This window comes from Astyanax mexicanus, chromosome 18 (assembly GCF_023375975.1).
Source record: "Astyanax mexicanus isolate ESR-SI-001 chromosome 18, AstMex3_surface, whole genome shotgun sequence".
Classification (NCBI taxonomy): domain Eukaryota; kingdom Metazoa; phylum Chordata; class Actinopteri; order Characiformes; family Acestrorhamphidae; genus Astyanax; species Astyanax mexicanus.
In genome coordinates this window covers 2,809,203-3,063,169 of record NC_064425.1, presented here as the reverse complement: position 1 = coordinate 3,063,169, position 253,967 = coordinate 2,809,203, and the positions used below count along the sequence as shown (strand labels likewise).

The 253,967-nt window shown below is 37.4% G+C and overlaps 3 protein-coding genes across 6 annotated transcripts; 2 read left to right on the top strand and 1 right to left on the bottom strand.

Moving 5' to 3' along the window:
- The first annotated feature begins 14,061 nt into the window (after positions 1–14,061).
- On the top strand, positions 14,062–62,795 carry ttc12 (tetratricopeptide repeat domain 12). 3 transcript variants are annotated; one of them, XM_022675083.2, is made up of 21 exons: positions 14,062–14,179; positions 18,180–18,343; positions 20,672–20,702; positions 20,904–20,981; positions 21,088–21,209; positions 22,332–22,391; positions 24,947–25,018; positions 26,086–26,146; positions 29,617–29,805; positions 32,758–32,827; positions 35,470–35,558; positions 42,692–42,863; positions 45,422–45,514; positions 47,537–47,600; positions 48,163–48,297; positions 49,572–49,664; positions 49,860–49,928; positions 51,345–51,446; positions 53,727–53,826; positions 53,980–54,205; positions 61,937–62,795. In XM_022675083.2, exons 1-21 carry the CDS (start codon positions 14,122–14,124, stop codon positions 62,004–62,006), a joined length of 2,118 nt encoding a protein of 705 aa, XP_022530804.2. In that variant the 5' UTR covers positions 14,062–14,121; the 3' UTR covers positions 62,007–62,795. The 3 variants fall into 3 exon arrangements, with proteins under 3 accessions (XP_022530804.2, XP_049323162.1, XP_022530810.2); XM_049467205.1 differs by lacking the exon at positions 14,062–14,179 and adding an exon at positions 14,703–15,222; XM_022675089.2 differs by lacking the exons at positions 14,062–14,179; positions 20,672–20,702 and having other exon boundaries at positions 18,228–18,343.
- A 35,234-nt stretch (positions 62,796–98,029) lies between these two features.
- On the bottom strand, positions 98,030–212,940 carry drd2a (dopamine receptor D2a). 2 transcript variants are annotated; one of them, XR_007425335.1, is made up of 9 exons: positions 212,535–212,940; positions 195,285–195,595; positions 174,808–174,917; positions 169,000–169,136; positions 167,201–167,400; positions 159,747–159,830; positions 152,884–153,229; positions 148,587–149,072; positions 98,030–98,277 (listed from the first exon to the last, which is right to left on the bottom strand). XR_007425335.1 is itself a non-coding variant. In XM_022675103.2 (8 exons), the coding sequence occupies exons 2-8, from the start codon at positions 195,561–195,563 to the stop codon at positions 148,885–148,887; spliced, it is 1,344 nt and encodes a 447-aa protein (XP_022530824.2). In that variant the 5' UTR covers positions 195,564–195,595; positions 212,535–212,940; the 3' UTR covers positions 143,640–148,884. The 2 variants fall into 2 exon arrangements, 1 of the variants encoding a protein (XP_022530824.2); XM_022675103.2 differs by lacking the exon at positions 98,030–98,277 and having other exon boundaries at positions 143,640–149,072.
- ankk1 (ankyrin repeat and kinase domain containing 1) lies at positions 98,684–121,646 on the top strand. Its single transcript, XM_022675098.2, has 8 exons — positions 98,684–98,983; positions 104,787–105,066; positions 108,643–108,788; positions 108,904–108,953; positions 110,866–111,021; positions 115,348–115,454; positions 116,047–116,077; positions 117,259–121,646. Exons 1-8 carry the CDS (start codon positions 98,784–98,786, stop codon positions 118,521–118,523), a joined length of 2,235 nt encoding a protein of 744 aa, XP_022530819.2. The 5' UTR covers positions 98,684–98,783; the 3' UTR covers positions 118,524–121,646.
- Positions 212,941–253,967: the final 41,027 nt, after the last annotated feature.

The following is a 253,967-nucleotide window of genomic DNA, read 5'->3' as shown; positions in this document are numbered from 1 at the left end:
TCACACCCGCCCAGTTTAAAATGATTTTTCCGCATGCTTGGTGCAAATACTCTTTCTCACCAGAGAGGGCAGTAAATCCCCCAAATCCCAAAACTTACGGACATCAGCTTTAAATTTCATATATATATATATATATTCTTGATCTGGCTGCAATCAAAGCTTAAATCTGGATCAATGTATTCATTCAGCACTGAGAATAACTCAGTAAAGAAATATAATTCTAAAACAAATTTTTATCAGTGTAACAGACACACGACTGGCACTCGAGGAAAACTGCAAAGAAAAAGGAAGCCATTATAAGTTAATAGTTAAAAAACTCAAGATATTACTAATAAATATGTACTACTGTATAATGATACTGTATAAAGCGATTTATCTACAGGGGCAAGTAGTGGATGCCCCAAAGCGCCTGTTCTAAAGAGTGCTGGGCAAAAAGCACAAAATTACTGGATCTCAGAAAGCTGCAGGAGAGCGGAGGTGAGCTATTCAACAAAGGTTATTACTCTTTATCATGTTTTACTACACCCAAAGTCCATTTTATACCGGATTTCTCCTTTAAGATAATATTGTGTAACCATTTTGAACCTACTTGTGGATGAATTAAAGAAAGCCTGCAGAAAGTGTTGAGATTAGTAAAGCTCTGGTTTGTGTTTTACAGATTCCAGCAGTTAAACTACAGCTGGCCTCAAGTCTTCCAGCAAACGATTATGTCTGCAACGCCTTCCGCAATTCCTTTTATTACCAGGTATGAAGAAGCACAGTAAGCATATTGTAGTGAGCATATTGTAATGTGTCCCGGTGATGAAGGACAGCACTTAAAAAAGCTCTGAGCCTGCTGAAAACTGCTGCTTCGGTCAGTTCCACTCAAAGGTTTCACGTAATGCAATTAAATCTTTAAATCACGGGCGGGTCACTGTAAAATCCCGGGGGTAGAGTCGACGCGCAGCAGCACTGGTGCTCTGTGTGCTGTAGAATCTCTGAACTGCAAGTTTATTAAGTATACTGACCTTAAAGCAGCACTTCCTGATCATTTTATCAGAAACCTTTACACTGCTGCTCTTTATACTATACATTCCAACTAGTGCCACCATGCCGGAGTCACTGCTGTCCTGTCGATGATCCTTCATCCAAATAATCAGTAGGCGCAACATGGGAATTCTCAGAGGGCAGCATGTTGCAGAGGGGAGTGCAGGACACGGGAAAAAAATCATTTCAGATCATTAAAACCCTATTATTAGACCAGAGACAGAGGCTATATCAGTCTCTATTAAGGCCCAATCCCATTTCACCCCTTGACCCTACCATTTACCCCTATCCCTTGGCGTGCACATGCAAAACAGAGAGGTAAAGGTAAATGGTAGGGTCAAGGGGTGTCCTGATTTGTTAGGCTGGAGGGGTAGGTTAGGGGAAGGGATAGAGTAGAGTTTTTTCAGACCGAGGTATGAGAATGTGAAAAAAGGTTGCTAGTAGTTTAATCTTAATAGCTAACTAGTTAGCTAAACTTTTCTGTTCTACCCAGAGACTGTAAAAAAAGATCACGCCGTGTCTCCGTTCCCATTCATTCAATGAAAATGAAGCTAAAGTCTTCCGCCATGTTGGCGATCCTGATACCCAAGTCTGCGCAGTAGAGACCAGAGGAGGGAGAAAGACTGTGGAGAGACCGCCTACTCATTTAAATAACCCCGCCCCTGAGGGCTGCCTCGAGGTCACAGGCTGCAGAGCAGAGCGGAGCGGAGCTGACGTTCTGTTATTGGTCCCGCCTATAACCAGCCCTTTTACAATAACCACACCTGTTTTGAATAGAGCTGAATAACGTTTTAAAAAACGAATTCTGTGTGGATATAAAAATTTAACAATATAAGCAGAGCTTACACTAGCTGTTGCATTTAAATAAAGGGGGTAGAATTACAGTATATTGGAAAAAAAACGTGATTAAAAGTTGTTTGTTTTACCACTGAAACCTATGGGGATGGGTGGGGTTACACGGCTTTCTGCAACCGAACAGCAGGGGGCGCCCAACCTGTGGTGGCTTCACTTTTGAGAGACGATGCTCTGTCCAGCTATATACAGTCTATGGTTCCACCTTAAATGGTGCTATAGATGGCAGGGGCTGCAGCATTTAAGACAGATCGGAAAAATACATTCAAATAAAATCTAATCAAAGCTAATTTCAGCAGAAATTAAGAAAGGACATACAATAAAATACACCCTAAAGTTAACTAGTTAAGCAGCAGCAGCAGCAGCAGCTCGGTTAACTCGTGAGCTGGAAAGGCTTCGCAATTCTTATGTGTAGGCGTAAGTGGTTGGGTCAAAGGGAGAAATGGGATTGGGCCTTAATCTAACAATATACTTGTGCTTCGGACATGCATTTGTGCAGACAACTGGTTGCATTAAAATCGTAATTGTTAATGCTGTGTGCGTATTATGCCAGGTTCACACTACACAATTTAAATCGGGAGAAATCGGGGATCACGTAGTGTAAACTACTGAAATACGCTCGCCGAGCCGTCACAGACCCCCAGCAAATGTTCAACATGTTTAATATCTGACTCAGTCGGCGACTAGGAGTCAGGAGCAGCGGCTACTTACAGCCAATGAGATCACAGAAAGAGAGAAACACGGGTCCAAAACTCACCAAAGCTGTTTATGGAGAGTCTGATCACTTTTTGTCCCCCCTGTTATATCAAGAAATGACTATTAAACTCTAGAGGAAGCCCGTGATTAAGTCCTCTATGAATGGAGTGAATGGAGCTAAAAGCTAAAACTAGAAAGTAGAATAATGTATTTAAGTGTTGAGTGTTAAGTAAACAACATAAATGGTTAAAAGAAGTTATAACCTCTCAGGAGGCCAGAACTGAAGACTAAATAAGTTTTTTTTTTACAACCTGGTGTGCCATACAAACTAAAAACCACCACTGCAAATAATGCCTGGTGAGTAGCGGACTTGTGGTGGGCATGGTGGGCACTAGAGGCAGACCATAGAAAGTACCATAGAACATTAGAGAGGTTCTTAAGGAGATTTTGTGTGTTTAGGAGACAGAAGAGACGCTATATGTTCGTCATCAGAGGCTACAGTCTGTAGGAGGATTTTCTCTGCTGCTCCTGCACTGTTCTGCTCACATCTCCACCGGTCAGCTGAGTGTCGACACCACTCCCGGGTTCCAGAGGGCCTTCTTCAAGGTACATCACTGTCCTTTACACAGAGTTTACACACAGTTTACACACAGTTCCTGAGCTGAGAGCATCTGGAGGGTCTTTCAGCAGCATCTACGTCTCATAAAACCTCCTCTTTTCCGAGGTGAAGTGCAATGAACCTGTGTGTCTCTTTTTTATATCTACTTTTTTTGTGCTCCAGGTGCTACAAGAGTGTCTAAGTGAGCTGTTCGATGCCAGACTGGCCCCTGATTGGCTGGAAGGGAAGACACAAAGTGGAGCGGGCAGCAGCTCTGCTTTTAATGGCCTCCTGCTGGAGAGGGTTCAGAAACCCAGCCAAGGGATCCTGTCTGAAGACGTGAGTGCAGTTTATTTAATGAGACCTGTGGCTCGATGTCCTGCTAGTTGTTGGCCGGTGATTTGAGGGGCTTTAGGATGAGCTAGGAACATAGACTATATATATAAGTATGAACAGCATGATAGGAGCTGTAAAGTAATGCCACTACGTCTCTTACGCCCTCTGGTGGCTGGCTCCAGTATGACTTTTAACCCCGCCTATTTCCATTTAACTGAATGAGAGATGGAGAAATCTTTAATCTAAAATTACACATCCCGGATTTTATTTTTGGGAAGTTGGGTTTTTTACGTTCTGTAAGCCCCCCTCCTGTGTTAATAAATAACCCCCAGTGTTTTTCTGTACAGTTAATACGTTTTATAGGAGTTATTCCGTGATACTGTATCTAAAGGGGTGTGGCGATGTGGTGATTGATAGCTCGATTGAAGAGCGTGAACACGCACAACCACTGTGTCTCAGTTGCGGATCTCACAGTCAGATCTTTCTAATATTCAGATTTTACTGTTAAAAATGACTGAATTACTGCACTAAAGCAGTGGCTTGTTCAGCAGTTCACTGTAGTCACAGAAACTCAGGGAAACGGTCTCTGCAGTTTTTTCAGTAAGTGGATAATTTCCCTCCATCAGTTCATTAGTATTCATACTTTGTTCTTCTCCCTAATTTTCGTATCTAGGTTAGGTTTTTAAACTAGCGTTAGCTACTTAACGCTAAAGCTAACTAGTTAACCAGATTACACAACTCAGGTCAGCTAAGTTAAGTAACTTGTTTGGGGAGGGCCTGTGGGGTTTGGGCAGTCACACGGCCCCGCCTCCCACCTCTACCGCGCCAGTTCTGGCTCCAATTTGCCTCTACTGCGCAACAAGCGCACGCAAGATGGCAGCTTCCATTTTGGCCAGATTTTGGCTTCAAAACACCGTAATGAGAGGGAATGGGGACGTCCTGTCCATAATTACAGTGATGCAAAAAGGGGGTATGCAGCGTATGCGACGCATAAGGGCGCTGCACTAGAGGGGGCGCCAAATCAATGTCGGAAAATTATTTCTAGTTGGCATTTTCTGTAAGAGCTGGCCTGGGCTTCCGGGGCTTTAGTCCCGAATAAATGTCCAGTAGCCCCGAATCGTTTCACTCAGCTCAGCTGTATTATTAAAGAGGAGACAGGTCACTGGCCGCTGTCTAAATGGGAAATCTCTTAACGCTAATTACGAAGCCAGTTCCGCCTTTCAGGAGAATCAGCCAATCAGCTTGCTGGTTTTGCGGAGCGCCGTTAGTATGTTTGCATACAGCTCAAAAAGTATGTAGTTGCACCCCTGCATAATTATATACAGTCTATGTCTGGGACAGGCTGATACAAGTATTGTATGTAAAAGTCTGTATTTTTTTTGGGGGGGGGTGAGATACAGGACGTGTCCAGGATGCTGCAGAAGCACAGAGAAGCTTCAGTGTTCCGGCGAGTGGAGAGCCTCCTGAGAGATAAGGACCCGGAGGTCAGTCCGAGCGACAGCCAGCTGCCAATCAAACCCGGCGCAGACAGCCAGGACCCGGCGCCGGAGTGAAATGACGGATCGCTGCTGAAATATCAGCGCTTCTACCTTTCGCTAAATGTGACAAGGCCAACCGTCTCACCAAAGCTACAGCAGGTTTCCTCCTGTGAGACAGACGGTGGCATTAAAGTCTAGATGATGACTTCCTTTCGGATCAGGTACATTCCACTAAGGATAAAGAGACAGAACAGTGACAGAATGCATAACAAGGAGCTACAACCAAATGCTTAAAAACTGCTGTTCAGAACTTTACAGCTCACATTATCTCTGCTATAAATACTGTGAAACTCTTATAGTATACAGCTCTAGAAAAAAAATAAGAGACCACTAAAAAATGATGAGTTTCTTTGATTTTACCAAATTGAAAACCTCTGGAATATAATCAAGAGGAAGAATTTTTGCACAAGGAGTAAATGCATGAAGTTATCCAAAAGCAGTGTGTAAGACTGGTGGAGGAGAACATGATGCCAAGATGCATGAAAACTGTGATTAAAAACCACCAAGGGTTATTTCACCAAATATTGATTTCTGAACTCTTAAAACTTTCTGAATATGAACTTGTTTTCTTTGTATTATTCGAGATCTGAAAGCTCTGCATCTTTTTTTATTATTTCAGCCATTTCTCATTTTCTGCAAATAAATGCTCTAAATGGCATGTCTATAGCCAAATCAGAGAAACTGATTTAGAAACTTAAGTGGTCTCTTATTTTTTGTATAATAATAATAAAACACAGTGGATCAACACCAGCAGATGACATGTTTCTCTAAACCATCACTGATTGTAGAAACTCCACTCAACTTTTCAAGGATATTCTATTTTTTTTAAATGCATATATATATATATATATATATATATATTTATATATATATATATATATATATATATATATATATATATATATATATACACATTTTACAGATGTAGTAGTATTGTTGGTATTATAGATATTGATCACTTTTTAAGAGTTTGACAGTTTAGGACAGCATTATTCCTATAAATTGTTTTAACAAAATACACTAGAAGTCTATACTATGTGGATACCATTGCTGCTACATTGGACTTGTTAACTCCTGGCTTTAACATGCATTTTCAGTTATTGAATCACATTATCATTTTATTTGTCTGCAGCCAGGTATAATTCTGATAAGCATAGAGTGACAGGGCATAAAATAGTTTGAAATATAGTAAAACAACATAAATAAAAATACATTCTTTAACAAAATCCGACATATTCTGGCTGTTATTTTATGCTGTGACAAAATTGCATGATAAATGAATCAATAGAAACTCCAAAAGGTCTTGACATTAAATATTTAAACATTAAAAGTGAATTTCTTTCTCACATATAGTTTCATTATGTATATGGTGAGGATTTTCCTCAGAACTGCCACTTCTAGTTCTAGTGTTTCTTACTTTTTGCTGTTTTCGAAAAAACATTCATAGGAAGTCTTGTTTTTCTAAAGTCTGATGTCAGATATATCAAACGTAATACTAGAATCTCTGAAGGTAAATCCCTGCTGTGATTGGATATGTATTTATTCTGGAAAGTGTGTTTTTTCTTGTGATTGTCTCACAAGTAATGACGATAAAAAACATGTTAAAACAGAAAAGAATCTCCTGGGCTTTTTTGTATTTGTATAGACTGTACTATAATGCAAATGACTGTAAATGTGGAGTAGATCAGCGCTGACACTTTTGGCAGTAAAAGGTTATATATATGTATTTCAGTCTCATTAAAGCAACTTTGGGAAAAATAATGGGGTGGTAATAACTCACCGGTTTGGGGGGGGGGGTTGGTTCCCTGGTGGCCGTAGTGAAATAACTGGCCGCTTATGTGGCTTATTAGAAACAGCTGGCTCTGTGTATGAGTTTCAGTCGGGTTTGCTGGTTATATTACTGAATAATATATAATGCACTATATATTCTGCACATATAGCATTTCAAACTGTTATAATATAAGGATTATATTAACCCTGATAAACTGTCATGTGTCAGGTGTACCCAGGCAGGGAGACGAGGAAAGCGGACACAAGTGCAGGTAAGAACAAAAGGAAATATTTAATAAATAAATAACAAAGATAAACAAAGAAACAAGTAAACACGTAACAAAGATAATGAACCAAAATAAACGAGGGAGACAAACAAGAGATAATAATAATGATAAACAAACAGGGAATATATATAAGGAGCAAAACTAGAAAATAAACACAAAGCAGGGTATATACAAGAGAATAACAAGGGAAACTAGAAATAAACAGGACTAGGAAGACTAAACTGAGCAGGGCAATAAACAGGGAAAATAACAAGGAACTAGGGCTAGGGCTAAGGCTGAAATCACAAAGAGCCACGGAGAGACAAACAACAGGGGTTAGTGCAAAGACCGACGGAGACAAAGTGGTAGACGAGGGCTATTTAAAGAAACAGGAAACACTATAATTAGAAACACCTGGGGAAGGGGCGGAGCTACAAATGAGACACAGGTGGAAAAGTACTGAGACAGGAGACACAGGGGAGCACAGGTCACGTGGGGAAGACACACAGACACGAGACGAGACCAGGATGTGACATCATGTTGCAACTTTTATTATAAACAGGTTCTGTAACACTTTCTATGAATGTCATCTTTATTAGACACTATAACCACATTCATAACATATTATAATGCATTCATAAGGCATTATAAACATGGCTATAAATATTTATAAAATTACACAACCCATTGTAGCCATGTTTATTATGCATTATGACCTGTGATCATAATACATTATAAGCTGTGCTTATAATATATATGCTAAAATAGTATATCTCCATCATTAATAATCTAGTCCTACAAAGAAAGTCTGGCACTTTACTTTGAGCGCACAAAGACCTGTTATAATGCATTATAATTGACTATAACTAATATTCAATTCAACTTATATTCAAGACAAGAATAATTTATGAGTGGTTAAAACTATATTCATAGGATTATTGTTTTTGTGTTTATAAGTTGGAAGCTTTTTTAGTCATGGTACAGTCTGCAAGCAGGGACTGAGTTTCTTGGTATTGATGTATAACATGTTATAAACACAGCTATTAATGCATTATAATCACAGTTCATGATGCATAATAAACATGGCTATGATGAATTATACATTTTTATAACTATGTATAGTCATGTTTATAATGCCTTATGAATGCATTATAACGTGTTATGAGTATGTTTAAAGAGTCTTATAGAGATGACATTCATAGAAAGTGTCAATTCAGAACACATGAATTTATGAATTTTAGGAAACCCTAAAACTTTAAATCATTTTCAACTTTTAATATCTAACCACCTTCAGACAGCCTGTAACTGTTTTACATTTACATTTTACATTTATGGTATTTAGCAGACGCCCTTATCCAGAGCGACTTACAACAGTGCTTCAAAGTTACTTAAGTTATCCAAAGCTAGTTTGTAGACTAGGATCAAGAGATACATAGAGCTTAATCATGTTAAGAACCCTAGGAACCTTTTTTTTTTTTTTTTTTTTTTTTTTTAGTTTAGGAACTCTTTGAAAAGATGTGTCTTCAGTCGACGTTTGAAGACCGTGAGTGACTCTGCTGTTCTGACATCCAGTGGAAGTTCATTCCACCACCTTGGTGCAGCACAGAAAAGAGTCTGGATGTCTGTTTTCTGTGTGTTTTGAGTGATGGAGGTTCGAGCCGAGCCGTACTGGAAGCTCTAAGAGCTCTTGGTGCAGATCTGGCTCTAACCATTGCCATCAGGTATGAAGGTGCTGGTCCGTTTTTTGCCTTGTAGGCCAGCGTCAGGGTTTTGTTGAGTTTAGTTGAGTTTTTCTTTTATCTTGTTATTTATTAAATAATTTAGTTTTTTTTTATTTATCTAATTTTATGTTTTACGATTTAGCCTTTTTATTTTATTTATTTTATTTATTTCATCTTTTTATTTGTTTTGTTACTGCCTTTACTTTTGACCTTTACACATTTATTTAATTTATTTTCTTCCTTTTATTTTTTATATATATTTTTTTACTTATTATTATTATTTATTTTAGTTCCATCATTTACATTTTGATAATTATGGTTATTTTAGTCCATTATTTTATTTTATTATTTATTTATTTTCTAACAGTGCTTAAATGTTATTATTCTACGCATTTATCTCTTTGTTGCCTGTTTGCATATCCTTTTATTTTTAACTATTTTATTTTGTCATGTATAAATCTTACACTGTTTGCTTGTTTTTATAATTTAAACTTAATTTTCAATCCCTGTAACTTTATGTAAGCTCGGCTACATTGAAAATGAGGGTTACCCTCAATGTATTTACTGAGTAAAAATAAAGGTTGATTGATTGATTGATTGATTGACAATGATTAAAAATAATTCTACTTATTAGCTGTCAGTTCTGACATTGTCATTGACATTTACAGTTTGCCTACAATGAACTTTGTTGCACACACTATATAGACTCCAGCTCCCAGCATGCACCTACACCAGACCTTCCAGACTCTGCTGATCATGTGACGCTACAGCGTTCTAACTCACCAAGCTTCTGATTACACACACCTGGTCCTGTTTGTATAAAAACCCTCCTGTTTCTACTCTTTTTGCCTCTTTTACCAAATTGAAAAAAACTCAGAAATATAATCAAGAGGAAGATGGATGATCACAAACCATCAAACCACCAAACTGAACTGCTTGGATTTTTGCACCAGGAGTAAAGCAGCATAAAGTTATCCAAAAGCAGTGTGTAAGACTGGTGGAGGAGAACATAAATAGCAAGATCAGAGAAACTGATTCAGAAAATGAAGTGTTCATTTTTTCCAGAACTGTATATGGCGATGTACACTGCACAAATAAACAGCCTAAGAAGTTTTAAGTGTTGGAGAAGTTTTTCTTTTCTTTTCTTTTCTTTTCTTTTCAGAGACCTGTTGATTTAAAGGCAAGAGGTTTCCTCAGGACGAGAACGGTATCTTTAGTGCCGTGTTATTTTTTCAATAAACTTGTCTGGTATAGATTGCATCTCTGTATTTATGGAAGAAACTGGTACAGGGTTTTCTTTTATGTCTGGATTCCTCAGGCCTGTAAATATCAAAGGTGTAGCTGCTGAAAACTAAAGGAAGTTGTAGAATCTGAAACTAAAAATAAACTAAAACTTCTGCAAAGCAAATGATTAATTTTGGTGGCCCTTTAATATCTGTGAATGACAATTTCTCCATTTATCTCAGGCCTCAGTCTTTAAACAGAGCTTTTCACGTCAATTTATGAATCTTTCCTGCCTGGTTAATGACTGTTCTCCTGGACTCAATCATAAGCGCTCAGCTGATAGCAAAGGTTATACCGTATGATCCATAATTTACGGGAATCAGAAAAGAAAAGATAATTTGGTCTAGCAGTGATTGATTTATGGATTAAAATGAATTTGAGATGATTTACCCTCTGTAAATCTTCTGAATTAACTAGACGTATTCCAGTTGAATGAAAAATTTTGGTAATTCAGGCCATAATTATCTGTCTCAGACGCATTTCCTCATTAAATTGGTTGCATAATGGACAATTATTAATGGTGCAATGATTCACAGAATTCAGAAACTTCAGAAAGATTCAATCTAATGCAGCGGTGTCACGATTTAATGCACTGTTTCACTGTTAAAGGAGGAGAACTCCTGTGTAAAATTGACTTTTGTTGTAGTAAAACATGATAAATAGTACTTACCTTTGTTGAATAGCCCTCCTCCACTCTTCCACAACTTTCTGAGATTCAGTCTTTTTTTTTTTACAGTTTATTACAGTTTCTCCAAACACACTTTAGACCTTTACCTTCACCTTAAGATGGTGGTAGCTGGACATTTATCTACGCTACAGGTTGTAAATAGTGTTTTTAATCATAAGCTTCTTGTGCACTTTTAAAGTTATTAATGCCTCGTTTTAAATGTCAGGGTTCTTCTGATTCTCCCAATGAGGTGTGGAGCTGGATAACAGTGTAAAAAGTGATTTATCTGCACAGGCAAAATATCAGATTCTAGTCAGATTCTAGAATCTGAATTAATTCAAATGTAAATGTAGCCACTGAGCCACACATGCAAACAAACCTGACAAATTGTTGGTGCACGTCTTGCTGGTGCATCTGTGACCAAGACAGCAAGTCTTTGTGATGCATCAAGAGCCACGGTATCCAGGGTAATGTCAGCATAACACCAAGAAGGACCAATCACATCCAACAGGATTAACTGTGGACACTGTAAGAGGAAGCTGTCTGAAAGGGATGTTCGGGTGCTAACCCGGATTGTATCCATAAAAAAACATAAAACCACAGCTGATCAAATCACGGCAGAATTCAATGTGCACCTCAACTCTCCTGTTTCCACCAGAACTGTCCATCACCACAATCAATTATTGTGCTCTAAAACCAGGTGTTTCAGTTTCATTGTCCAACCCTTGTGTATATATATATATATATATATATATATATATATATATATATATATATATAGGGGGATATATAAGGATCGTATATAAGGATATACAAAGAGCACAAAAGACTCTACAAGGAACTCTGAAACAACGGGGCTTATATACATGATGAAGGTGAGGAACACCTGGGTCCAGTAACAAGGGGGAGGAGTAACAAACAAGATGGGTGGGAACACAGATAAAAGGGTGGTTAAGGTGGAGACAGGACACCAACATAGGGCCATGTGCTCGAAAAAGGCAGGACAGGAACAGAAAGAAAAAAAAAACAATAAGCCATTCTAAGTGATTTAGCGATTTATAGGTATATGTTTGACTAAAATGAGCATTGTTGTTTTATTCTATATAAACTATAGACAACATTTGCATCAAATAATGCAAAGAAAACATAAAATTCAATAAAATATATTCATAAAATTTAAAGAGTTTAGAAATCAATATTTGGTAGAATAACCCTGGTGGTTTTTAGTCACAGTTTTCATGCAGCTTGACATCATGTTCTCCTCCACCAGTCTTACACACTGCTTTTGGATAACTTTATGCTGCTTTACTCCTGGTGCACAAATTCAAGCAGTTCAGTTTGTTTTGATGGCTTGTGATCATCCATCTTCCTCTTCCTCTACAGATCCTTCCACAGTTCCTCTCTCGTGTTTTGAGTTTGATTCTCTGAATATTGAATTCTGTGCTGCTTTGATATAGTATTGCGAAACTGATCCACCCCAGAGGGACAAACACCCAGCCTTATATCCTCCCCAGAATCATGTGGAAGCATCTGAAACTAGTTTTATTATGGGTGTCTGTCTGTATCTGTCTGTGAGATGTCTAACTACCACAGTTATCACTCCTAAAGTAACAGAAGTTATATGAGTTTAACATGTAAATCACTGTAAATGTATTTGGTCTGATGAGTCAAAAGCGTGACACTATTCCAAGGCATTTCTGAGTGAACATGCAAATCAATTATTTAGTAATTTGCTGCAGGATTGCTGTGTTGGAGCATGTTTATCCAGGACTTCCAGTAAAACTGGGACACGGAGCATCATGAGAGTGAGAATAATATAACAACAGAACACAGGCAAAGAGAAAAAAGTGACAATCTGGTATCTAAAAATTTAAAGCAAAAAGACATTGCTGTTTTCCAGAGTTTCTAATGTTTTAACAAACACTGACGAGCAGTTAAAGCTACAATATATAATATTTTCATCCAGACATGCTTACTTTAAGCTTCCTTTTACAAACATGCTGCAACACCTATGGCTGATAGATAGATAGATAGATAGATAGATAGATAGATAGATAGATAGATAGATAGATAGATAGATAGATAGATAGATAGATAGATAGATAGATAGATAGATAGATAGATAGATAGATAGAAAGAACTTTATTGATCCCTTGGGATCCCTTATTATGAAAGAAAAGCATTTTACAGCTCAAAAACCATCACTATATACAATTCAGTTATATATATCATTATGTAATATTCTCAATCATCAGATATTTTAAATAAAAAATATGTAGTATGCCTTTTTTCAGACTTTTTGAGATCTGTAGTGGCCAAGGTGTTTCTTTCTTAAACAAATTTTTAAAAACTTTAATTTCATAATTTTGTCTCAACTTAATTTGTAATAAATTCAGCCTGCATTTTATATTTTATAGGAAGATTTGTGCCATGTTTATACATGTTTGAGAAATGCAAATAATGGGCTGTTGACGGAATGACCCAGATTTCAGATATGAATGATTTAGAATCATCAAAGATTGTGAGAATCATAAAAAAAAAATACTGAAAAGTGCACCAACAAATAAAAATCATGTTAACGATTTATAATGACAAGGATTCAATGTTAGATGAGAGACTAGATTAGAATCTATCTTGTAAATTTGGCATTACAGGTTGATGGGTTGAAAGTAATTTATGAAATATAACCACAACACTTTACATAAATGAAAAGTATTAGTTGTTTTTAGATAATGTATTTATTTTTCCTAATTATTAAAAAATGTTGCACTGATAAGGAAATATCTGCTAATAAATCATTATCAAACAAGTAGGGGATTGCTGATCAATTTAGAGGAACCTGATCTTCTCAGAGATCTCAATCATTTTAAATTCTCATTTTTAAAAGTAATTCAACCTTTTGCATATGTATTACTGTTACTGTTAATAATTACTGTAACTGGAAATTTGAAAGGCGCCCATGCTATTACCTATTGGACAAGAGATGTCATTGACTTCCTTGTGTGTGTGTGTGTGTGTGTGTGTTTGTGTGTGTGTGTGTGAGGCAGTTCTTCTTAGACAGACAGACAGACAGACAGACAGACAGACAGACAGACAGACAGACAGACAGACAGAGAGATAGATAGATAGATAGATAGATAGATAGATAGATAGATAGATAGATAGATAGATAGATAGATAGATAGATAGATAGATAGATAGATAGATAGATAGATGTGGTTTTAATGCTATGGCTGATCGGAGTAAGAATGAGCAAGCACTGAGGAGCACGTGAGCGGGTGAGGGCTCGCGGCGTTGGTTGCTATTGGTAACAGGTAAACAGGAAGAGAGATCAGAGGCGCGTGTACACAAATCTAGAGAAATAAATATGAGTTTGTGTGAAGATAAAGATCTGGAGCGCTTTCTGGAGAACGTGGATCACATAAGTAAGTATTACCTAACTAACTATTTCACTAAATAACTATTTAACGAAATAACTAATTTGTTAACTAACTAACTAACTAACTAACAAACTAAATAACTAAATCATTAGCTAACTAACTAAGTAACTAATTAGTTGACTTACTAAATAGCTAATTCATTTAACTAACTATCTAAATAACTAACCTACTAGTTAACTATCTAAATAACTAAGTAATTAGTTAACTAAACTAAGTAATTAGTTAACTAACTAAGTAACTAACTGACTAAATAAATAATTAATTTTGCATATGTGAGTCATATTTTAAGTCTTTTTAATATGGATTTTAGTTTTTTGTAACTTTCTTCAAAAGTCAATTCATATATATATATATATATATATATATATATATATATATATATATATATATATATATATATATATATATATATATATATAATACAAATTCAAGTTTTTAACTGACTTCATTTCTTCATTACCTTCTGTTTCTAAACCTAAAAAATGCATTATTGCTTTACCACCTTACTTATTATAAGGATAATAATAATTACTGTAACTGGAAATTTGAAAGGCGCCCATGCTATTACCTATTGGACAAGAGATGTCATTGACTTCCTTGTGTGTGTGTGTGTGTGTGTGTGTGTGTGTGTGTGTGTGTGTGTGTGTGTGTGTGTGTGTGTGTGTGTGTTTGTGTGTGTGTGTGAGGCAGTTGTTCTTAGACAGACAGACAGACAGACAGACAGACAGACAGACAGACAGACAGATAGATAGATAGATAGATAGATAGATAGATAGATAGATAGATAGATAGATAGATAGATAGATAGATAGATAGATGTGGTTTTAATGTTATGGCTGATCGGCGTAAGAATGAGCAAGCACTGAGGAGCACGTGAGCGGGTGAGGGCTCGCGGCGTTGGTTGCTATTGGTAACAGGTAAACAGGAAGAGAGATCAGAGGCGCGTGTACACAAATCTAGAGAAATAAATATGAGTTTGTGTGAATATAAAGATCTGGAGCGCTTTCTGGAGAACGTGGATCACATAAGTAAGTATTACCTAACTAACTATTTCACTAAATAACTATTTAACGAAATAACTAATTTGTTAACTAACTAACTAACTAACAAACTAAATAACTAAATCATTAGCTAACTAACTAAGTAACTAATTAGTTGACTTACTAAATAGCTAATTCATTTAACTAACTATCTAAATAACTAACCTACTAGTTAACTATCTAAATAACTAAGTAATTAGTTAACTAAACTAAGTAATTAGTTAACTAACTAAGTAACTAACTGACTAAATAAATAATTAATTCGTTAACTAACTATCTAAATAACTAACTTATTAGTTAAATAAATAGCTAACTAATTAATTAACTAAGTAAGTAAGTAACTAACTAACTGACTAAATAACTATAGTAGTGAATAATAGGGTAATAGGGTAGAGATGGAAACGTGTTGAACAGTGTTATGACCTTAAGTTAGCTAAGCTAGTTAAATTTAAGGCATTGTATGTCTTCAGAAAGGGGTCAGGTGGTGCAGCAATTCATTATTTCTGTCCATCTCTTAATTCCTCTGTGATTTGAGGCTAAAATGAGCTTTCATTTTATGTTTATTTTTCCGTTCCTCCTTAAAAGCTGGAGTCTCTGTCATGTTTTGCATCATTACATTACATTACATTTGGCAGACGCTTTTGTCCAAAGCGACTTACAATAATGAAGTACAACAGTAATAGGAATTAAGATAACCCATTTTTAGATAGGGCTTAAAGGAGGTCAAAGGGAAATAAAGGGATAGAGAAGTGACGGAGGGGAAGAAGGAATTGAGGATAGAAGTAGTTAGTGTGTTAGAGGTGTTAGGAGAGTAAGTGCTCTTTGAAGAGCTCTGTCTTCAGGAGTTTATTAAAGATAGTGAGAGATTCTCCTGATCTGGTAGTAGAAGGTAGTTAGTTAGAGGTGTTAGGAGAGTAAGTGCTCTTTGAAGAGCTCTGTCTTCAGGAGTTTATTAAAGATAGTGAGAGATTCTCCTGATCTGGTAGTAGAAGGTAGTTAGTTAGAGGTGTTAGGAGAGTAAGTGCTCTTTGAAGAGCTCTGTCTTCAGGAGTTTATTAAAGATAGTGAGAGATTCTCCTGATCTGGTAGTGGAAGGTAGTTAGTTAGAGGTGTTAGGAGAGTAAGTGCTCTTTGAAGAGCTCTGTCTTCAGGAGTTTATTGAAGATAGTGAGAGATTCTCCTGATCTGGTAGTAGAAGGTAGTTAGTTAGAGGTGTTAGGAGAGTAAGTGCTCTTTGAAGAGCTCTGTCTTCAGGAGTTTATTAAAGATAGTGAGAGATTCTCCTGATCTGGTAGTAGAAGGTAGTTTGTTCCACCATTGGGGAACTCTGTATGAGAACAGTCTGGATTGCTTTGTGTGAGTGTTTGTTTGGTAAAGCGAGGCGACGTTCATTGGAGGAGCGCAGCGGCCGGGAGGTAGCGTAAGCCTTCAGGAGTGAATCATTTAAGGTAGATTGGGAAAGTTAACCTGCTAATAGTAATTATTTTATGCTTCTTATGAAGAAAATGGATCTAAAACATTGTAACTACACATTAAAATTGTGGACATATTGTGGTTATTACAATTTAAACAAGGAAAAATACTTTCGCTTTGTTAGGAGTGTGCCTCTGAATGAAGAACTGGGACAACCCTTCATTCACCCATCCTAAATTTCCTTTGGGATAAAATAAATAAATAAATAAAGTATCCATCCATCCATCCATCCATCTAATCAAAACAGATATACAGCAGTTGATACTAAAATTTAGCAGACTAGCTGCTGGTTAACTATTTAAAACTTTTGGGCATTGGGAGCAGGTGGTGCTGCAATTCATTATTATTGTCTATTCCTTAATTATTCTGTGATGGGGAGCTGAAATGAACTTTTATTATCTTTTATTTTATTTTTCTGTTACATCTTAACCCTTTAGACCCTGTGTGCATCCCAGCTAATGAGTCGGATTAAACACTGTTCATTAGTTTAGGAATGCTTGAGAAAAATTGTGAAACATAAAAAAAGTTATATAAAAGTTACAGAATAAAAATAAATGAGGCACAAATCATTCCAATCATTGCACCAATCATTATTTATTTTTTATTGAATTTAGTTATTTTTGCTGAACCTTTTTGACTGTATTATAGACAGAAAAGTGCATTATTATATAGTTTATCACTGGAACATAAAACCTAAATCACTAAAATGTGTAATGTCGACTCTAGCAAGTTTAACTATATGCAGAAGAGATGAGAATGAGAGATGAGAACAGAGTTTGGATGATAGTGTTTTTTGAAGCCCAGCAGTAGAAGATCTGAGAGCAGGAAGAAGGAAGAAGGAGGTCAGATAAGGAAAGTGCCAGGTTATAGAGAGCTTTATAGAAAGAATACAAAGAAAGAAACACAATGAATGAGAAGAGGTGTTTTCCTAGCTTTGGACTGGTATGGTATGTGTTAAACTTGTACTGTTACACATTTTACAGGGTATTACTAGGGCTGCAAGATTCATTGTTTAGGCATCGTCAGCGCAAATCACTTAAGGCAATTAAATCAAACACGTCTTGTGCAATGTTTTGATTCTTGATAAAAGAAGTAGATACACAGTGCTGTCTCTGTGTCTGTGTGAGTGACAGGCTGCTGCTGCCTGAGAAGCAGGAGGGGCAGGGGGAGGGGGAGGAGTAAATACGAGCTAACCGCATGCATGGCCTCCATCCACATGGTTGGGCACGTGCTTGTAAACGAGACAGAGTGCGGGTGGGGGCAGGGCTGGTGACATCATGGGCCCTGCATTGTTTAAAATTGTGATATATATATATATATATATATATATATATATATATATATATTGTCGAAAAAGAACATTTGCAAAGTAAATTTATTCCAATATCGTGTAGCCCTAGTATTAATCTCAATTTTTTTATCTGTAAAATGATTGATCTGATTGATCTCTCCTGTGTGTTTTTAACCTGCAGGTGATCTGATGAAGGAGCTGAACTCCAGTGATGAGTCCACTCAGGAGAAAGCTCTGGAGAAAGCAGATCAGTTTATTTCTTCTCTGGAAGAAAATGAAACCTGTAGAACTCGGCTAAGCAGGACCGTCATAAATAAAAGCCCCTCCAGAGAGAGCAGACCAACGGTAAACTCTTTAGCTTTAGCTGAGTACATGAAATATAAAAATACACTGGTCTAAATACACTGATAATTCAGTTAAACACACTTATCAGAGTTTAAACTACATTAGGATTAAAATGTTCGTGTTATTTTAACAAGGTTTAACTCACCGTTAAGCACTGTGTTCACCCTGGATCAGTTTTATTAACAAAATCTAATTAGAATTAGAATAAAATAGAAAAGAGTGGAGCTGCAGTAGATGTGCAAAATCACTCACTGGTCTAAAGTATTAAAATTTATCTTTATTTAACTTTTAGTCTGTGCAAGAGGAATGTCCAGACATGTTAGTTGTGACCCTGTTTTATGTTTTAGAGTTTTATTCTTTTAATTGACAAGTTTTATAGATCTGTTGGAAATATGACTTGGCGCCTTGTTGCCCACACTTAGGCTACGTTCACATTACCAGGCTGAATAGACTCAGATCTGAATTTTTTATGGCTGTGTGAATGTGCCAAATCAGTCACTTTCATATGTGGTCCTAAATCGGATAAGTATCCGATCCACAGACATGCTACATGAATGTGAACGGTTAAATCATGCGGAATTCATGCATCTTTTTTAATGCTTTTACACATTAGCATTAGCGCTACGTGCTTCTCTCTCGTACCCACACTGCATCTCTTGGTGCAGCTGTGCAGCTATAGCTGCAAAAAAACAGCAAAAGCAAACCGCCATTCCTTTTTTCACCTCCTGGACCTGAGCATGAACTTCAGAGCAGCTGTTTACTCTCCACTCCAGCAAAAGATGCTCCACATATGAGCTGCTAACTCATCCATTTCCCTTTATAAAGCTACGAGTCTCTCCTCTCTCTAATATGAGGGTTTTTGTTGTTGGTGAAGAAGGAGACGTTTATACAGGTATCAATGTGCAGCATGTGAGGCAGCGTTTCAGGAACAGATTCAGATTCGTTCACATTACACACAGATACAGATCACTTACATTTACAGTGAATGTGAACCATTCTGAGCAAAAAAAATGATGATTTAAGCAATGTGGCTTGTAATGTGAACGTAGCCTTAGAAGGCAAATCGGTAGTTCGACACATAATCAAGTTGGTAACAAAGACAAGATTTAAATTCAGATAGATTCAATACTCTGCACAAAACAGAGCAAACAGAGGGGTATTTATACTAGACAGACCAGGTGAAGGCCATCCGTAACTGGGAGAGCGGGATTACTGTAGCGTCACGTGATCATCAGAGTCAGGGAAGTCTGGTGTAGGGGCATGCTGGGAATTGAAGTCTTTTTTTTGTGCTTTTCCCAACACTTCACATTCTTTGTCATATCAACCAGTAAAGCCTTACTTTCCTCAGACTCATTAGAATGCATCCCAGCAGCTAAACTGATCAATGTTTAGTAACTGGGCTTGGAGTGGTCCAGAGGGATAAACGCTGTCGCTTTGATCAGGAGATTGCTGGTTCGAATCCCGGTCATGCAGCTTGCCATCAGCTGCCAGAGCCCTGAGAGAGTACAATTGATCTTGCTCTCTCTGGGTGAAAACGTAGACTACAGGACTACAGTCTACAGATAATACTCACCTCTGAACGGAGAAAAGGCTAGCGCTTTGCCCAGTTAGCGGCTAATGCTAATGCTGCTCCAGCAGTGCTAGCCAGAGTTAGCAGCAGCCAGCAGGACGATAATGCCCACCTCAGCTAGCACTGACTGGTAGAATTCATACATAAGGCGCATACATAAGACAATTTTTGGGTAAGTATTTTAAGTGCACCTTATATTGTGAATAATGGTGCTGCCACTATGATCGGAAGATCGCTTGTCTGAATCCCAGTCATGCAGCTTGCCATCAGCTGCCGGAGCCCAGAGAGATAGCACACTTGACCTTGCTCTCTCTGGGTGGGTACAGTAGATGGCATTCTTTACCCTCATCACTCCTAGGGTGATGTGGATCAGCACAAGGCTGCGTCTGTGAGCTGATGTATCAGAACCGACTCACTGCTGAGCTTTCCTCCGAGCATTAGTGCTGTGATGCTACTCGGCAATGCTACAGCATCAGCAGCAGTTCAAAAAGAGGCGGAGTCTGACTTCACATGTATCCGAGGAGGCTTGTGCTAGTCTTCTTAACCCTCCTGGTGTTTGGGGGGCATCACTAGTGATGGGGGGAGTTCTAATGAGGGGGTTGGGTAATTGGCCTTGTAAATTGGGGAGACAATGGGATACAAATTAGAAATAAAATTATTTAAAAAAAGAAAAAAGAATGTTCTGTAACCTTCTAAAAATATATCATTCGATTCGATTCGATTGTTTATTTTGCGGGGTCTTATTTTTTTTTTTCTAGAATGCCTCGGATGAACCCAGACAAAGTCCAGGTAGGCTTAATGTATCCTTTGGTTGACTGTTTTTAAAGCTGATTTTAAAGCTGTTTTTAAAGCCTGTTTTGCTTTTAATGCAACTAAAGCATCATAATTTTTCGTACACTTCTAAAACTTCTTTTAAAAATCGTTGCATTTTTGTGTTTATATTTCCCTTGACTTTTTGATACTTTCCTTTCTTTTTTCTTTTTTATTCAGAGAACTTCATGAAAGCTTTAGAAGAAGATGCAGATGAGAGACGAAAGAGAAGACAGGTGAAAGAGGAGCTTGCGAAAGGTCTGTGAGTGTTTTTGAGTATATTGTTGATCTTGAGATCTCTCCGTTGTCATCCTGCGGAATTTACAGTCGCAGCTCTGTCTCTTTCTCTGTATTCACCACGCAGCCCTGAAAGAGAAAGGAAATAAAGCTTTCGCTCAGGGTGAATATGAAGTAGCTGTCAAGTTTTACACTGAAGGTCTAGAGCAGCTTCGTGACATGCAGGCCCTCTACACAAACAGAGCCCAGGTACGCAATGTCGTCTCTTCAGTTTTTACTTTTTTATTATTATTATTTTATTCCTGCAGTTCAGTTTTGTGAGCTACGGTCTCAGAGATGGAAAGTAACTAATTACATTTACTCACGCTACTGTAATTGAGTAGATTTTATGAGTAATTTGTTTATAAGTAATTTTAAAAGTAGTTTTTAAAATAGGTAATTTTACTTTTACTCAAGGTCATTTTGACACTTTGCTACATTGGAAAACTCCCCGTTACTGAGTAAAAAATGAAATGCTGGGGGAAAAAAACTAATTGTCTGAATAAAAAAAAAAATTGAGTTTTGTTTTCCATGGCAGCGCAGCTGAACTTTTCCCAGCAGTGTTTATTGTTACGGTTAGCGGGAGAGATGCTGTGTGAATCAGCTGTGCGGGGAACCGGTGTTCTGTCGGGTTATGCTACCCATCGATATTTGCTTCTTTACTGCACTGCGCATGCGCTGACCAAAAAAAATTTTTTTTTGTATATTTTCATGTTTTTAATGATAATTCCTTTAGTTTTTTTTGGGAACATTTAAACAATCTGATTGGATGTAAAAAAAAAAAAACATGAAAATAGCAGTTAAAGCACAGCAATGGCAAGTTAAAAAATAATAATGAACTGTAAAACTATAAAAATATGCTTTATAGTCACATATATGACCATAATCTTTTAACTTTTTAACAGTAAAGAAAAAAAATGGATCATAGAAACCTATGAAATCCACTTGTTCTTGAAAACCTTGAAAATGTTTTATGGGGTGGTCTGAACAAATACTGCCTGAATTGTACAAATTATTTAATTTAATAATTGTTTAATTTATGATTTGTTGTACTTTTTTACATCAAATAAATAAAAGTAACTATGTAGCTTTTACTCAAAGTCAATTTTAAATTGAGTACTTTTTACTTTTACTCGAGTAGATTTTTAGATGGGTACTTTTACTTTTACTTGAGTAGAATTTAAGCAAAGTAAGGGTACTTTTACTTAGTAATAATTTTTCAGTACTTTTTCCTCCTCTGTACGGTCTTAAAATAACAAAACAGCGTATTTGTGATAAGTTGCCTGTGATCATGATTGCTTATCGTGTACCGCTCTCCGGCTCCTCACCCAGGCCCTTATCAAGCTTGAGAAGTATAAGGAGGCCATAAGTGACTGCGAGTGGGCCCTGAAGGTAAGCAGAACTACAGGTAAAACGTGTCAAAGGTGTTTCCTCATTCCTCATGGTGTCGGCTCGGCCACCGCTCCTCTGACTCCGTCTCATTTGGGAACTGCGAGGGCAGCGTTCGATGAATGGAACGACGGCTCAGCCTCTGAAAACTGGGTTGGAGTCGGGCTTTGTTCTTATTCTCTGTTCTAAAAAACATTAACCTCATTTTTTTGCCATTGTTTAAGGTCTCCTTCCGCTAAAATCCAATTTTATTGTACTTTGTGAAATACTATAAGTCTCTCTCAGTTGTATATGCATGCTCTGTATTGTATGCAATAGCTAAAAAGAAGAAAATACTTAGAAAAATTAGTAGTGCAGGAAAAGTAAGTAAATAAGTAAGCAAATAAGTAAGTAAGCCTTATTTATAAAGCACTCTTTACACAGCTCACACTGCCCAAGGTGCTGTACATAAGATGTCTAATGACTTCCCATAAATACATACAACCAAAACATAGGTAAAAGAAATCACTTATACATATAATAACATATTAAAATAAGTATCCCAACATAAAACAGAAATAAAATAAATAAAGAGTGCTAAAATACAAATAAACTAAAATGCAAAACAAGAAATATAGGTTAAATCCACCACTAAATCACCCCAGTAACTCACTGTTTAAAAGCAAGTTTGTATAAGTGATAGGGGTGTGACGAGACACTAATATCACGAGACGAGACGAGACACGATACTGGGTTTACCAGAAGGAGACAAGAAGAGATTAAAAAATAAAATTTTAAGAAAACGTCAAAAATGAAAAATGGCTTGAAAACTTAACATACTGGCTTCTCTCACACATTGATTCTATAAGAAATAGAAATAAGAATAAAAAAACTTTTCTAGGTCTTATATAGTGCAAACAATAAGTGCAAACCATAACCAGTCATATTAAGCCTATGGTTTGTGTTTTTTTTCCTCCTAAATCTCTTGTAATTTAACTCTGCAGAACCATAACCAGTCATATTAAGACTATGCTTGAAGTGAAACAGAGACAGAACATGTTTTTAAATACAGTAAAGAGCTAAGGGATTAGTACAGCTGCCTATGAAACAGTCAGGTGTAGGATTTACTTACAGTATTTATATATGGTTTGTTTCTTGTTGGTCACTCTGTTACCGTTTATTGTTTCCACTGGAGCCAAAATGTAGCCAGACATACAACTTAAAAGTAGCAGAAGCATCTTCTATACAAATACCTGAATTTTCCTCTTCTGCTGAGAGCTGCTCTCACTGCTCAGCCACCACACTCGCTGCTATCTCTACTGGGTTGCCAGATCCCTCTTAAAAAGTGAGACAGGTTTAAGCTTGTCATGTTTTATTCTTGCAAAATCTCGTGTTACAAGATCTCATCACACCCCTAATGAGTGAGTCTTTAAACCTGATTTAATAACCGAAACAGAGGTAGCTTGGTGAGAAATGTGTGGCAGACTGTTCTAAAGTCTTGGTGCATACAATGAAAATGCACCATCATCTTTGAGTTTTAAAACGAATCCTAGGAATGACCAACAAACTCTGTGATGATGATCATTTTAGAGAGTCTGAACAAATCTGTGATATAAGAGAGTGCCAGATAATTTAATGCATTAAAACAACTAAAAGCACTTTAAACTGTATTCTGTATTAGAGCTTAGAGCTTAGATAGATAGCCCGAGCCCAAGCCCAACCCAACCCGACCCATAGACTGTTATTATGAGCCCGAGCTCGACCCATAAACTGGCTGTTTTCACTGCATGCATAAATATATGTTTGCATGCATGAATATTGATGAGCAAGAGCCGAAATTCTGTCTTTCTTCAGAGACCACTAATTCAGTGAACTAAAGCAGGGCTATACAGAAACACCGGAGCACTCTTTCACAAAAACAGCTCACAACTACAGTTTTGCAACAAGCTTTATCCAGTAAAAATGGCTTTACATTTGTGTTGCATATACATGTAGTACTGTAATGCAATATAGGGCGGGTCCTTCACCACACCAAATAAATATAAAGAACAGAAAGCCAACGTGTTTTCATGGACTTGTATGCATTTGAATTTGTACAGTGGCCTCATGAAGTCAAAAACATAATCAAATACATCTGTTGTTTTGGTGGAAGGAATTAGTTTTGCTAGAGATTTGTGGAGTTTCAACAAAGCAGTTTGTGTTTAGAGTTTTGAGAAACTGAGCCAAGTTTCTAGAAATGCGTTTAAACATTTTAGGAAAACTGTAATAAAATGTAATTTTCATTTAGTTGCAGTAGGGTATTCTTGATTTTTTTATGATTTAAATCAGTGTTTTTTCATATCACCAAGAGTATCGTTATCACGAAAATACAGTAGTAGTAGTGCTAGAGTAGATCTGCAGGATCAGAATGAGCACCACTGATCTAAATAATATAACTCTTAATGAACATACTGGACACCTTTCCACCTTTCTTTTCACTCTGTCTCAGAGAAGCTCTTTTAAGTTAATGATGAATATCTGATGAATTATTGATGAGTTCTGGTGATTAATTGATGCTCATGCCATGATGTTACCCACAGTGCAGTGATAAGTGCATTAAAGCACATGTTCACATGGGACGAGCACATCTGGCTCTGAAGAATTTTACTGAGGTAAGAAAACACTTTTGTACAACTTTTTTGTACTTATTCTACTTTAATAGTATAAAAATAGTACAAAAGTCTTACTTAAATTGTGCTAAGTGTACTTAACTGTACTAAAATGGATCTGTTTTAAATATATTTAAGTAACATTTAAACATACCTAAAACATAAACTACTTTATGTATGTAACCCCATATTTTAAATATACTGTACTATGGTGTACTATTATACACCAGGTATATTAGAAAGTGTATTAAGAATTGATGTTAAATATATATGATCTATTTACATTAGAGTACAAATATGCTGTATACAAATATACTGTACTACAATTTTTAGCGTGTTACAAATGTACTTAAATTTTTAAACTTTAGTAGTAGTAATTTAATTTACTTTCTAAAAAGTTACATGATACATTGTACTTTAAGTGAACAACTGTTAAAACAACAGTTGTTTTTAACACACTTTGCTAAAAATGTACAAAAGTATATTTGTAAATAAGTATTTTAGAAGTATATTGAATTGCATTAAATTAAAAGTTCATAAAACTTCATAGTAGTCTATTTTTTATATAAATACACTATATTTATACACTAAAAATTATGATCAAAGTTTGCTTTCAAACATTTAATGAAAGCATAATATTAATGTACTTTTAATATATTTTAAGTGAGTACATAAATCTGTAAGTATATTTACAGCGTACTTAGACATTTCTCAATATGTTTTAAATGCAATTAAGTATATATATATATATTTTTCACCAGGGAATGCAAAAAAAAAACCTAAAAAAAACTAAACTAAAAAAAAAAAAAAAAAAAAAAAAATAATAATAATAATAATAATAATAATAGATTATTTTGGGGTTCCGTCTTTTTAAATACTATGCTCAAGTTTCTAGCTAAATAGCTGTGGTATCAGTTCACTTATAATACTATTTAGATTTCATAATTGGATTAGAAATATTACTGAACTGCTGCTGACTGTGTTCAGTGTGTGAAACTGTTTTTTTTTCTGCTTGCTTTCATTTCTGATTAATTCCAGTTGGCTCTTTTTCTGTTCCAACGATTCTTTAGTCCAGGATCTGCTTTGAAAAGATACTGGATATAGAGCCAGAGCGTGGAGTGATGGTGAAAGGTAAGAGCTTATAAAAGAAGAGCTTTAAGAAGAAATACAATGCAGTATAATAAATAGCTTTTTCTTTGTTTTAGGTAAAGTATAATGGTCTCTCTCTCTCTCTGTGTCTCTGCTTGTGCACAGTTTAGTACAGAATTGCCTGTAATTCTTGTTCACACTGCGTGCGTATTCGCTCACATCTGAGTGAACATTGCCACTTGACATTTAAATGAGTTGGAAAAAAGCTATAGCACTATGCTGCTTTCTGAAGGTCACTCTTTAACACGGCGTTCACAGAATCTGCGGATGCAAAGTACCTATATTGTTGTTCTGCAGCTTTATTATTATTATTGACATTAATTGACTGTATCTCCCTGGTAAAAAAAAAAGAAAAAAAAAAAAATATATATATATATATATATATATATATATATACTTAATTGTACTTTAAACATATTGAAAAATGTTTAAGTATGCTGTAAATATACTATCAGATTCATGTACTTACTTAAAATATATTAAAGTACATTAATATTATGCTTTAATCAAATGTTTAAAAGTAAACTTTGGTCATTCTTAAAAAAAAAAAATCAATATAGTGTATTTAAAAGAAAACAAAAAAATAGACTACTATGAAGTACCCTAATGTAATTTAAAATTACATTGAACTAAAAGTTAGTTTAATGTAATTTAGTATACCTCTAAAATACTGTTAAGTGAACTGTTGAACAGTAGTTTACTTAAAGTGCAATGTATCATGTAACCTTTTAGAAAGTAAAAGAAATTGTAGTACAGTATATTAAAGTATATTTTTATACCCAACAAAGTATATTACTAGAAGTGTGCTACTTACAAAAGACAGGAACAAGAAGCATGTATATTTGTACTCTAATGTAAATATAAATCACATATATTTAACATCAATTCTATGTACATATCTAATCTAATATACCTGGTGTAAACTAAATGGTGATACAGTTGTAATATACTCATTACATGTATTGTAATTTTACTGTAAGCTTATTTTAAATACATATGTGTCACGTCCTGGTCTTGTCTCATGTCTCTCTGTGTGTGTCCCACGTGACCTGTGCCCCTGTGTTCTGTTTCAGTACTTTTCCACCTGTGTCAATTGTAGCTCCGCCCCCTAGCCCCAGGTGTTTCCACTTCCCTTGTGTGCTATAAAGCCTTCCTTTGTCTCTTGTCCTTTGTCGGTCTTTGCACTAACCCCTGTTGTTTTGTCCTTCTCGTGTTCTCTAGCCTAGCCCTCGTTTTCATAGTCTTAGCCCTTGTCCTTTGTTTATCTTCTTGTTTATTTCTAGTTCCCTGTTTATTTCCATTGTTTTCTCCCTTGCCCTGCTTAGTTTAGTTTTCCTAGTCTTGTTTAGCTTCTTGTTTATTTCCTTGTAAATATTCCCTGTTTATTTATTTTTGTTTATTTATCTCTTATTGGCTTAGTTTATGTTCTTTTGTTTCACTGGTTTGTTTTGGTTATTGGTTATTCGTTTATCTTTGTTACATGTTTACTTGTTCCTCGTTTCTTTGTTTACTTGTTATTTATTTATTAAATTATTATTTTTCACCCTACCTGCACTTGCGTCCGTCTCCTCGTCTCCCTGCCTCGGTCACCCTCCGTGACAATATGGGGTTACATACATGAAGTAGTTTAAATGTTTAAATGTTACTTAAGTATATTTAAAATAGTTCAATTTTAGTACAGTTAAGTACACTTAGCACAATTTAAGTAAGACTTTTGTTCTATTTTTATACAATTAAAGTATAACAAGTAAAAAATAAAGGTTTAAATATACTGATTAATAATGATGTGTCTACAAGAACACTTTAGTGCACTATAGCATAATAATGCTTAGTATACTTTAATCTATTTTTTCATTAGGAAACCATCTGGGGATGAATGTAAGAGTGTGGGTGACACTTTAAAAATAGAGGCTAATTGGTTATTTTATAGCTAGGTAGTTTTAGACTTTGAAAGCAGCGTTATATACGAACTGGTACTAGTTGAAGGCCTGCTCTTAGAGTTAGAGTTGGTGGATGTAACTCACTTTTACACCACTATCATAAACACAAATCGTGCTTTGAGCTCCCCCTCATGGACCAGTTTTTGTTAAAATGTGAAAAAAAGGATGTTCAGTATTTTATAGGATTTTAGGAAAACATGACATGTGTTACTGTATTTTTTATTATTATTTTTTCACATTTGTAGACTAGTTTCTGCACAATTTACAATTTTTTAAAGGCCAACGACCCAACCCACTCATTAGGACTCCCTCTATCACTAGTGAATGCTCGGAGGAAAGCACAGCAGCGACTAGGTTCTGATACATCAGCTCACAGACGCAGGCTTGTGCTGATCCACATCACCCTAGGAGTGATGAGTGGATAGAAGAGCGCCATCTACTGTCTGTACCCACCCAGAGAGAGCAAGGGCAGTTGTGCTCTCTCAGGGCTCCGGCAGCTGATGGCAAGCTGCATGATTAGGATCTGGCGATCGAACTGGCGATCTCTTGATCATAGTGGCAGCACTTAAATTTTAATAAAATTAAAAAATTATAATAATTTAGAACAGGGGTGTCCAAACTACGGCCCGCGGGCCATTTGCGGCCTGTTTCCTTTTTTGGAGCGGCCCACGAGGTATTTTAGAAATAGAATGAAAATTGGCCCGCTGTTAAGCAGGTTTTTATAATGTGAGATTCAAAGTTTGAACGCTAGGTGTCAGAAACGAGCCAAAGAGTCTAAAAGCGGAGAGAGTGCACATTTCTAGCGCAGAAAAACGGCCAAAGAGTCTAAAAGCGGAGAGGGTGCGCATTTCTAGCGCAAAAAAACGGGCCAAAGAGTCTAAAAGCGGAGAGAGTGCACATTTCTAGCGCAAAAAAATGGCCAAAGAGTCTAAAAATGGAGAGAGTGCACATTTCTAGCGCAGAAAAAAGGCAAAAGAGTCTAAAAGTTGCCGTAATTACGGAGTTTAATATTAAGAGACATCATGAAATTAAACATCAATTTGAAAAATCTTAGTTTACACAACACTGCCAAAGATAAAGAGAGTAAGTCAAGTAAAATGGTGTGTAAATGAAATAATCAGGAAAATGTATTATTTAAAGTGGTATATTTCATTATTTGTTTTATTACAGAGTCTGTGGCCCCTGACTTTAAATATATTTCTTCTTCTGGCCCCCAACAAAAAAAAGTTTGGACACCCCTGGTTTAGAAGTTAAGTACAAGGTAAATGTTTTCTTTAATTTGCAGAGCTTTCACCCATTAATATAATAACCTTGTAAAGCACAGTGTAAGCCAGGCCAGTGGATAAGTAGGGATGGGGACAGTCATGCTTGGAATTGATTGTGTATTTTATTCAATTTTATTCTATTATTTGTCGTATTAAGAGGCGCAATTAGGATTCACGACCAACCCTGTTGCTGCACCTCTGATCACGACTGCAGTGCTTCTTTCTCTGTCTGTTTTATTTCTTTTAGATTATCTCTCACGAGTAGATCAGGAGCAGAAGAAGGTCCTTGAGGAAAAGACTGTAAGAGATAAGTTGATAGAGGGTAAAGAAGGGATCACAACAGTACCTGACTTGCTGATAAAGCTGGACAGACCCAACCAGAGCGTTTTCTACTACTGCGGGGGAGTGCAGCTCCTCTCAGAGGCTATCAAAGACAGTGAGTTCCCATAATCCTCACTCCTCCGACCCTGTCAGATATTCTCCTTTAGCTGTAAAAAAAAAACAAGGCTGTATCAGGTTCTGCTGAAACGTCTGAGACGATTAGTGGAGCAGAATTGTGCTGAATGTGGATCTATGCCTGACACGGCGGCATCTCAGCGGCCAAGAGACAACAATATTTGTTGTGCTGGGGATCAATAGGTGACTGGAGACTGGGTGTGGAGGTCTCATTGATCCCCCTTCTGTTTGCTTCATTAACACTTCATGATGAGGAGACTCTTATCCACGCTATCGGCCACAGAGGCCTGAGGTCTCCGATGCCATCAGGAGCACATGGGCCTGGGGAAAAAGCTAATATCGTTCTATATCATTGAATTGATGCATGAATCAGTCTGTTCCTGTCTCAGTGCATCTCAGTGCATGGGTTAGATCTGCTGTAGAATAGAGCTTAGATCTGGCCCAAAAATCAAGCCCAACTCGGCCCAAGCCCAACCCGAATTAAACCAGACCCTTTTTAAGTAGAGGGTTAAAACTAAGCTTTTTAAAATCATTTTCGGGCCGTTGAATTAAGCGAAATCTGTTCAGAATGATGTTAATTAACATTGCAACACTGAAGAAGCATAGACACTAACACAAATAAGTACAGATTTGTACTTAAAAGAGTATAAGAGTATAAAAGAGTACAGCTGGGGCTGTACCTTAAAGTGAGGTACAAAAAAGTACCTTTCAGTAAAAGTCCTTTTTTGTACCCATGTTTTTGGTGCCAGTAAAGATTATAAAAATGATCAACATAATCATCAACTGAATATGTGTCAAGAACTTTATGATCCAAAATTGTGTGGCTTTCAAATAAAAAAATATAATTAAAATATATATAGTTTATTAGTGCAGTGATACAGAATACTGAATGCAACTTTTGGCTGCAGGTTAAATGGTACAAATCTGTGCTTATTGCTGTTAGGAATGACTTTATACTTCAGAGGGAACAACTGTATCTGACCCTGTAAAGACCAATATTATATCTTACAATTAGGGTACAATTACATAAGTGTACCTTTGAGTACAAAAAATTATTCACATCATACCTCGATCTCCCTGTCTACTCTAATATGATTTTTCAAAGTCTAAGGAAATAAAATACTTTCAGAAAAAACTATTTTTTTTAAACATATAGCCTATAGCAGGGGTCGTGATGTGATGTGGCCCACAAGCAAGAAACATCTGGCCCGTGAGGCTGTTTGAACTATAATGAATGATAATGAAAAAAAGAAAAATAAATAAATAAAATAAAACAAAATGCTTCTCTGGTGAGCTTTTGTTTACATTTCTCCCTTTAGTTTCCACCCGTTCTCATTTTCACGCACATTCTTGGGCTCCCTATCTCCTTAAAAGTGCGTTTTTCCCCAACCGTGTCCCAATTCTCTAGCCGGGGCAGCGGTAGTGTATTGGAGCACGACCCTGATGACACGGGTTTGATGCCGCATGAGAAGCGGTGTGTTTATTTATTTTTTTTTTACTTTCTTCTTGTGTTTAGATGCTTTGAGATCAACTGTTCTGCAATCGGGTTCAACAGCCCTCTGGGCTGGAGAGCTACTAGTCTGTAGCAGCACTCCATCCCACTACACTGCATGTAACAAAACAGATTTATTAATTTTTATTTTTTTTATTTGTGGCCACGTAATGGCTTGGAAAACATCTGACCTGCGGCCAAACTTAATTTCCGACCCCTGGCCTAAAGCAAAACACAAAAAAACGAATTAAACCGAAATAGACAAAGAACATTAAATAGACTTTCTCTGTATTTCCATTAAATGTATTTTTTAGCAATATGCTTTAAATTATGTGTTGTGTTGATATAAAACATATATGTCATTAAATACAGCTTAAAGTTAACTTTACTGTATTTTTTGGTGTTTCCAGTAGCATTAAGTTGTACACAATATGTGCATCAATACGCAAAGTAGTAGAATTGCAGTATACTTAGGTGTATTATAAAAGGTGTTTAAAAAACTAAAAAAAAATCTACCTAAATCTTCTTAAGTTCACAGACATTGTATGAAAAAAGCACTCAAAAGCAAAAAGCACAATTTACTGCTTTTTTAATGTTGCGCTTAAATATAGCTTAATTACAACTGAAATTTTCTTAATTTCTCATACCTTGTTCTAAAATAATACATTTAGTGTGTATTTAAGTGCATATTTTGATGTACTTAAAATATGTACTTTTCCATGTTAAGTATACTTTTGAAAATATATTTAAATACACTTTTTTTTTACAAGGGTTGTTACTTTAGTATATTGTGATTATCACGCTATAGCTTTATTTGAAATAAAAACAGCATCAAAAAACAGGGCCTAAGAAAAAAAGTGATGGGAAATCTCGAGTTTGGGTTCGAGCAGAGAATCTAAGCTCTGTTGTAAAAATGCTGAATTTCTTTGAGACACATATACTGTAGAAATGTACGGTTAGAGATACAGCTTAGCCTATTCATACCACAAAACCTGACATATTAAGGCACGGAAAAATGAAAAATGATTAAAAATCAAGGCAATTCCATTTAAACTATTGTGTGTCGGTAGTTTTCATTAAAAGCAGAATGAAGGCAAATGTCCTGAAGTCAAAATAGTCAAAGTCCTTGCAAGCCAGTGGTCTTCAAAGCCTTCTAAATAATAGGAATAGCTCCCGGCCAGACCTCTGGACAAAGAAGATACCTGAATGGGCTTTTGTGGGCTAATTTCTTTCCACAGAACAGGTACACTGCTCCAGGCCAGATAAGCGCTCTGTCCCTGGATCCTAATGAGTTTTTGTTTATTTCTCTCCTCTTCTCCGTCTCTTTTGCCCTTGACTACAAAGGATTGGGTTTGTGAGGCCGGTCGGGGTGGTTTGGTGTTGATATAAGGCTGTCACTGCACACCTAGTACTGCTGACAGTATCTTCTGTTCCTCTTAGGTACCGGACAGACGTTATTCCGCTTAAACAATGGCTTCAGTGTCATCTCCGGCAATAACGCTGTAAGGAGGTAAGGTTGTGGAGGAAACGAGGATGACAGCCCTTAAAAAAAGTCTTGACCATTTGAAACACGTTTATACAATAATATGTATTCCAGAAAGCTGTTTTAATCCTTTTAATCTGACCTTTTTACGCTTTTACGCAAGCAAAAGCCTTGATTGATTGTGGTCTTAGATGCTTTAGACTCGTAAATAGACTTGAGAACTGGGTTTATACTTTTAGAAATTGCTTTATATAGGTTCAGTTCATACTTTCAAGGAAGGAACTACTTTGTGGAAATTAAAAATAACATACAGCTCTGGAAAAAATGAAGAGAGCACTTTCAGCAGTTTCTGAATCAGTTTCTCTGATTTTGCTATTTATAGGTTTATGTTTGAGTAAAATGAACATTGTTGTTTTATTCTATAAACTACAGACAACATTTCTCCCAAATTCCAAATAAAAATATTCTCATTTAGAGCATTTTTTTTTAGCAAAAAAAGACGCAAAGACAATACAGTTTTCATTCATCTTGGCATCATGTTCTCCTCCACCAGTCTTACACACTGCTTTTGGATAACTTTATGCTGCTTTACTCCTGGTGCAAAACTTCAAGCAGTTCAGTTTGGTGGTTTGATGGTTTGTGATCATCCATCTTCCTCTTGATTATATTCCAGAGGTTTTCAAATTTAGTAAAATCAAAGAAACTCATCATTTTTAAGTGCTCTCTTATTTTTGAAGTGGTCCTCTTGACTCACTGTGTAAATGCCTTGAGCAGATGCATGGAGAACAACTATCTGCAGTTGAATAAATATAAAACAGAGATTATTTTATTTGGGAAGAGTAAGAGAGGCCTGCGTAACTAATTTTAGCAGTCGTGTCAAAGCCGTCACCAAATCAGTGTTTTATCACCCCGAGAACATCAACAAGATCAGAGATTTTCTGTCCAAATCAGACCTGGAGAAACTCATCCACATCTTTATTTTAAGTAGGATTAATTACTGTAGTGGACTCCCAATCAAACAACTTCCTCTGATTCAGAATTCAGCAACTAGGAGTAAAAGAAGAGAAAACATCACACCCTTCCTTAACCCTTGTGTGGTGTTCATGTTTTTGTTACTCGTTTACTTTGTTACTTGTATTTAATTCAGCAAAATTAAGCAATTCTACATTAAAATGCTTTACACATGCTTGCTTCACCTAAATTACAAGCAATATAAACAGTTTACATGGTTAATATTTGCCCTTTACTTTTCTTATGTTACATTTCTTTTAAAAAGTGCTACTCTTTTTTTATTAGTTTTTTAATAAAATGTAAAAGAAAATGAATTAAACTCAAGATATGAGTAGAAAATGTGTTTAGTTTCAAATTTACAAATGAAGCAATGTTTATTAGCCCTTGGCCAAACATACTGTGTGTAATATACGTGTGTGTGTGTGTGGGGGGGGGGGGGGGGTGTACAGTGTGTGTTTATTGAAAATGTGTTTTGATATATGTTTTTCACAAAAAAGGAGCCAATGCCAATGAGTTTGAGCTAGAAAAAATATATTTTTAGTATCATTTGATGAAAAAGGAAAACAGGTCCCACAGACCTGAACACAAGGGTTAAATCCCTACACTGAATACCAGTATATTACAGAATAGCCCTTAAGCTACTGTTACTGTTCTATAAATGTCTTAATGGTGCAGAACCAGTGTATTTGTCTGATGTTCTTCAGTAGAACTCTTATATCATCGGGAACTGATCAGTTAGAGCCGCCTAAGATAAAAACTAAACATGAAGAGGGATGCTTTATTCTTAAGCCCTATCTGGACAGGATTAGTTTCTCAGGGGGTTCCGTGGAAATTTTCTCTTTTATGGGGGTTTTTATCCTCTGTATTTTATTCCCGTCCAGAACGATCATGTACGTGTTTTTCTCAGACATCCTCTGAGAAAATTACAGGCTGAATTATCTACTGTTTTTCTCTGAACTCCTCCTCGTGCTCCTCCGGTAATTTTAGTCCCGTCCAGACGCTCATCTCTGAGTTTCGTCTCCTTGCGTTTAATAAAATAGCTATTTGTCCACTGCCGCGCACCGTAATAGCACGTTGGGCGCACCATGGTTTCCACACAACACAAAAACACAACAGCAAGTGGAAATGGAGGAGCTACTGAACGGCGCGATGTCATGTGACCGAGAAAGCTGGGAAAAAACTCACTGGTGCTCCTGTTTTTTTACTAACTAATTCCATCCAGATAGGGCTTTATTTTTTATTCGTTTTTTTATTGTTTACACAATAATTTACAACTTATTTAATTTGTTTATACTATTATATTACAGAACGCTGTTTTTAATCCTGCTGTAGGGCTTTTTGAGGCTGCAGTGAGAGAAGGCGTATACCATGTGTCTTCATCGCTGTAAATTGTGCTCTTCCAGATCTTGATTGATTACAGTCTGAGACGCTTTAGACAGCTCTCTTCATCTGTAGCCTTGTTGTGGGCAGTTTCTTAAAAGTGACTTTGAATAAATGTAATAATTTGAATATGCATTAGGTGTCGAGCTCATGCTCTCAGATGTGTTCCACTCTAAACTAAATGTTCACTTGTTCTTGTTGTAATTCAGTGTGATTTGCTGCGTGGAGAAGTGCTGTATGATTCTCTCTACCTTTTATCTGTGTCTGTCTCTGCCCAGCTCTCTCACACAGACTTCTAAAGAGCAGAACAGCGAGGAGCTGTGTGTCTCTGTGCTCAGACTGTGGAGAGCGGTTTGCTGTGGAAATGGTAAGAATGAATGCACTGTATTATTATATAGTTTTGACATAGTTTAAGGGCAGCTTATTCCTTTCAGGTACATCCCCATTATCAGAAAATAATGGGACAGTGCATAGCATCCATTTCTTTTTGAAAAAAAACCTAGAATACTGATTTATCTGAGCACATCCAAGCTTGACAAATTTTAATACCAAAGTATTAAAATAATAAAAGTATTAAATAAATGTACAGAGGTTAGACAATTAATCTGAAACTCCTGTCATCATTTTAGTGTGGGATTTTAGGTTTCATGGCTAAATTGGAGCAGCCTGGTGATCAATCTTCATTAATTGCACATTATTGCACCAGTAAGAGCAGAGTGTGAAGGTTCAATTAGCAGGGTAAGAGCACAGTTCTGCTCTAAATATTGCAATGCACACAACATTATGGGAGACATACCAGAGTTCAAAAGAGGACAAATTGTTGGTGCACGACTTGCTGGAGCATCTGTGACCAAGACAGCAAGTCTTTGTGATGCATCAAGAGCCACGGTATCCAGGGTAATGTCAGCATACCACCAAGAAGGACCAACCACATCCAACAGGATTAACTGTGGACGCTGTAAGAGGAAGCTGTCTGAAAGGGATGTTCGGGTGCTAACCCGGATTGTATCCAAAAAACATAAAACCACGGCTGATAAAATCACGCAGAATTCAATGTGCACCTCAACTCTCCTGTTTCCACCAGAACTGTCCGTCACCACAATCAATTATTGTGCTCTAAAACCAGGTGTTTCAGTTTCATTGTCCGACCCCTGTATATTACCAAATGAAAATTGGTTTCTTTAGTCAGAACTTTACATATCTTGGGTTCATACTGTCTGTAATGCAATAAAAGTCAAAGTAAATTTACTTTCCCTTCAGATTTTGTTTCTGATTTGGGGTTATAGGCCTGTTTGTGTCACATGGAAGCACTATTAAATGGGTTTGGCAAAGACTAGCACACAATTTAGAAACCACAATTCATTGACTTATTTTCCAGCCAGAACTACTATTCTATTAATTAACTAAAAGTAAAGCACCTCCATTATTTTCTGGTGACTTGCTTTTAGTTTTTAAAGAAATCTGCAGAGAGATTTCTCACCATCCAATAAATCTCAAACACATTCAATGATGTTGAGGACTGAACTCGTGGGTACCAATCATTTTTTCTGAAAACATCAGCAGATGTTCTTTTTTTGAGAGTTTCTTTCCTTTTTACTGTAAAGACGTCTTCTTAATTAGCAGTGTTGGGTCATCTTGTATAAAAACAATGGAAAGATGGTCAGAAACATCTGTAAATGTTTTCAGTACTGTAGCGAGTGTGGAGCTTAATTTTTGCTACTCTCTTAAAGATTAAAGTTCACAGTGCTCTCTCTGTATCTGCACTGCAAAAATATTAATTTTAGCAAATAAAATGATCTAATTTCAAGGCAATAACTCTTTCTTTTTTTCCCTCTGATAAGAATTGTTGTATTACTAAGCATCACAAGTGTAAGATTGCTTTACTTATTTTAGGAATATGATCTTATTCAGACTCACTTAAGATTTTTACCCTATTTCAAGTAATTTGAACTCAAAATAAGCAAAAAGTTTTTAGTCAAGTTATTCTGCTTCTAGTGTACAAATTTAAGGCACAAAATAAGGATTTTTCTGCTTGATTTAAGCTTATTTCACTCATTTTAAAAGTTTGTAATTGCTTTTTTGAAAAAAAAATCTTACTAAGAAAAAATTGCTCACCCCATTGGCAGATTTTTTTGCTTAATTTAAACATTTACGTCTCAATTTACATATATTTTGTCTAGTTTTTGCCAATGGATTTTTTTGCAGTGTGATGGTCCACCCATTCTTGCATTCTACATTGCAAAAAAAATAATCTTAGCAAGTGAAATGTTCTAAATTTAAGGCAATAAATCTTATAAGTCTTACTAAGTATTGTGTAAGTGTTAGATTATTTTGCTTATTTTAGGGATAATTATCTTAATCATTCTTACTTAGAATTTGTACCTTATTTTAAGTAATTTGAACTCAAAATAAGCACAATCAAGCAGCAATCAAGTTATTCTGATTCTTGTGTCTAAAAACAGTGACTTTTTCGCTTGATTTAGGTGTTACTTCACTCATTTTGAGACTTTGCCCTTGCTTTTTGTAAGAAATCTTGCTAAGAAAATTTTGCTTACCCCATTGGCAGTTTTTTTTGCTTAATATACATATATTTGTCTTAATTTGCATATACTTTGTCTAATTTTTGCCAATGGATTTTTTGCAGTGTAGCATTATTGAGGACTCCAATTGTCTTTATATCTTTTCACTTATTCATTTGTTAGCTCATGATCTAATCTCCTCAGATATCTCCTCAATCAATAACTTAACCTTAATTAAATTAACCCAATATAACGAATGGTGCTCTCTGACCTTTACTCACTATTGTAGTTCTCAGAGCACACTGTGCCTCAGCAAACCGCAGTTTGACCAGGCAGGTGCCCAATCAATTGGTATTTTGCTAAACAACAGGAGAGCGAGGGACCCTGGTCCTTTCATCGCAGTACGAAAGCACCCAGTCGAGCTCTCCGGGAGCCTCGCTTCTACAGCACAGTTTGAGCTTCAGTTCAAAGCTGGATCTCCAGGCTCTCCCTGTTCTGTGATTCTTTTAACGAGTGCCTCTCTGACTTTGAGTCAGTATAGTGAGTATAGTGAGGCGAAGTGAAGCACCAGTACTTCAGATTTCAACTGTGTGGGTGGAGAAGAGTTTCATAGACATGCATTAAAACATTTATTAACCTTTGTTCAAAGGGGCCAAGTTTCTGAAGGAAACTTTTAAACCTTTGCCGCCAGGTTCACACTATATGATTTTAAGATCTGTCAGATTGTTTTATCCTTCACACTGTTGTCAAGTAATTGGAATCTTTATTATGATTGTGTTTTTTGCGCTACAGGACTGATTATTGACACAGGGTCTTTCACCAGGAGGAACTCACAATGATTCTGTGTGCCAAAAATGGTCAATGATTTAATGCATATTATGGTGAACCTGGCAAAAAGTGGTTTTGAAGTAAAAGAGCATATACAGCATTGGAAAAAATAAGAGACTAATTAAAAAGTATGTGTTTCTTTCAATTTTACCAAATTAAAAACCTCTGGAAGGTAACACTTTATAATACTGTTCCATAGTTAATAGGTAACTAAGCAGTAGCTAAGCAGTAACTAATTAATAGCGCTGCATTAACACCTAAATATTTTCTATTAACTACCAGGGAGTACTGAATAATTACTCAGTAGATAGTACTGAACTAATGATTATAGTAGTTCACTTTTAACTCCACAATAATTACTGAGACTTACATATCTCCCAGAGAACTACTTACTAATTATGTCTCCTTTATAATAACTATTTATTAATTACTGCTCAAATCAACATTAACTACTGAAAACCCTTACATCCCACCTGGGGAACTATAGATCTAAATCAGTCTACACAAACAATTATTCTATCAGTGGTGATATTAAAGGCATATTTGAGTGACACCATTTGTAGTAGTAGTAACCTTAATTACCTTATTATCATCATTATCTTCCAAATATTAGCAACATATAGTAAAATACTACAGTGTGTCATAATCTGCTTAAACCCCATTTTTAAAAGAAAAAAATAAAAATAACGTAATATTATTACATAGTAGACATTATTTATGTTCTCCAGAAGACTCTAAGACTGACTGTACTCAATTTTGTTTTAATGGTCACTGCTTTAATTTTCAGCACCAACCTTATAAACGTTCATCTTTAGCCTTGCAGTCTCACAGACTTTTAGTGCGCATTATTAGGGTAATTACGGTAATTCCACAGCGCCGGACCGCTAGCCTCTATCAGTGTGTTTATCTGCTGCTGCAGGTTATTCTATCAGTGGTGATATTAAAGTCAGTGACACCACTTATCATATATTAACCTTACTTACCTTAGTATGCTCAATATCTTCCAAATGTTAGACACACTGAAATGTGCAGTAGTCTGCTTAACCCCCATTTTTGTAATATTCTGTCAGTGTGTTACAGGTGTTTATTCTAAACCTGTGCTCTTCTTCAGTCCTCCTGGAGATGTGCTCAGTAGAAGTGATGGCTCACATACAGCTTTACTGTAGGTTGTGTCCTACATCCTTATTCTGGGGGAAATCATGTTTAAATGAATAAATATTTGTGTTAGATAACGAACTAGGCATCCCTGTGTTCTTCATAGATAATTAATAAGGGGTCCCTGTCTTCTTTTTTCAGAAGTTAACAGCAGCACATGGTAACCCATTACTAATGACTGAGGAGTTACTGTGTTCTTCTTTAGGAGTTACTGTAGATCATACCACAGTATTATAAAGTGAGAAACATGGTAACTAATTACTGAAGAGTTACTGTGTTCTTCTTTAGGAGTTACTGTAGATCATACCACAGTATTATAAAGTGAGAAACATGTTAACTAATTACTAATTACTGAGGAGTTACTGTGTTCTTCTTTAGGAGTTACTGCAAATCATACCACAGTATTATAAAGTGAGAAACATGTTAACTAATTACTAATTACTGAGGAGTTACTGTGTTCTTCTTTAGGAGTTACTGCAAATCATACCACAGTATTATAAAGTGAGAAACATGTTAACTAATTACTAATTACTGAGGAGTTACTGTGTTCTTCTTTGGGAGTTACTGCAGATCATGTCACAGTATTATATAGGGAAATATACATTAATAATAATAATAATAATAATAATAACACACATTTAACCTAGTTAACTAACACACACATTTAAACTAGCTAACTTAGCTTGCTAACTAACACACATTTAACCTAGCTAACTAAACCACACAAAAAAGTTAACTTAGCTAGCAAACGAACACACATAACCTAGCTAACTAACACACATTTAAACTAGCTAACTAACACACACATAACCTAGTTAACTTAGCCAGTTAACTAACACACACATAACCTAGCTAACTTAGCCAGTTAACTAACACACACATAACCTAACTAACTTAGCTGGCTAACGCTAACTACACACACAACTTAGCTAACTTAGCTAGATAACACCCATCCTAAAGCTGGTTAACAACCCACAAAGAGTCCTCCTCTGATCCGGGGGTAAAATAAGCTGGAAAAGATCTCAATATCTTGATTACTAGTTTATTTTCAATCAAATACAGAAATATGAAAGCAGCAGACTTTCTCTTAATCCTCCTCCTCCAGCAGCAGCAGCAGCACAGCAGAGAATTTACACGAAGGACCAGGAGAGCTGCGTCCGCTGTGAAATTTACGTAATTACCCTAATAATGCGCAGTTAAATAAATCTCTGTGAGACTGCAAACGCTGAAGATACACTTTTATAAGGCTGATACCTAGTATTAAAGCAATGATTGTTACATTATTACAGTCTTACAGTCATTTTTAGAGTCTTAGATGCCTTCTGGAGAACTTTCATCAATGTCTTCTATGCAATAATATTACGTTATAATGTTGTTTTTTTCTTCCAAAAATTGATGGTTAAGCAGAGTAATACACACTGAAGTATTTTACTATATGTTGCTAATATTTGGAAGGAACTGAGGATAATAAGGTAATTAAGGTTACCACTACTACAAATGGTGTCACTTGCTTAATTCAAATATGCCTTCAATTAATATGCATTTAACTCAAATATGCTTGATTTAGATCTATAGTTCCCCAGGTGGGATGTAAGGGTTTTCAGTAGTTAATGTTGATTTGAGCAGTAATTAATAAATAGTTATTATAAAGGAGACATAATTAGTAAGTAGTTCTCTGGGAGATATGTAAGTCTCAGTAATTATTGTGGAGTTAATAGTGAACTACTATAATCATTAGTTCAGTACTATCTACTGAGTAATTATTCAGTACTCCCTGGTAGTTAATAGATAATATTTAGGTGTTAATGCAGCACTATTAATTAGTTCCTGCTTAGTTCCTGCTTAGTTACCTATTAACTATGGAACAGTATTATAAAGTGTTACCCCTCTGGAATATAATCAAGAGAAAGATGGATGATCACAAACCATCAAACCACCAAACTGAACTGCTTGAATTTTTACACCAGGAGTGGCATAAAGTTATCCAAAAGCAGTGTGTCAGACTGGTGGAGGAGAACATGCCAAGATGCATGAAAATGTGTAGTAGATAAGATAGATAACTAGATTCAATACTCTGCAGGGAACAGACAAAACAGAGAGGTATTTATACTAGACAGACCAGGTGGAAACAATCAGTAACTGGGTAAGTAGGATCGCTGAAATGTCACATGATCAATAAAGTAAATAGGTAGGTAGGTAGGTAGGTAGGTAGGTAGGTAGGTAGGTAGGTAGGTAGATAGATAGATAGATAGATAGATAGATAGATAGATAGATAGATAGATAGATAGATAGATAGATAGATAGATAGATAGATAGATAGATAGATAGATAGATAGATAGATAAGTAAACAGGTAGGTAGATAGGTAGGTAGATAGGTAGGTAGATAGGTAGGTAGGTAAATAGATAGATAGATAGATAGATAGATAGATAGATAGATAGATAGATAGATAGATAGATAGATAGATAGATAGATAGATAGATAGATAGGTAGATAGATAGATAGATAGATAGATAGATAGATAGATAGATAGATAGATAGATAGATAGATAGATAAGTAAACAGGTAGGTAGATAGGTAGGTAGATAGGTAGGTAGGTAGGTAGGTAAATAGATAGATAGATAGATAGATAGATAGATAGATAGATAGATAGATAGATAGATAGATAGATAGATAGATAGATAGATAGATAAGTAAACAGGTAGGTAGATAGGTAGGTAGATAGGTAGGTAGGTAAATAGATAGATAGATAGATAGATAGATAGATAGATAGATAGATAGATAGATAGATAGATAGATAGATAGATAAGTAAACAGGTAGGTAGATAGGTAGGTAGGTAGGTAGGTAGGTAGGTAGATATTAAAAAGCTTAAAAATTGAATTCTGTTTTTATTCTAGGCGTGTGCTTCACTACATCCCTGTTCTGGATGTAGATGTTCTCAGAAAAAACTCAACATTTTTCTCAGGTAATCATTTCCCTGTGATGCTGTTACTTGCAGAGGAGAATCAGCAGCTATTACTGCAGTGCTCCAGCAGAAGAGAACAGATTGTCCAGTTGTTGGACTCGGCAGCATCAGCTGCTCTCCGGCAGGCATGCCTACATTTACTCTGCTTGTTCTGTGAGACTCAGTATGGGCGAGGCATAGTGACTGAAAACCTCGATCTGCACAGGTAAGAGATCTGCTCTGTTCTGAGAGAAGAAAGGAAATCTACTGCACATAACAACATTTCTGAATTGTATTTTTAACTTTTTTAAAGGGAACGCTGACTGTTGAGACATATATAAAACCCTGAATCAGTTGGGGCAGTATAGAAAACCCATTGGTTAATTTTTATTTTATAGTTTTATGTTTTGTCCAGTCATTTTATTTGTTAATATACATTGTAGTATCTTGAGCTGTGATATTTTGTAATTTATTTCCCATTTTCTTTCAATTTATCTGGCCAATTGTCCCACCCATTCAGCTGCTACTCAGCTCAATATCCCCATCAATGTGATGCAAATTAGGGATAACAATGAGATAAAAAGCAATAAGTAATGATGCATTTTTGAACAGGTGATGTCAGAACCACAAGTGCAAGAACCACATGTGCAAGGGATCACTTTGGCAAACTGTATTGTGGTCAGAAAAATGATAAATAAACATTTACCATGAGCTCCACACCAAAAAAGACAAAAAAGGACCATCCAGACTGTTATCAGCAAAAAGTCAGTGTCAGTCATGGTATGGGGTTGTGTCAGCACACTTCAGTGATGCAGAATTAATGCAGAAATGTGCGGTGAGATCTTAGAGCAACACATGCTGACTTCAAGATGTGCATGCATTTAAAAAAAAAGACAATGCAAAACCACATAAAAATAAAAATAAAATAAAAATAAATACATAAAAAATAGGGTACATATTGGACTGGCCTGCTTGCAGTTCTGGGGTGGGTTTCCCAAAAGCCTTGTAAAACTAAGAACTTTTTCAACTAGTATTATAATATATTACATTATATTTAAGCAATAATACACAAAGGGAGACTGCTATAATGTGCCATAGATCAGCACAGCAATGCCAATATTACATGTTATAGCACAGACCTTGAATGTATTATTATTGCGATTATACCACAGGTCCAATATTTCAAATTGACCTTTTTATTTCATAAACCATCTCTAAACAGTAAAGAAATGATTCAAATATGTTCCAAATTACATTAAATTAGTAAACATTGGCTGTTACTTTCCCTCAGTGGCTCTAGCACTAGATAGATAGATAGATAGATAGATACTTTATTGATCCCCGGGGGGAAATTATTATTACTATTACTACTGTTTTACCAGTGTTTTTGCAGTGGGCGGGACCAAGCTACTGTTTCATTGGTTTATAAACTTGTACATTTGCTGGTTTATGGTCTATTCTGATGGAAAATAGTTAGTCTCAGTTATTGTTATGTGCAACAAAACGTTTAAAAATAAAGAAAATACATGATGTCCATTGTAATGGATGCAGGGTCTGTAAGGGTTAATTGCTGTATTAAAGAATGGTAACATTTAAAAATGGTAAATTATTTACTGTTACAACCCTTCTTAGAATATATTGCAGGAATAAAATGCAGGAATGCAAGTATATTAATATATGAATTGAAAGTTAACTAGATAAAACATGATTAATATTGTCAGCAATGTAATTATAGTGAAAGTAAATACAGTATAATCTACATCAACCGGGAGAAAAACACTTTTCTGTAGGGTTTGACTGTTTTTTTGGAAATAGTAAACTAAACATTTGGTTTATATATCATATCTGTGTAGTATAGGCAGTGTTTGGGCACGTTACTTGGAAAAAGTAATTAGTTATAGTTATTAGTTACTTCTCCAAAAAAGTAACTGAGTTACTAACTGAGTTACTCCACTATAAAAGTAACTAGTTACCAGTAAACTATTGCGTTACTTTTCTGTTACTCGCCCCCGTAAACCTCAACCCCCCCACCCCCCACCTTCTCAGAGCGTGTTTCATAGGCCAGACGAATAGAGTGCACGACAGCAAAGACAAGAACCTGCATAGAGGTTTGTCCATGACAAATTTTTCGTTCAGGGACATAATGTGAACTCGACGTGCACAGTTTAACCTTTGACCTCAGTGAGTTTGAAATAGTGTGGGTATTTCCATCTGGAAAAGGCTGTTTTACACTGGAGTCCTCCTCACACACCATCTCTCACTATGCATGAGCTCTAAACACCCACCCACCTATTTTCTCTGATTGGCTGAAGACGTAATTTTACTATACCTTAGCCAATCATTGCTTAGGCGGTTATCTCATCCTCCCTTCCCTTGTGACTCACACACACAACGCACACACACACACACACACACTTGCGCCTTTGTCTGTATGCGCGAAGTTAAAAAATACGTTAATTGAGCGACTAAAGTAACGTGCAGTAACGGGATGTAATGGGGAAATGGTAACAGTGTTATAGTAACAGTTAGAGTAATTAGTTAGATTACTCCTTACTGAAAAAAGTAACTGCGTTAGTAACGCTGTTTATTTCAACGCTGTTATTCCCATCACATTGGGAGTATTGGACATGCTCACTATTTTAAAGTCTGAAAAGGTTCTTCATATTGTCATTTAAAAGAATGATAATTTTTTAAAAATCTTCTTTTTAGGAAATTGAATTTGCTCTTCAACTTGTTCACAGATCTGCTCACTGACTGACTTCACTTTCTCATTTCTGCTTACAGGATGGTGAAAAACATGATGGATTGCTTCTGCAGGAACATCATGTCAGGAACTACGGCTCTGGCTGTTCTGGAGAAGTTGGCTGGAGAGAATAAGTAATGCCCAGTCAATATATTTAGTCCCACTTCACTCCTGCCGCCCTCTGAGGCCACGAACGTGATGGATTCTAGCGAGAGCATGGAGAGGAACAGCTCCCTCAGAGAAAGCCTGTTCATGACCCACCCAGGACCCAATCACACGCCCATACATCACAGCCCAACATATTAAACTGAGACGTATTCAGATTCACTCGGCTCAATAGCCGAGGCCCTCGGAGAATGCAAAACGAACAGGTTTCAGACCAAACCATCCATCACAGTTCAGCGTCCCGTCAGTCGTCTCTTTCACGATCCATTCAGCCTGTAATCAAAGCTCAACGCTGGAGAGCGTAGTGGATCATTCTGTGGGTTTTAGCTGTCTTTCACATGATTAGTTGTTGCTGAGAATATTCCATATTTATTGGTGGATCTAGAGCTGCAGACAGGATCAAGGACTGATGATTTAGTACCCATCAGAAGTCCTGATGCTTAGATGATGCATGGGGTGCAGTAGTTTAGTTTGCAAGATTGCAAGTTTTTCCTGTCAGGGCAAAGGTCTTGTTAGTGTGGACAGTAAGCGAGCGAGTGACAGATCATCCCCAAAGACAAAAAATTGGTGAGAGAAATATCAATTTTTAACTAGATGACTAGCATAGCAGTTTCGAAGGTGTTGGAGGACTATGGCTGGGTCCACCTGTCATCCCTAGTATATATACCCCTCATTGCTGAGTATTGAATCTAGTTTTCCTAGCTCTTCTATGATGCGTTCTATTTTTCTCTATTTATCTCGTTACTGACCCTTTTTTGTAGGTCAGTTTCTTGTCTTTTGCCTTGCTCGTTCTATTTAGTACCTGTTGCAGACCGTTTTTGTATTTTTTTACTTGTCTTTTACCTTCCTCTTTGTTTTGTTGGATTTACTGTGTATGACTTTGCTTTTGCCTGAATACTCTCTGGTAAATTGTATTTTCTTTTGCTGCTATTCTCTAACTGACCTTGCCTGTCCCTCACAACTTTTATAAGCCAAGTCCCTATTGTAATACTCTATCATTTTTATCTGCGAGTCTGTCAATAGTCTGGCCTGCATGAGAATTGCAGTTTTTTATCCACTAAGGTTTGATGAATTGGAAAATGCCCCTAAAATTAGACAGAAAAATCCCAAAATCCCTAAAAATCACAGAACAGTTTTTTTTTACACTAGGACAAGATTAAAAATGTCAAATGTTGTGAATATCTAAATATGAAAAAGAGTTTCTCCAATAAGTAATAAGATATTAGCTATGATCTAAAGTGTTTCTGCTTACCTGTAGTGGATGGAAATATGACTCTATATTGATTTTGCTACAAATGGCACTATATCAAAATGGTACACCCCTAACTGAGATATTAAAAAATGATACAATAATTTGATCAGATTTAACAGAAGTCAATGATCTAGATTGTCATGATGCTAATAATGAACTCCAGATATCTCCATATATTCAGGATTAAAGTAAAATAAATGATACTGAACAGATATAATCTGTCTCTATTAGATATATAATGGGAAATAAGAACAGTGTGAAATTTTCTTTTGCTAAAAACAGTAAAAAAGTAGAACCTTGATGTGATAATTAGGGGTGGGTGATATGGCACCATATTTCAGGGTATAATATTGTTCACAATATTCAAAATATATTGTGTTATTAATGAGTACGATATGATATGGCACATCCCTAGTAGCCATTTCCACTTAACACACCGGTTACTTGCAATACATTGTGACTCACCTCACAAGTAAAATTTGTATCAGAGTAAATGCACAATTTTTTAAATCCAAAAACCATTTTTCTCTTGTGGTGGGAAAGCGCACAGGTCAGTAATTCAAGCTTTAAAAGCCCTGCTTGGATCAGAGCTCACAGTATGATAATATGCTAGAAGACTTCTGAGCCCGAGGCTCAATGTGCAGTAAAGTTTAAAGTTATTCTGAAACCTTAACAACATGAACATGATCAGTAACCCAAAGCTTAAATAAAAAAGGCATTTTTATCCTTTTATTTGCAGGTTTCGAGTTCAATTCAGAGAGAAGTTTGCCGATGTTTTCGCTGCACCCTTTGAGCATTTGCTGGTAAGACCTTTAAAATCCTTCACATAAGCTATACGTGATGATTGGGAGATCATCAGCTGCCAGAGCCCTGAGAGAGCACAAAAGGTCTTGCTCTCTCTGGGTGGGTACAGTAGATGGCGCTCCTTCTTTTTTCCCCCTCATCACTCCTAGGGTGATGTGGATCAGCACAAGGCTGCGTCTGTGAGCTGATATATCAGAACCGAGTCGCTGCGCTTTCCTAATTTGGTAATTTGGTAGCAAGTTTCACTTAAGTACAGTTTTATTGTAGAAATATCAGCTTCTAGGACACATTTAGTAAAAGTATAGTTTATCATAAAAAGCACAGTTTCATAAAATAATACTAAGCATATATTTTTTTTGTTAAGTACATATATTTAATTACACAACTTTTTCACAAGGGCTCTTGTGCTAGTCTTCTCCCTCATTGTGTTCAGGCTTTACTTGTAATTGGGTAATTGGGTAATTGGACTTGTAAATTGGGGAGAAAATGGGATAAAAATTGTCTTTTCTATTGTTTTTATGTATGTAATGTATGGTAAGCCTTTTATTTTTTTATATGTAGGGAAATATATCGGTATCCAGCCTAGATCTGCTCCCCTCCCTGATATCTGTGATTGGGGCGATGTGTCGGGATGAAGTGATCAGCAGAAAGCTGGGAAGCCGAGAAGAATTTTGGAGGAAGTCCTTCAGTGCCGTGGTAAATCTGATTTGATGCGATAACTTTCCTGACATAAAGGAGCATCCAGATAGTTTGTCCTTGAACATCACTGAATAATTTATAGTGTTTCACTGGATGGAATTTTGATGGCCAGTTTAAGCCGCTTTTCACATTACATGGTGTGAACTGTGGATCACATGACACCACGGTGTTCCCACTCTCCAGGTTACTAATTGGCTGCACCTGTCCTTCCTAGTATATATACCCCTCATTGCTGACTATTTCTGAATCTAGTTTTCCTAGTTCTTCTATGACACATTACATGCTGTGAACTGTGGAACCTTAAAAAAATACTTTTGACATCATCTCTACTTCACAGGTCACACATTCTCATTTTTTAGGAACGTCAAGATGAAATAATGTTTTTTGGTTACGTTTTTTGGTTAAAAACGATACCCAGCCCAATTAATAATACAAGCCGGGGTATTTGGAATGCTGTCAGTCTGCAGCTCAGGACTCTAAACTAAAACTGTTCTCTAAAGACTCCGCTTCCCAGCATGCACCCACACCGGACTACCCTGACTCCACTGATCACATGACGCTATGGCGTTCCCACTCTCCAAGTAATTAATTGTCTCCACCTGTCCTCCCTAGTATATATATCCCTCATTTCTGAATATTAAATGTAGTTTTCCTAGCTAAAAAAATACTTTTGACATCATCTCTACTTCACAGGTCACACATTCTCATTTTTTATGAACGTCAAGATGAAATAATGTATTTTTTTGGTTACAGGGTTTGAGTATCTGTATCAGAATTTTTTTAATTTGATACAAATATGTTTAGCTAGCAGCTAGCTTAAATTAACTTCTTGTTTCTCTGATAATAGCTGTCAATCTGCTGCTCAGGACTCTAAACTAGAACTGTTCCCTAAAGACTCCACTTCCCAGCATGCACCCATACACCGGACTACCCTGACTCCACTGATAGACTCCACATGACGCTACGGCGTTCCCGCTCTCCAAGTTACTAATTGGCTGCACCTGTCCTCCCTAGTATATATACCCCTCATTGCCGAGTATTGAATCTAGTTTTCCTAGCTCTTCTATGCTCTCGTTTGTCCTTGAACATCGCTGAATAATTTATAGCGTTTCACTGGATGGAATTTTGATGGCCAGTTTAAGCCGCTTTTCACATTACATGGTGTGAACTGTGGAACATAAAAAAATGCTTTTGACATCGTCTCTACTTCACAGGTCACACATTCTCATTTTTTAGAAACGTCAAGATGAAATAATGTTTTTTGGTTACAGGGACGTTGTGCTGACTGTGAATACAGACGCGTTCTCTATCCCCTCCTGGGCCTGATGATCAACGTATCCCATAATCCTGCTCCTGTCATCCGAGTGAGTGCGGGCGGGGGACGTGTCGGGCTGAGACTTTGTGTTAAAACATTGATTTGTTTAGAGAAAGAGATGATGCTGGACTGAAACTGACAGGACAGAATGTACTCTTAGTTTCCTGTTTTTCTCCTCTCTTTGCTGTAATGAAATATGATAAAAAAGCAGCAGATGCACTAAAATGAGCTGTTTCTGACACAGGAGCATGCTGTGGAGATCTGCAGCAGGTGTGTGGTGCTGCTGAGTGATGCTGATGGAGGCATCATCACGGTGAGTGATGTGATTGGTGTGGTTTTATACAGGTAAAGGTGATACAAAACACAGCCCTCATATTAACAGTCCTCCAGCTCCCCCATACAGGAAACAATTTATTATTTTAAAGGGTGATTCCAGGCTGCCTACTGTATTTTTCACATTATGAGGCACACCAGGATATAAGGCTCATTATAAGACACAAGTGCTATGTTGCAAATGCTAATTCTGCTCCAGTCTCTGATGATTTTTGAGAAAATTAAAGGATTTTAAGTGCGTCTCATAGTACGAAAAATACGGTTATTACGTGATCAGAGAGGATTTAATGTAAAATGTTTAGTTCTAGAGATAATGACCAATTAGAATCATTCAATGTGGTGATTATAGAAACCAGACATTTGAATGATTAAATGGCTTTTATATTTACCTCAAACCTAAACCAAATATTATTAAGATTTACTTTTTTTAGTTTAAGTTTTAGTCCAGTTTCACTCACAGCTCCACTCAAAGACCACTTCAGTTTTTGAATCAGTTTCTCTGATTTTGCTGTTTATAGGTTTATGTTTAAGTAAAATTAAAGTTGTTTTATTCTATAAACTACAGACAACATTTCTCCCAAATTCCAAATAAAAATATTCTCATTTAGAGCATTTATTTGCAGATAATTAATAAAGTTTTAAGAGTTCAGAAATCAATATTTAATCACAGTTTTATTTCATGCATCTTGGCATCATGTTCTCCTCCACCAGTCTTACACACTGCTTTTGGATAACTTTATGCTGCTTTACTCCTGGTGCAAAAATTCAAGCAGTTCAGTTTGGTGGTTTGATGGCTTGTGATCATCCATCTTCCTCTTGATTATATTCCAGAGGTTTTTCATCATTTTTAAGTGCTCTCTTATTTTTTTACCAGAGCTGCATATCTAGTGATTCCTTTTGCTCATGTGCTAATATTTGATATATTTATATATTTTTCACTTGGTTAGCATTATACAGTAACTGTAGGGAATTTTACTAAAGCATTTACATAATGATTACTGTACTGTAGAGGCCTCAGGCATAAACCACAGACACAATTTCCCATGACTATGTAAATGAAGCATTACACGCTGTCTTCCTGGTTTTGCTACGATGACGGATTATAAGTAGCGAGCTGTTTTTAGCGTGAGCTATTATGGTGAAAGAGTCGTGGCTCGGGTTACACGTCTGCTGAATAATGGAGAGGATGTTTGCTTACAGTAGCAGCTCCTCAGTGCTCTGATAACACCTGAACAGAGGAGATGACAGGAAGCTGTGAGGTACAGACGCTGTTCTCGTCCTCCTCGGCTGCTGGGATGCTTTGATTTGCTGTAACCGCCTTAAGGCTTCGCTGTGGCAGGAGCGGCGCTGCTACATGTGTTTAACTTTCCTCCTGCTTTCGTCTTTTTGGCTGCAGAGAGCTGCTGGGTTACTGAGTAAAATCCTTCCTAAATCAGCTGCTGCCGTTCAGGAAGTGGTGCAGCAGGGAGTGGTGAAGAGACTGCTGAAGATTCTGAAGGTAAAACCATTACAGGGGTGGACGATATGCCCTTAAACATTATCACAATATTTCATTTTTTTTTTTTTCAATAACGATATGAATTTTATCAGATTTGTAACAGAAGTCAATGATCCAGAATGATTAGTCATGATACTAATAATAATGCACTCCAAATATCTCCATATATCCAGGAATAAAGTAAAATAAATGATACTGGACAGATAAAATTAACCTTATTGTTTTATTCTATAAACTACAGACAACATTTTTCAAATAAAGTTTCAAATAAAAATATCGTCATTTACAGCATTTATTTGCAGAAAATGAGAAATTCTGTGCTTTCAGACCTCAAATAATGCAAAGGACGCAAGTTCATATTCATAAAGTTTTAAGAGTTCAGAAATCAATATTTGGTGGAATAACCCTGGTTTTTATTCACAGTTTTCATGCATCTTGGCATCATGTTCTCCTCCACCAGTCTTACACACTGCTTTTGGATAACTTTATGCTGTTTTACTCCTGGTGCAAAAATTCAAGCAGTTCAGTTTGGTGGTTTGATGGTTTGTGATCATCCATCTTCCTCTTGATTATATTCCAGAGGTTTTTAATTTGGTAAAATCAAAGAATCTCATCATTTTTAAGTGCTCTCTTATGTTTTTTTCCAGAGCTGTATTTTGCAACATGGGTAAAAGCAGTACTATAAGGGCGTTTTCACACCTGTAATGTGTTTCTATGGTCCGAATCAGTTGATGAGTTTGTTTATTTGGAGCATTTCTCTCTCTGTTTGGTTTGGTTTCACACAGGCATAAACCTAAATGCACCAAAATGCGCACCAATAAGCAGTATGTGTCCTATGATTGGTAAATATAAATAGGGAGTAAATATAAATATACGAAAAAAAAGTAAATAAAGCGAGAAGATTCTGTGTTCCAGATTCTGTGAATGCTGAAATGTTCTCTGTTTAGACATGCAGTGCAGATAGTAAACCTCATGGGGCTGTGAGCAGTGAAAGCAGCACAGACCGTGCGTGCATCAACACAGCATTTACTCATAGCTGTGGTAATTAATTAGCATTATCTGGTTAATATATCAGTTTGAACTGGGCCTTATCAGCAATTTAGCTCAAATAAATGGAGTATATTTAATAGCTGAGTCAGACCTAGACCGGATCACGTTCCCACTACAAGTGAACCGCTTCAGAGTTCGTTTGGCACTGGACTGAAACTCCCTCCTCTACAGCAGGGGTGTCCAAACTACGGCCCGCGTAGTTTCCTTTTTTGGAGAGGCCTGCGAGGTATTTTAGAAATAGAATGAAAGTTGGCCCGCTGTTAAGCAGGTTTTTATAATGTGAGATTCTAAGTTTGAACGCTAGGCGTCAGAAACGGACCAAAGAGTCTAAAAGCAGAGAGAGTGCGCATTTCTAGCGCAGAAAAACGGGCCAAAGAGTCTAAAAGCGGAGAGGGTGCACATTTCTAGCGCAGAAAAACAGGCCAAAGAGTCTAAAAGCGGAGAGGGTGCACATTTCTAGCGCAGAAAAAACGGGCCAAAGAGTCTAAAAGCAGAGAGAGTGCGCATTTCTAGCGCAGAAAAACGGGGCAAAGAGTCTAAAAGCGGAGAGGGTGCGCATTTCTAGCGCAGAAAAACGGGCCAAAGAGTCTAAAAGCTGAGAGAGTGCACATTTCTAGCGCAGAAAAACGGGCCAAAGAGTCTAAAAGCGGAGAGAGTGTGCAGTTTTAGCGCAGAAAAACGGGCCAAAGAGTCTAAAAGCGGAGAGAGTGCGCATTTCTAGCGCAGAAAAACGGGGCAAAGAGTCTAAAAGCGGAGAGAGTGCGCATTTCTAGCGCAGAAAAACGGGCCAAAGAGTCTAAAAGTTGCCGTAATTAAGGAGTTTAATATTAAGAGACATCATGAAATAAAACATCGATTTGAAAAATCTTAGTTTACACAACACTGCCAAAGATAGATAAAGAAAGTAAGTCAAGTAAAATGGTGTGTAAATGAAAGTAATCAGGAAAATGCATTATTTAAAGTGGTATATTTCATTATTTGTTTTATTACAGAGTCTGTGGCCCGTGACTTCAAATATATTTCTCCTTCTGGCCCCCAACAAAAAAAGTTTGGACACCCCTGCTCTAGGTGGTCTACTGTAGGTCCAGTTATTTATTAATAGATAGACAGACAGACAGATAGATAGATAGATGCTGGTGTGAAAATGGCCTAAGAGTTTGATCCATGAGAATGTATATTAATAGAGCATTTATCTATTATGTATAACTTGCTTATTTTTTGTTTTATCAGGGAGCGGGACAGATAAGCTCGAGATACTCCATTACAGCCCTGGCAGCGTGCACCGCCTCCAGCCTGCAGGCCTCTGAAGAGCTGGTTAAGTTTGACAAGAGTGCGTACTGAAGGCCAGGGAAAGGGGGATTGGAGGGCAGAACAGAATACTGTGCAGCGTATTAAGTTTCATTGAGTATAGAGTGACTTTGTGTGTGTGTGTGTGTGTGTGTGTGTGTGCTTAACCTTGTGCGGCACTCGCTTGTTTATTCAGGGCTGGTGACTGTGAGGATGCTCCTGGGCAGCAGTGATGAGGTGGTGGTGGGGAATGCGGCGCTGTGTCTGGGACACTGTTCGGCTGTGCCGGGAGCCGCCGCCGGTCTCCTCGGCTCAGACTGCGTGCTGCTGCTGCTGCGCCGCGCCGCCGGCGACGCAGAGAGAGCAGCCGTGCAGCAGAACGCAGCTATCACTCTGGGGAAGATCTGCAGAGCCGAGCCCAGGTACACCAGCGTCTCACCGCTCCCTTATAATAATCATAACATCCTGTCTGAGACGTGTCGAGTTATACCCATCACGATGCTGCAGCACTTTCTTTATACTTCATTACACACCATCAGTGAAAAGAGAACAAATGAGAACAACTCTAATATGCAAAAACAAAAGTTACAATTTAATGACAATTTAATGTTCTTATACTTAAACTCATTGGCCCATTTATTAATAAGTACATCTATAACAGAGGTCACTAATAGGTGGACGTAGTCCAATGTGGACCCAAACTGATAAACTACTGAGACGGATTTAATCCTTTATTTAAAGAGTTTATGTAAAGTGTTTATTTAAAGTGTTTATTTAAAGTGGCAGAACTTCTCGTCTTTATGGGATACGTGCTCTGCGGCGCAGTAAACTCACAGACCAATCACGTGTGCTGTAAGATCACCAAACGCTCTCCTCGGCCAATCAGATCTGTGCAGATGCAGGAGCACGGAGCACATACAGGCGAAGTACATAGTGAGAAGCAGCAATAATATAAAATAATATAAAACTGCTGTTTTTAAGCAAAGCTGATTTTCTGATGACAGGCAGATGATAGACAGGCCTAAATCTAATATAAATAAAACCAAATAGAATAAATATAGCATTTTGATTCACATTAATAGACTCAATAAGTTAAATTATTGAGGGTGTTACCATTTATTGTATGATAAGTCAACAATTTAATTATTGTGTATTATTGTGTAAACATTGTTGAAATATACTGAATATTTTTTGTCATTTGTTTTGTCTTTCAATTGTTAAAGAAATAAAACACTGACTGCAATACTAGGCTTCTTCAGTAAACAGGATAATACAGCACCGAATCACAACACAGGTTGTTCTCTTTCTGGACCGAACAGAACTCCCCTGCTGTAGCACTTCCTTTCTACTTCATTACACACCATCAGTGAAAAGCAAATGAGAACAACTCTAATATGCAGAAGCAAAAGTTTTAATTTAACAATTAAACAATTTAATGTTCTTATTCTTAAACTCATTGGCCCATTTTGTATCAGGTATATCTAGTATATCTGGATGTAGAGGTGCATACGAATGTGAGTGGTGCACGCTGTTGCATAAAGAAAACATGGTACAATGGCCTATAGGTAACTTAAATTTCACGCTATGAGATGCATTTAAAATCATTTAATTTTTCCAAAAATTATCAGAGCTCCTTATAATCCGGTGCTCCTTATGTATGAATTCTGTCAGTCAGGTATTAAGGAGCAGTAAAACCACTCCACTGTAGTACAGAGTTATACAGGAGTTTCAGTTTAGTTCTCCAGCACAGAGACTGGAGCAGCATTAGCATTAGCTGCTAACCACGCTAAGTGCTAGCTCTTTCACCATTCAGAGGTGAGTATACTGGACTGTAGTCCTCATTTTTACCATGTTAAAATAAGCTATGTGGGACAAATCGCTAGCTAATACCTCCCTGGATTACTGGAACCCTTAGGAATTCTCAATCTTACGCTATCAGGTGGCATTAGCTGCTAATCGTGGCTAGCCTTAGTGGAAATCTGTAAATCTAAGCTTACTGTAAATAAACGGAAGTGCTTTACTCACCCAAATAAACAGTTTTTAGAAGACAAATCTGTGTAGATTAAAATCCAGCACTCATTTTACTTTAAAAGAAAACATTGCGACACACCTGTTCCTTACTAGTGTCGCATAATGCGTCTTATAATCCGGTGCTCCTTATGTATGAATTCTGTCAGTCAGGTATTAAGGAGCAGTAAATCCACTCTGAACACTGAAGTACAGAGTTATACAGGAGTTTCAGCACTTGTTTGATTTTAAAAGAAAATGACTTACAGTTTTGTTTACTTAACCAGTGGCGAGTCCTGCTGAATTAGAAGGAAAACATGGTAAGGTGCACACCCCTGTTCCTTACTAGTGTCGCACAATGCGTCTTGTAATGCGTAACGGACCTTAAAGTGCGGAAAATACGGTAATAGCATTATGAAATGCATGTAAGCACACTTAGTGATGTTTCCTTAAATGTGGTTTTGGTTTGACTAGATAAGGTTTTTCTTCAGCAAGTGAAGAATTATGTAATTTCCTACTTTAATTTGACCCACTTTTAGGTCTTTCAGGTTTTTTCTTTGCTGCTCAGCTCACTTTTTTAGCTGATTCCTTCTTTGCTTTGGACTAAATATTAAGAGTTCCCATGGACATCAGCCAAATACAAATTCAGCACTAGGAACACTCCAGACTTTTTATCTAATATGCATTAAAATAATGTAGAAACCGCACACACCTGGCCATCAAACTGCTTATCAGTCAAGTGCCCAATTATTATGAAAATAGATGGTCTATGTACAGTAAAAAAGGCTGTAATTCCTTAGTGATTTATCTAATCTTGCTAAATCCCTTGAATTAAAGCCTACATTTTAATCAGGCATGAATCCATTATAGTTGTTTTCAGAGGCAAAATTAGGAAAGAGCTTAAAAGTTGAAGGAATCTCTTATAAAAAATCTTCTGCAGCTGCACAACCTGTGAATTCTGATGCTCTGTGTTACAGGAAAGCAAACTGTATTGGTATAATAAGAAATAGTCATAAGGATTGTGATGTTGCTATATTTGCTATATATTTAAGTTAAGATAAGCTAAGTAAACAAAACTCTTTTAAAGTCAAACAAGTGCTGAATGTTAATCTACACCGATTTCTCTCCTAAAAACTTTTTTTTATTTGGGTAAGTAAAGTGCTTCCGTTTATTTACAGTAAGCTTAGATTCCCAAATTTCCCCAGCACTAAGGCTGGAGCATCGTTGGTCTCTCTCTCGCCCTCGCGCTCTCATCGTTGGTCTCTCTCTCGCCCTCGCGCTCTCATCGTTGGTCTCTCTCTCGCCCTCATGCTCTTATCGTTGGTCTCTCTCTCTCTCGCCCTCGCGCTCTCATCGTTGGTCTCTCTCTCTCTCTCGCCCTCGCGCTCTCATCGTTGGTCTCTCTCTCGCCCTCATGCTCTTATCGTTGGTCTCTCTCTCTCTCGCCCTTGCACTCTCATCGTTGGTCTCTCTCTCTCTCGCCCTCGCGCTCTCATCGTTGGTCTCTTTCTCGCCCTCGCACTCTCATCGTTGGTCTCTCTTTCTCTCTCGCCCTCGCGCTCTCATCGTTGGTCTCTTTCTCGCCCTCGCACTCTCATCGTTGGTCTCTCTCTCGCCCTCGCGCTCTCATCGTTGGTCTCTCTCTCTCTCTCTCTCTCTCTCTCTCGCCATCACGCTCTCATCATTGGTCTCTCTATCTCTCTCTTGCCCTCACGCTCCGTGCTCTCGTCGTCGCTCTCTCTCTCTCTCTCTCTCTCTCTCTCTGTCTCTCTCTCTCGCCCTTGCACTCTCATCGTTGGTGTCTCTCTTTCTCTCGCCCTCGCGCTCTCATCGTTGGTCTCTCTCACGCCCTCGCACTCTCATCGTTGGTCTCTCTCTCTCTCTCGCCCTCGCGCTCTCATCGTTGGTCTCTTTCTCGCCCTCGCACTCTCATCGTTGGTCTCTCTCTCTCTCTCACCCTCGCGCTCTCATCGTTGGTCTCTTTCTCGCCCTCGCACTCTCATTGTTGGTCTCTCTCTCGCCATCGCGCTCTCATCGTCGGTCTCTCTCTCGCCCTCAAGCTCTCATCGTTGGTCTCTCTCTCGCCCTCACGCTCTCATCGTTGGTCTCTCTCTCTCTCTCGCCCTCACGCTCTCATCGTTGGTCTCTCTCTCGCCCTCATGCTCTTATCGTTGGTCTCTCTCTCTCTCTCGCCCTCTCGCTCTCATCGTGGTTCTCTCTCTCGCCCTCGCGCTCTCATCGTTGGTCTCTCTCTCGCCCTCATGCTCTTATCGTTGGTCTCTCTCTCTCTCGCCCTCGCGCTCTCATCGTTGTTCTCTCTCTCGCCCTCGCGCTCTCATCGTTGGTCTCTCTCTCTCTCGCCCTCGCGCTCTCATCGTTGGTCTCTCTCTCGCCCTCATGCTCTTATCGTTGGTCTCTCTCTCTCTCGCCCTCGCGCTCTCATCGTTGTTCTCTCTCTCGCCCTCGCGCTCTCATCGTTGGTCTCTCTCTCTCTCTAACCCTCGCGCTCTCATCATTGGTCTCTCTCTCTCTCTCTCGCCCTCGCGCTCTCATCGTTGGTCTCTCTCTCGCCCTCATGCTCTTATCGTTGGTCTCTCTCTCGCCCTCGTGCTCTCATCGTTGTTCTCTCTCTCGCCCTCGCGCTCTCATCGTTGTTCTCTCTCTCTCTCTCTCGCCCTTGCGCTCTCATCATTGGTCTCTCTCTCTCTCCCTCGCGTTCTCATCGTTGGTCTCTCTCTCGCCCTCGCACTCTCATTGTTGGTCTCTCTCTCTCGCGCTCTCATCGTTGGTCTCTCTCTCTCTTGCCCTCGTGCTCTCATTGTTGGTCTCTCTCTCTCGCCCTCGCACTCTCATCGTTGGTCTCTCTCTCTAGCCCTTGCGCTCTCATCGTTGGTCTCTCTCTCTCTCTCTCTCGCCCTCGCACTCTCATTGTTGGTCTCTCTCTCGCGCGCTCTCATCGTTGGTCTCTCTCTCTCTCTTGCCCTCGCGCTCTCATCGTTGGTCTCTCTCTCTCTCTCTCTCTCTCTCTCGCCCTCGCACTCTCATTGTTGGTCTCTCTCTCGCGCACTCTCATCGTTGGTCTCTCTCTCTCTCTTGCCCTCGCGCTCTCATCGTTGGTCTCTCTCTCTCTCTCTCTCTCTCTCTCTCTCTCTCGCCCTCGCACTCTCATCGTTGGTCTCTCTCTCTCTCTTTCTCTCTCTCTCTCACCCACGCACTCCGTGCTCTCTAGCCAACGTTCATTTACAGGGATGTCTGCCGTTCATGACACATACTGTGAATTAATTCACCTTCAAGTTCTTTATTAAAAAAATGTGTTGCGTTCAGTTCAACGTTCACCAAAAAATGAGCGTGTTCAATGAATGCGTACTTTTCAACTCGATCACGCACAACACTGCAGATCAGGACCCATATTTCATTACCCGAACTCTCTTCTCTTCTTTCACAGCCATGCCCTTTTTAATGACTGTCATGCAGTTTTGCATTGTCTTGTTGAAGTAATGTGTGCATTTCTCAGAAAATCAGTTGTATTGAAGACTGCAAATTTTCTTCAGCGATCTTTCTGCATTATTTTTTTTTTGCATTTAATTAAAGCTGAAAATACACTTCAGTCTTCAGACATTGTTTTACTAAGTGAAAATAAGCAGCTAATTTAAAGTAATATATTGTTATTGCTTATGTTATACATTTTATGACAGTTTGAAACTCTGTGAAATTACAGACTAAGAAAAAAACGACAGCAACAAAATGCCTTTAAGCTGTAATTAAAGCCTTTTCTGCCTTCTTTTTTTGTCTTTTTTTGCATTTTCCATACTGCCCCAGCTTTTAAGGATTGGGGTTTAGGTACAGGGTTCATACAAGTTTCATTCTTTATAAATAAAACAGCAGGTAGGTTTTGGTGAACTGATAAAAGATACTACCAGCTAAAGTTTTTTGGGGATGGTTTTTGGTTTAGTTACAAGTTTTGAGAGTTTTAAGAGTTTTTAGAGTTTAAAAAGTGTTGCATTGTTATCAAACTGTTATCAAAGTAAGTATTAGTGCACATATATATATATATATATATATTTTAAAAATCACTGTTTGTACGTATTTTATGTTAATTAACTATATTGAAATATATATATTTGTTACCTGTTTTTGTATTGGGAAGTAAGCTGTGCTCGTCTCACACAGGTCATTTTGTGCCCTTTTTTTTCCAGAGTTCTCCAACATAAATAATGTAATGATAATTTCGTTCTCAGACAGAGTGATGTAATTCAGGAGAAATTCTTGGTAGACCAAGTTTCAGCTGTGAAGAACTTGTCGACTCTCTGAGGAAAGGCTGTCTAGAGTCTGACACAATTTGGCTGCATAAGAGAGCAGACTATTTACCGCAGAGTTCAGTAACCGAGACTGGACTGGATACGGGGAGATCTGGCTTTAGTCAGGGTCGTACATCAGAAGAATGGCCGTAAAAGAAGAAAAATAGATGTACATTTGACCTTATTTATGTCCACAGCAAACTACTAAAGAGATTGCTTCTTTAAAGCAAGAAAAAAATGCTCCATTCCACCGAATTGGTGCCATTTGCTTAAAAAAAATATATATATATATATTTTTTTTCAACTGAAATCAACTTCAAATCTAATAACACATATATTTAACTACTCAAAACATGTACTGATCAATCTCAGACAGCTTTACTTTATTTTTACAAGGTTTCTTGACATTTAAAAAGCATGTTTAAAAGCAAGTCCACTAATAGAAAGTCTTTATTTTAAAGAAATGTTTTACTGCATGTTTAAATAATTGGTATTCATGACAAAATACTACCACTCACTCCTGTTACTTTTTTATGTTTTGAGTAACAGGACTAAAAAAGTAACATAAATACATTTTTAGCATTTAACATTAACAAAAACATGAAAAATAGCCAAATAGTGGCTATGCTAAGAGCATAAAGACACTCTTAGAGAATACTCTAGTGATTTTCCCAAAATTTGTATTTAAAAAAAATAAACCAATAAGATGTAAGAATTTATTTAATTTAGGTAACAGGACTGAGTGTTGAGATTGAGCTCCTCAGTCATCGTTACACTAAGATCAAATATACAGAAAAAAAACTAATGAGGAATTTAATTTTTTGGTCATGCCATGATCTTCAGAATAGGCAGCTGATGTCACTTCCTGTTATAGACGTGACTTCCTGTTGTAGACTGTTCCAGATGTTTCAGATAATCCGGGTAACGTGTTATAGTAACAGGACTGAGTGAAACCCAGACAAACAACTAAAATGTGTATTTTTTTACCTAAATATTATGGATTTATTATGAAAAATATATATTTTTAAAGCATAGATGGGATTTGGAATTACTAAGAACTTCTAAGTAGTTTTTTATTAATGTTTTAGTTACATATCTTACTTTTGCAATCAGATCAATCTACAAGACACTATGTTAAAAAAAATATATATATATATATATATATTTTTTTTTTTAACATATAATAGGAATAATAATAATAATAATAATAATAACAATAATAACAATATAAAAAAATATATATATAGTAATAAAAAATAAGAAGTGGGGGATAGTGGAGAAAAGGGGGAAGAGAAAAAACATTAATACATAGAAAAAGGAGAATTAATAATAATAATAATAATAATAATAATAATAACTGAACAATTTGTAAACCACAAGAGAAAAAGGAGAGGGGAAGAGAAAAAAAAAACAAATTATAGCAAACAAGATACAAATATTAGGAAACAACAACAAATAGATCTGAATATTTACAGAAAAAGAATGGAGAAATAGAAAAGGAAGATATATACATATATATATATATTTTTCTTGTTTGATGTTATGTGGTAATAGATAGAGAGAGAAAAGAGACAGAGAGAGAGAAAGATAGTAAAGGTAGGTATCTGCCCTAAGGGTGTGTGTGTGTGTGTGTGTGTGTGTGTGTGTGTGTGTGTACAGGAACATTCGGGTACAGGTGTTAGATTTATGGTTATTGTTAAAACGGTTGTATTAGTGGTGTATGAGTGATGTGTGTAGAGAACTTTAAAATGTATTTTAAAGTTATTCTGTGTGCACATTTATACATGTAATAACCTTGAATGAGTAGTTAAATGACTGTTTTTTTGTGTGTTTTGTTCTTATTTTCAGGCACATGTTAAAACTCAGAGAGCTTCACTGTCTGGAGATCCTTCACTCCTGTATGAAAGTGATCACGTGAGCCCCTCGCACGTTCACGCAGGTGCTGCCCTGAGATTCACAACCAGACTGATCTTCAGAGATAAGCCTCAGCTACTCAAGGCCGGTCTTTATTACGCCGCCGGTTCCTGTGTTGGTTTTAATTAGGAGGGCTGGATGCGGGTGCAGTAGATTACACGCTGCCCAAGGACAAATCATGTTTCAATTTCCTTTCATCCTGAATTACTGACTTGTTGCACGTCTGTATGGTTTGATTGCATTTTCCTCTGTTTGTTGTGAAATGGGGGGATAATGGAGATTGTTTTCAGATTTAATGATGAATAAAAGTGTTTATTATAATGAAACAGAAAAGCCTGGTAGTTTTTGCACACCGGTGAACAATTATAAGCTTGTATTTGATGAAGTACGGACATTACATAGGCCTATCTAATCTAGCAGATATAACACACTTTAATACAGTTTATTACTGTTCTTTACTTAAACCAGGGGTGTCCAAACTTTTTTTGTTGGGGCCAGAAGGAGAAATATATTTGAAGTCACGGGCCACAGACTCTGTAATAAAACAAATAATGAAATATACCACTTTAAATAATACATTTTTCCTGATTATTTCATTTACACACCATTTTACTTGACTTACTATCTTTATCTTTGGCAGTGTTGTGTAAACTAAGATTTTTCAAATTGATGTTTCATTTCATGATGTCTCTTAATATTAAACTCCTTAATTACGGCAACTTTTAGACTCTTTGGCCCGTTTTTTTTTCGCTAGAAATGCGCACCCTCTCCACTTTTAGACTCTTTGGCCGTTTTTTTTCTGCGCTAGAAATGCGCACCCTCTCCCCTTTTAGACTCTTTGGCCCGTTTTTCCGCGCTAGAAATGCGCACTCTCTCCGCTTTTAGACTCTTTGGCCGTTTTTTTTCTGCGCTAGAAATGCGCACCCTCTCCCCTTTTAGACTCTTTGGCCCGTTTTTCTGCTCTAGAAATGCGCACTCTCTCCGCTTTTAGACTCTTTGGCCGTTTTTTTTCTGCACTAGAAATGCGCACTCTCTCCGCTTTTAGAATCTTTTGCCCTGTTTTGTCTGAGCTAGAAATGTGCACTCTCTCCACTTTTAGACTCTTTGGCCCTTTTTTCTGCACTAGAAATGCGCACTCTCTCCGCTTTTGTAACGCGGGGAACAGACGGGAGGCGGATTTATATGCGGGTAAGACCAATACTTTAATAAATAACAAATAAACAAATAAACAAACAGGGGAATAACAATTATATCTATGTACATAAACAAACAACAGGGAGAAACGTAAAACAGATAATAACAAACAGGGCTAGGGATATATATACAAAGGATAAATACGTAAATATATACAAAATAAACAAAGAAACAAACAGGAAATAAACGTGACTAGAAATAACGTGAATGACAATAAACAAGAGCGAGTAAATATGAAACGTGGAGAAAGCAATAACGTGATGTGACAGACAACGGGGGAAGGTGCAAAGACCGACGGATAAACATGGACTAAAGTGAGCTATAAATAGTAACATGAAACACTGAACACCTGGGGAAGGGGCGGAGCTACAAATTACACACATGTGACGGAAAAGTACTGGAGAAACACACTAGCAAACGAGGAAAACACAGGAAAACATAGCGAGGGCGTAACAGCTTTTAGACTCTTTGGCCGTTTTTTTTCTGCGCTAGAAATGCGCACTCTCTCCACTTTTAGACTCTTTGGCCCTGTTTTTTCTGCGCTAGAAATGCGCACTCTCTCCGCTTTTAGACTCTTTGGCCCTGTTTTTTCTGCGCTAGAAATGCGCACTCTCTCCACTTTTAGACTCTTTGGCCCTGTTTTTTCTGCGCTAGAAATGCGCACTCTCTCCGCTTTTAGACTCTTTGGCCCTGTTTTTTCTGCGCTAGAAATGCGCACTCTCTCCGCTTTTAGACTCTTTGGCCCTGTTTTTTCTGCGCTAGAAATGCGCACTCTCTCCACTTTTAGACTCTTTGGCCCTGTTTTTTCTGCGCTAGAAATGCGCACTCTCTCCGCTTTTAGACTCTTTGGCCCGTTTTTCTGCGCTAGAAATGCGCACTCTCTCCGCTTTTAGACTCTTTGGCCCGTTTTTCTGCGCTAGAAATGAACACTCTCTCCGCTTTTAGACTCTTTGGCCGTTTCTGACACCAAGCGTTCAAACTTTGAATCTCACATTATAAAAACCTGATTAACAGCGGGCCAACTTTCATTCCATTTCGAAAATACCTTGCGGGCCGCTCCAAAAAAGGAAACGGGCCGCAAATGACCCGCGGGCCGTAGTTTGGACACCCCTGACTTAAAGCAACAGTATGCAAGTTTTAGGGATTTGCGTATTTAGAGACACCTTTGGTGAGAATGTGTAATTGCAGAGAACATGTAAAATGCTTTTTATACATTATCTGAATTTAACTAATAAAAAGCAAATGATCTTCAGGGGTGTCCAAACTTTTTTTGTTAATGGGTCGGAAGGAGACATATATGTGCAGTCAGGGGCCACAGACTCTGTAATAAAACAAATAATGAAATATTTACTACTTATAACAATACATTTTCTTGCTTACTATCATTTACACACCATTTTACTTGAGTTACTATCTTTATCTATCTTTGACTATGTTGAGTTTCATTATGTCTCTTAATATAATTATACTCCTTCATTATGGCAACTGATTCCTAAAAAATTAAACACAAATATAAAATTATATTTTTTCCAATGTGCTGGAAATGTTCTTCATTCGCCGTCTATTTTCCATTTCTTTAAAATTATCAGAGAGTTCTTTGCCATGAGGTGCCATGTTAGAACTTTCACTGATCACTATGAGAAAATGTGAGAGCTTTACTACAAAACTGAACACACCTGCTCCCTATGCACACCTGAGACCTATTAACACTAACAAGTCACATGACATTTTAGAGGGAAAATGACAAGCAGTGCTTAATTTGGACATTTAGGGGTGTGGTCTCTTGGGGGTGTACTCACTTTTGTTGCTGGTGGTTTAGTCATTAATGGCTGTATATTAAGGTATTTTGAGGGAAGATTAAATTTACACTGTTATATAAACTAGGCTGCACACAGACTACTTTTCATTGTGTCAAAAGTGTCATTATATATGTATATATATATATATATATATATATATATATATATATATATTTTTTTTTTTTTTTTTTTTTTTTGAGGAAAAAATTTGAGGAAACCTTAAATTATTTAAGTTACACTCAAACTCAAATCAAAGACTTAAAACAAGCTCTTTTTTTTAAAAGCAGCTATAAATGCAAGAAGGCAACCCATAATTTTTGAGTTAGTTTGACTTTGTAAGTATAAGTGATGCCAAGTTTCTGTAATATTTATGTTATCTTAAATTGTTCACAGTTCACATAAATGGGTTGGACAGTGAACCTGAAACACCTGGATTTAGAGCACAATAATTGATTGTGGTGACGGACAGTTCTGGTGGAAACAGGAGAGTTGAGGTGCACATTGAATTCTGCGTGATTTGATCAGCCGTGGTTTTATGTTTTTTGGATACAATCCGGGTCAGCACCCGAACATCTCTTTCAGACAGCTTCCTCTTACAGCATCCACAGTTAATCCTGTTGGATGTGGTTGGTTCTTCTTGGTGGTTAATGCTGACATTACCCTGGATACCGTGTCTCTTGATGCATTACAAAGACTTGCTGTCTTGGTCACAGATGCTCCAGCAAGACGTGCACCAACAATTTGTCCCCTTTAGAACTCTGGTATGTCACCCATAATGTTGTGTGCATTGCAATATTTAGAGCAGAACTGTGCTCTTACTCTGCTAATTGAACCTTCACACTCTGCTCTTACTGGTGCAATGTACAATTAATGAAGATTGAACACCAGGCTGCTCCAATTTAGCCATGAAACCTAAAATCCCACACTAAAATGATGACAGGAGTTTCAGTTTTATTAGCTACTACCAGTGGTGGACCGTGCTTACTGGCCATGGGCCTTCACTAGACATAGCCAAATGAAAAAGCGACCGTAATATTAAAGACATCTCCATTCCACTGTTGTCATAATCGCGTGTAATATGTGCAACGTATTACTATACTGTATATATCTGCTTTATCATTATAACCACCAAATGCCACGTCAGTTAGAAGTCCAAACATCACAATTCGTTCACAAATGTCAGCAAATAATTAGTTGAACAATTATTCATTACAAACATACCTAGCAGCCATCAATAAAAAAAAGCACTCACCACAATGGATCACTTAAATACAAAATGCATCCTCCTTTCTTTCTGAACAAACTGCTCAATGACGCGATCATACAGCTGCTCCTTGCCTTTTAATTCCAAAACAAGCTCCTTTTCGATAGCAATTGAAGCAAGTGCAGATAGTCTGGACTGTCCTGATGTGTTCCTTGCGTAGGTCTTAATACGTTTGAGTGCAGAAAACGTTCTTTCCACAGAAGCAGTAGAAACCGGAATAGTTAGAATTAAACTGGTCAGTAAATATAGCTGGTGCATACTGTCCTTAAGTCCATTGCGTTGAAGGAAGATATGAAGGTCAGTTGGAGATTTGCCTTGAAAATCGTTCATGGAGTACATCACAGAGAGCTCGGTTTTCAGCCGCGGCAGGTCAAAATGAGAAAGCGTGCGAAAGCAGTGTCAGGGAAAGCAGTCTTAAAATTACTGAACTGCTGTGGGTCCAGGATTGAAAGAAATGAAAGTTTTTCATGGTCCTTAAAACGGTCCTGCACTTGATTTAGTATACTATCTAAAATATGTCCATGCAGCGCCTTGTAGTGTGCACGAGCATCCGTGTGGGTTCTCCGTGCAGTTGGCTCTCCGGTCTCTGCCACCGTCGTATCATATATTTGATCAAAATGTTCTCTCTGCTGCTCAATAAAAGTGCAAAACTCCTCCACCTTAGCCAAGCAAAAGTGCATGTCAAAACTCTTACTTTGTAAAATATCAAAAAGTACATCTGCGTGGCCAAAGATATCTTTGAAGGTCACAAGAAAAAAGTTGAAGACAAAGTTTTCCAGGTGTGATAAGTATCCATCAGCACTGTGTATAGCATCATGATCAAAGTCCTCATGATGCTCAACGATGTAATTAAAAACATCCTTAAGAGCATCTTTCTTCTCAAAGACAGTGCACACGGGTCTTGAAGCCAGATTCCATCTGGTAGGTGCCACTCTTGGCAGTCTTTTTTGCCAAATTTCGCCAAGCAATTGGGTACGTTTAGGTGATTTGGAAAAGAAGGTGTGAGAAAAAAATTTTGCATTCACGTATTTTTGCAACACCCTGAGACATGACCAAATTAAGCATGTGAGCATAGCAATGTATGAAAAGCGCCTGTGGAATCTTTTCTTTTACCTTAGCTTGAACCCCATTCAGCCCTGATGCCATAACGGCCGCGCCGTCGTAACACTGCGCCACGACTTTACCCATGCATTCAAAGTCTTCTAAACACTTCATAACAAGCTCTGCAATGTCATGAGCCCGTTTACTTTTTGTCACGTCTTCAAATTTGACGAATCTCTCCTTTATTCCGTCCTCTGTGACGTAGCGCAGAACCAGGGATAACTGCGTTGTGTTGCTGATATCAGTTGTTTCGTCCACCATTACAGCAGTAAACGCTGCGTCCTTTATTTCATCTTTAATGCTTTTTCCAATTACTTCAGCAACCGCGTTAATCAAGTCATTCTGAATTGTACCTGAGGTGCCAGTAAACACCGTAGATGTGGATAAGTGATAATGTAAATCCTTGTCATATTCTGCCAAGAACGAAAGTAACTCCAAGTAGTTACCACGGTTTGCGGACTCTCTGCCTTCGTTGCGACCTCTAAATGGCAGTTCTTGCTTCCCTAGGAAGATCACGCAGTCGATTAAACGCTTTAAAATCTCCCTGTTTTTTCTCACCCATTCGTTGTGCATCTCCGTTTCTCTACGCCACTGTTCGTTGAGCTGCAGATCAATTATTGCGTCTCCAAACGTTTTTGACAAAACTACTGCCCTTAGATGAGCTGCAGAGTTTTGATGTTTCTGTGCAGCTTTGGTTAAGCAGCTTAAATGATCGAATCCTGTGTTACTCCATACACTGCTGTCACTGCTAGAAAAGAGCAAACAGTCCCAACAGTACAACTTTTTGCGTTGTACCGAACCAGTTAGCCACGGGTAGCGCTCCCAGTTGCTAGCTTGAAAATGACGAACGTACCCTTTCCCAGCTTGTGTTAGAATCTGAAGATGAGGTGTTGGTCGACCTTTTCTCACAATATCCACTTTTTCGTTGAATGTCCGTCTTGAAAAAGGCGTTGTTAGCAATTCGCTGACAATATCCTGCGATTCCATCCTTAAAGTTCGTGAAGCTCACGGTACTTCTGGCTAGAAGCTAGCTGGCTAGCTAGCACACGAGCTACAAACTCCCGCAGCACCCAGCTGTACGTAAAACTGACGCACGAGGACCAGCGAGAATACCCTGAGCACGCCCCCACGATTCTAATTCAAAATCTGATTGGTTGATTAAACTGTCAATCCATAATAACAGCTTTCTTAATATAAAAGGCAAGGGTATGCGACAGATTAACAGAAGGTCCTAGGGGGAGGTCCTGGCTGTTCTTCCTAGAGACAACGGTGTGAGTAATTCTGATTGGTTAATTTTTAACTTCAGCACGGAGTTTTGTTTCCAGCACTATCACGAAAAGTGGTTTTGTGAGCCGATTTAGAGGAAAAATACAAATCATTGGTGAAGCGATATTAACCTAAATGACATAAAATATGATTATTTTCTTTTCTCAAATACCATGGACCTTCAGAGAAGGTCTTGAAGGTCCTATTACCATCTTTAAAAGTCTTGTCAGAAGCTGAATAACAAACATATTCACATTCACGTTGTTTCTTTAGCCTGATTACACTGTGTGATCTCTAAAACAGTGCTGGTTACTGAACGCTAGCTTACAATTAAATGAAATAAAGGCGATTATGAAGTCAAGCAGGTCCGTGTTTGGGCTCTCCACGCCCGAGGACTTATTTAACCAGGCTTCAGTCAAACTGCAAACTGAATAAGCTCATTAGCAGCACTCTGAAAAAACTGTCAGGCCATGAATCTGTTTAATAATGGATTATGGGAGAACTGGCTTATCACCGCAGCTCACACAAGTTAAGACACAGATGGAAAATAATACCCAGCAGACACATAATCAGAGTGATGAATGAAAGTGTTCACATTTCGTTCAGCTACTTCTCTCCTTTCATCCACTTCTTGTTTTGTTCACGTGTCGGTAATGTAATCTAAGTATAAATGATCCGAGGGCAAGGCCAGCTTTTCAGGATGTGATGAGCAGCACAGCCCTACAGTCAGAGCTCTCTCTCAAAGCAGATCAGAGCTGTAGAAAATGTGTTCACGAGCACGAGTAGTGTCAGGACAGGACGTGCACGGGTAATAATGGAGCTTACTATCGTATTTTTCCTGTTTGGAGTTACAGGTATGTATTGGAATTAGTTTTTTTGGTACCACTTCAAAATAAGACTACCTTTATAAAGGGTTTATAAATGGTTTATGATTAGTTTATTAATGGTTACTAAATAGGAAGGGCAACAGTGACCTGTTGTTTGCCAAATAGTGAACCCACAGCCATCTATATTGTTGCCCTTTCTACATATGTGTTATAACTGATTATTAATGATTTTTTAACCTAACCATTTTCAACCTAATTAGTAACCATTAAAAAACTAATTGTAAATCATTTATGAACCCTTTATAAAGGTAGTCTTATTTTAAAGTGGTACCTTTTTGTTTTTACATTCTTATCATGGGCGTGGTAGTGGGGGGAAAAGTGGACCTGACTACCCAGGGCCCAAGTAGGGAGAGGGGCCCATAAAAATCCTGATTTATTCATTTATTTTTAAGTGGTATTTTTATTATTGAATTGGGCCCTCTAATTAACTATTTATTAATTAATCTATCAAAAATTATTGATAACATCTACTGAGAGAATTAACTTTAGTTACAGTCCTCTCAACATATGGGACATTCTGGGAGCCCCCTCCTGGAGGCGCAAGATGGTTTGGTCCGCCCGACAGCGACCCGGCTACAGGTGTACCGTCAGTGAGCCCAGATTAAATGACCTGGGGGGGGGGGGGGGGGGGGGGGGTTAGAGACTTCATGCTGCCCCTAAAACAGAAATCAGGTTTTCAGAAGAAGAAAGAAAGAAGGCAGAGTGAGGGGAGGCAGCTGTTGACGGCTTTCTTTCCCAAAGGTGAACAGAGTTTGCTTGTTATGCTAAGTGTAATTAAAGTTAATGTAGTCCTCTCCACACAGCTGCTGCTGATGTCTGTATGCTCACGTGAAGCCGTTAGCTTAGCAAATTACCAACCAGGCTGCTGCTGCTGTAAGAATAAAGGTAATTCTGAGCCGCGTAAGGTTAGATATCGACATTAACCGGTCTTAGAAACTCCCCCTTACGTTGGTATGTTGGTTCAAGAGAGAGAGAGAGAGAGAGAGAGAGAGAGAGAGAGAGAGAGAGATTTATTATAAGTTATAAGTAAGTTATTATTTTGGTTCAGTGCGTGTGCTATAGCCTATTGTCTACTAACACAGCAGAGCTGAAAGAGAAACAGTGCTGAGACTTAATAAATGATCCACCTAGCAATATTTCTGCTGCATATATCAACATGTAAATAGCCTACCAATATCTCTGTAGGTGCGAGTACACACTAGTAATATATTAAGCAATAAAGCAATTGATTATTTTTGTCTGGTAAAAAGCCTTAGCATTGCAGTGCAGTGCTTAAAAAGCTATTATCAACGCTCAATAAATTCATGATGTTACCAAAGCCAATTAATAATCATGTTAAATAACTGTGATCTCAATATTAATCAAAAATAATTGTGATCATGATTTTTGCCATATATTTTTGCCAGAGATTGTAGCTTAAAACTTTATTAATGCTTTTTATTTTAGATAAATACCGCTTTTTTGCTCACGTTCTTCATGTACTTGAAAGGGGCCCACTGACATTGCGAGTGTACAGGGCCCAGAATTTGCTGCTACGCCCCTGATTCTGATTAAAAAGTAGTAAATCTTTAAAGTAGACTTTTTTCATTTTGTGAAGCACAAGGAACTGTTCTATTCATTTAATCAGGAACAGAAATGGTGTTCCCGGTGTTCTGTCGAGTTTTGCTACCCATCGATATGTGCTTTTTTATATGTGCACCCACCAACATTTTTTTAATAAGCTTTCACGAGTTTTTATTGGTCGCATTAAACAACCTGTTTGCAGGTTACAAAAAACTGTAAATAGCAGATAAAAATAATAATAATAAACAATAATAAACAATAACACTATAAAAAAAACGTTTTTTAACCACGTATATGACCTTAACATTTTAACCTGATACATTTATTTAGCCTGTCCACATATCCTACCTAGGCTTTTACTGAGAGTATGTTCTAATAATATCTCTAATATGGTGCTGTTTTTGTATTTTTTTTTTTACTTTTTAAACATTAAATACTACTAGGGTAGCACGGTTTGACAGGGTAGCACAACTCGACAGAACACCGGGTCAATTTGATTTGATGCATGTTTAATTATCCAATTAATATCTCAAATAATAATTTTCAAAAATAATGGTTAATTAAAAAAAATCCAAACAATCAGTGTGAATATTTTATTACTAACTCCAATACTAATTATTCTATCAATATTTAGTGCAATGGTGTTTTCTTACCTCTAACAGGTAATGCTTCAATTAGGATAATTTACTCATTTTTTTTATATAACATTGAATTTTGTTTTAGTTTGTGTTTATTACACTAATTAAGCCAAGCAGAAGAAGTTTTATACTGGAAAAGCACTTTTAACTATTTTTCCTAGATCTTCAAACTTTTAAATGGGTCAATTTGACCCGTAACACAACAGGAGGGTTAAGAAAATTGAAGAAAATTAAACATTGTGAGGTTATAATCAGAAAGCCTTCTCAAAATATTATGTGAACTGATGACGATGATACTTTAAGAAGTAAAAAGTAAAAAAAAAGTCTCTGATTTTGCTATTTATAGGTTAATGTTTGACTTATATCAACAATGTTGTTTAATTCTATAAACTACAGACAACATTTCTCCCAAATTCCAATTAAATTATTCTCATTTAGAGCATTTATTTTCAGAAAATGAGAAATGGCTGAAATAACAAAAAAATATATAATGACAATATTCATAAAGTTTTAAGAGTTCAGAAATCAATATTTAGTGGAATAACCCTGGTGGTTTTTAATCACATTTTTTTTATGCATCTTGTCATCATGTTCTCTTCCTCCACCAGTCTTACACACTGCTTTTGGATAACTTTATGCTGCTTTACTCCTGGTGCAAAAATTCAAGCAGTTCAGTTTGGTGGTTTGATGGTTTCTGATCATCCATCTTCCTCTTGATTATATTCCAGAGGTTTTTTAATTTGGTAAAATTAAAGAAACTCATCATTTTTAAATAGGTTCCCTGTCAGTCATTTAACATTGTTTTTAAATATTTTAAACATTTCAAAACATCATTTTCTTAACATGTTGCGGACCTTAAATGTAGGAATGAATGTAAAATATATTAACAACTGAAACAGAACTGAACAGACAAAACATCACTTATCATTGGATCAAAAAACACCTGGGGAACATGGGGTGTCTGGACCACAACACTAAATACTGCTCTACAAGGGCCTGATGTCCTCTTATACTGTCACCTAGTGGTGGCAGAAGAGTTTAACACGATACAGTTTTGATTTTGTTTAGAAATTTAAATAAACAGTAAATACAGTAAATGTCTGTTTTTATTTTGTACTTTGTTATGTCTTCGTGCATATAAAGTTTTAAGAGTTCAGAAATCAATATTTGGTGGAATAACCCTGGTTTTTAATCACAGTTTTTTTCATGCATCTTGGCATCATGTTCTCCTCCACCAGTCTTACACACTGCTTTTGGATAACTTTATGCTGCTTTACTCCTGGTGCAAAAATTCAAGCAGTTCAGTTTGGTTTGATGGCTTGTGGTCATCCATCTTCTTGATTAGCCCAAATAGCAAAGAGAAATAAAAAAATGCATGCCATGTGCAAGAATTCGTGTCTTATGAGGTTAAAGCAGTTGCCTCTCATTGCAGGACTTGTATTTATATTAATGCATATGTGTTTTTTTGCTCAGTTAATGCTGAGAGTGAAGACTTACAAGACTACCAGTCGCTGCAAACCGAGATCACGACCTACCCGCCTGCTCTGCCTTCAAACGAGTCAAAAGAGCAAAACAACTCCAGTTCCAACAGTGGGATCGCCTCCTCTGAGAGCCTCGCTCATCTCACTGTGCCTCTAATCGCTTCTCCAGGGACAGATTTGTTCCATGCGCCACATGAAAGGCAGCACTCAACTCCTGTAAACGCCATGACTGCTGCTATAGACGAGGTAATCGACTCAAGAGGAGGCAGGTTTGTTTCAAACCGAGGGTCGGGTTTATTCACCTCAAGTGGAGACTCTAAAGCAGGTCTTGCATTGATCACTATTGTGCAGGAAGCGGAGGAGAGCGCTGTAGCCTCGACACGGGCTGGAGCCGAGCTAGTGATGAACGGCGGCGTGACGGCTGCTGCTTATGTGTCCGGAGGCAGGGAAAAGATTGCAGCTTCGCTTCATGCTCCACTTAATAGCAAGAATCAAAGAGCCGTGGAGTCTATTACTCTTTTGCCCGCAAAGAGCATTGCTATGCTATCAGCCTCTCATCCAGCAGTAATTGATAACCTTGGGGAGGCACCCGAGACAGAGGAAAGACAAAAAAAAAGCATAAATGAAAATGGGGCTCCGAAGACTTCGGGAGCCACTAAACCCCCTCTGAATGCCACTGAGTCAGTGTTCACTGATGGAGAAAAGACCTTTGTACAAAAGGGCAGCCCCACCGTAATGCGTCTGACGGCCGTTCCGAACAAAACGCAGCTCGATGTGGAGGGTAGTGCTGCTGGAGTTAAAACCGTTGCCCGAGAGCCTGGAGAAATATTAGAAAAAGGGCAGCCAGGCCAGAAAAACATGACTGCTCTGAGCCTAGTGACCCATCGCAATAATATCTTTGATGTTGACACCCTATTACCATTGGGATTTTCTGGCCAGGAGGTAGTTAAGGAAACTTCACAAAGCGCTAAATTACTCACAACCAAAGGGCACGTAAGCGTAATGACGGCAAACAGTAATACTGCAAATGAGAAATTGCTAGATTTCAAGTTTCCACATCCTTCGGAGGTGCCCTTTTCAACCACTGGCAAACCAGGAGATGAAAACCAAGGAGACAAGGTGTTAACGACAATCTCCTCACCTTCTCAATCGCTTCAAAGTACCACAGCAGTGAAAGATGAAGGAATGCTCAAGTTTCTTGTAACCGTGCCCCAATCCAAGTTCACACAAAGACCTTCAATGGACAACTCAGCACCATTGAGATTATCTTTCCAGAAGGTAGTTAAGGAAACTTCACAAAGCACTGAATTGCCCACAACCAAAGGGCACACAAGCATAATAATGGCAAACCATGATACACATCCCTTGCAGGTGCTCTTTTCAACCACTGGCAAACCAGGAGATGAAAACCAAGGAGACAAGGTGTTAACGACAATCTCCTCACCTTCTCAATCACTTCAAAGAACCACAATAGTAAAAAATGAAGGAATGCTCAAGTTGGTTGTAACTATCCCCCTATCCAAGTTCACACAAAGACCTTCAATGGAAAACTCAGCACCATTAGGATTATCTTTCCAGGAGGTAGTTAAGGGAACTTCACAAAGCACTAAATTGCCCACAATAAAAGGGCACACAAGCATAATTATGGCAAACATTAATACACATGCTTTGGAGGTGCCATTTTCAATCACTGTTAAACCATATGTAACAAGTCCACTTGTTACATCTCCATTGACACCCAAGTTGTTGCAGAGAATTGTGCTTGCAGGAGTTGAAAGCGAAGGTGAACTGACAAGACCTTCAGTAGACACCTCAGCACCATTGGAATTATCTTTCCAGGAGGTAGTTAAGGGAACTTCACAAAGCACTAAATTGCCCTCAACCAAAGGGCACACAAGCATAATGATGGCAAACAGTAATACTGTGAATGAGAATTTCCTAGATTTTAAGTTTTCACATCCTGTGGAGGTGCCCTTTTCAACCACTGGCAAACCAGGAGATGAAAACGAAGGTGAACTGACAAGACATAGCACTTCAGCTAGAGACAGACAAGTGATAACGAAAATCTCCTCAACTTCTCAATCACTTCAAAGTACCACAATAGTGAAAGATGAAGGAATGCCCAAGTTGGTTGTAACCGTCCTCCCATCCAAGTTCACTGAAAGACCTTCACAAAGCACTAAATTGCTTACCACTGAAAGACATGCAAGCCTAATAATGGAAAACACTAATGATGTGGATAAGAAGTTCCCAGATTCTGAGTTTTCACATCCTTCGGAGGTGCCCTTTTCAACAACTGGCAAACCATATGTAACACAATCGTTTGTAACCTTGCCTTCGACACCCAGGTTGTTGCAGAGAATTGTGCTTGCAGGAGTTGAAAGAGAAGGTGAACTGACAAGCCGTAGCACTTCAACTAGAGACAGACAAGTGGGAACGACAATCTCCTCACCTTCTCAATCGCTTCAAAGTACCACAATAGTGAAAGATGAAGGAATGCTCAAGCTTGTAACCGTCCTCCCGTCCAAGTTCACAGACAGACCTTCAGCGTTAATCAAAGTTAAAAATGCCACTCAGCCTGGCAACAGTCTTCTCGGAGCCCATCAGGACATTTCATCCACTGACAGCCGTTCTTTCCGAATGTCTGAACACTGCTGTAAAGTTTCTATTGAAAATAGAACTTCACATCCTGAGGGGAATGGAAACAATGACAGTATAGCCCTGACAGATAACAGAACTGGACATTTTCACACATTAATCGATGGATTGATGCCAGCTGCCTCCAGCACAACTCAATTTCCCGTTGCTCAGAGGGTTATGACTATATCTGCCCAAAGTAAAAATGATTCAGATTCAGATTTAGCCGAACAGACTGAAAGGGTCGTAAGCAAATTGACCCAAAGCAAGCCTCTGATTTCTGCCTCCGACAGTATGCATCACTTGGCCACATCAGACCATCCTGATCAATCGCAGAAAATACCCACGACTCCCTCCCAGATCCCTCCGAGGGAGATACAGAACTTATCGCCAATCTTTGAAGGTCACGCTGTCACTTACAGTCCTGTCAGGCAGCGGCTAAATTCATCCCTGACGGGAAGAGCAAAGCCTTTGATTTTCCTATCAAGTCTGACCACCGGCCACACGCCATTTCATCATCCCGGCCGTGTGCTCAAAGGACATCCATCGATTGTGCCGTTAGGACATTCTGCATCTCCACCTGAATTGGTGACTTTTCAGGATTTAGAAAATACACAAGACTCGACAAGTTTCCAGACGGCGAACATAAAAATAAAAAATACAGAGCCCACCGTGTTTCAGAAACTGCTAACTCCGCACTCTGAGAGGCTAATCAGGACCACAAACACCTGGCCAGTGACAGGAAAAAGCTCTGTAAATTCCTTTTCTGCACATTTTACCAGCACAGCCGGGTCAGATAAAGGAAGTACAGTGCTTCTAAGTGTGTCTTCATTGAGCACTGCTCTTCTGCACCACTTTTTGGCAGCATCACATGAAAAAAGCAACGGAAAAAAAACAGACAAAGCAATGCAACAAGATTTGGTTTCAAATCGAAGTCAGACAGATGTCCTTTTTTTTAAACCTTCGCAAAGTGAAATCACTGAGCCACTAGGTGTAGATAGTGGAGATTTAGATGATGCAAATCAAATGGTAGTGACTGAGCAACCTAAACCCAAAGAAAACCATGATTTCATGAGTCATAGTGTCTCAACGTCTATGGAAACTATCCATAGAAAGAAAGCTGCAGGAACGATGGATGTAAAGAGTATAGTTTCTACACAGTTGCCCTTAAAGCAAGAGTCAGAACAGAGTCGTTCAGCAGCTGAAACGAAAGCAGAAAGCTCCACTGGTGCGTTCATACTCGACCAAAATGCTCAGAACGCTTTCAGCATGCAAAACAAGGATCAGACCCCTGCGACAGTTCTAATGGAAAACACTGTGTCATCCTCGCAAAGTCAAAGTCAAAGAGGCAAGGATCTACGGAAAACTACCGAGGGCCAAATTGACGCATCTGTTACGCCAGCTGCCGTTGAGAGTTTACGCTCTACTCAACCTTTGGCTTCCCTGGCTGCTGCTGTCGCTGAAACTCCAAAAATGGTTGAGCAGATGATTAATCAGGCAAGTTCACCCGGCTCTACTTTATCATCCATCATAGATGCTGCGTCAGAGGGAAAAGATTTTAATAAAAAAAGAGTCCTGCTATCAGTGAATCAAACAACCCAACGTCAACCCAACGCATCTGCGATTAACCACCTTCAAGCCAAGGCAGCTTCAAGCCAAGCCCCTGGATACACAAGAGCCCCGAAGAGACGCCTCATAAACAATGAAGCGATAAACCATCTGACCTTGAACCCCAAACCACCATCATATACTCCTCCTCCAGCACCTGAAGCAACTAACATTTTGATGAGATCCGATCGTAACACATCCCAGTCCTCCTCATTTACACCTTTATTGCGCTCATCCCCTTCATTCCCTTCAACTCCTTCAAGGATCCTGACAAACTTCTCAACTACATCATCAACAAGTCATTCTCGATTATATAATATACAACAGGATATTATACAGGAAGACTCTCCTCAGACCTCAAGGTCTTCTGTTACTCAAGCAACTTTCTTCAATTTCGATCACAACTATGGAAGCACAGCGAGTTTTGAGTCAACAGCAGCAGAATCCCCTCAAACAGCTTCATTACAAATACTGGAAACGAGCGAGACAAGCGGAAGACAAAACGAAGGTCGTCTGTCCACCGTTTTCCCATCTGAGACCAGCCTGTCAAAGTCAGCTGAAATGATGTCTGACCTGCCAGTGATGCAGAGGAGGATGAGGATTGCATCGCCCGACTTTCTCAGTGGGTAAGTAAGTATGACTGCTCTCTTTCAGCTCTGTGGCCACTCACAGAAAGAAAAAAAATATAAATATTTTCTCTACTTTCATTCATAGATTCTTTGGAAAAACTTTTTTTTTTCATTATTTCATTATTAGAACAGATAAAGCTCTGGTAAAAAAAAAAAATAAGAGACCAATTAAAAAGGATGAGTTTCTTTGATTTAACCAAATTGAAAACCTCAACCTGCAATATAATAAAAAGAGTATAATCAATCTGCTTAAAAAGTGCTTAAAGAACTGCTTAAAGTGCACTCTAGTCACATACTTAAATCTACTTTTTTTGCAAAAGATATACAAAAAAACCCCTCAAAAGCACAACCTGTCATACCTGACTGGGATCAGGCAGAGAGAGAGAGAAAAGGGAGACACTGCTGGGATGGAATACGAAGCAGTTGTGTAAGAAACTGGCAAATAAAATGGGACTGGGCAAAGTAAAGAAAAAGCTGAAAAACGGGAGAAACGGAAAACGGCCAAAACAATAAAACCAGGAAGTGGCCAAAACAATAAGACCAGCGCGTAGCGCGGTACAACGGGGAAAACGGGACAACTAGGCTACAAACTAGAACGAAAAACTACTAAGCAGAGCTTAGGGAAAATGGCTAGACTAAAAAACTCAAACTGGGAAAAGAAACAAAATAAGAAAATATAACAGAAAATACTTAGGCAAAGGGGACTCATATATATAAAATCATATATAAATATATTTCACATTCAAACATTAACAATATTACTCAAGTGGTTATTAAACGTTTCATTTCGTATAAGTGTAGAGTTAATAATTCAAGGGAACTGATGAACAAGCATTTACATTTACACCCTTTACATTTTAGTCGACTAAATTTACTGTAATTTTAGTAGACTATATTCTTATGACATTAAGTCGACTAAAACTAAGTTGACTAAATTACTAAATTGTGACTAAAACTAAATGCTATTTTCGTCACAAGACTATAACTAAGACTAAATCAAAATTTGTTGTCAAAATTAACACTGGTGGCAAACCTGCAAGTAGATAGCTTACAGTTGTTGTTACATTGTTTGGTTTTAAATTGTTTTATTATCAATTTATAGAAGTGTTTCATAAAATTGTTTGATGAAATGGTTTCATAAGTATTTTTATAGAGTGATTGAAAAGGCTGTTTTATTTGTTTATCTATTTGTTAACTGGAAAGAAAAATAAAAGAATAATATGCAATATGTGGTTGCTACATTCATTCAGGTTTAAAAAAACGACAATATTGTAAGTAATCCAAAGTAATCAGATTACGTTACTCACTTGAAGTAATGTAACTGATTACGTTACAAATTACATTTTGAGTGATGTAATCAGTAATCTGTAAGGGATTACATTTTAAAAGTAACCTTCCCAACACTGGTGATATATTATAACACAAAGGCCATGTTGTCCTGTGTGAACAAAATTAACATTGTTCTTTTATTTTATAAACTCTGGACAACATTTCCCCCAAATTACAAATAAAAATATTGTTATTTAGAGAATTTATTTACAGAAAATGAGAAATGGCTGAAATAAAAAAAAGACGCAGAGCTTTCAGACCTCAAATAATGCAAAGAAAACAAGTTCATATTCATAAAGTCTTTTTAAGAGTTCAGAAATCAATATTTGGTGGAAAAACCCTGGTTTTATTCACAGTTTTTTTTTTTTGTGCATCTTGGCATCATGTTCTCCTCCACCAGTCTTACACACTGCTTTTGGATAACTTTATGCTGCTTTACTCCTGGTGCAAAAATTCAAGCAGTTCAGTTTGGTGGTTTGATGTCTTGTGATCATTTATCTTCCTCTTGATTTTATATATATATATATATATATATATATATATATATATATATATATATATATATATATATATAACTAAATGTGTGTTTTCTGGTTCTCTAAGCCTGGCTCAGATCTCTGATGATATCTGCGGCAGTGGGAACTACACGGCGGAGATGCGTCTGACTCTGGAGAGAGACATCGAGCCGGGAGATCTGATTCCTGCTCTGGGAAACCTGCACGTGGTCATCAACCTGAAAACTAACAACACCCAGGTGAACCTGGAGATAAAGTCCTGCTGTCTGTCTCCCACCGTCACCCTGGACCAGTTCAACACCACCTGCTGCCTGTTCTCCAGGTAAACCACCGCTGCTCCACTCTCACGTCCAATTTAACCAAATCTATTGAATGCTGCTGGAATATGGAGTCCGTATCTCAGATGTTTATGGGCTGGATGTGTAAATCAGCTCTCCTGCTGCCTGTGGGAAAGAGCTTATCACACAGGAACAGCATCAGCTCTCAGAGTCCGACTGTAGAACAGCTATAAATACCCACAGTCGAAGCATCTCCTCACATCTAATGTGAGTTTTGTTTATCGTGAGCTGCGTAATAAAACCGCTGCTGTCTGTGTCCTTGAGTTTCACCTCCGCCGGTACTCAGAGCTCCTCCCCTCGCTGGAGTTCAGACTGTAGTAATGATGTAGCTGCAGCTAAATGAGCCGTCAGCTCAAAGACTTTACAGACTTTCTCCAACCCTCTCCTTCACCACACTAAACGCCCTACTATACAATCCCCTTTATACACATTAAACAAGATACTGTATATAAAAAAAAACTTTATTTTAAAATCAAGATACAGGGGGCGCCGAGTGGTCCAGCGGTCTAAGGCGCTGCCACTATGAGCGGGAGGTTGCAGGTTCGAACCCCAGCTCATGCAGCTTTGCCATCAAGCTGCCGGCGTTAGAGGGAGCAAAATTGGCCCTGCTCCCTCCGGGTGGGTAGATGGCGCTCTCTCCCCACATCACTCCTATGGTGATGTCTGCAGCACAGGGCGTCTGTGAGCTGATGTACCAGAACCGAGCCACTGCGCTTTCCTCCAAGCGTTCCTCTAATGCTCCATCAGCAGCAGCTCGAAAAGAAGTGGTGGCTGACTTCACATGTATCGGAGGAGGCATGTGTTAGTCTTCACCCTCCTGGTGTGTTGGGGCATCACTAGTGATAGGGGGAGTCCTAGTGGGTGTGTTGGGTAATTGGCCGTGTAAATTGGGGAGAAAATGGGAAAAAATAGAAATAAAATTATAAAAAAAAAAAAAAAAAAATCAAGATACAGTACAATGTTGTAGGAAATGTCAGTTTAAGAATAATATAATGTATTTTAAATCTAAATCATAATATTGCAATTCTATATTCAATTCTATCAAGTCATTTCTTATTAAAAATGTCACGCCCTCGCTCTGTTTCCCTGTGTTTCTGCACTTCCCAGTGTGTTTCCCCAGTTATTTTCCGTCACATGTCTGTAATTTGTAACTCCACCCCTCGTTACCTGTCTCCCCAGGTGTTCATTGTTTCCTGTTTGTATAAATAGTCCCCTTTTGTCTGTGTTTATTTGTCGGTCTTTGCACCTTCCTCCGTTGTTTGTCTTTCCACGGTACCTTGTATTTTGCCCTAATTTATTGCGCCTCTTTGTCTCGTTTATTTCTTGCTTTATTTCCTAGTCTTCTTTAGTTTATAATCTCTCTAGTTTAGTTCATTGTGTTAGTTCAACATATTTTCTTGTTTACTTCCTGTTTGTTTATTTGTTATTATATCATTAGTAAGTAATGATATAATAACATAGTAATGATTATATCATAAGTAAGTCTTACCCGCTTTTACGTCCGCCTCCTGTCTGCTCACCCATTACAAAAAAATTAAGATGTCAACCTTGTATTAAAAAAAATAATCATAATATTTAAAAAATAATTCTGCAGTTTTTTAAAATAGAATTGTAATACTCTGAGAATGACATCAAAATGTTTCCAGCATAAAGTAGTATTTTTTAACAAAACCATAAGGTCATATATTTTATCTTTTAATAAAATGTTATATTCTGGAAATAAATTAATAATATGTTGAGAATAAATGTTTGTTTTAGAATAAAATTTTACCATTTTGAGCATAACATATTTTTATAAGTCATATATTTTATAAAATAAATATTTAAAATATAAAATATATTTTAAATAAATTTGCAATATTTTGATAATAAAATTATTTTTAATAAAATGTTATATTCTAGGAATAAATGAATATGTTGAGAATAAATGTTTATGTTTAAGAATGCAATTGTAACATTTTAAGAATAAAGTCCTATTCTTTATAATAAAATGTTATAATGTTTGAATAAGCTTGTATTTTTAAGAAAAAAAAAACATTTTAATAATTCATATCTTTTACAAAAATAAATATTTAAAAAATATATATTTTGAAATATTCTCCTCCACCAGTCTTACACACTGCTTTTGGATAACTTTATGCTGCTTTACTCCTGGTGCAAAAATTCAAGCAGTTCAGTTTGGTGGTTTGATGGTTTGTGATCATCCATCTTCCTCTTAATTATATTGTAGAGGTTTTCAATTTGGTAAAATTAAAGAAACTCATCATTTTTAGGTGGTCTCTTATTTTCCAGAACTGTAAGTATAAATAGAAGCAGATGTTGGCTGTATGTCCAGCGCTGTTTGATGACCCTCAACGTGTCACTTTCCTGTGCATAACCTGATACGTTTCATTAGTCTCACAACGAATAAACTCTCCCGTTTCTTCTAATAACATGTTTGTGTTGCGTGCGATTCCTCCAGGTTACCTATAGATCCTCAAGGCATCCGCCTGCTTCCCAGCGTTCTGTCAAAACGAGCCAGCTTCACCATCAGTCTCTTCCAGATGATTAACTACTCCACCGCCTACCTGCACTGTGATCTGAGCGTGTGCCTGAGGAACAGCTCTGAGTGTGAGCGGGTGAGTTTCAGCTGTCTCACTCTCTCTGAGAACGATAAGGCTCCGGAGAGCATTCATCACTCCTGACCAGGTCTCACTATTCCTCCTCACACAAGATTTTACACCCGTCATTACTCTGCTCCTCTTGATGGCAACTTTTTTCCCTGCCTTCAGAATGGGCCCTTTTTTCTTGGTTTCTACTCCATCAAATGTAAAATTATGAAGCTAAAGTCTCCCACTGCTCTCATTCCTACTGCATAGAACAGACCTGGAACATTAAAGATGTATTGCATGCATTTTTACTGACTTTCTGCTCAAATTGAAGGGGATAAAAGGAAAAAAGTAGGGGAGGGGGTTCTTAGCATTGTTTTGCTAAAGAGTAGCTTGATTAAGTAAGACTTTATGCAGCAAAATGCTTTACCTTATACATAAATTATATTATTAATTTTATATTATTTTATATTATTTTATATTATATATTGATATCTAATATTAATATTATATTATTTCTTTCCAATTTTCCTTGTGTATATTCATTTTTTACTGTAATGATGCTGCTGGAATTTTAAATTCCCTCCCAAAGGGATCTATCTATCTATCTATCTGTCTATCTGTCTGTCTGTCTGTCTGTCTGTCTGTCTATAAGTCTATCTATAAGTCTGCATCAAAGACTCATGTTGTTGTCGCATTATATACATTAGCTATATTTGGTCCATATAATTAACTTTTCCAGGTGTTACGTCAAATTCTGCATCCCCGCCAGAATCCAACTCCCCTTCAGATGCACAAAAAGAGTTGATGACTTGATGGCTATATAAATTAGATTCAGTACTGAGCACTGAACAGGGAAAAACAGTGGGTATTTATACAGGGGAAGACAGGTGATGGCAATCAGGTGAGCCAGAACACTGAAGCGTCATGTGATCCAGCATGTCCGGGAGGTTGAGCGCAGGTGAATTCTAGAAAAAGTAAAGGCTTTGGTTTGTGAACAGCTTAATGTCATAAAAGTAAAATTCTACAAACCAATCAGTTTCAAGTACAGGAAGATGCAGCCAACGTTGGTGAAGTTGAGCAGATAAAGCAATGCTCTTTTAGTCTGCAGTGTGAAAACAAAACTAAAAGAACCAACTGTATACAATGTTACAACGTAACAAACACATGAACCTTTGATCAGGCTGTGGTTCAGACTTTGATCAGTGAAAACTCTAACTAAAAAAATCTAAGTTTTAGTGTCTTTTTCTAAATTTCTAAAAGTGCGAGAGATAGCTTTTTTCTTTTTTAAATCATTCCACTTAGAAGATTAAGTTTGAGATTAAGCACTTAAGTTTGGCCACGGGCCAGATAGTTTCCAAGACATAATGTTCCCAAATAAAATATATATGTTTTAGAAAATTAAGTGTAAGGGGAGGAGCTACAGACTAGTAGCTCTCCAGCCCAGAGGGTTGTGGAACCCAATTGCAGAACAGTTGATCTCAAAGCAAGTAAACCCAAGAAGAAAGGAAAATATAAATATATAAACACACCTCTTCTCACGCGGTATCAAATCCGTGTCGTCAGGGTCACGCTCCAGTACACTACTGCTGCCCTGACTAGTGAATTGGGACACGGCTGGGAAAAAACGCCCTTATAAGGAGATAGAGAGCCCAAGAATGTGTGTAAAAACGAGAACGAATGGAAACTAGAGTCATGCTGAGCACAACAGAGAGAGAGAGAGAGAGAGAGAGAGGGGAGGTATATAAACAAAAGCTCACCAGAGAAGCATTTTGTTTTTAAATTATAGTTCAAGCAAATTCACAGGCCAGATGTTTCATGCTGTCTATTGCCGACCCCTGATCTACGGCATTTTACTGGATTTTATTCTCTCGGTAATAGATTTGTTGTGCTGCTCTAAGATCAAGAACACTAATTGAATAATTGCTTTTCTCATTATTATTTTCAGTGTCAGCAGAACAGGAAAGCTCGTCTTTCTGATGAAGAGGAGATCATCTTCAGCTATACAGCAAACCGGATTTCCTTCGGTCCAGTTTTAAAAGAAACAGGTGTTTCTCCATTCATAGAAACTACAGGTAATTAGATTCTTGTTTAAATCTGATTGACTCTTTGTTTTGAAAGTTTTTCAAGGTGAATAGATCATCGCTGTCCAATGAAAATCAAAAACTTCTAAACTTTCAATGAAAGTCAATGCTAAAAGAGTTTATTTCAGGTCATTTTGAAGTATTTCTATTGGTCCGTTTATCAGGAAAGTTAGTCACAGTGTAAGAAACAGTTTGTCTGTTCAAATTATGTAGTAAAATAAAATTTGACAAAAGTGGAGATACTTGTTTTGGATATTGGGCAGGGTCGATATAGTTCTTTTGTCAGGGACAGCAATGGTGTTCTTTGATCAGTTTGACCCGGTTGTAACGCGGGACCAGACGGGAGGCGGACGTAAAAGCGAGTAAGACAGACGAATTTATTAAATAACAAATAAACACAAACAAATAAGGAATAAATGAGGAGATATAAACAAACAGGGAGTAACGTAAAACAGATAACTAAACAGGGCTAGGGAATATATACAAGGGATAAATATGTAAATATATACAGATAATAAACAAGGAAACAGACAGGAACTAAACGTGACAGGAAATAAATGTAGGAATACAGAGAACTAGAAATAAACAAAAAAAAGTGAACTAACTAAGCAAACGTGGCGAGACAAACGACAGAGGAAGGTGCAAAGACCGACGGATAAAAGGACTAACAGGTACTATTTATACTAACATGAAACACTGAACACCTGGGGAAGGGGCGGAGCTACAAATTAGACACACGTGACGGAAAATTACAGGAGACACACACTAGGAAACGGGGACAAAGCAGGGGAACAGAGCGAGGCCATGACACCGGTGCATGTTTAATTATCGAAAAAAGATTTCTGAAACCAAAAAATCCTGTTACGGCCTGGAAGGCCAGACCAGAAAACATAAGGGAAGGCGACACCCCTCACTCGTCTCGCACCCAGACCAAAAACAATTCCGACACAGAAATACCAGCCAAAAAGTTTTATTTAGTAAATTGTAGCAAAGGCTTCAGGGATAAGAATGCCTAAAATAATAAACAAACACCAAACTAACTTCAAGAATTCAATATAACTAAACCTAACAAAAGAAAAGAAAAGAAAAATACATACCTCTTACCTTTCTCCCTAACTAAACAAAAACAGGAGAAAATGATAATCAAATAAATAGGCCTTATCCCCTACAGGGCTACATTGGATTGGTAAAATATATACATATATACAAATGTACTTACGACGATGGACATTAAGGAAACATACAGAGAAATAGGTAAAGAGCTAATTTAGTTATCAGACAACTTCAGATAAACTGACAATAACACGGATCACAACATCATCACACTACAAGGTGGTTTGGTTTGGTCTGGGCAGCGTGGCGGTGGAACAATAGAAGGGTGCCGCCCCGATCTCCACAACTGTCAGCCTTTTATGGATAATCGGCACTAGGACCAATTAGACAGCTCCTCCCTCACAGATAACCTGTTAAAGAGACAGTGCAAGAGGGAGAGAGAGAGACAGAACGAGCAAGCAAGATCTTACCCAGATTTAGAAAAATAACAAATGAGAACAAAAACATCTCCCAACGTAACACCCCCACCCTTAAGAACAAACTTCGTTTGAGACACTAAATCTCTCCACTATGAGCGCGAGAGAGCGCGTCTGCGAGTACGTTATCAGACCCTTTCTTGTAACGGATTTCCAAATTAAAACCCTGCACCAAAAGAGACCAGCGCATCAGCCGGTGACTAGAATTTTGCATTCTGTTTAAAAACACAAGTGGATTGTGATCTGTATACACAACTACCGGCAAAGAGCTAGAACCAACATACACCTCAAAGTTCTGCAGTGCCAATAGAAGTGCTAAAGCTTCTTTTTCAATAGTACTATACCTCATTTGATGTTTATTAAACTTCTTCGAAAAGAAGCAAACAGGATGGTCAATACCATCAGGGTGCTCCTGGAGCAACACCGCCCCTGCGCCCACAGCGCTGGCATCCACTTCCAACTTAAACGGACGCGTAAAATCAGGAGCCGCCAATACAGGCGCACTACAAAGCAGTGCTTTAACATAATCAAAAGCCTTAATGCACTCAACGGACCACACAAACTCCTTTGTGCTCAGCAAATCAGTCAAAGGGGACACCACACTAGAAAAGTTTCTGCAAAACCCCCTATAATAACCCACCATTCCCAGAAAACGGCGAAGTTCGCGTTTGGTGGTAGGCGTGGGAAAGATGGCAATGCTCTCCACTTTTGCATTAACTGGACAAACCTGTCCCTGTCCAACACGCTTTCCCAAATAGGTTACGGAGGCTTTTCCAAACTCACACTTAGCCAAGTTCAAGGTTAGTGATGCGTCACGCAGCCGACCAAGCACGGTTCTGAGTACAGCAAGGTGCTCAACCCACGAGGACGAGAACAAAACCAGATCATCAAGATACGCCTCACAGTTTTTAACGCCAGCAAGAACAGAATTCATTAAACGCTGAAAGGTCGCAGGTGCGTTTTTTAGGCCGAACGCGAGAACAGTGTACTGGAGAAAGTTATCAGGGGTCACAAAAGCAGAAATTTCAGACGCGCGGTCTGTCAAGGGAACTTGCCAATATCCCTTCAAAAGATCTAACTTTGTTACAAAACGAGCACCACCAATTTGATCAACACAATCGTCCATCCTCGGAAGGGGATGGCAATCAGTTTTAGTGACTGCATTTACCCGACGAAAATCAGTGCAGAAACGGGAGGTGCCATCGGGCTTAGGCACTAGTAAGCACGGGGAACTCCAGGAACTAGTGCTAGGTATAGCTAAACCGTGTTGCAAAAGATAGCTCACCTCTTCTTGCATAAGACTTCGTTTATGCGGGTTAACACGGTATGCGTGCTGTTTAATGGGACGAGAGTCACCAACATCAATATCATGTTGAATCACAGTAGTTCTAGACGGTACATCAGCAAAAAGACCCAAATGATCCTTTAAAATAGTACTGACATCGCTCCTCTGAGCCTCGGATAAATAGGACAGATGCAAATCCAAATTGGATAAAACAACAGAATTTGTCAGCCGCGCGCAAGAGACTGGCACATCACGCATGACAATACCATCATCTTGACAGCTATACTCTGGGCTTAAAGTAACTGATGCAACTGGAGTTACCTTCACATCATGGTCAGATTGTTCGTGTCCAATTTTTGGCGATGCCACATTATCTTTTCTAGCTATATATGATTTAAGCATATTGATATGACATACGCGAGTTTTCTTGCGCCGGTCAGAGGTACGAATGACATAATTGGTTTCATTCAATTTTGATTCGACAACGTAAGGGCCCATAAAGCGAGCTTGTAAAGAGCCCACCACTGGTAGCAACACAAGTACTTTGTCACCAGCATTGAAGGCGCGACGCACTGTCTTCTCGTCAAACCTTTTTTTCATTTTTTTCTGTACAGAGCCGAGCTGTGTCTGAGCAAATTTACAAGCGTGCTGGAGACGTTCACGGAACTCACTAACGTAGTCCAGCACGTTTGTCGGCACGGTGCGCTCAGACAAGTATTCTTCACGCAGGAGACGGAGTGGACCCCTAACTGTATGCGCAAATACGAGGGGATGCCCTCGTCCCATTCCTTACCTGTATCTAAACAGTATGCGCGTAGCATGGATTTTAATGTCTGATGAAATCTTTCTAAGGTACCCTGTGATTCAGGATGCCAAGCACTAGAGAATTTGTGTTTAATGTCAAGCTGTTTTTGCACTTGTGAAAATAGCGTGGACATGAAATTTGTTCCCTGGTCAGTCTGAATAATTTTCGGCAAACCGAAAGTGGAAAAGAATTTCACGAGCGCCTTAGTCACGGTCTTAGCAGTAATGTTACGCAACGGGATAGCTTCGGGATACCGAGTGGCTGCACACATTATAGTCAAAAGATATTGATTTCCCGATTTTGATCTTGGCAATGGCCCAACACAGTCCAAAATTATGCGCTCAAAAGGCTCAGTAATTACGGGAATGGGATGTAAAGGAGCAGGAGGTATACTTTGATTCGGCTTACCTGCAACCTGACAAACCGAACAAGACAGGCAGTACGCCTGAACATCCGATTTTAACCCCGGCCAAAAGAAATAGCGAAGGATGCGCTCGTACGTTTTAGTAACACCCAAATGGCCAGAGAGAACATGATCATGAGCCAAAGAGAGAATATGCGAACGGTAAACAGTAGGAATTACAAGTTGGTGTACTGTGTTCCACTGACCTACATCAATTTTGGTTGGTGACCATTTTCGCATCAACACCCCGTCATCCCAATAATAAGCTACATTACTGCGAACAATATTTTCCTTCACCACAGCGTTAATACACTTGGCTAAAGATGGATCAGATCGCTGCGCTTGAGCTAGGTTTTCCTTACCAAAATAAGGAGAAGTTTCATTACTTAAGGAACTCGAAAGAGTGTCAGGTTTAGGTGTGGGCAGTGTTTTCTCAAAATCGACTGTTTCTTGTGGCGAAAGCATAAATGTATCAGCCAGATTAACGTCATTGTCTAATTTGCGAGTCTGTGCGCGCGTCACGGCGCACGCAGGGAATACAGAAGGAAATTTTGGAGCCAATTCACAAGAGGAATCACTCTGATTTTCTTCAAGCTTGTCAACGACGACAGGTAAGGGAAACACTTTTCCCCCAGCCAGGTCATTCCCCAACAACAAAGTTATCCCCTCGACTGGCAGTTTAGAGCACACCCCTAATTCTACCCGGCCTGACACAGGCCTGAACGGAGATAAACAGTATGTAACGGGACCTTCATACAGCCCAGCTCCATCCCTCGAACCAGCACACTAACCCCACAAGAAGAAAAAGCGGAGAAGTTTAGCGCACTATCCAATATAAATGACTGGGCTGCCCCAGTGTCTCTAAGAATGGTGATGGGTTTCCAGTCTGCACCATCAGAATCAAGGGAGACCAAACCTTCCAAAAGAAAAGGTGCATAGCTAGGGTCAGTTGTATTGAAATTTGCTTGTGGTCCTGTAGCTTTCTGCACAAAACCAACATGTTTAGCACCACTATCCCGCTTGATGGGTTTTTTAGACTGCCACGCCTTACAGTCAGCAATAAGGTGACCTGGATCAAGACAATAAAAACACACTCTTGATTCACTTAACAAGAAGTGTGAATATTTCATTACTAACTCTATTACTAATTATTATATCACTATTTGGTGGGAACAATGGTGTTCCTTATTTCTAACAGGAAATGCTTCAGTTAGGATAATTCACTCATTTTTCATTTAAAAATACATGTTCAACCTTTTTTAATGTTTCACTACTTTATTACTTTTTAAAGACCAACATATAAAACGCCATAATTTGGATGTACCATTTTCATATTTTGCTAAATTTCCTTACTTCCATCAATAAAGTATCTATCTATCTATCTGTCTGTCCGTCTATCTGTCTATACAGCTCTGAAAAAAAATAATACATAATTATTATCTATTAACACGGCCTGTATACAGCTCTGAAAAAAATGAAGAGAGCACTTCAGTTTCTGAATCAGTTTCTCTGATTTTGCTATTTATAGGTTTATTTTTAAGTAAAATGAACATTGTTGTTTTATTCTATAAACTACAGACAACATTTCTCCCAAATTCCAAATAAAATATTCTTATTTAGAGCATTTATTTGCAGAAAATTAGAAATGTCTGAAATAACAAAAAAAAAAAAAGATGCAGAACTTTCAGATCTCAAATAATGCAAAAAAAATAAATAAAAAAACAAGTTCATATTCATAAATTCAAGTTTTACAAAGTCAGAAATCAATATTTGGTGGAAAGTATTTTTTTATGCATCTTGGCATCATGTTCTCCTCCTCCACCAGTCTTGCACACTGCTTTTCAGTTTGGTTTGATGGCTTGTGATCATCCATCTTCCTCTTGATTATATTCCAGAGGTTTTCAATTTGGTAGAATCAAAGAAAATCATCATTTTAAAGTGCTCTCTTATTTTTTCCAGAGCTGTATGATCTTCAAACATTAAAACGTGTCGATTTGAGCCAGAATATAACAGGAAGGTTAACATGCTCATATTACTCTTTTCGTTTGTTTTTGTAGGATTGGACGGTGCCGAGGCGGCAGCGGTTGTGGTTTCGGTGTCGGGCTGTTTTCTGGTTTGTGTAGCTCTGCTGCTTCTTTGGACGTTTTACAGACGTCGCTCGGAAAGGTCTGGACACTGCTGGACTCCGTATGGCTGCTCACGCAACGGAGAACACGTCTTACCCTGAGAATTTACCCAATTTCTCCAAGATAACGCATTAATTACACTTCTGCTGGCGTACTGCGCAGTTTATAAATAGGTTTACTTGTGCTTGGGTGCAAATCTGCAAACAAATGTAATAATCAAAGGGCTTTAAATGATATTTTTAGTAAAGCAAGCTGGCCAGACATCTGTTTTGACACTCTGCTGTTCTCAGATCCTCACTGAGCATGCTCCCGCCTCGCTGTGCTTCCTCCAGCTCACAGTGTGATACCGAGCAGGACTTCGCTCTGATGCAGGAGGGTGTAGACGGTCTTCTTGGCGGCCGTTTCGTCTGTTTTAGATGCTTTCATTAAATCATGAGCTTGTTTACTACAGAATAATAATGGAATATAATAGAGGAAAAAACTGTATTAAAATAATCATGCACAGCATGTTTTATTTGGGTACCACTTTAAAATAAGACTGCTTTTATAAAGGATTTATAGTTGTGCCTCTAGTATCAATGAATGAATGCCATGTAAGCTCCGGTGATCCGGTATATAATCCAGTGGAGGAGTGGGCAGGGAGAAATGACACAATTCCGCTCTTGCTCATTAATATTCATACATGCAAACATCTTGCATCTGATTGGCTAACAGCACTGCAACACCAGGAGGCATGGGCGAGACAGACAACAGTTTGAAACGTTTTAAAATAAAGACATTTTTACACTAATAACAGTCTTTGTAATGTTATGGGTTACTTTACAACATGTGTAATAAAGCCCTGCTAAGTGCAGCTCAGCCACTGACCTAGTCTTAGAGTCTCTCAGAGTAAAACGTAAAATCCACCGGAAATCCTTTTTAAAGCTATAGTTACTTACACACAGAGGTGGATTTTTACTTTTAACTGGTGTAAACAGAACTGTTCTAAACATCTAAGCACCTACCTATCTCTATTGTACTTGGCTGGTGGTGTTTTTTTTCCTCCATAGACTAATTCTAACCATTTGTTTCTTAGCTCTGAATTACTGGGTAAAGTATATAAACACTGATGTGTTATTCGCACAAATAACACAGGAATGAACTGCATGCTGTTCCTAGCACTGTTATTTAGCTCCTATCTGACGAGACGACGTCGCTGTCCGGCTTCAGCTCTGCCTGTAGGCGGTCGCGAGCCGAGGTGGGCGGAGCCATGAATACTAATTCACGGGTTGATGTAGACAAGGTGCTTTTCCTGATCGTTTTTTTTTTCAGAATATTTTCTTTTACTAGCTGCTGCAGACAATGAGGAAGAGGCTGAGGAAGAGTTTCATCATGTGCAGCATCATAAACAACTCAGAGAGACCTACTGTATTTCATAAACAACAAGAACAAGTGGATTTTAGTGGAAGAACACCTTTAACTTTTATTAAATGCTTTCAGGATAACTGGGTCGCGCTGAGAAGAGTAAAAATGAATTATCACATTGAATTGGAGTTTTCTGCATGCTTGCATAATTTTATATCCATATAAGAATCTAACGCTTTAGTTTTAATGAAGGAAATCCACACAGGTTTTGTTTCTTTGATGAAAGGCAGTGGCTGTGGGTATAAAGGGATTGTAGGAGCTGCAGTGGAGTGAAAGAGAGTGAAAGAGTGTGAGGAAAGCTCCCCTCAAATTTATTCAAATAAGAAGCAAGTTCGATCAAGCGACAGCCAATCAGATCACTGAAGTGTGCTGCAGTCACATCATGTACATCAGCATTAAAACTCTGCATTAATATCAGACCCAAAAAGATGGAGGAGAAATGAGAGGGTTATTTTCTCCAAAATGAAATATATATATATATATATATATATATATATATATATATATATATATATATATATATATATATATACCCTGTGGATTCTGTACTGCTATTAAATTGCTTGGATTTTATTATTGCATATACACTCAAATATTAGCAAGGCGGGCTGTCGATTGTACTGCGTAGTGTAAATGCAGTGTAAGATCGAAAGAGACTGGTTAAGGTTTATTTTAATATTTTTTTCCTCTAAACAGCTGTATGACTGTGTATGAACAAACAATACGATACGATAAATACGATAAAATCTCCAGCTTTATTTGATCCATTTCTTTAACAATTTTGTATATTTTTAACATAACTGAGTAATGAAATTTGGTTAATGGAAGTGACAAACCATGAAACTCACATGCACTAATTCCAAAACCTCAAAATGTTTACATAACCTCTTGATTCATTCTAATCACACCCCTGAAAAATGTATTTAAGGTTACAATAAACAAATGCAATAAACAAAGGAAATTAGTCATAGAAGAGCTTGCTAACTAGATTCAGTACTCGGCGAGAGACAGAGCACTATAAGACGTACTGGATTATAAGGTGCATTTTATGCGACACTAGTAAGGAACAGGGGTGTCGCCATGTTTTCCTTCTAATTCAGCAGGTGGTGAGACCTGAAAGCTAAAATAAGCCTAGTAAACAAAACTGTAATTCTTCATAAGTCAATCAAGCACTGGATGTTAATCTACACAGATTTCTATCCTGAAAACCGTTTACTTGGGTGAGTAAAGCACTTTTGTTTATTGACAGTAAGCTTAGATTTCCAGATTTCCACTAATGCTGGGTGCAGCAGCATTAGCATTAGCAGCTAACCACTATACAGCGCTACACTGAGGAACCATGAGTGTTCTGGAAAGCCAGGGCAATATTACTAAGCGGTTTGTCCCACGTAGCTTGTTTTAACATGATAAATGTGTAGACTACAGTCCGATATTCTCGCCTCAGAACAGCGAAAGAGCTAGTGCTTAGCAGGGTTAGTGGGTAATGCTTATAGTGCTCCAGCAGTGCTAGCCAGGGTTAGCAGCAGGCTACAGGCTAATAATACTCACCTCAGAATGGTGAAAGAGCTAGCGCTTAATGCAGTTAGCAGCTAATGCTAATAATGCTCCAGCCTTGGTGCTGGAGAAACTTCACTGAAACTCCTGTATAACGCTGTACTTCAGTGTTCAGAGTGGCTTTACTGCTCCTTAATACCCGACTGGTAGAATTAATACATAAGAAGCACCGGATTATAAGAAGCTCTGATTAATTAAAACATTTTAAGTGCTACTTATAGTGCAAAAAATATGGTACACAGGCTTTTAAAACCATATCTGAGCATTTCTTACCCCATACATAGTCATATACTGTTTAAACATCAACTACACAACTTAAAACTTCAATTTTTTGCATTTACATTAAAGGGTTAATGCAAAATGAGCAATAAGTCAGACATAAACATGGAAAATGCATTAAACACAGGCACTGGCGATGAGGAATTTCAGGATATAAGCACCCTCTATAAGCACACAGCTTTATCACATGATACACACACACCACACACACACACACACACATGAGCGCGCTCACACAGTCAAACATGCCTACCCTCAGCTCTACTGTAACATATGAGATTTGTCATTATTCATTTTCCAGCTCATGCATGTTCATATTAAACAAGGTAAAAACTAATATATATTACCCACAATATACTGTCCTGAGATCAGCTGTGAGAAGACAGAAGCAAGGCGGGGTCAGGTAAAGCATAGAAACAGTGCTGTAAACAACCACCTAATATATCCTTAAATATTTATAAATAATTGAGTGTAAACAGAGCATGCCCAACAGGAACTGAAATATATAAAAACACTGAAATATAGAAGTACAGTTCTGCTCACAGTGTTGTTACTGTTTTTGTTTGCAGCAAAGAGGAAAATCTATAAGAGACAGAAAAACAATGTAATAGACAAAGAATATGCTTCATGTATCGTATTTTTTGCACTATAAGGCGTACCGGATTATAATGCAACACTAGTAAGGAACAGGGGTTTTGTCATGTTTTCCTCCTATTTGAGCAGGTCTCGCAAGACCTTTAAAGCTAAGCAAACACAACTGTAATTCATAAAAATATATAATTTCCTTTTAAAGTCAAATAAACTGTTTATTTGAGTGAGTAAAGTGCTTTTGTTTATTTACAGTAAGCTTAAATTTCCACTTTTCCACTAAGGCTAGGTGCAGCAGCATTAGCATTACAGGCTACTGAATCTGCTCACAGTGTTGTTGCTGTTTTTGTTTGCAGCTAAGAGGAAAATTTATAAGAAACAGAAAAATAATGTAATAAACGCTTATATAATTCTTGATTTTGCAGAAAGTATTATATATAAAGATTATGTGACTGAAAGGAAGCAAGCAGTATCTCATTTTTAGATTTACTATTACAATTCAAATACAATCAAGGCAACCCTTGTGAAAAGGAAGTATACTTAAAAGTATTAAAAGTATTTTCAAATTAGGTAAAGAATAAAAAAAAACATTTTCAATTCAATATATCAATATAATTTATGAAAATACACATTAAATATACTTTTCTTTAGCATTACGGTGTACACAATATGTGCATCAATATGCAAAGTATGCATTCAAATGTATTAGAGAAAAAGTGTTTAAAAAAAACATACTTAAATCTACTTCAGTTCGCAGAAGTTAAGCACTCAAAAAAAGCACTCAAAAGCACAAGTTGCCATAAGTCGTGTACTAAAGTACATTTAGTATGTATTTAGGTACATAATTACATATTTTAACCAGCAGATGACATGTCTCTCTCTATACCATCTGCTGACAACTTTTATAGAGATCCAGATTTCATTTTCCAGCAGGACTTGGCACACTGCCCACACTGTACCAAAAGTACCAACTGGTCTTTTATAATATTCTAATTTTCTGTCTGAGACACTGATTTTTGGGCTTTAATTGGCAAAAAAGAAATAAACGCTTAAATAGATCACTCTGTGTGTTTAATACATTTATATAATAATAAATGTGTTACACATTTTCAACTGAATTACTGAAATAAAGTGACTTTTTAATGATATTCTATTTTTTTGAAGTAATTGCTTGAGATAATGGTAATAATACCACCATCTGAGACCAATGTTCTTGTGGAATCCAGGCCTTAAACAATCAAAGCTGATTTAATACCAAAGGGACTGTTGATAATACCCAGTATTATTATTATAGTATTGGTAATAAATTATTTGGTAAGTGTATATTTATGGCTACATTCTTGTAACATAAAACAACATGGCGAGAGCTTGTTTTTTAGATAATGGTTATAAGTACATTCCCGTTTATAGCATTGTCTTGATCCATGCAGCTAAAAGTCCTGTTAGATATGTCTTGAGTTACTGAATGAGCACAGAAGACTATAATGTTTGTAATTTAACATGACAAAAAACACAGCTGTCTCGCTATTCTGTAGAGATAAGAGTTTATTTATTGATTTTATTTGATTTCTTTATCTCGCATGGTAAAAAATCTCCTTTCGAACCTTTATTGCTCTTCATATAACACAAATGCACAGCTCGGGGAGCACATAAAGGTTTCCAAGTCACAAAAAAAAAAAAAAAAAAATATATATATATATATATATATATATATATATATATATATATATATATATATATATATATATGTATATAATAAATAAAATAAAATAGAAACAGCACAGTTAGCTACACAGCGTCCATACTAAACAGTACACGATGCAGGGCCTTGAAAAGACCTCCTGCAATTCAGTTCCCAGCATCAAAGGGGAAATGACCGCAGGCTGCTGTTCTCATAAAAAATCCTGCATTTTAACAATATGAATGGTCCCTCTGGGTGGCCTGTGGAAGCTCGGCCACGGCGGCCGCTGTGTTCTCAGCTGGAAGCAGCTTCTCTGCAATGCATTTCCTTAGTTTTACCCTTTTTTAGACTAAATTAATACGTTCACTTACATCAGACTGAAGAAAAGAGAACACGGGACGCGAGATTACGTTAATAAGTGACATTTACAGGAAGTGGAGGCGGAAATACGAGGAAAATCTTTAGATTTCTCTTTAGGTAAAGTCTGCTTTACGTACGTTTTTATTCGCAGAGAAATTAGGATTCATACTGGAGTCATTTACGACAGTTGAGTCAGTTAAATATGATTCAGTAGAACATTAAACTCTATAAACTACAGCTCTGGAAAAAACATAAGAGAGCACTTAAAAATGATGAATTTCTCTGATTTTACCAAATGATTTTACCAAAAACCTCTAGAATATAATCAAGAGGAAGATGGATGATCACAAACCATCAAACCACCAAACTGAACTGCTTGAATTTTTGCTCCAGGAGTAAAGCAGCATAAAGTTATCCAAAAGCAGTGTGTAAGACTGGTGGAGGAGAACATGAAACTTTATGAATATGAACTTGTTTTCTTTGCATTGTTTGAGGTCTGAAAGCTCTGAATCTTTTTTTGTTATTTTAGTCATTTCTCATTTACTGCAAATAAATGCTCTAAGAGTTAACTTTCATGTTAACACACTCAGTATCTGTTTCTGTATTAGCCATAGCTCTATAGTTTGTGCCCATCACATTCTTATATTCATAAATTAGTACCTGTTATATTAGCCATAGTTCACAGTAATTCTCTGTACTGTTTTTGTTCTGTTATTTGTTTGTTGTTTGTTTGTACTGAGCGGGTCAACCCGAGTAGGATGGGTTCCTCGGACTGAGTCTTGGTTCCTTCCAAGGTTTCTTCCTCTTAAAGGGAGTTTTTGCCACTGTTTCACCATAAAATTGGCATCTCTGTGGTGCTGCTCATAAGAGGCGTGGACCTGTTTTTCCTGTAAAGCGGCTTTGTGACAACCTTTGTTGTAAAAAGCGCTATATAAATAAAATTGAATTGAATTGAATTGAATTGAATTAAATGAGAATATTTTTATTTGTAATTTGGGAGAAATGTTGTCTGTAGTTTATAGAATAAAACAACAATGTTTATTTTACTCAAACATAAACCTATAAATAGTAAAATCAGAGGAACGATTTAGACAGCTTCCTCTTACAGCGTCCACAGTTAATCCTGTTGGATGTGGTTGGTCCTTCTTGGTGGTATGCTGACATTACCCTGGATACCGTGTCTCTTGATGCATCACAAAGACTTGCTGTCTTGGTCACAGATGCTCCAGCAAGACGTGCACCAACAATTTGTCCTCTTTTGAACTCTGGTATGTCACCCATAATGTTGTGTGCATTGTAATATTTAGAGCAGAACTGTGCTCTTACCCTGCTAATTGAACCTTCACATTCTGCTCTTACTGGTGCAATGTGCAATTAATGAAGATTGATCACCAGGCTGCTCCAATTTAGCCATGAAACCTAAAATCCCACACTAGAATGATGACAGGTGTTTCAGATTCATTGTCCAACCTATGTATTTAATGTATATTTCTATAACTTTTAGTATTCTTTACCTAATTTCAACATACTTTTTAATGCTTTTAGGTATACCTCCTTTTCACAAGATTCCTCATTTAGCTGGTATTTATTTGTGCACAGGTACAGGTGACCAGGAAATCTGTGCTCAGGAGAAATCTGTGTCGCCTCACCTGAGCAACAAAAAGAACTGGCTGTGTCACATTTTATTCAAATTATCAGTGATTTAAACTCCTCCCATCATCAGGACTAGTTTCAGTAGTAGGTGCAGGAGTTGTAGACGGAGCACTTTGTGAGCTGGAGTGTTTAGAGTGTTTATAGAGTTTAGAGAGTTTAAAAAATGTGAATTTTTTTAGAAAAACTTGTAAGAATGACTGAAAGCAGCTCTTCACAATCTGTCAGCTCCAGAGCTGAGAGTCTGGACACGATCGTGTATTTTAAAAAAGAAGAATTTGAAGTGGACTGGGTGAAAGTCTCTGACCGGAGTTTCGGCCAAGTTTATAAAGTGAAGCTGAAGCTGTGGAGAGAACAGTGCGCCGTCAAGACTTTCTCCAGTGCGGACGATTACAGGTACGGCTATTCAGAGACGAGACTTTATCTGAGGATTTTTATGTTTCTATGTCTCTTTTTAGATGTAGAATTGTAGAAAATGAATATTTACATACAGCTTAAAGTTGTTATAACTATATAATATGTACATAATAATATATACTGCATTTTAATATAATAATGATATGATCAACTTTATTTATAAAACACCTTTCATAGATTAAAATGTAGCTAAAATCAAATCAAATCAAATCAAATTTATTTGTATAGCGCTTTTTACAACAGGTGTTGGCACAAAGCAGCTTTACAGAAACATGATTACAGGACAAAGAATCAGGCAAAACATTAAACATAGAATATACATAATACAGAACCCCCAGTGAAAAACTCCCTCAGAGCTGCAGGAGGAGGAAGAAACCTTGGGAGGACCAAGACTCACATTAAAGGGGGGACCATCCTACCACTGGTCAAACGGCTTTTAAATTAAAATTTAAAAAGTCTTTTATACATCCATATAGGTTTTATGTACTCAGGAGTGTAATAGTGCCACTAATGGCTTGGATGTAATCTGTAGTGGAGAGTAAGATGGTCGATGAGCAGCTGATCTGTGGTGGTGGTGGAGAAGAGCTGACTTCAGAAACTTCCATCAGTCTGGCTGGACAGGAGACGCGAGAGCCTGAGGGTCCAACATCGGTATCGGGTCAGACAGGTGGGCAGTCAGTAACTCGGAGGAAAGCAGAGAGATGGAATTAGTTTTTACTGGATTTATGCAAAACTGAGAATATTAAAACATTATCAGAGTGTGGCAAATGACTCCGGCAGATCTAAATAAAACAGCCTAACTAAAGGCAGAGAGCCAGAAGGTAACATAGACATGGAGGCACCCTGAAACACCAGCATCCACCCACTCCACCGTCCACAAACCTGAGTGACCGTGTGCAGTGGGAGAACAACAGCACCAGCATCTCAGTTTACCACAATTTCCTCTGTCCATGAACCCCTGAATCTGCAGCCTTATCTAAAGGGAAAAACATTAATTACCAAAAGCTAAACTAAACAAGTAAGTTTTCAGTCTAGACTTAAAGATTGAGACTGTGTCTGAGTCCCGAACATATTCGGGGAGATTATTCCAGAGTTGAGGCGCTTCATAAGAGAAAGCTCTTCCTCCTGCAGAGCTCCTCTGAATTTTAGGAACTACTAATAAACCAGCACCCTGAGATCTGAGTGATCGCGGTGGTTCATAACAGGAGATGAGGTCTTGTAAATACTCAGGAGCGAGTCCGTGTAGGGCTTTATACGTTAACAGGAGAATTTTATAGTCTATGCGGAATTTGACTGGAAGCCAGTGCAGTGCTGATAGTACTGGACTAATATGGTCAAATTTTCTAGTTTTAGTAAGGACCCTGGCTGCAGCATTTTGAACTAGCTGAAGTTTATTTAAGTTACTGCCGGAACATCCAGACAGTAGCGCATTACAATAATCTAGCCTTGAGGTAATAAAGGCATGTACTAATTTTTCTGCGTCATGCAGTGATAGGGCATTTCTTAGCTTGGCAATATTACGGAGGTGTAGAAAAGCTGTTCTAGTAACATTAGATATGTGTTTATCGAATGCTAGATCTGAATCTATGATAACTCCAAGGTTTTTAGCTGCTGAACCAGGGGTGGCTGAGAAGTCAGCCAGATTTAGCATTAAGTCTGATAATTTATTTCTAGCAGCTTTGGGGCCTAATAGGAGAACTTCTGTTTTATCACTATTTAATAGGAGGAAGTTGTGCGACATCCATGATTTTACATCTTCTACACAATCCTCGATTTTCTTTAATCTCACTCTGTCATCAGGTTTGGCTGATATGAAGAGCTGCGTGTCATCCGCATAACAATGAAAATTCACATTGTGTTTTCTAATAACTTTGCCCAGTGGGAGCATATATAATGTAAATAATAACGGTCCTAATATAGAGCCTTGTGGAATTCCATATCTTACCTTGGTATAACTGGAAGACATATCATTTATCCTCACAAACTGATAGCGATCGGTTAAGTACGATTTAAACCATGCTAAGGCAGTTCCGGTTACACCGACCATGTTCTCTAGTCTTTCTAAAAGGATAGTATGATCTATTGTATCAAAGGCTGCGCTCAGATCGAGAAGTACGAGTAAGGAAACACAGCCTTGGTCGGCGGCTATAAGTAGATCGTTTGTTATTCTAACTAAAGCTGTCTCAGTGCTATGATAAGGCCTAAATCCAGATTGAATTTTTTCATAGATCTGGTTTCTTTGCAGGTAAGAGCAAAGTTGTTGGGCTACAGCTTTTTCTAAAATCTTAGAAATAAAGGGTAAGTTTGAAATAGGTCTATAGTTAGACAGTACACTAGGATCAAGATTTGGTTTCTTGATCAGAGGTTTAATTACAGCAGTTTTAAAGGCTTTGGGTACATGGCCCAGGGCGAGCGATGAGTTTACTATCATTAACAGAGGTTTAATTATGTCTGGCAGTACCTGTTTTAGTAATTTTGTGGGAACAGCATCAAGTGTGCAGGTTGTGCTGTTTGAAGAGGAGATAATTTTCTCTAGTTCTAGCTGTGGAAGTGGGTTAAAGACTTCCAACCTAACTTCAGTAACAGAGTTTTGTTCTAGATCAGCCAGACCAGATGACAGAGAGGATGTAATATTTATCTGTTTAATTTTATCCCGAATGTTTTCAATTTTACTATTGAAGAAGTCCATAAAATCGTTGCTGGTGTAAATGGCTGGAATCTGAGGTTCAGTACCTGCCTGGTTTTTAGTTAATTTGGAAATAACACTAAAGAGAGCTCTAGGATTATTTTTATTAATCTCGATCTGTGAGGCCAGATATGCTGAGCGGGCTTTATTTAGTTCTTTTCTATATTTAACAAGACTGTCTTTCCACGCAGAGTGAAACACTTCCAGTTTAGTTGATCGATATTTACGCTCTAAATTTCGTACTAACTGCTTTAAGGTACGAGTTTGATCATTGTACCACGGTGCAAGCTTTTTCTGTCTCTCTATTTTGTGTTTAAGGGGTGCTATAACATCTAAGGTAGAGCGAAAGGTATTTTCTAAACCTTCGGTTAGTTTGTCTAGTTCTACTGGGTCTATAGGAGAATATATTAGAGTTGATAAGTCTGGAAGCTTACCTGTAAATTGTTGGGCTGTAAAAGGCGTAATTGAACGTTTTACAGAGTAGCTAGGGGATGTACGTATATTATGACTGAGATGTAATTTAAATGAAATAAGGTAATGATCTGAAATTGCGGAGGTTTGAGAACGAATATTCGGGTTATCTATGCTCACACCCAGGGTCAAAACTAAATCCAGAGTATGATTACAGTAATGAGTAGGTCCTGTTATATTTTGAATAATACCAACTGAGTCTAAAATCGATGTGAATGCCTTTTTTAATGGATCATCCAATTTTTCGAAATGAATGTTGAAGTCTCCAACTATAATCACTTTATCATTACTTACTGCTAAGTCTGTGACAAAATCACTAAATTCTTTTAAGAATTCTAAATAGGGCCCTGGTGGTCTGTAGATGTTAATTAAAGAAAATGCATTCTTTTTTGTAACTGGATTAATTATACTGGTGTAAAGAAGCTCAAAAGAAGTAAAATTATCATAGTGTTTCTGATTGCTAACTAAGGTACTTTGGAAAAATATGCAGACCCCACCTCCTCTACCGGACAATCTCGGATTGTGTATATAATTATAGCCTGCAGGGGCGGCTTCATTTAATGCTACATATTCATTTGGCCTAAACCAGGTTTCTGTCAGACACAGAACATCGAATTTCTGATCAGTTATCATTTCATTCACTAGAACTGCTTTTAAATTTAGAGATCTAATATTAAGTAAACCAATCTTTAGGCTTGAAATGTTAGTACTACAGTCTGGATATGATTGTTTAATATAAGTTAAGTTATTTAGATTTACTGTTTTAGTTTTTTGATGTTTTTGTTTGACTCGGGGGACAGACACAGTCTGAATACATTGGTATCTAGGTAACGTCTCTTTGCAGCTCGCAGACGGTCGGTTAAGCCTCTCTGTCTGCGGCCTGGTCCCGGCTCTGGATTGTCAGCAGCTTCTAATACTACTCTGCCGACTAACTAAAAGACTATGAGCTATGCTGCATGAAAGTAAGGCAGCACCCTCCCGCGTGGGGTGGACACCATCCCTACCTAAAAGACCAGGCTTGCCCTCAAAGTGTAGCCAGTTATCTATAAAGCCCACATGATTTTCTGCACACCACTTGGACATCCAGCGGTTCAGCGAAGAAAGCCTGCTGTAAGCTTCATCACCTGTACATGCTGTACATGCAGAGAGGTAATCAGAATATCAATAAAAAGGAAAAATCTAAAAGGAAAATTAACAATTAAGAAAAGACATAATAGAAAATAAAATAACACAAATAATACAAATTGTAAAACTGTAAAAAGGGCAAATTAAATAATTACAATAATATCAGGTACAATTAGAAAAGGTTGTGACTATGATATAATGTATTAAAATAAATCAGTCAATCAAAACAAAAAGTAACATAAAAAATGTAAATCGATACATATATCTATGTGTAATCAAACAAATGGTCAAATTAAATTTTTAAAACAAAGTTCATAAAAACATTTTTTATGGCTTTTTTTCCATTTCTTTGGAGCATAAAAACTAAAAGCTCCTTTTTTATTATTAAAATTACTTTAGGTACTTTAATCAGACTGGAAGCTCTAGATCTTAAGGAGCGACTGGGAACGTAAGGAGATTACAGACTGTAATCTGTTATAATAGTAATATATGATGGTGCAAATCCATTTAATGCCTTAAAAACTGATAGTAGTACTTTAAAATCTATTCTAAAATAGACTGGAAACCAGAATTGGTTTAAAGTTTTTTCTTCACTGTGTTGCAGTTAAAATCCTGAATGCAGATACATTTAATCTAAATTTTTTTAGCGTTCCTTGCCTTTTTTCAGAAAATATGAAGCCATTTATTGTGAAACGACTAAAAATGTGTTTTATCTTTTTAAATCATAATGACCACCAAAAACCTCCAAATGGCCAGACAGACTCTTGCATGTTTCATTCATTACATTTCTGGATTGTGAGTCATGGGAAAAGCAAAAGAATTGTCAATAGATCTACAGGAAAAAGCAGCTAAACTGTATAAAAAACAGGAATGGATACAAAAAGATATCCAAGCAATTGATAATGCCAGTCAGCAGTGTTCAAACTGTGATTTATACCACAGTTAGTTCAGACCCTGCTGTGTGATTGGCTGAGAGGCGTTCTATGAGTGCCATTATCAGCCGGTAATGCACTGTAACTGAAGAGCTCTATGTATTACCCAACATACCACATATCCATTACCATACAGGTAACCTAGCAATGATGCAGCACTTACAAGCCAAATACAAACTAAATGCAATCTCCATCTCCAAAACTCTCAAGAGCGCAGTTTATGCAAGATAACACAGTAACTTAGAGAAACTGGAGGTTTAAAAAGAGATGAATGGGCTTTTTTTACCATCTGATAAAATAAAGAGCCTCATCCACAACTACCACAAAAGACTTCAAGCTGTCATTGATGAACTTCAGATCATTGGGTCATTTGGATGTTTTTTTGGGGGGGTCATTTTGATTTAAAAAGAGAAAAAACTGTTTCACTAACAATGGTTGGGAAAAAAATGTTTTTTTTGTGTTATTCATATTCTATGAAGGCCAAAAAGAAAAAATTCAGCCGCATTATGTAAACGTTTTAGCCCAGCTCTACATAATATAATATCATATACTGTCTTTCTCTTCGCAGGAACATGGCGCAGGTCTGCAAAATAGGGAGGACAAAACTTAAGTACCTGATTTCCAACTACGGGCTGTGCAGAGATCCATGTGCGATAGTGATGGAGTACATGAGCAGAGGATCCCTGGATAATCTCCTCACAACTCACGTCCTCATGTGGCCAAAGAAGTTCCAGATGATCCATGAGGTGGCCATGGGCATGAACTTCCTCCACAGCATGAAGCCTCCTGTCCTTAACCTGAACTTGAAGCTGTCCAACATCCTGCTTGATGATCATCTTCATGTTAAGGTGCTGCAATCATTATTTTTCTTTAAATTATCATATCCTGCCTGGTGACAAGAAATATATATATATATATATATATATATATATATATATATATATATATATATATATATATATATATATATATATATATACTTAATTGTATCTAAAACATATTGAGAAATGTCTAAGTATGCTGTAAATATATAAACAGATGTATGTACTTGCTTAAAGGTGCATTATGTAGGACCTGAGAGCGAGTGTGTGAAATGGCTTCAGCAGTCCAATTTCAAAACACCACAGAGAGAAGTCTGCTCCGCCCACCCCTCCCCAGACACGGAACTTATTTGGGTTGCCAAATTCAGCAGGCTGAGTCTACACAATGTCTTCTAAAACCAGTTTTTTATCGACTGTATGTTACACGAGGGAGAGCTAAATCTCTGCATTGTGCCGGACTGCGCGATCTCCGCGGTGTATCGGACCGCGGCTCCAGGATATGTCGGACCACGCGATTGTGTCGGATTGCGGCTCCGCGGTGTGTCGGACCGCGGCTCCAGGATATGTCGGACCGCCCGATCTCCGCGGTGTGTCGGACCGCGCAATCTCTGCGGTGTGTCGGACCGCGCAATCTCTGCGGTGTGTCGGACCGCGCAATCTCTGCGGTGTGTCGGACCGCACGATCTCCGCGGTGCGCCGGACCTGTCGGACCGCGGCTCTGCGGTGTGCTGGAGTGCGCGATCTCCTCGGTGTGCCGGAGTGCGCAATCTCCTCGGTGTACTGGATGGCGCGATCTCCGCGGTGTGTCGGAGCGCGCGATCTCCGCGGTGTGCCGGAGCGCGCGATCTCCGCGGTGTGTCGGAGCGCGCGATCTCCGCGGTGTGTCGGAGCGCGCGATCTCCGCGGTGTGTCGGAGCGCGCGATCTCCTCGGTGTGCCGGAGTGCGCAATCTCCTCGGTGTACTGGATGGCGCGATCTCCGCGGTGTGTCGGAGCGCGCGATCTCCGCGGTGTGCCGGAGCGCGCGATCTCCGTGAAAGTACCTGACTGAATTAGCTAGCCAGTTAGCTTACCTGTTCAGGAGAAAAGTAGCAGCTCTGGGTCGGTCTTGTGTCTTTTTGAGCTCTAAGTCTCCACCGTTCGAACTCACTGCCAATATTCACTCTTGTTATATTCCTGCTTTGGTCACTGAGCTTTTTGAGACATGCTGAGGCTTTTTAAGCTGTGTAGCAGCTGAGGTTTAACTGAACCAGCCCTGCTAGCTCCTTTGCTGTGCTGCGCTCGCTGTAGTGCTGGCAACCTTGGTGGGCGGAGTTAGTGTTGGGGAACGAGCAGCAGGCCCGGGACGGACTGCACATTTAAAATAGGAACGTACTGCTGAAGCCCTGCTGAAAAAAGCTGCCAGTGCTTTCACTCAACATGTTTCCTTAATATCTGTTGATACATCCTGATCACTTTATCATTTAATACTGAAAATTAGTTACATAGTGGTCCTTTAAAAATATTAAAAGTACATTAATATTAGGCTTTCATCAAATGTTTGAAAGTAAACTAGAAATTATGTTAGTGTTTAAAAAAAATAGATAGACAGACCGATAGATACTTTATTGATACCCGAGGGGAAATTCTAAATAAATTAAATAGACTTCTATGAAGTACACTTTTAGTTTAATGTAATTTAATATACTTCTAAAATACTTATTTCCAGATATACTTTTACATTTTAGTTCACTTAAAAGTACAATGTATCATGTAACTTTTAATTAAATAAAAAAAATACTACTACCAATTTTTAAGTAAATGTGTAACATGCTAAAAATTGTAGGACAGTATATTAAAATACATTTTATACCCAACAAAGAACAGCATACTAGAAGTGTGTTACTTACAAAATACAGGAACAAGAAGCATGTATTTTTGTACTCTAATATAAATATAGATCACATATATTTAACATCAATTCTACGTACATTTCTAATCTAATATACCTGGTGTATAATATATAGTGATACATTTGTTATACTCTTTTAATTAAATGTATTTTAATTTTACTGTAAGCATATTTAAAATATGAGGTTACATACATGAAGTAGTTTATATATGTTTAAATGTTTCTTTTAAAAGTATATTTAAAATAGTTCCATTTTAGTACAGTTAAGTACACTTAGCACAATTTAAGTAAGACTTTTGTTCTATTTTATACTGTAATTAAAGTATAATAAGTACAAAAATATATACTTTAAATATACTGATTAATAAAGATAGATAGATAGATAGATAGATAGATAGATAGATAGATAGACAGACAGACAGACAGACAGACAGACAGACAGACAGACAGACAGACAGATACATACATACTTTATTAATCCCCGGGGGGAAATTCTTGGAAAGACAGGCTAGCTCGTCGGTTTTGTTGGTCAGTGAGTTAACATTCCCCATAACCACCGACGGAACTGAGGGTTTGTACCTCCAGCGCTGCTCCGACTTCTTAGCCTTTAGCTTAGCCTTTAGCATAGCGCCGGCCCTGCAACCTCGGTACCTCCTTCTCAGATCATCCGGTATTGTGTGGACAATGCCCCCACGTCCCGCGGGTCGGAGGGCTAGCAGTTCTTCCCGGGAATAAACACGGTATTCCTCGCTGCCCCGCATATTTACACCAAAAAATATCCTTAGGATATAAATAAGATGCACACTAGACGTGTGTAGTAGCACAGAGACGATAAATAAACGTAAAAAAACTCAGAAAAACACACAAAGAGACGGAGCTACTGGAACAGGCAGCCACTCGCGTCGGCGCCGGAAGTAAACATATGTAAACATATGTAAAAGTAATTGTAAATGTAATCAATATTAAAGTTATTTATTTAGTTTTATTGCAGTAAATCAGTTCATCTCAAATCAAACAGACATAAGACAAAGTTTGATACAATTGAATAAAGTTTGGTAACACTTTCTATGAACGTCATCTTTATTAGACGCTATAACCACATTCATAAAATATTATAATGCATTCATATGGCATTATAAACATGGCTATACATAATTAATACAAAAATGCATAACCCATTATTGCCATGTTTGTGTGACCTGTGATCATAATACATTATAAGCTGTGCTTATAATATATATGTTAAATTAGTATATCTCTATCATTAATAATCTAGTCGTACAAAGAAAGTCTGGCACTTTATTAAGAGCGCACAAAGACCTGTTATAATACATTATAATTGACTATGATTAATATTATATTTAAGACAAGAATAATTTATGAGTGGTTAAAAATATATTTATAGGATTATTGAGGGTGTGTTTATAAATTGGAAGCTTTTTTAGTCACTGGGACTGGGACTGAGTTTCTTGGTATTGATGTATAACATGTTATAAACGCAGCTATAAATGCATTATAATCACAGTTCATGATGCATAATAAACATGGCTATGATGAATTATACATTTTTATAAATATGTATAGCCATGTTTATAATGCCTTATGAATGCATTTTAATGTGTTATGAGTATGTTTATAGAGTCTTATAGAGATGACATTCAAAGAAAGTGTTATGTAAAGTTTTCTTCTTTTCTTCACTTTTACTTGTTTTAGATTTCAGATTTTGGGCTGAAACGAGGGGAAGAAAGCAAGATGGCTTTTATCGAACATTTATCGTCTCGAGGAAACATCAGCTACGTTCCCCCAGAAGCTTTTACCCAGAATCCTGAACCCCCGACAGACAAGTATGATGTTTACAGGTGAGTTTTGTCTTAAGGTTTGTCTACAAACATAATAATCCATTAATTATGTTGAGTTTAGGGAATTCAACTGTGCAACATTAATGATATAAATCTGTTTCTGCTTTAATAACAGCTTCTCCATTGTGATGTGGGAGATTTTAACTCAAAAGAGGCCATACCCTGGTAAATTTACTTACTACATTTATAAAGATAACATATATATATATATATTTATATATATTTATTATATATATTTATACATATACATATATATATATATATACGTACAAGTATTTATATTTATATATATATATATATATATATATATATATATATATATGTATGTATATTTATAAAGATATATTTATAAAGATAACAGTTCACACAGTTCACACTTCACTATATACATATATACATGTATATATATATATATAAATATAAATACGTATATATATATATATATATATATATATATATATATATAATAAATATATATAAATATATATATATATATATATATATATATATAATATATATATATATATATATATATATATAATATAAATATATATATATAATATAAATATATATATATATATATATACAAGTATTTATATATATATATGTATATTTATAAAGATATATTTATAAAGATAACAGTTCACACTTCACTATATACATATATACATGTATATATATATATATATATATATATATATATAAATATAAATACGTATATATATATATATATATAATATAAATATATATATATAATATAAATATATATATATAATATAAATATATATATATATATATATATATACATACAAGTATTTATATTTATATATATATGTATATTTATAAAGATATATTTATAAAGATAACAGTTCACACAGTTCACACTTCACTATATACATATATACATGTGTGTGTATATATATATATATATATATATATATATATATATATATATATACATATAATTATAATATATATATATATATAATATAAATATATATATATATATATATATATATAATATAAATATATATATATATATATATATATAGTGAAGTGTGAACTGTGTGAACTTGTTTGGTGAAAATGACTGTGAACCGAAAAGATAAATTGAGGGCGAGTATTAAAATATTTGACAATGATTTCTGGGTGAAAAGTGTGTTAAATAGAGTCTAAGGTCGCCGTAAAGTTGGCTTAGAGTTCCTAAAGTTATCTACACTGAAGAAAATAACTTGTAAGATATACTTGATAAAATCCTCGTAACAAATGGCACTAGCATTTTTTAAGTAAATTTTACTGATGGAATATCAAGTAAAACTTGCTTGCAAAAATCAAGTAAAATGTACATGCTACCAATCCTAACCTTTCTAAAGTCTTTAAGTAAAGGTTACTTAATTATATTTAATTCAAAAATGATATGTACTTAAACTGATTAGGTAAAGTTCATTTAGTTTTTTTTTTCATAGACAGAAAGGTCATTACATAAAAAATAAGTAAATATGTTATAAAATAATAACTTTAATTCTATATGCTTTTTTTCTGTTTTACATTTTAAATTACTTGGTTATATAAATATATATTACTCATTATATGCAAGTAAACTTTACCAAATGATGTCTCTATGTACACAATGTACATTTACGATGAAAAAAACAAATACAATATATTTCAACCATTTATTTGGTCAATATTAGAAACCACTTAATGTTCGCATGACCTGCAACAGCTTCATCCACCAGGCAGTCAGACTTCTCAACGCACAGAGACAGAACTGAACCCCCACCCCACCCACCACTCACCCAACACACTCACACAAAACTAAACTGTACTTTGTAGAGAGCTATTAACGCCCCCATCAGTTGTAGGAGAAGTAGGACTGTATTCTCTGATATGATATATTTCCTTCAGAAAAACCCTTGGAGTGAGTTAAAGTAGCACTTAAGATTCAGAGCTAATCATCCAACACCAGTACTTAACCTCATTTTCATAATAAAAGTCCCAAAACCTTGTAGAAACCAATCCCCACATGTATTAAAGCATTGTTTTCTAACCTTTACTTTTATGCTCTTTAACTCAGGGATGAATATGGCTGAAATATTGATCAGGGTGACATCAGGAAAAAGACCCGGAGTGGAGAAGATCCCCGATGATAAGCCTCAAGAGTGTGAAGACATGATCGAATTAATGCAGCAATGCTGGGACCAAGACAGCAGCCAAAGACCTGCTTTCTCAGGTAATAACAGACCTGATTAACCCTTTCAGACTCTGCATCCATTGCAATAGACATGATGTTTTGTTGTGTTTTCTTCTTTCTTGTGTATTATTTTACTTCACACAGATTGAGATCTATTATTCATCAGATTAGATGTTTATTAGCCAATCAAACATCAGATTAGATGTTTATTAGCCAATCAAACAGCAGATTAGCTCCACCCACTGCATTGAAAATTTAGAAAACTAAAAATCTGTGCACTGAAGTAAAGCATGGTAGCATCTCAGCTAATGTGGCTAAGAAAATGATTTTTTTTTACTGATTAAAAATAATTGGTAAAAAATATATATAAATATACAGCTCTGGACAAAATGTAGAGAGCACTTCAGTTTCTGAATCAGTTTCTCTGATTTTGCTATTTATAGGTTTATATTTGAGTAAAATGAACATTGTTGTTTTATTCTATAAACTCCAGACAACATTTCTCCCAAATTATAAACAAAAATATTATTTAGAGAATGTATTTGTAGAAAATGAGAAATGGCTAAAATAACAAAACAAAAAGATGCAGAGCTTTCAGACCTCAAATAATGCAAAGAAAACAAGTTCATAATAATAAAGTTTTAACAGTTCAGAAATAATACATATTTGGTGGAATAACCCTGTTTGGTTTTTTTTTCATGCATCTTGGCATCACGTTCTCTTCCTCCACCAGTCTTACACACTGCTTTTGGATAACTTTATGCTGCTTTACTCCTGGTGCAAAAAATCAAGCAGTTCAGTTTGGTGGTTTGATGGTTTGTGATCATCCATCTTCCTCTTGATTATATTCCAGAGGTTTTTAATTTGGTAAAATTAAAGAAAATCATTTTTAAGTGCGCTCTTATTTTTTTTCCCAGAGCTGTAAATTAAAATGTGTGTTGAAAAGTTGAGTTAAAAATAGAAATAAGTGTTACACAAATGACTCCGCTGCAATAATAAGACAAAATACAAAATTATGTTTTTATTAATGTATTATTTTTTATAAAATCCTGTTTTTGGATGCATAACAGGCAGACAATAGCATTCTTATTTGAAGGTTTGAAGGGTTTAAAACATATATCACAGATATATGGGCCTCAGATACAGAAGGTAGTGACAACATGTGTTGTTGGTTGGACCCCAGTTGAAGTCAGACTCCTCCCCTTTTTCCTTCGATTAGCATCACAGCGCTAACGCTTGAAGGAAAGCACAGCGACTCGGTTCTGATACACCAGCTCACAGACGCAGCCTTGTGCTGATCGACATCACCCTAGGAGTGATGAGGGGAAAGCACCTTCTGTATCTACTGTACCCACCCAGAGAGAGCAAGACCAACTGTACTCTCTCAGGGCTCCGGCAGCTTATGGCAAGCTGCATGGCCAGGATTCGAATCAGCGAATCTCCTGATTATAGTGGCAGCACCATAGTGGCAGCTTATTAAAATGCCTGTATTTACACATTCTCGACTTTCACTCGTCCTTTTTGACTCAGAATTCGACAAAAGAAAAATTCGGTGTTGTGTGTTCTGGAATCTTATCAGCATTCAGTTTTGTTTGTATCTCGAGCAGGGCACCTTTACTAAAGCATCTAATTATGTTTCAGTAAAAGATCTCATTAAAGTTATTTGATTTAGCAGCTGTGTCAATGAATACCAAGCGTGGCCATTTGCATTCATGCATTAAAACAGTTTAATAATTCAGCTAATTTCTGTGCGCTGTTGTATAATGAGAGGAATGTGATTAAACTTGAGCATCAGATTACTGAAAAAAAAATGCACAGTGATTAGCACGGTCATGTCTTCTGCACTACACTTTTACACCACAGGTTAAACACTGTTTTATTAACCCTTTGAACTCTAGGCTGTTTTGGTTTGTTTTTTATTCTCCGTTTTTGTCAGTTCCTCTCTTTCAGGTCTTATAACACAGTAATTATATCAGACAGACACATGCCCTGATCTCTTTTACTCCAGAAGACATACGGCTGCTCAAAAATATAATCATTTAAAATGTTAAAGGGAACAGAATTGTTATATTTTCCTGGAACTGATCATGTTTTGGTCAAAATTTTACCAAGAGCCTGTTTTTTTTTTTTTTTACTTATTTTTGAATGTATAGACTTTAAATATATTCACACCTAAGATCTAATCTTTTCAAAAATGGTTAGATTAGAGTGTTTATGAGTTAAAAACATAAGAATATTGATGATTTGAGTTCATTACATGGCTTATTAATTATTACTTTGATAAAATACATGGAGAAACAGCATCAGGTGGATTTATTTATCTTGATAATCAATAATCACACCTCTAGGATACATGTAGATACTAAAAACCTGACACTCAGAGCAGCCTATGCCTTTCAGTATTTTAATCAGGACACTCAAAGAAAACTATATACAAAAAATGTAAACTTTTTATAGTCTACATAAATAAAAATGTAGTTTAGTGCAAAAAAAAACTTAGTAAAAAGGAAAGCAAGTAAAATAAAACTATATAAAGTAGTGCGCACACCATACCTAGCTTTAGTTTGAGTAAAGCAGGTAGTTTCACGCTTTTTTTTCTGTGGACACTTTTGAGTCTTTATTTACTGATATTATTTGGGTTTTAGAAACATCATATAAATATGTTTGAAGCACTAAAGGTAAATAATATTGTTTGGGGAAGGAGATTTTTCACTTTTTTAGGTGTTTCTCAATGGGTTTCTTGTAGATTTAGCTTTACCGCACTGGGATGTGATCACTATTTTTAGAAAGAGTAAGCTCCGCCCTTTCTAACCATATATGGATTTTGTTTATGTGTGAAGGGATTCATGAGTAATTAAGCTGAGAACACAAGGTGAGATTTTGGATGGAAAATCCATCTGTAGGGTTCTAAGGGTTAAAATACTTTATGCCACACATCGTTTGAGGGCCAGCTGCATATTTTGTGTGGTAATGACTGTGGGTTTGGAGCCAAAAGAGTGATCAAAAGTGCACACACAGTTAAATCACTAGTGCAGGAGGTTTCCCTTCAGAGAAGGGGTGACAATAGGTGCATGTAAGTCATTACATAATATTTAAATCAGGAAATATATATTATAGTACTGTAAACTGTAAGCGTATATTTTATAAATTAACTTGTCCGTGTTGTTCAGTTGCTACAGGACTCTTCTCTGACTGACAGCTGTTCTAACCAATCAAAACTGCTTTTTAAAAATGGCTCCTCCCCCCTTGTGTCTGCGTGACCCCTTTCCTGATTTTGAGAAGTGTGTAGTAATGAATCTATTATAACAAAGACATAGGACAATCTAACCAATCAGATTCATGATTTTCACTAAGGGGGCGGGGCCATGGCTGTCTAACCCCTTCTCAGCAGCGCTGTGTTGAAGGGGCTTTAAACGGAGTGCTTAGTGTAAAACAGAGCTCAAGCTGGATTAATTCAATAGATATCATATTAAAAATCCTTTTTAAAGGCTGTCCTTCAATGTGAAACTAATTCACTATAATAACAGGCCGTCTGACTGGTGAGTTTTTGTGTGTACTTAATGTTTTGGCTGCTCTCGTGTCTTGTAGGCAATCATACAAATAAGTGATATTTGTTGGCCGGCTGTACTTGTAGGAAAATTAAGCATTGGTTTTGTAGTTTGTAGCTGTTGTATTTTTGGGCTGTTAATGTGCATTAAGCTCATATTATTAAGTCGAATAAGAGAATATGTAGTTATAATATAATTCTATGTGTAGGTCATCTCTACATTATTTTTTCCCCCAGAGCTGTCAGTTAAAATGTTTGTAGAAAAGTTACATAAAATAGAAATCAGTGTTTCACATGATCCCACTGCAATAAATAGACAAAAAAATAAATATTATGTTTGATTTTTATTTATTAATATATTTATTCATGCTAACGCTCGGAGCAAAGCGCAGCGACTCGGTTCTGATACATCAGCTCACAGACGCAGCCTTGTGCTGATCCACATCACCCTCGGAGTGATAAGGGGAAAGAGAGAGTGCCATCTACTGTACTGTACCCACCCAGAGAGAGAGAGCGAGCAAGACCAACTGTGCTCTCTCAGGGCTCCGGCAGCTGATGGCAAGCTGCATGGCCAGGATTCGAATCAGCGAATCTCCTGATTATAGTGGCAGCACCATAGTGGGAGCTTATTAAAATGTTTGTATTTACGCATTCTCGACTTTCACTCGTCCTTAATATAATTCTATGTGGAGGGGGGAGGATTGGATGGGTGTTGCAGAAGGGTAACCACTATATTAACTGCACGCCACTGGGTTCCTTCACTTTCTCTCCCTCTCTCTCTCTTTCTCTCTCTCTCCCACTCTTTTTTCACTCTGCAGACACGGTGTGGATGACTGAAGCTTTAAGTGATGTCCTGAAAATCACGATTCCCGGCATTGAGAGAAATAAGCCGTCGTTTCGACTCAGACTTTCCAAGCTCAGAAGAGTAAGTGAGGCTCGGTGATGCAGTGCACTGCCAGCAGTTGATGGTGTTAGAGCAGCTAAATCTCAGATGTATTGAAATCCATTAAACCCAGGATACCACATGTACACTTTTTCACTTCTCTTCTCCTTCTTCTTGAGCAGAACATCATCTGGGCAAATGTTTCCTTCTTTTTTTTTCCTTAAACTTTCTTATTAAAGTTTTCGGTACCACTTTAAAATAAGACTACCTTTATAAAGGGTTTATAAATGGTTTACAAACAGTTTATTAAATAGTTACTAATTAGGTTGCAAATGCCTTAAAAATCATTAATAATCAGTTATAACACATATACGCAGAAAGGGCAACAATGACCTGTTGTTTGCCAAATAGTGAACCCACAGCCGTCTATATTTTTGCCCTTTCTACGTATGTGTTATAACTGATTATTAATGATTTTTAAGGCATTTACAACCTAATTAGTAACCATAAATAAACTAATTGTAAACCATTTATAAACCCTTTATAAAAGGTAGTCTTATTTTTAAAGTGGTACCAAATTTTCTTATAGTTCATTCTGAAAGGTCGCTCATTTTCTTTTCTCTTACTCTTCCAGGATTCGAGTGATCCAGCTTACGAATGTTCAGGTCAGTTTTTGAAGTGCAAAACAGATTATTCACAAATTAGGCGCTCATTAATGTTGTATTATTTGCTTAATAAAGCCTTAATTAGACATTTGTAAATGATTTATTTATTCACTACTTATTAGGGTCTATTCTATAATATATGTGTTATTAGCACCCTGATAAATAAGTAGATTACTAAGCATTAACTATTAGCTTATTCTAAATGTTATTAGTGTATAATTGGCAGTAGATTGATCTATGTGAGTTTGGTAAAGTTATGGATGTTCTGGAGTTTATTGAGTTAATAAGTCACTAATACACCAAGATGTTATGAATCAGATCAATCAATCTTTATTTAAACTCAGAGTACATTGACGGTTGCCCTCATTTACATTGTAGCCGAGCATTTACATAGGGACAGGATTGACAACAACAACAAAAATGTAAATAGAATAAAATAAGTATATAAAAAAAATAAAAAACAGCATTTTGATAAGGTATATAAGATAATTATTTTAAAAAATGTTAAGGTACAAAAAAACAAATAAGGTAAAAATAATAATTTAAGAGTAGGAATCACAAAATCATAGGTTAAAAAAGGTAATAGAACTAATAAAAATGTAACTACAGATGAATAAATAAAACTAAACACATAAAAGAGTTAAATATAAATAAGGAATACCTAAAAATAATAAAAGAAAAGAAAGAAACTAAAAAGAAAATGTGAAAAGAACAGCTAAAACAAACAAACATTAAAAACTTTAAAAAAAGTTAACTAAAAAAAATAAAGAAATAAAAATAAAGAAACTTAAAACATACCAAAGATCGTTAAAAAAACAAACAAAAATGAGCTAAAACAGTGATTAAAATGATTGTGTACTATATTCTAAAGTGAGGTTCTGTTCAAATTAGCTAATAGTTAATACTTAATAATCTGCTTAATTAACAGGGTGCTGACATAACTGTTTATTGTGCTCTATAAGAACTAATACAGCCATTATTAATCATTTCCACATAATAGACCAGACTAATTAAGCACCAATAACATTTACACAGAATAAAGCCTATAATAAAGCAGTGAATAAATCATTTACAAATGTCTAATTAAGCCTTTATTAAGCAAATACATTATTAAGACATTAATAAGCATCTAATTTGTTTTCCTTAAAATATTTTTTTTCCTTTGTTGTCTTGCGTAACAGACAGTTCGGATCAGAGCATCCACACCTACCTGGAGCAGAAGGATTTCCAGTCCTTTAAAGAAGTCCTGAGGAAAGAGCACGTCTCGATGTCCTTCAGGGACGATAACTCTCTTCTTCACCACGCTGCCGCCAGTGGGGACGTGGAGAGTGTTCAGATGGTGTTGAACATGGGGGCTTTGGTGAACTGCCAGAGCGTCAGAGGCTACACGCCGCTCATCGTTGCGCTTCTGCGGACGTATTACGATATCTGCGCTTTGCTCATCGACCACGGTGCTGACGTTAACCTTGGTGACCATGATCTTTGGACTCCTCTACATTTTGCGGTTCAGGCCGGGAACGACCGTGCCGTTCGCATGCTGTTGGATCACAAGGCCACTGCCGACGCCAAGGACAAGGACGGGTGGACGCCATTGCATCTGGCGGCTCAGAACGGTCATGAGGGCGTGGTGCGCCTTTTGCTTCCACGCTTGGTCAGCGTAGACGAACAAGAAGAAACGTCTGGAAGAACTTCGCTGCACATGGCGTGCATGTATGGCTACTTGAACATTGCTAAACTCCTTCTTGCGAAAGGTGCTGACCCCAATATGACCGATTCTGATCAAGCCACTGCTTTGCACTTGGCTGCCGAAGAAGGGCACTTCAGAGTTGCACGGCTTTTAGTGACGAAAGGAGCAGACGTGAACAGAGTCAATGGAAGCAACTACAGCGCCTTGCACTTCGCAGCTCTAAGAGGATGCACTGGAATCTGCAGACTCTTGCTGAATCATGGTGCAAATCCCAATTTCACAACCAATCAGAAGTGGACTCCCATGCATCTAGCTGCATTGAAAGGTCATCCAGAGACCGTGCTCGTTCTGGAAGAGAACAAAGGGTCAATGGACGCCCGTGGACAAGGTGGATGGACTCCATTGCACTTGGCTTGCCACCATATGCAAGAGGAGGTGGTGGCCGTCTTGCTGACAGCAGGAGCCAACCCAAACCTGAAGGAGGACGGAAGCTGGACACCACTTCACCTAGCGTGCAATAAAGGTGCCTTCCCGAGCACGTTGCAACTCATCGCCAAGCATGCCGACGTCAACGCCCAGAACAACAGCAAGGACACGCCATTGCATCTGGCTGTGCAAGCCGGCAGCGCTCCAATCGTCAAAGCCCTGTTGATGAACGGTGTAGAAAAGCATGCAATAAACTCCAGAGGACAAACGGCTCTAGCTTTGGCTCAACAGCAGCAAAACAACGAGGACATTGTGCAGTTACTGAACAGCTAGAAGATGAGGTGAGACATTCAAACTTAAAGCTGAAAATGTAAAAAATGTAATGACGGATAAGTACATTAGAATGGAAGTGAAGGAGGAGGAGAAGGAGGAGAAGAGCATTGATTTTCCCGTATTGATTCCATGCCTCGGCATCCTGCTCCTCCCGCCTCTATTGTGATTTATTTTTCTCGTTTTGTTAATATATTTCCATTGATTTTTGCACGAAGACATTTTCATAATGTGATGACTCACTGAACGAAACAACAACAGCGCAAAAAAAGAAGACAACACAGGTAGCCCTGTTGGGAATGCACTCCTCTACTGAGAATGAATGGAACCAATGGCATGTCTACGTTTGTGTTGGGAGCTTCATAATAATTGTGTAAGCCATCGCTGACAGGAGCTAACATCATCATGTCTTAATACTCAACATCTACTGAGATAATCTCATCACAGAGGAATGAAATCCATTCACGGCATTCCAATCCTTTAAATCACTTCCAGTGCAAAGAGCTCAGAAACCGGTGGGACAGCATTCCTCATGTTTCCCAGCAGTGTCCTCCTAACTGACTAACTGACTGACTTGTTTTAACATGTGAAGTTCATGAGCTGTATAAACAACGTGCATAGCAACTTGATTTTGTAATAGTATGTATGATTAAGATTCTAATCACCTGAGTATTGACTAATTGTTTGAGTGATTATTAGTCACAGTGTACAGTACAGCCAAACAAAAGTTTGGAAACACCTTCTCTTTTTCAATGTGTTTTCTTTATTTTCATGACTATTTACATTGTAGATTCTCACTGAAGCATCAAAACTATGAATGAACACATGTGGAATTTTATGTACTTAACAAAAAAGGTGAAATAACTGAAAAAAACATGTTTTATATTCTAGTTTCTTTAAAATAGAAGACACCACCCTTTGCTCTGATTACTGCTTTGCACACTCTTGGCATCATTCTCTCAATGAGCTTCAAGAGGTGGCCACCTGAAATGAAAAGTTTTCCAACAGTCTTGAAGGAAGGAGTTCCCAGAGGTGTTTATTAGCACTTGTTGCTCCTTTGCCTTCTTCACTCTGTGCTCCAGCTCACCCCAAACCATCTGGATTGGGTTCAGGTCCGGTGACTGTGGAGGTTCAGCTCATTTTTTGTTAAGTATATAAAACTCCACATGTGTTCATTCATAGTTTTGATGCTTCAGTGAGAATCTACAATGTAGATGGTCATGGAAATAAAGAAAAGGTATGTGTCCATACCTTTGGCCTGTACTGTAGGTACTGTAGACAGCGAGTGTGAATATCGTATCTCATGTATCTCCAAAACAGCAACAGCAGTTTATTTCAGGTGATTTATTTCCATTCATCAAGAAATGTTAACAAAGTGTAAGGGACCGTTTGTATGTTCAAAGTATGTAGCAAACTAAATAAATAAAAAAAGATGGAGATACTTGTTTTTCATTGCACAGAGACGATATTAAGTGTAAATTTTTTTATCCCATTTTCTCCACAATTTACAAGGCCAATTACTCAAACCAACCAATCATTAGGACTCTTCCTATCACTAGTGATGCCCAACACAAGGAGGGTTAAGACTAGCACATGCCTCCTCTGATACATGTGAAGTCAGACTCCACCTCTTTTTGAGCTGCTGCTGATGCAGCATTGCCGCATCACAGCGCGTTTGGAGGAAAGCGCAACGACTCGGTTCTAATACATCAGCTCACAGACGCAGCCTTGTGCTGATCCACATCACCCTAGGAGTGATGAGAGAAAAGAGAGCCATCTACTGCACCCACCCAGAAAGAGCAAGACCAATTGTGCTCTCTCAGGGCTCTGGCAGCTGATGGCAAGCTGCATGACCAGGATTCGAACCAGAAATCTCTTAATCTCTCAACCTTAACATTAAAACTGCTTGAGACATGGATGCCACAAGACTTCTGAAGGTGTTTTATGGTATCTGGTACCACAGGCCTTGAGTGCCTATGATTCTTAAACTTCTTTTTGTAGATACTAATCACTACATACCAGGAAAACCTCACAAGACCTGTGGAACAGATTCCTGCAGCTGTTTTTCCTGCTTCAAACACTCAATTTCACAGAATTGACTCACTTTAGTCCTTGCGTAATACATTCCCATCCTTTTACATGTGCCAATGAAATTACATTAATAAAAAAAAATGTTATTTTATGTTATATCAGTGGTTTTAATGTTATGGCAGCTTTTACCTACATAGCCTAAATAATACCTGCTGCGGTGTTCAGATACTGTATGTCATTTTCCCTTTAGTTTTGTTTCTCCTCTGTTTGTAAAATAAAAGCATGTCCTCCGACTCTTGACTCACCTTGTATTGTAGTTGTAGTTGGACTAGTTTCTTCTCTTTTTGCTGTTCCAAGTTACTTTAGATATTCAGACAAAAAAAAACCTGAGATTATAATAAATACACATGTAAAAGTTTATTATTTTATTTTCAGGACAACAACTGTATGAATGAAATAACGTTCTATTTATTTGGCAATTGGGATCAATTAGACTAGACACAATTAGTCACAGAACATTTAAAGAGAAATAAGGGGTAAGAGATCTTAATATTCCATAATTCCAGAATATTTTGGAAGAGATTGATTATTACAATCTTTCAGTTTGTAAAGGGTTTGTGATCCACCTTTAAACCTGCATTCAACTCTCAGCATGCACCCACACCAGCCTCTCCTGACTCTGATGATCACGTGTCACTATGGCGTTCCCACTCCCCCAGCTTTTGATTGCTCTCACCTGGTCTGATTTAGTGTAAATACCCCTCACTTCCCTCTTCATCGCAAAGTATTGAATCAGGTTAGCTAGCTTTTCTACAACGCGTATCCTTTGTTTTTGCCCTCGTTACCAACCAGTTTTGTGTTTTTTGACTACTCTCTTGCCTTGCCCTTGTTATTGTTTTTTACCATTGCCAACCTATTTTTGTATTTTGTCTACTCTTTTGTCCTTTTTTTGCTGGATTAACCATGCTTGACGCCATTTTGCCCTTCTACACTCTGGTATGTTGTTTACTATTGCTGACTTTTTGTTACTGACCCTGCCTGTCCCTAACTACTCCTGTAAGCCTAGTCCCTTGTTAATAAATTGTATATTTGGTATCTGTGAGTGTTTGTCCGTGGTTTGGCCTGCATGACATCATGAGAACAACCTTCTAAACATGGTGGAAGAAGAATGGACAAAAATTGTTCACAGCAATATAAAGATGTGTACTTATTATTATAATTATTTGTTTGCAGGTTCATAAAGGCAATAATGTTTATAAAAGAAGATAAGATAATGTAAATGATAAATCATGATTGTTTTATGGCTGATAAGTTTCCCATTTTTAAATAAGTTCATTAAAAAGAGATTTTTTGATTGTTATGATCTGAATCATTTAGTCTGACAAATGTGCAAAAAATAAAAAACAGCCTTGTAGTTGTATTTTCAATTGTTTTGGTTTGTGTGGCACAGTGGATAACACCACCCCCTGCCAGTGAGCTACCACATCATGTAGAAGACTAGGGTTCAATTCCTGGATGCTGTACTACACCAATAAGAGTCCTTGGGGAGTCCTGTAGGGGGTGGCTCATAACTACATTGAGCCACCCCCTATCATAGAAATAAATGCCATAAATTAAATGTAAATGTAATTTAATGTAATGCAACATTTAAACAGCTCTATTTCAGATCTGGAATGCAGTAAAATGTTAAAATTCTGAAATTAAAATGAGAAATATATCGTTCAGTAGCTGTTATGAGTGAGGAAAGCCACTGATCGATTTTTATAGGTTTTGCTTCTTGCAATCTGATCAATAAGGTAGTGACTAGCGTGTTCATTAATGGAAGATCAGGCGTGTAGTGTGCAGGAAATACAGCCGGCTGCTGTGGTGTGGAGGGAGGTAGATGGGGTTAACAGTATGAGAAAAATACAGCACAGGATCATGGTTTAGGGGAATGAGAGTGGGAGGACGAGGACAGGTCCTGAGACCAGTGGTTACAACATTACATACCAGTGTGGTAATTTACCATAAGACTGCTGGGAATAAACAAGACTTGCACACAATGCTTAAACTGTACATATTATTGTCAAAAAAATAACCACTTTTTGGTTTATCAATCAATCAATCCTTTTATTTTCACTCGGGAAGAAACATTGAGGGTGACCCTCATTTACAATGTTGCCGAGCCTTTATAACATCAAAGGGATTGAACGCATTTAATGATAATTTAGAAATAATAAGAAATAAAATAGTAAAAAAATATATAAAAAATAAAAGTACGCATGTTAAATCAACATTTAATAAAAATATATATGTAAAACAGAAAATTATAAAATACCATAAAAACAAATTGACATAAAAAGTAAAAAAATATATAAAATATAAAATAAGTAAATAGATAATAGTAAAGTAAAATATTATAAATGATAAGTGATTCAATGAATAATAGAACTAAGAACAAGAATGAAAATGCATGTAAAAAATAAAAGAAATAATAAATAAACAAATGGATAGAGTATGGCATGTGAAATGAGACATGAAGGCATGCTAAAAATGAGACATGCTGTGCACATGTACACATAGTAAATGGAGTTGCATGGCTGCAAGCAGTGAATGCAGCACAGAGCACGTGTGTAAACAGCATGGAGCAGCAGCAGAGACAGCATTTGTTCATAGCTATGGATATTAGCATTATCTGGCTAATGTATATCAGACTAAACTGCACCTTATCAGCAGTTTAGCTCAAATAAAAGGAGGGTATTTGATTCGGTTCGAGACCAGATCACGTTTCTTTTGATTGCTGTTTCCACACCTGCTCAATCAAACCACTTTTTTTTTTTTTTTACCAAACCAACACCCTAAAACTGCTTTTGCAGTCACACCTGTATTTCTGTATTTCAGACATGATTCCAGTAAGTGTTTCTTCTATAGCATAATTATTGTTATCATTTAAAACACTTTGAAACATTTATTTTAAAACAGCATGATATATATTTAAAAGGGTTTATTCGGTAAAGCATATAATGCTTTAAAAGGCTTTGCTTGTAAAATTCATGGAGAAAATAAAAGTTAAACATGCTGAGACTGAGGGTTTATCTTTAAATGATGTATTTTTGAAGCAGTTTTACAGTGTCTGAAGGGCATTATTGCACACTGGTTCAGTAACGTTTCATCAGAACTAGGTGTGTGTTTTTTCCTGTAATACGCTTAGCCCTCACTTTCCTCCTCAGGAACTATTGTGTCTTTAATAAAACATGAATTCTGCATTTGCTGCTGGACTGTGGGGCCGAGTGGAGGAGGTTAAACACAAAAGGTACCACATGCCTCCTCCACCTCAGTTCCACATTTCACTCCATTCACAGCATCGAGCATTTCAGCTCACTTGAAAGGCTCTGTCAGATGTTCTGTCAGATGGGATTTCGCTCAAAGTAGAAAAAAGACTTTGCTTCAGATTATTGCTGTACACCCCATAAAGCTTCATAACTGCTCTGAGTTTACGGAGAGAGAGAGAGACATATGGTGGGTAGAGAAGGAGAGAGTGGGAGTTTTACTGGTGTAAAAGGTGAGATAAAGCAATAAGATTCGAGCAGCTGTGTTGCAATTACCTACCACTTATCTACCACAGCAAAGAGGTTTTGTTCAAGTTTTTGAGTTTCTATGATTTTTACTCAAATTTAAAACCTCTGGAATATAATCAAGAGGAAGATGGATGATCACAAACCATCAAACCACCAAACTGAACTGCTTAAATCTTTGAACCAGGAGTAAAGCAGCATACAGTTATCCAAAAGCAGTGTGTAAGACTGGTGGAGGAGAACATGATGCCAAGATGCATGAAAAAAAAAAAAGTGATTAAAAACCACCAGGGTTATTCCACCAAATATTGATTTCTGAACTCTTAAAACTTTAAGAGGTCAGAAAGCTCTGCTTCTGTTTTGTTATTTGTCATTTCACATTTTCAGTACAGCGGTGCCCAAAGACGGCATGGCTAGGCGAAAATCACCTTTTGGGGAACATATATTTCAAAGAAGATTTGTAAATAGGCTTATAAAACTGCAGCTGGGTCAACCAGTCACATAAATATACATACTTATTAGTGCTGGGCAGTATGACCAAAAATGTATATATCATTGTAATTTGCAAGATTCTGACGGTTTCCCTTTTTTATTTTATTGTAATTATTATTTATTTATTTATTTATTTTACTTTATGTTTTTGCATGACTGGGCTTTAATATAGGTTTGTGAGTTACTGTACTGTAAGGAGTATGTATAGTATAAAACAGTAAGGCTTTAAATTAAGGCTTTGATTAGTATTGGGTTTACTTTGTCCCGCAAAATTAAAATCACACTATATATGAATTAACAATACAAAACCATAGACCTTTAAAAAAAAAAAAAAATGAGATACGCCAACAACTTTAACACGGCTTCATTTTTAAAGGTAGCTAAATATTAAATTTCCATAAACACTATGAACAGACCTAAAATACTCTAAATATAAGTATTCAAAGAGTTATTTCTCTAAAGCTCTATTGAACAGGTTAGACACAAGTTTAATATCATCAATTGTAAATATCAATTTACAATGTGTTATTATTGAAGCCATTAGAGGCTTTAAAGTATTTAATTCCCTTTGGTTCTCCACAAATTTATACAGTGTAGTCTGCAATAAAATTATCCTTCACCCTACAGCATTAAAAAGTATTTAAACAGGGCTATAGTTAATTATATTGCAAGGAGCAGCAGCAGAATCTCCAGGAGTTCTGTTTTTTAATGTTTCTCCAGGCAGGACAACGCAAGACTGAGCTGAGCTGAACTACAGTGTGTTAGCTTGTCATGCTAACAGGCTAGCATTAGCTAGCGAGCCCTGCTACTGTCATTCTTTAGCGATGGTCTTCTACACGGTACTCCGCAGCACCTCTAGTGGTATGGTGGTATGTATAAAAATGCATACCGGTTCCAAATTCCTCTTTGGTAAACCGTATGAATCGGTATACTGCCCAGCATGAATTTATGCTTATTCTTCAAAAATACATCAAAAACATAACTTTAAACACTCAGTAAACACATTATATCGTGCACTAAAATAATGCAGAGTTAATCATTGTTTATCCTCATTTTTAAAAAGGTGCTACCCATGAAAGAGTCACACAGAACAGTTTACTCAAACATAATACGATTTCCTAGTACTCCCTGTAGATCACCAGCGATCGGCCACAAAAGAGCATCATAGCTATTGATCGTCCTCTTTTCCTCTGGGAGCACAGAGTGAGCTCAGGCTGTTCGATTATTTTTGTCTAATGCTCACAGGAAGCCCTCTGAGTCTCTCAGATCTCTACAAATCCATTCCTGTTCACCCCGTCACACCAGAACTGCTGAAGTGCTTTTTGGAACGGGTTCAAGTTTCAGTTTAGAGATTATAGGTTAGAGGTTTTGTTCCTGGTGTCTACCCTATAGTGAAAAAAAAGAGTAGATTAAATTATTCTAAGCATTATTATGCTATAGTGCACTAAAGTGTTTTCTTGTAGCCACATTATTATTAATCAGTATATTTAAAGAGTGATAAAATGGAACAACTTTGTTTTTACTTATTATACTTTAATTGAATAAAAAAAATACAAAATAGTATTTAATTAAATTGTGTTAATTGTACTTAACTGTACTAAAATGGGACTATTTTAAATATACTTGTAATATAATGTAATGTATGTAACCCCAAGATATTTTAAATATGCTTACAGTAAAATTATAATAGATTTAATCATGAGTATTACAACTGTATCACTACTTATTATACACCATATATTTACATTAGAGTAGCACACTTCTAGTATAATGTGTTGGGTATACAATATATTTTTAATGCACTGTACTACAATTTTTAGAATGTTACAAATTTACTTTAAAAATTTTATGAATGCAGAAATTTAATTTACATTCTAAAAAGTTAAATGATACATTGTACTGTTTTTAACAAACTTTTCTAAAAATGTACAAAAAATATATATATTTGGAAATAAGTATTTTATAAGTATATTGAATTATATTAAACTAAGTGTTCTTCATAGTAGTCTATTTAATTTAAATACAATATATTGTACTTTTTAAAAACAGTATGATTATAGGTTACTTTCAAACATTTGATTAAAGCATAATAATATTAAATGTACTTTTAATATATTTTAAGTAAGTGCATAAATCTGAGATTTCTCAATTAGCACCCGAACATCCCTTTCAGACAGCTTCCTCTTACAGCGTCCACAGTTAATCCTGTTGGATGTGGTTGGTTCTTCTTGGTGGTATGCTGACATTACCCTGGATACCGTGGCTCTTGATGCATCACAAAGACTTGCTGTCTTGGTCACAGATGCTCCAGCAAGACGTGCACCAACAATTTGTCCTCTTTTGAACTCTGGTATGTCCCCCATAATGTTGTGTGTATTGTAATATTTAGAGCAGAACTGTGCTCTTACCCTGCTAAATGAACCTTCACACTCTGCTCTTACTGGTGCAATGTGCAATTTCTCAATATGTTTTAAGTACAATTAAGTATATATATATATATTTTTTTTTTACCAGGGTAAGCATGTGAATATACCACACATAGGCCGGCTGAAGTATGCAGGTATGCAGGTTATGTCTGACAGCAGGTTTCCTGCCTGGGGGGCTGGGCTGCCTGGGCGGCGTGCACATTTTTGCACTTTAAAAACGCTTTAGGAATGTAAAAGCATGTGGGTTATAGTTGGCCGTTTATGTGGAGCCAGCATTTTTCTTTCTTTCTTTTTTCAGTGTGAATTATTTAATATCTCCTTGAAAAAACACTTTTCTTCTATTCTTTGAAAATAGATATTTTAAATGTATTTTAAATTGGATTTCAAGGGCATTATAAAACGATTTATTAGGCTTTATGAATTATAATAGATCTTGGACTGTGGGTGGACTCTCTCTCTCGAACGGTCAGATACAGATATAGACCTCACCACACTTTGGAAGGAGTTTTTTTAGAAAGTAAGATGGTGCCGTGGCATTTTAGAAGATCATTATCTCTCAGTCTGACTCATTGATCTCCTGCAGGAGGATATTACTCTCACAAATCATCTGCTCACAGTCCGAGAGCTCAGGCCAGGTAGCTAAAATCTGATTTTTTTACCCCCCCAGACTTCCACATAAACTTCTCAGCCTGAGAATGTGGTCCCCTGCAAAAAGAAAGTATACTTAAGAGCATTAAAATATGTTTAAATCAGGTAAAGAATACTAAAAAGTACATTTTAAAAGTACAATAGAATTTGCTCATTTTTTAAGCAATTATGCTTTAAACTACAGGAATTGGACAATGAAACTGAAACACCTGGTTTTAGACCACAATAATTCATTTGTGATTTGATCAGCCATGGTTTTATGTTTTTTGGATACAATCCGGGTTAGCACCCGAACATCCCTTTCAGACAGCTTCCTCTTACAGCGTCCACAGTTAATCCTGTTGGATGTGGTTGGTCCTTCTTGTTGGTATGCTGACATTACCCTGGATACCATGGCTCTTGATGCATCACAAAGACTTGCTGTCTTGGTCACAGATGCTCCAGCAAGACGTGCACCAACAATTTGTCCTCTTTTGAACTCTGGTATGTCACCCATAATGTTATAGTGTGCATTGTAATATTTAGAGCAGAACTGTGCTCTTACTCTGCTAATTGAACCTTCACACTCTGCTCTTACTGGTGCAATGTGCAATTAATGAAGATTGAACACCAGGCTGCTCCAATTTAGACATGATGAATCCTCCCTCACTAAAATGATGACAGGTGTTTCAGTTTCATTGTCCAACCCCTGTATATTATTGTGTTGATAGAAAATATGTACATGGCATTAAAATACTGCGTACAGTGCCTGTAAGCAGTGGCCTGAGGTTGTTTGAACTAAAATGATTGATAATAAAAAATAAATAAAATCAATAAAATGCTTCTCTGGTGAGCTTTTGTTTACATTCCTCCCCTGCCTGTCTATCTTTTCCCTTTTTTCTTGGGTTTACCTGGTTTCAATTCAACTGTTCTGCAATTGGGTTCAACAACCCTCTGGGCTGGAGAGCTACTAGTCTGTAGCAGCACTTCTTCCTCCATCACATTACACTTAATTTTACAAAACACATTTTTTTTGTGACCCACCAAGTAATGGCTTGTAAAATATCTGGCCTGTGGCCAAACTTAATTGCCGACCCCTGGTTTACAAAATGTGTGTATCAATACGTAAAGTAGTACATTTACAACAAACTTCAAGATACTTAAAAATGATGTTTTAAAAACACAAAATTTAAAATTTACTATAAGTTTGCAGAAGTTGAGCACTCAAAAACACAACCTAATGCTTTTATGTTGTATTTAAATATAGATTAATTGCAATTGAAACATATTTAAAGTACATGACTTTAAGCTTTTGCAAAATAGTACATTTAGTAGGCATTTAAGCACATATTAATTTAAATTTAAAAGTACGTACTTTTCCATGTTAAGTACACTTTAAAAAAAATGTACTTTAATGCACTTTTCTTTTACAAGAGTTGAAAAATCTCAGACTTTCTGCTTCATCTTTGACTTTTCCTTTAACCTTCTTCAGTTTCCAGTTTCCCACGGTACAAACATGAGAAGCCGCTGCTTTGATGAATTATTTCTTGCTCATGGTTATTAAACAAGCAGAGAAACGCTCTTCAAAAAGTATAGATCCTAAACTTTCAGCTGCATGTAGTAATCTGATACACCCTGAACACAGACGACATGTTCACATTTTACTCATTATTGATTCTAATGCAGATATCATATCTCTAATGTAGAACAGTCTTAATTATTGATATGTATTGGCACATATGATTTTTCCTATGTAAGATTTGACCTAGAGTTACCTCAGTAAAGAGGAGTCCCCCTAATCCTTCCTGCAAAGGATGCTGGGATATTTGAGTTTCCACTCTCACCTCTGATTTGCTCAAATGCAGGAGAGACAGACAATAAAACTCTGATCTGCTTTAATAATTGTTTTGTGTTTAGATCAATAAACGCTTCCAATTTTACTTAAAAACTACTTATCAATAGTGCTACACTCAATAACATGCATGGTTTGTAATTTTATATTTTTTTATACTAAAGTAATTTAAAGGTAAATGCGGAGATCTTCAGAGTTAATAAAATGTAAGAATATTAATACATGAAGGTCCTTCTTTATAAACAATATCTTTTCTTTTTACTGCTTTGAGAGAAATGATAATTTTCTGGTTTTTGTAAGATTTTTATGATAATGCACTGTGTGTTTGTGGAAATGTGAAAGTAAGCAGGCCTTGATTTGAACTGGCTGAAGAATGAGTCTCAAAAGAGGTTCAGAAAAAAGGCGGGAAACAGAACAAAGGAAATGCCACTCTTGGTGTGTTTAAACAAAAGACAGCAAACTTCAAACAAAAAACTTGAGACTCTCTTTTTCCTTAATTTGTTTAATTCTAGTAAAAGTACTCTATGCTGGTTGATTTCTGATAAACACTCCCTTGCCTTTATCCTATCCTTTCTTTTTCAACTTTATTTCCTTCTCTTGTTGTACTTTCTTTTTTCTCTTGCTATATTTTCTTTTTCTTTTTATATTTATTTTTTCTTGTTATAGTTTCTTTTTTTTTCTTATTTTCTTTTTCCTTTTTTATTCGATATTTTTCTTGTTATATATTTTTTCTTGTTATATTTTCTATTTGTATTTTCTTTTTTTTGTTTTATTTTCTTTTTTCTTGTTTTCTTTCTTTTTTCTTGTTACTTTTTTGTTATTTTATAATTAGTTTCTTGTTGTATTTTCCTTCTTTCTCATCATTTTATTTTTTCTTATTGTATTTTCTTTTTTTGTTATTTTATGTTTTTCTTGTTGTATTTTCTTTTTTTTCTTTGTTCTTGTGGTATTTTAGTTTTTTTGTGTTGTATTTAATTTTTTTCTTCTTTTTCTCCTCTGTTAGCAGTCACCCCTCTCCAAAGATAAAACAAAGACTGAGGCCTTTGGCTCAGTTTTTATAGAGTGCTGCACAGGTGTGACTGATTGACACTGATCACTGCAGGGGATTCTGGGAATTGGAGTTTTAGGACCCAACTCCACTGATTCTTCCCTTCCATCACCCAGCTCCCCTGCTGGTGATCAGTGGTGCACTACCACTATTACTGGTGGAAAACTACTACTAAAGAAATATTACTAAAACAGGCATGAAGCCTTTGTGTATTTAAAACAAACTTAACATTATCTAACTTTCAAAATTCTTACCAAGCATTGTAGATTGTTTGACCTGAATTAGTCTTAGAATTTTCTTATTATTTTAAGTAATTTGAAATAAAAATGAGCACAAAAATCCAAAAGTCAAGTCATTCTGTGTCCAAATTTAAGCCTTACATCACAATTTTTTATACTTAATATAAGCATATACATCTCAATTTACATTTTTTGCAGTGTAAGATTAAGTTTTAGTGTTGATTTAGTACAATTTAGCTGCTTCATGTATTACAGACAGAAGTTCCCTTAAGTGTCTGAAGAAACTGTAAAGACTTACTCACAGCATGTTTTCTGGCTCAAAGATTGACATCTATTAAACCTGTACACAGGTCCATTTATGCAATGTTATGTAAGTGTTTTCCAAAGTACATAACTAACCAAACTGCTAACAAACTATGCGTTGTTTAGGAAACTGTGTTGGCAGCTATAGGGCACTATAAATGTTTTAGCATCTCTCCTGCACTTCCTTTAAAGCAGCACTAGGTCGGATTTCCTTGATTTTTGATCTTTTTAAAGAAGTAAAATTACAGCTTGAAACTCACTGCAGCACTGAACTGAGGTGTAATAGGAGGAATAGCGGTGCTCTCGTGTCTGTGCCGGAGCTCCTCTGAACTCAAACCAGACTCTGTAAGTTTTCCGAGACGTCCGCTAACAAGCGCTCGCGAGAACTGCGACCTGCTTTCCGACCTTTAGTTCTAACAGTTCTACAAGAACTACTGGTTCATTCTTTACAAACTAACATATAGACACTCTGGCAGAAGCTGGAAAGAGACCGAATATGTCTGTGAAAGCCAGAAAACGAGAAAGATAAAACTAATCCGCCTGAAACATTTATTACATTCTGCAACTGTAGGGGGAGCCCACGAGCTCAAAATCTCAATCCTACCGAGTGGAGCTTTAAGGGTTAAAACTCTACTTTATAAGGAATTTGATTTGATTGTGAAATCTCCTTTTGCCAATCGATGGTAATTCTGGCACCGCAGGCAGGTGAGGCAGGAACGAGAGGAATCGATGCTATTTCCTCAAATGATTGTCCAACAGGCCGGACAAATTGTCTGTATTAGTAATTTGTGGCAGTGTAGAGGTGCTAAATGAATAAGCGCTGTGCAGTTTGGCTGGGTGGAGTGCGAGGCATGCACCGCCGAGCGTCAGGAGTGATCTTATTAACACATTAGAAAAACAAACACAGCACCTGCCGGAGGCTCAGCTGGCCCGGGCTAATTGTCTGTATAGTTGCCCTCTGAGGGGGTGAGTCTAACCGAGCATGTGATTACAGTCAGATCACTGTGGGAGCTCACCAGGCTTCCCTCACTGCCTCAACATCACTCTTCCTGCATCCACAGGCAACTTCCCACTGAGACCCACCTCAGGAGCAGCATCATCTATTACTATAGCTCACTAACTGATACTGTTCTCCAATAGAACTATCACTTCTGAGGCTACATTCACATTACCACCCTGGTGAAAAAAATATATATACTCAACTGTACTTAAAACATATTGAGAAATGTCTAAGTATGCTGTAAACATACTAACAGATTTAAATACTTACCTAAAATATATAAAAAGTACATTAATATTATGCTTTCATCAAATGTTCACTTTTAGTTTAATGTAATTCAATATACTTCTTAAATACGTCTTTCCAAATATATACTTTTGTACATTTTTAGCAAAGTGTGTTAAAACAGCTGTTACAGTAGTTTACTTAAAGTACAATGTATCTTGTAACTTTTTAGAAAGTAAATTAAATTACTACTACTAATTAAAAAAATTAAAGTAAATTTTATACCCAATGAAGTATACTAGAAGTATGCTACTTGCTACAAAAGACAGAAGCATATAAGAAGCACATTTGAACATATTTGAAGCCTCTAATGTAAATGCAACATGAATGTAAACGGTCAAATCATGCTGAATTCATGAGTCTTTTTGCTTTTAAGCATTAGCATTAGCACTACGTGCTTCTCTATTTCAGCTATAGCTGCAAAAAACAGCAAAAGCAAACAGCCTGTCCTTTTTTCACCTCCTGGACCTGAGCATGAACTTCAGAGCAGCTGTTTACTCTCCACTCCAGCAAAAGATGCTCCACATATGAGCTGCTAACTCATCCATTTCCCTTTATAAAGCTACGAGTCTCTCGTCTCTCTAATATGAGGGGTTTTGTTGGTGGTGAAGAAGGAGGCGTTTATACAGGTATCAATGTGCAGCATGTGAGACAGTGTTTCAGGAACAGATTTGTTCACATTACACACAGATACAGATCACTTACATTTACAGTGAATGTGAACCGACAAGATAGACAAATCTGATCTGAGCAAAAAATCAGATTTGAGCAACGTGGCTTCGGATTTGTAGTGTGAACGTACCCTAAGTATGCTCTGCTGGTGCTTCATTTTACACATTTCTACATGAAGTAGTTTAGAAGTATAAAAAAGTATGGAGAGTGCTTGGGACATTATTAAAGGAGTCATAGCTGCAGAATAAAGTGGCCAAATGATTCCTCATATTTATACACATTTATACACAAAACATTTGGTTTTTTATTTTTACCCCATTTTCCCCCCAATTTACAAGGCCAATTACCCAAACCCACTCACTAGTGATGCCTCAACACCAGGAGAGTAAAGACTAGCACACGCCTCCTCTGATACATGTGAAGTCAGACTACGCCTCTTTTTGAACTGCTGCTGATGATGCAGCATTGCCGAGTAGCATCACAGCGCTAACTCAGTTCTGATACATCAGCTCACAGATGCAGCCTTGTGCTGATCCACATCACCCTAGGACCCACCCAGAGAGAAACAGCAAGGCCTATTGTGCTCTCTCAGGGCTCTGGCAGCTGAGGGCAAGCTGCATAACCGGGATTCAAATCAGTGATCTCCCGATTTCAAGCGGTACTAAAACTGACTGTATGGTGAATATTATATATAAGAGTACATTAACATTGTCTTAGTAAAATCAATTTATTAACTATTTTAGTGATATTCATTTAGCTATCAAATACATATTTAATACAAACACATATTTAAGCTAAACCACGAAACACGTGCGCATTGAACTTTGTTACGCTCACAAGCGACAAACGCAGAGCGACAAGAGCAACTCGTTATGGAAATGTAGATCATGGAAACTTTGGAGTTTTGTGATTTTTATCAGTCCTCTATTAAAAATATAAATTATGTAAATTGTTGTCTGTAAAATCAGCTCAGACAGGAGGAAGTCTGGAAGTGTGACAGAGCTGCTTTAATAAAACAACTAATTCCTGTTGTTTTTTCCTGAGGCTTGCATTAAAATGTCAACAGTAATATTATCAGAGACGCAGATTTGATCCCGTCTCACGCCGTGCTCCATTACCTGCCACGGCTCCACCTGGATTACTGCAATTTTCTGCTTGACTGACTTCTTTCAGATTCTTCCAAACAGGAAGTTGTGGCTGTTATTACAAATACTGAAAACCACTTCTACATCCCTCTACATCCTGCATCTAGTGTGTGGGAGGGAGACGGGTAATTTAGACAGGCGTTTTGGAGACGTCAGTTTATCACTCAGTTAAAATTCGCCCGTGTCTCAGGTGTCTCAGCTCTGTGGCCTTGCTGCCATCTTCCCTAAATCATAGAGCTTCAGTTTGTGGTGCATCATTTCTGGGTAAAGCAGCTCCTGAACTCCCTGATTGATGCTCATCATTATCTTCAGACATGATGTGACTGAACACTGAGTGTGACTGAGTAATGGGAATTTAAAATACTTTTTTCACTTAATAATAATCATAAAAATAGTTGTGTGATAGAAATAAACAGATAAAGGTTTAGTTTAGCAGGTTTTTCTTGATATCGTGATCACTGCTAATGTCAAAGCCTCCACAGAAAATCTTTTGGTTGTTGGTGGTAGCAAATATATTAGTTGATGGGCTGTTATACTGGATGTATATACAGCTCTGGAAAAACGAAGAGAGCACTTCAATTTCTGAATCCGTTCCTCTGATTTTGCTATTTATAGGTTTATGTTTGAGTAAAATGAACATTGTTGTTTTGTTTTATAAACTACAGACAACATTTCTCCCAAAATACAAATAAAAAATGTCATTTAGAGCATTTATTTACAGAAAATGAAAAATGGCTGAAATAACAAAAAAGATGCAGAGCTTTCAGACATCAAATAATGCAAGGTTTGCTTTTTTTGCATATTCATAAAGTTTTAAGAGTTCAGAAATAATCAATATTTCGTGGAATAAACGATACAGATGGCAAGGCAAGAGAAAGTAGTAAAAAAAAACACAAAATGGGTCAGTAACAAAGAAAACAAAGAAAACAACAAAGAAACACATCACAGGCCCGTAGCCAGCATTGTGATGGGGGGGGATCTTTTTTCCCCCAAAAGTGGACTTCATTTGGCTCTCTACTCCAATGCCCCCTAAATACACGAACACACTTCAAACCTTTTAATTTAGACATATTTTATTTATTATAAGTTTGTTGTGAATCTGTTGTTGCTGTCCTTATTTGTTCATCTGTTGCTCCCCACTGCTAACATACATTTGATATAAATGTAAGTGTTACTCAAACTTCCTACATCTGTGATGTGACTTCATTGTCTGTCTCTGTTGCTCACCTCAGTTATCTGTTGCTTTGTTCCATTGTCTCTGTTGCTGCCCTCCATTGTCTGTCTCTGATGTTGCTGTCCTTTATTGTCTATCTCTCTACTATTGACATAAATAGATAAGAATTACTTCATTAGGAACACTATCGGTATGGTCATTAAAACTTAAACATGAATTAATAATAATATAAATTGAAGTGTTCTGTCTTATTAAAATCTTCCTATAACTGTGCTGGGACTTCGTTCTGTGAGGGTCTGCTGATTCATTAGATATGCGTGGATTCGTGGAGCGACCAATAATCCGCTTTTAATAACGCGTTAAAGTTGATATTTTTTTCTGCCTCAAATTATTTCAAGCACTGTTTGGATATATGTGAGAATTACTGGTGACTGGATTGATGGATTTTCTTAAGTTTGGAGGCGTTTTGAAGGTAAGAGTGTGGGGGAAGTGCTGGAGGGGGTTGGGTGTGTGTCTCGAGTGTCCTGAGGTAAACACAAAGCGAAACACAAGCAGATTTAAACTCTAAACACAGTTCCGTAATCCGGAGAGGCAGACGGTTCGAATGGTGTATAACATGTCCACATTCGATCAAATATGGACGTACGAAAAACGTAAATATGAAAATAATATTTCATAACTTTCATAAACCAGGCATATTTCGCCCCAAATGTTTATTTTCTGAAATGAGATACGGCTACATAGGCTAGATAACTGAAAAGCTTTAAAATGGCATATTGGGTGTCTACATTGAACCTATAAGTATTCATAAACACAGCCAGATATTAAATATCATATTTTTCTGGTCCGCCGGCGGGCCAGGGCGTGTTAAGAGGTTAACCCCCTTTTTACACCTCTATACTGTATTTTATATATGGCCTTAGGAGCAACAGGCATGTTGAGAGTAAAATACACCCTAGCTTGATCGTCAGAACTGCAAAGTGAGTGACTGAATGTTATTGTCACTTAACCTACATTTCTTAAAAATCAACTAAAATCCAGACTTTGGAGTTATCGCAATAATAACAGTAATAATCCGGTGTTACATGTACAATTATACTATTGGGCTAAGCCGAGCCCGGCACTTTTAACGCAGGGGAGTTGTAAAGAAATAGAAGCCCTGCACTCAGCAACTTACCGATTTTGGGCCTTTTTTGAGCAAGTCACCAATATTTTGGGACAATGTTACCACCGTTTTCTTCCGTTTTCGCTCCTTGTCTTCTTTTTTACCCATTTTCTCAAGTAACTTTCCCCTGATTCTTATTCTTTCCACAAGCTAAGAACAGAAATGGGGGAATTACCGCCACCTACTGGATTGGGGTAAAACAGTCTGAACAAAATGTGTAAAGAGAAACATTAACAATTTTTCTTACTCGTCACTACTCTGGGGGCAGGCGGGGGGGGGGGGGGGGGGGGGATTGGGGGGGGACTGGGGTGGCTGAGGGGGGGTTGTGGGGGATGGGGGGGGATCGAACAAACCCTTCGATCCCCCCTGGCTACGGGCCTGCATCATAGAAGAACCATCTAACTAGGTTCAATACTCTGCGAAGGGGTAAGGAAACCGGGGGTATTTATACTAAAACAGACCAAGTGTGAGCAATCAGAAGCTGGGAGAGTGTGAACACCATAGCGTCACATGATCAGCAGAGTCAGGAAGGAATTCGAGTCCAGCTCAGATTTCCACTAAGGCTAGCCGTGGTTAGCGGCTAATGCCGCTCAACAGCGCTACACTGAGGAACCCTGAGTGTTCCTGTAAGCCAGAGCGATATTAGCTAGCGGTTCTTCCCACATAGATTTAAAGTTTTAACACAGTGAATGCAGTCTCACCTCTGAATGGTGAAAGAGCTAGCACTTGTGGTTAGCTGCTAATGCTAATACTGCACTAGCCTTGTGTCTCGGTGTTGGAGAACTGAACTGAAACTCCTGTATAACTCTGTACTTCAGTGGAGAGGCTTTACTGCTCCTTAATAGCTGACTGGTAGAATTCATACATAAGGAGCACCGGATTATAACGCCAGGTTCACACTGCACAACGGGTTGTGCTGTAATCCTCAGTCCTTCAGTTGTAAAACCTGTTTTCTTAAGATAAACTTAAATATACAGGCAAACTTTTAGTTTTTCATAATTTTTAGTAGTTCATTATTATTTTTAATTTAATGTTTTAAGCTTTAAGCTCCATTTAAACCTATTCATAGAGGACTCACTCGTGAGATTCCTCTAGAGTCATTTCTTGATATAACAGGGGAATGATAGGGTGGTCAGACTCTCCATAAACAGCTCTGATGTGTTTTGGACATGTGGTTCTCTCTCTCTATCTGTGATCTCATTGGCTGTATGTAACCACTGCTCGTGACTCCTAGTCGCTGACTGAGTCAGATATTAAACATGTTGAATATTTACCGGGCTTCTGGGACTCGTCGGCACTCAGTCAGCGATGAATCAGCGAGCGCCTTTCATTAGTTTACATTACGTGACTGAGCGAGCGCCGAGTGATCCCCGATTTCCCTCCGATTAGAGTTTTTGTTGCCGATTGGTGAAAAACTGTCGGCGATCAAAACTGGCCCAAAATTGTGAAGTGTGAACCTGGCATAAGGCTCCCTGTCGATTTTTTGGAAAATTAAAAAATTTAAGTTTGCCTTATAGTGTAAAAAAATACGATATATTGGTGCATCGCTAATTTTACTCAAGCAGGAGTTTTTTAATCCACAGTCTCAGATAATAAAGCATAAAAAATAACTTGTCCTGTTTTGAGACACTTGTACAGGAAGTATCTTTCCAGCAGCAAAGCTACAACCACATACACAGTGAAGGACGCCGCAGCGCCGCCACCCTCCCCCCAGGGTTATCTCTGCTCCTCTGTACTGCAGTCAGGAGAAAGAGTGATAAACCAAGAACTTTCAGCAGCTCCTTTATTTGTTTTAGATGAGAAGTCAGGCGTAGGTCTTCTTCTGCTCAGGAGAAATTCTTTTCTCATTCCTGTCGATGTGTTACGAGCGCGCACAACACCCCACCTGTCAAATCATCCTGACGAGAGCCTGAGAGGCTGTGCTTAAAAACTCTTACACTTTACACTACAGAGAGGAAAGAGGAAGTAAAAGAAGATTGGGAACATAAAACCCCTGCAATTTCCCTTTCATTCTCAAGTAGCCTATCATTACTGCTGTGATTGTGTTGTATTTGCAGCAACTCTAGCCTCTAACATTAAAAAAGAAAGAAAAAGAAAGAGAGAGAGAGGGAGGGGGAGGGTTTGGCTGTGATTGGATTTGTGGGGGGTTCTGGAAAAGCCTTGAGAAAAGCCATGTGTTTATACATACACGTTTTAACCAATACATTTCCATTTTTTTTTCTTTATTTTTCCAACTTTCAAAGAAATTTTGTAATTAACCAAATGATTCTTAAAACATCAGAGCAGACATGAACAGTAAAAAAACAAAAAACAAAAATCAACTAAAGGTACAGCATAATTAAAATTGATTATAGTAGGGATAAATCTTAAAAGGAGAACTCTGCTGTAGTAAATCATCATATAAAGTACTTTAATTTGATGAATAGCACACCTCCATTCTCCCACAGCGTTCAGAGAACCAGAAATTTTAACAGTTTGTCCAAACACCCTTCAGACTGGGAGATACGGGGCATAATTTGCCCCGATAAATCACATTTTACACTGTTATCCAGCTCAAAGTAGCTCCACACCTCCTTACTAGAATCTGGAGAGCCCTGACATTTAAAGCGAGGCATTAATAACTTAAAAAAAAGGGCACAAGAACATTATTAAAAAACACTGTTTAAAAATCAGTATAACACGAGCTTCAGCTCAGAGTGCCGCCATCACTGTACTGATAATGACATAGACATATATATACATAGACTCCACATAGTGTAGCAGCCAGTGCCAGGAGACAGGCTATGCGAAATCTATGTATATATATATATATATATATATATATATATATATATATATATGTATGTCTTTCATTATCAGTACAGTGATGGCGGTGCTCTGAGCTGAAGCTAGAGTTATAGAATATAAATAGTTTTTTTTTTTTTAATGAGCTTCTTCTGCACTTTTTAAGTTATTAATGCCTCGTTTTAAATGTCAGAGCTCTCCGGATTCTAGTAAGGAGGTGTGGAGCTACTTTGAGCTGGATAACAGTGTAAAAAGTGATTTATCTTCAGGGTAAATTATGCCCCGTATCACCCAGTCTGAAGGGTGTTTAGACAAACTGTTAAAATTTCTGGATCTCTGAACGCTGTGGGAGAGCGGAGGTGAGCTATTCATTAAAGGTAAGAACTTTTTATCATGTTTTACTACAATAAAAGTCCATTTTACACTAGAGTTCTCCTTTAATAATAAAATGTGTGTCAGATCCTGAGAGCTCCATTGTGTAGAGGCTAAATTACTATATTAACTCTGAGCTGATGTGTTTGTTAGCTCAAAATCGATTTTCTCCATCGATAAACTGAAACACACAGGTTTGTAGACCAAGAATTGAATTTCCATGATTTTTATTTTTCCAAAGGTCTGGAAATTGCTATTTTCAGATTCTATGACTTTTCCAGTTTTTTTATGACTATACAAATTCTTAAAGTCTATAACCATATGCTACTTGTTTCAGTTGTCCCACATGTCAGCACGCAGAACGTCTCCATTGTTTCCTTGTTTCCAATAAGACCATTGGACCGTATGTCCTCTAGTCAGTGCTGTGTGTCCCTAGCGTGTCTCTCTGTCCTCACGCAGATGGACGCCGTGAGGCTAAACGACATTGTGCTGTCTAGAGCGAACACATGCAAATCAAGCCTCACCCTGCCACATTAGTTAGAGAGTGCCCTTGGGCTGCAGGATAAAACAGCCTCTGAATTCTTCGTCCTTCAAGGCCGATGTGCCTTTTTTCATCAAGTCGTCATCAAAGCAGAAACCTGTACGCCCAATTCACGCCTGGAAATACACTACAGAAGAATTGAGGCGAATTTGAGGCCAATCTGCTCTTTCTCTTCCTCGCAATCACAAAACAAATCTCCCAATTTTAGGGGACCATCCTGTAAATGATGAGCCTCTAGTGAGTCTATAATCAGTGCTGGTGTTGTGCCGAAATCTGCACCCCCGCCAGAAAAAGCACCCATTCTCGGGAGCACGTTTCTAAGTAACGTTAGCTAAAGCAATTATCTTTGCTTTTATACAGAAGACGGTGTATACGTGCTGCCGAGAGAGGGTGCTTTTTATGCCAGGGGTGCAGCTTTTGACACTACTATGGTGCCGAATTCAGCACCCCCGCCAAGAAAAGCACCCCCTCTCAGGAGAGGCTGAAGGTGACATGTTTCTTTTTCCTTATTTCTTAACAGTCAGCGTAGTTTAGAACAGTATCTTGGGTATTTACATTTTCTAAGTAAAGTTAAAGCTAAGACGACCTGTGTGCGCTTTCGAGAGGGGGTGCTTTTCCTGGCGGGGGTGCTGAATTCGGCACAACACTGTTTTGGGGTGCCCCAAAAATCAGGCTCGTGAAAATACATCATAATAACAGTATGATGTATAACAGTAATCATAAAAAATAACATATTTAAAATAGAAAAATTATAAAACATGTTAGATATAAGCAATACAAAAGTGACATATACATATATTTAAAAGACAAACTTAAATATCAAACAGATATAACCCAATTAAATATAAAAAACACTTTTTTTTACTGATTTATTTTTTATCTTTGTCTTAATTGTTTTAGTGTTTGTTTTAAGTTTTATAATGATCTATTTAGAGCACTTTGTTTCAGCTGTTGTTTTTAAAGTGCTTTATAAATAAAGTTGAGTTGAGTTAGGTTGAGATAGACCAGAGTTTGGAGTTTTATAAAACAATAAATTTAAAGGGATATCATATTGTCATATCCTTGCCTTGTTCCCTGTCATTTTCCTTTCATGCCTGTGTTATTTCCTTCATGTTTTCCTGTGTTTACCTCCATGTCTCTTTGCCCTTCTCCTGTGTTCCTCCACTTGTACATCTGTAGCTCCGCCCCCTTGTTACCCATCCCCAGAGGTTCCTGTTTCGTCCGTGTGTATAGATAGTTGCTTTGTCCCAGTGTCTGTGTTGGTTCTTTTACGTCTTTACGTCAATTTTAGTTGATAGTTTTCCTAAGTTCCTACTCTCTGTGTATTTACTGTTTCTATGTTTTGTTTATTTTGTTTTATTTCTGTTCTGTTTTGTAATAAATTACTTGCATTTGCGTCCTTGCCTCCGTTCTGCACTATCCCTGACACATATCACACGACTGAACTCCTTATTATCATGTATTCAAGATATAAGTTGCAAGTGATTTTACTGTAGCATTTTTTAAATAATGGAAATTCAAACTTAATTTTTTGCATAAACCAGATTTTGGAGTCCTATAAAACCTGTAAATCAAACTGTTATGAAATGACACCACAAAATTATTGAAGAACCCTTTCCATACTATTAATGTTAAAAGTATTAAGTTATATTTCTGTAGATTTATGGAGAAATAGGAGGTCAAACTTAGGAAAAATGCCTAGTTTTGACTTAATAAATTATTGTTAATTTCACCACAAAGCATTTGTGCTTATGGCACCCAAATATTGCAAATATCCAGCACCGGCCCGATCTATAATTCAATCTTTAGTCCTCGATTCTGCTCCCACAGGGAGTCGGGCCGCCCCAATCATGAATTTTAAAGATGAAACATGTTTAATATTTACGTGGAAGCAGATTCTCCGGTGGGAGAATCAATGTTGACTTTGATCTTTTACATATGTTTAAAGGATGGACACCGATCAAGCACACGTTATCTATTTTCTCAGCTCCCCTGAGTATATAGAAGCACTTTGTAGTTCTATAATTACAGACTGTAGTCCTCTGACTTCAGTTTCTCTGCATATTTTATTATCCTCCTTTCACTCTGTTCTTATATGGTCAGGACCCCACAGGACAGAATTAGCACAGTACAGTGAGTGGATCAGACACAGCAGTGCTGCTGGAGTTTTTAAACACCTTTTCTTCTTGCTCCTGGACTGAGAAAAGCCCACAAACAGCAGTCCTGTGACCATTGATGAAGGAATAGGTGTAGCATTGCCGAGTAGCATCACAGCGCTAAAGCTTGGAGGAAAGCGCAGCGACTCGGTCATGATAGCTCACAGACGCAGCCTTGTGCTGATCCACATCACCCTAGGAGTGATGAGGGGAAAGAGAAGAGTGCCATCTACTGTACCCACCCAGAGAGAGCATGGCCAATTGTGCTCTCTCAGGGCTCTGGCAGCTGATGGCAAACTGCATGACTGGGATTTGGACCAGTGATCCCCCGATCATAGTGGCAGCGGCCCCACTGCTGGCTTTTTATGAGCACAAAGTACTCCTGTGAGGTTTTGAGGATCAATGCTGTTGGCTGGCTGTATAATGTTGAAGTGTTTGGTGTTTTATTTATGGCAGATAGTGTAGTGTAGTGTGAGGGGATTGATGATTACCGTACTTTTCGCACTATAAGGTGCACTTAAAATACCTTAATTTATCTAAAAATCATCTTATGTATGAAATTTACCAGTCAGCGCTAGCTGAGGTGAGCATTATCGGCCTGTTGGCTACTGCTAACCCTGGCTAGCCTTGCTGGAGCAACATAGCATTAGCATTAGCCACTAACCGCCCCAAGCGCCAGCTCTTTCGCCATTTCAAGGAGTGCATTTACTGTGTTAAAACAAGCTACGTGGGACGAACTGCTAGCTAATATCGTCCTTGCTTACCAAAACACTCAGGATTTCTCCATGTAGTTCTGTTGGGTGGCATAGCGCTAACGGTTAGCCACTAATGCTAATGCTGCAGAATCCAGTAGCAGAATTAGCAGAAATCTGTAAATCTAAGTTTACTGTAAATAAACAGAAGCGCTTTACTCACCCAAATAAACAGTTTTCAGGAGAGAAATCTGTGTAGATTAACATCCAGCACTCGCTTAACTTATAGTTTTGTTTATGTAGCTTAGCTTTACATCTACTCTGCTGAATTAGAAGAAAAACATGATGACACTCCTGTTCCTTACTAGTGTTACATAATGTGCCTTATAATCCGGTGCTCTCTATAGTGCAAACAATATGGTAACAAAGATTAAACCCTGTAACAAACATTTAATCCTGTAGTGTGGGCCAGGCATTAGTGTGATGAACAAACAGTTCACCATAGAACCAAATGATGATATGCAGTCATTTTTTCTTCATATTATATAATTTATTCCATGATTACATGATTTATCTTTTACAGATTTTACAGATTAATTTGATCAGCTTCTGTCAAAGTGCAACATACAGCTTCATGAGAACATAACATGCGCTACGTCATCACAGCAGGCTTAACACATTCAACAGATGCCGTATTTAAACTAAATGAATAAATCAATAAAAAAGCATGAAAAGCTTAAGAAAGCAAATGTTAAGTTAGAACTGCGTGGCTGGTTTTTTTTTTTTTTGCAGACTCGGTTGATGAAAAGCTCCAGTGGTCTTTACATCACTTCTCTTGGCTTCTTCCAAGCATTAAACACCTTAATCTCCACCGTGATGCTCGAGACAGAATGATCAGCTGTACTACAGATATGACAATCAGCAGTTTGCTGGAATTCACACTATTGCTTTTAAACAGTGCTGCCGTTCACTTCATTAAAACGATTGTGTGTGGAGGATTCCTGTAATTAGATTTTGATTTGAACAATGCAACCAAACAGGGACATACACTCACCGGCCACTTTATTAGGTACACTAGTACTTGCTAGTATCAGGTTGAACCTGGGCTCTTTTACCTTCAGAACTGCCTTAATCCTTCGTGGCATCGATTCAACAAGCTACTGGAAACGTTCCTCAGAGATTCTCAGATATGACACGGCAGAGATGTTCACAAGTCTTTAGTCATGAGTCTGAGTCAAGTCTCAAGTCTTTGATCACAAGTCTGGGTCAAGTCACAAGTCTTTGGTCACGAGCCCGAGTCAAGTCTCAAGTCTTTGGTCATGAGTCTGAGTGAAGTCTCAAGTCTTTGGTCATGAGTCCCAGTCAAGTTTCAAGTCTTTGGTCACGAGTCCCAGTCAAGTTTCAAGTCTTTGGTCACGAGCCCGAGTCAAGTCTCAAGTCTTTGGCCACGAATCTGAGTCAAGTCTTAAGTCTTTGGCCACGAATCTGAGTCAAGTTTCAAGTCTTTGGTCACGAGTCCGAGTCAAGTTTCAAGTCTTTGGTCACGAGTCCGAGTCAAGTCTCAAGTCTTTGGTCACGAGTCAGAGTCAAGTCTCAAGTCTTTGATCACAAGTCTGAGTTAAGTCTTAAGTCTTTAGTCACGAGTCTGAGTCAAGTCTCAAGTCTTTGGTCACGAGTCAGAGTCAAGTCTCAAGTCTTTGATCACAAGTCTGAGTTAAGTCTTTAGTCACGAGTCTGAGTCAAGTCTCAAGTCTTTGATCACAAGTCTGAGTCAAGTCTCAAGTCTTTGATCACGAGTCCCAGTCAAGTTTCAAGTCTTTGGTCACGAGTCCGAGTCAAGTCTCAAGTCTTTGGTCATGAGTCCGAGTCAAGTCTCAAGTCTTTAGTCATGAGTCTGAGTCAAGTCTCAAGTCTTTGATCACAAGTCTGGGTCAAGTCACAAGTCTTTGGTCACGAGCCCGAGTCAAGTCTCAAGTCTTTGGTCATGAGCCTGAGTCAAGTCTCAAGTCTTTGATCACAAGTCTGGGTCAAGTCACAAGTCTTTGGTCACGAGCCCGAGTCAAGTCACAAGTCTTTGGTCACGAGCCAGAGTCAAGTCTCAAGTCTTTGGTCATGAGTCTGAGTCAAGTCTCAAGTCTTTAGTCACGAGTCTGAGTCAAGTCTCAAGTCTTTGGTCACAAGTCTGGGTCAAGTCTCAAGTCTTTGGTCATGAGTCCGAGTCAAGTCTCAAGTCTTTAGTCATGAGTCTGAGTCAAGTCTCAAGTCTTTGATCACAAGTCTGGGTCAAGTCACAAGTCTTTGGTCACGAGCCCGAGTCAAGTCTCAAGTCTTTGGTCATGAGTCTGAGTCAAGTCTCAAGTCTTTGATCACGAGTCCCAGTCAAGTTTCAAGTCTTTGGTCACGAGTCCGAGTCAAGTCTCAAGTCTTTGGTCACGAGTCCGAGTCAAGTCTCAAGTCTTTGGTCACGAGTCAGAGTCAAGTCTCAAGTCTTTGATCACAAGTCTGAGTTAAGTCTTAAGTCTTTAGTCACGAGTCTGAGTCAAGTCTCAAGTCTTTGATCACAAGTCTGAGTTAAGTCTTAAGTCTTTAGTCACGAGTCTGAGTCAAGTCTCAAGTCTTTGGTCAAGAGTCACGTCTCTCTCTGATGCTCGGTTTGAACTGCAGCAGATCTTCTACATGCCTAAATGCATTGAGTTGCTGCCATGTGATTGGCTGATTCAACATTTGCTTTAACAAACAGTTGGACAGCTGTATCTAGTAAAGTGGCGGGTGAGTGTATATAAATAATAATCTGCATTTTTTTAAGCTTCAGCACATTTGTTTTGCAGCTTAAAAAATAAAACATTCATTCTTATTAAGCATTACACTGCTGTATGTTAACACCGGCATGAAAACTGCATTATGATCGAAATTTACTTTACTTTCATCTGATTGCTTGAGTAAAAATAAAAAAATAAATTAGCAATACTGTCGAGTTTAGCTATCATCCATTCATTTATCTTTATTAAAAGAGGAGAGAGAATTCCACTGATTTAGTTTTTTACAAAAAATGGCCAATCCAGACAAAACTACAGACTTAACATTTTTCATAATGGGAATAAAAAAGCTCTAAAAGTTGGTAACAAAATATACAGGCATGATATTACATGGTATTACTTTCTATCCATCTATTCAGTGCAAAATCTCTATAAAATATATAGCTAAAAAATCAAAATCACAAAAAAATAAAGACATGATAATAATGTAGATGGAAACAGATCCTCTTGAATCTGCATTTTCCTGCAGTTTGGTTTGTAGGAGTTTGTAAAATGGAACAGTGATTTTAACCCTCATTAAATGGGCCACTGGCCACACCTTCTGCTGTCCCTCTACTGAATTTACCATAAACAGCTCTGGAAAAAAATGAAGAGAGCACTTCAGTTTCTGAATCAGTTTCTCTGATTTTGCTATTTATAGGTTTAAATTTGAGTAAAATGAACATTGTTGTTTTATTCTATAAACTACAGACAACATTTCTCCCAAATTCCAAATAAAAATATTCTCATTTAGAGCATTTATTTACAGAAAATAACAAAAATGAGAAATGGCTCAAATAACAAAAAAGATGCAGAGCTTTCAGACCTCAAATAATGCAAAAAAAAAAAACAAGTTTATATTCATAAAGTTTTAAGAGTTGAGAAATCAATATTTGATAGAATAACCTTGGTGTTTTTTAATCACAGTTTTTATGCATCTTGGCATCATGTTCTCCTCCTCCACCAGTCTTACACACTGCTTTTGGATAACTTTATGCTGCTTTACTCCTGGTGTAAAAATTCAAGCTGTTCAGTTTGGTGGTTTGATGGCTTGTGATCATCCATCTTCCTCTTGATTATATTCCAGAGGTTTTCAATTTGGTAAAATCAGAGAAACTCATCATTTCTAAGTGCTCTCTTATTTTTTTTCCAGAGCTGTATCACATCTTCAAGCATGTAACATCAACAACTTTAGACAGTTTAACGTAACAGTAGTAAAGTAAAGAAGTTTTTTAAATAAATTTAGAACAAATGATCCAGTTTTATTACTTTGAATGTATGAGCGCATATGAAAGTGACTAAAATCTGATTTGGAAAAATCGGATTTGACATGTTCACACAGCCATGAAAAAAAAAAAATCAGATCTGAGCCACATTGAGCAAAAAAAACAGATTTGAGTCACCTCAGCCTGGTAATTGTGAACTCTCAACTGAACATAACATCTACTTAAATATTTTTAAAGGGTTTGTAATCAACAAAAAAATATAGCATGTGAAAAACTTAACAATTTTAATTATTAATATTAATTATTTTAATTATTAATAATGTTCCAGAGGTTTAAATAGCTGGAGTCAAATTTACCCCAAGGATAAATGAATTTTCATGTAACAGGAGGGTTAAATTATAAAAGGTATAGTAGTTTTTAAATAAAATCATTTTGACAAAAACAACTTTATAAGAAAAAATAATGTGAAAATACATATATGAGGGAATCTTAGTGGTTTTTAAGAGTAAATAGTACTGTATATAGTAGCTTAGACCATATATAGTACATAGTACAGGGTTCAGACATTTTTTAACCAATAAATGTCCATGTTTTTTTCATGATTTTTCCATGCCTTCAAGGCCAGTTTTCATGACCATATATATGACCTTATTAAACTAGAATCGAAATTGATCAAAGTAGGCTTAAATTAATCTGACAATCTTTTATAATAAAAAGTGTGTCAGATCCTGAGGGCTCTATTTCTTAGGGCTAAATTACTGTATTAGCTCTGAGTTGATATATTTGTAGCTCAAAATAGATTTTCTCCATCGATAAACTGAAACACAAAGATTTCTAGACCAGATTTTCATGTTTTTCATGACCGTACAAAGCCTAATAGTATATAGTAAATAAAATATTCTGTAACACAATTCTCTGGAATGGCACATTTCATATTTTGTTTGCATCCTATTGATAATGCGTTAATTGTGAGAAATCAGTGGAATTCCCGTTTCACAGATACTGCCTTAAAAAAGTAAAACACAGCATGGATTCATTGCTTGGCTGTGATATACAGGTGTTGGAGAATGAAACTGAAACACCTGGTTTTAGAGCACAATAATTGATTGTGGTGACGGACAGTTCTGGTGGAAACAGGAGAGTTGAGGTGCACATTGAATTCTGCGTGATTTGATCAGCCGTGGTTTTATGTTTTTTTATGGATACAATCCGGGTTATCACCCGAACATCCCTTTCAGACAACTTCCTCTTACAGTGTCCACAGTTAATCCTGTTGGATGTGGTTGGTTCTTCTTGGTGGTATGCTGACATTACCCTGGATACCGTGGCTCTTGATGCATCACAAAGACTTGCTGTCTTGGTCACAGATGCTCCAGCAAGACGTGGACCAACAATTTGTCCTCTTTTGAACTCTGGTATGTCTCCCATAATGTTGTGTGCATTGCAATATTTAGAGCAGAACTGTGCTCTTACTCTGCTAATTGAACCTTCACACTCTGCTCTTACTGGTGCAATGTGCAATTAATGAAGATTGAACACCAGGCTGCTCCAATTTAGGCATGAAACCTAAAATCCCACACTAAAATGATGACAGGTGTTTCAGTTTCATTGTCCAACCCCTGTATGTGTGTCTTATTTGTTGCCCATTATGACTTAATGATTAGGTTTATAATACATACATCGCTTTATGTACATTCGTCTCGCTCTCTTTCTGTGCTCCACACAGCTTTGGTCCAGCGTCTCTAACGTAGAGTCCCTCAGAGAAGAGCTTTTCCCGGGCTCCTCTCAGCAGTGCAGGATCTTAATGAAAGCTTTGCGGAACTCGATGTTGAAGGTGGTGTAAATGATGGGGTTCACAGCGCTGTTGACGTAACCCAGCCAGGTGAAGGCTGTGTAGAGTTCTGCTGGGACGTTGTAGTAAGTGTTCACTATGTGCGTGATGAAGAACGGCAGCCAGCAAATGATGAAGACACCTTAAAGAGACAAAACAGGGGAGAGAACCTGAGTTATCTTATTTAAGGATGCAACCAATAATTGGTAACCAAAATTATTTAACTGAAAATGCTAAAAACAATTGCACTTTCAGTGTTTAAACGAAAGATTATTGTTAACAGTTGTAACTTGGATTTAGCCTTTGTTTGTTTACCAAAATACTGACGATAATTCTGCCTTTAGCACTGCTGTGGTAAATACATGGTCGGAATAGCACTACTGAGGTAGATTTCTAGTTAGAATATCAATACTGAGGAACGTTTCTAGTTAGAACACCACTACTGATGTACATTTCTGGTTAGAAAAGCACGAATGAGGTGCATTTCTAGTTAGAACAGCACTACTGAGGTACATTTTTGATTACAATATCAATACTGAGGAACATATCTAGACAGAATAACACTACTGAGGTAAATTTCTAGTTAGAACGTCACTGCTGAAGAACGTTTCTGGTTAGAACAGCCCTGTTGAGGAATGTGTCTGGTTAAAATAGTTCTGCTGAGGTACATTACTAGTTAGAATAGCACTACTGAGGTACATTTATATTTACAACAACACTACTGAGGTACATTTCTGTTTAGAATATCACTATTGAGGCACATTTCTAGTTAGAACACCACTACTGACATACATTTCTGGTTAGAAAAGGACTAATGAGGTGCATTTCTAGTTTGAACAGCACTACTGAGGTACATTTTTGATTACAATACCAATACTGAGGAACATATCTAGATAGAATAACACTACTGAGGTAAATTTCTAGTTAGAGCATCACTGCTGAAGAACGTTTCTGTTTAGAACAGCACTGTTGAGGAATGTGTCTGGTTAAAATAGTTCTGCTGAGGTACATTTCTAGTTAGAATAGCACTGCTGAGGTACATTTCTATTTAGAACAGCATTACTGAGGTACATTTCTGTTTAGAATATCACTATTGAGGCACATTTCTAGTTAGAATAACACTACTGAGGTAAATTTCTAGTTAGAATAACACCACTAAGGTTCATTTCTACTTAGAATAGCACCACTAAGGTACATTTCTAGTTAGAACAGCACTGCTGAGGAACATTTCTAGTTAGGAAAGCACTACTGAGGTACATTTCTTAGCACTGCTGAGGAACGTTACTGGTTAGAACACCACTACTGACAAACATTTCTGGATAGAAAAGCATTAATAAGATGCATTTCTAGTTAGAACAGCACTACCGAGGTACATTTTTGATTACAATATCAATACTGAGGAACATATCTAGACAGAATAACACTACTGAGGTAAATTTCTAGTTAGAACGTCACTGCTGAGGAACGTTTCTGGTTAGAACAGCCCTGTTGAGAAATGTGTCTGGTTAAAATAGTTCTGCTGAGGTACATTACTAGTTAGAATAGCACTACTGAGGTACATTTATATTTACAACAACACTACTGAGGTACATTTCTGTTTAGAATATCACTATTGAGGCACATTTCTAGTTAGAACACCACTACTGACATACATTTCTGGTTAGAAAAGGACTAATGAGGTGCATTTCTAGTTTGAACAGCACTACTGAGGTACATTTTTGATTACAATACCAATACTGAGGAACATATCTAGATAGAATAACACTACTGAGGTAAATTTCTAGTTAGAGCATCACTGCTGAAGAACGTTTCTGTTTAGAACAGCACTGTTGAGGAATGTGTCTGGTTAAAATAGTTCTGCTGAGGTACATTTCTAGTTAGAATAGCACTGCTGAGGTACATTTCTATTTAGAACAGCATTACTGAGGTACATTTCTGTTTAGAATATCACTATTGAGGCACATTTCTAGTTAGAATAACACTACTGAGGTAAATTTCTAGTTAGAATAACACCACTAAGGTTCATTTCTACTTAGAATAGCACCACTAAGGTACATTTCTAGTTAGAACAGCACTGCTGAGGAACATTTCTAGTTAGGAAAGCACTACTGAGGTACATTTCTTAGCACTGCTGAGGAACGTTACTGGTTAGAACACCACTACTGACAAACATTTCTGGATAGAAAAGCATTAATAAGATGCATTTCTAGTTAGAACAGCACTACCGAGGTACATTTTTGATTACAATATCAATACTGAGGAACATATCTAGACAGAATAACACTACTGAGGTAAATTTCTAGTTAGAACGTCACTGCTGAGGAACGTTTCTGGTTAGAACAGCCCTGTTGAGAAATGTGTCTGGTTAAAATAGTTCTGCTGAGGTACATTTCTAGTTAGAATAGCACTACTGAGGTACATTTATATTTACAACAGCATTACTGAGGTACATTTCTGTTTAGAATATCACTATTGAGGCACATTTCTAGTTAGAATAACACTACTGAGGTACATTTCTAGTTAGAACACCACTACTGATGTACATTTCTGGTTAGAAAAGGACTATTGAGGCAAATTTCTAGTTAGAATAACACTACTGAGGTAAAATTCTAGTTAGAATAACACCACTAAGGTACTTTTCTAGTTGGACCAGCACTGCTGAGGAACATTTTTAGTTAGAACAGCACTGCTGAGGTACATTTCTAGTTAGAACAGCACTACTGAGGTACATTTTTGATTACAATACCAATACTGAGGAACATATCTAGATAGAATAACACTACTGAGGTAAATTTCTAGTTAGAACATCAATGCTGAGGAACGTTTCTGGTTAGAACAGCACTGTTGAGGAATGTGCCTGGGTAAAATAGTTCTACAGAGGTACATTTCTGGTTAGAAAAGCACTACTGAGGTACATTTCTATTTAGAACAGCACTACTGAGGTACATTTCTGTTTAGAATAACACTACTGAGGTACATATCTAGACAGATTACCAACATTGAGGAACGTTTCTAGTTAGAACACCACTACTGATGTACATTTCTGGTTAGAAAAGCACTAATGAGGTGCATTTCTAGTTAGAACAGCACTACTGAGGTACATTTTTGATTACAATATCAATACTGAGGAACATATCTAGATAGAATAACACTACTGAGGTAAATTTCTACTTAGAACGTCACTGCTGAGGAACGTTTCTGTTTAGAACAGCACTGATGAGGAATGTGTCTGGTTAAAATAGTTCTGCTGAGGTACATTTGTAGTTAGAATAGCACTACTGACGTACATTTCTAGTTAGAATAGCACTATTGAGGTACATTTCTATTTAGAATAACACTACTGAGGTACATTTCTAGTTAGAACAGCACTATTGAGGTACATTTCTATTTAGAATAACACCACTAAGGTACATTTCTAGTTAGAACAACACTGCTGAGGAACATTTTTAGTTAGAACAGCACTGCTGAGGTACATTTCTATTTAGAACAGCATTACTGAGGTACATTTCTGTTTAGAATATCCCTATTGAGGCACATTTCTAGTTAGAATAACACTACTGAGGTAAAATTCTAGTTAGAATAACACCACTAAGGTACATTTCTAGTTAGAACAGCACTGCTGAGGAACATTTTTAGTTAGAACAGCACTGCTGAGGTACATTTCTAGTTAGAAAAGCACTACTGAGGTACATTTCGTGGCACTGCTGAGGAACATTTCTTGGACCATGAATTTACAGAGGTTTTCAATTCAAATCAAAGAAACTCATTGTTTATTTTTTTTACCAGAGCTGTAGAACAACTTCAATTTTACTAAGAAAATCTTAAACAAACTTTGATTAATACGAAAAAATGTGCTCAAACATTTGCATATGATTATATATGATTGTAAATATGATTATATATGATTGTAAATATGATTATATATGATTGTATATATGATGGTTTGTCCTTACCGAGGACGATAGCGAGCATCTGAGTCGCTTTCTTCTCTTTCTGTTGGGAGAATTTGCGCTTGTTGAAGGATTTAACGGAGGACTGGGTTTTGCCGCTGGGGGAGACCTGAGTCTCGAACGCTTTGGTGACTCTGGGGGCGTCGCCGGTGTTCCCGTTCCTGCTGGGTTTGATTGGAGCTTCAGGAACCGTGGGCAGGACCTCCGTCTCGCTGTGGGTGGAGACGAGCAGCAGGCCGTGCTGGCTGGCTCCAGTCTGCTCAAGCGTCCTCTGGTTCAGAGGCTCTGGGTTCGTAACTTCATCCGCCTGGACGTCGTCCGCGTTGTTGACCACCTCCTTTATAAAAATCTGCAAAAAAGAAGAAGTGAAGTGATTGGGTTTGAAATGGAAGAGACGAGTGGATTGTGTTGAGAGTGATTCAGTCAGTTACTTGTGCAACTACTGTATTAAATGCAATTTAATTTTTTTTGTTTAACCACAAAAAAGCCCATGGCAACGTATGTTTGTGTCACAGGATAGACAAAGGGCATGTGCAGAGGGTAAATAAACACAGGGACAGACCAGAAAGATGCAAAAACAGGATTAGACTGTGACAATTTAAATATATTGATTGACATGTTTGATCTTTTATATAACTAGTTCTGATATTATTTCTAGAAATAAATGTTAAAATACAAATTTTGAAATATCTGCTGTACCATTTATGTTACATCTGTATTTAAAAGTTCAATTAATTCAATTAAAAGTTCAATTAATTTAACATATTAAATTTTAGATTGTGTGTCAATATTCAGAACTAGGTCTCTTATGGGTTAACATATTATATTATAATATTATAAAAGTATATGATTAAAGCCACTTTATATAATATCATGGAACATTAACGACATATTTCCTTTTTTGTGGGTTGATCTCTGAACCATTTATATGTAGAAGAATAAAATAAATTTGACTTTATTATAAAATACTGACTTTTTGAATATTTTCAAAAAACATCTGCACGTGTTGGATGAACTATTTAGGAATTAAACAGGCATTAAAAAGCCTTATTTTTTTACACAGTTCCCCCATTTCAGCTGACCATAAGTAATCGGGAACATTTTCTGCTCTGTTGTTTCCTCTCCAGCTGTGTTGTTGCATCATTGATTCGTGCATAAAGGAGGAAACAAAAAAGTTTAGAGATGAGTGAAGATAAAGCTTCTGCATCTGGATTCTGTTTACGTACATAACAACATATTTTCATTAAATAAGAAATTATTAAATGATCAAAAAAGCATATTATTGTTTTAAGACTGCTCAAATTGACATATATTATTATTTTGAGACACTATATTAGAAATAATTGATTGACATATGCAATATTTAATCCCAGTGAGCACCACTGCATCGAAGATCTTTGTGGGTAGGTCAACTGGAAACCATGGGTTCCATTGGTGCCAAATATGATTCTTAGTAAGTTGAGTCCCAATAACACGTTACAAACCTACCAGAATAAACCTGCCCAAAGCTCATACCCACCTGAAACCCACCAAACCTATGTTTCACCTGTGTGTCCTCCATGTTGGCTAGGATGTAGTGAAGCCAGAATATAGACAATATAGACCTTTTATCTTATTTGCACTTGTACAGTTGATGATAAATTGGAGCTAGATTATGCACAGTAGACAAACACCCAAAATAGAGCTTAGATTCTCTGTTTTTTAATGCTATATTTTTTTTATATAAACCTATGGTGTGAAAATCACAATATAGTAAAGTAACAAATCAAACTATGTTCTAAACAAAAGTTGCACAAGTTAGAATGTTATAATCACGCAGCTCTGGGGATCACGTGAGCTCCTCTACTTGACTTTCGCATCTGCAGCTCTGTTTGTGGTTGTTCTTCAAAAAGATGCAATGTTAACTAGAAAAGGTAAAGTTCGTGAACGAACTTTAAGTTGGCTTGGAAAAGAACACTAATAACGTTAAAAAGTTAAAATGGTTGCTAAGCTTTTTCCGTCTGAAGAGTGTGAAGAGTCGTTGATATGCTGTTAACTTTTGGCTAAACGCTAAATGCCAAAAACGCTGAAATCTAAAAACATTTGGTTAAACGCTGAAATCTAAAAACATTTGGTTAAACGCTGAAATCTAAAAACGTTTGATTAAACGTTGAAATATAAAAACGTTTGATTAAATGCTGAAATCTATAAACGTTTGGTTAAACACTGAAATCTAAAAACATATGGTTAAACGCTGAAATCTAAAAACGTTTGGTTAAACGCTGAAATCTAAAATCGTTTGATTAAACGCTGAAATCTAAAAACGTTTGATTAAACGCTGAAATCTAAAAACATTTGGTTAAACGCTGAAATCTATAAACGTTTGTTTAAATGCTGAAATCTATAAACGTTTGTTTAAATGCTGAAATCGTAAAACTTTTGGTTAAACTTTTGATTGCTAATGTGTTGCTAGGCGGTTGCTATAATTTCTGAAGTGGTTGCTAAGCTGTTGCTAGGCAGTTGCTAATGTTTTCCAGGTGGTTGCTAAGCTGTTGCTAACTGGTTGCTAGGCAATTGCTAACATATACCAGGTGGTTGCTAGGTGGTTGCTAGGGTGTTGCTAGGTTGTTGCTAAGGTGTTGCTATGGTATCCGGGGTGGTTGCTAAGATGTTGCTAGGTGGTTGCTAACGTGTTGCTAGGTGGTTGCTAAGGTGTTGCTATGGTATCCAGGGTGGTTGCTAATGTGTTGCTAGGTGGTTGCTTTTCCAAGCCAACTTAATTAACATTATTTTCAACAGATTTCACTTATTCTAACAGCCCAAAAAAAGTTTTTAAAAAGCTCTACTTACTGAAATAATTTTGGGTTTAAATCGGGCTTGGGCTCATAATGACAGTTTATGGTTTATTTTACTAACACTGATATTACAAATAAATATGCTCTAAAAGTGGAGTTATGTACATTACATTACATTACATTACATTTGGCAGACGCTTTTGTCCGAAGCACCTTACAATAGTGAAGTACAAAAGTAATAGAAGTTAAAGGTAAAACATTTTTAGACAGGGCTTAAAGGAGGTCAAACGGAAATAAAGGGATAGAGGAGTGAAGGAGGGGAAGAAGGAAATGAGGTTAGAAGTAGTTAGTGTGTTAGAGGTGTTAGGAGAGTAAGTGCTCTTTGAAGAGCTCTGTCTTCAGGAGTTTCTTAAAGATAGTGAGAGATTCTCCTGATCTGGTCGTAGAAGGTAGTTAGTTAGAGGTGTTAGGAGAGTAAGTGCTCTTTGAAGAGCTCTGTCTTCAGGAGTTTATTAAAGATAGCGAGAGATTCTCCTGATCTGGTAGTGGAAGGTAGTTAGTTAGAGGTGTTAGGAGAGTAAGTGCTCTTTGAAGAGCTCAGTCTTCAGGAGTTTATTAAAGATAGTGAGAGATTCTCCTGATCTGGTAGTGGAAGGTAGTTAGTTAGAGGTGTTAGGAGAGTAAGTGCTCTTTGAAGAGCTCTGTCTTCAGGAGTTTATTAAAGATAGTGAGAGATTCTCCTGATCTGGTCGTAGAAGGTAGTTAGTTAGCGGTGTTAGGAGAGTAAGTGCTCTTTGAAGAGCTCTGTCTTCAGGAGTTTATTAAAGATAGCGAGAGATTCTCCTGATCTGGTAGTGGAAGGTAGTTTGTTCCACCATTGGGGAACTCTGTATGAGAACAGTCTGGATTGCTTTGTGTGAGTGTTTGGTAAAGCGAGGCGACGTTCACTGGAGGAGCGCAGCGGCCGGGAGGTAGCGTAAGCCTTCAGGAGTGAGTGTAAGTAGGAAGGAGCTGTTCTGTATCACCTTGTAGGCGATTGTAAGAGTTTTGAATTTGGTGCGAGCATCAACTGGTAGCCAATGGAGCTCAATGAGCAGTGGGGTGACATGTGCCCGTTTTGGCTGGTTGAAGACCAGACGTGCTGCTGGATTCTGGATCTGGATATGTATATAACTTAGTTTTGGGAGATTGATCCACGCCCTTCCTCCTCCCTTTATAAATTGTAACTTCCTCTCTAGCTGTGTGTCGAACAACCTCGCACCCATCTCCTCCCCATCTTCCTCCTTTCATTTCTTGATTTCTATTTCTGCCTCTCTTTTACAGTGAAGCTGCCCCGAACTTCATCCCAAATACTCTGAGTTTGCCCCCCTCTATTCTTCTTCTCTGTTCAGTCAATTGCGTGGGAACAATACTAGCAAACTGCACAAAAAATGTACAGCACTTAAATAGAAAAATCAGACGTTCTTATAATATAGTATTTTATGAAATCTGGCAACCGTTTGTTTACTATATCAGGGACATTTCACTGGATCAGATATAGAAAATATACAGACTTATTATTTAATTATTTAATTATATATAACTGCTCTTTTCTTTCTTTTAATGCCATATCATGCTATTTCTGTTTCTTTTTCTCTCTTTAATGTTTGCTCGACATGTGTTCCTATTTGTGTTATGTTTATAAACTTTAAAATCTAAATGAAAATAATAAATAATGAAAAAATAAAAATTATAAAAAATAAAAATAATAAATACCTACCAGAGAAGGTAGAACGGCCCTCCCTCTCCCTCATCATTCAGCACAATGATGGTAATCACAAGAAAACACATTTGTCTGGCTTCATGTAGCCTTTACCCTCCTGATACTGGTCACATTGTGCTGTAGGAGGAGTCTTAGCTAATTAGTTTAAACTAAAAATATGAGTTAAATTAAGGATAGTCATAAATATGCATTAATTTCCCCATAATTCATAAATATGCTCTGAGATAGAGACCAGATAGAGACCAGTTTCCTAAATACTACATAAAGCGTCTGTAGACTTCTGGGACTATAAGCGGATATGAAATATACAACATGAAAGTTACTCAGAGAATGATGGACAGAGGGAAGTGGAAGTGTCTCGCTGGTCTTTAGAGATGATGAGAAAGTGCTTTACGACAGCAGGATCCAGTCTGAATTCTCACAATCACTCATAACAACAGCAGGAGCTTCATCCTGCAGCCCCGTACAGCAGGACAGTAACAGAACGTGCTGCTAAAGCAGCTACTCAGCTTTTTACAGCCAAAAAAGTGTCAGTCAGCTGACCTGAACCCCCAGCCAATCCACTGATTCCACACTGAGGATACGACTGAGAGAGAGAGAAAGCTGTACTGCAGGACTGGAGATACCAGCTTCTGCTACAGACTTCAGCCAGGCATTAAACCAGTGAACATGATCATATTTCACTATCAAATTAAAAGTATCTGATTAATTAATTACATTCAGTTAATTACAGCCCTTATAGTTTTAAAACCTGTTTAATCTCTGCTTCATTCCACTAGATTAAAGCTTTGTGTGAATAACAAAGAGTACTGGGTGATTTCATCTCAAATTAATATCACGTTTAATTAAACATTTTACCTTGATAAAGATAAATTAAAGTTAATTTTTATATTCATTGATAGTTAATCAGCAGCAGCAGGTTCATGGCTTATTCTCAACCATGTATAAAATACAAACTTTGAGTAAATATATATATATATATATATAGCTCTGGAGAAAATAAGAGACCGCTTAAAAATTATGAGTTTCTCTGATTTTACAGAATTGATTATATTATGATATATTGTGATCACAAACCATCAAACCAAACTGAACTGCTTGAATTTTTGCACCAGGAGTAAAGCAGCACAAAGTTATCCAAAAGCAGTGTGTAAGACTGGTGGAGGAGAACATGATGACAAGATGCATGAAAACTGTGATTAAAAACCAACCAGGATTATTCCACCAAATATTGATTTCTGAACTCTTAAAAAGTTTTCTTTGCATTATTTGAGGTCTGAAAGCTCTGCATCTTTTTTTTTTTAGCCATTTCTCATTTTCTGCAAATAAATGCTCTAAATGATGATATTTTTAATTGAAATTTGGGAGAAATGTTGTCTGTAGTTTATAGAATAAAACAACAATGTTCATTTTACTCAAACATAAACCTATAAATAGCTAAATCAGAGAAACTGATTCAGAAACTGAAGTGCTCTCTTAATTTTTTCCAGAGCTGTATATAAAAATATTTTAATATTCAATTATTAAAGTGTCTGCTGATTAGAAGATTGTTGATTATGACTGACTGCTGATTAAGTGATTAGTAGTGTGTGTGTGTGTGTGTGTGTGTGTGTGATCTTTACCAGCATATTGTAGCAGTCCTGATGCTGTCAGTCTGCCTGCTCTCGACTATGAATTCTCAACAGATGGCATTCCCTCTCCCCAAGCTTCTGATTGCTTACACCTGTCTGTCTTTGTATAAATACCCCTCTGTTTCTGTTGTTTCCTCGCCGGGTATTGAATCTATTTTTCTATCTCTTCTATTCTACTAAGCGTTTTTTTTTTTTGCTTTTTTGTTTCCAATCTTTACTGATCTATTTTTTGTGTTTTTCGACTACTCTTTTGCCTTGCTCTTTCCACCATTTGTTCACCATGGCGAACCTTATTTGTATTCGGGACAAGAAAGAAAACCACATAAAAAAGTTGGGGGATATGTGGGGACGTATCTGCTCCATCCTTTATTTTACACCATAAAAACTAATCACGTTCTGCTCTCATTACATCATAGTTATTGCTTCATTCCCAATTTAGTGTGATGGAATACCAAAAGCGAAAAACAACCAATGACTTCCTGCAGAATCTAGCCGCTGATTTTAAAGGACAGAACACACTCATCTAAATAAACACCAATTTCACCAATAAACATCCTAAATTTCCTGACGTTGTAATAAAAACCCTCAGGTGGCGTTTGAGAGTGAAGGCAGATGGGAAAGGGTGAAGAGCTTCCTGTGAAAGAAAAGACTCCCCGGAGAGAGTTATCATCAGAAAGAGAGGACAGAAATCTGACATACCACATTTTTGTTATTAACTGGGAAATTCCCGTTGGACTTGACGATGACGGTGCACAGCTTCACATCATCAGGGTGAGTGCATTTCTGAAACAGAGGAGAGAGAGTAGAGTACGGTCACCAGCCGGAGGGCAAAGAGCTGAACCTTTCTTATACAACTGCTTTAATAGCTTAGAGAACTTTGATGAGAAAAAGAAATGGCTAAAGTTAAAGCTAAAGCCGTTAGCTTCTGCAACCTAAGGGAAATGCTAGTCCTTAATCTTAATCTTAGTCTGCCAGCTCTGGACTTTCCTGACTCCACTGATCATGTGACATTCCGGCGTTCCCACTCTCCGTATTTCTGATTGTTTCCACCTGTCCTCCTGTCTATATACAGCTCGGGGAAAAACAATTAAGAGAGCTCTTTTACAGTTTCTGAATCAGTTTCTCTAAATTTTGCTATTTATAGGTTTATGTTTGAGTAAAATGAACATTGTTGTTTTATTCTAAAAACTACAGACAACATTTCTCCCAAATTCTAAATAAAATATTCTCATTTAGAGCATTTATTTGAAATAACAATAATGCAAAAAACATTTTTACACACTGTTTTTGGATAAATGTATGTAACTCCTGGTGTAAAAAAAAATTCAAGCAGTTTGATGGTTTGTGATCATCCATATTCCTCTTTAATATATTCCAGAGGTTTTTAATTTGGTAAAATTAAAGAAACTTAACACTTTTAGTGGTCTCATATTTTTTTTTTTACAGAGCTGTATATATACCACTCTGGTTGCTCTACTGGTTGCAGAGTATTGAATCTAGGTTTCTTTTGTATTTCTGCCTTTTTTAAACTACATGTTGGTCTTTAAAAAGTAATAAAGTAGTGAAACATTAAAAAAAGTTTAAACATGTATTTTTTTGTATGAAAAACGAGTGAATTATCCTAATTGAAGCATTACCTGTTAGAGGTAAAGTACACCATTGCACTAAATATTTAGTGAACATTTAGAAATTAAATATTGAGTAAGTAATTAAATATTCACACTGATTGTTTAGGTTTTTTTGGTTTTAGACATCTTTTGGATAATTAAACATGCACCGGGTCAACACAATTGCTGTTCTTGATAAATGAACATAATAAAAGGGTTAAATATTATCCTTTGCTCAGTTATTGCAAATATAATCAATATTTTCTCTGATCATTTTTTTTCACCCCTACAGATTAAAGGAAATAAACAGTTCTTAGATTTGGTCTGAATTTTTACTCTTTTGAAGCCTTTTCTGTCAATTTAACCCTTGTGTGGTGTTCTTGAGTTTAATTCATTTTCTTTTACATTTTATTAAAAACTAATAAAAAAAGAGTAGCACTTTTTAAAAGAAATGTAACATAAGAAAGGTAAAGGGCAAATTTTAACCATGTAAGCTGTTTATATTGCTTGCAATGTAGGTGAAGCGAGCATGTGTAAAGCATTTTAATGTAAAATTGCTTAATTTTGCTGAATTAAATACAAGAAACACACAAGGGTAATAACAGAGGGTTTTTATCAGAAGCAAAGCTGTTTGCTTGAACAAAATCAAATCCCATCAGTCCAATCAGTGAGCTTGTTTACACCTTGCATTAGCATGTATTACATCTTCAGATTCCATTTACATTTCCTGCTGAAATGTGTCCCCAGTGACCCAATTTGAATTTTCCACTTTAAAACACATTAACAGGTGAGTAATGTCCGTGTTACTTCTGCTGACCTGATCGAAACCTGATTTCTCACTGGCTACCAGAGCGTGTTAATTATGGGCTGTCAGATACTGAACAAACCTCTTTAAAACAGGCGGAGAATTAACCCCTCAGATTCTGTCCAGCACTCTCTAGATACATGTCTCTATATATATATATACAAGGGTTGGACAATGAAACTGAAACACCTGGTTTTAGAGCACAATAATTGATTGTGGTGACGGACAGTTCTGGTGGAAACAGGAGAGTTGAGGTGCACATTGAATTCTGCGTGATTTGATCAGCCGTGGTTTTATATTTATTGGATACAATCCGGGTTAGCACCCGAACATCCCTTTCAGACAGCTTCCTCTTACAGCATCCACAGTTAATCCTGTTGGATGTGGTTGGTGCTTCTTGGTGGTATGCTGACGTTACCCTGGATACCGTGTCTCTTGATGCATCACAAAGACTTGCTGTCTTGGTCACAGATGCTCCAGCAAGACGTGCACCAACAATTTGTCCTCTTTTGAACTCTGGTATGTCACCCATAATGTTGTGTGCATTGTAATATTTAGAGCAGAACTGTGCTCTTACCCTGCTAATTGAACCTTCACACTCTGCTCTTACTGGTGCAATGTGCAATTAATGAAGATTGAACACCAGGCTGCTCCAATTTAGTCATGAAACCTAAAATCCCACACTAAAATGATGATGGGTGTTTCAGTTTCATTGTCCAACCCCTGTATGTATCTGTAACTGTATGCGGATAAACTAACATAAAAAACACATTCCATAAACACTTTTGTTGAACGTGGTCAAGACCCGTATCTGCTTTATGTAATCCGATCAGAATCTGATCACCACGCCTCCTGGGTGTATTTACAGCAATAAAGCACTTTCACAGTATAGCACAGCTGTTATACTGTCTAAAAATAAGAGCACCTAAAAATTATGATTTTCTTTGATTTTACCAAATTGAAAAACTCTGGAATTTAATCAAGAGGAAGATGGATGATCACAAACCATCAAACCACCAAACTGAACTGCTTGAATTTTTGCACCAGGAGTAAAGCAGCATAAAGTTATCCAAAAGCAGTGTGTAAGACTGGTGGAGGAGAACATGATGCCAAGATGCATGAAAAAAAAACTGTGATTAAAAACCAGGATTATTCCACCAAATATTGATTTCTGAACTCTTAAAACTTTATGAATATGAACTTGTTTGTTTTCTTTGCATTATTTGAGGTCTGAAAGCTCTGCGTCTTTTTTTTTGTTATTTCAGCCATTTCTCATTTTCTGCAAATAAATGCTCTAAATGAGAATATTTTTAATTGGAATTTGGGAGAAATGTTGTCTGTAGTTTATAGAATAAAACAACAATGTTCATTTTACTCAAACATAAACCTATAAATAGCAAAATCAGAGAAACTGATTCAGAAACTGAAGCGCTCTCTTCATTTTTTCCAGAGCTGTACTTCATTATATTACTTAAGCACTAATGTTGCTTATCTATACTTTACTGGGGTAATTCTTTTCAGACGGCTTTTTACTTCTACTTTTTACATTTTCACACAATTATCTGAACTTTCTACTCCTTACATTTTAAAAATATTCTCATTACTCCTATTTAATTTCAGCTGGTTTTCTTTCCGTTTTTTTTACATTCAATAAAACCCCTATCCAGATGATTCTCTCCATCCAATTAGAGTGAATCTGAGTGTGATTGGATGTAGAAAAGTATAAACACATATTGGTTATATGAAATAGTTGAAATAACAAAACGATGCAGAGCTTTCAGACCTCAAATAATGCAAAGAAAACAAGTTCATATTCATAAATTTTTAAGAGTTAAGAAATCAATATTTGGTGGAATAACCCTGGTTGGTTTTAATCACAGTTTTCATGCATCTTGGCATCATGTTCTCCTCCACCAGTCTTACACACTGCTTTTGGATAACTTTATGCTACTTTACTCCTGGTGCAAAAATTCAAGCAGTTCAGTTTGGTGGTTTGATGGCTTGTGATCATCCATCTTCCTCTTGATTATATTCCAGAGGTTTTCAATTTAGAAAAATCAAAGAAACTCATAGTTTTTACATGGTCTCACTTATAAATATATGAATAAAATAGACATTGCATAAATGAATGGTACTCTGTATGCATTGAATGTATATGAAAAAAGACTATGTATGTATTTATTTTACATTTTAGTATCTGTATTGTATTGCAACCTGAATTGCAGTGCATTTTAAAAAGTTGAAACCCTATAACATTTCAAATATATATATAGAAATAAAAGACATTTTCCATATTTAGACTCCCATCATTTCCCATTACTTCAGACAGCAGACATGTTCTAGATGATCATCTACATTTTTACATTTTTACATTTTTACTGAGTCTAAGTGCTAAATTACTTCATTAAACTTTAACACGACATGCAATGATCCTGAAACTGTGAGCTTATACAGTATACGCTCTCCATACAAATGAGGCTCAAACATGAGGATGAAACTGGTCGTCTGGGGAAGACGGGGAGACGGGGAGACAGCCAGAAATGACTGATAAGAGAAATTAACTTTACTAATGTATATAAAAATGAGAAACGGCAGCCTGTAGCTCCCTCTTACAGCACTGATCGCTTAATCCAAGCTAAAGGTGGAAAGAACATGCTATTAAAGTTTTATTAAAAAAGTAAATTGAATGTTCTGCATGGCCACATGTGCTCCATACACTGTTCCATTAAACAGATTAAAGATGCGTGAGGATAATAGAAAAACTACATTTCCTGTAGTGCACGTATTGATTTATTTTATGCCCCTTGGATCAATAAGCGAAACAGCCGTTATAGACAGGCTGTGGTCATCACAGGTTATGTACTGGCCTGGATAAGCTGCTATTAATGGTCAGAAGGTTGCCAGATATTCCTCAACCTCTCTGTTCTCTGCATCTTCTGCTCGCTCTAAAACAGGGGTGTCCAAACTACGTGTCCTTTTTTGGAGCGGCCCGCGAGGTATTTTAGAAATAGAATGAAAGTTGGCTCGCTGTTAAGCAGGTTTTTATAATGTGAGATTCAAAGTTTGAACGCTAGGTGTCAGAAACGGGCAAAAGAGTCTAAAAGCGGAGAGAGTGTTCAGTTGTAGCGCAGAAAAACAGGCCAAAGAGTCTAAAAGCGGAGAGGGTGTTCAGTTGTAGCGCAGAAAAACGGGCCAAAGAGTCTAAAAGCAGAGAGAGTGTTCAGTTGTAGCGCAGAAAAACGGGCCAAAGAGTCTAAAAGCCGAGAGAGTGCGCATTTCTAGCGCAGAAAAACGGGCCAAAGATTTTAAAAGCGGAGAGAGTGTGCATTTCTAGCGCAGAAAAACGGGGCAAAAGAGTCTAAAAGCGGAGAGAGTGCGCATTTCTAGTGCAGAAAAATGGGCCAAAGAGTCTAAAAGCGGAGAGAGTGCGCATTTCTAGCGCAAAAAAACGGGCCAAAGAGTCTAAAAGCGGAGAGAGTGCGCATTTCTAGCGCAGAAAAACGGGGCAAAAGAGTCTAAAATCGAAGAGAGTGTGCATTTCTAGCGTAGAAAAACGTGGCAAAAGAGTCTAAAAGCGGAGAGGGTGCGCATTTCTAGTGCAGAAAAATGGGCCAAAGAGTCTAAAAGCGGAGAGAGTGCGCATTTCTAGCGCAGAAAAACGGACCAAAGAGTCTAAAAGCGGAGAGAGTGCGCATTTCTAGCGCAGAAAAACGGGCCAAAGAGTCTAAAAGCGGAGAGAGTGCGCATTTCTAGTGCAGAAAAACGGGCCAAAGAGTCTAAAAGTTGCTGTAATTAAGGAGTTTAATATTAAGAGACATCATGAAATTAAACATCAATTTGAAAAATCTTAGTTTACACAACACTGTCAAAGATAAAGATAGTAAGTCAAGTAAAATGGTGTGTAAATGAAATAATCAGGAAAATGTATTATTTAAAGTGGTATATTTCATTATTTGTTTTATTACAAAGTCTGTGGCCCCTGACTTTAAATATATTTCTCCTTCTGGCCCCCAACAAAAAAAGTTTGGACACCCCTGCTCTAAAACAAACTGGACTATCTCAACTGAACTGAAGCTAAGCTACCCTGGTTAAAAAAAATATATATTTAATTGTACTTAAAACATATTGAGAAATTCCAGATTTATGTACTTACTTAAAATATATTTAAAAGTACATTAATACTATGCTTTCATCAAATGTTTGAAAGTAAACTTTGATCATACTTTTTATAAAGTACAATATAATGTATTTTTTAAATAAATAGACTACTATAAAAGTACACTTTTAGTTTAATGTAATTCTATATACTTCTAAAATACTTCCAAAAATTCCAAATATACTTTTGTACATTTTTAGCAAAGTGTGTTAAAACAGAAGCTGTTACAGTAGTTCACTTAAAGCACAATGTATCATGTACTTTTTTTAAAGAAGTAAATTAAATTACTACTACCTATTTTTTTTATTAAAGTAAATTTGTAACATGCTACATTTGTAGTACAGTATATTAAAATATATTTTTATACCCAACGAAGTATACTAGAAGGGTGCTACTTCTAAAACAAAAAACAAAAAAAAGAAGCACATTTATACTCTAATGTAAATAGATCACATATATTTAACATCAATTCTTAGTACATTTCTAATATACCTGGTGCATTATAAATAGTGATTCAGTTGTAATACTCATTATTAAATGTAATATAATTTAACTGTAAGCATATTTAAAATATGGGGCTACACACAAGAAGTAGTTTAAATTTTCAAATGTTTCTTAAGTATATTTAAAATAGTTAAATTTTAGTACAGTTAAGTACACTTAGCACAATTTAAGTAAGACTTTTGTACTATTTTTATACAATTAAAGTAGAATAAGTACAAAAAAGCACACTTTAAATATACTGATTAATAATGTGGCTACAGGAACATTTATACTTTAATCTACTTTTTTTCACTAGAGTAAACACATTAGAGGGCTTATTTTTTTGTCAGTACCAGTTATAGTAATAACAGTTAACCATGTGAAATGAGTGTTGGTACGGCTAAGAGATCATTATCTAAAAAAAAAAAACTACCAAACAGAACCTTGATATGCTTTACAAGACTTTACAGCCTACGGTAAAGTAGCTCCATCCATTTATACTAAAGAAAAAAACTGGTTCTGTCTGATAAAGGCGAGATGATTTGGTATCCAATCGAAACAGGGGTCATTTACATTCATAAAGTGAGAGTGGGTTTAATTCTAAAGACTAAAGACAGGCTATAAACTCAAAACAAACAGATATGCTACACAAATACTGTCACCCAGAACTTGTTAAGATGTTGTTAAGATGTTCCTAATGATATGATACCTTTGGGAAACTGGGCCCTGATCTATTAAATATGGTAAATAAAAGTAAAAAACAATGTTAGAACATATTAAGTGTTAATGCAGATGTTTATATGAAGGCTGTACAGTATTGTTCTCTATTGTTTGCACCCTGTAGCTATTCTATACACTGTTTTAGATATTTTGAGTGATTAGACTAATATATAAATGCTCTAAAATGCTTGAAATATACTTTTATTTTACATTAAGTTCCATCCAAAGTTCATTTTTTTTGCTTTCTTCTGTAAAATCATCAATTATAATGTGGGTTGTGCTATTAAATGAGCTTTTTAAACAGTGATCAAATCTGAATTGGTCTTTAATTTACCTAAAAAGGCAGAAGACAAACCTCGTTGTCCACTTTAAAAAATAGTACCTTTAAAGTTGTGCCCCTCTCAGCAGTGGAGCTTGGAAACGTGCGCTTTGTGCTCACGCGTTTCCGCCGCTTGCGCAGCACCACGTAGATCTGCACGTACACGAGCAGCGTGATGATGAAGGGCACGTAGAAGGACACGATGGAGGAGTAGACCACGAAGGCGGGGTTGGCGATTACACACAGAGCATCATCACGAGACTCTGCGAATACAGAACAAAATCAGGAATAATTAAAAACCGTCATTGCAAACCAATAAAATTCAGCATACTGTATTGTTCGCACTATAAAGCGTTAACACTTAAAATCCTTTCATTTTCCCAAAAACCGTCAGTGTGTCTTATAATCCAGTGCTCCTTATATATGAATTGTGTCAGTCGGGTATCAAGGAGCAGTAAATCCACTCCACTGAAGTACAGCACTATACAGGAACCCTGGCTAGCATTGCTGGAGCAGCATTAGCATTACCCGCTAACCGCGCTAGCTCTTTTGCCGTTCAGATGTGAGTATATCAGCCAGTAGCCTGCTGCTAACCCCGTGTAGCACTGCTGGAGCAGTATTAGCATTAGCCGATAACCATGCTAAGTGCTAGCTCTTTGAGCATTCAGAGGTAAGTATTATGGGACTGTAGCCTTTGTGTTTACCGTGTTAAAACAAGCTACGTGTGAAGAACCGCTAGCTAATATCAACCTGGCTTAACGGGACACTCAGGTTCCTTAGTTTAGCTCTGTCGGGTGACGTTTACTAACGCTAACCGCGGCTAGTCTTAACGGAAATCTGCAAACCTAAACCTAGTTTAAATAAACGGAAGCGCTTTACTCTTTACCCAAATAAACAGTTTTCAGAGGAGAAATCTGTGTAGATTAACACCTACACAGATTGTTTGATTTAAAAAAATATATTTTTTTCTTTTTGGTAACACTTTATTACTTATTATTGGATGGTCCATTTGATGACGCTCAACTGATATTCAACTAACACTCAACTGCATGACTATAAAATGCAATTGAACTGAAAGGTAAAAGTAAATGATTCTCTATTGAATGTAACCCTACATCCAACTCTCATCAATCAAACTCTAATCTTAACATTTTAGCATTGAGTTTAGAGTTAGATTTAAAGTTTAGGTTAAGGCAGCTTCTGATTGCTCACACCTGGTCTGTCCTGTATAAATACCCCTCTGTTTTCTCTGTCCCTCGCTGGATATTGAATCTAGTTAGTTAGCTCTTCCACAATGTGCTTATTTGATGGTTTTCCTTTGTTAGCGACTCGCTTTGTGTTTTTTGAATACTCTAGGGTTAGATTCTATTTTGAATCATTTACATTCTACATAAGGTTAAGTTCGATTTAATAGACGTTTAGTAGAATGTTAGTTGAGCATCAATGAGGCCATAAAACGGACCATTCAAGTAAAGTGTTACCAATGTTTTTTTTGTTTTTTTTTAGATTACAGTTTTGTTTACTTTACTTAGCTTAGCTTTATTAGTCTGCTGAATTAGAAGGAAAACATGGCGACACTCCTGTTCCTTACTTGTATCACATAATGTGCCTTATAATTTGGTGCACGTTATAGTGTGAAAAATATGTGAGTAAGTGTAAATCAGGGGTCAGGAGCTTTAGGCCTGGGGGTTTGATGTTTGTTGTAGAGTCAAAAAAATTATTAAATAATAAAAACAAATCATGGAAATCTGTTAAAAAAATAGCCAAACTGTGCTGAAGCTCGGTCCTCAGCTCCCCACCACTTAGCTAAATAATGAAGCTAATAAAACACAAAACCTCCAGGTTTAATTGGTATAAATTACCTGTGTTATTGAGTCCAAACAGCAGGGGGCACGATATGGCAAAGGACAAGATCCACACCACCGAGATCATCACCGTGACCCTCCTCCTGGAGCTGTATCTCGTGTTATAGAGCATCGGCATGGCAACCGCTGTGTACCTGGAGGGAGATGGAGTGGATTATATCAGCAGAGCAGGGTGCTATTAACTTCAACTTCTGAAGGCCAAAATACCTCGTGCACCACCACATCACCAACACGACCTGCTCCCACACCTCCCCCACCATCAGCACACCTTCAGATACCTGCCAGCTCAACAATCCCCACAACCCAGACAGAGCTCTGTACACTGTAACTGAACTATACGTATGTCTTCTTTCATCCACCAACTGATCCATCCAACACCCACACACACAGAGGTGTTTTACACAGCATCTTTATGAGGGTGAACAGAGCCCTGGTAAAAAACTGAATAAAATAAAGAAAAAAAATTCTATTCAAAGCATGTTTCATATGCATGTTATTGGATGTAGAATAGGATCTATCTATCCATCCATCCATCCATCCATCCATCCACTCAAAAATGTTCCATGACTTTTGGCATGTTTTAGTTTATTCCTTCTGGGATCAATAAAGTATCCATCCATCCATCCATCCATCCATCCATCCATCCAGCCATCTATCCATCCATTCATCCATCCACTCAAAATGTTATTAGTTTATTACTTCTGGGATCAATAAAGTATCTATCTATCTATCTATCTATCTATCTATCTATCTATCTATCTATCTATCTATCTATCTATCTATCTATCTATCTATCTATCCGAAAATGTCCCATGACTTTTGGCATGTCTTTAGTATAATTCTTCTAAGATTAATAAAGTATCTATCTATCTATCTATCTATCTATCTATCTATCTATCTATCTATCTATCTATCTATCTATCCACTCGAAAATGTCCCATGATTTTTGGCATGTCTTTAGTAAATTTCTTCTAAGATTAATAAAGTATCTATCTATCTATCTATCTATCTATCTATCTATCTATCTATCTATCTATCTATCCATTCGAAAATGTCCCATGACTTTTGGCATGTCTTTAGTATAATTCTTCTAAGATTAATAAAGTATCTATCTATCTATCTATCTATCTATCTATCTATCTATCTATCTATCTATCTATCTATCTATCTATCTATCTATCCACTCGAAAATGTCCCATGATTTTTGGCATGTCTTTAGTAAATTTCTTCTAAGATTAATAAAGTATCTATCTATCTATCTATCTATCTATCTATCTATCTATCTATCTATCTATCTATCTATCTATCTATCTATCTATCTATCTATCTATCTATCTATCTATCTATCTATCCATTCGAAAATGTCCCATGACTTTTGGCATGTCTTTAGTATAATTCTTCTAAGATTAATAAAGTATCTATCTATCTATCTATCTATCTATCTATCTATCTATCTATCTATCTATCTATCTATCTATCCATCCATCCATCCATCCATCCATCCATCCATCCATCCATCCATCCATCCACTCGAAAATGTCCCATGATTTTTAGCATGTCTTTAGTATATTTCTTCAAGATTAATAAAGTATCCATCCATCCATCCATCCATCCATCCATCCATCCATCCATCCATCCATCCATCCATCCATCCATCCATCCATCCATCCATCCATCCATCCATCCATCCATCCATCACCTTCAGATACCTGCCAGCTTAACAATCCCCACAACCCAGAGAGCTCTGTACACTGTAACTGAACTATACGTATGTCTTCTTCCATCCACCAACTGATCCATCCAACACCCACACACACAGAGGTGTATTACACAGCATCTTTATGAGGGTGGACCGAGCCCTGGTAAAAAACTAATAAAAAAATAAAAAAATCTATTCAAAGCATGTTTCATGTGCATGTTATTGGATATAGAATAGATTGGATGTACAGGGTTTTTTATTCATCATGTAATCTAATGTAAATCTAATGTTAGCATGGTGGGAAATCTGTCATCCATCTCAAACCTGCCTAGTTTCTGTCTTTGTTTCATATTTCAGGTATGACATATGCACACACATTCTCTCACACATACACACATATATAACTCATATCAGTGCAAGACAACGAAAAACATTTAAAAAATAGCTTTAAAAAAACTTTACAGGACTTTAACTTTGCAGCTTTCAATGGAAGTCAATGCAAAAATATTTTTTAATTTAAAATCATTTTGAAGCATTTCTATGGTCTATTGGTTTCAGAAGCTGGTAACTTTCACCCCAAATCACATCAGTATTCTCTATACACTAAAAACTTGCATGCACACACACCAGACTTCCCTGACTCCACTGATCACATGGCGCTTCTGTGTTCTCGCTCACAGAGTTGGCTCCACCTGCCCTCCTTAGTATATATAGCCCTCAATTTGCTCAGTACTTTGCTGATACTATTGAATCTAGTTTTCCTAGCTCTTCTACGATGCGTTCTATTGTTTTGTCTACTTCATTTCTGACCCTTTTTTGTATTACCGTTTATCGTCTTTTCCCTTGTTTTGCTGAATTTGCCGTGTATAACACTGCTTTTATGACCCTGTTTATCTATCTATCAATGTTCACTAACACCAAATCCAACAAGTCAATAAATGTAAATGAATCTAAATAAATCAAAATTAATCTAAGTGTTTCGTCCCCTGAAATGCTTCAGTTTATTTGTATGGACTGTTTTTTTTTGTTTTAGTAGTTTAGTTTATTAGTTAATTAGTTAATTAAACTGTATTTTTGTCTCCCTTTATCTGAGATTAGCATTGTCTGTTAAACACTGTATCTGTGTTGTTTTAGGCTCTGTTTTTCTGTTTGTCAGTTCTGACTGCTCTGCACTCTGGACTGTTTCACACAACAAAGACTCCAATTCCCAGCATGCACTCACACCTCTACAGCATTCATGCTCTCCCAGCTTCTGATTGCTCACACCTGGTCTGTCCTGTATATATACCCCTCCCTTTTCTCTCTCTCTCCCTGGGTATTAAATGTAGTTTTTTTCAAGCTCTTTTAAGATGCGTTTCCTTTCATTGTTTTCCTTTGTTAGCAAACTTGTTTTGTGTTTTTTGACTACTCTCTTGCCTTGCCCTCTGTATCGTTTGTTAACCATTGCTGAACGTAATTTTTGTGTATTTTGTCTCCTATTTTTTACACCCCTTTTATCTTCTGAATTACTCGTGCATGACCCCATTTTGCCTTTCTACACTCTGGTATGTTGTGTTATATATTGCTGCCTTTCTGATACTGACCCGGCCTGTCTCTAACTATCCCTTTTAAGCCTAGTCCCTTTTATAATACATTTTTAAATTGGTATCTGCGAGTTTCTGTCCTTGGTTTGGCCAGTGTGACACTGATTTGCCTGTTTTTATATATTTTTTGCTTTTTAAACTTTAGTAATAAGAAGATATATCCTTGAATATTACAAAAAAACACTGCTGACAACAAAAAATAACTAAACAGCATGTACAGTATACACAGCATTCTGAATCAGTCAGAGCCTCTGAGGCCACCATTTGAATCTCCTAGAAGATTTAGTGCCATAAAAAATACAACAAACAGAATTCTGAAATGTTCAGTGTTTCTAGGGCTTCTTTTAGAATCTGTAAGATGATTTTTTCCAATGGTAGAAGCTGTTAGCCCTGCTGAACTTTAAACTGCACAGCGCCAGCCTGCATAATGTCTATTTAAATATTCATTTTTGTCTCGGCAGCCTGGACAAGGCCAGTTTAAGCAGCCTGCAATAATTACCAGTAATAACTCATCATATTCTGACTCTCATTAGCGTGTCCTTTAGCTGAGTATTATGATGACCAGCTCTCATTTACACACCGAGCTGCCTCAGTTTCTCGATTCTGTCGCTTTAAGCTTTACAAAATCGGACTGATTATGCTATTTTAATCATGAATTTACCTCAGCAGTGCAATAGTATTCAAATTTACCTTAGCAGTGCTATTCTAATCATGCATTTACCTTAGCAGTGCTTTTGAAAAACTGTATGCCACTCCTGGTGCAAAAATTCTAAATATTACCATAATTTGTTTAGAGATTAAAATAAAAAGAAACCAGTTTACTTTCCATTTTATTACTAAAGATTATCCTTGGATTAAAGGAGCTGAGCTTTGATGTAGTATTCAGTTTCTTCATGGGCATTAATTTACAAAAAAGCAAGCGTTCTTGTTCACATGCCTTAATAAGTTGTGGCCACGCTTTACTTTTTTTTTTGCATGATATCACCATCGATTCCACCATTTCTAAGGGCGTTTTAACACCAGCACTTTTTGGTTCGGTTAAAACAGACTCTGGTTGGTTTGTACTTTTAGTGCAGTTTGATTGTGCAAGTGTGAAAACAGTGGAGTGGTTTGCTTGTGGTGAGAACATGATCTGGTCTCGATCTGACCCAGCTATCAAAAATATACTCCTTTAATTTGAGCTAAACTGCTGATAAAGTGCAGTTTAATTTGATTTATTAGTCAGATAATGCTAATTACCACAGCTATGAACAAAAGCTGCCTCTGCTGCTCCATGCTGTTTACACACTAAATGCTGCATGTACTGCCTTCACTGCTTGCAGCCACGCGACTATGTATTTACTACGTCTACATGTGCACAGCATGTCTCATTGAAAACACAGAAACGAACTACGGGTGTGAAAACACCCTAAAACAGCAGGCTGTCCAGCTCCTGGCAAAAGCAGTGGTTTCAAATTTTATTCCAAATAAAAATATTGTCATTTAGAGCATTTGTTTATTTGCAGAAAATGAGAAATGGCTTAAAATAACGAATAAAAGATGCAGAGCTTTCAGACCTCAAATAATGCAAAGAAAACAATAAAGTTCATATTCATAAAGTTTTAAGAGTTCAGAAATCAATATTTGGTGGAATAACCCTGGTGGTTTTTAACCCCAGATTTTTTAATGCATCTTGACATCATGTTCTCCTCCACCAGTCTTACACACTGCTTTTGGATAACTTTATGCTGCTTTACTCCTGGTGCAAAGATTCAAGCAGTTCAGTTTGGTGGTTTGATGGCTTGTGATCATCCATCTTCCTCTTGATTATATTCCAGAGGTTTTTAATTTGGTAAAATCAAAGAAACTCATAATTTTTAAGTAGTCTCTTTTTTCAGAGCTGAATATATACTAGAAACAGAGTATATCTGTCCAGTATCATTTATTTTACTTTAATTCTGGATATATGGAGATATTTGGATATGCATTATTAGTATTGTTAGTATCATGAATAATAATTCTGGATCATTCACTTCTGTTACAAATCTGATAAAATTCTTGTATTTTTTAATATCTCAGTTAGGGGTGTGCCATATCATATTGTATGCAATAATAAAATGTCATTTTCATTTTCTTGAAATATGTTTTTTTTAATTCAGTGTTTTTTCATATCGCCAAGAGTATTGTTTGCTCTAACAGCTCTCAGATATTGAATCAGCTTGATTAAGAACTTTTATCTTGTTTATTCAATATTATTTCATTTTAAATTTTGTACAGAACTTTTAAGGCCGTTCAGTAACTCAACAGAAGTTAAATCCTGATGTCCGGAAGTCAGAAAAGCAATATAAGCTACTTTGAAACAGACTGCATGTGACATTTCACGCTTCAGTCTAATCGACTTTAAATAAATGCATAAAGCACGTATCTCCTGAAGCTTATTTATGAAGCTCTCTCTCAGGCGGCGCTGCAGCTCTGCTGCTCGTTACTGTGCATTAATGCTGAGCCACTAGTGATAATGAGGGTGATTAACATAGAGATACTTACCTATCAATACTAATGGCACAGAGATTAAGGATGCTGGCTGTGCACATCATCACATCAAGGGTGACGAAGATGTCACAGTGGATAGTGCTGAACCTCCATTCTCCAACCACCTGAGATACAGAGAAACAACATAAAAACACATAAAATTAATTAATGTATTTTGATTTTTTACTGCTTTTAAAACAAAAAGCAAACGCAAAAATATCATTATTTATTATGATTATGAATTAAACACAACCAACATACCAAAGCACAATAAACTTACCCTTTTCTAATCATGATTTACCTTAGTAGTGCTATTCTAATCATGATTTACCTCAGCATTGCTATTCTCATAATGATTAACCTCAGCATTGCTATTCTAATTTAATGATTAACCTCAGCAATACTATTCTATTCATGATTTGCCTCAGTATAGCTTTTGTAACCATGATTAATTAAGTAGTGATATTCTAATTTAATGATTTACCTCAGCAGTGCTATTCTAATTATGATTTTACCTCAGCAGTGTTATTCTAATCATACATTTATCTTAGCTGTGCTATTGCTATTCCAATCATACATTTATCTTAGCGGTGCTATTGCTATTCTAATTATCATTTACTGCAGCAGTGCTATACTAATCATACGTTTACCTCAGCAGAGCTATTCTAATCATACATTTACCTTAGCAGAGCTATTCTAATCATGATTTGTCTCAGCAGTGATATTCTAGTCATAAATTTAACTCAGCAGTGCTATTCTAATCATAAATTTAACTCAGCAGTGCTATTCTAATCATACATTTATTTTAGCTGTGCTATTGCTATTCTAATCATACATTTATCTTAGCGGTGCTATTGCTATTCTAATTGTGATTTACCCCAGAAGTGCTATTCTAATCATACTTTTACCTCAGCAGTGCTATTCTAATCATACATTTACCTCAGCAGTGCTATTCTAATCATGATTTGTCTCAGCAGTGATATTCTAGTCATAAATTTAACTCAGCAGTGCTATTCTAATCATAAATTTAACTCAGCAGTGCTATTCTAATCATACATTTGTTTTAGCTGTGCTATTGCTATTCTAATCATACATTTATCTTAGCGGTGCTACTGCTATTCTAATTGTGATTTACCTCAGAAGTGCTATTCTAATCATACATTTACCTCAGCAGTGCTATTTCAATCATACATTTACCTCAGCAGTGCTATTCTAATCATGAATAACCTCAGCATTGCTATTCTAATCAAACATTTATCTTAGCTGTGCTATTGCTATTCAAATCATACATAAATATTAGCTGTGCTATTGCTATTCTAATCATACATTTACCTCAGCAGTGCTATTCTAATCATACATTTACCTCAGCAGTGCTATTCTAATCATGATTTACCTCAGCAGTGTTATTCTAATCATGATTTTAACTCAGCAGTGCTATTCTAATCATACATTTATCTTAGCAGTGCTATAACTATTCTAATTATGATTTACCTCAGCAGTGCTATTCTAATTTAAGGATTTACCTCAGCAGTGCTGTTCTAATCATACATTTACCTTAGCACTTTTTTTCGATAACTTTATGCCACTCCTGGTGCAAAAAATCTAAATATCACCATAATTCATTCAGAGATTAAAGTGAAAAGAAACCAGTTCACTCTCCATTTTCTTGCTAAGGATTATCCTTGGATTAAAGGAGCTTTGATATAATATTTAGTTTCTTCATAGGCATTAATTTACAGGAAAAACAAGCTTTATTATTCTCTGGCTACAAATTAATTATCTTGTTCCCATGCCTTAATACATCGTGGCAATGCATTCCTTTTTTTTGCATGATGTCACCTTAAGAAATCAATCACTTACTTTTACAGTGAAAATAGTCGTGTTGGATTTTCAGGACCCTTATTTTTAAGGTGTATCTACAGCTCTAGAAAAAATGAAGAGAGCACTTCAGTTTCTAAATCAGTTTCTCTGATTTTGATCTTGAGTAAAATGAACATTGTTGTTTTATTCTATAAACTACAGACAACATTTCTCCCAAAATCCAAATAAAAATATTCTCATTTAGAGCATTTATTTACAGAAAATGAGAAATGGCTGAAATAACAAAAAAAAAGATGCAGAGCTTTCAGACCTCAAATAATGCAAAGAAAACAAAAAGTTCATATTCATAAAGTTTTAAGAGTTCAGAAATCAATATTTGGTGGAATAACCCTGATTTTTAATATTGGCATCATGTTCTCCTCCACCAGTCTTACACGCTGCTTTTGGATAACTTTATGCTGCTTCACTCCTGGTGCAAATGGCTTGTGATCATCCATCTTCCTCTTGATTATATTCCAGAGGTTTTCAATTTGGTAAAATCAAAGTAACTTATCATTTTTAAGTGCTCTCCTATTATTTCTCCAGAGCTGTATATGTACACATATTGTGCAGATTAGGCTTTTATTATCATATGAATGTAAACTGATGCTTGTGTTTTTTCTCCCTACAGAAACTGCTGAATCCAGAGCTAACGATTTCTTCTGAGACTGAGTGAATTTGTGCTCAGCAACTCTGAGACTGTTTGGCTTCAGTTGATGTTATGTGCCATAAACTTGGCAGAGAAGTAATGGAGCTCAGGTCAATCTCATCCTCCTCCTCCCGCTCGTCTCCTGAGCGTCCTGCTGGAGCTGTCGACTGATTAATGCGTGTCCTCGGGCGGGCTGAGGGGCTCAGATCCCGGCCTGATGGGTCTGCGTTTCTCGCCTCTGTAGTTTTGCATCTCTTCCATTGATTAAAGAATTATTTGACACCTCTAATGAAAGCGGCTGTAGGATGTCGGGATCGGTTCATCAACAGGTTTCTTAAACTCAGCTGTAATGAGCTCTGCTGCTGCTGCACCGTGCTAACGGGCTGCATCTTATTTAAGTAAAAAAATGTCCTCTGGCCAGAAACTGGAAGCAGATCTAAAGAAAATCAAGTGTAATTACTGAGGTGAGTCTACTACTACTCCTCAGTGTAGACTATAATCCACTATACAGCTAACAATGAGATACCTATTACCTATATCAGGTGTGTCCAAACTACGGCGAGGTATTTTAGAAATAGAATGAAAGTTGGCCCGCTGTTAAGCAGGTTTTTATAATGTGAGATTCAAAGTTTGAACGCTAGGTGTCAGAAACGGGCCACCGAGTCTAAAAGCGGAGAGGGTGCGCATTTCTAGCGCAGAAAAACGGGCCAAAGAGTCTAAAAGCGGCAAGAGTGTTCAGTTGTAGCGCAGAAAACGTGCCAAAGAGTCTAAAAGCGGAGAGGGTGCTCAGTTGTAGCTCAGAAAAACGGGCCAGAGAGTCTAAAAGCGGCAAGAGTGTTTAGTTGTAGCGCAGAAAACGTGCCAAAGAGTATAAAAGCGGAGAGGGTGCTCAGTTGTAGCTCAGAAAAACGAGCCAAAGTGTCCAAAAGCGGAGAGGGTGCGCAGTTGTAGCTCAGAAAAACGTGCCAAAGAATCTAAAAGCGGAGAGGGTGCTCAGTTGTAGCGCAGAAAAATGAGCCAAAGAGTCTAAAAGCGGAGAGAGTGTTCAGTTGTAGCACAGAAAACGGGCCAAAGAGTATAAAAGGGGCGAGAGTGTTCAGTCGTAGAGCAGAAAATGAGCCAAAGAGTCTAAAAGCGGAGAGAGTGTTCAGTTGTAGGGCAAAAAATGGGCCAAAGAGTCTAAAAGCGGAGAGGTGCGCAGTTGTAGCGCAGAAAAACGGGCCAAAGAGTCTAAAAGCGGAGAGAGTGCTCAGTCGTAGCGCAGAAAAGCGGGCCAAAGAGTCTAAAAGCAGAGAGAGTGTTCAGTTGTAGCACAGAAAATGGGCCAAAGAGTATAAAAGGGGCGAGAGTGTTCAGTCGTAGCGCAAAAAATGAGCCAAAGAGTCTAAAAGTGGAGAGAGTGTTCAGTTGTAGCGCAGAAAACGGGCCAAAGAGTCTAAAAGCGGAGAGAGTGCTCAGTTGTACCGCAGAAAAACAGGCTAAAGAGTCTAAAAGTGGCAAGAGTGCTCAGTTGTAGCACAGAAAAACGGGCCAAAAAGTCTAAAAGTGGCGAGAGATAAAGATAGATAAAGATAGTAACTCAAGTAAAATGGTGTGTAAATGAAAGTAATCAGGAAAATGTATTATTTAAAGTGGTATATTTCATTATTTGTTTTATTATAGAGTCTGTGGCCCCTGACTTTAAATATATTTCTCCTTCTGGCCCCCAACAAAAAAGTTTGGACACCCCTGCACTATATAATCTATGATCTACAATTTTACTCAAAATATAAACTTTTCAGGTATTTTTTTCTCTTAAGCTCCAAGCCTAATTTTACCAATTTCCACCTGAAATTACATACCCACATTTTAGGCTTTTCACTCTAATATTAAATCATTCAAATTTAAATCAGGCAAATTTATGAATTAATATTACTTTGAAGCCTTTACACAATTAATTGAAAACACTTAAAATTATTAAATTGAACATGTAATGATCAAAATCAATCAATCAATCAATCAATCAATCAATCAAGCTTTATTTTCACTCGGGAAAAAAATTGAGGGTGAACCTCATTTACAATGTTGCTGAGCCTTTATAACATCAAAGGGATTTAACACATTTAATAATAAATTAGAAATAATAAGAAATAAAATAGTAAAAAAAATAAATAAAAGAAGTACTAATTTTAAATCAACATTGAATTAAAATATATATATATGTAAAACATCTAAAAGAAAATTTTAAAATACTTTAAAAAACTAATTTGACACATAAAAACAAAAAAAAAAGTATACAAAAATATAAAATAAGTAAATAGATAATAGTAAAAGTAAAGAAAATATTCATCAGCTCCTGGGAGAGTCCTGTCTTTCTCCAAAAGACTGGAAATTTTCTAAGAATAAAAACTACTAATTTTATATCACATTTTGCAGTAAAGAAGGTGTTTATGTATTCTCTACTCCTGAGGGAAAGATATTAATATTATTTCTAAACATATAAAATCAATATACAAACATATGTCAGACTAAAAAGTACAGTGATCAATGCTATGCATCTGTAACGTAACCCAGCCACAAATTTTCTATTGATTTTGCTATTTATAGGTTTATGTTTGAGTAAAATGAACATTATTGTTTTATTCTATAAACTACAGACAACATTTCTCCCAAATTCCAAATAAAAATATTCTCATTTAGAGCATTTTTTACAGAAAATGAGAAACGGCTGAAATAACAAAAAAAAGATGCAGAGCTTTCAGACCTCAAATAATGCAAAGAAATAAAGTTCAGAAATCAATATTTGGTGGAATAACCCTGGTTTTTAATTACAGTTTTTGTTCATGCATCTTGGCATCATGTTCTCCTCCACCAGTCTTACACACTGCTTTTGGATAACTTTATGCTGCTTTACTCCTGGTGCAAAAATTCAAGCTGTTCAGTTTGGTGGTTTGATGGCTTGTGATCATCCATCTTCCTCTTGATTATATTCCAGAGGTATTTAATTTGGTAAAATCAAAGAAACTCATCATTTTGAGCATTTTTCAAGTGCTCTCTTATTTTTTCCAGAGCTGTATATGCATACATACTTAGACTTGAAGGTTTTTCAAAGTCATTTTATTCTGTCTTTTCACTGGAGCTCTGTAACAACATCATACACAAGGGGAAATAGGCAATCTGAAATATGGTGACTGATTTGAGCAATTTCAATAATCATCCTCAGTCCTGTGTAATTGGGTTATTTTCAAAAACTACTGGTATAATTGCTGAAATATATTCTGCAGAAAACTGCATTAAAAAGCCATGAGTTGCTAGGACATGTCCAAAACGCACTCGAGAAGCATTTAAAATCCTTTCACGACCGTGACGCAGAATGTGCTTAAGTGGGTCTTTCTTCGCTACCCCCCACACACACTCCAGCATTGAGTATTGTGTGCTTCACATTACCCCTCACAGAAAAAAATAAAAAAATAAAAAAACATTTTTAGAGCATTCTGCTGCATTTGCACTGTCGATAAAGCACAGAGAATTGAAACTATTCACTATAAACTCTGTATACTGCGGGCGGAAGCCTCTTTTGAACCGAACTGTGCTAAATTATGTGATAAATACAGCCATCACAAGTCACCCGCGGGTCAACGCCATCGTCTTCCTCCTGCACTAATAAACAGTTTAATCCCAGCCGTTATTCAGCCTCTCTTTCTGCAGCGTCTCTGTCGTGCCTTTTGTGTGAATTGGTGAGCGGAAGAAAGCAGAAAATGTCATTTGTATTATGACTTACTGAAAATAAAATCACTCTTTGGTCTGCACCATAAAACTCTTTACAGTAGCATGCAGCATACAGGAGCTATTACAGTATTTATCAGTGGTGTGCAGTAAAGTGACAATAGGTGCATGTTAACCCTTGTGTGGTGTTTATATTTTTGTTACTCGTTTACTTTGTTACTTGTATTTAATTCAGCAAAATTAAGCAATTTTACATTAAAATGCTTTACACATGCTCGCTTCACCTAAATTGCGAGCAATATAAACAGCTTACATGGTTAATATTTGCCCTTTACCTTTCTTATGTTACATTTCTTTCAAAAAGTGCTACTCTTTTTTATGAGTTTTTTAATAAAATGTTAAAGAAAATGAATTAAACTCAAGATATGAGTAGAAAATTCGTTTAGTTTCAAATTTACAAATGAAGCAATGTTTATTAGCCCTTGGCCAAACATACTGTATGTATTAAAAATGTGTTGGGGGGGGGGGGGGGGGGGTGTACAGTGTGTGTTTATTGAAAATGTGTTTTGATATATGTTTTTCACAGAAAATGAGCCAATGCCAATGAGTTTGAGTTAGAACATTTTTTTTTTAGTATCATTTGTTGAAAAATGAAAACGGGTCCCACAGACCCGAACACCACACAATCAGGAAATATATATATATATTATAGTTATTGTAAACTATAAGCATATAGTTTATAAATTAACTCAAATAAAAAACAGCAACTAAATCAAAGCACTAAAATTGCTTTTTAATATGGTTTCTCCCTTGTTTCTAGGCGTGACCCTTCTCCTGATTATGAGAAGGGTGTAGTAATGAAAGCGCAGCGAAAGTTCTACTAAAGACTCCAATGCTACGTCACCTAATTACCTATCCAATCAGCTGTTCCCTCTGCCTTTAAATAAGATCACTCATTCAGTACCTTTGCTGCCTTTCAGACGCTGATGGTCGTTCTTACTGACGTTGTCCGCAGTTCTCTCGCTTATGTCCTGTTCTCGCTTCTAGTGTGTCCGACCGGCGTCTCGTGTTGGCCTCCTGTTGCTTACCTCCTACTGCTGGCCGCTTTGTCGTCGGACGCCTCCCGATCCTACTGACGCTGCTGCTCCCCACGTCCGGTCGGCGGTGCACGTAAGACGCAATCTGCTTGCCACGCGCCGCGCCGTTGGCTGGCGGCCCGTTTCTCTACCCCCTCCTGCTCTGTCCCGCCGCCGCCCCAGCCCCAGCTGTCCCGGTCCTTCAGGCGGTCGCTGTCTCGGCGTGGAGTTCGGACTCTGGTTTGGTCGCTGTCGAAGAGCGCTGTGGATCTGCTTCCGGGTTGCCTCTCCCTGTAACGCAGTGTTCTGTCGTATTGTGCAACCCGTCGAGATGTGCTTCTCGACGCCAGTGCCCATGCGCGGGACCATTGTTTGTTTTCTTATTTTGTGGTTTTCTGTTAAGTTGTGGTCTCCCCTCCTTACTCTTAACTGTCCTCCGATATTTTGTTTCGGCTTTATTGTATTCCTGCTGACGCATGTTTGAATATGGGGCTTTTTCTAGCGCTTTTACTTTTTTATTTGTGTACTAGAGTAGCACGGTTCGAAAGGGTGGCAAGTTGCACCTGAGCACCGGTTCACCCGGCCCCTCTGCCTTCGCTCCGCCTCCCCTGGCCTCTGCTGCTGCTGCGGCTGGCGCGGACCTGCCCGTATCTTTCTCCTTCTGGCGCGCTCTCCCTGGAACTTTGACTTTTGCTGCGCTGACTGGCGCGCTCCTGCCTGGATCTTCTACTGTTGCTGTGCTGCCTAGCGCGCTCCTGGTTCGTTCGCCGCTACTGCGCTGCTGGTGCGCTTCTGCTGGATCTGCTGCTACTGCTACTGCTACTGCGCTGCTGGTGCGCTTCTATCGGATCTGCTGCTGCTGCTGCTCCTGCGCTGCTGGTGCCCTTCTGCTGGATCTGCTGCTGCTGCTGCTGCTGCTACTGCCCTGCCTGGCGCTTCTGCCGGATCTGCTGCTGCTGCTGCTCCTGCGCTGCTGGTGCCCTTCTGCCGGATCTGCTGGGTCTGCTGCTGCTGCTCCTGCGCCGCTCTGTTTGTCGGTTTTGGGTATTTATTTCCAAGGGCGATAGTTTGCCGACTGTTGGCTGTTAATTTTGACCCTCGCCCCTGGATCTGCCTCTCAGTTCTGTACGAAATGATCGGTGGTGATCGCGTGCGTTTCATTACTTTTTATTTTCTCTGAAATTATTAATAAATACATTGTGACCGTGAAGTGTGATCACGATCCTCATTTAAGTTGTTCTTTCTGCACTCCGATCATGTCATTGCTCAATTTAATTACCTGGCAATCAGTAATTATAAATTTATTTCATAACTGGTAACAAACTTTCTCTCTACAAAAAATGATTGATGCCAATTAATAAGGAACGTCGTAATAGTCAGATTATCCGAGTTCGTTTTCTAATCCAGCTATATGCTTACTCCTCAAAGGCATTGCAAAAAATCCTCTTCCTCAATTTAATATAGCTTGCCATTTACAGAAATAAATCTAATTTACAAGTCTGATATATTCTCCCTATGTTTCCACTGCATACGGCAGCTTTTATGGATTTAAGCGCACAGGCATTTCACGAGCGCGCGCCGACAATATTTCTTTGATCAGTTCAATGCCTCACGCTGTCTGATTTAAGCTCTACTCCTTCCTTCATTACTGTTTTCACGAAACATTCTGTTGCAGATAACAGGGCCCTGTTTTACAATTAAAATGCTAAAAGTGCACTCCGATTTTTGTCTTTACACTTCTGGGGCTAGCTATCTGCTTTCACGCTCTTCTAAACTTTATGCGCCTCTGTTTGGTTTTACCTAATAGCTACCCTATGGCGAAACAGTGGTCAGATTTCACCTGTCAAATGTCAGTTAGGAAACGCTGACCATCTCCATCCTGCTACGCTGGTCGCTCTCTTTAGGAACGACGCAGCCACATCCTCAGCGAAGCTGACGTCACCATCTTGCTACTTGAGAGACGGGTAATTTCAGCACACCTGTCACACATTAGACCAGAACTGGACCTACTGCTGAACGCTCAGCAAGCTCATTCAACACTGTCTAAGTAAGTATTATTTATAAGCAAACACTGGAGGCGGTGGAAGTACTACATACTTTAGAGTATGTTAATTTGTGCATCAATCTGGCGATTTAAATGATCTATTATACATCAACATTTGCTTTTGTTTCAATGCTTCACTAACAGTATTAACCAGTATTAAAACGATCTGTGATGCTCTCCCAACACTGCTGATTATCACATGTCTATACCTATAGCTTAATGCATTATGGCCCGTGGTCATTTACATCAACACATGCCAGGAGACAATCTCCTCTTTATCTTGGGCTCACAGCCCAGACGACATGACATGAGGATTATTGCATGTTACTAACAGCATGTTTTTTCAGGGGTCGAACCCCGCGCTTGTCAGGCGCAACGCCCAAGCGTTTTACAGGGCGCGCAGCCCGTTACTAACAGCAACGCATGCTTTGGGGGCGGTCCCCGCGCATGATGGGCTCGATGCCCAACCTAGATGCATGTTTTGGCCATGGCCCTCACTAACAGCAACACATGCTTTGATTGGGCTCGACGCCCTCGTGTATGAATGTAGGGCCCGCGGCCCGTACGTTTGGGGGCGCACCCCTCGCCTAACACCATTTTCTTCTTGCTAACGTCTCTTCCTTCTTCCCCTTCTTCACTCCTCTGTCACACAACTTCCCTTTGATCTCCTTTAGGCCCTGTATTAAGTTTTTCTACCTTCTATTATTTCTGAACTTTACTATTTAAGCTGCTTTAGACAAAAGCGTCTGCAAAATGTTATGTATTGATCGGATGAATGCAGAATTAATGAAAGAATGAAAGAAATGAATGTTTGAATGTAGGCACATGGCCTGTATGTTTGGGGGCATTCCCTGCGCATGCTCTGATGAATAGATAACTGAATGAATATGTAATGATCTAATGAATAAATGAATGAGTGAAGGGCTCGCCGCCCGTACGCTTCGGGGGTGCACCCCACTTGGGCTCGTAGCAGGCGAATGTATGAGTGAAGGGCATCGGCCCATACTAACAGCATGGAAAGTTGGCGCAATGCAAGCGCATCACTGGACACTACACTCACGTTAACTCTGCTTGTTACTGCACAGGTCACCCACATTTAGATACATCAAGCATGTGCTCACTTAACACAATCCACGAGTTAAATGCTAATAAACTCACTCATGCATGGGGATATCCAAGGTATAAAAGGAAATGCTTCACTGTCCACAGTCACCGGTGCTAAAGAGCTATCATTTAAAAGTACGGTATCGTTTATTATTATGCTGATTATTAATCAAACGTTTCTTTTATTACAGGATGTAGGATAAAGTAAAGATCTACCGGTGGGTATATATATATATATATTAATTCTTTCACTTTTGGGGTTGGCTCCGCCCCTGTCTCCAATGTACGACAGGATCTGCAGAGCCCAGATGTATCAAGTCCTGGGCCGATGACGGGGCCTACGCCAAAGACCCTACTAGAAGACTGTTTCAATATAACCTCTTCATATATGTATCTTTGTTTTGCTAAATATGTTAAAACATTAAATCGTGCAACTGACAACATTTCTTCCGGAGTCGTAATAGTAGAAATGAGTCTATTAGCAAAGTTGCAGGACAAGCTAACCAATCAGATTCATGATTTTCACTACTGGGGCGGGGCCATAGCTGTCTAACCCCTTCTTGTCGTTCTGATGTGTCACGTCCTCGCTATGTTTCCCTGTGTTTTTCCCCGTTTCCCAGTGTGTTTCTCCTGTAATTTTCCGTCACGTGTCAGTTATTTGTAGCTCCGCCCTTTCCCCAGGTGTTCATTGTTTCAGGTTAGTATAAATAGTACCTGTTAGTCTATGTTTGCGGTCGGTCTTTGCACCCTCCACTGTTGTCTGTCTCGCCGCGTTTACGTTACTGCTTATTCCTCGTTCATTGTATTTACTCGCTATTGTTTATTTCTAGTCTGTTATTTGTCATGTTATTTCCTTGTTTAGTATTTATTCTCGTATTTATCCCTGTATATATCCCTAGCCCTATTTTGTTATTATCTGTTTTACGTTACTCCCTGTTTGTTTGTTTATGTACATACAGTGCCCTCCATAATTATTGGCACCCCTGGTTAAGATGTGTTCTTTAGCTTCTCATAAATTGAGTTTTGTTCAAAATAATATAGGACCATGATGGGAAAAAAAAAGTAAAGTCCAACCTTTAACTCAAGTAAATTTTAAGGGGGAAATAAAATCCCTGACTAAGAAATAATTATTCTTCATAAAATCACCTGTTCCACAATTATTGGCACCCCTAACAATTCTTAGGAAATAAATTTAATAAAAGTATTTCTGTCACTTCTACAGTAGTTTACGAAGTTGATCAGAGTATGTAGGAACATTTAATTAGTAATTCACAACTTCCTGTTTCCCTGGGGTATAAATATGACGTGACACAGAGGCCATTTATCTTCAACATGGGAAAGACAAAGGAACATACCATTCAAGTGAGGCAGATGTGTGTTGACCTTCACAAGTCAGGCAATGGCTACAAGAAAATCGCTACTCGCCTACACCTGTCCATATCTACTGTCAGAGGAATTATTAAGAAGTTTAAAACAACTGGAACAGTGGTAAACAAGCCTGGACGAGGACGCAAGTTTATTTTGCCACCACGTACAGTGAGGAGGATGATAAGAGAAATAAAAAGTTCTCCAAAGCTCACTGTTACAGAATTGCAACAAATGGTAGCTTCTTGGGGTCACAAAGTCTCCAAAACAACCATCAGGCGCTATCTACATGCCAACAAGCTGTTTGGGAGGCATGCACGGAAGAAACCATTTCTCACTCACAATCATAAACGCAAACGTTTGGAGTTTGCTAAGCGGTACTGGGACTTCAACTGGGACCGTGTGCTTTGGTCAGATGAAACAAAGATAGAGCTTTTTGGCAACAAATGCTCTAAGTGGGTCTGGCGTAACACAAGAGCTGAGTATGCAGAAAAGCACCTCATGCCCACTGTGAAATACGGCGGGGGATCAGTGATGCTGTGGGCCTGTTTCTCTTCTAAAGGCCCTGGGAACCTTGTTAGGGTGCATGGCATCATGAATGCTCTAAAATACCAGGACATTTTAAAACAAAATCTGGTGGCTTCTGCCCGAAAGCTGAAGATGGGTCGTCACTGGGTCTTTCAGCAAGATAATGACCCTAAACATGTGGCCAAATCTACACAGAAATGGTTCACCGCACACAGAATCAAGCTCCTCCCATGGCCATCTCAGTCCCCAGACCTCAACCCCATTGAAAACCTGTGGGGTGAGCTGAAGAGGAGAGTGCAGAGGAGAGGACCCAGGTCGTTGGATGATTTAGAGAGAATGTGCAAAGAGGAATGGTCAAAGATCCCTCTTTCTGTATTCTCCCATCTTGTGAAACATTACAGGAGAAGATTAGGTGCTGTTTTGTTGGCAAAAGGGGGTTGTACAAAGTATTAACATCAGGGGTGCTAATAATTGTGGCACACATGATTTGATGTTAAATAATTATTTCTTAATGTGGGATTTTTTTCCTACTGAATAAATTCACTTGAGTTAAAGGTTGTATTTTACTCTTTTTTTCCATCGTGGTCCTATATTATTTTGAACAAAACTCAATTTATGAGAAGCTAAAGAACACATCTTAACCAGGGGTGCCAATAATTATGGAGGGCACTGTATATATATATTCGTTATTCCCCTGTTTGTTTGTTTGTTTATCAGTTATTTATTAAAGTCTGTCTTTGCCGCTTTTACATCCGCCTCCCGTCTGCACCCTTACGTTACATGATGAAGGGGCTACACGTTGATTAGTTCAATAGCTAGCGAACTATAATGTAATTACAATGGTAAATGAGACAGATATTGTGTCATATTATATTAAAATGCCTTTTTAAAGGCTGTCCTTCAGTGTGAAACTAATTCACTATAATAACAGGCTAGGTGAGTTTTTGTGTGTACTTAATGTTTTGGCTGCTCTGGCATCTTGTAGGCATACAACAAATGAGTGATATTTGTTGGCCGGCTGTACTTGTAGGAAAATGAAGCATTGATTTTGTAGTTTGTAGCTGTTGTATTTTTGTGCTGTTCATGTGCATTAAGCTCATATAACTAAGTCGAGACTTATGTCGAGAATATGTATTTCTAATATAAATATATGTGTAGGTCGGGTGGGTGTTGCAGAAGGGGTACCCATTATATTAACTGCACGCTACTGGTATTTATAGCCCTTGAACTTTTCCACATTTTGTCACCTTACAACCACAAACCTAAATGTATTTTATTGCGATTTTAAGTGATTAACAAACAAAAAATATATATATTGCATAAGTGGGTAACACTTTTCAACATTAAGTGTTGACTGACTAACATGAATAAGACATGAGGTAATACATTAACAATGCTTAGGTAATGTTAATTAAACACGGAACTACAGCATTAATTAATGTTATTTTTACATTAACTAACAATAGAAGTAAAGCATTTGTTAAGATGAACAATAAATAAATAAATCATACACTTCATTAATAATAATGTTAACTTGTCACACCTGGCGCTGTAGGCGCTTCTGTCTCTCCCACAATCAGCTCTACCTGCAATCTGCAGCCTCCGGACTCCATTGCCCAGGATGCACCTCACACTGAAACTACACTGACTCATGATCACATGACACATCACATGCTTCTACCAGGAAGTCGGTCCCCAGAATACTAGGCCTCATAGCCTATAAAAGGGGCTCATTTTGCACCTGTGCTCCGCCGAGTATTGATGGTATTTTTCCTCATACAACGCGTTTCTTTTGCCTATTTTTGTATCTCTTGTTTTTTGACCTTGCTTTGTTCACCGACTCTGATTTTTGCCTGCCCTTTGATATTGCCTGCCTGTGTTTGACCTCTGGACTGTTTCTACTCTGGTATGTTGTATCCCTTCTGCTGTTGTTCGCCCCTGTTGATACATTTCTGTCTGACTATCCCTTTGTCTGCTACTTTATTTAATAAAGTCACGTTTTCTCTGCATCAGCGCGTGTCTGAGTCCTGTCCAGCCATGACATAACTAATGTTCGGTAAACAAGTAACAACTGCACTTGTAATTTGCTTATATGCTGCAGCTATGCATACAGTCATTGTTAAATATTTATTAATTAAATATTAGTTATAAATATACTTTGCTGTGATAAAACGTATGCAGTGGTATACGCTGTCACGTCCTGGCCCTGTTTCTTGCATGTCCTTATGTCTCTGTGTGTTATCCCCACGTGCTCCTCTGTGTCTCTTCCCTAGTAATTTTCCATCACGTGTGTCCCATTTGTAGCTCCGCCCCTTACCCCAGGTGTTCGTGTTTAGTTTGTGTTTCCTGTTTGTATATATAGTCTTCCTGTGGCACGTTGTCCTCGTCGGTCTTTGCACTGACCACTGTTGTTTTGTCTCTCCGCGTTTCATAGTTTTTCATAGCCCTTTTCCTAGTTTGGTGTTTATCTTCTTGTTTATTCCTGTTTATTTCTAGTTCCTTGTCTATTTCCCTGTTTTGTTTCGTTTATCCTATTTGATTTTTTTTTTAGTATCTTGTTTATTTCATTTGTTCTCCTTGTTCAGTTTAGTTTTTGTTAGTCTTGATTCAGTTATTAGTTTGTTTTCCCTCCATTAGCCTCCCTGTTTGTTTATTTATTTTCTATATAGTTTGTTTAGGTTTATGTTGTTTCACTCGTATGTTTTGGTTTGTTTCTTTGTTCTTTGTTTATTTGTTTGTTATTTATTTAATCAATTATTTTTTATTACCTGTGTTCACGTCCGCCTCTACGTCTCCCTGCCTGCATTTGCCTTTACATTAGAGTCACTGCAGAGTTGGTGCAGAGACTCTAATGTAAAGGCACCTCGCGTATGGATTCGGTCTGTAATTTGATCAGAAATCAGAAAGTCTCAGTGTCACACAGGGGAGGCTTCTCTCCTGCAGCTTCTGGTCCAAAATAAACAGTGTGAACCGCAGAACAGCTAATAATGGATATACTGTATCTCACAGAGCCTCGATCCACCACACATATTCTCCAATGCACTCTGAAGATATTCAGGTTTCAACTACAACAAGTATCATCAGTGTATCGCTGTGAGGATTTAGAATGTACAGTGGGTACGTAATAAATTAGAACTGCACGATATATATCGTTTAAAGATCGTCACCGTGATGTGTGCATGCACAATCATCATGTTGCAATGTTTAGATTCTTGACACAAGAAGTAGATACACAGCGCTGTCTCTGTGTCTGTGTGAGTGACAGGCTGCTGCTGCCTGAGAAGTGTCCACATGGTTGGGCACATGCTTATAAACGTTAGCACATGTGGAAAGCTGTGCAACTCAGTTCAGCACAGTTTAGCAGCACAGATATTACCAGTTACTGCTGAATTCACACTTTTAATCCCAGAAAAACAAACGCTCTTATTAAACTTTTAAAAAGCCGTTTAAATGCCTGATTAAAGGGACGGGTTCCTCGGGTTTTGAGGGCTTTTAAGACTCAGCCCTTGATTGGTCCGGGCGTGAGACAGAGAGCGCGCGGGTGGGGGTGGGGCTGGTGACATCATGGACCCTACGTTGTTTAATATTGCCATACATTTTGTAGAAAAAAAAGTTTGCAATGTAAAATTTTTCCAATATCATGTATTGTGAAAGCCCTAACAGAAATGTCGTATTTTTGCACATTTATGAGTATTTATACCCTTTGCTTTGACACTTTGCCTTAAAACACATGAAGGACTCCCAGACTGAATTATTTACTGTTTTTCGTGGTCTCTGAACTCTTTTCGTGGTCCTCCGGTAATTTTAGTCCCGTCCAGGACTGACATCTCTATGTTTCATCTTCTCATGTTTAATAAAATAGATATTTGTGCACTGCTAAAGTTATATTTTTACAATATTTTTCAAAAACGTACCACTGATAAACTAATCCCGTCCGGATAGGGCTGTAGAAGAGCTATATGTAACTAGATTCAATATTTGGCGATGAGCTGAGAAAACAGAGGGTTATTTATACTAAAACAGACCAGGTGTAAGCAATCAGAAGCCGGGAGAGCATGAACACTGTAGCGTCAGAAAGGTCTGGTGTGTGTGCATGCTGGGAATTGGAGTCTTTTTGTATCATTCACTATTTAGTCAACGACAGGATACTGTTGTTCTTTCTATGTATGTGTAAAAGCTGCTTATTTATGGTATTTACCACCTAATTCAGGGGTGGCCCAACTATAGCCCGCGGGCCATTTTCTTTTTTGGAGAAGTATTTTAGAAATAGAATGAAAGTTGGCTCGCTGTTAAGCAGGTTTTTATAATGTGAGATTCAAAGTTTGAACGCTAGGTGTCAGAAACGGGCCAAAGAGTCTAAAAGCAGAGAGAGTGCGCATTTCTAGCGTAGAAAAACGGGGCAAGAGTCTAAAAGTGGAGAGGGTGCGCATTTCTAGCGCAGAAAAACGGGGTAAAGAGTCTAAAAGCGGAGAGGGTGCACATTTCTAGCGCAGAAAAACGGGGCAAAGAGTCTAAAAGCGGAGAGGGTGCACATTTCTAGCGCAGAAAAACGTGCCAAAGAGTCTAAAAGCGGAGAGGGTGCGCATTTCTAGCGCAGAAAAACGGGCCAAAGAGTCTAAAAGTGGAGAGGGTGCGCATTTCTAGCGCATAAAAACAGGGCAAAGAATCTAAAAGCGGAGAGAGTGCGCATTTCTAGCGCAGAAAAACGGGCCAAAGAGTCTAAAAGCGGAGAGAGTGCGCATTTCTAGCGCAGAAAAATGGGGTAAAGAGTCTAAAAGCGGAGAGGGTGTGCATTTCTAGCGCAGAAAAACTGGACAAAGAGTCTAAAAGTGGAGAGGGTGCGCATTTCTAGCGCAGAAAAACGGGGCAAAGAGTCTAAAAGCGGAGAGAGTGCGCATTTCTAGCGCAGAAAAACGGGCCAAAGAGTCTAAAAGTGGAGAGGGTGCGCATTTCTAGCGCAAAAAAACGGGGCAAAGAGTCTAAAAGCGGAGAGAGTGCGCATTTCTAGCACAGAAAAACGGGGTAAAGAGTCTAAAAGCGGAGAGAGTGTGCATTTCTAGCGCAGAAAAACGGGGCAAAGAGTCTAAAAGCAGAGAGAGTGCACATTTCTAGTGCAGAAAAATGGGGCAAAGAGTCTAAAAGCGGAGAGAGTGCGCATTTCTAGTGCAGAAAAATGGGCCAAAGAGTCTAAAAGTGGAGAGGGTGCGCATTTCTAGCGCAAAAAAAACGGGGCAAAGAGTCTAAAAGCGGAGAGAGTGCGCATTTCTAGCACAGAAAAACGGGGTAAAGAGTCTAAAAGCGGAGAGAGTGTGCATTTCTAGCGCAGAAAAACGGGGCAAAGAGTCTAAAAGCAGAGAGAGTGCACATTTCTAGTGCAGAAAAATGGGGCAAAGAGTCTAAAAGCGGAGAGAGTGCGCATTTCTAGTGCAGAAAAATGGGGCAAAGAGTCTAAAAGTGGAGAGAGTGCGCATTTCTAGCGCAGAAAAACGGGGCAAAGAGTCTAAAAGCGGAGAGAGTGCGCATTTCTAGCGCAGAAAAACGGGCCAAAGAGTCTAAAAGTTGCCGTGATTAAGGAGTTTAATATTAGGAGACATCATGAAATGAAACATCAATTTAAAAAATCTTAGTTTACACAACACTGTCAAAGATAGCTAAATATAATAAGTCAAGTAAAATGGTGTGTAAATGAAATAATCAGGAAAAAGTATTATTTAAAGTGGTATATTTCATTATTTGTTTTATTACAGAGTCTGTGGCCCCTGACTTCAAATATATTTCTCCTTCTGGCCCCCAACAAAAAAAGTTTGGACACCCCTGACCTAATTAATAAACTCTTTTTAAGCTTTTTTTTTTTAATAAAGAAGTCTTATTTTAAAGTGGTACCAAGGTGTACTATTGGCTGTACAATAATTAGGACAGTATATTCAGTATTTGGACATCAATGAAAAATGTGTTAAACTACTCCTACAGTATATATAATATAATCCAGTGTCTGAAAGCATCACTCTCTCTGTTATTCTTCTGTTCTGAGGCCGGACAGACTGACAGTGTTTCCAGACATGTGAGTGAATATGTTATGCAGTGGCGCTGCTTGTTTTTAATGGAATATTGACTGAGGCTTTGTTCATAATCTGCTGTCATTTACAAAAGCAGCAGCAGCACACAAAATGAAGAAATGTCTCGTCTCATAAAAAGAAACGGTTTGAAAAGCTTTCATTTTCCACCTGTGAGAGAGAGCTGTCTGATTCTCAGCGGCTCTTCTATACAGATACAAAAACATCAGTAAAATGTGTTTTATATATTTTATGCATTGAGTTATACTGTATATTGTCATGTATTGAGTACGCGAGAGTAATCTCTCTCTGCAGTTTCCTTTTGATTGCAATTCTTTAGGGAACACATTATGAACATTTTATAATTTCAAGAAAGTATGAGCAGAATCAAATAATTATCATTATTTATATGTTTTAAACATTTATTACAATTTGTTTTAATTAATATGATGATAATAATGGACGTAGCTACAATATAGTCACAATTCATATATTTTACATTTTTATATGTTTTACATATGTACACATAAAACATGCATGCATGTATTCATTGTATCATTTCTTATTATTCTTATTTGACTTTACTTTTACTATTATCTTTTTATTTATTTTATATTTGATATTTTTTATTACTTTTTGTGTCAACTAGTTTTTTATGGTCTTTTAGAATTTTCTATTTGACATATATATTTTATTCATATGAAATTTTGGAAATATTTAATGTTGATTTAAAATTAGTATTTTGTTTTTGTTCCATATTATTTCTAATTTCTTATTAAATGTTTTCAATCCCTTTGATGTTGAAAATGCTCAGCAACACAGTAAATGAGGGTCACCCTCAATGTTTTCCCGAGTGAAAATCAAGTTTGATTAACATAAAAATCAGTCGATTGCTCTTTATTTTGATGACTCTCTGTTGGTGTATTGTAAATGATCATCTTTTATTAATTTTTTTTTATAAATAAAATTATAAATATCAATGCACTGATGAAATAAAAGTTTAATATATTATTTCTGTGATAGTTTGAATTGTTATATTAAAAATACAGGATTTATTTCACACCAAAAGTGATCAATGATCCAACATATAATACAATTAATAATTAATATTTGGTAGATATAACCTAAAACTCTAAATCACAGGTAATGGAATTTTACAATAAATCAAACAAAACTCTAAATTATCTGTAGAAGATATTAAATCTAACCCCGAAACTAAACCTAATTCTCTCCTTTACAACTCAAAACTAAAACTATAAACCCAATCCTAACTTCAACTTTTAAAACTGTTAAAATTTTAACCTTAAATTTAATTCAAACCTAATGCAAAACTAAAATCCGATCTCAATCTCAGCCCAAACCTAATCTAACCTAAAATCTACAACCCAATTCTAAAGTTAATGTTAAAGATAAAACCTAATCTGAATTGTAAACCCAATCCTAAAGCTAACTTTAAACATAAAACCAAATCTGAATCTTAAACCAAATCCTAAAGCGAACTTCAAACACAAAACCAAATTTAAATCTTAAACCCAATCCTAAAGATTAAACACACCAAATCCTAAAAACGTAAACTTAAACTTAAAATCAAATATGAATCTTAAGCCCAAACCTAAAGCTAACTTTAAACATTAAAACCAAATCTGAATCTTAAAACCAATTCTAAAGCTAAATTTAACTTAAAACCAAATCTAAATCTTAAACTCAATCCTAACCTTATCATTATCCAAAAACCCTAATCTGAATCTTAAACCCAATCCTAAATCTAACATTAAACATAAAACCAAATTTGAATCTTAAACCAAATCTTTAAATTACCTTTAAATTAACTCATTCAAGTCTTTCACCCTTAAGTCATAACTTCAATTTACTTCAAAAACTAATTCAAATCTTAAACCCAATCCCAACTTTAACTTCAACCAAACTCTAATTTTAACTGATACTAATTTTAATCTAAATCTTAAACCCTGTTTTTACCTCTCAGCCTCATGATATAATGGAAAAAAATAATTATAACCATTAATCTAACCCTAACCTTCAATCCAAAACCTAATCTAAATCTTCATCCCATTCCTAATTTTAATCTTAAACTGGATGTTAAAACTCACCTCGAGATACACCACCCACGGCATCACCAGCGTCGCCACCAGCAGGTCAGCTACGGCCAGGCTGACGATCAGGTAGTTGGTGGTGGTCTGCAGGGCTTTCTCTCTGGACACGGCCATGCAGACCAGCACGTTTCCGAAGACGATGACGAAGATGAGCAGGGTGAGGAGCATGGCGTAGTAATTATACTGGTGCTTCCTGCCTCCGTCTGTAGCGTTGAAGCCGTCGAGGCCATTTTCCAAGAAGCTCTGGTTATAGGCATAATCTCTGAAGGTTTCCATCAGCTGAGAGGAAACAAGACCCAGAAGAGGCCCTGAAAACACAGAGAGAAGATGTTTTTATATGAGATCACATGATAAACGGGGATGCTAGGAATATTCTGCAATCTAAATTAAAGTGGGGGTCCGAATTATTTTGTTTCTAAACTGAAAGCCGAAGCATTCCTGAGGGGAGAAGGGATAAAATATTGTGTTTAATGGTACCAACAATGGTACGTACGTCACACGTACAGCCTCTAAAAGAGGATCTGGCTCAGTTTTACTGAACGCGAGCGGCTGGTGGAGCAATGGAGACTTCAGAAGAGGAAACTCAGAGCTCAGTGGCTCATTCACTCATAGTAAAACCAAAGAAACGAAGGAGTGAAGTTTCTGACTGAGCTCTCTCTCTCTTCATCACACCCACTCAGTTTACAATGATTCTTCTGCATGCTCGGTGCAATTACCCACTCCTACCAGAGAGGGCACTAAATCCCAAAACTTTAGCTTTAAGGTTTTCATCGTATCATAATGTATATGTACAGGGGTTGGACAATGAAACTGAAACACCTGGATTTAGAGCACAATAATTGATTGTGGTGACGGACAGTTCTGGTGGAAACAGTAGAGTTGAGGTGCACATTGAATTCTGCGTGATTTGATCAGCCGTGGTTTTATGTTTTTGGATACAATCCGGGTTAGCGCCCGAACATCCCTTTCAGACAGCTTCCTCTTACAGCGTCCACAGTTAATCCTGTTGGATGTGGTTGGTGCTTCTTGGTGGTATGCTGACGTTACCCTGGATACCGTGGCTCTTGATGCATCACAAAGACTTGCTGTCTTGGTCACAGATGCTCCAGCAAGACGTGCACCAACAATTTGTCCTCTTTTGAACTCTTTTGTGTCTGGTGTACCTGTGGCAGACTGGGGTTCAATTCTAAATTCTTCTACCATTCAAATATAAGTCACTCTGCACACAAACCAGTCAATGTGATGTGATGTGTGGCAAGTAATTATTGCATCCAGCTGGCTAAGCGCTGCCTCTGTGATCGGGAGATTGCTGGTTCGAATCCTGTTCATGTAGATTGCCATCAGCTGCAGGAGCCCTGAGAGAGCATAATTGTCCTCTCTGTGGGTGGGTACAGACAGTAGATGGCGCTCTTCCTTTTTTCCCCCTCATCACTCCTAGGGTGATGTGGATCAGCACAAGGCTGCATCTGTGAGCTGATGTATCAGAACCGAGTCGCTGCACTTTTTTCTGTGCATTAGCGCTGTGATGCTATTTATTCAGCAAAAGTTAGAAAAGAGGCGGAGCCTGACTTCACATGTGTTAGAGGAGGTGCGTGCTAGTCTTGTTAACCCTCTCGGTGTTGGGGAGGGGGGGGGGGGGCAACAGTAGTGATAGGAGGAGTCCTAATGAGTGGGTTGGGTATTAACCTTGTAGATTGGGAAGAAAATGGGAAATAAAATTTTTTAAAAAGTAATTATTTCATAAAGAAACCCCTCTTATTGCCTTATTATTAATATTGTTAAGAGTGTAAAATATAGCACACTGTCGAAATAATCAATCTCCATTTTCCTTAAGTATCTACAGCCGCCGCTCCCAGGCTTTGTTCTGTCTCGCTTCATTTCTCTGTTTATGGAAGACTGGCTCTCACATGTTCTTCTCATTGTTCTTTCTAAGCTTGTTTGAGCTGTGCATGTACCTTAACTAACTGGGACAGAAGTCTCCCCCCCGCCGACTGTGCTCCCTGTACCATGTCCAAGAAACACAGGCGAAAACACAGCTCCCTCGTTCCTCGCACCATATGCTGAATAACAAACAGAGCAAAGAGCAGAGAGAGCCTGGCTGCTTCCTAAACGCCTCAATAAAGCCCTGAACACTGAACACCGTCTGAATACAGGTTTATTAAACAGTGCGGCTTTAGTTAATATTCAGCACACACTTATGGATCCTGTGCAGTCAAGCAAAATCACTACATTTGTGAGCTCAGCAATTATTATCTTTATAATTAAGAAATGGAAGGTGGAAAATTGCAGGAGAGTGAACTCACAAACTCACTTCCAGCTTTAATGCGTGATTAAAATAGCACACGGAAAATAAATGCATTTATTTCATTTCAGCATATTAAGCTGGGCTTCAACAATCATTTTCTGCTGAATTATTGAGACAAACAATATAATCATGATCCATATTTAGTAATTTAGCTATTGCCTCATAAGACCTCATTTTCTCTTTGCTATTTGGGCTAATTAGTGTCTGATTAGTGTAAAAACTAAACTAAAAATAATTATCTTATTACATGATGTAGTTTCTGCTGAAAAAATGATGTCCACATATGTGGACTTTAGGATTATATTTCAATAAAACAGAAATTAAATTTTGATAGAAAGCTTAATTGTGTGCCTAAACACAGCAGCATTTGTTTTGCAGCCTGAGTGCAAAAGAAAAGTAGAAACAACAATTTTTGAACAAAATCGAAACAGTGACATTTAAACTCCTCTGCCACCACTAGGTGACAGTATAATGGCCTCATAAGTGGACACCAGGCCCTTGTAGAGCAAAATTTAGTGTTGCGGTCAAGACAACCCAAGACAAATGTGATGTCCTCAAAAAGGTTCTAGGAGGATAGCCTACATTTTCAGCAATGAAAATAAATAGAGCAGCATTAGCATTAGCTGCTAACCTCACTAAGAGTTATCTCCTTTGCTGTTCAGAGGGGAGTATATCAGACTGTAGTCTGCGTGTTTACTGTGTTAAAACTGTGTTATCGCCCTGTCTTACCGGAACACTCAAGGTTCCTCAGAGTAGTGCTGTCAGGCGGCTTTAGCCACTAACATCAACTAGTGATAACAGTTAGCTGCTAATGCTAATGCTGCTTTAACTGTACCGCGGAGCTCACCTACTGTCGCACAGAGCTTTTTAACTGTACCGCAGAGCTCAGATACTGTCACGCGGAGCTTTTTAACTGTACTGCAGAGCTCTTTAACTCCGCGGGACAGGAGGTGAGTGTCGCGAGACAGCAGCAACAGGACAGGGAAAGTTTTTGTTCTTACTGCCTCTCCCTATTAGGCTACAGAGTGTCGTGTTAAGGTGTTTGTTGTTGCGCCGCTAAAGTATGGAGGACGAAGAAAAAGAAATCCAACCGATTTGAAAGAATCCAAAAAAAATCTAATCGTGAACCAAAGAATCGATTCTGAATTGAATTGTGGTATTCCCAAAGATTCACAGCCCTATTACTTAGCTTAGCTGAATAAGAAGGAATACCCCTGTTCCTTACTAGTGTCGCATAATGAGTCTTATAATCCATTGTGCCTTATTTATGAAAATAGACGTTCATTGATAATGCACACTATAATCTGGTGCATTATCACAGCACCAGTTTTCTATAATGCTGTACTCAGACCGTGTCTAATCGTCTTATATTATACTCAAGCATGAATTTCCCTCTTTCCTCACTTAACTGCTGACCTGTGACTATACTGTGCTTAATGGTCTGAGCCAGAGCATCATCACAATACAGCGATTAGTGTTGAAGAAAAGTGCCTCTTCTTCACTGCTGTGTTCATTTAAAAGCACAAACACATCCTTAATGTCACTGTAACCCACTCTTTCCCTTAGTTTGTTTTAATGTGAAATGTTCAGGACTTTTAATGTATTTTTCAGATACTTTTCCTCTTACTGGTCAGACTTATTGTGCAGTGTTTTAGTTCAGAGGGAGGACAGAAACTGCACTGTGTATGAAAACATTGATTTAATTGCCTTAAGTGACTATTGCGCATGCGCACATCAAGATTCAAGATTCAAGATTTTTTTGTCACGTCACAGAGTACAGGTGTACGGTAGTAAAAGAGTAAGTGCAGGTAAGGAATGAGTTGAGTGGGAAGTTTAGGGGGCAAAATTATTTATAATATGGGAAAGTCTGATAGATGCAGTGTAAAGTAAATTAAAGTAAGGTGCAGGGTGCATAGTTTGTATGGGTGTCATTGGGATGATTGGGCAGAACACTGTTCTACTGGCTGTTCAGCAGCCTGGTTGCCTGGGGGAAGAAACTGTTTGGAACCGGCTGGTTCTGGGCTTCAAGCTTCTGAGCCTCCTTCCACTCGGCAGATGTGAGAACAGGGAATGGCTTGGATGGGACGCGTCCTTCATGATGCTTTTGGCATTACCTCAGGCAGCAGTTGTTGTATAAATCCAAAAGGTTTGGGAGCTGAACCCCAGTGATGTACATCATGTTGACGATGCTTAAACAATATATCGTGCAGCCTTATTTTCTACTTTTTACATGGTGCTACTTTCACTTTCACATTCTACATGTGTAGAGAACTGTGTGTTACCCTGGACTTGGAAGGATACATCAGTTGTGTCCTCAAAATGCCCTGAAAGTAGGTTGCATCTCTTGGCCGTCTACAAAGAATCCTTCACTCTGGAAAGGTCTTCTAAGCTTTGAAATGCAGCCCAGGTGTGAACTGAGCCGAGTTCACCTGAGCCGTGTCTGAGCCGCCACTTCAAGAGTCTCGGACACGATGCAGAGCGATCACGTTAGCCAGATGGATTAAACACTGGAGGAAAACAAGCTCAGGAAAAGCACAGTTCACCCAGTGTGTGTACACTCTTAAAGAACAGCCACAACCGGAATAAAAGTGGCCTTACACTGAACCCATTTACAGTGACAGCTAAAAAAGAAAACAATAAAAAGCCCCATGCAAAAAACTTTTATGCTACTTCTCTTGAACTTTCTATCTTTAAGACTTAATAGATAAAAAACAACAGATACATCTTTTTTTTAAAAGTCTCATTCCATCGTTTTTTCATTCATTTTAAAATGTCTAGCATACCTGTCAAGTCTCCCGTTTTGGCCGGGAAACTACCGTATTTTACTCCTCTTTCCCGCCGTCCTCCCGTATTAGTATTTTCCCGTAAATTTCCCGTAGTTTATTAGAATAAAAAAATATATATTATTGAGGATACAGGGCACTGACCGCTCGGTGTCTCTTAACCAATCGTGGAGCCGGTTCAAGGAGAAAGTCCCGCCTTTCAGGAGAAACAGCCAATCAGCTTGCAAGGAGGGTCAGTGTGGGGAAGCCCCGCCCTCCTCGCTGTGAGTTCAGGCAGCTAGTCGGAGCTGCTGATGTTAAAACATACATGCAGCGATTTTTCTTAAAGAAAGGTAACGGTAGTCTAATCATGGAAACTGTGAGATTTTTCTGATAGCTGCTTAAAAAGACTCCGAAATAAAACACACAGATTAAACCTTTTAAAATAAAAAAGATTACAGCTTGTGACTCAGTTTAACTAGAAATGTGGAGAGGACCGAAATTAACTGAACTGATCAGGGGTGGAGTGATCAAAAGGAAGAAGTATTAATTAAAAATTATTGTGTAGGTCCCTTAGGACTATTTTTTACTGATGGAATATATCTGGTCCATGTCCTTTTAGTAAAAGCTCATAATACCATTTTTAGGTCACCAACAGTCATTTTGCAGAATTTGTGCACTCTTTGTTCAATTTTAAATCCATTAAATAAATAAAAAATATATCATATAAAAGAGTGCATTTATTACAAAAAAGACATGAAATCTTAAATAAAAAAAAGATATAGAAAAGGGTTTTTAATTTGGCTGTATTAAAAGAATGACATATGTAGGAATGTCCACAACATGTTCAGATTCTGATAATCTAATTGTAGTGTGTAAATGGTTCACATGTGGTTATTTTAGATTTTTTGTAAACCTGTTTTAAAATGTAAGAGATACTGAACCTTCGTTGGGCTGGTGGGACGGCTTTAAGCGGACAGAGGAAAATATCCCTTATTTTTAAATCTAAAACTTGACAGGTATGGTCTAGTTGTGGTCTGAATGAATGAATGCTGTGAACGAATGTTTCTGTATAACCCTGCTTTAGTTCACTGGATAAGTGGTCTCTGAAGAAGGACAGGATTTCAGATCTTGCTCATGAATATTCATACATGCAAACATATCGATTCTGATTGGCTAACATTTGCATTGCAGCAAAGAACGCTACCTGCCTTTACTTCCCCACAGTCAATTTTTCAGCTCTAAAAGTCAAAGGACAAAATTATTTTTTTGAGTGCTGAGTGCTAGCAAAGTTAACCCTTAAACTTCCCTTAACGTCAGAGTTTCTGCGTCGATAGCTTTTTTTAGCTAAACTAAAGCTACTAAACTCTTACCTCAGACTTGATAACTCGTTACTTGGGCAGTTTCACCATGTTAAAGCCCCAGAGTCTATATACTCTCTATATCATAAAATCTGATGCTAACAGCACCCGCTTTGACTGGTGTTCTGTCAAATTGTGCTACCTTGTCAAACTGTGCTTCCCTAGTGTATATTTAAGGTCTTGGTAAAACGCAGAATCAACCGGAGATCCAATTTAAACCTGTAGTTACTTATACAAGATAGCTCATTTTAACTAGCTGGTTTAAACAGAGCTGTAAGCTCTTTACCTAAGGAGACAGTGTCTGTGAGTTAGATTAGATGGAATTAGACACTAAGCACATTGGACTGTTTTGCAATTAAAACATATGGGAATCAGTGGGGCTACACATCATAGTGCAATCAGCCAACAGAAGCAGTAAACCTGTGGTAGATTCACGTTTGAGAGACGAGTCACTGAGTTACTAAAAATCACAGCAAAAGACCATGAAACTGTTCAAGAGTTTTTATGCCACACTAGTGCACAAAGTTATGCTACATTAAGTCCTACAACTCTGGAGAAAAAAATAAGAGACCACTTAATAAGTTTATTTAATTTTACCAAATTTAAAACCTCTGGAACCTCTAAACTGCTTAAATTTTGGCACCAGGAGTGGCGGCATAAAGTTATCTATCCAAAAGCAGTGTGTAAGACTGGTGGAGGAAAACATGATTCCAAGATGCATGAAAACTGTGATTAAAAACCAGAGTTATTCTATTAAATATTGATTTCTGAACTCTTAAAACTTTATGAATATGAACTTGTTTATTTGCATTATTTGAGGTCTGAAAGCTCTGCATCTTTCATGCTCTAAATGACAATACTTTTATTTGGAATTTAGGAGAAATGTTGTCTGTAGTTTATAGAATAAAACAACAATGTTCATTTTACTCAAACATAAACCTATAAATAAAGCAAAATTAGAGAAACTAATTCAGAAAATGAAGTGATCTCTTCATTTTTTCCACTTTTAAACTGTATGCATTTCTATTTTTAGGGCTGGAGAATATACATATAAGACATTTATTTAGGTAAAACAACAGGCAGTTTCCTCCGTGTGGAAACCGACTCGTGTAATCCACTCCCGACATTTAGCCGAGGGTGAGAAACGCAGCTCTACATTAGAGTCAGATCTCTTCAACCACACCGAAAAGATCCAAAGGCTCTGCCTGCAGGCAAAAGCCCTGAACTCATCTTCACTCTCTGTCTTACATGAAAGACATCTTTACGCTCTGTAGACACAATTATGAGAATGAGCTGCATGCATCCATTCACATAATAAATTGATCTGTCAGTTTATAGATGCTCTTCACCCGTACAGCACACAGGGAGATAAGTGAACCACAGTGATTTCCACAAAGATGCAAATAGAAAACAGAAGCTTCTGCTTTGTGCTGAGATGATCATGATAATGCGAAAACTTGGCTCCCTAGGCAAAGCTATCTATATGTCTTCAATGCATTTAAACTCGCAGACAATGATCTTGGTGTTTTTCAGACTCTCGCTGAGTTTAGTCCGCTGACAGCTTCCCAGACACCATCTAGATAAGCCCCTTTAGCAATTCATGAAGAGGCGACTTTCCTTCCTTATCACTTCCAGTAGTTCTGGGGTCATCTTCACAAAGAATATCATTACTGAAGAAAAGTTCGGAGAGCCAGGAAGATGAGAAGATAAGACAATATTAGGTTTAAAGATGGGATTTTGTTCAAGAAGAAGTTGAAGAAGTGAGTCATCATCAGGTATCTCTCACAGTACTTGTGACTAGAGTTTATCATATAGGGATTTTCATATATATATGATTAAAATAGTGTGTATAATATCTTTGGTTTGCGCAAATACGCTAATATGACAATGTTAGCATTAGCATTTCACCTGGATTTGGAGTACTGTGCAGCTCACTCATTTCAGCCCAGCAAAATGTGTCATTAAAGGTCCATTTAAAATCGTAATGTTAATATGTTATGCTTTTTGTGTGTACATTTTCATATGTGAGAGTGGTCAAACTCATAAAAAAAGGGTAGATAACAAAAAGATGAGAGCAAAGTAAAGGTGGGGTAAAAGAAATATGAAAATAGATTCAATAACGGGCAACAAGCAACTGACACAGGGGGCTATTTATACTAAGAGCACCAGGTGGGAATGATTAGAAGGCTGGTGAGCTAGAACGCTAAAGTGTTTCTTAGCTTGTAAGCAAATCAATACCAAAATTACTTATACATTAATGTTTTTTTTAATTATCTGACTACATTTACTTGATATCGTTATGAGTTTGTGGTAGGAGTAACATAAATAAGCAGCAGGTGGAGACAGAGGCCACACCCGAGTTCTAGTAAGGAAATACTGTCTGAAGCTCTTGAACTTGAACTGCATGTTTTCTTAATAGCTGATGACAAATCCCAATAAAATGATAAATTACTACTGAAAATAAGTAATAGTTATAATCCTAATCTTTTTTTTTTATTTTGAAAATTATACAACAAATGTAATTTAAGAGAAAAATGTAATTTTACTGTATACTAATTTAGTTAGCCTTTGTACTTTTTTCATATGTTAAAATGTTTTAAAGTAGTGTAATACTTTCTGTTATAAAAATATAGCAGGCTATTATTCAAGAATTCAAGCAGATTGTATTGTCATTTCGCATTACATATCGTACATGAGGAATAAAATAGAATAAAAATAAAATAATATTAGATATAAATTAAGATAAATACACAGTATAAAGGAGTGAGGCAGTAGAAGCAACATGAAGTCCAAAGTACAAATTTGCTATATTGCTATATTGTGATAGTAATTAAAGTACAGTGAAGATTAGTGTGATAAACATTATAAACAGTATTTTATATGCACAGCAAATTTCCAACTAGTGCTGTGCGATGTGACGATAAATATCGTGGAAATACCCTATCGTTTCTACAGTAATTTCATCAATCATTCATGCAAATTAGGGTTGGGCGGTTTTTCAAAGTTTTTCATACCCTAATACGTCGTCAGATTATATGGCAGTATATGGTATCACAGCCATATAATAATTTAAATTATAATTTTAATTATTTCACTGGAACCGCCACGCTGCCACTGCTCCTTCTGTTTTATAGGTGTTGCGTCTCACAGCGCTGGTAAAGCTTTATATTCTGTCTTTAAGTTACTGCTTTATGATTAGTACAACTTTATTGGCTCTTAAATTGTTGTTTTTGTTCATTTCTTTGCATTTGTTATTTTTTTGTTATTACTTTGTTTTGTTTTATTGCCCAGACGCAGTTTATTCACTTTGGGATATTTGCGGGGGTTTTTTTTATTTATATTATTATTATTTTTTTTTTTTGTACCTGTGTTCACTATTTCACTATTTTTTGCTCTTTTAAAATTTGTTAGATTATATTTCTTTTAGCATTTTGAGCTTGGTTTAGCTGATTTTTTTCCCTATTTTATATCTATTTTTCTGTTTTTATTAAATGTTGTTATTGGCTTATTAGCTTCTAGCCTGTTGCTGCCTTCTTTGTTATTTAGCATACAGAACTTCTCACTGGTCTTTTAAATGAATGTTGATTTATTCATTTAATAGCTGTATCTGACTATTTTAAGCCAGACCGACACTGTGTGATTTTTTAATCGGGTGCGGAGAGCTCATCTGCATGTTTGAAACTGAAAGTGAAAGTTCTCCTTAACTGAAACTAATAAAAACAGTAATTAAAAGAAAAAACTAAAACAAACTGAAATTACAGATTGAATACCCTCATTTTCATGTTTGTTAATTTATTTATAAATAAATATAATAAGTAAGTAAGCAATTATATTATTTAGTCATATTTTTTTTTGAAGAATAACTGAAAGCATACTGAAATGTGGTATATCATGATATATATCGTTATCGTGATATAAAAAATTCCATATCGTGATACATGATTTTTCCCATATCGCCCAGCACTACTTCCAACTGCTGCCAGCATGTTGCTGTATATTTCTCAGTGTTTTTAATACAGTGTTCTTATGTGAATTTAAATAATTTACCTGTATCTAACAGACCGGAGCCTCTGAACTCTATCTCACTCTGACCGCAAATGGAAGCACATCAGTAGATGCAGAATTCTGTTTTCTCAGAAGACACAGAGACGGAGACAGGGGGACATCACTGATAAAACAGGACACTGTCATTTAAAGCCATTTTCCTCCGTGCGGCAGGTGACCTTGACACCTTGCTCTACAGACCGGTCGGTGGGTAATGTGTAGATGCATTAGAGGGAGGAGGAAAACGAGATGGCCGGGAGGAGATACAAGCTCTGCGATCGCTGAACAGCAGCAGGACATGTTCTGCGGCCGGGAGAGCTCGTCTCTGTATCGACCTGAGGTTAAAAAGGGCAGCTTGTAGTGTCGCTTCATTGCTGTAAACTTATGAATTAATTATAGGAAACCTTTCAAGTGGAGCCCGAGATCATAACCAGGCTAAATACTGTGTCTAGCCACATATGCATTATTTATTTCATAAATTAATTTTATGTTCTTACATTGTTTATGGCTTTCTAACTCATATTATATGTTATAGTATACATTCTTTTAAAACCATATATATATATATTTATTAGATTTATGTTACTTCTGTCAGTCCTTATGCTGTCAGTCCAGCGGTTCTGGACTCTAATTCCCACGTCAAAGACTCCAATTCACATCATGCACTCACACTGGACCTTCCTGACGCTACGATGTTCCTGCTCCCCCTGCTTCTGATTGCTCTCACCTGGTCTGTTCTAGTATAAATACCCCCATCTGTTTGCTGAGCCCAAGATCATAACCAGGCTAAATACTGTGTCTAGCCACATATGCATTATTTATTTCATAAATTAATTTTATGTTCTTACATTGTTTATGGCTTTCTAACTCATATTATATGTTATAGTATACATTATTTTAAAACCATATATATATATATTTATTAGATTTATGTCACTACTGCCAGTCCTTACGCTGTCCTTACGTCTGGCTGTTCTGGACTCTAATTCCCATATCAAAGACTCATGCACTCACACTGGAACTTCCGGACCTTCCTGACGCTACGGTGTTCCTGCTCCCCCTGCTTCTGATTGCTCTAACCTGGTCTGTTATAGTATACATACCCCATCTGTTTGCTTAGCTCTTTGCCGAGTATCGAATCTAGTTTGCTAGCTCTTCTTCGATGCATTTCTTTTGTTGTTTTATTTTGTTACGACCTGTTTTGTGTTTTTTTACTACTCTCTTGCCTATCCCTCTGTTTAGTTTGTTTACCGTTGCCGATCTATTTTTGTATTTTGACTTTTTGACTCCTTTTGCCACCTTTTTCCTGCTTGATTACCCAAGTATGACCCCGTTTTGCCCTTTTCACTGGTATGTTGTTAACTATTGCTGCCTTTTTGTTTTATTAAAAAATATATGATTGAAAATCAGCAGTACTTAAAAAATCCAAAAATCCAAATATATCTGAAATTGTCACGGGATGATCAAGGATTGGACCCAAATGTAAAAAGCAAAGTCTGAGCAGATCGTTTCCTTTTCTAAACTTTAGTATTTCTTATCACGTTAGTAAAGTTTAATGTTTGTTCCAGAATTTCTAAAGCTTGTCTCTGTACTTCTTGCCCAATTCCAGCCTAGCTTTTCTAGTGAAGGCTGTGTAGATTTGTTTCTGTCTTCTGTGAACAATAAATTGTGTTACCACCACTTCTGTCCTCTGGTTGTTGTTTCTAATGTTATTAAAAGTTGTTTTTGGGTCTTTTTTTACAACACTCACAATGTTTCTGTCATCAAAAGCTCTTGTTTTCCTTGGTCTATCTGTTCAACATCTGTTGCTCAGTACACCAGTGACGACTTTCTTCTTCAGGAAATTCTCTCTTAGCTTTACAATTGCTTGATTTTCACCCATAGACTTTAATGCACAGTCTGCACAGGCAAAACCAAAATCTGAAACTGAGCGTTCAGAAATTCGGCACTATTTATTGATTGAGTAATCAATGTATTAGGACACAGCTGGGCAACAAAACAAATCTGAAAATCATATGTTCCAATACTTTTGCTCAAAAGAACAATGGGTAGGTTTAGACAGACGGTGATATCTTCTAAAACTGAATTAGATCCAGACGTAAATACCTAGAAATAAATATTTCTTGTCAAACCCAAATGTCAGGGTAGTATATACAATATGCATTGCATGCATAAGCTCTGCTATAAACCACACCAGTGTACAAACAGCTTATTCTTTATTTTACAGGGGAATGCCAAAATGTGCTTAATTTTAAACAGGTGTCAATGTAAAATAGGAGTTTCGCAAGTAATTTTAGAGCATTTCTATTGGTCTAAATCTCCTGGAATGATCAAATAAACAGATAGAAGCCTCCCATTGGGTGATTACATCATGGGTGATTATGTGTCAGCTGTTATTTAACTCTATTTAACTCTATCTGATGCAGTAAGTAGCAGCGCTAGAACCATTGGATATGTTTTAATGGATATGGATATGGTTTTGGTAAATTTTCTGCCTGACATTACACCACTTAATCTTGAGGGTTTATATTCAAGCATTACATAAAAAGCTTTGAGTAAATCTGCTAATGTCAAAATATAATGAATAAAATCATAAAATTTGCTCTTTCGTTCATTTCAACTTTATTTTAAAATCAACATTTTCCTCAATACAAATCAAACAGTTCACGTCCTCCAAACCTGTTATGATGAATAAAAAGTTGTTTGAGGAAAGTTGTGGCCACTGAGGGGCATCGGTAAGAATGCACACGAAGATGTTACAGGGGGGTTATTGGAGATTTATTATAAATAATAAATCACTAGTAGTACAGTAATTGTATCAATTATGTGTGTGTATGTGTGTGTGTGTGGTTTTCTGAAAGAAAAGGAAACAAATAACAAAGGAGAAATTACTCCATAATACAATAATAAAGAAATTAGCATCAGTATATTCTGTAGCTTACAAACAAATATGAAATAGCCTGACCTAAGCTAAATACCAAATGCTACATTTACTAGTTAAGAATAAGTCAGAAATGCCACTGTTTCCCATCATAACTTACTAAATAAAGATAACAAATAACCATTTTACACATACATTAACACCATAAGCATGAATATGCACAATATGAAGACATCAGATAAACATTAAGCACTGCAACCTCGCGGGTAGAAAATTACCTCCGCGATTTAAATGAAGCAAGGTTTAAACATAAATCCTGCCTATAATACACCAGACAGCATAAAAACACTAAATAAGCAAGTGTACTCACGTTTCTGGACGCACACAAGACACAAGATAAGTAATAAACTTCTAACAAATAATATGTACAAAGCAGTGAAAGATGGCAACCTCTCCCCAAAACTCTCTAGAATATTAAAGGTGCATGCATCATTCACATGCATGCACAGGAGGAGGTGCGCTCTGATTGGCTGATCCTATTACTAATAAAACGTCTATCTGGCACCCTAGTCAGACCCTTTGTCACAAAACCTTTAACTTCGGGTTATGTTTGTCTAGATTTTACGTCTGTTTTTTAAACCTGCAGAATTTGGGTTGATTGATAGTGGAGTAGAGAGAAAGTGAACAGGCAGCATCTCCAAGTGTCCTGTAGGAGATTTCAAAGCTTATTTTACTGCAGAAAAAAGGCTTTTGCATCACCTACATGTTATTGGGTTAATAGTGAAAGTAAGAGCATTACCACACACACACACAATGTGAAGGAAACTTAATGGATTAAGACTAAAAATAACTGTGTAGCCTTAAGAAAAACATTTATCAATTAGGCTTACTGGCAAAAAAGGTCTGATGAGTCTCGATTTACCCTGTTCCAGAGTGATGACGCATTATGGTAAGAAGAGAAGCAGGTGAAGTGATGCTCCCATCATGTCTAGTGCCTACTGCACAAGCCTATGAAGGTGGAGCTATGATCTAGGGTTGAAGCAGTTGGTCTAATGCTGCAGGTTTAGGTTCAGCAACAGTATGTGCTGAAAGAATGAGGTCAGCTGACTCTACCTGAATATACTGAATATAGACCAGGTTATTCCATCAATGGATTAATTTTTTCTTCCCTGATGAACATGGGTATATAACAAGATGAACAATGTCAGGATTCATGGTGCTGGAATTGTGAAAGAGAGCATGGAGGTTCAGGGAGCATGAGATCATCATTTTCACACATGTATTGAGAGAGAGTTCACCACAGAGTCCAGATCTTAACCTCATTGAGAATCTTTGGGATGTACTGGAGAAGCCTTTGAGCATCTTCCATTATCACTACAAGATCTTAAAAATAAAAAATAATGCAGTTCTGGACAAAAATAAATGTTGTGACATTGCAGACGTTTGTGGAAACGATGCCACAGTGAATGTGTGCTGCAGACAAAGGTAAGTCCAATGTTATATGTAGAGATCTTCATTAATCGCACATTGCACCAGTAAGAGCAGAGTGTGAAGGTTCAATTAGCAGGGTAAGAGCACAGTTTTGCTCAAAATACTGCAATGCACACTATAACATTATGGGTGACATACCAGAGTTCAAAAGAGGACAAATTGTTGGGGCACGTCTTGCTGGAGCATCTGTGACCAAGACAGCAAGTCTTTGTGATGCATCAAGAGCCACAGTATCCAGGGTAACGTCAGCATACCACCAAGAAGGACCAACCACATCCAACAGGATTAACTGTGGACGCTGTAAGAGGAAGCTGTCTGAAAGGGATGTTCGGGTGCTAACCCGGATTGTACTCGAAAAACATAAAACCACGGCTGATCAAATCACGCAGGATTCAATGTGCACCTCAACTCTACTGTTTCCACCAGAACTGTCCGTCACCACAATCAATTATTGTGCTCTAAAACCAGGTGTTTCAGTTTAATTCTCCAACTCCTGTATGTTTTTATTGGACAGCAGTGATATATATACACACACACTGTGCACGCATAAGCTCAGCTATATCCTGTATCACTAGTGCAAAAAAAAGAAAAAGCACCATAACATCCCCTCCCCTGGTGTTTCAATCTGTTTTATCACTGCATCCTTTCCAGGGTCAGCAGAAAAAAATGACTCCTATGTTTCCTGGACATTATGGACAAATATCTCCAACCATTTTTCTCGCAGCAGTTAATATAAATGCACTGTAAGCATGTAAATAATCTGATTTCATTACTTTACTTTGCAAGTGGAGCACTGTGTTTAACACTCTTGGTCCCTAAATAAAAACGTGTGAAAAGTAGCTGCCTGGAAGTCAGCCTGTCCCAAGACCTACATGCACTGGAGAAAATGAAGCTCATCTGTCCTATTTAGAAGAGTCTTAAATATATGAGCTGTGTTTTATCTGGAATAGGGAGGAAATAGAGGTCTGGAACTTTAGGAAATTGGTTTGGTTGTTGGATTATAATACTGTAGCTCATTCATGCTTTCTGAAAATAGCCTGTACTGAAAATAGACAAACTACAAATGAAACTGGATACAGGACACAAGCACTGTCCTTCCCCTGCTCTCTTACTCTCTCTCTCTTTCTCTATATATCCCTCTATCCCTCTATCTCTCCTTCTCAAACACACACTCACATATGCACACACAAGCACATGCTTAAAAACACACACATACATACATGCTTGTGCACACACGTTAATATGCAGAGGTACACACATAGCTTTTCCGCAACGTAGAGAAAAGTAAGGAGCTGCTTTTATTGCAAATTTGCCAAATGATCATAAAGTCCGAAATATGCACAAAATAGCTTAATAACTCCATATAAACAGTATTTAGTTCCCCTTGTCAGGGCTGGTTCTGGAGGGGGCTGAGGGGGGCATTGCCTCCCCCCTAAATATTGTTTTTGGCTTTGCTCCCCCCATGTGCAATGCGAGAAATGACTACTTTTTAAAATGATCTCTGAACAAATCTTTGAACCAATCATGAAAACCCATTTTGCTTATTTCTGATTGGCTGTTTGAGTCTATATAAAAGTGGCAGACAGTTTGGAGAAGGTCCTGTCAGTTTGAACATGAGAGGCAGGGATATATATATATATATAAGAGTGAAATAAACACTTCTTTCGGAAGTATATATGTTAAATGTAACTTGTTTGTTTGTTAGTTACAAGCCTTTTAAATTAGCAATTAAATGCAGGACTTTCTCTTTGCAAGGCAGAAGTAGTTTGCCACTTTGTAAAGGAGTATAGTAGTTCATTAAAAAAATATATAACATTTATTATATTTATTAATGTGTGCTTGTAATCTTTACATTATTTTTTCTACTGTACAAATTTATTTATCAAAAAACTGTACCGGATTGTACCAGTACATTTTCCATTACATAAACAGAAAATTCCTACAATCCTTAACCAGATTTTTCCATTAAAGTTAATTTCCTCTATTTCTTTTAGTATAAAAATGTAGTTTATACTGTAGAAACAATCTGTAAAAAGCGAAATTTCTGTTGAAATTCAGCTGAAGAATAACCCATAAAACAACAGTTTTCTTTATATTTTAATGTACTAATCATATTTGTATTCTCACTTATTCCTATTTCCACTTTTGAATATTATATTCTCCACCTAAATCTAGATACTTTTTCACATCACAAAGTTTAGTATAAATTTAATTTACCCAAGTTATATAAGTATTCAATTATTATGCTTTACATATAAGTTTGAATATACAGTAACTCTGGCTAAAAATCAACATGCCCACCCAAGCAAAGCAGTCTAGAACCAGTCAAGTCCTTTCATCTTACTGATCATCATATTTCTAATCATCATTATTCTAATAATCAATAATAACCAGATCTCTTACCTTTACAGCTTCACAACTTTCATTAAAGGATCACAGGAATTCACTTGTGCGCCATTTACATCCACTGTCCTCCTCCTCCTCCTCCAGTGGTTGAAGCTCTCCGTGCACAGCTGGAACAGCGGGATCAGCTGGAGCACGCGCTACTCGCTTCTGGACGCACTCCGTACCGGTGCACGAGCGTCCAGGCAGCACGCCAGCGAAAACGAGTCCCTCCAAACCAGGCAGCTCATTCTGATCCACAGAAAACCCGCGCGCAAACCTGCTCCCCTCCGCACGAGCCGCGAGCTCGCATCGCTTCCGGCCGCTGAAGCGCTCGTGCTCGCTCCGGAGCGAAGCCCGTACATCTGCGCAGCGCGCGCAGGAAGTATCAGTAGCCGTGTCCCGCGCCGGAGCCGCTGCGCGCGCGTTTACGCACCGTGTAACCTTCAGAAGATACCCGGGAGACTGGAGAGGTGGAGGAGTGGGAGGGGGCGGGGACAAGGCGGGGCTACTGAATAAACATGAGAGAGAAAGTGGGAGAAAATTCTCTTTAAAAATACAGCTCTGGAAAAAAATAAAGGACCACTTAAAAGTGATGAGTTTCTTTCTTATTATTTTACCAAATTGAAAACCTCTGGAATATAATCAAGAGGAAGATGGAAGATCACAAGCCATCAAACCGTTAAACCAAGCTGAACTGCTTTAAGTTTTGCACCAGGAGTAAAGCAGCATATAGTTATCCAAAAGCAGTGTGTAAGACTGGTGGAGGAGAACATGATGCCAAGATGCATCTAAAAACTGTGATTAAAAACCAGGGTTATTCCACCAAATATTGATTTCTGAACATGGTCTGGTTTGATGGTTCCAATGGTCTAAGCTGGTTTGATTGTGTAGCTGGTCTACATCAGTAAGGTCAAGTTTTACCAAGACATCCAATATGATTAAGCTGGTTGACCAGCAAGACCAGCAAGACCATTCTGGTCAACCAGCATGACCAGCAAAACTAAGCTGGTTTGAATGTTTAGCTGGTTGACATCAAGCTGGCTAAGCTAATGACTAAGCTGGTTGGCTTACATGGTCTGGTTTTGATGATTTAGATGGTCTAAATCAATCTGACCAAGCAAGTTTACCAATATGATCAGCATGGCCAAACTAGCTGACCACAAAGACCAGCAACACATTACAGGCCAAATATAACATACACTATGCTAGTTGAGAGTTGATTAACAAGCTAGCTTCCCAGCGTGAGATATTTATTATCTGTATGACTAGTTTTATCATCAAATATCAGCTAAAACCCGTCTAAAACCATCTACCAGTAAAAGCTGGTCTTAAACTGGATTTTTCAGAAGGAGTGTTCTGAATAATGCAGAGATGCTTAGGATCCAATATCACTGATACTAAGTCTATTAATAAACTGAGCTTCTATTATTAGAGTATTACATGTGTCATGTTACCATTTTACCAATGTTTCTTAAGTTTCATGTTATAGATTTCTACAACTACACAGCCATGCGCTGACTGGGTTTCATCTTCTCATTCCTCCTGAGAAACAGAGCACAATGCACCTCATCTTCACTGCTGTCAATGAAGAAGAAAAATGTGAGGACCACTTTAAATACCAGTCAGTCATCCTAACGCAGAGTACAGTGTTTTTTTAGTGAAGCCAGAGAAGAATCACTTTTGCTTCATACATAACTATGGGTGGAGATGTGAGATATGAATGTGAGGAACCGTTAAATTGGTAAAGAATTGTTTTTACATGAATGGGTGGTTATCCACCTCAAATCACTACACATAGACACAAAAATATGAGGACCATTACTGTGTACCAGTTCAAGAACAACTCACTGTTGAAAATAAAGGTGACACTAATGATTCCACAGAATCTACAATAAGGAAAACACTAAACAAGAATATAGTTCATGGGAGGACACTACGGAGGAAGCCACTGCTGCACGTTTGAAGTTTGCATAAGAGCACCTGGATGTTCCACTATTGCAGTACTGGCTAAATATACTGTGGACAGATGAAACCAAAATTGAGTTGTTTGTAAGGTAAACACACACACCGCTATATGTGGAGAAAAAAGGCACAGCACACCATCATCAAAACCTCATCCCAACTGTGAAACATGGTGAAGGGGGCATCATGGTTTGGGCCTGGACGTTTTTTTTTGTCATCAACAGAATAATGAATTCCCAAGTTTACCAAGACATTTTGCAGGAAAACTTAAAACCATCTGTCCTCCAACTGAAGCTCAACAGAGGATGGATGATGCAGCAGGACAACGACCCAAAACATAGAAGTAAATCAACAACCGAACGACTTCAACAGAAGAAGATAAATAAATACTCCTTCTGGAGAGTCCTGACCTCCTGAACCCAACTGAGATGCTGTGGCATCATGACCTCAAGAGAGAGATTCACACCAGATATCCCATAATATTATAGCTGAACTGAAACAGTTTAGTGAAGAGGAATGATCCAGAATTCCTCCTGACCGTTCTGCAGGTCTGATCTGCAGCTTTTCCATCAGAATAGACCACAAAGCAGCCAACGAACAAGTTTATAAACCAATAAAATAGTAGCTTGGTTCCACCCACTGCAATTACAGTGGAAAAACAATAGTACAAGAAACATTGAGGGAAAGCAATAGCTATTTTTTACTAATTAAATGTGTTTGAGAACACTTTTTAATTCATGTTTCCTTTATTGTTTATGGTGGTGATGGTTTATGAAATAAAAAGTAATATGAAAAATAAAGCTTTTCACACACACTTCCAATGCAACTGAAATAAACAAAAACTTATTTTTTTAGTTAATTGGATTTATTCTCTATATAGATTTTATAGTACAATATTAGAGTTTTCTTTTCTAATCACCGGAGATAATTCATGTCTGAAAGGGTTAAAATATTATATAATAATAAAAATACAGTCATGTTCCAGCAATAGGAAACAAACCTGTATGAGCTGCTTAAATTTTAAAATTAGTATCAATATTTAGAAATATTTAGAAACATTTCTTCACACTTATGCGCCTCTATTGCAATAATTGGACCTAATTTACTAATATTCTTATAAGAATGTGCAGTTTAGAAGTGATATTCTGTTATATTCTGTTGTAATGATGGATGAATGATGTTTTTTAATGAATAAAACACTTACATTTCAGAAACTTCGGAAGTGAGTTTTAAGGGGAAATTTCTTCTATTTGACACATTATGACTCACATCTCCATTCACATAATAATAATTTGTGGAATATAAATTTATTAGAACATAGGCGTGTTCAATTGTCAGTTATTAGCCGCAGTGCTGCCCGGATCCCCCTCTACTATATAATCCTGTGAACCCTGATAATGAAGTCGCTCACTGGGAAACACTACTGGTGTGAAATTAGTATTGAAGAGCTGTAGGATATAAAGCCACTTGAAAACACCTTAGAATAAACTAAGCTAATCTTACCCTCTCGGTTGTGGTTTCTATGACATCTGGTCTCACCTCACAAAGCTACGGGTGCTCTTCCTTTCAGGATCTCGCTGTTATACCTGCTTTATTCTGATAGAGATCATGGTATACTGAATTTAGGCCACTGTGGAGTTTGCACCTTAATATAAAGACCTGTTAATTAATGCAGGACACGAATGATCCATGCTCGAAAGGTAATCTTCATGACCCAGAGGAAGAACCACTTCAGTTTCTGGATCAGTTTCTCTGATTTTTCTATTTATAGGTTTATGTTTGAGTAAAATGAACATTGTTGTTTTATTCTATAAACTACAGACAACATTTCTCCCAAATTCCCAATAAAAATATTCTCATTTAGAGCATTTATTTACAGATAATGAGAAATAGCTGACAAAAAAAAAAGACGCAGAGATTTCAGACCTCAAATAATGCAAAGAAAACAAGTTCATATTCATAAAGTTTTAAGAGTTCAGAAATCAATATTTGGTGGAATAACCCTGGTTTTTAATCACAGTTTTTTTTCATGCATCTTGGCATCATGTTCTCCTCCTCCACCAGTCTTACACACTGCTTTTGGATAACTTTATGCTGCTTTACTCCTGGTGAAAAAATTCAAGCAGTTCAGTTTGGTGGTTTGATGGTTTGTGATCATACATCTTCCTCTTGATTATATTCCAGAGGTTTTCAATTTGACATATTAGAGACTGTAACTGTTTTATTTAATCTTACTTATTCTTAACTTTTATTTTTTATTTAAGCTCTCCTTTTTATGTCCTTTTTATTTCTTTCATTATTTTATTATTTTATTTTTTATATTTTTTAATGGTTGTGTATTATTGCTTTTTAACTTATTTTGATTAGTTTCTTTTATTATTATTACTACTATAATTTTTATTATAATGTTTCTTTAATTAATTTATGTAGTTCTATTGTACTGTAAATGTAAAAGTTCATTTTAGCTTTCATCTCTTTTTGATCTTAATTTCTTATCAATTAAAACATGTATTATTAGGTTGGCTTGGAAAAGCCAACTTATTGTTCTTCGAAATCTTATTATTATTATTATTATTATTATTATTATTATTATTATTATTATTATTATTATTATTATTATTATTATTCTCTGTAAATTTTATAAACAGTTTCTCCTCCTACAGTTTTCAAGCCAGAACCACGAAACTTCACAAGATGATAGAACCTATTGCCGCGGGGTGTGCTTGTGCTTTTCTAAGTGATCGGACCCGCCAAAGTCAGATTTTTTCCCATAGACTTCCATTCACACTTTTTTCAAACTGCTCTAAAAGTCACAATTTTTAAGCTAGAACCACGAAATTTACAAGACATACAGAACCTGCAGAGATGTTTCAGACGATATGCTGATCGCACAGATGCGATTTACGGTTTTCGTAAAATTATCATACGAACTTTCCCCATTGGAATGAATGGGCGGAATGTTGGCCATCTCACACACACCAGCCGATCCTGCGCACGGCCCCCCTCTCTGCCCTGCTCCTCAGTACTGTATCTGTATGGAGAAGATACTGCTGAACACAACCCACACCAGAACCAATACCACACTACACACACCCCACACCCCACACCACACACACACCACACATACACCACACCTTACACACATTCCACACCACACATACCCCACACCAAACACACTCCACCCCACACACTCCACACAAACACATACCCCACACCACACACACTCCACCCCACACACAATTCATACCCCACACCACACACACTTTAAAACACACACACACTCCACAGATCATATACCCCACACCACACACACTCCACACCACACATACCCCACACCCCACACACTCCATACCACACACACACTCCACACCACACATACACAACACACACTTCAAACCACACATACTCTACATCCCACATACCCCACACCACACACTTTAAACCACACATACCCCACACCACACACATACCACACACACACTCCACACCACACAAACCCCACACCACACACACTTTAAACCACACACATTCCACAGCTCACATAGCCCACACCGCACACACTCCACCCCACACACACTTCATACCCCACACCACACACACTTTAAACCACACACAAACTCCACAGCTCACATACCCCACACCACACACACTCCACCCCACACATACCACACACACACTTCACACCACACACACTCCACACCACACAAACCCCACACCACACACACTTCAAACCACACAAACCCCACACCACAAACACTTCAAACCACACATACCCCACACCACACACACTTCAAAACACACATACCCAACATCACAAACACTCCACACCACACAAACCCCACACCACACTTTAAACCACACACACTCCACAGCTCACATAGCCCACACCACACACACTCCACCCCACACACAATTCATACCCCACACCACACACACTTTAAAACACACACACACTCCACAGCTCACATACCCCACACCACACACACTCCACCCCACACATACCACACACACTTCACACCCCACACCACACACTCCACACCACACATACCCCACACCACACACACTTTAAACCACACACACACTCCACAGATCATATAGCCCACACCACACACACTCCACACCACACATACCCCACACACTCCATACCACACACACACACTCCACAGCACACATACCCCACACCCCACACACTCCATACCACACACACACTTCAAACCACACATACCCCACACCACACACACTCCACACCACACAAACTCCACACCACACACACTTCAAACCACACAAACCCCACACCACACACTTCAAACCACATACTCCACACCACACACACTTCAAACCACACATACCCCACACCACACACACTCCACACCACACAAACCCCACACCACACACACTTTAAACCACACACACTCCACAGCTCACATAGCCCACACCACACACACACTCCACACCACACATACCCCACACCCCACACACTCCATACCACACACACTCCACAGCTAACATACCCCACACCACACACACTCCACCCCACACACACTTCACACCCCACACCACACATACCCCACACTCTCCATACCACACACACACTCCACAGCTTACATACCCCACACCATACACACTCCACCCCACACATACCACACACAGTTCACACCACACATACCCCACACCACACACACTCCACACCTGACACACAACCCACACTCCACCACACATACACCACACCACATACACCCCACACCATACATACTCCACCCCACACATACCACACACAGTTCACACCACACCTACCCCACACCACACACTCCACACCTGACACACCCCATACTCCACACACTCCATACCACACACACACTCCACAGCACACCCCACACCACACCATGCACTCTACACACCCCACAAACTCCACACCCAACACACTCCACACCACACACACTCTACAGCCCACACCACAACCAGTTAGCAACACCTTAGCCACACCACACCACACACTCCACACACCACACACGCCCCACACCACACACGCTCAACACCACACACACCCAACACCACACACACTCTACAACCCACACCACAACCAGTTAGCAACACCTTAGCAACCACCTGGAAAACGTTGGCAACTGCCTAGCAATCACTTAGCAACCACTTTAGAAATTATAGCAACTGCCTAGCAACCAGTTAGCAACACCTTAGCAACCACCTGGAAAACGTTAGCAACTGCCTAGCAACAGCTTAGCAACCACTTTAGAAATGACAGCAACTGCATAGCAACCACTTAGTTACCACATGGAATACGTTAGCAACTGCCTAACAACCACTTAGCAACCACTTTAGAAATTATAGCAACGGTCTAGCAACCACGTGGAAAACGTTAGCAACTGCCTAGCAACCACTTTAGGAATGATAGCAACTGCCTAGCAACCACTTAGCAACACCTTAGCAACCACCCCGGATACCATAGCAACACCTTAGCAACCGCCTAGCAACACCTTAGCAACCACCTAGCAACACCTTTGCAACCACCCCGGATACCATAGCAACACCTTAGCAACCACCTAGCAACACCTTAGCAACCACCCCGGATACCATAGCAACACCTTAGCAACCACCCCGGATAACATAGCAACACCTTAGCAACCACCTAGCAACACCTCAGCAACCACCCCAGATACTATAGCAACACCTTAGCAACCACCTGGAAAGTTTTTAGATTTCAGCATGTAACCAAAAGTTTTAGATTTCAACATTTAACCAAAAGTTTCTAGATTTCAACATATAAACAAACGTTTTAAGATTTCAGCATTTAACCAAAAGTTTCTAGATTTCAACATAGTATAAACAAACGTTTTAAGATTTCAGTGTTTCACCAAAAGTTTTTAGATTTCAGCATTTTACCAAACATTCCTAGATGTAAGCAATTAACCAAAGGTTTTTAGATTTCAGCGTTTAACCAAACGTTTTTAGATTACAGCGTTTTTGGTATTTAGTTTTTAGCCAAAAGTTAACAGCATATCAACGACCCTTCACACTCTTCAGACAGAAACAGCTTAACAACCATTTTAACTTTTTAACGTTATTAGCGCTCTTTTCCAAGCCAACTTAAAGTTCGTTCACGAACTTTGCCTTTTCTAGTTATTATTATTATTATTTTTACCCTTTATTTCCTGTTTTTTTATGATTAAATGTAGTTATTATTTTCTTTTTCTCATGTCAATCCCTGTATTTGTAAATGCTCAGCTACACTGAAAATGAGGGTCACCAATGTACTCAAAATAAAGGTTGATTGATTAGTTGATTAATTGATTGATTAAATGATTGACTGATTAAGCTGTACAAAATATTCACATCAATATGCAAAGTAGTACATTTACAATATACATCAAGTGTATTAAAAATTAATTAAAATTAAATTAAAAAACACATACTTCAATAAGTTAAATTAAGTTTGCAGAAGTTATATGAAAAAAACGCTTAAAAAATCAAAACCTAATGCTTTTATGATATATTTAAATATAGCCTAATTACAAAAGAAATATTCTTAAATTTCCATAGGTTGTTCCAAAATAGTACATTTAGTACGTATTTAAGTATGTATTAATTTTAATGATAAAAGTATGTACTTTTACCATGTTAAGTATACTTTAAAAATATATAATTAAATGCACTTTTCCAGAAACCTGTGTATAAATCAGATTATGAAGTGCAGAAACTACCTGTTTTTGACCCACACTTCGCTGTACAGCTTCCTGCCGGTGGACCGTGCTCTCACCTCTCCGGCCTCCTGTGAGGTTTCTGCTATACTGGGGCCTATTAAACTGACCTTGACTCATTCTGACCTTAATATACCCCCCCCCCCCCCCTCCCCCCCAGGCTCTCGGGGGCAAATGTACATACGTGAGGTGCAGCTCAAACCATGACTTCTACAGCAGCAATATGTGCTGAAGCTTTTTCTGAAATTAATGTTCAGTTAATGAAGGCTGAAGCTCATCATGCAAACAATACAGTACATTAAAAATGTTCTGTACTGTGTAGAAAAACTGTGCCAACTGTTCAGATAAAACCTCTTCATGATTTCCTCTACTAAAGTCACATTTTCTACACGTTAAAATGTCTTTTGCCTTTTTAATATTCTATTCCTAAAGTAGGAAGAACATGTTTTTCAAAATGCAGCTCTGGAAAAAAATAAAACTCCACTTAAAATTTACAATTTTCTTTGATTTTAGCAAATTAAAAACCTCTGGAATATAATCAAGAGGAAGATGGATGATCACAAACCATCAAACCAAACTGAATTGGAGTAAAGCAGCATAAAGTTATCCAAAAGCAGTGTGTAAGACTGGTGGAGGAGAACATGATGCCAAGATGCATGAAATTAAAACTGTGATTAAAAACCACCAGGGTTATTCCACCAAATATTACTAATCACTTATATTGCATATTCTTCTCCTTTCAAAATAAATAAAAAGGTTTTAGTTTTATTGTCATCAGTAATTATAATAATAAATACATTAATAAAATGAAAATGTTGAATAAAGTCTATATAATTATCAGTTCTAACACTCTCACTCTGCCTGCTCCAAGACTCCAATTCCCAACATGCACTCACACAGGACTTCCCTGACTCTGCTGATCATGTGACACTATGGTATTCCCGCTCCCCAGTTACTGATTGTTTTCACCTGGTCTGTGTAGTATAAATACTATTGCAACAATTTTAGGTAGTACAATATTTTTTTTACTTGGGCAGTTTTATCAGATTTGGTCAGTTTTTATCAGAATTGAGGACATTTTCACACTAGCCTTTTTTTCCAGATGCACAAATGTGTAGAAGTAAACCATAAATATTGATCCCCACTCCCAAACAAGCCCTGAATGGTCCTGGATGCAGATTCATTCACACAGCACACATGTAAAAACTTATAAGAGACAACAAAGTCTCTGAAAGTTCACTGAATTGCCTCTTCCATGTACCAATCATTCATTATTAAAATATGCCAAGATAAAAAGAGTTTTACATGCTATAGCACCTTTAAAATCTTTCACTTTGCTCGAGAAGTCTATTTTAAAATGTGTTTGTGCTCAGTGTAGATGATTTGTCAGCAAGTTTGAACCAAACAATAAAACCAAAGTCAAGCAACAAGGTCTTAACAGTGTTAATAAATAAGTTCTTTCTTAAAACAACATTTTCCAGAGATTTAGCATCCATCCATTGTAAATATACACGCTTTATCCGTCAGGGTTGCAGTGAACAAATACAGCCTCTGTTAAAACAATAGAACAACAGATCTATAGAAAAACCTCCAGAGTTGGTGCTCCAGCATGCAAAGCTTATATCAAAGACCTTGTATAACATGAGACTTTCTGTTTCTGAATGTGAACATCAGAAAAATTAGACCGTTTCTGACGCAACAGGCCACCCAACTCCTGGTACAAGCAGTCGTCATCTCACGCCTCGACTACTGCAATGCCGTACTAACTGGCCTCCCGGCCTGTGTAGTAAAACCACTCCAGATGATCCAGAACGCAGCAGCACGTCTGGTCTTCAACCAGCCAAAACGGGCACATGTCACCCCGCTGCTCATTGAGCTCCACTGGCTACCGGTTGCTGCTCGCATCAAATTCAAAACTCTTACAATCACCTACAAGGTGATGACAGAACAGGCTCCTTCCTACCTGCACTCGCTCCTGAAGGCTTACGCTACCTCCCGGCCGCTGCGCTCCTCCAATGAACGTCGCCTCGCTTTGCCAAACATTCACACAAAGCAATCCAGACTGTTCTCATACAGAGTTCCCCAATGGTGGAACAAACTACCTTCCACTACCAGATCAGGAGAATCTCTCACTATCTTTAATAAACTCCTGAAGACAGAGCTCTTCAAAAAGCACTTACTCTCCTAACACCTCTAACTAACTACCTTCTACTACCAGATCAGGAGAATCTCTCACTATCTTTAATAAACTCCTGAAGACAGAGCTCTTCAAAGAGCACTTACTCTCCTAACACCTCTAACACACTAACTACTTCAAACCTCATTTCCTTCTTCCCCTCCTTCACTCCTCTATCTCCTTATTTCCCTTCGACCTCCTTTAAGCCCTATCTAAACAATGTTTTACCTTTAACTTCTATTATTGTTGTACTTGACTATTGTAAGTCGCTTTGGACAAAAGCGTCTGCCAAATATAATGTAATGTAATGTAATGTAATCAGTTTGGCATTATTAGGTTGTAATGGCCTGGGGAGCGTGCTCAACCATACACTGCTCAAGAATAGAGTAAGGATATAGAAATAAGTCACTAGTGCAGAGGGAACTCACTTTTTTTTTGTGTTTTACTGTACTGTAGGGGTGGGCGATATGGCTCTAAAATAATATCACGATATTTCAGGGTATTTTTGAGATAACGATATACTTGGCGATATAGGAAAACAGAAAAATAATTAATTAATTTCAGGAATATAGTATAAGAGTATAACAGTATAATCATAATGCAGCAAATAATATTGCAGAATATTTAGTGCATGCATATAAACTGCAAACTAAAACAATTATACAATAAATACACCTAAAGCTTCACAGTAAATAATAGACTACTTTTAAGACAGAACAGCCCTATTATCACGATATTGATTTTTAATATCATGATATTTCTGTCACGATATATTGTATACCATATAATATCGCCCACCCCTACTGTACTGTAGTTTTTTGTTGTGCCATGTTGCTCAAATATGCGAGCTTTCTAATCATATTTGGCTGAATACTAATAAATACTAATTTACTGGTTGATGTAGACACGGTGCTTTTCCTGATCGACTCGTTTTTTTCTGAATATTTTCTTTTACTAGTTTCTTTTACTGCAGAATATGAGGAAGAGGTTGAGGAAGAGTTTCATCATGTGCAGCATCATGAACAACTCAGAATTTAGAGAGACCTACTGTATTTCACAAAGAACAAGAAAAAGAGGATTTTAGCAGAAGGAGGACCTTTTAAATCTATAGAAGTGGAACCAGTGATTCCTGACCTTCCCCCCAATGCTACAACTGGTGCAACAATAAAGCTAGTTTTTGCTTTTCATGTAGTTAAACAGAAGTAATCCTTCGGGTGTAATAAAAGTCTCAGAGAATAAAGGGTTAAGTGCATACTCACAGTGATTGCCACAGCAAAACATATACAGAGGCTAACACACTGACCCTTTTTTATTAAAAAAAATTGCATTAAAAATAAGGAAAGACCAGATTAACATGGAAAAACAGCCTCAATAACATATCAGTATTGTGTCACATCATAGTTTATCTTTTTCTATACAGTTGATCAATGAAAAAAAGCATTCAGCAGCTTTTGAGATGTCCAAAACTCATGTCTGTGTTTGGAGCAGGCAGCTTCAACGGATGTGAAATTACAATTATTAAAAATATGAACAAATATGTGAAACAATTAAAAAACAAATGTACTAAATAAAAAAAAAAACAGATTAGTTGAAACCTAAATTTGATGATTAATTAAACTATTAAACTATGTTTTATATAAGTGAATGACAGACACACAAAAATTCTTTGTAACATTGCAGTTTTAAATCAGGTAACAAAATAAATGATTGTTATGGGCAACAATTATTTGGCTGGAGTGGCACAGTGGATAACACCACCACCTGCTTATGAGCTACCACATCACAGACAAACCAAGTCTCCCTGAAGCTGTGGGAGTCTCCCGCATTTCGGTAGTGGCTCCCTGATGCCCGCGAGTCACAAATAATCTCCCGCAATTCAGAACGAGCGCCCCAAACGCCACACAGGCCACAGACTTTTATTCTCTAATCGCGTGTGGGAAGGAGAGAGAGAAAACAGAGAGGGTTCTGATTGGCCTGTTCTCTGCAAAGAGTCTGTGAGACAGCCAATCAGTTTTTAGTGTGGGCGGGCAGTGTTTTTCCCCCCTCCCGGACGAGATTTGTTCAGTGAGTGAGAGAAAGCAGATCATGGCGGAGGCAGGGAAAGCAGAGGTACAAAAAGAAAAAATATAAAACTCAATTCACCTCTGAATACTCTAAATTAAAAAATATATATAGTAAAAAAATAGTAAAATAAATTAAAATAAAAGTAAAGTTTCGTTATCCTTTGATGTGTGTGCAAGTTCTTTTTGTTCTTTTTTTTTTTGGTGGGGTTGGGGGGGGGGGTGGGGGGGTAACCTCCCTAAAATCAACTTTTGCAACTTGGGATGTCTGACATCATGTAGGACACTGGGGTTCAGTTCCCGGTCTGGGTAACTATGCTGTGCTACAATGATTCAATTTGGTAAAATCAAACCAAAGAAAATTAGAATTTTCAAGTGGTCTCTTAATTTTTTTTTAGAGCTGTATTCCCAAAATTTCCAAAAAGCTGAGTCGCTGTAAATCAGCAGGGATTGATCATAAAGGACCATACCTGTCAAGTCTCCCGTTTTGGCCGGGAAACTACCGTATTTTACTCCTCTTTCCCGCCGTCCTCCCGTATTAGTATTTTCCCGTAAATTTCCCGTATTATACTAAATAAAAAAATATATAGGCCACAGGCGACAATGCACTGACCGCTGTGTGTCTCTTAACCAATCGTGGTGCCGGTTCAAGGAGAAAGTCCCGCCTTTCAGGAGAAACAGCCAATCAGCTAGCTGGTTTTGCGGAGCGCAGTTTAGTGTGCGGGAAGCCCCGCCCCTCCCCTCGCTGTGAGTTCAGGCAGCTAGTCGGAGCAGCTGTCGTTAAAACTAATCTGGATATACGGAGATTTTTCTAAAAGAAAGGTAATTAACCATGGAAACTGTGATGAGATTGTTTCTGATAGCTGGTTAAAAAGACTCTTCTCTGAATCAAAACATAAATTAAACCCACTGTGTGTTTAATAAAATACAGCTTGTGACTCAGTTAGCTTAACTTTAGAATTAGCTACATAGATATTCAGGGTTTGAGAAAAATCTACATATATATATATATATATATATATATAATGCCCTGCCCTAATGTGCCTGATCAGCCAATAACTATCATTTCCAAACTCTATTAGTTCAGGGCTAGTTTTAGGGTTTGTTAGAATTTGTTTACATCTCAAGTATTGTGGTAATGTATTATAATGTAATGTAATGTATTATTTAGAAGGGGTAGAAGAGATGGTTGAGCTGGAGAGAGAGAGAGAAAATGTGGAGAGGGCTGAAATTAACTGAACTGATCAGGAGTGGGCTGAACGATAGAAAGAAGTATTAATAAAAGATTATTAATTGTGTAGGCCCCTTAGGACTATTATTTACTTATGGAATATATCTGATCCATGTCCTTTTTGTAAATTTGTGCACCCTTCAATTTCAATTTTAAATCTATTAAATAAATAAAAAAATATATATATAAAATAAAAAATATATATATTTATACTTTATACTTAACCCTCTCATGCATGAATTATAATAAACTCAGTCAGGATTTTTTTTCTAAGTGTTTTTATACATCCTTAGGGATGTAAAACAAGGTTTGAAAAAAATATATATTCTATCTTTATTCGATAAAGAAATATTTATCTGTCCACTCAAGTGTACTTCATGCATTTTTTGTTGTAAAAAAACACAAATGTAATTCAGTTATACAGTTGTAATATGGTATTCTGTTGGAATAGTGGAACTGAGGAGGATATTGTGACACAAGAAAATGTCTCTGAACCGTAGAACCTTATAGAATCTTGATTGTGACTGGTATTATCATACTGTATTCTTGTCAAGTCTCTGAACTGTTAAGTGAGCATATTCTCTTATAGTATTTTATAGCATGTATCATATTTCCTGTCAAGTCATGCTTGTTGCTAATTTCTGAGACTATTTTCTATGATGGTTGCCAAAGCATACAGGACACAAAGCTACAAGACACTGCATGCAGATGTACTTGGTTCTTCGTGTGCTGGCATTTTATACTTTCTTGAGCTGGGGCCAGTGGTTTCCAGGGGCATACTGGATATTGGGGTGCCCTTAGTTTCAACAGCCTCATCTCCTTCATCTCCGTTCCTCAGCCTCAACTCCCTCAGTAACATTTCCAGACTCACCTTCACTACCACTGCTTGACCCTACTTCTCTGCTTGCAACTGTCTGTACTGGCAGCCATTCCTCAATTAAAGAAGTTGATTTACAGCCAAAACATTAAACAATATGAATTATTTTAAAAACAACACTGGAAGTAATTGACATTGCATTAAAGTTGAAAAATAGCTAATGATGCATGATGTACAATTAAGTGGACAGATGATTAATCTACAATTCCCTCAAATATAAAATCAAAATTTCGAAAATCTTTACATAATATGTCACCTTAGATGTTACTTGATGTAATTATATATTTTTTTACCTGCAGTGATATAATTTTATAAAAGGTAGAAACAAAAATAGCCAAGGTGTTTGGTGGTTTTCCCTGTCTGCCAGCCATCTTGATTTCATTGACTTCTTTTTCCCATTAAAATGACCAACCAATGGGATTTTTTTGTATAGGATGATGCAATAGCTTCCACTACAGTGGACTATATGCAGCAGTGCCCAAAATTGCAAGCATATTAAAAGAAAAAACAATTTTAAACAGCTGTACACTGTAGTGACCTATATGCATGAAAGGGTTAAAAAAATGTTTCCCCTCGTTTGGGCTGTTGGGGCGGCAGAAAAAATCCCTTATTTTTAAGTCCAAAACTTGACAGGTATGTAAAGGACAGTGATAAGCTTTTCTTCCACGCTTCTCTGAAACACTTGAAAGTACTGAGGAAACAGGCAAACTGCTCTCTGATTGGATAGACGCATCATGGACGGATTTATTTGCATAAAGTTTACCTCAGCTCAACTTTTCATTGCATCGCATCCCCTGAACTCGATGCTCTGGACCCATGATGCACTGCAGGCGCTTCCCATTGAAAATGAATGGAATACATCGCTGAGTGTTGATGCGACATAGCAGTAAAAATGCAGCAAAATAGACTAAGATTATGTCCCTAGAATAATCAGTGCTGCTTTTTAAGTGAAGAGAACAGTGTGTGCTATTGTGTTTAAAGCTTACAAAAGGTTTCGGGGTATTTTGAGGAATAAGCCGCTGTTTTTTTGTCTGGTTCAGTGACAGAAACATCAGGGCAACAGACATTTCAAAAGGCCACGAGCCAATCTAACAGCTAATATTGGGTCTTTTGTCACTCTGTCTCCAGTATATTTACGCCCTGTTCAGAGCTGAAAAAAAAGGTTATTGGTGGGAATATTAAAGCATTACAGCAGCTACTTGATCAATCTGGCATCCTGCTCAGGTTCACTGCAGGTGACTTCCGTTTCTGGTGATTTTGTTGGTATTCATGACACACTGTGCTCTGTAACACATTGTGCAGTCAGAAGGAATGAAATATAATAATAGTTGTGGATTCTATGAATTCCTGATGGCCAGCATAGATGTTAGTCCTTTGCGATTTGTGAGAAAGTTCATTTGAGGACATTTTCCCACTTGGGGATTGTATCTGTGCCTCTGTCCTGTTATAAGATAAGATCTCAAGATGTATAGTGGCAGACAAGGACTCTCCACTGTCTCCAAGAGCCCAAAACCATAATAATATACCAGGTCAAAAACCAAGATAAACCAACAACCAAGCCAACAGGGAAAAAACAGAAACGAGAGACCACTCAGAGAGCAGGAATGTCAGGTTGGCAATACTTTGCAAAGTACCAAAGAAACAGACAGTTTTAAATATGTTAAGCTATATGTAAAACGGGTGAAAGTGAATAGTACTCTGGTGATGATGAGCATAAGTACTTGTTTTGCATGTTACTGAGTCTTTCAGAGTTGTAGTTGTTGGAATCTGTGAGAAAGTTCCTGTGAGGACATCTTTCCACTTGGGGATTCTATCTGTGCTTCCTTCCTGGTATAAGATAAGATCTCAAGATGAATCTGGAATCCAAAACCATAATAATAAACCAAGTAAAATACCAAGATAAACCAACAACCAAGCAACAAAACCAAAGGGGCAAACCAACATGGAAAAAACAGAAACGAGAGACCACTAAGTATGCAGTAATGTCAGGTAGGCAATACTTTGCAAAAGTAACAAAAGGAACAGCCTGTATGGAAGTAAAACAGTGTCACCAGACTTTGACATTTAAAAGCACTTGAATTTTTAGCACTGAATTATTTTACATTGAATTATTGCATGTTTTTTGCCTCTGAATTAAACACTTAAATTTTTCAGTATATCATTTTCACTTATTTTATTTTAATGTAAAAAAATTCAAAAGCAAAAATTCAAGTTTAAAAAATTCAATTCAATAAATTCAGGTTGTTAAAATTCGACCTGTCAAATTCGACTGCTAAAATACAACGCTCAAAATTCGCTGTCAACATCCGGGACACACAGGATGAGCAATCGATTCAGTCTTCAATCGAGCCAACAACCAGCCAATCACATCATGCTCCGAAGATCACGTGACAGGTACCGCCTCACGGCCAGCAGTAAGGCAGAGAGCCGCTCAACGCGAGTCACAGCCCCCGCCACTGCTGCTCTCGAGTAGGTGAGTGTAAAACAGCTGAAAACAGGGCATTTACCTCACCACTGTGGCCATGTAATATCACTTAAACGCTGTAGAAATCCTCACTTTAACCAGGGTTTGCTCTGTGGTTTGTAAACATATTAAATAAAGATAGATATCCAGATATACCTTGTTAAACTAACTAACTAAATAAATAAAGCTCCTCTGTTCATTTCAGAAAGAGCTTCAAACACGAACACTAGATCAATTATTTATAAATACAGCCAGACAAGATAATTACTACTGTAGAATCTGAGACAGTAACTTAGTTAGCTAAATTATAGCTACCTATCTTGCTAGTTAGCTGTGGGACTGTGTGATTATAGATAAGATACTACCTAGTTAGCGGTTTGTTTAGCAATACCTTATTTACACTTTGCTGCAAAGTATGTTGCTTAGTGTACTGGCCACTGTCTAAATAAATATATTGATCTATATTACACTTACTGTACCCCTCTCAGGCCGGTCCTCTCATTAAATAAAGGAGATTTATTACAGTTACTATATACCTCTCAGCCTCTCAGGCTGGTTACTAGGTCTAGATGTATGTGTGGGCATTATCTAATTTGTAATCAGTGCAATATTTATTAGTGATGTCTTTTATACATTTTTATTTATATTTAGGTTATGTTAATAAATGAGAATCAAATATTGCAACCCATGAGAGAGTATTATTAGTAATATTGATTAAATGTTTTATGTTAATAATAATTATCACATTTTGTAAATGCTGTCGCTAAAAGTGAATCTGATGTTTTTATTTAAGGTTGAAACGAAGACAAAGAATACAAAGATCTGTCCATATTCTGAAGTCACCACTTGAAGATTTTGTGCAGAATTATTTGGATTATGAATAGGAACCACATTATTTGCAACATCTTTTATTATTTATACAAACAAGATGAACATGATATGATGTGCCAGAATATAGGGAGGCTGCCTAAAACATACAAAAAAAAAACAGAACACATGTAAACAACTAAAGAAAAACAGAACATGGCACATGTAAATAAATCAAATAAACACAGCACAGACTGCATGAAATTGGATTTCTTTATTTGTTCTTTAAAATTTAAAAATTACTGCATTTGATACATGAATATAATTAAACATTTTAAGAACATTACCTACCTTTTATTATCCTTTCTTTTTCTGGGAGAAAATATCCTGTTTAAGAAAATGAAGACAAGAAATATGACTGTGTTAAACTTGGTGTTGTTTGGATTGAGTATTTACTTCATTTATATTTACAGTTGTGGTCAAAAGTTTACATACACTTGTAAAAAAAACATAATGTTATGGCTGTCTTGAGTTTTCAATAAGTTCTACAACTCTTATTTTTCTGTGATAGAGTGATCGGAACACATACATTTTTGTCACAAAAAACAGTCATAAAATTTGGTTCTTTCATAAATTTATTATGGGTCTGCTGAAAATGTCACCAAATCTGCTGGGTCAAAAATATACATACAGCAACAAAATTTGTCAATTTTGGTGATGTAGCGAGTTGTGTCAATCAAATTAGCTTCATGTCATGGCCTCTTCACTTCTTGTAAGTGATTCTGATTGACTACAGCTGTTGACTTCTCATGAGCCCATTTAAATAGGGCTCATTTGACCCAGTGATTAGACTCAGCTACAAAAGCTACAATGGGAAAGTCAAAGGAACTCAGTGTGGATCTGAAAAAGCGAATTATTGACTTGAACAAGTCAGGGAAGTCACTTGGAGCCATTTCAAAGCAGCTACAGGTCCCAAGAGCAACTGTGCAGACAATTATACGCAAGTATAAAGTGCATGGAACAGTTGTGTCACTGCCACGATCAGGAAGAAAACGCAAGCTATCACATGCTGCCGAGAGGAGATTGGTCAGGATGGTCAAGAGTCAACCAAGAATCACCAAGAAGCAGGTCTGCAAGGATTTGGAAGCTGATGGAACACAGGTGTCAGTCTCCACAGTCAAGCGTGTTTTACATCGCCATGGACTGAGAGGCTGCCGTGCAAGAAAGAAGCCCTTGCTCCAGAAAAGGCACCTTAAGACTCGGCTGAAGTTTGCTGCTGATCACATGGACAAAGATAAAACCTTCTGGAGGAAAGTTCTCTGGTCAGACGAAACAAAAATTGAGCTGTTTGGCCACAACACCCAGCAATATGTTTGGAGGAGAAAAGGTGAGGCCTTTAATCCCAGGAACACCATGCCTACTGTCAAGCATGGTGGTGGTAGTATTATGCTCTGGGGATGTTTTGCTGCCAGTGGAACTGGTTCTTTGCAGAAAGTAAATGGGATAATGAAGAAGGAGGATTACCTCCAAATTCTGCAGGAAAACTTAAAACCATCAGCCCGAAGGTTGGGTCTTGGGCGCAGTTGGGTGTTCCAACAAGACAATGACCCAAAACACACATCAGAAGTGGTAAAGGGATGGCTAAACCAGGCTAGAATTAAGGTTTTAGAATGGCTTTCCCAAAGTCCTGACTTAAACCCCATTGAGAACATGTGGACAGTGCTAAAGAAACGGGTTCATGCAAGAAAACCATCACATTTAGCTGAACTGCACCAATTCTGTCAAGAAGAGTGGTCAAACATTCGACCTGAAGCTTGCCAGGAGCTTGTGGATGGCTACCAAAAGCGCCTAGTTGCCGTGAAAATGGCCAAGGGACATGTAACCAAATACTAATGTTGCTGTATGTATATTTTTGACCCAGCAGATTTGGTGACATTTTCAGCAGACCCATAATAAATTTATGAAAGAACCAAATTTTATGACTGTTTTTTGTGACAAACATGTATGTGTTCCGATCACTCTATCACAGAAAAATAAGAGTTGTAGAACTTATTGAAAACTCAAGACAGCCATAACAATATGTTTTTTTACAAGTGTATGTAAACTTTTGACCACAACTGTATATAAAACATTTTTGCAATTATTATTGCATTGGTTTTGGCACAAACCAATTTACTAATGCATCTCAGAAAATCTGAAGATCATGAGAATTTCATAATTTAACAGAAATTATACATTACACTACATGTAAAGTGACATATTCCAAATCATTTTTTACCTGGCTAAAAGTTCATTAAACCAGAATTACTGTCCTAACCTTAACCCAGTTTACTAGAATATGTAGTTTAAACTTAAAATAAAAAAAAGTTAAATGTGTCGCTTTAAACATAAGGTGACCGATTACTGAACGATATTAAACACAAATATATATTTTTCACTTTTGAGATGCACTAGTAAACAGGACTAATCATGCTGTATTTTAATTACACAAGCATTTTAGGACTATTATTTACTGTTGATATCCTCAGTAAAAGCCTGAGTTGAATTGTTAACAAATGTATAAAATATATATTAAATATAAACATTAAAATTAATATCATAAAATAAATAATGGTCATATCTTAAATTGTCTCTGTTAAATTAGTTAGTAAAGAGACAAAAAGCAATTCTAATAAATCTCCTTTATTTAATGAGAGGACCGGCCTGAGAGAGGTACAGTAAGTGTAATATAGCTCAATATATTTATTTAGACAGTGGCCAGTACACTAAGCAACATACTTTGCAGCAAAGTGTAAATAAGGTATTGCTAAACAAACCGCTAACTAGGTAGTATCTTATCTATAATCACACAGCCCCACAGCTAACTAGCAAGATAGGTAGCTATAATTTAGCTAACTAAGTTACTATCTCAGATTCTACAGTAGTAATTATCTTCCACACAGTCTGGCTGTATTTATAAATAATTGATCTAGTGTTCGTGTTTGAAGCTCTTTCTGAAATGAACAGAGGAGCTTTATTTATTTAGTTAGTTAGTTTAACAAGGTATATCTGGATATCTATCTTAATTTAATATGTTTACAAACCACAGAGCAAACTGTGGTTAAAGTGAGGATTTCTACAGCGTTTAAGTGATATTACATGGCCACAGTGGTGAGGTAAATGCCCTGTTTTCAGCTGTTTTACACTCACCTACTCGAGAGCAGCAGCGGAGGGGGCTGTGACTCGCGTTGAGCGGCTCTCTGCCTTACTGCTGGCCGTGAGGCGGTACCTGTCACGTGATCTTCGGAGCGTGATGTGATTGGCTGGTTGTTGGCTCGATTGAAGACTGAATCGATTGCTCATCCTGTGTGTCCCGGATGTTGACAGCGAATTTTGAGCGTTGTATTTTAGCAGTCGAATTTGACAGGTCGAATTTTAACAACCTGAATTTATTTTAATTGAATTTTTAAAACTTGAATTTTTGCATTTGAATTTTTTTACATTAAAATAAAATAAGTGAAAATGATATACTGAAAAATTCAAGTGTTTAATTCAGAGGCAAAAAAAATCACATGCAATAATTCAATGTAAAATAATTCAGTGCTAAAAATTCAAGTGCTTTTAAATGTCAAAATCTGGTGACACTGTTTTACTTCCATAAGCCTGGTTTAAATATACTAAGCTGTATATTTAAAACAGGTGAAACAGATTAGTACTCAGGTGATGATGAGCATAAGTACTTGTCCTAAATGTTACTGAGTCTTTCAGAGGTGTAGTTGTTGGAATCTGTGAGAAAGTTCCTGTGAGGACATCTTCCCACTTGGGAATTCTATCTGTGCTTCTGTCCTGATATAAGATCTCAAGTTGTACAGAGGCACACAAGACTATTCATCTGGACAAGTTTAATTTATTGTCTTTGACTAAAATTATTATTTTTTGATGATCTGAAACATTTATGAGTGAAAAACATGCAAAACAATAACAAAAATAAAATAATAATAAAATTAAACTGTAATGAAAACCTCAAAACTATCATAACCTTGTTTACAATATGGATGCTGGAAGAACTTTAAATAAAAGTTTTACCTCATTCTGATTTGTGTCATCTCTAGAGATGATGTGTGATTATAAAGATTTACTGTCTTTTAGCCAAGAAAAATAATCTATTCTATAGAGCCTCTTTTTTAGAACACTTTTTTTTTAGATCTACTCATAATTGAAATGAATTAGATGCACATAGCTAAAATGTATCCACAAAGTATCCTTGGTGAAAAAAATATATACTTAACTGTATTTATTACCATATTGAGAAATGTCTATGTATGCTGATTTATGACATATATGTACTTACCTAAAATATATTAAAAGTACATTAATATTATCAAATATATATTTATCAAATGTTTGAAAATAAAATTTGAATTTGAAAGTAAAATCATACTTTTAAAAAAATACAATATAAGTCAGTATATTTCTAAAATACTTTTTTTCCAAATATACTTTTGTACATTTTTAGCAAAGCGTGTTAAAACAACTGTAACAGCAGTTCAATTAAAGTACAATGCATCATGTAACTTTTTAGACAGTAAATAAAATTACTACATTGGTAAAATATTTTAAAAATATATTTAGTTACCCAATGAAGTATACTAGAAGTGAGCTACAAGAAGCATATTTGTACTCTAATGTAAATATATTTAACATCGATTCTTAGTATATTTCTAATAGTGATACAGTTGCAATACTTATTAAATGTATTATAATTTTACTGTAAGCATATTTAAAACATGGGGTTACATACATGAAGTTGTAGTTCAAATGTCACTTAAGTATATTTAAAATAGTTCTATTTTAGTACAGTTAAGTACACTTAGCACAATTTAAGTAAGACTTTTGTACTATTTTTATACAATTAAAGTATAATAAGTACAAAAAAAAAGTTGGTATACTTTATAAGTTAGTATACTTTAATCTATCTTTTTTAGAACATATTTTTAGATCTACACATGATGTAAATATATAAGATCCACATAGCTAAAATATCCAGAACGTATTATATATATATATATATATATATATATATATATATATATATATATATATATATATATATATATATGTATATATATATATATACTGTACTCATGTGGGATCACTGGACAGGTTTGAATTAAGTAAATTTAAAGCACTGTGTGTTTCAGAGCTCAGTACAGCAGTGAAACTCCCCCGGTTTAACTCCCCCTGGCCCTGGACATCAGAATATATCATATTAAAGACCTATTGATACACCCCTATATCAAAACCCTGCCATGATGGCCTTTATTAAGCCCAGCTGATGAGTAAGCTCATACTGGATACAGAGCAAAGTGCAGAATCCTCAGTAAAAGACATAACTGGGGATGATTTCCAAATTTCCATCTCATTGTTTTTAGTGGCAAATCATGAACACTATCAAAGATCTTAATGTGCAGGAGAGGCTGACACAGCAAAACTGTAAAAGAAGAGAAGAGAGAGACTGAAAAAGACAAAAATCTCTCAGAAGAACAGATGTGTGAGGAGGAAAGGACTGTTTTTCAGATCTGGTGAAGTATAAGACGCACTTAAAATCCTTCAATTTTCCCAAAAATCATCAGAGCTCCTTATAATCCGGTGCTCCTTATGTTTGAATTCTATCAGTCAGGTATTAAGGAGCAGTAAAGACACTCTGAACACTGAAGTACAGCGTTATACAGGAGATTCAGTTTAGTTCTCTAACACTGAAACTGGAGCAGTATTAGCATTAGCTGCTAAGCACATTTAGCACTAGCTCTTTCACCGTTCAGACGCAAGTATATTTTGAACTGTAGTCTGTATGTTTAGCGTGTTAAAACAAGCTATATTGTACAAACTGCTCACATTTGTCCTATACTTTGAACAAGAACCTAAATAATGTTAGTTGAGGTAATTTGTTTGCTATTCAATGGTGCAGTTCAATATTTCTTTTTTAGCCGACTTAAAAATCACATTAAGGAGAACAATTTTAAGTTTTGTTTTTTCACAGAGAAGAAACGGTCTTGATTACAAATACCAGGTTTCTGCTGTAAAAGCAAAGCCAAGACCGACTCCAAGTGAACATCAGGAGGAGAAGTTAAAGGAGCCTGAGTACATCCACCGTCTCTGCATCTCACACTTATCGTTTTGAAGCAGCAGGCTCTCTGCCCCGATAGCACAGTTCAGCTTAACAGGCTTAAACAGACAGATGCCTGAACCCAGCCCTATTTCAGCGTTCTGGGTCAAAGACCTGAGTGTGATGAGAGCGACCAGGGGAGCTGAGAGATGTGCTCTTATCAAAACTTCTTCCAACCCCTTCTTAAAGATGTCCGTCCGCTAAAATCCACTTGTTCTTGTTGTTTGTGAAATACAGTGGGTCTCTCTGAGTTGTTTATGATGCTGCACATGATGAAACTCTTCCTCAACCTCTTCCTTATTGTCTGCAGCAGCTTGTAAAAGAAAATATTCAGAAAAACGAGTCGATCAGGAAAAGCACCGTGTCTACATCAACCTGTGAATTAGTATTCATGGCCCCGCCCACCTCAGCTTGGGACCGCCCACAGACAGAGCTGAAGCCGGGCAGCGACGGCGTCTTGTCAGATAGGATAGTAGCAGCAGATAGTAGCAGCGCTAGGAACAGCATGCAGTTCATTCCTGTGTTATTTGTGCGAATAACACATCAGTGTTTATATACTTTACGCAGTAATTCAGAGCTAAGAAACAAATGGTTAGAATTAGTCTATGGAGGAAAAACACCACCAGCCAAGTACAATTGAGATAGGTAGGTGTAAAAACAGTTTAGAACAGTTCTGTTTACACTAGTTAAATGAGGTAGATTTTTACTTTCTGGATCTGGACTACTCACCTCTGTGTGTGTGTAAGTATCTATAGGTTTAAATAGGATCTCTGGTGGATTTGGTGTTTTACAGAGACTCTAAGACTAGGTCAGTGGCTGAACTGCACTTAGCAGGGCTTTATTGCACATGTTATAAAGTAACATATGAACATTACAAATTATTATTAGTGTAAAAATGTCTTTATTTTAAAACATTTCTAACTGTTGTCCGTCTCACTGACTTCTGGTGTCTCAGTGCTGTTAGCCAACCAGAGGTGATATGTTTGTTTGCATGCATGAATATTCATGAGCAAGAGCCAAAATCCTGTCATCCCCCCTCACACTACTCCACCGGACTAAAGCAGTGTTATACCGGTTCACCAGAGCACTTTTTTTTTCTTTTTTTTTTTGTGCGCACTGCAATCAAAGATAAAGGTGCTCCAACCAAATATTAGGGGGTGTGAACGTTTTTTAGTGGCCGAGCAGTGCATTTCCACACTAATAAATATTGCATTGTATTCTAGTGGCATTCTTTTCATTAAAAAGGTGCAAATAGCCTTGCAGTTTGGCCAGTGCTTCTTGTACTTGGGTGCAAATTGGGTGAAAATGGCAGATAGAGTTTAAAATAAAGTGCAAACTTGGAGCAGACACAAGGAATTGTTTACCGCGGGTCAATAAGGCTCATGTGTGCCTGTTTAGTCTGACCTGTTTGGTTTGTTTACCTCCAAACTGGGTTTGGTACTGAGTCACTGAGGCATTTCACACTGAGCGGCTCAAAATCCACAGCACGGATAAAACGGGCCGAAAGTTTGTCTGCAGGGAAGCAGAAGCACCAACTGGCTTTTGCACCACTTGTTTTCATAGAGCTCCTCAGATTGTTCTCGGCTTGTCTGGCCTGGGAAACTTATAACGTTGTCTTTGCTATTACCAGTCTGCTCCAGTGTGCTGGACGTGCCTTTTACGTTTTTTAACGTTTTTTTTTCACACTATAAGGTATTATAAGGTATTATAAGGCGCACTATCAAGTAACTTCTATTTTCTGGTCAATTTTTTTATATAAGGCGCACTGGATTATAAGTCACATTTTAAGAGACACTATAAGGAACTTCTAATTCAGCATGGCTCAACACTGTGTGGTGGTGAGTAAGTAGCTAACTAAGTTAAATAAAGCTAAGTTAAGTAAACAAAACTGTAATAAAAAAAACATTTTCTTTTAAAGTCAAACAAGCGCTGGAGGTAAATCTACACCGATTTCTCTCCTTGGGTGAGTAAAGCACTTCCATTTATTTGCAGTAAGCTTAGATTCCCAAATTTCTCCAGCACTAAAGCTGGAACATTAGCATTAGCGGCTAATGCCGCCCGACAGCGCTACACTGAGTAATTCTGAGTGTACCGGTAAGCCGGGTGTTCCGGTAAGTCAGGGTGATATTAGCTAGCGGGTTGTCCCACGTACCTTGTTTTAACACAGTAAACATGCAGACTACAGTCCAAAATATACTTGTCTCTGAACTGCGAAAGAGCTAGCGCTAAGTGCGGTTAGCGGCAATGCTGGGGTAATGCTGCTCCAGCATTGCTAGCCTGGGTTAGGAGCAGGCTACAGACCTAGGCTAGCACTTAGTGCGGTTAGCAGCTAATGCTAAAACTGCTGCAGCCTTGGTGCTGGAGAACTAAACTGAAACTCCTGTATAACTCTGTACTTCAGTGGAGTGGCTTTACTGCTCCTTAATACCTGACTGGTAAAATTCATAGGTAAGGTGTACTAGATTAAAAGGCACATTTTAAGAGACACTGGGTGGTAGTTAAGTTAACTTAATTTAAGTAAAGCTGAGCTAAGTAAACAAAACTGTAATAAAAAAGACTTTATTTTAAAGTCAAACGAGCGCTGGATGTTAATCTACTGAAAACTCTTTATTTGTGTGAGAAAAGCGCTTCTGTTTATTTACAGTAAGCTTCCTGAATTTCTCCAGCACTAAGGCTGGAGCATTAGCATTAGTGGCTAACCCGACAGCGCTACACTGAGGAACCCTGAGTGTTCCGGTAAGCCAGGGCGATATTAGCTAGCTAGCGGTTTGTCCAATATAGCTTGTTTTAACGCGCTAAACATACAGACTACAGTTCAAAATATACGTGCGTCTGAACTAAACTGAATCTCCTGTATAACGCTGTACTTCAGTGTTCAGAGTGGCTTTACTGCTCCTTAATACCTGACTGATAGAATTCAAACATAAGGAGCACCGGATTATAAGAAGCTCTGATGATTTTTGGGAAAATTGAAGGATTTTAAGTGCGTCTTATACTTCACCAGATCTGAAAAACAGTCCTTTCCTCCTCACACATCTGTTTCTTCTGAGAGATTTTTGTCTTTTTCAGTTTCTCTCTTCTCTTCTTTTACAGTTTTGCTGTGTCAGCCTCTCCTGCACATGAAGATCTTTGATAGTGTTCATAGTTCATAGATAGTGATGTCCAGGGCCAGGGGGAGTTAAACCGGGGGAGTTTCACTGCTGTACTGAGCTCTGAAACACACAGTGCTTTAAATTTACTTAATTCAAATCTGTCCAGTGATCCCACATGAATACAGTATATATAATACGTTCTGGATACATTTTAGCTATGTGGATCTAATACATTTACATCATGTGTAGATCTAAAATTGTGTTCTAAAAAAACATTGTCAGCTTTGTGTTACTGTTGTGTAACTGTTTGTTACATCTGTTGTCTAAAAAACTTTCAATGAAAAACCTAATTAAAAAAAATGTATTTCTAATTTTAAAAAGAGGCTCTATAGAATAGATTATTTTTCTTGGCTAAAAGACAGTAAATCTTTATAATTTAACATCATCTCTAGAGATGACACAAATCAGAATGAGGTAAAACTATATTTATTTCAAGTCCTTCCAGCATCCATATTGTACACAAGTTTATGATAGTTTTGAGGTTTTCATTATAGTTTAATTTTATTATTATTTTATTTTTCTTATTGTTTTGCATGTTTGTCACTTATAAATGTTTCAGATCATCAATACATAATAATTTTAGTCAAAGACAATAAATTAAACTCTTGTCCAGATGACTCTTAAAACAGTGGAATAGTCTTATGTGCCTCTGTACAACTTGAGATCTTATCTTATACCAGGACAGAAGCACAGATAGAATCCCCAAGTGGGAAGATGTCCTCACAGGAACTTTCTCACAGATTCCAACAACTACAACTCTGAAAGACTCAGTAACATTTAGAACAAGTACTTATGCTCATCATCACCTGAGTACTAATCTGTTTCACCTGTTTTAAATATACAGCTTAGTATATTTAAACCAGGCTGTTCCTTTTGTACTTTGCAAAGTATTGCCAACCCCGCATTACTGCTAACCGAGTGGTCTCTCGTTTCTGTTTATTCCTTGTTGGTTTTCCACTTTGGTTCAGTTGCTTGGTTGTTGGTTTGTCTTGGTTTTTGACCTGGTTTATTATTATGGTTGTGGACTCTGGTGAATTCCAGAGTCATCTTGAGATCTTATCTTATACCAGGACAGAAGCACAGATAGAATCCCCAAGTGGGAAGATGTCCTCACAGGGAATTTCTCAGGTAAATGCTCTAAAGTAATATTTTTAAATTGGAATTTGATAGAAAAGTTCTGTCCTGTTTTGTATGGGTGTTTCCACCTGATGATTCGATCTGTTTACAAACAGGCAGAGGAAGAGGCATCTCCTAAATCCTCCAAAAAGTTACCTCCAAGGTAACAGAAGATCTTCTAGCTTTAGCTCTGCTTCATTTTTATCTCAGGGGTTATGGGAAATGTTCTAGTAGAACTCATACCTCTGAGTCTTCTCTGGAAAAAACGAATCCTCCCTTCTTTCATGATGCCATTATAAAATCTTCCAGCCGGCTGACTCCCGGGTCACACGTCTGCACAAGGTCAGCCATGGGTGACTGAGAGGTGTGGATTCCAGCCTTCACGGCAAATTGGTCCGTTAAATCCAAATGAATGTTCTCACAGTATGTCTTACACTAACAATTTCTGTTGGCCACCAATGGAGCATTAAATGGTCCGTAGGGATCAGCAGCTATATGTCTATTAAGCCTGTCTTTAAGCCTAAAATAGCTCAGCTCAAACCCTCAGTAAATTCCTCTTACATTTAAGCTTGATCAGTGCAGATAATGAAGTCTGATTATTAACCTGTTGATGGTAAAGTAGGAGAATATCTGCAGCCCAGGTTAATTTAACCCTTTCAGTCCCTTCGTATGTTGAATTGACATTCATTCTTGTGTATTCTTACACAACCTACATACTACTCAGTGTAGCTGTAATGCTTACCGTGTGCAATATCCATCTCACTACGAGTACTGTGATCATCATTTGTGCAATTTATTTAATGTGCAATATTTTTTTTTTCTCACTTTTGTTTTTATCTATTATTTATTTGATATTTATTCACTGTTACTCTTGTGCAATAATACTGGTTGTCACGTCTGGTGCTGTTAGCTCCTCTGTCCCTTCCACACCAAGCTCTAACGGAGGTTCTCAGGTTAACAACTACACTACCCAGAATGCACCACCCGCTGACATCACGCACTCACCTGATCACGTGACACCTCACCTGCTTCCACCAGGAAGCCCCGAATACTGATTACTGGCACTATAAAGGTGCACGCCAAACAGACTTCATCGCCGCGTATTGTAGGTTATCCTCATACAAAGCGTTACTTATCTCTTGTCTCAGTTTACTTTGTGTATGACCTTGCTTTTTGTTTCCCGACGCCGATTTTTGCCTCTGCCTTTGATATTGGATTGTTTGTGTATGACCTGGACTGTACTTTCACCACCGCCTTTTGGATTATCTCTGATACTGGATTGCTTGTGTATGAACTCTGGACTGTCTCTCGTTTATGGTATGGTTTTGTCCTCATTGCTCTGTCTACTGGTGATCAACCTTATTTCTGTATCGACCCTGATTATATCTGTTTATTATCATAATAAACATACTTTATTTTTATCAGTATCTGCGCTTGTCTGCTATTCTGTTCAGACCATGACACTGGTCCACCCTACCATAATCATATCTCTGTGCACTAGATGTATATATATATTTTTCTTTTACTATATATAATTTTTTAAACTCTTTATATATTTTCCTACAATAGGTTTTCTGTATATATAGATTTATCATTATTTGTATTTACCTTTTCCTGACCTGTTTCTCTGTCCTTTACTCTGCACTGCTGTAACATGGTAAATTTCCCCATTGTGGGATTAATAAAGGATTATCTTATCTTATCTTATCTCATCTTATTGCAGATCGGGATCTGTTTTCCATCAGAACAGACATTTATCGGCCAATCAAACAGCACATTAGCACTGCCCACTGCACTGGAAAATTTAAATCTGCCAAAAAAAAAAAAAAAATATATATATATATATATATATATATATATATATATATATATATATATATATATATATATATATATATATCATGTATTTAGTTTTACTGCATATTTACTGTTTTACTATCACTGACAAATATGAGAATTGTGCAAGGACAGACACTCGCAGATACCAAATACACACTTTATTAACAAGGGACAAGGCTTACAGTGTAGTTAGGGACAGGCAGGGTCAGAAACAGAAAGGCAGCAATAGAAAAACAACATACCTGAGTGTAGAAGGAAAAATTGGGTTCATCCACAAAACGGGGTAATCCAGCAGATAAAAAGGGAAAGGCCAAGTACACAAAATACAAAAATAGTTCAAAAATTGAGAACAAACAATACAGAGGGCAAGGCAAGAGAGTAGTCAAAAATACAAAACGAGTCAGTAACAAAGGCAAAAACAAATGAAATCAGCAACGAACAGAGAAAACTGAGGGGTATTTATACTAAAATAGACCAGGTGAAAGCAATCAGAAGCTGGGGGAGCGGGAACTAATTGTTGTCACATAGGCCAAACCAAGGACAGACACTCGTAGATACCAAATATACAACTTATTAACAAGGGGGCTAGGCTTACAGGAATAGTCAGGGACAGGCAGGGTCAAAAACAGGAAGGAAGCAATAGAAAACAACATGCCAGATTGAGGGAGGGAAAAAGGGGTCATACACAGGTAATCCAGCAGGAAAAAGGACAAGGCAAAAGGGTAATTCAATATACAAACTAAGTAAAATAAGTACAGATTTGTACTAAAAAAGGGTATAAAGCTTGTTGCTGGGGCTGAACCTTATATTGAGGTTAAAAAAAAGTAGCTTCCAGTGAAAGTCTTTTTTTGTACCCATGTTTTTTATGCCAGTAAAGATAATGAAGATACTAAATCTTATCATCAACTGAATATGTCAATGTTTCAAGGACTTGAAGATCCAAAATTGTCTGGCTTTCAAATAAAAATGTGCAATTAAAATATATATTGTTTATTAGTACAGTAATACAGAATACTGAATGTACCTTTTGTCTGGTTAAATGGTACAAATCTGTACTTATTGCTGTTGGGAATTACTTTATACTTCAGAGGGAACATCTGACCCTGTAAAGACCAATATTATACCTTTATTGTACAATTATTAAGAGTGTACCTTTGAGTAAAAAAAGTACTTATATCGTACCTCTGTTTTTTAGAGTGTACAAAAATAGGTTGGAAATCAATAAAAAAACAATAAAGAGGGCAAAGTAAACAAGTAGTCAAAAATGTAAAAAAAAAAAAAAAAATTGGTAACAAAGGTAAAAACAAAGGAAACACGATCTAGAAGTAGGACCTGAGGGGTATTTATACTAAACACAACAGGTGAGAGCAATCAGAAGCTGGGAGAGCATGAACGCGTGACTGACAGCATCAGGAATGACGGCATCACCCTGCAAAAAAAAACACAGTTGTTTGAAAGAAGGACACAGGCAAATGAAGCAAAGGTAGTAGAGGTAGAAGCACTAATAGGATAATGTTGTTGTAATGCAGGCCAAACCAAGGACAAACACTCGCAGATACCAAATACACAATTTATTAACAAGGGTCTTTGGCTTACAGGAGTAGTTAGGGACAGGCAGGGTCAGTAACAGAAAGGCAGCAATAGTAAAAAGACAATAAGGGAAATGTGTTGTAGAAGAGCTAGTAAAGTAGGACCTGAGGGGTATTTATACTAAAAACAACAGGTGAGAGCAATCAGAAGCTGGGTGAGTGTGAACGAACAACTGACAGCATCAGGACTGACAGCATCACCCTGCAAAACCCCAGAGTTTCGTGAAAGAACGACACAGGGACATGAAGCAGAGGTACTTGAATGCAGAGCTTTTTTCACTATAATAAACTTAGATTGCACTTTTATTTTCTAAAAACTAAACAAAAGCTTCTCTAAATTCACACTGAGTTTTGCAGCGCTTCCGTCCAATCAGACGCAGCTCTGACAGGACCCCTCTCTCTCTCTCTCTCTCTCGTCTCCGACCTCTTCTGTGGGGATAAAAAACACATTTAAGGCTGCGGTCAACCAGACGCGTGTGCAGACTATTACTTAATTACCCTTCAGTTCACAGAGACTACCTCTTCATTCCACAGATGATACTCAGCCGTGGCCTCGGCCGCAACACACCCGAGAAAATATCTTAAAAGCACAAGATTATTCATTCAGAGACTGATCCGTGATGAACTGTGTAGAGGGTGTGTAATTATGGGCAAGCATGGACCATACGTGGAAAGAGTGTGAAGAAGTAGTGTTATAATAGACCACTAATGGGATATATCATCATTTTGTAATTGGAATCATGCTGAAAATATGAAACTCCAGGTAAAATAAAAAATCATTTTATATCTACAGATTTAAAAAGAAAAAGAGAGCACTTAAAAATGATGAGTTTCTTTGATTTTACCAAATTGAAAACCTCTGGAATATAATCAAGAGGAGATTTAAGGTTTATGATCACAAGCCATCAAACCACCAAACTGAACTGCTTGAATTTTTGCACCAGGAGTAAAGCAGCATAAAGTTATCCAAAAGCAGTGTGTAAGACTGGTGGAGGAGGAGAACATGATGCCAAGATGAACTTGTTTTCTCTGCATGTTTCTTGCTTATTTAACCAATTTTATGTGTCAATTTTCTTAATATATAGTTTTTTTTAAATAGAATGCCACGTTTAAGATCTTTATTAAAATGATTACATTTTATAGGCACCTAAAGCAAAAAGAACATTAAATATCATTTTTAAGTAAGTTAAAAGTAAGATAGTGGACTTGTTATGTAATGGAGTAAAAGTAAAAGTAAAAAAAAAGTCGCCCACGATGGAAATGAGTCAGTAGAGTATAGATACATGGAGAAACTACTTAAGTACATTACATTACAGTAATAATTGCTTTATTTATATTCACTGCATTGCATTCTCTGCTCTGTTTCTGTACAATGAATAACATAATTAAACATGGTAAAAATGGTAACATCATCAAAATACACCAAACCCACCACTCATTTAGCCAGTGATACAGTACTAACTGATTTGACCTGGCTTTTTAATGCATTTATGAGGCCAATTACACTTATTATAGCAGGTTTAATCCAAACGTACCAGTGCTATAAGAGAGAAATTCAGTGTACATTGGCTTTCACTTAGTCTAGTCCAGGGGTGTCCAAACTACGGCCCGCGGGTCATTTGCGGCCTGTTTCCTTTTTTGGAGCGGCCTGCGAGGTATTTCAGAAATAGAATGAAAGTTGGCCCGCTGTTAAGCAGGTTTTTATAATGTGAGATTCAAAGTTTGAACGCTAGGTGTCAGAAACGGGCCAAAGAGTCTAAAAGCAGAGAGAGTGCGCATTTCTAGCGCAGAAAAACGGGCAAAAGAGTCTAAAAGCGGAGAGAGTGCTCATTTCTAGCGCAGAAAAACGGGCCAAAGAGTCTAAAAGCAGAGAGAGTGCGCATTTCTAGCGCAGAAAAACGGGCAAAAGAGTCTAAAAGCGGAGAGAGTGCTCATTTCTAGCGCAGAAAAATGGGGTAAAAGAGTCTAAAAGCGGAGAGAGTGCTCATTTCTAGCGCAGAAAAACAGGCCAAAGAGTCTAAAAGCAGAGAGAGTGAGCATTTCTAGCGCAGAAAAACGGGCAAAAGAGTCTAAAGGCGGAGAGAGTGCACATTTCTAGCGCAGAAAAATGGGGTAAAAGAGTCTAAAAGCGGAGAGAGTGCTCATTTCTAGCGCAGAAAAACAGGCCAAAGAGTCTAAAAGCAGAGAGAGTGCGCATTTCTAGCGCAGAAAAACGGGCAAAAGAGTCTAAAGGCGGAGAGAGTGCACATTTCTAGCGCAGAAAAATGGGGTAAAAGAGTCTAAAAGCGGAGAGGGTGTGCATTTCTAGCGCAGAAAAACGGGGTAAAAGAGTCTAAACGTGGAGAGAGTGCGCATTTCTAGCACAGAAAAACGGGCCAAAGAGTCTAAAAGCGGAGAGGGTGCGCATTTCTAGCGCAGAAAAACGGGGTAAAAGAGTCTAAAAGTTGCCGTAATTAAGGAGTTTTATATTAAGAGACATCATGAAATTTAACATCAATTTGAAAAATCTTAGTTTACACAACACTGTCAAAGATAAAGACAGTTAGTCAAGTAAAATGGTGTGTAAATGAAATAATCAGGAAAATGTATTATTTAAAGTGGTATATTTCATTATTTGTTTTATTACAGAGTCTGTGGCCCCTGACTTCAAATATATTTCTCCTTCTGGCCCCCAACAAAAAAAGTTTGGACACCCCTGGTCTAGTCAGTATCTGAGATTAATTAATTAATATGTATTAATTTATATTTATGTATCTCTGCTTGATGAATAGCTCAATTAGTCTTAAACCTTAAACCACTGAGCATCATCTCTGTGTTATTGACACGGCGAGTGATTCAGATTGGCATACCGTGAAGCATCAGCAATAATTACAGGTAATGGAAGTTAGTTGGACCTTAATGATGACCGGTGTATTCTGAAACTCTGAAAGATGGTTGAAGGGTGTAATCAGTTCATTATGGGCACTTAGCTCTGTGTGGGGTCTGCTAATAGTTAGCCAAGACGGTAAAGCTAAAGCTACTGTTAGCCATACCTGCGCTCATGCTGTGCTGCAAACGATTTTTTGTATTAAACTAGAATAAACTCTATGTGGGCTGGATTAGTTTTATCGAGGGAGGTGGGGGTAATGTAATTATCATTATAGAACTGAAAGCAGAAGCATTTCTGAAAGGATAAAGGATAAAATATTGTGCAAGCGGCTGGTGGAGCAATGGAGACTTCAGAAGAGGAAACTCAGAGCTCAGTAGCTCATTCACTCATAGTAAAACCAAAGAAACGAAGGAGTTTCTAAGCCTAAAAATAAATGTAATAGAGTCTGCGCTAAAACAGGATTAATATCAGGTTGGCGTTTGAACAATGGAGAAAGCTCTGTGACCTAAAAGGGTTTAAAAATGATGTTAAATTGGCTTTTGTCTTGCTGGACAGGTAAAGGCTATTTCATTTCATTTTTTTGGCTATTACTAATAGCTACCTTTCAAAAATGCTGTGGATTTTGTTGCCTGTCACTGTGCTTAAGTCAATGTGTAGCGTAGCCAGTAGCCTAAATAATTTTAACTAAAATCACATTATTACTATAATTGATGTAATAAGATATGTAATATTGGTTATCATCATGTTTTTTGGAGGTAATGGTAATGTGTAAAGTGTAAAGCCACTGCTATTTCAGTTTTTTACACTGAGATTTCTTATCCTCTGTGAATCTCCACTTCCAGACTTTGCAACAACTTCTTCCACCAGGCAATCAGACTCCTCAACACTCAGACAGAGCCTCCACTACCAGACTCTGCAACAACTTCTTCCACCAGGCAGTTAGACTCCTCAACACACAGAGCCTCCACTACCATACCCTGCAACAGCTTCTTCCACCAGTCAGTCAGACTCCTCAACACACAAAGCCTCCACTACCAGACTCTGCAACATCTTCCACCAGGCAATCAGACTCCTCAACACACAGAGAGAGCCTCCACTACCAGACTCTGCAACAGCTTCTTCCATGAGGCAGTCAGACTCCTCAACACACAGAGACGGAACTGAACCCCTCCTGAACACAGAGACTAAAATGCATGTATTTTTATCAGCAATATTTGCTGCTTTAATCTATACGATTATAAAGATAAACTCTCTACCTCAGTAACTGCTGTGATTGTGTATGTTCTATATGTTACAGTATGTTACGCATCTCTGCACCTTATCCTCACTATACACTTTATTATACCGTATCGATACTGCACTTTCCTGTCTTTTAAATTGTCTCTTGTCTGCTGTATTTAATGTATTTTTTGTAGTGTTGTAGTTTTATGTTGCACTATTGTTACACTCTTGCACTTTATATTTGTCCATTGTTTGTTGTTCTATGTTGCACCATGATTCCTAAAGAATGTAATTTCACTACACTGTGTACCTGTATTCAGATATAATGACAATAAAAGACTCTTGACTTGACATGAACTAATGTATATATGTTTTAGAGCTTAGACCCGATGCCCGACACAAACTCAAGAAAATGGACTTTGATGTAGATGCTTTTTTATTTTATGTAAAGCTATGGTGCGATATTCACAATACAGCAAAGTAACAAAGTAACAAATCATTTAGGCTATATGCTTACGATAAAAAAAAAGTTTGTTCAGAAAGTATTTTACATTTTGTTAGTTACATTTGAGTAGACGGGGAGATCATTTCTTGAAAAAAAAAACCTTAAATAACAGGTCTATGCTTCTTCAGTGTTGCAATATTAATTAACATCATTCTGAATGGATTTTGCTCATTTAAACACCCCCAAAGTGTTTTTAAAGCTCAGTTTTAATGCTCTACTCACTTTTAAATTTAAAGGCTTCTATATGGCATGAGAAGTTTTTGCTTTAGAGTATCTTGGATTGAATTCCAGCCCATTTCTGCACAGTAACTCATCTTGCATTTTTTCCTTTTTTACAGTGAATAAATAAATCACTTTGATGAAAGTTGTATCTGTCACCATCCGTCCGCATTTGTTTCTCTATTCCATCTGGTGTTTGTACCTTTGTTGTGTTTTGTTGGTCTCTGATTATGGATTTCCCTGGTGTAAATCTGCCAGCCTGTGCTTTGACCCCATCCAGCCTGTGAGACAATGCACTGGAAGCTCTTCAATAAAGCTACTCTGCACATCCATCCTGCTGCCTTCCATTCATTACAATATCAAACGCAGCTTTAAAAGCTGTGAACGCCGTCGTGGTGTTGGGGTGCAGTGTTTAAGACCAGGGGTGTTGCTTGAGTATATATATATATATATATATATATATATATATATATATATATATATATATATATATATATATATATGTATATATATACAATAAGTATCCTGATATATAATGTTTAAAACTATAACGTGTAGTTTATTTGCTGATCAGTTGGATCTGGTGGAAAACATACAATTTTAGGGCAGAGGCCAGAGTTAATAAACTCATTTAAACTAAGTATAGTACTTAATTCTGGCTATCCAAAACATCCAGCTTCTAGCTAACTGCTTAGCTAAATTAATTTTCGTTATGTAACATTTATAGCTTACAGTAAGCCCTGCAATCCTAAATTCATAACAAAAAAAACAATTTAAAAATAAAATAGTTTTTGGCTGATCAGGTTCATTAAGGCAAGTTAAACCACCTATCAGAAACAGTTTCTCATCACAGTTTACATGGTTAGTTCAGTTACCTTTCTTTTAGAAAAATCGTATATCCAGATATGTTTTAACATCAGCGCTGCTACCCGCTTCAAGAACTTAAAAAACATCAAAAATCCTCCCCAGATCACCGCACTTGGCAAAACCAGCAAGCTGATTGGCTGTTTCTCCTGAAAGGTGGAACTTTATCCTTGAACTGGCTCTGTGATTGGTGTTAAGAGATTTTTCATTCACACACGGCCATTGGGCTGTCTCCTCATTAATAATATAGCTGAGCTGAGCAAAATGATTCGGGGCTACTGGAAAATGATTCGGGGCTAAAGCCCCGGAAGCCCAGGCCACAGCCCTTACACACAGAGGTGGGTAGTCCAGCACCAGAAAATAAAAATCCACCCCGGCAGAACTGCCCAGGCAATAGGATGGTGACTTTTAACCAGTGTAAACAGAACTGTTCTAAACACACACCTACCTATCTCAACTTTACTTGGCTGGTGTTGTTGTTCCTCCATAGACTAATTCTAACCATTATTTTCTTAGCTCTGAATTACTGGGTAAAGCATATAAACACTGATGCTGTTTAACTGCATGCTGTTTCTAGTGCTGTTCTTTAGCTCCTATCTGACGAGACGGCGTCGCTGCCTGGCTTCAGCTCTGTCTGTGGGCGGTCCCAGGCCGAGGTGGGCGGGGCCATGAATACTAATTCACAGGTTGATGTAGACACGGTGCTTTTCCTGATCGACTCGTTTTTCTGAATATTTTCTTTTACAAGCTGCTGCAGAGAATGATGAAGAGGATGAGGAAGAGTTTCATCAGGTGCAGCATCATAAACAACTCAGAGAGACCTGCTGTATTTCACAAAGAAAAGTGGATTTAAGCGGACATTTAATGGATGGACCCAATTTGTTAAAAAACTGATTTTTAGCTAAATAAATGAAATAAAATAAACACATGGCTCTTAAAGGTAATGGTACCGGCTCTTTCGTTTGGCGTCCGGGGCGACCGGCTCTTTGGTTTAGCGGGTTGTTTGGATGTTAGCATAGCTAGTTCGCTAACTCTGTTGTCCTTCAGCGCTGTGAGGGAGCCGATAGGAGGACAGCTCATTAGAGATGAATCCTGATTGGACAGTGATCTGTAGAGTTCAGGCCTCAGCTATCTGGCTTCTCTGGAAGGGTGAATTCAGACCCGGCTGGGGGGAAAAGACGAATCCGGCGAGCCAATCACAGCCAGACAGAGATCTGAACCCCCCTCCCCCCTCCCCCCCGCTGTTCCTGCCGCTGGGCTGATTGTGTTCCTCAGACAAATGTCCTTTCCATTAAAGTTCTGACTTCTGATGTCTGAGAGGCTCCTGAGAGCTAACAGCACAGAATAGCTCCGCCCTAGTGAAAAAAAGTAGATTAAAATAATAATACTAAGCATTATTATGCTATAGTGCACTAAAGTGTTTTCTTGAAGCCACTTTATTATTAATCAGTATATTTAAACTTTTATTTTGTACTTGAACTATTTTTTATACTTTATTTGTATAAAAAAATAGTACAAATGTCTTAATTTTTAAAATTTTACTTAACTGTACTAAAATGGAACTATTTTAAATATACTTAAGTAACATTTAAACTACTTCATGTATGCAACCCCATATATATTTTAAATATGCTTACATTAAAATTATAATACATTTACTGAGTATTACAACTGTATCACTATTACTATTATACACCAGGTATATTAGAAATGTACTAAGAATTGATGTTCAATATATGTGATCTATTAGATTACATATATTTTGTAAGTAGCACTTCTAGTATACTTTGTTGGGTATAAAAACACATTTTAATATACTGTACTACAATTTTTAGCGTGTTACACATTTGATTTTATTTTTTAATTAGTAGTAGTAATTTAATACTTTCTAAAAAAAAAGTCGCATGATACATTTATTTATACTTTAAGTTGCTGTTTTTAACCCTTGTGTGGTGTTCATATTTTTGTTACTCGTTTACTTTGTTACTTGTATTTAATTCAGCAAAATTAAGCAATTTTACATTAAAATGCTTTACACATGCTTGCTTCACCTAAATTGCAAGCAATATAAACAGCTTACATGGTTAATATTTGCCCTTTACTTTTCTTATGTTACATTTCTTTTAAAAAGTGCTACTCTTTTTTTTTAGTTTTTTAATAAAATGTAAAAGAAAATGAATTAAACTCAAGATATGAGTAGAAAATTTGTTTAGTTTCAAATTTACAAATGAAGCAATGTTTATTAGCCCTTGGCCAAACATACTGTATGTAATATAAATGTGTGTGTGTGGGGGGGAGGGGGGGAGGGGGATGTGTACAGTGTGTGTTTATCGAAAATGTGTTTTGATATATGTTTTTCACAAAAAATGAGCCAATGCCAATGAGTTTGAGTTAGAAAAATATTTTTTTTGTATCATTTGTATTCATTTTGTATATTTGGAAATAAGTATTTTAGAATTGTATTGAATTACATTAAACTAAAAGTGTTTTTCATAGTAGTCTATTTAATTTAAAATACACTATATTGTACTTTATAAAAAGTATGATCAAATGTTACTTGATAGTTACTTGAGATTAGGTGACATTTGATGAAAGCATAATTAATATTAATGTACTTTTAATATATTTTAAGTAAGTACATAAATCTGTTAGTATATTTACAGAATACTTTGGCATTTCTCAATATGTTTTAAGTACAATTAAGTATATATATATATTTTTACACCAGGGTGAGATATATTTATTTTTTTTAAGAAGTTTTTTCTTTTCTTTTCTTTTCCTCTATCTCCTCTCCTCTCAATACTGTTGTGCTATTAAAGCATGATGGATGACTCCTCGTGTATCAGACAGACTGGGACACAGCAATGCTTCAAAAGCACCTCTCTCACATGTGCCACTTAGATGCTGAGTGGCGATGCTGAGGCCACATAATTAATTCTCTGTGTGCGGTGTGGCAGATGTGATCATTACTTCCTAACTGAGAAATATTATATTCTCCAGTCTGACAGCTGTGTCTTCACTCAGCCTCGGGCTCAATCTCAATCTGTGCGGTTTGATCTCATGCCTGTTCTTTAACCAAATCTGTGATTTACGCATCTACGCTTCTCTCTGGGCATATTCTACAGTCTACCAATATTCATACCAACAGCAGAACAGAACATACACCACATATTATAGTTTCACAGTTAATATGTCCATGTTCTTTAGGATGCTTTCACACATAGGGTCTCTTAAAGGGACAGAACGACTGGTTGCAAATAAAGAAAACCTTATACAGAGTTCTTTGGAGCTCAGACTAGGCCGAGGTTCACCTTCCGACAAGACGATGACCCTAAACACAAAGCTAAAATAACACATAATGAAGGAGTAGCTTCAGAACAACTCTGTTTCTCTGATTTTGCTATTTATAGGTTTATGTTTGAGTAAAACAAACATTGTTGTTTTATTCTATAAACTACAGACAACATTTCTCCCAAATAAAATATTTTAGTCATTTAGAGCATTTATTTACAGATTTCAGACCTCAAATTATGCAAAGAAAAGAAGTTCATATTTATATTCATAAAGTTTTAAGAGTTCAGAAATCAATATTTGGTGGAATAACCCTGATGGTTTTTATTCACAGTTTTTTTTCATGCATCT

What these genes read in the sequence shown, in the direction of transcription:
- ttc12 (XM_022675083.2), top strand. Translation starts at nt 14,122, where the DNA reads ATGAGTTTGTGTGAAGATAAAGATCTGGAGCGCTTTCTGGAGAACGTG. An exon ending in TCTACACAAACAGAGCCCAG is followed by an intron (nt 21,210 to 22,331) that starts GTACGCAATGTC and finishes CTCCTCACCCAG; the next exon opens with GCCCTTATCAAGCTTGAGAA. An exon ending in CACCCTTTGAGCATTTGCTG is followed by an intron (nt 47,601 to 48,162) that starts GTAAGACCTTTA and finishes TTTTATATGTAG; the next exon opens with GGAAATATATCGGTATCCAG.
- drd2a (XM_022675103.2), bottom strand. Translation starts at nt 195,563, where the DNA reads ATGGAAACCTTCAGAGATTATGCCTATAACCAGAGCTTCTTGGAAAAT. An exon ending in AGAGGGGCACAACTTTAAAG is followed by an intron (nt 159,831 to 167,200) that starts GTACTATTTTTT and finishes CCTCTGTTTCAG; the next exon opens with AAATGCACTCACCCTGATGA. An exon ending in GATGCTCGCTATCGTCCTCG is followed by an intron (nt 149,073 to 152,883) that starts GTAAGGACAAAC and finishes TGTCTCTTTAAG; the next exon opens with GTGTCTTCATCATTTGCTGG.
- ankk1 (XM_022675098.2), top strand. Translation starts at nt 98,784, where the DNA reads ATGACTGAAAGCAGCTCTTCACAATCTGTCAGCTCCAGAGCTGAGAGT. An exon ending in TCAAAAGAGGCCATACCCTG is followed by an intron (nt 108,954 to 110,865) that starts GTAAATTTACTT and finishes TCTTTAACTCAG; the next exon opens with GGATGAATATGGCTGAAATA. An exon ending in TCCAGCTTACGAATGTTCAG is followed by an intron (nt 116,078 to 117,258) that starts GTCAGTTTTTGA and finishes CTTGCGTAACAG; the next exon opens with ACAGTTCGGATCAGAGCATC.